The sequence below is a fragment of the Sceloporus occidentalis genome, unplaced genomic scaffold, assembly GCF_023333645.1.
Source record: "Sceloporus occidentalis isolate IW3139 unplaced genomic scaffold, rSceOcc1.0.p SCAF_2, whole genome shotgun sequence".
Classification (NCBI taxonomy): Eukaryota; Metazoa; Chordata; class Lepidosauria; order Squamata; family Phrynosomatidae; genus Sceloporus; species Sceloporus occidentalis.
The window spans coordinates 55,141,144-55,358,427 of NW_028316982.1; the positions used below are offsets into that span (position 1 = coordinate 55,141,144).

At 41.6% G+C, this 217,284-nt stretch overlaps 4 protein-coding genes and 1 long non-coding RNA gene across 32 annotated transcripts; 3 read left to right on the forward strand and 2 right to left on the reverse strand.

Annotated features, from left to right (window-relative positions):
- The first annotated feature begins 1,915 nt into the window (after positions 1–1,915).
- Positions 1,916–146,161, forward strand: LOC149318339 (kinesin-like protein KIF1A). Of its 25 annotated transcripts, none has more exons than XM_089509462.1 (51): positions 1,916–2,044; positions 17,201–17,361; positions 45,162–45,238; positions 48,507–48,686; positions 53,551–53,616; positions 55,595–55,773; positions 55,961–56,072; positions 58,237–58,314; positions 58,757–58,822; positions 59,614–59,631; positions 60,369–60,444; positions 61,057–61,135; positions 61,765–61,907; positions 63,286–63,312; positions 67,448–67,659; positions 68,344–68,423; positions 72,306–72,381; positions 77,820–77,899; positions 78,825–78,931; positions 80,061–80,144; positions 81,608–81,788; positions 82,457–82,529; positions 83,424–83,517; positions 83,983–84,131; positions 85,307–85,485; positions 86,654–86,791; positions 88,398–88,628; positions 96,625–96,743; positions 97,277–97,362; positions 97,953–98,091; positions 100,140–100,308; positions 100,930–101,020; positions 103,889–104,007; positions 104,876–104,931; positions 108,476–108,584; positions 109,404–109,470; positions 110,011–110,095; positions 111,311–111,416; positions 115,633–115,659; positions 123,203–123,226; positions 126,414–126,528; positions 127,322–127,455; positions 129,156–129,217; positions 129,687–129,832; positions 131,391–131,603; positions 133,450–133,527; positions 135,496–135,620; positions 135,760–135,906; positions 136,151–136,343; positions 139,890–140,008; positions 141,151–146,161. In XM_089509462.1, the coding sequence occupies exons 2-51, from the start codon at positions 17,256–17,258 to the stop codon at positions 141,191–141,193; spliced, it is 5,463 nt and encodes a 1,820-aa protein (XP_089365588.1). In that variant the 5' UTR covers positions 1,916–2,044; positions 17,201–17,255; the 3' UTR covers positions 141,194–146,161. The 25 variants fall into 25 exon arrangements, with proteins under 25 accessions (XP_089365588.1, XP_089365592.1, XP_089365594.1 ...); XM_089509464.1 differs by having other exon boundaries at positions 1,917–2,044; positions 80,064–80,144; XM_089509470.1 differs by having other exon boundaries at positions 1,917–2,044; positions 67,526–67,659.
- A 5,935-nt stretch (positions 146,162–152,096) lies between these two features.
- ILKAP (ILK associated serine/threonine phosphatase) lies at positions 152,097–171,963 on the forward strand. Of its 3 annotated transcripts, XM_089509490.1 has the most exons (13): positions 152,097–152,265; positions 155,034–155,099; positions 155,977–156,033; positions 158,641–158,760; positions 158,964–159,041; positions 160,175–160,301; positions 162,071–162,177; positions 166,383–166,476; positions 167,617–167,704; positions 169,323–169,444; positions 170,294–170,413; positions 170,559–170,640; positions 171,656–171,963. In XM_089509490.1, exons 1-13 carry the CDS (start codon positions 152,229–152,231, stop codon positions 171,794–171,796), a joined length of 1,239 nt encoding a protein of 412 aa, XP_089365616.1. In that variant the 5' UTR covers positions 152,097–152,228; the 3' UTR covers positions 171,797–171,963. The 3 variants fall into 3 exon arrangements, with proteins under 3 accessions (XP_089365616.1, XP_089365617.1, XP_089365618.1); XM_089509491.1 differs by lacking the exon at positions 158,964–159,041 and having other exon boundaries at positions 152,099–152,265; XM_089509492.1 differs by lacking the exons at positions 152,097–152,265; positions 155,034–155,099; positions 155,977–156,033; positions 158,641–158,760 and having other exon boundaries at positions 158,771–159,041.
- A 2,650-nt stretch (positions 171,964–174,613) lies between these two features.
- On the reverse strand, positions 174,614–188,643 carry ERFE (erythroferrone). 2 transcript variants are annotated; one of them, XM_089509493.1, is made up of 9 exons: positions 188,435–188,643; positions 187,789–187,990; positions 185,700–185,822; positions 183,005–183,107; positions 181,644–181,858; positions 179,798–179,906; positions 178,297–178,387; positions 177,570–177,648; positions 174,614–177,196 (listed from the first exon to the last, which is right to left on the reverse strand). In XM_089509493.1, the coding sequence occupies exons 2-9, from the start codon at positions 187,963–187,965 to the stop codon at positions 177,098–177,100; spliced, it is 996 nt and encodes a 331-aa protein (XP_089365619.1). In that variant the 5' UTR covers positions 187,966–187,990; positions 188,435–188,643; the 3' UTR covers positions 174,614–177,097. The 2 variants fall into 2 exon arrangements, with proteins under 2 accessions (XP_089365619.1, XP_089365620.1); XM_089509494.1 differs by lacking the exon at positions 177,570–177,648 and having other exon boundaries at positions 177,082–177,196.
- LOC149318342 (uncharacterized) lies at positions 179,262–193,669 on the forward strand. The gene is made up of 3 exons (XR_016280023.1): positions 179,262–179,328; positions 187,878–188,291; positions 192,776–193,669. It is a non-coding gene; the product is annotated as an uncharacterized LOC149318342 (long non-coding RNA).
- Positions 193,670–194,343: 674 nt separating this feature from the next.
- Positions 194,344–213,951, reverse strand: LOC149318343 (kelch-like protein 30). Its single transcript, XM_089509496.1, has 8 exons — positions 213,838–213,951; positions 210,097–210,943; positions 207,018–207,177; positions 204,686–204,772; positions 203,733–203,888; positions 202,921–203,109; positions 201,951–202,096; positions 194,344–198,382 (listed from the first exon to the last, which is right to left on the reverse strand). The coding sequence occupies exons 2-8, from the start codon at positions 210,868–210,870 to the stop codon at positions 198,134–198,136; spliced, it is 1,761 nt and encodes a 586-aa protein (XP_089365622.1). The 5' UTR covers positions 210,871–210,943; positions 213,838–213,951; the 3' UTR covers positions 194,344–198,133.
- Positions 213,952–217,284: the final 3,333 nt, after the last annotated feature.

A 217,284-nucleotide genomic window follows, 5' to 3' on the forward strand; every position in this document is an offset into this window, starting at 1 on the left:
AAATTACAGTTCACATGATTCCCGTGCGCTGAGCCAGGGCAGTTTAAGCGGTCTCAAACTAGATTATTTCTGCAGTGTGTTTTGGACCTTTATTGCAAGTCAATAATAAGGCATTTTAACATAGATAAGTTCTTCAGAAAAATATGGTTGAATACATAATAAAATACAGTATATGCAATATTGTTGTTCTTAACTGCCCACAACTCATGGTGACCCTGTGGATGAGACATCTCCAAGCCTCTCCTGTCCTCCACTGCTTTGCTCACTGCTCAGGTCCTCTAAGTTCAGGCCCATGGCCTTTCTAATTGAGTCTATCCATGTGCTCTCGCTCTTTTTCTGCTGCCTTCTGCCTCCCTAGTATTATTGTCTTTTTAAATGAGTCTTGCCTTCTCATGACGTGGCGAAAGTCCAACAGCCTCTATTTCATCATCTTGGCTTCCAGGGAGAGTTCAGGCCTGATCTGTTCTTGGACCCATTTGTTTGTATTTTTGGCTGTCCTGTCCACGGTCTCCCTAGCACTTTTCTCCAGCATCACATACATCTCAAATGAGTTGATTTCCCCTTGTCTGCTTTGTCCGTACATGGTGATGGGGAATACAATAGTTTGGACAGTTCTAACTTTACTATTCAGTTGTACAGTATATCTTTACACTTTAGGATCTTACCTAGTTCTTTCATGGCTGCCCTTCCCATCCCTAGTTATCTTCTGATTTCTTGACTGCAGTCTCCGTTCTGGTCAATGTTTGATCTAAGGTACAGGAACCCTCTGATTATTTTGATTTCCTCATTATCTAGATGGAATTCATGTATATCCTTCCTGGAATGTAGCTTTAAATAAACCATATGAAAGAGCAAGTGAGGCATAATGGTTTGAGCACTGGAATCCAACTCTGGGGACCAGGGTTCAATTCCCAGCTCAGCCCTGAAACCCACTGGATGACCTTGGGCAAGTCACACTCTCTCAGCCTCAGGGGAAAGCAATGGCAAACCTTCTCTGAACAAATATTGCCAACAAAACCCCATGACAGAGTTGGAAATTACTTGAAGGCACACCACCACAACCACATGAAATGATTTTATATCATATTTTTTGTAGTTTGTCTTTGTTAAGGTCTTGCATTTTTCTTGTGTTTTTCATGCATATGAAATTAATTTATATTATTTTTATAGCTTGTATTTGGCATTTTTCTTGGGTTGTTTCTTGCATGTGAAATGAATTTGTATTTATATTTGGTGTTTTTTTTGGCTTGTATTGGGTAAGGTCCAGCATTTTTTTCTTTGCACATCCTACATTTGGCGGTGCCCTGTTCTCCTTGGTGCTTGGGACATCTGGTCATCCTGTGGTTATGAATATTCCAGACTAACACAACGATGTCCAAGAATCCCAGAGCTCCTCCTTTTCCAGGTCCTCCATTTCAACCTTTTATCCACAAGAAATTCCAAAAAAGTCCTCCATTTCAACCTTTTTATCAAAGAGGAATGCCCAAAAGGTCCTCCATTCCAATCTTTGTATACAGGAGGAATCCCCAAAAGGTCCTCCATTTCAACTTTTGATTTCAGGAGTAATACCCAAAAGGTCCTCCATTTCAACCTTAGTATCGAGAAGGAATCTCAAAAAGGTCCTCCATTTCGAGCAGGACCAAGAAGCATGGACAGATATTGTTTTTAGCTCTTTTTTCTGTGGCCATTGCCTCCATCTTTTGCTGGAGGCTCCTCCATCTGGGGCTGCCTCCTCCTCCTCCTCCTTGGCAGTGATGCTCAGTCACATCTGGTCCTCCTGCATCATCTGCCCTGGAGCCCAGCCAATCCCCTTGAGGTCCAAGGGGGGGCTGCTCTGGCCCCTCAGCCAATCAGAGCCAGAGGGGCGGAGTCTGCCTTCCACCTGCAGGACTGGAGCATCCTTTCCTTCCTCCCTCCTCTTGAGCCCAGCATCAGGACCAGCCTCAGCATCCTCCAAGGAGGAGAGCCCTCTGGCTTGCTCCATGCCCTGGCCAGCCTCTCCACAGCCAGCCTGGGCTTCAGGGACCCCTTGAGCTGCCCCAAGGTAAGCCCTGCAAGGCATGGATCCCCCATTGCCCTTCTTTTCTCTCTAGCCTTTTGCAGCCCCCCCACCCCCACCCCCCATCCTTAAAGACAAGAGGGGATTTTTTGCTTTCCTCTGGCATCCTCCCCCTGTTTTTGCAGGCTCTGCGGCTGGGAGTTGCGCATTGCTCCCCTCCTTTGCAGCTGGCAGGGTTTCAAGCAAGGACAAGAAGCCAGTTTGCAAGCTTGCAGCTCATGGGAGAAACAATTGGGTGTTTTGTGTGTGTCCCATCCTGGGCCCCTGCATTTATTTGGCCCCTCTCTCTGCGTTTTGCCATCCAAGGCTAAGTGGGGGAAGATGAAGAAGAGGGGAGACGTTACAAGAACTACAACAACAACCCTGTGTTTTCCATTCCCTTGCGAAGGCACAGCAAAAGGCATTGTGTCGGTTTGTATGATGTCATGGCCAGCAGTGTTGTGTGTGGATTGTGTGTGTGTGTGAACAGTCGGGCAGAAAGAGATGGGGCTCTGATCCTTTAGAAAGGGAGGTGGCTTCTTGCCTTTCCAGGGCACCCCCACGTTCCCCTCGCTTTCCTCTGTTTTGCAGACAAAGCAACCCCTGGAAAGGCCTTTTTAGGGGATGCCTGCCTCATTTTCAGTGCTTTTGGCCCTTGCTTATTTTTCCTGATCCATCACAGGGAGGGAGACCCCCTTTCTGTTTGGCCAAGGTGGGAGGTTTGTGCTTTGGGAAAAGATTGTCAGCAGCTGATTTATTGTTCTCTGAGCTTCTGAATGACATCCAGCTGGAAAACAGGAAGGCATTGCTTGGAAATGCCACCCCACCCCACCCCACCCCACCCACCCCTCCTTGCGCCAATGGCTGTGACCATGGAGGGCCATGGAGAGACTGCAGAGTCATGGGGTCTGACTGGGCGAGGGCCTGCCCATCCTTAAGGGTGGCATCTACTTTCTCAGCTGCCATGCCATCCCACAGGAAAATGGTTCCTGGGTTTTGAACCCAAGCCTGATTCCTTCTCTTCAAACAGATTTTGGCAGAAGAGAGTGGATGTGTTCAAAATGTCTGCCTTGGCTCTAAGAAATCTGCTCCATTCCCCATTTGCCTGTGGGAGGCCTGCTGTGTATTTCATGGCTCTCAGCTTCTTTGTGGATGTGTTGGAGAGCCTGTCAAAGTCTTCCAAGGCATCCTAGGGGAAATCTCTGGTGCGCTGTATGCCTTTTTAAAATACTGTTTTGCACAATGAAGGTAGAACAGTATTTGAGAGTAGTTAAGCCAAGGTGGGTGTTCTGTCATCTGACACATTTGAGAAGGAAGAAGCTGTTATGTAGCAGAAAGCCTTCAGTCTCCTAAAAAAATAAATAATCTAATTCAGATATGGGTGGAGAACCTGGTGGGGTGTCAGCCATTTTACAGGGTTTAAAGCCTGCGCTGCTGTAGTAACAGCCGTATTCTCTTTTATGCTAGCCTTGTAGCATTCCACGTTACTGCTAGAAACTGATAGGGAGTGTTTGTTTACATAACAGGTAAGTTATTCTTGTCGCCTATAAACAAAAGAAAGCAATATACATTTGAGAAGGCAACTTATAATATGTTCAATAATAAATACTGTAATGAAAAGTATATTATTACAAAATCGCACAAACTACTTGGCAGTATCTGTGTTGGGTAAAGGGGAGAGTCTAAATTATTAACAGTACTTCTGTCATTAAATCTAGCAATTGGTCTGAACACTACAAGGTCTTTTACTAGCTCTCTGACATTCTATAGCAGAGTAGAACTTCAAAGCTTTGGCGATGGCTTTTTGCTGTCAGTGAGGAATGATGCATTTTCCTGAATGATTGTGGAAAGACAAAAAGAGCCTGCAGGCGTTAGATACATGGCAGAGGAGATTGCAGATTGCACCACAGCCTTCTTGGAAGTCACTCGAGGCCATCTTAGGAACAGAATGACTGCTGGCAACATGGCTGAATATAATGACTTTTGCTAGCATGCAAGGGCTTGGGCAAGAGATCACTCATCTCTTTCCCCACCCAGAAGCAGACCCTCTCTAAATTATACTGGAGAAAGCAAACATTTTTATAGAGTGGTATACATTCTTAACCAGAGGTCAAAGAGGCTCAAAATACCATTATTTTCCTACTCTTATGTACGTATGACATCGCTTCTGCTGTTAGACAGTTGTAAAGAGGGACTGAAGGAATATGTATCTGCAGCAATGTGGGCTGTTTAAGGATAACAACTGTAAGGTTCTGTCAGATGGGGATTATAAGCCCCTTGCCATGCCTCCTCCACATTTTATACAAGTTCAATAATTATCATTTATGGTGTAATCTTACAAATGTCCATTCAGAGGTAAGTCCTACTGAGATCAGTGAGGTTTACTTCCAGGTAAATGAATGTAGCTGCAGCAATGTGGGCTATTCAAGGATAACAACTGTAAGGTTCTGCCAATTAGCTGAGGGTTATAAGTCTGTTGTCATCCGACTTTATACAAGTTCAATAATTATCATTTATGGTTTACCCTTACAAATGTCAATTCAGAGGAAAGACCCACTGAAATCAGTGAGTTTTACTCCCAGGTAAATGGATGTAGTGTCACAGCCTTATATTCACCATTATGATCGTTTTCTGCCTTTTTTAATGTCCAAGAAGAAGTAGGGATTATAAATAACCATAAATAGGTGGTGATGATGGCATAAAGTCAGTTTTTCTGAGCAGTGTTGCAGATGATGAAAGTGTCTGTATCATCCACAGTAATCTTTGATAAGGTTGTATCCAGCTGTACACAGATTGAATGTTAAGGTAGCTACATTTCTTATACATCTGCCCTTTCCAAATGAGGTTGTAATTAGATTCAAATTGTCAGAGTCTTCATGCAGAATATTCATCTTTGCTCACATCTAATTTACAATAGTGACTTGCTGTTATTACACCTTATAGCTCTTTGGTATCTTCGGTGTATCTTCTTGTGACCCAAACTAAACCAGGCCTAGTGTTCTGCATCTTCTGCTTCAATCTCCACAAGCATTGCACTCTCCAAATGTGTTGGTCTAGAGTCCCCATCATTCCAAACCAGAATACCAATGGTTATGCTGTCTGGTGATGCTGGGTGTTTTAATCAAACAAGTCTAGGGAGTGGCAGTTTATGGAAGTTGGTTCAACAACACTAAGGGGACGAGTAAGATCACTGCCAAAATGTGGGGAGGTTGTAGTGAGCTCTAAAATTCACTGGCTTTCAAATCCGTTGTTGTGTGCCTTCAAGTCTTTTTCAATTTATGACACCCCAAGGCAAACCTATCATGAGAGTTTCTTGGCAAGATTTTTTCTTCTGAGTCTGAGAGCATGTGACATGCCCAAAGTCACCCAGTGGATTTACATGCCCAAGTAGGAAATTGAACCCTAGGTCAACACTCAAACTACTACGCCATACAAGCTCTCTGTGTAATCCTTAGCCAGCTTCATTCTGATATAGGGAGTTCTATGGACCATAGCATTTGCAGATTCCATTTTCACAACTGTTATGTTACATTTTCATTTTCTCTTATGAGTTCTTGGTTCCTTTGCCTACAAATTAGCTTCCTTCACCCTTTAAATACAAATATTTCATCTGAAGCACGCACAGAAATTCTCTCTCTCTCTAAGGGCGTTCATTGCAGAGACTTGATACGCAAACAGTATAATCAAAAGGTCACATTAGAAATAATGCCACAAGAAGCAGCAGGGATGGAAGGGACTGCTATATCCTGTGTTAAACCACTGTTCCAGCAACACTGATGTATCCTGGTGAGCCACAAGTATTCAGGCAAATAGCTCTTTCCCGTCCCTGAAAAGCTATACATAGAGATGCCAGGGTTTGAACCTCTGGTATTACATACTCAAACCATGTGTTTTCCCAATGAGCCAGAGTCAGAGCCCCCTGATTCAGTCTCTAAAGTGCGCAGGACTCCAGCAGCATACTGTGGAGACAAATGAATCATAGCCTGAATGAGTCAACAGTGTGAAATGGTTGCAGAAAAAAGGCAAATGCTCTTTTGATATCTATCATTAAACGATTTATCTTCAAAGCCAGGGTTACCAGGTACTGGTTGGTTCTCATCCCAGGTTTTATGTTCAGATACACCATTCTTCAAACAAAGAAAATAAATTGAAGCAATGCAGAGATAAGCAGAGATTAGGATTTAGAATATTTTGGTTTGATTTTCAAATGTTAAAAAAGAATGCCATTAAACAGAAGTAGAATCACAATTAATCAATGAAATAGAAGGAAAGAAAAGAAAGGAAACATAGTCTGAAGTGGCATTCAAACAGATTTAGAAAAAAAAAGCGGGATAAAGCAGGGGTAGGCAACCTTTTTGAGCCGGGGGCCGGGTTGCTGTCCCTCAGGCGACTGGGGGGCCGAAGGCGGGGGTGGAGCTTCAACCCTCCGGGGCGGGGCCACATGCCGGGGGTGGAGCTTCCACCCTCCGGGGCGGGGCCATGTGCCAGGGGTGGAGCTTCCACCCTTCGGGGCAGGGCCATGTGCCGGGGGTGGAGCTTCCACCCTCCAGGGGCGGGGCCGCATGCCGGGGGCGGAGCTTCCACCCTCCGGGGGAGAGGCCTCCCCATCTTTGCTGTCCCCTGATGGGGCCCCAGGCCCCATCAGAGACCGGCAAAAAAGCTGGGGGGCCCGCCAGCGCTGGAGGGCCCCTTGGAGGCCCCCAGAGACGGCACCGGGCCTCCCAGAGGCCCCCTGCCGCCCTCGGAGCCCTCCTGGAGGGCCCCGGTGATGGCAGCGGGCCCCCAGAGGCCCCCTGCTGCCCTTGGAGCCCTCCTGGAGGGCCCCGGTGACGGCAGCGGGCCTCCCCGTGGCCGCCTGTTGCGGCTTTTCACCGCTCTGGGCGCTGCCATTTTGGGCAGCAAAATGGCGGCGCCCATAGCCCCAGAGGCCGCTATGGGCGCCACCATTTTTTCGCCCAAAATGGCGGCGAAGTCTCGCTCGACCTCGCTGCCATTTTGCCGCCCAAAATGGCGGCGCCCATAGCGGCGAAAAGCCGTGATGGGCGGCGGCGGCGGCAACAGCAGCCAGGGGCCGGTCGCCAGACCTCCGCGGGCCGCATCCGGCCCGTGGGCCGGAGGTTGCCGACCCCTGGGATAAAGTAATACAATGAAAGTAAAAATGATTTGGCAATGCAGGAAATAGTTAATTTTTAACATTGCTTTGTATGGAAGTTTCCAGTGGGATGATTCTGTTTCCATGTCTTGGGAATAGTTTACAAGATCACATTTACTCATATATAAAAGGACATAATGCAAATGCCCTTTGAGTCTCAACTGAATGAATAATTCTGTGAAGATTAATCCAGGACACTTTGTTACTTGCATTTAATGGAATCCATTTTTGTCATTTTTCTGATGACTTAACATACCCTGGCTATGTGTGTGTCTTCAAATGTGCCATACCATGAGTGCATCTACTTGCACACAAAACCATGGGCTACTGTGCTCAAGAAAATGCAGTCTCTACAGTGCTGTTGCTGTTATTAATTTTATTTACACCCAGCTTTTCCCCAAAAGTGGGTCTACAGGCAATTACAAATTAAAATACATACAATATAGCTAAAATCAATAAAAGATCAACCCTGAAATAGAATTAAACGATTATTGTTAATAATGAAACAATTCAAAACCTACAACTAAAAATAGTTTAAAAATCAATTTAAAAGGTAAAAATAGAACGATACAGCCTCCTCTTGAAAGCCCTTTCTTTAAAAATCTTCACTTCTTAAAGAAGAGAAAAGTATTTTGTGGCAATGGAAGAATAGTAAGGAGGGGGCTATCCTGGCCTGCCTAGGGAGCCCTGGTGGTGCAGTGGTTAAATGCCGCTACTGCCACAACGTTGTGAGTTCGATCCCAGGGCTCCAACATTGACTCAGCCTTCCATCCTTTTCTAGGTTGGTAAAATGATAACCCAGCTTGTTGGGGGCAATTGACTTACAGACTGTAAACTGCTTAGAGAGTGCTTGGTTCACTATGAAGCGGTATAGAAATGTAAAGTGCTACTGCTGCTAGGAAAGGGCTACAAAGTGTACAGATTGACTAAGCAACTGTGATATCACGATGCACCCTCCCACCATAGATTAATCTTTATCCTTAAAAAACAAACATTCTCACTCTTAAAAACAACAACAACAACACTTAGATATCGGCGACCCTATGAATCTCCACAAAATTTTGTCATCAACTGCCCTGCTCAGGTCTTTCAAACTGAAGTCCACTGCTTCTTTGATTGAGTTATTCCATAGTCCCCTGTTTTTCCTACCGCTTTCCACTTTACCAAGCATTATTTTCAATTTTTTCCCAATGAGTCAGGTCATCTCATGATATGCCCAAACTACGAGAGCCTCAGTTTAGTCATCTTTCCTGCAATTATTATTATAATAATAATTATGACAGTTGGCCCTTCTTATACACTGATTGTTTTATACATGGATTCAAGCATCCATGGTTTGAAAAAGTTCAAAAAAAGTATAAATTTCAAATATCAAACCTTGATTTTCCATTTTTATAAGGGACACCATTTTGGTATTTCATTATATTTAATGGGACTTGAGCATCCACGGATTTTGTTATCCACGGGGGATCTTGGAACCAAACCCCAGCGTATAACATGGGTCTACTGTATTATATTTATTTTTGTTCTGCTTTTCTCCCAGTAATGGAACTCAAAGTGGCTAACACCATGTTTAAAATAATACAAATTAAATACAACACAAAAGCATTAATAAAAGTATAGATATAAGATTTTTAAAAAACAATTAAACAATTTATGAACTTAAAGTACTAGACATTAAGAATATTAAAATGTATTAAAGGACTATATATAAATGCCTTACGGTACAGGAATAATTTAACATTCCCACTACACAATAAATTGGTTTGCAAACAGGTTTGAGGTGGTTTAAATGGCCCTTGTTCACACTTGTGCCAAATCCCAAATCCCTGATGCAGTTTGTCAAGGAGGGCCCTGTGCTAGACCCATTTAAAGATCTGCAGAATTCCCTGCGTCTTTTGCAATAAATTGATTCAGTGCTATTGTGAACGGGATTATAGTGTAAACCAAATTATTTGTAAGTGGGAATGAGGTCCTTGCCTCTTCAGGGAGGAGTTCCAAACTCTGGGAGCAGGCACTGAGAAATTCCTCTCCCTAGTTCCCACCAAATGAGCCAGAGACCCTGGTGGGACAGAGAGAAGAACCTCTCCAGATGATCCTAGACTCTCATTGGCTCATAAAGCTTCTAATGAAAGTTCAGACTTGATTTGATCTAGGACTCATTTATTTGTCTTTTTAGCAGTCTATGGCATCTGCAGAACTCTTCTCCAGGACCCCATTTTAGTAGTAAACAATTACTTAAATGTAAATTTGTACAAATAGCAATTAGGAAGAACTTTGATTGAACACAGTGTGTCTTTAAATCTGAATCAACAGGGATAGGATTGCCCTGTCAACTGGATTGCCTTGTCATTTTTAGGAAAATACTGTTGTCTACCTTCAAATCATTTCCAACTTAGAACAACCATAAGGTGACCCTATTACAGACTTTTCTTGGACAGATTTATTCAGAAGGGTTTGCCATTGTCTTTTCTGAGGAAGACAGTATGAAGACGAAAGAGTATGATTTGCCTAAGGGTACCTAGGTCCTCCAGTGCCAAATGGGGATTCATACCTTGGCCTCCTACAGTCCTGCTTCAATACTCAAACCATGCTGGCTCTCATTAAAACATTAATAAAATAAAACACAAATTTATATAAATTTAAATCATGTTCCCAAGTGTTAATGAGTTTATTCCACTGCCTTTGCATATTTTGGTCAGAATACTTCTTAGTGGGTAGTTTACTAAGATGCTGCCAATGTTCTTTCCTTTTATTCCTGTAAATAAAGAGGCTTAAAGAATTACTTTTTAAAGAAACATTGGAAACTCAACATTCTGGGAAGAAACCCAGCATATCCATGGGGGTGCCAGACCCACATCCCACTCATGGTAGTGATGGTGGTTCCAAGTCTCAAGAATAACCAAAGATCAAATCCAGAATTTTCATTCAAATTCAGCAGCCTGCCTGGGACCAGAAACTAAAACAAATTAACTCACTCTTTTAGCAGAGTAATAGTCTTGCTGTGTTGAAAACTGTACAATAAGATAGTAAGGAACAGCCCTGTTAGAAATGCATAGGATTGTTTTTCTTCTTAATATGTATCCCTCATTCCTTTAACATCTCTGCTTTTTAAAATCAATTTTGTATTCTTTGAACTTCAAGTGAAAGGAGAGTTTCATGGTGTTTTATTACTTCCTGTGCATTGAATAAAGCAAAGAATGATTTTTGTCACTCCTTGGATGTTCCTTTGTCTTGCGTTCGGTGGACAGAAACAGGAGAGAGGGTGTGGTCTACTTCAAAAGATAATGGGTCAGAGGATGGAATTCCCTTTAGGCCCAAGAACGTATCACTATGGGCTAGAAAAATTACACCAGCCTCAGGCCATCCCCAGCACATTTTCTTTTAGCACAACAATGGAATAGCCTGCACAAACACAACTCCCATTTATTGGTATTGCAATTGACAAGTGGAACCTGCAACAAAATGTTGTGATGTGGATGGCTTCTGTGTAGGGTGCCAGCCAGTCATACCTTTTCCCAGGATAATCCCCTGCATTCTTGTTTCCCCTCAAGCAACATGTTTCTCTCTCTTTATCCAATTGGCATACTAGAAACTTTGTAAAATAATAAGAAGGTATATCTAAATTAATATACTGCCCAGGATTGTTGTGTAAAAACCTGAGAAATTTGGCATCACTTTCTTTTATTTTTCTTGCAGCTCACTCATGACTGTTTTTGTATTAAATTACACAACTAGAAGTGCAATAAACTGCTTTTGGAGTACCTGTGAATCTTTATTTAATTCTACACTGCATGTGAATATGTTGTTGGAAAGCACATTTTTCTTTTATAATATCTCATTCCATTCATTAGATATGTCTAGTTTCCAGAGTTGCTATCTAACAACTCTATGGTATGATCAGAAAGGAGCAGAGCTCAGGCAGTCTGGTTGTGCATATCAACATCTTTAATATCTACCAGACTTGTACCTGCTAAAATTAATTTCCGGTGAATTGTGTGAAATTCAGACATTAGCATTTTATCATCTTTTTAATATTGTGAGATATGAGGATAAACCAGTAGTGGGGCTAATGTTAAAGAACAGCAGTATTCCATTGTGAGGTTCTATTTCTCATTTTCTAAATATAGCCTTGTCTGGAGTGGGAAACCTCTAACTCTCCAAGTGTTGATGAATTGCAACTCTTATCATCCCTGATAATAATGCAATTTGAGCTAATGAAAACTGGAATCCAGTGACCTGTGTAGGGCCACAAATTCCACACCTAAGCTATAATGGTGTATAGTTGAATTTGTCAGTAGATGCTGGAAAATGCTCTCACACACATATTATATTGCTGAAATATTATGTTATTATTTTATTATATGGCTGAGAGTGTGTGAACCCCCCCAGGCTAACCTATCCCAGGATTTCTTGCTAAGGGTTGTTCTGAGGGGCTTGCCATTGCCATCCTCTGAGGCTGGCGTGTGTGTGTGTGTGTGTTGGCCAAACACGGTGACATAGATGTGCATAATTTGATTGACAGTGTAAAAAAACCCTGAAAATGAGCAAAATGGCAACTCCATTTTAAATCGGTACAAATGATAATGTGAACTTCATTGAAGTTAAATTTCCATGGAGAAATTTGATCGGGGTAAACATAGTGGGAACTTTGAGTTGATGCTGCATCACTGAATCTCCCTGGATCTACTTGTCAGAAAAATGCTATTGTGAATGGGGCCTTACAAACTTGGCTGAAAGATACCTTGTTACTTTAAGAATTTAAAATACATAATATATAATTTGATTGGCATAAATTTATAATGTATGATATATCAAAAGTACAGTTTATTCAGAAAGTAATTACAAATTGAATTTACTTTTTTTGGTGTGCTACAAATGGAGCTACATAATCCTGAACTGTAAGGAATGGCTGAACTCCTGAATTGTAAGATGTATTTGCTTCAATAGGTAAAAAAGCCTCAATAAAAAAAGAAGAAACCATAAAACAAAGCAAATTATTTTGTCTCCACTACTTCTTTGTGGTGTCAAACTGACACAATGTATTCATTCCCATAAAAACAAATGACCAAAGGGAACCAATTTTCAGATACTGTATTCATATGGTCTCCCATAATAGTCTTTTCTCTTGCATAGTATTTAGAAATTATTTTAAGGCTGTAAATATATGAACAGCTTGTCTTAAACATATTTATCTTTCTAAATTATTATATTATTGTGTCTACATCTGTACTGCAGAAATAGTCCAGGTTAACATTACTTTAGCTGTAACTGTAATACAGGTTAACATCACTTTAACCCTAAACCTGCCTTTGACTTATACATTATTATTATTATTATTATTATTATTATTATTATTATTATTATCTTTATATAGCACTATAGATTTGCACAGCGCTGTACATACAAACAATAAAATAGATACGAGTAAACCTGCCAATGGTGTACAGTTTAAGAAACAGTAACATAATACATATAAATAATACATAACAATACAAGAAAGGGTTCAATAAAACAAGCAACAAATTAAAAACGTCAAATAGCAAATAATAGTCACGCAATGCCTGGGAACGCTTCTCTGAACAGACTGGTCTTCAACTCAGTTTTGAAACTGGTTAAAGAAGTGATGACCCGTGTTTGTGGGGAAAGGAGGTTCCAGGAGTGAGGGGCAGCAAGTTAAAAGGGATGAAACTTGGGCAGGGCAGAGAAAATCCTGGGCTGAGACAGAAGACCTTGACTACCAGAATGGAGGACCTGAGTGGGAAGGTGAGGAGAAAGAAGGTCTGATAAATAAGGAGGGGCCAACCCATGGAGGGCTTTAAAAGTCAACAACAGGAGCTTATACTGAATACGGAAAGGGAGGAGGAGCCAGTGAAGGGATAACAGAAAAGGAGAGATATGGTCGGAGCGGTGGGCGGATGTAATAATGCGTGCAGCTGAATGCTGGACAGAAATTAAAGAACGGAGGTGAGAAAGAAGCCCAGCCAGAAGGATGTTACAGAAATCAAGTCGTGAGATCACTAGGGCATGGACCAGGATCTTGGCAGTAGAGGCGGAGAGATAAGGTCGGATTTTAGCAATATTGTACAAAAACAATCTACAAGCCTTGGCTGTGGTCTGGATCTGAGGGATACACGACAGAGAAGAATCAAAAATAAAACCAAGACTATGGGCTTGCTGGACTGGTTGAATAGAAATGTCATCAATATGTGATAATCCAGTTTGAGGTTAATACTGAAGAAATGCTGTAAAAAACCTGCTTTGATCTGATTTTCTCATCCTTCTCAATTCTGGTACTTCCATCCTATCTTCCATCAATAAACAAAGGATCCTGGATCTGGCTGATGGCTGTGGCTGAGCTGAGTGCTCCACTTAGTTCACTGAATTATTTATACTGAAAACAAACCTGAAGGTGGGCCCTGAAGGGCTAGCTCGGTTACTCAGATGTGCAGAGTAGCCAAGCAGATGCAATTTTTTTATCAGTTTTGGAAAGAGAAGTCTGCCAAGACAGAAAACATGAGGGGAGAATATTTTCTCACCTTCCGGATGACTCTAGATTTTCTAAAATTTCCCTTTCTCTCTTGAGCAGTTCTGTGAAATACGCCGGTATCACCCTGGTGGTCTAGAGGCAGTGTTTAAGAATTCAGAGGGCTGAATTGCCCGCACATACATCTTTACTGAAAAAACTGCCTAGTGGAAAATGGCTGTTTTGATTTCTTGTGGTGTGACAGTTACTCCCACACTGTCTTCTTGAAAGCTTACTCCCAAAGCAAACCCATCACAGCGATACTACGTTCTTGTTTGTCACCCCAATTGTAGGCTGAAGGCTGCTGATAGCCACAGACATAATTTTTGTGGGGTTTTCGAGCTATGTGGCCATTTTCTAGAAGAGTTTGTTTCTGATGTTTCGCCAGCCACAGGTGCTGGCGAAATGTCAAAAACAAACTCTCCTAGAAACAGGCCACATAGCCCAAAAAACCCACAAAACACTATGGATGCTGGCCATGAAAGCCTTCAACTTCACAGCCACAGATATCTTAGTCAATAATATTTGTGAACTGTAAGCAAGCAGCTGTGAGAAGACTTTCTGTAGACTTCTAGGGCTTTTCTATTTGTCATGTGTTCTACCCATCACCTTGCTGGGTAATAAACAGCCATTAAATGCTCAGGTTCTCTTCCAAAAATTTGGTCACGTGGGAAGTGACAGAGCAGACAGTCTCACAGATTAAGGAAAATCTTGTTAAGTAATCCTTGCCAAATTAACTTGAGTCACCAGGATTAATCAGTGCTTTCTGATGTGCCTTTTCCTCCTCCAACTGCCAAACGTTGCTTTACACAGTACAACAAACTTCCAATAACCAGGTGCCCTCCAGGAGTTTTGGACTACAAAGTCCATCAGACTTAATATGGGCAATTGTCAGGGTTGGCGGGACCTTTAGTCTAAAACATCTGGAGAGCCTCAACTAGGGGAAGGCTGTATTATGAATATGAAATAGAGATAGTAGGTGAGAATTTTTATCAAAAAGAAGAAAAGAGAAACCCACATAATTACTGGTGGTTTTGGAGGGAGTGTGATCACATTTCCCATAAAAAGATGCTGGAGCAATGTTGTTTCCAATCTGATGGGCCTAGGTTTGTTTGTGCTATCACCCATTGTCTCTCCTATTTGTCCCTTGCCCCTCTGCAGTGAAAAGTGATGTTATTCTGTAATATCAATATTTTATCTGGTTCTAATTCAGCTACTTACTCTGTAATGTCAACGTGCTGGTTAAGGTTTCATCTTAGGTATCAGTGTTTTTCTGTTTCTGTTTCAAGAGTGGGCAACCATGGGAGGCTAGGGAGCTGCATTAGCTCTCTAGGAAAGCTTGGGTGGACTGTGCCTCCCCACGCTGCAAAAAACCAAACCAAAACAAAACAAAACAAAACAAACCCAATTTGTTTGCCACCAAAAGTCCCCCTGTGCCCTTCAGGGCCTGTGGAGGGCATTTTAATCATGTTTTTAGACCATTCCCTGGACCATTTTAGGCCCAAGAGAGGTCTTTGTTCAAATTATCCAAGAAATTACACTTCCTATATAGGGAACAGATCTGTTAAAATTTGGTCTTGGAACTGATCAATCAGATTGGCTGGTTAATGTAATCCTATCTTGTTGTTGCGCATCTTCAAGTCAATTCCAATTTACAGCCACGCGAAAGTGAAACTTTCATGGGTTTTTCTTAGCAAGATTTGCTCACAGGGGATGTGTTCCTTTTTGAAAATGTTACAATTCTTATAAAGCTGTATTTAATTTTAATTTTTTCCTGATCTTTTTTATTAGGCTTTAAAACATAAATCATACAAATATGAACAAGCTGTATTTTATTATAATAAATGTTGTGAAACACTTTGAATCTCATATTGGGAGAAAGATGTGATATTAAATATAAAAAGAATAAGAAAATTTTAAATATGAAATTTGTATGTGTATGTATATGTATGCATGAGTGTATTTCTGCATATTTGTGTCTGTGTGCATATGTAAAAATATGTTTATAGATACACACACACGCACACACACATATACACAGACAGACAGATATATGTATACATACTTACATACATGCAAACAACCAGGATTAGAAATCAAATTAATTAATTACAGTAAACAAAAAAAAAAAGGATTAAGAATCCACGAATCAGAAACAATTTACAAACCATGCAGTGCCGGCGATGATACAGCAAAATTTAATGCTTTACAATGCACCTAGGACCATAAATACTGGTTTAAAAATGTCATAGTGGGATTGCCGGTGGGGAATGGAATGGGGTGGATGGGACATGGGACACCATAGTAAACAGAAACAGATATCATTTTCTCTATAATAACTTAAGGCCCTTAGGTCTTTGTAGCTCAGTATTTCTGAACATTTCCAGTATATGCCATAGATATCTGAGAAGATTCATTGCACAAAAAGGGTTGGCTGGTATGATGCCATGGAACATTTTGTCATCTCCTTGGCTACAGATTCCTTTTTTAGTTTCCTGCACTTTAAGAGGAAAGACGTCCGATAGCCACGTACAGAGGTGATGAAGAGGTAGTTCTGTTTCAAAGGGTAACGCTACATACTGTGTTAATACAGTGGATGTAGCTATAAGTGATGTATTTACTCAAATTTAAGCATCTAAGTCTACAATCCAAGCTGTTTTTAATAAGCCTAAATTCACCTCCTATGTAGTAAGAGAGCGGGCTCATTCCAATTGGCAGTATAACTCGATTTCTGATCAGGCTTTGCTGCATGTCAGAAATCGATTCTAAAAGGCTCTTTGTTTCCACTACAAACAAGATAGAATGGCTTAGCAACTACCTGCCTTTGCAAGAAGTTGAAAGATTCATTGATTGATTAATTGATTAATTAATTTTATTTTATTTTTAAAAAGCACAGAAGTCACAACCACAAACTGAAAAGGCAGCACTGGGTGTGTATGTGACATCTCTGGGGAGGGATGGTACACACACCCCTGCTGCCATTTATCCCTCCCTCTGAAAGAATCGATTCTGACCTGGTGTTCCCACTTACTGGGCACGCTTTAGAATCGATTCTTCTCAAAAAACCCACCACTTTGAAGGTAGTGTCAGGAAACCCTGGGTTATTTGAATTTGCCCCGCTTCTTTGCTCAGTCCAATGAGGATCGGAAGTGGTTTCAAATGGGAATGAGAGTTTGCTTCGGAGCAAAATGCAGTGGGAATGAGACTGAAGTTAATTTTAAAAAAAATCTAAACTGGAGAGCAAACGGCTTAAAACTCTCCTATCTTTGTATGAGTGTCTGCAATGTATCAGGTATTCCATTAACCTATTTTTGAGTAAGAAAGCATACAACTTATAGCTACATATTACAGAGTGTCCTTTAACTCCAAGTAGCACAGCTTGTGTATGATCAGTGTGTGTACCTTTCAGGACAAGGAAATCACCAGCCAGACCTTAAAAGAGACATTGCCAACATAATAATAATCTCTTTTGTGTTTCTTACAGGTCATTTTCAGGTGTGGAATCAATACAGAAGGAGAGAAACTTCTAGGCCGCCAAAATGGCAGGAGCCTCTGTAAAGGTGGCGGTGAGAGTGCGCCCTTTCAATTCCCGAGAAATGGGCAAAGATTCCAAATGTATCATACAGATGACAGGAAACACCACAAGTAAGTAACTGCAGCATCCTTTTATGCAAGATACTTTCAATTGCATTTGAACTTCTCTTCTTTCTGATCCATCAGCAAACATAGTTGATGCACTAGTTTTAACTGTGCAAATGCATTCCTGGTCACTGCTTAAACCTGGACTTCCAGGCTTAGGGCTGAATCCAGGAGTATCCCCAAATGTGAACCTGTGTTTTCAAGGGGAATGTAACCCCATATTTTTATTAGAGTTACATATTTAATTATATAAAAATTATATTATAAAATTTTCATAATTTTGTCAATTTTTAATATATTTGATTTTCAGTTCATCAATTTGCTCTCTAACAGTCTTAGTGGGTCTGTCTTCTTTTATGCTGACTGTTTGTGGGATCTCACATGCATGTGTTTAGCTACTTTTTAAGCACTTCCCTGTTGGCTGATCCAAATCTACAGATGTTGCAAAGCTCTGAGTGTCATGCAGGATTCAGGCAAGAGCTTCAGAAGTATTGTTTTGAAAAACAGAGGTTTGCCTATAAAAGTGTTGGAAGTTGCTCCTCCGAAGCCTAATATCCCTTATTGAGATGTGAACATCTGACTTGTTTCTAAGCAACATATTAAGAATAAGAATCAGCTTAGTGATATACTGAATACATAGATCTGATTTGAGCCTTTAGTTCCTCTTTTGAAATTGCTTGTTTTCTCTGTATGATTCTGAACAAGGAGACAAACTACCGTATTTTCTGGCATATAAGACGACTGGGCGTATAAGACGACCCCCAACTTTTCCAGTTAAAATATAGATTTTGGGATATACTCGCCGTATAAGACTACCCCTCTTCCAACGCATACCAAATAAAAATTTTAAAAATGTAAGATTTGATTTCAGTATGGTAATTTCCATTCAAATGCTTATGACATGCAGGTATTTAGCAGGAAAACTTGTTGTATACAAAGCCTAGCTGGATTGGTCAGCTCTCCCTGCCTGCCCAGCCCTCCCTGTCTCCAAGACTATCAGAGCGGTAGTGCAAACACGGCTCTTTCCCCATACACCAGGCGTCGTGGACGCCTGCAGCTTGCTCCACCCTTCACTTACACCTTTCCGGTGAGACAACCCCTCACCTCGTCATCAGGACCGTGTTAAGTCATTTCTTTCCACGAATCCTAGTGAGTGGATTTTCTTTTACCGTATTTGTACAGTGCCGCCCTTGCTGCTTTCATATGGTTGCTGCATATGGTGGGGATGCAGCCATGGCCGTTTTTTAACTCCCCCCACTATATGCAGCGGCTGCAGATTCTCCCAGTCTGGCTTGGAAGTTTCAGCACCTGCCCTATAAGATAACCTCTGACTTTTGAGAAGATTTTCCTGGGTTAAAAAGTAGTCTTATACACCAGAAAATACAGTAACTATGGCGCGTTTCAGACCGCCGGATTGCGGCGGTCTGGCTCCGCCTCCGCTTGCAGTGTCTGGGAGCTGCAGCGGCCAAACCGTGCGGCTCCCGGATGCGCCGAGGAAGGAGCGCGGAAATCGCGCTCCTTCCTGGGCCCCAGAAGAGACACCGCGAGGCGCTAGTCGCGCACTCGCGGCGTCACTTCTGGGGCACAACGTGCGGACACACAGCGTCCGCTACATCAATCTGGCGGTGGCCATGTGGAACGGCCGCCGCCATTTGTCACGGACTCTGTCCGTGATAGGGTTAGGGGCGTCTGGAAGAGATGCCCCTTTTTAAAACTGGGACGTCCTCAGGACGTCCCTAATGGCGGTCTGTAACCCGCCTAAGATGCTCTTGTCGTTTGAAGGAGCACTTTCCTCCAAAGCTCCCCAAATCTTCTCTCCCCCCCACCCACTGAAACCATGATGTATATGTGTGTAGGGTAAGTGAGGCCTGTTACAGACAGCCAAAATAAAGCTGCTTCGAGTCACAGTGGAGGTATGGTGTTTCAATGATGCATGCGTCCTAAGAGTTCAGAACTCGCATCAAAGCCACGCTCCAGCCCTAAGGACTGGAGTGTGGCTTTTGTGTGGCTTCTGGACCCTTAGGACGCATGCATCATTGAAACACCATACCTCCACTGTGACTCGAAGCAGCTTTATTTTGGCTGTCTGTAACAGGCCAGAGATATGTAAGGTATTAGACTGAGGCTATTGTGAGAACTTCCCTTCAACCTAACCACTGGGTGGGCTTTCCCTTGTCTCCACTTCTGACCACCTGTGTGAAGACTTCCTCCTGCTCCACCACCATGACCACCAACTGTTCGGTTTCTACTAATCCTTCCTCTGCCATCAGTTGTGAGGTATATTATCCCATGCCTACTTGCCACTACCCCAGTCTAAATTCTCCTCCCAAGTTGCTATAAGCCACAGGTTGCCAAAGGTGCCATAGGCTGTTAGAGATGCTGCAGCCACAATGTTGTTAAGTTCAATCCTAGAGGAGGGCTCCAAGGTCCACTTGGCCTTCCAACCTTTTGTAGGTTGGTAAAATTAGTACTCACCTTGTTGGGGCCAGTTGGCTTACATATTGTAAACTGCTTAGGGAGTGCTGGTTTACTGATAAGCGGTATAGAAATGTACTTGTTATTGCTATTACATAGTTCTGGTTCTTAGCCAGCTGACCTCTGAAGGCTGAAATGCAAAAAAGTAACTTCTCCAAGTTACTTTTTTCTGGACCTGGTTCTAGACCTGACTTTATCTTGTAGTTATATGTCTGGAACACCACCACAGGGTGGGTGATGGGTAAAGAGTGGCTCAGCAGTAGATAGTTTCAGGTGAAATTCAGCAGGCAGACAAGAAAATGGTTTAACACCCTCAAACACCTGTCTGTTCTTCCCTACATGTACCCCTTCACATTTGTACATGCCACCTGAAGAACCATGATGTTGGGAACCCTCTGTTTTCCCCATGAGTTTGTTGTTCCTACCCTCAGCTCACCCCAGCACATCATAGTATATAGAAATAAAGAGGAGACCAAGGCTGTAAGGCTCAGGCCCTCCCAGCATGGCTCTTAAAGACACATTCTCTTTTTCCAAACAGTGCTACTGCTGTTGGTCTCTGTATGCTAATAGAAGCCAGTGACCCAGAGACCTGCTGACACTGACGTTTTTTATTGCACAGGACAAAGCATTGATAACAAACAGCAAAATGAGTAGCTAATCCCCTCAGTTGGACATGGAAAGCTAGTTCTTTTGAGAGTCTCAATGGGATGCATGGCATGTAACAGCTCAGCAGTTTCATCTGCCTGGTTATTAATTAGACATAGCCAATAAATATGGATATATGTGGTCAGAAAATGTTTTTGGAAGCATGAAACGTGGTTCATTGCTAGCTAAATTTGTGCTTCCCACCCCTGCTTTGAATTGCGGAATCATAGATTCCACAACAGCCATCAAGTCCAACCCCCCTGCCATGCAGGAACTCACAATCAAAGCACCCCTGACAGATGGCCATTCAGCCATTGTTTAAAAACCTCCAAAGAAGGAGACTCCACCACACTCCAAGGGAGTGTGTTCCACTGTCAAACAGCTCTTACTGTCAGGAGGTTCCTCCTAATGTTAAGGTGGAATCTCTTTTCTTGTAGCTTGCATCCATTGTTCTTGGTCCTGTTCTCTGGAACAGCAGAAAACAAACTTGGTCCATCCTTAATGTTACACCCCTTCAAATACTTTAACAGGGCTATCATATCACTTATTAAACATCTCTTCTCAAGGCTAAACATACCCAGCTCCCTAAGTCATTCCTCATGGTGCATGGTTTCCACACCTTTCACCATTTTAGTTGCTCTTCTCTGGACAGAATACTTACTTGAAGTTTATAAGTTTGGTTATAACCCCATTTGATGACAGAGGAAGAGCTCTGTCTGTAGTAATACTTTAAATACACATACAAGTGGGTTTCCTCCCCCCCCCCCAACCCATTTATATAACTGAAGTGGCTCTATGGCACCTTTGGAAATTTGTGGCTTATACAGTGTTGTCCCAGAAAACCTGGAAAATCCTGGATTGAAGGGACTACTGGCTGGGCCAGTTGAAGCAGCAAATCCTGGATTTCTCCTTCATCACAGGCCAATGGGTATGTTAAAATGTGGCAGTGGCAATGAAGTAGGAAACTGTGCAAGAAGACTGGCACAGGCATAGCATTGCTACTTTATTCTTCCATTCTCTCCCCTCTTCCTTTCACAGACCCAGAACGCTGAAAAGGAAAGAAAGCAAACAGAGATGGCCTTGTGTTGGCTGCTTGAGCCTAGGCAGCATGGTGGAACTTTGCTTCCTTTAGAGAGTTAAGGGAGTCTCTTCATTCTCTAGGGCCTGTTACAGACTGCCAAAATAAAGCTGCTTCGGGTCTCTTTGGAGGTATGTTATTTAAATGATGCATGGGTCCTAAGAGTCCGGAGGTCACACCAAAACCACACTCCATTCCTAAGCACTGGAGTGCAGCTTTGGTGCAGCTTCCGGATTCTTAGGATGCATGCATCATTTAAATAGCATACCTCCAAAGAGACCTGAAGCAGCTTTATTTTGGCAGTCTGTAACAGGCCTTGGGCTTGTTGGAAGCCTGGCTCTCTTCACACCAAGGGGGGAGAAAAGGGAAAAAAATAGAGCTCTTAGCTTGGTACTTTCATACTGAGGTTGAAACATAATTGTAGAAAAAGTGCCATGATTAATGTGTTGAATTTGTATAATCAGAATGTAAATTAATAATATTCAGAAGTATAAGAATTTGCATAATATGCAAAATAGATGCCTGGATATAAGGGGCAGAAATATGGCAACCCTAGGTTTACAGCAACTTGAGCAAAGATTTAGACTTGGGCTGTGGCTAGCAGGCATTGCATTATATGCCCTTCTCTTGTCCCCCCATTCCATATGCCGCAGCTGTGATGTTGTGGACTTTTTGAAGGGTGTGGGGTGGGGTGGGAATGTTGTTGCATTTGTTAGAGAAACTAAGAGAAGGGTTGTCATCCACTTCATCTTTGCATAGTTCTGGTTCTTAGCTACTTGACTAAAGGTTCTGGGAGCTGCAGTGCAAAAATATAACTTCTTCAAGCTCTGGTTCTGGATTGTGCCTTATCTTGCAATTATATGTCAAACATCACCTGGGAAGCATGGGTGGATAAAGAGTGGCTCAGCAATGGATAATTCCAGGTGAGATTCAGAAGGCAGGCTAAGAAATGGTTAAGATGTATTATAAAATCAAAGGGCAGTGTATAGAAACACTTAATTTAAAACAATTTAGAAACCATTTAGATTTTGCACACTGGATCTCTATTTGTCAATAGGCAACCACAGGCTATATCAGACTTGCTGACCTTCTCCTGATCCCATTGCCACAACTGCTTTTTTACAGGCTTTCTGTCTTGGAGTGTTACAGTGCTATCTGCCATCATGTGAATATGGACAGTGTCCAATTATTATTATTATTATTATTATTATTATTATTATTATTACATGTTATGTGAGAAAATATAATAATGATTGTGAGTTATGATGTCATGTTTGCTTAAATGCACGGGCGTTTTCTTCCATCAAGCATTCAGTTATGGTTTCACAAGCTGCATCTGCATTGCAGAAATAATCCAGTTTGACACTACATGTACTGCTGTAACAGAAATTTCAGGAAACTTAAATTTCTAGGATTTGCAGAGCAATAGAATTGGCAAGAGGACCTAGTAATTGAAAATCCATAAGTTTATTTCCAATTGTCAACAAAGGAAAACAATGAACTCAGTGGAATTCAAGTTCCAAAAGCTGAGACCCCGAACAAGACAAAATGGCTCTTTTTATATTATTCAAGACAAAGAAGCTTCTTCAATACACCTGATTGGCTAATTACAATTTAAACATACAGAATTCTTACAATCAGAACAGAAATACATGCATACATTAAAACTGCATCATCACTCCTTACCCCCTCCTGTAGGAATTCAGTGGCTTTCCTCCTAACCTTGCTTCTGAATGTCAACTATGTGTCCTTATCTCAGTAGTTTATGTTATGTCTTTTTACTGGTGCCAGCTTCCATCCAGGTCAAGATGCACTCCTTATTCCTTTGCTCTAGTTTTCTAAACTCCAAGCCTTTATTTCAAAAACCATCTCTCTGGCTGACAAAGGTGACTCCATCTTTCTATAGTTTTTTATTTCAACAAGGAATATTTCCACCACACTGCCATGGCTTAGTGCTATGGAATTATGGGAACTGTAATTTTATGAGACCTCTAACCTTCTCTGTCAGAGTGGTTTGGTACCACAACAAACTATAATTCCAAAAATTCCATAGCATTGAGCCATGGTTGTTAAAGTGCTGTCAGACTTCATCATTTCTGCAGTGCAGATGTAGCCAGTTACAACCAGATTTGCTCTGACATTTGAAAACTTCTGATTTAATAACAAGTGTGACACTGTGATCTCTTACTCCTTCCCTGCTTTTTTCCTGTGTGCTGCCTTCTGCAATTGCTATAGTGAGCAGAATTCTAAGTGTGTCACACAGTAGGGTGACAGAAGAACTGGGGCATGAGAAATTCTAGTGCAGGGTTAGGGAAAAATGACAGGGATTCTATCTAATAGCAGCCCCAATGAGGGTTTAGATCTAACACATTACAAGTAATGTACTGAAGTTACCTATAACACATTACTTTTTGGGAGAGGGGAGTCACATGAGGAGGAAAATATTATTTTTGCAATATAATATAATATAATATAATGATAGGTAATATTACTTTTTCTGTGTATGTAACAAGTAACATCTATTTATTGTTCTGGAATGTTTTTTGAGGTCATTTTGAGGAATGTTTTAAGTGTAAAAATTAAAATTAAGTTTTAAAAATAACACACCAGCAAGTGTATAATATGATGAATAATATCTTTCATCTGAAAAAAAAATTACAACCAATCTGCTGTTTTTTTTAAAACATTCCAAGGTGTGGTTCAGTCAACATGGCAAATGATCAGGGATTGTGAGATTGCATCAGTGGTCAGATCTCATTGTCCAGTAACATTTGTGGTCTTTCACAATATACAGTTATGGCATCATGATGCCACTTTAACTGTCATGGTTCCACTTTTCCCACTTATGTGTGGTTTTAAAGGTATAGCATACAACTCCAGATTTTGATCTGCTAAACCTATACACAATTTCATAAATACCATTAATATATTTTGGTTTCTGTTCAGATTGTATGGTGTTAGTAATCTGCATTTTAAGGACCAAGTGTTTGTAAAGTGGGGTTGGGTGGGGTAATGTTCTATTCTGAAGTGTGTTCCAGTCATGTACGTATTAAGTACTATAATTCCTTTTTACTGTTATTATTTTAACTGAACTTCACACATAGATGCATACTTATATTGTATGTAAATAAACATGATGGTGTCTTGCTAATGATTGTGCCGAGAAGGTACAGACGTAGTAAGTAGGAGACAGCAACCAGCAGTGATGGAGGCAGAGGCAGTGGAAAGGACACATCTTCCACCTTAGCTGTTTTTAAATATCTTGAGCCAAGTTTCTTTCCTCAAAAATGTGGGACTCAAAAGAAATAGCTGTTGTTTTCCTTTCATTTCCTAACACACAATTTCTGTACTCATCTCCATACATTTTCTCTCCTGTTTCCCTTTCCCTAACTGTCATCAGGGGGCTTTTTTGCAGTGCTCTGTAGTACTGATGGTTAATGCCAGAACAAATTCCTAGTGCAGATATATATACTTGAGTTAGTCTGTAGAATCATTATGTGGAGAGATCTTGTAGCACATTTGAGACTAAGAGGCAGTACAGACCGTCACTTTGTGCCGGCCTGCTAGGGCTTAACTAGGGCGGAACATGCACATGCTCCAAGCCCTCAGTCTGCCTGGGCACCATCTTGGCTTGCACCTGTACACACAGGACACACCATGATGACATCCCCCAGGCACAGCACCCAAACGGCGCTACGCAAAAGGGCTATCATCATGGCACATGCACGTGCCAATGGCGCCTCTTTGGGGATGCAAAAAGAACCTGCTGGGAAGCGGGTTCTTTTTCGTCCTTCTGGAGGCCACAGCGTCTGGTTGCCACTGCCTCTATCTGGGGCAAAAATGGGCAGCCAAGGGCACCTAACGTGGTGTCAAACTGCATTAATTCTGCAGTGTGGCAGCAGCCCTGGTCCTCTCACCTGGTGACCCTACTGGTTTTCTTCTCTTTCTTTTGACACCCTTTTTTGCCCCTTGGGTGAAGATTTTTAGTTTTTAGGGGTCATAGATGGACCACCACTACCCCACAAATTCATGGGATGGGATCCAGATTTTTCCACATCATTAGAATGAATAATGCTTCCAGCTTGCAAAAGGAATATGTGTACATTAGTCACCATTCCAAATATCTCACCAATAAAAAAGTCTTTAACCTGTAAAAACCTAATTGGCTTTTTGACTAATTTTCAATACTGTGACGAGAGATTGGAACCTAAGTTTTATGTCATGTTTACCTTTAACAAACGAAACAGCGGAAATCAAGGGGTGAAAATAATTATGACGGGCAACAGGGGTGCCAAAATATTTCTCGCCTAGGGTGGCAAAATACCTAGAGCCGGCCCTGCCTTGTGGTCTCTTCTAACTCTATGATTCAATGGTCACTATGTAATTGATTAAACACCACTGAACTCAGATAGAGATGGAAGAGAAAGATGGGAACCTTCTATGTTCCTGTTTCCTGCCTTCTTGGCATCTGCTTATAGAACTTTGGTTCCCAGCATTACACTTTTGTTTCCATTGAATGATCACTTTCCCTAAGGCTTCCACTGTGTTCCAGCAGCTCCTGTCTCATTTCTGGGACAGAAATAATACAGCCTTACCAACCAGCTTCTAGAGTATGTTTGAACTGCCTTTATATTCCAATCCTGCTTTTGTTATTGCTTTTTAAAAATGGCCAAACATGGGGGCAGTCTCTCTGTGGTGGATGCTGGGCCTTCTCTGAGGGAAAAAGGAGTATTGTGCTACCTCCAGGAGAACATTCCCATTCTCGCCTCAGAGTGAGGTCTTCAGTAGGGCAAGCATAGTGCTGAATATCACATGGCATAAACGTGGGGTAAATACATTAGGTTTCCAGTATTTTACATTTTCCTTTTTTGAACTATAGGTCCCAGAATAGCTCAACTAGGATGGCTAATACTTGGATGACCATGGATTCTGGGAGCTGTATTTCCAGGTTCTGCATAAAGAAGATGCATCTTTATACAGAACCTTGGGCTTGCCAGGAGCTTTAGAGATTGCCAGGAGCTTTAAAAAATGTATTTGTCTTAAACCAGGGGTGGAAATTGTGCAGCTCTCTAGATGTTAAACTGCACTCCCAGCATTCCTCAGTATTGACTAGGGGCCGGTGGATGTTGCAGGTTAACAATTTCTGGAGGTTTGCATAATTCCCACCCTCCTCTTAAATATAAAATGATAATGTAATATGATAAATATATATCAATATTCACTGTTTTGGATTTTTTAAGTTTCAGGGAATGCATAGCCAACGAGCCTAACCTTTCAGAGACATTCAGCACCATTACAGTAAAGTCTTACCCCACCTAGAAATGCGTAAATTAATTTGGGCTCTGATCCAGCAAAGGCCTTCAGTGCTTAATGCTTAAACATGTTGGTGCCCCCCATAGTTTCATAATTCCATTTTAAGGAAGTGCTAAAAGCCACTCTTCTTCTGTGAGAGCCATTTACAGCAATAATCAGAGGAGGAGAAGTAGCTTTTGATTCCTAGTGGGGTCTGCGCATCTGCTGGTTTTGCGTCAAAACTTGAGAGATGTTTGCAACAGGACTGGGGCCAAGAAAGAACATACTTCAAAAACACATCTAGAGTCTACCATGGTAAGTAGCTGATGCAAAAGAGAGCAGAGCCCCTGTGTCCCTTTCATAAGTATATAAAAGGGGTGAACTAGCATGAATCTGCTTTATTTCCTGCTTTTTAAAAGAAATATAATTGCTTTTTAAAAAATAGCCCCTTCCACTTTACATCTTAATGTTAAATAAAGATTGCCATGACATCCTTGTCATAGGTTAGAAGAGACCTCAGAAAAGCTAACAGTCCCAGAATCTACCAGCTAGGGGCATTTGGACAAAAATCATTCCCCAGAAACACACTTTTTGGGGTACAAAATAGCTGTGATTTGTGCAAAACACACCAATTTTGCATTAAAATCTGCATGTATATTTGTAGTCAATACCCTTTTTTGTGTGCAAAAAACCCCACATGTATTTCTGTACAGCATAATATCCCAGGACACTTAGGGATGTGCAAATACTTCATGAAAGCTGTACAAAAATACTCATTTTTTTAATAATGGGAGAAAACTGCATAAATAATTCATCTTCTCATGAGAGCAGTTGAATATTTACATCCCGATGGGTGGGTTGCCCTCTCCATGGACTTCTGTAAGTCTTGGGATTCCCCTGGGCATGCTGATCCATCTTGTTTCTCAAGATCAACACCTTAGAGAGATATGTAGGCTAAACGTTCTAGGCTAACCTTTGTAGACTGCAAATCAGTTAGTCACATACATGAAATTTTGTCTGTAATTTCAAGTGATCTTGAAGTACAGTGGGGGGGGGGGGAACGGGACATCAAGAGAATTTAAGTGCAAAGACTACCAATAGGATCTTCATAGCTTGGTTTTGAGAATGACTCTGGAGTTCAGGGTTCGATTCCCCGCTCAGCCATGAAACCCACTGAGCAATGTTGCTCTTTCAGCCTCAGGGAAAGGCAATGGCAAAGTCAAACCTTCTCTGAACAAATCTTTCCAAGAAAACTCCATGATAGGATTGCCTTATGGAAACAACTTGAAGGCACACAACAACAGCTTGATTTTGGCTGAAGTCTTGTTTGCACTGCTGATGTAATTCTTCACTGTCTCCTAGAAGGTAGCAACAAGTAGTTTCAGCAGTTTTCCTCCTGTTGCAAGAAAATATTTGAAAACCATCCAGTTTTTGAAGACAATTAGCAATTTGAGACTTATTTTGCACAAAATTCACACATAATTGTTTTGCGCAGAAAACAGCATTTTTTGCATAGAAAATATCTCAACACAGAAATATTAATTCCTGCATAGAAGATGCTATTTTTAATGGAAATCAACCATGTGTGAATTTATGCATAGGTTGATTTCCATTGAAAACAACATTTTCTATGTAGGAATAAATATTTCTGTGTTGAGATTTGCCGCATTTTCTGTCTGGCAATTAATATTTTTATTTTGAAATACAATTTTATATGCAGAAAATTCTGTTTCTTATGCAGGAAATGATATTTTCTCCTCAAAACAGTCATGTGTGAATTTTATCCAAAATCAATTCCCAATTTCAGCATTTTCTGTGCAGAAAACAAGATTTTCTGTGCAGCAATTAATATTTCTATTTTGAAATACTATTTTTCATGCAGGAAATGCTGTTTCCTATGCAGAAAATGCTGTTTTTTCCTCAAAACAACCATGTGTGAATTTTGCACATAATAAGCCATAAACTGTGAAGATTCTCATCATTGCAGAATTCTTCTTGTCAGGGTTTCTCAACACTCGAAAAAGATGTTTTCTGACCATTTTCTGAATATTTCTGGATATTTTTTTTGATGTCTAGTTTGCACTCATATGTGTACATTGTTAAAAGAAGCACTGTTGTGGTGGAGTCACTTGTGTCCTGTTAACTACCGATGTGAGTGTGTTTGGGATGGTACTTTCTTTATCATTACCTCAAGTTATTGGATATCTTGACACAGGTCTCTGGGAAGCTCTACTGGAGACCATCTGCACTATGTACACAATTGCTGACATTTGGATAATTAGCTGATTTGTTGTGTGAATGTACTCTTTTTTATTGCTTCACTGTAAGAGAGCTGGCAGCTGCTTTGTGGAGAACATCTGTGTCTATTAATGCTGTTTTTGGGACTTTAATAAATCAGAGGATATTTCTCATTCTGCATTTTCCTGATTCTCTTGATTTTTTTGCACTAATGTCCCCTGATCCTCTCTCTCCCTCTCTCCTTCCTCCCTTTATGTGTGTATGTGTGTTAAATTCCTCACTGCACAATGGCTATTTTCAAATATATTTCACCATAATTATACACTAAATTTCATCTCCAGCTAATTAATTGGAAATCTAGCTCATGTCTGGGTTTTATTAGACAACATCCACATGGTAGATTTGAAGGTAGATAGTCATGTATCCATTCTACACCCAGTTTATACAGTGCTTTGTGGAATGTACTCCAGGTCCCTTTATTCTGTGGCCTCATCCTATGCTGCCTACTTGCCCATCGTCCACGCTGCAGGCAGTACTGTTTGTTGAACCAGGGCTGTTTGAACAGCAAGAGAGGTGATCAGAAGTCATTCCTCAAATACATCATTTACAGTTTTCACAAGGAAACTATTGCAACCCAGCAGAAATTAGATGTTAGAGTCATCTAATAAAACGCTAACTGAAACGGTCAGTTCCTATTTATAGCAATGGTATAAAGCAATGGTAAGAGTGATTAGGAAAAGGACTAACAACAAAACAGTGAGGATTATGTTGAAATGATATAATTCACATTTAGACCTGTGGCTGAGGTCCAAGAGGCTCCTTAGTATACCCCTGGGCAGGAGCTCACTTTGTGGGATCCTTTTCTTTGAGCTGCTGATCTACAGGACATATTACATATTACTTTTAAAATTTTCACCAGTTTTAAAAATACTAATTGTTTTTATTGATACTGCTCAAGTTTTCTGCAAATATTATAATAGTGGCAGGGCAATAAACAACAATGCTAATAAAAATAATGGTAGATTATAGCATAAAATAATACACTCTTATTAAAATGTTAACCTGTGTCCAGTTATTCTCATTCACCTTCATCCAACCAAATGGGACCTTTTACTTCCTCAGAGTGCCATTTTGTTATAAAGCCAACTATAAGGTCAGCATCTTACTGTATCACATTGTCCCCTAAAGAGATGTAAATGATTTATCTGTGTTTCAACCGCGTGCCATATACAGTTTTTACAGACAACAAAGTGCTAGGATAAAAATTGACCCAGCAAATGTATTGCTTTTTGTAATTGGGATTTTTTAAAAAATATTTTTTATTTTTTGATCCCAGCCAAAGCAAAATAATGGTCCCATACCATTTTGTGGCTGAAACCTGATGCACAGAAGATGATGTAAGTGTCCAGATGAGGAATAACACCCCCAGAGAGAAATTAGAAGGCAACTGTAACAAGACACCCTGTCACTTGCATAAACAATCTGTTGTTTACTAAGGTCCAAAACAAACTGCAGAAATAATCCACTTTGAGACTACTTTACTTGCCATGGCTCAGTGCTAGGGAATCCTGGGAATTGTAGTTTATTGTTGCACCAGAGCTCTCTGACAGAGAAGGCTACATGTCTCACAAAATTCCAGTTCCCAGAACTCCCTAGGATTGAGCCAGGGCAGTTAAAGCAGTGTCAAACTGGGTTATTTCTGCAGTGTGTTTTGGACCTAAGATAGCCAACGGTCCTATTTATAAAGGTGGAAATACAGACTTAGCTGCTTTGCAGGTAGGGCTGCCATTCATGATTAAATGCGAGAGACAGATATCATTGGGAATTAACTTCATGTTGTTTTCATCAGCAGTGTTTATACAGAATTCCAAATTATCTGGAGGGAATGAATTGGGAGACATTAGTTTGCATTGATAGAAACAGGAAATAGAAAAGTAACTACTCAGCATACCTGTCCTCAGCTATTTTTGTTTCATCTTGTGCAAACTGAAAGTACAAAGAAATTAAAAAGTACTTCAGAAAAAGCTCTGGAGCAGCTGATTCAAAGTGATTCTGAGATGGTTACTGAAGATGAAGACATTGTACTACCTGATGAAAGACAGTGTTCGTATAGAATGTTTGTAAAGTACAAGCACAGCTAAGGAAAGCGTCTAAATAAATAGGGAAGAATGGGTCCCATGTCATTCAGTCGGCAGAAGAGCTGGAGGTGGGAGGATGGCAAGTGGAAGGACTAGGTGGAGATACATTAATATTATAAAAGACAGAGATGGAGGATCAGACACAGACATTCATAGACAGTTCACTCTAGGGCATTCAGATACAGTATATGGACGATTCTACTCCCATGCTACAACAGCTGCAATGGCCGTCAGTTTATTTCTGGACACAATGCAAAGTTCTGGTTCTGACCCATAAAGCCTTACATAACTCAGGTCCAGGCTTTCTGGCAGATTATATCTCCTTGCAGGAGCTTGCAGAAGCCCTTCTCTCAGTCGTACCACTGTCACAAACATGGTTGTTGGGGACATAAGAGAGGGCCTTCTTGGTGGCTGCCCCATACTCTGGAACTCCCTTTCCAGGGAGACTGGAATGGCTTCTCCTTGCTCTTCTTCCATCAGCAGGCAAAGACCTTTTTATTCTGACAGAACGCTTTAAAAGAATGGACTGAGTCTGCTGTATTTTATTAAACTGAATTGTTTTAATTTTTAAATTGCATTTTATCTTTCTAAAGTATAGAACAAAAATATTTTAATTATTTTAATGGTAGAATTCAAAGATAAAGCCGTATTAGTCTGTAGAATCAGTATGTAGAGAGATCTTGTAGGACAATAATGCCACTCTTTCAAGACCTTTACTCATCTACAGACAGCCTCCAAACCTCAAACAGGCACTCACCCACAGGAAGACATCATGACACAGATGGAGACACAGGTACTAAGCCTTGCCACAAACCAAGATGCCAACTCTGCCCGCATATTTATCCAGGAAATGTCATCACAAGACCTAATGGCATCACTCATAATATTAGGTGGGACCTTCATGAGCTCATCCTCCAATGGGATTTATTCCATACTGTGCCATTAATGCCCATCAGCACTCTACACTGGGCAAACTGGAAAGTCCCCATGCTAGAGTTTAAGTGGACATAAATCAGACAGGAATGGGAATACAAAAATATTGATGGCAGAACATTTCAGTCTCCCTGGGCATTCCATCTCAGACCTCAGAACAGCAGGTACAACAAAAGAACTACAAAGGTAGATTGGAAAGAGAAACAGCAGAACTGGAATTCATCCATGAACTACAGTCCCTCAGCAATTGCTTGAACAGGGATAATGGCTTTCTGGCTAACTACACACATTTCAACACTATCTGACCCCATCCTCAGAGAGGAGTCCTACACTCCTTTATTCTCCCCACCTATAGGCTAGTTTCCAAAGCCAATCTGGTCTTGCCTCTTCATTTCCATACAGACTGGTCAGTTTCCAATATCTTTCTTCACTAATGACCAGTGTTAAAACTGGACTTGCTATTTCATACACAAAGGATTTTGAATTTGAATTGCCATGCTCACATATCAATGGCACATATACGAATATCCCTGGTTTCCACTTCACTAAATGCATCTGAGGAAGTAAACTGAAGTCTACGAAAGCTCATGCTGCCAACTTCTTTCTTTCAATTAGTCTCAAAGGTGCTACAAGATTTCTCTACATGCAAATTATTTTAATGTTTATCTTTTGTATGTTTTTAGCTGTATTGTCTTAGCTGCCCTGAGTCCCAGTTCTGGGAGAAAGGCAGATTATTATTATTATTATTATTATTATTATTATTATTATTAGTAATAGGAACACCTGTGGTGAAAGAGGGATGCAAATGAAAAACAAAACAAATCTAGAAATCTTTGGACTGGTCCTCAAAGAAAGCATTCTGTCCATAATCTGAAACAGAATAGATAGATATTCAGGATATGTTCAAGGGTCAAAATGTTGAAGTCTCTTGACACCACCAAGCTGAAGACATACATTGGAGAAAGCTTGAAGAAACCACAGCATTAAACTTGGAGCACTTCCAGTTCAGAACAAGTCCAAAGAGAATTTGTGAACTCACAAGACACTTGAGGTTCAACAACTAGGAATCAAGAGCAGTATATATAGCAACTAATTAAATGGCTGCCCTTCCTTTTGGAACACATTGATGACTATGTTTTTTGATTGTGTCTGAAAATAGTACACATCAAAGATGGACGTAACCATGCATAAACAGCTATAAAGAGTTCACATACAAATGTTCACTCCAGCAGTATACGTAAACCAGGAAAATATGGTATAAAGTGTGCTGGTGCTGCAATGCTATGACATATTCTCTGAAGGGAGACACTAGGCAAGCTGGTACATCTTGGTTATATAGTGCAGTGGTAACACTAACTAAATTGTATTTCTACATTGGGTGAAATATGGCACAGGACTCCCCCCGCCTTCATCTTAGAACTGGCAGAAATTCTGCTAATCAAGGAGCTAACATACATTGGCACCATTCAGTAGAATAAGTTATAAATCCCTGCTGCTACTACTTTTGCAATAGAGCAGTGGATTAAAAAAACAAACAGTAGATGGTGTGTCACATTTGGCAAATTAAGATTCAAGGACCACTGCAGCATCCAAGTGACATATTCTGGTTGTCTGTAGGATGGCTGGCACAAAGATCAGTCCTTCACTGGAGGATCTTTTCCTCATTAGAGACTTTGTATTGGGTTAGAACATTGTCCCATGACACTACTACTATTTGATCCGCCTGCAAATAACAGTAGTTTTACACCATCTCTTATTTTTTAAAATTCAAAACAAGTTAGGATTTGATTTGGAAATGGAAATAACAATAGTAGCATTCTTCCATAATGTTCCCCCCTCCCCCCAATTATGACATTTGGCAAGAGGTTGTCAACTGAAGGAGAAAAATAGTTTCAAGATGAACAAAAATATTTCTGATCACACAGTAAAATCTCTGGTCATTAGATTTCAGCACCACAAGATGTTATGGATTTAAAAGAAAATCTGATAAATTCCCAGAAGTTGTCTGAATGTGATAGCTATGTTTTAGTGTCTAGGTCACTTTTTATTAGCTTGTTTGCCAGAATATCATGAGGGGCTTTGTTGAAGGCTTTACTGAAGTCAAAATATACTGCATCCACAGCATTCCCTTCATCTACCAAACTGGTAATTTTATCAGAAAAGGAGATATGATTAGTCTGGCATAACTTGCTTTTCAGAAACCACTGTAGATTTTTTGCAATTATGGCATTCATTTCTAAATGCTTACAGACTTTCTGTTTAATGATCTGCTCTAGAACCTTTCCTGGTATTGATGTCAGGCTAACGGAGCCATAATTTCCCCCCTTTTTGAAGATGGGCCCAACATTTCCACTGTATAACAAACTACAGGAGAACATGAGCATTCCCTCCTAAGGATCCTGCCACTTCCATCCCTTTATTCAGGACATCACTGTTGGTTAGGATCAGATCTAAAATAGCTGAACCTATAGTTATCTCTTCCACTTATTTGTCAATGAAGTTATCTGTAAGGCAAGTGAGGAATTTGTTTGACCTTACATTTTTAATAGAGTTTGACTTCAAGCAAGTATCAGGATAGTAGAAATCCCACATTAGTACTATATCTCTCCTTATTGAATGTGAGATCATCTGTTCCAGGAAAATATCATCCATGTCCTCAGTCTGGCTTTGGGGGTCTGTAGTAGGCCCCCACAATAACAACTCTGTTGTTTCTCTTCCCTTTAATTTTTACCCAGCTGCTCTCAACCTGGCTTCCAAAGTTTAAGTCATGGATCTTTTCACAGGTGTAATCATTCTTGACATTTAATACTATGCCCTATCCTTTCCTGTTTGGTCTGATTCTCTGAAACAGGTTATACCCGTCTATTACTACATTCCAGTCATAAGGCTCATCTCTATATTTGCTTTGCTGTGTTAGGAGTTCAAGTTCATCTTACCTTCCATGCTCTGTGCATTAGTACAGAGACTTCGAAGACCATGAGCCATTCCCCTTAGCTTCCTATTTAAGGTCCCCTGCTCCCACTGTTGGAATTTTGTACCATTTGCCTGATTCTTTCTATAACAGTTCCCATTATTCCCAACAGTTTGTTGGAGATACAGGTTCATTTCTCTTCACAGCATGATGTTAATTGAAGGCCTGAGGTGAGGAAAATCACAAATTCTTAGCTTTCTGTATTTTAGATGGTTGAAAGAAGAAAGATGAAAAAAAATTAGAAGTTAAGAAATCCACCTAAGCTGAAATAATTCAAACCTGACATCTTGACTGGTCAGCTTGCAAAACCTTAGATCTAAGCTAGGTCAATCTTGAAACAACTGTATAGTTTTCTGGGGAACTGGGCATCTTCTTCTCCCCCACCTGGATATAGCAGTTCGTTGGTTCTCCATAATTTGTTTTGTTGAAGAATTTACATATTGCTGCTCACCAAACTTTCCAGGGCTCTTGACGAAAAACAGGATGGAATATATATATATAACATAATAAATTACAATTTTAAAATATACATTTCAAAGCCTGGGAGAATGACTACAACATTAGGAGAATGATAAGACTGAACATCAAATGCTTAACAGAAAAACTATTAGAACAAAGGTGAAATTGTGAATTTGTTTTTTCAAGGCAGGGGAGAGTGTAACTCGAAAGTGCTCTCTCTCTCTCTTTTGTATTTTGAAGGTTTTTTGACCTGGTAAATACAATAACTCTGTGTTTCTTATTCTGTTGGCTTTCCTGCTATTCAAGCTATTACTTGGTTCACACTGCATTTGCTTTGATGGGCACACTTGCCAACATGATACCCTAAGGCAGTTCCCTAAGCAACTGACAGCTCTTTACAGGAAGGCTTATCATTAATTTAGGGAGGAGGAATGAACAAAGACATCAGAAAAGAGTTTTGTTTGCTTCATTTCCTCCAGCTTTTACAGAATCTACTGCTATAGGTAGAGTTAATTCCCCAGCTGTGCTGTTTGCAAGAGTCAGACCTTTTTATCCAGGGCAGATGTGTAAGAAATTAAGCCACTCATTAAAGAAGTAGTTGGCAAGCTTTTGGGAAATCTCATCCATTGTCCTTAATTGGAATGACACATTAGCATAATCTGACCAAGGCTATAAAACAACAAAAGCATAGACAGACCAGTGTTTGGGCAAATAATATTACCAATAGAGAGACATGTGTAGTTAAATATGCATCTTGTCTTAATTATTATTAATTATATATGAGCATGTTACATGTATATCCTTTCTTTCCACTAAATAGGGCTGCTGGGCACTTATTTTTCTCCTCTTGTTTCATCTCTTAACAATTCCATGCTTTCCTCTTCCACAAATAATGATAACCTAAGATGCATAACTTATACATAGAAACATTTTTGGTGTCTCTCTGTATAGGTTATGCATCTTAGGTTATCATTTTGTGATAAAGCAATATGCAAAGCGAAGCATGCAGCTCTCTACATTAGAATTGAGTTCTCAAAAGCTCCTGATATATTGATGACATTTTCTCCTCCCCCACAGGAGTTAAATTTGGAATGGTACTGTGATTGCCTTTGTGTTTGTTCTCTAAGCATCCTTGGTCAAAAGACTCAGTGCGTCAACACATGACAAAAAAAGACACATACTCTGTCATTTGTTTTTGTTTTTAATGAAAAGTCACTTGTGAGGATCTTGTTGCTCTCTCTGGCATTGGGTACTAGGAGCCACTGGAATCAGTGAAGATTTCTACAGACAAACTACAGTCAATTAAAATATACTTGTCTAACTGGTGCTCCTTTTTTCAGGAGTGGTTGGCACAAATACCATATATCCATAAAAATATGTGTCATTGATGGTGTGGTGTATAAAGGATAAGTACAGTGTGTTGTGTCCATTTAGATGCATAGAATGTGATGGAGAAAGTCACTGTAGTGGCATGCATATGCCCCAGTGTTTCTCTCAAACCACTGTTCAGATGTAATTGCTCTGAATTTATTGGGTCAGAGTTTTCACATTGTATGCTCTGAACCACAAGAAAAACTGTGAAAGACTTGTCTCTCATTTCAGATAATTTAGGAACTCTCAAATCCTGGCTAAGGCATGGAAATTAATCTTCTATTAACACGTCACACAGGATATGTTCCTTTGAAAGATTCTATTGGGCAACATATCCACATCACATTGTAATGTGTGTATGGATGGACATGCATGTGTGTGTGTGCGCACGCACACACACAAAGATCCCAGGAATTGAAAATACTGGTTGTGTGTTTACTAGCAGGAGAGCCATTATTAATGGCCAATGCCTTAGACTGTGAGGTAAGGGCTTCAAGTGTTATCAGTACCTTCTAGTTTCTGTGTATCAAGCAGGCATTGATTTTTCAGCCGTGTCTTCATAAGGCAAATGAGAGGTGCATGCTACCCTTTGTGGGTGCCTCTGCTAACAGGAGACAAGATCAAATTGGGGGACCGGCTCTGTCTGCCACAAGAATTGTGGATTTGCAGGGGAAAGTGGTAATGACAAATGCATTTTCTGGTGCAGGGACGTAGCTAGGATTTTAGGAAGGGGGGGGGTCCAGACTAAGTGCCACCATTATAATGGGGCTTGAGTGCGGTGGCGCAGCAGCACACACCATTCATTTTTCTAATGGAAGGGGGGGGTCCGAACCCCCAGAACCCCCCCCCCCCCCCGGCTACGTCCATGTCTGGTGGTAGACTGTTCATGATGTAATGTTTGAATGTTGGACTACGACTTTGGAGATCAGGATTCAATTTCCAGTTTAGCCATGGAAAACCACCTTAGAGTTGCCACAAGTCAGAAAGGACTTCAAGGCACACAACACACACAGAGAGACTGTCTATAATAATTCCTTCCATCTATAGTCCTACTTTGGTACTTGTAGACATGAATGTGAAAATAACACAGTAATCATTAGCTCTCAGTTATTGCTGCCTTTGCATGTCTTCTTCTTCTTCAATCTGCATGTGCCTTTCCCCCCCTTTGATTTTCTTTTTGCTTCCTTTCCCTGAGAACTAACCTCTTCTTGGCATCATCAAGCTTTCATGATTAATTCTCCTGATTTGAATGGCAAATTAGCTGCCTGTTTAAGAATTTAATTCTTCATTCAGCACCATCTTCTTATTTGGGAAGGTCATTTGAATGACGCTTAAAATTATGGAATTGTTATTTTTAGGCTCACCATTATTTCCTGCCTATGTTTCTGTTTGGTGCGCTTTTCATTTTAAAAGGCAGCAAACAATTAAAGAGGAATGACAGAGTAAGCTAGTCTCAGTGCATCAATTGTCATGGCAACATTCTCCGCATCGGAGGAGAAAAATGGTGCAGAATGTTAAACCACATATAGGTTGCATTTGGAGGCAAATTTTGAGTGCTTAAATTGCTTTTACTGAACTCCCAGCTATTTGTTTTGTTTTACTGTTAACAATTGCTTATAGGATCAAGAGGTGAAAGTGTTATTAGAACTAAAGTTCAGGTAGTGAAGACTCCTCAAATGGGAAAGCTTCATTGTACTTAGCCTTTTCCTGCCTTATAGCCCAGCTTTCTCTGGCTGCATCCACACTGCAGAAATAATCCAGTTTGACACTGCTTTAACTGCCCTGGCTCAAGATTATGGAATTCTGGGAATGGTAGTTTGTTGTGTAGTTTCAATCCTGGTGGCTCAGGACTCAAACTATAGCTGCTCCTATTTGAGGTGTGTAAGCGCCGCACTCAGACACCATCCCCAAGCTGGCGCAAAGGGGCAGTTTGCCCCCTTTATGGCTATGTAGTTTGAATCCTGGTAGCACAGTGATTAAATGCCTGTACTTCAGCCACTCACTCACTAGCCACAAGATTGTGAGTTTAAAATCAGCCAGGGGCTACTGGGTTGATTCAGCCTGGCATCCTCCTGAGGTTGCTAAACTGAGTACCCAGCTTGTTGGGGGCAGTTAGCTTACACATTGTAAATGGAGTGCTTAAGTGTACTGATAAGTGGTATAGAAATGTACTGGCTATTGCTATGTCTCTAAATTATAAAGATAATGCATGTTCTGTCTCCCTAGAACATATCGTGGAAAACTTTTCTTTTTAACTATAACTCCTGGGGTCCCCCAGCCAGCAAGTCCATGCTGGCTGGAGGATTCGGGTAGTCGTACAGTGGACCCTTGTTATACGCTGGGGTTTGGTTCCAAGATCCCCCATGGATAACAAAATCCGTGTATGCTCAAGTCCCATTACATATAATGATGTAGCAAAATGGTGTCCCTTATAAAAAATGGAAAATCAAGGTTTGATATTTGAAATTTATACTTTTTTTGCACCTTTTCAAACCGTGGACGCTTGAATCCGTGTATAAGAAATTCATGTATAAGAAGGGCTGACTGTACTCTTAAAAAGGGAACTGTACTCTTTTAAAAAAAAATTCACATAAATGTTTTTTGTGTAGAAGCAGGTAACTAGGATGCATCTTATTAAAATTAAATGTATACTTTCCCACACAACTTTACTGGACATGATGAACCACTTAGTAAAGGAAAAAGTTAATGTGGGGGGTTCATAGGGCCACCCCAAGATTTTTTTTACTATCCCAGCTGGTTGGGCTGAGAGTTGTATTTCAGCATCTTTTATGATACAAAAGGTCCCAGACCACATCTCCCAGATTACACAGGATTTAACGTGTGTCCTTAAAAAAATGGGTTGTGGTGGGAAGGCATTTGTGGAGGGCATTTTTGGCCAAGATATTGGCCAATGCATTTTTTTAAAAAAATGGAAGGGGCTCTGAAGCCTTTTGCCGTCTCCTGGAGGGCTTCAGGAACTGTGAAAAGTGGTTTTGGAGTTGTATGGGCCACATTTACTCATGCTCTGGAGCCACCATAAAGGGACTTATTGCACTATATCCAGATGCTAGTTCCTGCCTTAATTTATCTCCAACCCCACCATGTCATCATGGTGTTGCCTGAAGCAAATTTCATCATGTTGCATGGATGGGTAACCTTGTTTGCTTGTGTGGTTAGCTTAGGCCTGGGCCTAGTTGTTCTTTTCCTTTATCACATTGCCATCTAGATTTAGAATTAACCTACTTCAGCTTGATTTGATTTTAGGTGTCCCAAACTGAAAATGCCATCCCTACAAAATTGCACACAATCGGCAGACATCCCTGTTCCTTTGTGAAGCCATTTCCCAGGACTGAAGTGGCATATTGAATGACAGAGTACCATTGACTGCATATTGGCTTCCTATAGGCAACTGGTTAGCCATTGTGTGAACAAAATGCTGAACTAGAGCCATCTTTGCCCTGATTTAGCAGGGCTTATCATTTCCAGTTGCCCAAAATAGTGATTGCAGTGGTGTGCTGTAGTTCCCCAAGCTCTGCAAAATATCTACCTCTTGCTTAGGAGTAACCTATTGGGGGTGTATGCCAGCAATGGGCAGGAACAAAACCGGTAGTGAGTGAGGCCAGAATTGTCATGCCTTACCCAGAGAACTCCTCAGAAGGTGAAGGGGTGAGCACAGATAAAAGAGCCAGAGGAGGCTGCCATGAAAGTAGAGCCCAGACCAACACATGTAGACTTGAAGAGATAGAGTTGAAGGATGAGCCAGTTCATTCATCAGGACTTCATAGACTGAAATAGTAGCAACAAAAACACAGGCAAGGGCATGACCTGTCTTAAAAGCGAAGTTAAGCAAGCTATTCTGAACTACAGCTAGTTATAAATTAGCATAGTCAAGGCAGTTTCTGTGCTGCAAAACAACTTTTCCATAAACTATGTTTGGCATTGCATAGCATTCCTTGCTTGCCGATTCTCCATTGCTTCTTCTCTTTACCATGGACCTTACCACATGGAGCCTTACCGTGGGTAAAACATCTCTGAACTGTTTCAGAAGTGTGAAGGTGTGTTCATCTGTTGCACTTCTCAGACATCATTGAGGCGTCCTGCTTTTCTTCTGTTGTCAAAGCTCCCGTTATTCAAAAAATGGCTTCTCCATGAATGCTTTCTCAACGGAAAAGAAGTGGGATGCTTCAGTGATGTTTGAGAAGCGCGATGGATGATCACACCTTTGCGCTTCTGAAACAGTTTAGGAGTGTTTTGCAAGCATTTTACCCACGGTAAGTGCCTCCGTGTGATAAGGTCCTTAGAGTTGCACTTGCCTGGGCACTTGTCATCTTGAAACATGATAAGAATCACTTTATACATATAGATATGCCCAATGAATCCTCCATCCATCCATCCATCCATCCATCCATCCATCCATCCATCCATCCATCCACCCACACTCACCCAACCACCCTTTCCAGAATTCTTGTGTCTAATTGCTATTTATTTTGTATTAGTGATCTCATTTTTGAAACAAGCCATAGCTCCTGTTTCACTTAACCTTTTTAGTACAGGAGGGCAATTTCAGTACATCCACTGTTCTAGCAAGTGAAGATAATTCCTTTCCGACATGAGTGTGCCATGCATGCAATCTACCGAAGATTGCCACTTTGTTTTTACACAGTCAGAAAACCAGGAAAAGAACTTGCATTTATTTTTATTACTCAAAAAAAATGCTGTTCTGAAATGCCAGAGAGGGAAGAATTACTGCTGAAAACACAGCGAAAGTAGGGCAGGAATTATGAGAGGGTGGGAATGGTCAGAGCATCTTCCTGCCTTTGCCTAGTCAAGGTTCTTCTATGAGGCAGTATTATGTGAGACAGCTAACCAGCTGTGTACAATGACAGTAGCTTTCCAGTCGAATTTTTAAAGGTGACTGGATGACATTAAGGACACTCTGCCACTTGCTGTTTTTGACGTGTGTGGGAGAGACTCGTCATAGCTGTGCCTGTGGATCTAACCCAAGTAATTGATGCACAAACCACTGACCTCCCTGTGTTGGCTGTCAGTTTTGTCTAGCAATTACCTCTGAGTACCTTACATCATGGCTATGTGTCAATGGCCCTTCTTCTGTCATCTCACTTATATAGAGAGACCGTATTTGAATAATGGGTAGAATTTCCTGCTAGAAAGGACTAACACTCCGCTGTATATTTGCTCCATTTCTTTCTATAAATGCAGCAGTGCATAAATTGGGGCATTTGTAGTTACTGACAACCAAGGGCTTTCTCGTTGGCCACTCCAAGGGTTGTAACCTCCTTCCGAGGGAGGCTCCATTGCCAGGCAAATATCATTTTATTTGGGCAATCCTTTGGCAACTAACCTCACTTCTGCAGAAGGGATGTTAACTAGGCAGGTGTTATATATATTCTTTTGTGGGAAAGGCATGCTTTAAACTGTCTTTTTAGTTTTTCACCCCATGTTCATTTTATGTTTCAACTGTGCTTTCTTTAAAATTTATTTTATTTTATTTTATTTACTTTAAGCTGTTTAGAGTCCCATGCATGGAAGAAAGGTGGGAGATGAATGAATGAATGAATTAATGAAAAATGTTTCAGGGCATAGACCCATGATGCATAAAATGTGCATGTGCTAATTGATGGATGCATAGGGACATTTGTATGTATATATACTCAACTGTAAGCAAAAATATGTTAAATAAAAGTACCTGTGAGCATGTTAGGATGTGTAGGATGCTTTTCTTTCATCACCAAGCAATTACAACTCTGCTCACCTTCCACAAAGATTAAAGCCTCAATATTCTCATTTTAGATATTTAGCATTGGCTAAAAGTGGTATGCAAACTACAACCAAACCACATACATTCTGTTTCACTCTACACAAGAGTATTCGTCATCTTTCCTCCTTCCAGAATTTCCTTAATACTAATTTTATGTTCTCCTTGATATGGGGAAGCTTTCCTTCCCTGCCTACCTATATTTTAATTTGTGCCAAACCTTCTCCCCTCATGGCATCTGTCAGGTGACATTTCTCCATAATTGTACCCGTTTTCCTTTATCACATGTAGGAATATTTCAGTGTATTTGTGGCATAGATGAGAATATATGTTCAGTTCAATTTTGATATAAACATATCTTATTTACACTTCCTGCTCCAAAATGTGACTGAGATGGAATTGCATTTATTTAATCTCCACAATAAAAGGTATACCAAAATGTGTATATTAGGAAGATGTACAACAGTGCATATATCAGTGAAAATAACCTATGAAATCACATAGTTCAAGGAAATTTGTATGCAAAAACACATAGAGGAAATTGTCTAAGAAGTGCACAAAAATGCTTATGCAGAGGTGATAAGGATTTTCAGACTGATGGAGAAATGGTACAAACTGAATTTAAGGTTGGAAAATGGAGTGAAACCCAAATGGTTAGAATGGTCCAGTCCAAGTTCATTGTTATAAACATGGCTGGAGCTGTATAATAAGGAAGAATATATTGATAATTTGTGACACCTAAAGTCAAGATGGGACTAAAGCCTTTAAGGGTATCAGATAGGTCAGTAGAAATAATTCAAATGGACACTCACAACAGTTTTATAGAATGTTTAGGGTTTAATGGTTCACCAGTAGGCATATGTTCACAATTATAGGAGAAATGTTTTAGGAGATAAATTAGAAAATATTGTGGTTGGGGGTATGGATGTGTTCCGAGGAAAGTACTGTACCACAGCTTCTCCCGTGCCCACTGCTCCATAGATCTAGTGGGCACTTTTATATTGCGCTAATTTACATTAATTATAGCTATGTTCCATTTTAACAGCCATGGCTCCATTCCGTGTGATTTGCAGTTTAGGGAGGAATGGTTATAAATATCAGTGAGAGTGGCCTAGTGTTTCATCAAACTAAAAGCCCCAGGAGTCCATAGGATGCAGCAATGACACTTAAAGTGGAATACAGTGTTATAATTGCCTGTCTAAATACTCTGAAGGCACCAGAATCTCTCTGATCTCAGAAGATAAGCAGGGTCAGGCCTCATTAATACGTGGAGGGGAGACTACCAAGTAATATCAGGTGCTGTAGGTTATATGTAGATAGGGTTGCCATATCCCGCCTGGGGGCAGGACTTTCCTAGGTTGGGGCGGGTCTGCACGGTCCCGCCCCGGTTTGGCCTTTGTCCCGGGACCCCGCCCCCCCGCGATGGAGGCCACGGCTGTCTGCAGCCGCGGGGAGGGAAGGAAGGGGGCGGGGGTCCTCCTGCCCCTTCTCTCCCTGGCCTGGCCGCCTCCATGGCTGACGGAGGGGACCAGGCCAGGGAGAGGGAGCCTGGCCTCAGTGAGGCCCCCTCCCTTCTCCCCAGCCTGGCCGCCTCCGTGGCTGACGGAGGGGGCCAGGTTGGGGAGAAGGAGCCTGGCCTCAGCGAGGCCCCCTCCCCTCTCCCCTGCCTGGCCACCTCCGTGGCTGATGGAGGGGGCCAGGCTGGGGAGAAGGAGCCTGGCCTCAGCGAGGCTCCTTTTCAAATGTAGGACACACAAAAAGTGTCCTACATTTGAAAATTTTGTCCTACATTTGTCCCGGTTTGGAGGTCCTGGCTTATGGCAACCCTATATGTAGAGGAAGGCAATGGAAAATCTCCTCTGAATAAATCTTGCATGAAAACCCAATGATAGTGTCACCATAAATGGGAGGTGAGTTGATGGCATGTAACAACAACAGTTAATAACATTGTGCTGTAACTGTATAGTGTGTAAGCACCCAGTATCTTACTTTGTCAGGTCGTTTGTGAGGTAACTCTGCAACACAGTTTGTCAAGTCATTTGCCTAAAGGAGATCAGTCTTTAAAAATGTCAGGCCAACAAGGGTAAAAGTTGTCTCAGTTTATGCATTTTGGTAGTGCAGTTGTATACTGTATTGCTTAAAGCTGTTGGTTTATTCTGTTCTGCTAAGTCTGCAACAATATTGACCACATGACTTGTTCCAAAAGGACTCTGTGTGGTACTTTCTGACCATTCCTGGGGACTCAGTCCTGATGTTACATGAAGTGTGAGTTTCCCTGTAGTCATCACAAGCAGAAGGTGTGTTCTAAATCACCTTAATTTAAGCGTTTCCTATGTATGTATGCTTCAAAGCAGTTCATTTATTGCAATATGGAGATATTGACTGCTGATTGCTCATGTCTTATTTTGCCCCCCCTTTGCTTCTTTATAGCTATCATTAATCCGAAGCAGCCGAAGGAGACACCCAAAAGTTTCAGCTTTGACTATTCCTATTGGTCTCACACAACAGTAAGTAGATACCAGCCCACAAATGGGAATATATTTGCTCTGGACTCTTTTTGAGTTGGCTGACTATTGTGGTTGAATTCTGAATCTGTAGTGTGATGTTTCCAAATAAATATCTAGCTAAAAATAATTCAGCAGAATTTTTCAGTAAATGAATTCTAAACGGGAAGTAATTTTGAGGAGTAATCACAAGCAATTCATGGACAAGTAACAGGAAAACTATGACTCAGCTACTCTTAGATTTCTGCAGTTGGGTTCATGGGATCTTCCTCCTCCTCTCATAATCTGTTCTCAAAAAACAAAAACAAATAAACAACAACAACAACAACAAAAAACCAGCATTGCAGGTATTCATTAAGACTGTGCCATGGTGTGCAATGTCATCACTGATCGTTTCTTTCTTTCGATATGAAATGTGATCTCTCTAGAGCTCATCTTATTATGATTGAAGACCACAATCTCCTCCCTCCAGAACAAAAAATTAAAGATTCCAGTCCCCTTGAGCATGCAAGGTACCTATTTCCCATCCAGTAGTAACTATCTCCTAAAACTCCACTTGGCACTGATGTTAAAAGCAACCATACCTTTTCAGGATGGAGGAAGGAAATTAGGAGCAAGAGAATGGCTGTCCAGGGAATGGCTGTGATACCCTGCATATAGCTCTTCTCTTCTATGCTTTTGTTAGTATTTTCTGTATTTTGATATAAGCATTTCTCACTAATTCACATGTTGCTGTACCTTAATCTACATTGCTGAGAGGAACATTTCTTCTTTGCTAAAATCTATCATGGTCTAACTCAGGGCTAATTTAAGCAGTTCCAGAACCACCACCAGCCCACACTTACCACCAAAGTCTGCATTCCTTGCTGCCAAAGTTAGGAAGAAAATTGTACCACTGATGTTCAGTGGCAACAAAAAAGCAAAGCAATTGGCTTTAATTACATTATTATCTGCTTTTAATTGGCCTCTGCTCCTGTTGCCTTTGAAATCTATAAGTATGATATGCCATCAAATTCTGGAGGCATGAAAGGTCTTGTTCCGACTAGGTTTAAATTGGGATCAGGATCTGGGTTAAACGGGCATGGTTCTCACTGAATCTGATTTTAGAAATCGATTCAGAAAGGGGGGGCATGCTTTTTGACCATTTTTGACCATTTCACTCACGCTGGGAAAATGGGGTGTTTTGGGGGCTGAATAGATTTATTTAGAAATAAATCGATTCAGCCCAAGTGGGAACCAGGCGGATTCTAATCGGATTCCAATCTGTCCTGGTTTCCACTGGCAGCCTGGCCTGGCGGGGGGGGGGGGTAGCTGACATGGCCTGGCCTCTCCTGGCCCCCAAATCCCCAGGCCAGCCTCCTTACCTGCTTCTTTGGCCGCTGACCGGCTTCCCTGTGCCTTTCTTTTAAGTTTCCCGCACCCAGGGAGGTCGGAAGGAGGTCACAGAGAAGCCGGAAGCCTTGCAAGTTCTTTCTGGGCTTTCTCCCAGCTTTTCTGTGACCTCCTTCTGGCCTCCCCGGCTGTGGGAAATTTTAAAAAAGGCCACAGGGAACCTGGTCAGTGGCCAAAGAAGCTGGTAAGGAGGCTAGGCTGGGGATTTTAGGACCAGGAGAGGCCAGAGATGGGCTGGGCAATCAAGCTGCCCCCTGCCACTTGCCAATTCCTGAACAGATTCCTGAAAACGGCGCAAACATAGTCAGATCTACGTTTTTTTCAGAACCGGTTTCAGGAATCAGTTCAGGAAACAGATTTTCCGGTAAGTGAGAATGGGCCCATAGTTACACATAGATACCATCCATAGACTACATATTGCCCAACTCAGGCTCTGTACTTGTTTCCTTCACTTTATGAGGTATTTTACACACCTGTTGCCCACATGCAAATTGTGGTGGGATGGTTACTTACAGTGCAACTTCCTGGAGGCTGTTCTGTACAACAGACCATTTGTGTGAACCATGTGGTTCCAGCAATTCTCACAGTCTATCTGTACTGTAAAAATAGTTGAGATCACATAGTAACCCATATTTTTCCACTTTTTTCATATATACATTCTTCAAACATCAGATAAAACAGTGGAAAAGGGTAGATCTTTTGAACATTTTGAATACTTGAAGGTCTTTCAGTATGTAAAGGATCTACACATATAGCTTCTTCCCAGACTTGGGGGGGGGGGGGGATGAGAACATTACCCCAAATAAGAATTCTGCTCTCCCCATTACATTTTCCTCTAGTCCCCAAATTTCTAGCATTGCAGTAACTTAAAACTTTAGTTGAGCATTCAGAGATACACTCTAGGCAGGCAAAGTTAACAAGGGAACGTGAACAAATAGCTGAGTGCTGGATGTGATCAGTTTTCAATGTCTCACTCTCTCCAATGCTTGAAGCTTAGGAACAGAAGGAAAATTTCATGGGGAGGATATCTATTACCTTGATTTTGCTTTCCCCCCATCGGTACAGCCCTGAAGCAGAACCTTTAGAAGATAATTGGGAGATGAATAGTACTTTAAATGTCAGGCTTATGTGGTCAAGGACCTGTGACTGCGCACGAGGTCCACTAAGTGTATTATAAAATGCTTTTTACTACGCCAAGTTTGGTTTGTGGTCAGTCACAGGAAGTATAGATCTTATAATCCAGTAATGCCATAATGCAGATTAATCAAAGTCTCGACCTTTGTTTGGGGGAAAGTCACTCCAAAGTCATGGAAATATCAATATGGAAACTATACTGTCTTCAGTATTTACTTTTGTTCCAAGATTACTCAGAAATAATAGCAAAAAGAATAGCACAGAGAAAATGTTGTAGATCACAACAAAAGCAAGTTCTAATGTGAATCTGCAGTAACCTTTCAGAATAGTTCCTGGTTAAAATCAGTGGCATCACACTAGGGTTGATATCACCCAGTGTGGTTGCCTGGAATGGACTACCACGGGTAGTGGTGACTACCCTGCCTACCCTTCCTTCCTCTCCCATTGCCTCTCTCACCTGGCTGCCACCCACCCAGTCCCATAAAGGGCAAGCAAGGCAGTGGGAGGGCATGGAAGGGAGGGCAAGGCTTTTTGTTTGGGCTTCTTCACTGCTATAGATATCTCAGCCAAGGGAACCAAGGCTACAGAGAAGAAGGGTGAATGCCAGGGGCTACGGTAATATGTTGCTGCCTAACTCTCTAGTTAAAACAAACTACCATAGGAATGGAGATTCTTCTTCTCTTCTTCTCATTTGTTAGCTGTCTTCTTCATCATGAAGCCCCCTTTTCTTTTTCTTTCTTTATAGCCTGACGACATCAACTATGCCTCTCAAAAGCAGGTATACCGGGACATTGGAGAGGAGATGCTGCAGCATGCTTTTGAAGGTTACAATGTCTGCATCTTTGCCTATGGACAGACTGGAGCTGGAAAATCATATACCATGATGGGCAGACAGGAAAAGGACCAGCAAGGAATAATTCCCCAGGTAATCATGAAAATAGTTTGCAACTAGAAGTGAGCAAACAAGCAGCCCCAAGAAAATCATGCTTGAGATGGAAAGGGGGATGAAATTTGGGGGAGTGCAGGTAGTTGTTCTGGAGTAACAACAAGGAAAGAGAGAGCACAAAAATCCTATGGCTTCTTGGTTGAAGGGAGGGATGTGCCACCACCTAGTGGAAGGTGAGTTAGTATGGAGAGTTCAGTAAATGGAAAGGCAGGGATACTTTATCCAAAGTGATCGAACTACCCAGAAGAAGCAGGAGGGAATAGGAAGTGGGTAACTGGTTCCCACACAAAAGGAAGTTTTGTAATCATAGAATCATAGAATCTTAGAGTTGGAAGAGACCGTAAGGGCCATCCAATCCAACTCTCTGCCATGCAGGAAATCACAATCAAAGCATCCCCATCCCCATTCAGCCTCTGTTTGAAGACCTCTAAGGAAGGAGACTCCACTACACTCGGAGGGAGTTTGTTCCACTGTCGAACAGCCCTTACTGTCAGGAGGTTCCTCCTAATATTGAGGTGGAATCTCTTTTCCTGTAGTTTGTATCCATTGTTCCACGTTCTAGTCTCTGTAGCAGCAGAAAACAAGCTTGCTCCCTCCTCAACATGACCTCCCTTCAAATATTTAAACAGGGCTATCATATCATCTCTTAACCTTTTCTTCTCCAGGCTAAACATTCCTAACTCCCTAAGTCGTTCCTCATAGGGCATGGTTTCCAGACCCTTCACAATTTTCGTCGCCCTCCATTGGACATGCCCCAGTTTCTCAATGTCCTTTTTGACTATACTTCTGTTGATGCAAACTAAAATCGCATTGGTCTTGTTAGCTGCCGCATCGCACTGTTGACTCATGTTCAACTTATGGTCTACTTGGACTCCTAGATCATTATCACATGTAGTCTTGTTCAGCCAGGTGTCCCCCATCCTATATCTGTACATTTCATTTTTCTGTCCTAAGTGCAGTACCTTACATTTCTCTGTATTGAATGGCAAAGATGTCACCAGGGTTATAGAGCCACTGAATGGTACCATTCTCTGAAGATGCCAGCCACAGATGTTGGCGAAATGTCAGGAATAAACTCCACATAGCACGAAAAACCCACAAAAAACTATGAACTAGGTTCTCCTTGTAAGCAGGTGAAATATGAGCTTTGGTCTAAGGTAAGATTGGCACAAAACTTTTTGCTGCCTGAGAAGAAAGACAGGAGAGCATCTTATCCAATATATTTTTTCTGCCTGAGATGAAGTAGCAAATAATGACTCCACACATCCAAGTCAATGCATATAGTAGCCGAATTATTTTAACAAAAGAGACAGAAAATCCCACAGTATCACTTTCCACCTCTGGCAGTAAAAATATAAAAGAAACACATAGTATAACAGAATTTGCTGGGTTTTCCCCCCACAATCCTCAAAATGTGCTACTTGAGGCAGTTGCCTCTCTCTTTCTGATGGTAAGGCAAGCCTAGCCCCCACTTTCCCCATATAGAAGACATGTGGACTGGCTATCCAACACTGGTGACAGGACAGCATCTTCTAACACACATGAGAGTGAAAAGGGATGCTTAAGAGCAGGACTGGATATAGAGTTCTGTTCTCTACAACTCACTCTTGCTACCTGCCCTCTCAGAAGCTGCTTCCAAAGGTGATCTCCTCATTCTTCCTAATGTTGAGGGGGCTGGTCTTGATTTAAGCTCACTGGGAAGAGTCCTTAGTCATTTCTCTCAAAAATGTCACCAAGTGATTCAATTGTAGTGAATTTTATCAGAATTTGCTTCAACTTTTTATTTTTTTTCCAAGGGATCCTGCCCCTATGGAGTCTTTGACCCAGTTTTCTTTGATCTGGGGGAAATGTGTTTGTGTATCTCTTACTAAACCTATCAGTTTGTCTGGGGAGGGCCTTCTTGGTGGCTGCTCCCAGTCTTTTGAACTCCCTCCCTAGGGGACCCCTGTCCTTGCCCTCCATTGACAACTCAAAACATTTGTATGCCATCAGGCTTTTGGAAACTGACTGGGACAGACATTTAATGATATATTTTGCTGTTTTATGGATTGTATATTATAATTTCTATTAATGTTTAATGCTTCAACTTTACAGATTGTTTATTTGCTTTTTAAATGACATTTATGTTTATACTGTTATCGAAATTGTATTGTTTTTAATTTGTATTGTTTTAAAATATGTTGTTAACCACTTTGAATCCTTTATTGGGCAGGATATAAATTAATAAAATACATAAGAATAAATAAATTATATATGGGCAGCACATCACTCTGCTAGTTAACAATTGGAATCTTACAACAATTGCCTCCGTATTAAAAAGAATAATAAGTAAATAAGTTATTGCATCTAGCCAGTGGAGCAGTGAGAAAGCCTGGCTCAGTGTGTAAGTGTGAGCAGTTGCAATTCACAGTCTGAGACATGTAGCCTGGGCTACTATTCAGTGTTGAAGAAGATGCTGGTGTGAAATATTTGGATTATACACAGCTTTGGGTAAACTGAGGCACTGCATCTCAGTCTCTATGTGACATTGAAAAGGATTTTGTCAGCACGTGTTATTCTTATGTGCTGTTTCATTTGAGGAGACCACAGGGAGGAAGCCCCTAGCTTTCTTTCATGTTGTGTCTGCAAGATCCCAGGATTCTGAATGACAGCACCGGTCAGCCATGGCCAGCATGCTGAGAAGCAGAAATTCCCACTCCTGCCACTGCTAATCCAGATGGAGCAGCAGTGAGTGCAGAGAGCAGAACAAAGGTCGACCAGAATAGCAGTGCTAAAGAAGAAGTCTCCTTCCTTTTGTCAGCTGTTGTCACTCACAGTCTTGAAACCTAAAGGAATGCAGTCTGTTGTTGCATGGAGAAGAATGGGTTCAATGTCCCCCTTCTGGAGGACACTGCAACACCACCATAATTGTTGTGTTCTAAGTGTTCAAGCACTTAGGCGGGTTACAGACGGGCAGGGGAAGACGTCTTGAAGGTGTCTTCCCCTGAATACAGAGCCTCCAGACAGCCCGCCCCGGGGGCGTGGCTAAGGTGGATGGGGCTTCCACACGGGGATTAGTGAAGACGCCTCACCTGGGGCCGTTTCTTACCCGCAGCTTCCATACCGCCGCCTCGCAGGACGCTGCAAAGAGAGAGGCAGCTTCCGCACGGGCAGCCAAAAACGCGGCTTTTTTTTTCTTTTGCTGGCTGGCGGATGCGCAGCTGTGCAACTGCGGCGGTCAGCACGGGCGGCAGAAAGCGTATGTGCACATTTAAAGCGCCCAGGCCCCTTTAAACTTTTTCCCCCGTCCTACCCAAGAACAAAGGTGGCCTCCTGCCAGCTGGTGATCAGCTGGTGTTGGCATCCTTGTCCGCTTGCACGTTGCCAGTGTCACCAGCATCATGGATGCCTCCTCTCCTTTGGTCCCCGCGCTCTTGCTGAATCTGCAATGTACAGCCACAGCTGTCGCCGCTGCCACCGCTGTCCCCCTGCCATCCCCCATCACCTCCCTTGTACATTTGTAAATATTTATAGTTTCAGCGTTTTTTTATTGTTAGGTGAAAATGGCGCTGGAATGTGTGTAGGGGTTCACTTTAAATTCCAAACTTTCCACAATTCTAGCAGCGCATGTGTACATGTTACTCTAGGGTTAGGGTTACGAGCATTAAAATAGAGTGCAGCTGTGCTGCAGCTTCCACATCTGCATGGCATCAGACGCTCTAATTAGAACCTCGGTGCAAACTGCGCATGTTCCAGGACCCCGACTCATTATGCGACGTAGCTGACTCGGAGCCTTTAAATGGGCAACTTAAATTTGCGGTGTGACAATTGTGGCGTACAGGTGCATTAGCTTACAGACGGAGATGCGCAGTTGCGCAGTATATAGAAAAGAAGCGGGAAAAAGCGGCACCTTTTTAATGCCGCTTCTTCCCGCTTGGGGCGTGCAGGCGGCGTGTTCATGGCGGCATTCAGGTAAGGGCTGTCTAAAGGCTATACCTTCATGACGTCATGAGCACACCCCTTTTTGCCTGTCTGTAACCCGCCTTAGAAAAAGATTGTCCAATGAAAAAACAATTGTTATTTAGGAATTATCATCAGAGCAGCATGCCCATTTCTGAAGGCTGCTGTTCTAGGCTAGTTCCTTCTGCAGTCTGGCATTAGTTCTGGGTGACCAGTGGTAAGCTGGAAGCTAGGCAGCCACATCTAACTCTTGCTCCAGCAGATAGCCAGTGCCTTAGCTATGGTTGCCATTACCCATGAATGAAATCACTGGGAGGCAATAAGTAATGGTGAGCTGAACCAGTCTTGGAAGTGGGACTGGTTGATTGGAACTGAAAGGGAGCCAAGACAGAGGGACCGAGGGAAAGGAACTGCTAGTTCACCTCATCAGGAATGCCACGAAACCATGTGGGAAGGAAGAAAGGGCAAGGGCCTCGGAGGCCCAGTTTGTTCTTGCCTTTACTGGAAGACTTTGTGTGTGTGTGTGTGTGGGGGGGGGTGCTCTGTGATGAAGGGGCTCCAATCAATGACACTCCAGTCCAGCCACAGAGGGAGGAGAAGGGAGCACCAAGAGGAGGTAAATGGGGAAAGTGAAACCCACTGGTTGAACAGCAGGGCTTTTCTGCCTGTAATTTCTACCATTGAAAGAGAGTTACTTGAAAATTTATTTGGAGCTGCTACCAGTGTTATCTTTAGGATAGAAACATATGTGATGAGCTACTCTATTTGAACTTCAATTGATTCCCTAGTGATGGCACTTAAAAATCTTTATGTCTGCTGAATTTTGGGGGGAGAAGTACTAAGTAAATAGTACCATTGTCTCTGATTTATGTAACTCAGTCACTTTCTTTCTCATGTTATGCAGCTGTGTGAAGATCTCTTCTCCCGAATCAATGACACAACGAATGACAACATGTCTTACTCAGTGGAGGTACAAAGTGATTCTTGGCATAGTTTATGGTTTCCTAGGGGCAAGAAAGAATTTATGATAAGATCACTGAACATGTATGGAAGTACTATCCAGCTTTTAAAAGAAAGGGCTTTTATTGTTTTAAATTGTAGTATTTTAAACTGCCTTTTATCTTTTTTAATTTTATGCTTTAAATCATTTTAATAGTAGTAGTTTAACTCTGTTTTAATGTTGGTCTCCTATATGTTTTAAATTATTAATTATTCAATATTATTTAATTATATTGTAACCATTTTAATTTTGTAAACCACTTCAAGACCCAGTCTTGGGGAAAGGGAAAACACAGAAGATTATTACATGGAGAAAAAGGACTGGAGAGAAGCGGGATGCACGATTGCACAAAGATGATCACATGACATCCCGTGATGTCACACTCATACCGTCCTTCTCCTGACAATGAAGTGGAATTGTCCTGTCACTTTTCATCAACAGGAAACTACCATTAATTAAAAGTGACAGGACCATTTCACTTCATTGATGGGAGGAGGACGGGATGAGTGTGACATCATAGGACATTGTGTGATAATCTTCCCACAATAAGGATGGGAGCATCCCACTTCTCTCCCGTCCTTTTTCTCTGTATGATAATCTCCAAAGTTAATAATGTCAATGACAACAACCAACATATTACTATTACTGTGAAAACAATCACTGGAAAATTCATTAGCCGAAAATGTTCCTACGGAATGGCGTTCTACTAAATTCTTCAGGAAGGCATGTCTCAGATTTGCTTTTGAACATTGCTATATTTTCTTACCGTTTAGAAGTAGGTTTAATTAGCTGCAGATGCCTTTGACAGTGATACTTAGAGATCCCATTATCTATTTGCAAGCTGAGAAATAGCATGTGCTTACTGTTTACAGATCACTTTTGAAGATTGTTTTCATTAGTGCCATCTACTAGACATGTTTTGTTTTGCTTAGCTGTTTTCATGTTTTACCAAAGATGTATGATGATTATGGCACATTACAGACGCGCCTATAGTACGTCCCCAGGACGTACTAGGGTTAGGAAGGGACGTCACTTCCTGACGCCCCTAACCCTAGTACGGAATGGGTCCGTACAAAATGGCAGCACCCTATACACATGGGCGCCGCCATTGCTACATCACGACCGCGCCGCCTCCAAACGGGGCGGCGCGGAAGTGACATACTGGGGCTGCGTGAGGCTGCGCCAGCGACGCACAACAGAAAGGGGCCAAGCGGCCCGTTTCTCCTCCTCCCTGCTGTCTCTGGGTGTCCTTGGGGTTTGAAGCCCCAAGGACACCCCTTTCCAGACTGTGGGGAAGCGGCCTTTTGCTGCTTCTCCGCAGCCTGGAAAGCGGCAGATCGGGGCCTCAGAGGCTGCTGTTGTGGCAGCTGAGGCCCCAATCCGGCGGGGAAAGGGCTGGTTGCAGGCCGCCCCAAACGTGTGGTCTGTAATGCGCCTATGAATACTGGATTGTTATAGACCTGTAAAATATAATTGAAAGAAAATATACTGAGTGGACAGAAACACTTTAGATGTCTTAACTTGAAAAATACAATGTGCTTAGTAGGCCTTATTTCCAGATATGTAAGCAGAGGAGTGTGTCTTAAAATGTTTAATTTAATTAAATTCCTTTAATTTGGGGTGGATCTTCTCAACTATCTTTTTCCCAAACTTAGTATGGTAAATTATAGTATCCTGTCTTATTTATTATAAATAAAAGCCTATGACTAGGAAAATGACAGGAAGTAAATGAATTCATATTTTATAAACACATTCACTGAATTTTCATGAGATTTCCCTTTGTTCTTGGTTTTGTTCCAGAGGGATTACCTGCAGTATGTACATTTCAGTTAGCACCCAAATGCAGCCCAAAGGCATTTTAATTTTTTCTTTAAGAAATATCATTATCATCATCCAAATGCGTTTTTAAAAGATGTGAGTCTCAGAGTCTGCACATTGTTTCCTGCAGGTGAGCTACATGGAAATATATTGTGAACGTGTGCGTGACCTCCTCAACCCAAAGAATAAAGGAAATTTAAGGGTGAGAGAGCATCCACTCCTTGGGCCTTATGTGGAAGATCTCTCGAAACTAGCTGTCACATCGTATAATGACATTCAGGATCTAATGGACTCTGGGAACAAAGCCAGGTAAAAGAGAATTGCAAGGTGGTTGATCCCATAGTTATGTGGAGTCTTGAAATGAATGTTGTTCAAATCTTTTACCTCATCAAATCCCCCAGTTTCTCTTTGTAATAAATAGTCTTATTACTGGATATTTTTTTTTACCAGAAATGAAAGTAGAAATTTACACTTTGCTGCTGTTTTTTCACAACAGGACAGTGGCTGCCACCAATATGAATGAAACCAGTAGCCGCTCACATGCTGTCTTTAATATCATTTTCACCCAGAAGCGGCATGATGCCGAGACTGATATCACCACTGAGAAGGTGGGTAGGAGATATGATATAAGATGCTAATACCGTCAGGAGCACCAGTGTGGAGGGAGAGGGTTACAGCTTCATACCATATCACTTCTTATAACTGCCCAAGTATGACTAAGCCTCTGACCTCAGACAGACAGCTGAATATTCTGACTCAATACAATGTGGGACAAACAGCATCATTTTTCAGGAAATGAGGATAAGAGATGTCTACAAAGATTGCTTTGATGATAAACCTGCGTGTTCCTTAATCTTCTGTACAGACCCACATATTATTTTTATGTGGCTTTGGCATGCACTGAGGATAGTTGGGGATAGAAGGATTAAATATAGAGAGGAAGAACTTTGTACAGCCTACAGCTCTCAAAACGTGTGCTGTAACAGACAATACTAGGAATTATCCACTGAAAAACATAAGTAGAGCCCTGATAGACTGTAGCAGGACCGTATAGTCCCACTAAACCTTTGGGTCACCCTAGTCCGGTGCTCTGTTTTCTACAGAGACCAACTAAGCCTACAAGCCTACAAGAAGGGCTTGGTGATAATAGCCCTCTCCTGCTGTTCCATCCAGCAACTTGTAATAATAATAATAATAATAATAATAATAGGTTTTATTTATATACCGCCCAATCACTGGGAATCCGAGCGGTTTACAACAGAGGGGATAATAGACAGTTCCCTGCCCTCGAACTGTCTATTATCCCCTCTGTTGTAAACCGCTCGGAGAAGGGAGAAGGGAATGGTGAGGGGGGGAGGCGATTAGGTCCCGCATTCTTCTCTCCCTCTGAGGCCTGGGCCAAGGCAGATGGGCTGGAGGGAGGGCTCTTCTTCTTCAGGCTAGCCCTGATGGAGCTGGGCCAGCCTATTCTCTCCATCACTGGCCAAAAGATGACAGTTATGGAGGGAGGGCGCTCTATCTTAAAGCTAGCCCCTGATGACACTGAGCCAGCCTGTTCTCTCCCTCACCGGCCGAAAGATGACAGTTATGGAGGGAGGGCGCTCTATCTTCAGCCTAGCCCCTTATGACGCTGGGCCAGCTTGTTCTCTCCCTCACAGGCCAAAAGATGACAGTTATGGAGGGAGGAGCCTCTATCTTCAGGCTAGCCCCTGATGACGCCGGGCCAGCCTATTCTCTCCTTCACAGGCCGAAAGATGACAGTTATGGAGGGAGGAGCCTCTATCTTCAGGCTAGCCCCTGTGGGGTTAATGGTACATGGCTTCTGAACAAGGCGATGCCATAGAACCATCACTGATCTTAGAAATATTACATGTTGGTGAGGAGCTTCTGGAAGTTGAAGTCCAAAAAAGTAACATTTTCAAGATCTTAGTCATCATGATTAGCAGATTTCAGTCATGTCCTTCTTAAGTACATCTGGATACTGTGGATACAGACTCCTTTGGACTGGTCACAGGAATTGGTCCATTTGTATAAGCAGCCTAAATATTACACTTTCTTAATTGTATTATTTTTCAATTTCTTGAATTTCTTTCCCGAGAGAAAAGAAATTAGCAAATTTGACAAATAAAGATTTTTTGGGGGGTGGGGAAAACAGGGAAATCAAAAAACTACTGCTCAGTCTAATCTGTCATTGTGCGTGTACTGTATATTCTTTAAATGATGGGCTGAACACAGGAAGGATTTTGTTCTGGCTTATATGTTGAAAGTCTCTAACCTGATTATCCAGTTACATTCCAGGCAAGAACTGGGATAAATAAAACACTTTCACATAAACAAAACATCTGTTGCCAAACTGTTGCGTATTGCTGTATATGTGCATCATTGCAATTAACTAATTTATCTCCAGCTATTTAAAAATATTTGTATAAAAATAAATAAATCTATTTATTCATTTATTAATCACAATCATATGATATTTTATTTACCCCAAGCTTTGTTCCATGGAACTAAAGGTTGTGTACCTGGGTTATCAGAAAGCCTCCTATCCAAGCACTGATCAAATCCAGAATTCCTTAGCATCAGGAAGGTGGATACATCCGGAGTCTTCAGACCACACCTTAGGAGTACACCAAAGATATCTTCTTTATTGTGTGAAGTAGTTACTGACCAGTGGAAAGATTGTATTGGGTAGATTATGTATCTCCCGATGTCTACATGGCTTTAAACAGATGTGATGGAAGATATGATTGGTAATTTGTTTTCTATTTTCAGGTCAGCAAAATCAGCTTGGTCGATCTTGCAGGGAGTGAACGAGCTGACTCCACAGGAGCAAAAGGCACACGACTTAAGGTAAGAGAAAAGTCCAGATTAAGCTAGACAGCAGGACATGAATCTTTGATGTATGCCATATTGGACAATTGGAACCTTGATACCAGTTTAAGATTATCTCTTGGAGAGCTCTTTATGTCAGTCAATTGAAGGATAAGGAGGAACATCTGAAATGACCTCTAGTCCTATACCAGTGTTCTTCTCCTGTCTATATGTGTTAATGCCCTCCCCTATTGGCATCTCTCATTCATTCTGAATTGAGAAAGAATAGGAAAAGATGTTTAACACTGTGATGCATTTGTAAGCAGAGGTTAAAACAGAAGTTGTGTTCTCAAGACGTAGTTTTGCATACTGCTATTTGTTTTTAGTGAAATGTGAACACTCCTAAGAGCATGTCTTTGTGCAAATTCTGTGCTGATAATTGGTTGCTTCAAATTGAAACTGTTTTGTTTTTTTCTCACAGGAAGGAGCGAACATCAATAAATCACTAACCACCTTGGGGAAGGTGATTTCTGCTCTAGCTGAAATGGTAAGATGTCTGTTGATATGCGTGGATGTGAGAGCATTTGCCTAGAAATGCTGTGCAGAGTTTTTCTCTCCCAATACAGCCTCTGAAGGGCTTTGCTAGGGTGACTGTTCAGCCATTTGGCCTCTGGAAAAGATTTCGGAGAAGTATTTGCTTTCACTCCAAGCTTCAAATCACAGAGGAGCTATAAATAAAAATGTGTAGTGTGGTATGCTTGCCCTGTATTTTAGCTGGTGGAAGAAACTTATGTGCATGCAATTCATCTTTTATAGGCCTCCACTTTTCACAGGTCCTGGCTTCAGGGGTGGTGGTGGGGCACAGAATCTGCAAGCTCATTCAGTGCCCTAAGACTGAGGTGGTAGCATAGTTCTGGTCCTCTTTAAGTGTGTGGAGCACTTTTGTGCAAGTGAAAAATAAACAGGTCTTACAATAAGGATACTTGTGTGCCATTTTCTGACAGCAACCTTGATCTGTCTGTCTATCATCTATTTGTCTAATTTGTATTTTTCCTTTATGCAAGGAACATGATGGGGGGGCTATCCTGTTTGACCATCACACCAATTTAGTGTGGTGGGTGCCACTGATAATTAGTGTTCTGTGGTTGAGTGCCAGATCTCTGCATTCAGTCATGTCCAGCCCTTTTATCTCCAAAAACACTAGGGATTGGGAATGATATGTGGGTTGCAACATTGTTTCATTTTTAAAAATTTCATTTCCACTTGTTGTTTTCTTAAAGTTTATTTTGACCATGCATTATTATAATATTGTAATCAATATCTGTGATTTCCTTTTAGGATTCAGGACCAAATAAGGTAAATATTTGTGCTTGGGATATGATGGTTGAGTTGAATAAATATCTTGCATTTTGTTTGCAGCCATCCATTTCCCCTATAATATATTGTTCATCATTTATTTGCTAGATAGATTGTTAAAAGCCTGGAATGGTCCAATGATGGGAACAAATGGTTTACACCCTACCACCATTCCCTGAAATTCAAAACATACTGTTCAACAGCAATCTTTTTAGTAGTAACATTAGAAAATATTATGTGATAAAACACAGGAAAGATACTGTATTTCCATTTTGTATGCAGGACAGGATAGGATAGAGCAGCATTATCTTGTGGAGAAATTCAATAGTGGGTATTTGGGTATTTCACTAAATAGCGTGTATTTGAGTACATATGTGTCTATCCCTTAGTAGTGGTGATCTATGTTCTTGAGATTGTTCTACCAATGTAGTGTGAAATGGCTAGATCACTATGACATTTTATGCAATATTCTTAAACCTACATGGCATGATGTCAAGCAATCAATGAGAACGCCCGCTGCCCAGCAAGGTTTCTGTGATCATAAAGAAATCAGAGGCCGATACCAAACAGTTTCTGAAAATGGAGACAGAGGTGTGGTTGGTGTTTTTTTTTCCATGTTGAGTATAACAGACAAGTGGGGCTTAGCTTTATGTGTTATCCTGCTTGACTATACATAACCATTTGCTGCATATATCAGGGGTGTCTGTTTTCACTCTTGCCTTCTTTCGTTCCCATAGAATAAAAAGAAGAAAAAGACAGATTTTATTCCATATCGGGATTCTGTACTTACCTGGCTCCTTCGAGAAAATCTAGGTACTTATTTCTCACGATTTCTACCCTAAATTTCATCAGTCTTCCAGGCTGACCTGATTTGTTGCCATTTATAGTACCCAATATGATGCTAGTTCTTCTGCCAGAAGGTTAGGTAACACTCCTATAAACAGCAAAATTACCACAAAATGTTCAAGGCACTCATACTTCATGCAAACAGCCTACCTTATTGCAAGTCATTCAGTGTTGGGGTGAGTGCTGGGCTGTGGTGTAGTAGTAAATATTGAAGCACAGGTGTTTATCATGACAAGTCCCCACAGCAACTGCTGAGGGCTAGGGGGAGGCTGAAAAATCATTTTTAAAAAGCCCCACAAAGCCCTCTAGGGTCTTTCCTCAGATTAAGGTATTGGCTCTGACATATCCTGGAGAGCTCAAGAGGCCAGCAGCATAGGCTATGCCCAACCAGTGAAATGTAGCCATTGGAAGTGGTGGCACAAAAGTGTTCCAGGCCATAGATGGAGGTGCATAATCCACCATTCTGCTCAATCTGTGGATCACACCACATGCACAAATCACATGCTTTCATTGAGAGTCAGTCTTGTGAAGCGTGATCTCTAAGTTTGTCTTTACAGTGACTCTGTATCTCCTGCACAGGTGGTAACTCTAGGACTGCTATGGTTGCTGCTCTTAGCCCTGCAGATATCAACTATGATGAGACCCTCAGCACCTTAAGGTAGGCAGCTGTTTCTCACACTACGTGGGGGAAGGAGTAAGCCTTCCTTGTACAGTTTTGCTTTTTTATTATTATATACTGAGAGGAAATAAATGCTTGGATACTGCGTAAACTAGAGCTCTTCTCGCTACTATTTAGGAACACTTGCATAATCCATATTTGGAAATGTGGGTTTTACTGAATATTCATGTGACAACTATTTCACATATTTTGCGCACCAAGCACTGAGATTATATTAACCAATTACCAATCTGATAATTTCTGTAATCCATAATAATTTCGCAGTCACAGGAGGGCTGAATGACTGCTGTTTAGAAAAGTACATTAATGTGCCCATATATATTGGGGGCAGGGGAAGATATATTAGAAAGGTAAAGCTTTCACAGGACTTTTGTGTTTATTGTAGGAATGATGTCTCTCCAATTCACTGTAATAACAGTGTAGTTGTTGTGGATGACACCTTGTCAATATGCCTTGTCAATAACTTATGACGCTGTTGTAGAAATAGTGTGTTGTAGAAACATCAGAAACAATATCCAAAAGAGTTCATCTCTTCTGTGTGTTGTATGCACACCATATGGCATTTACTATAGGCCTTTCTTCACCCAGACTGCATCTTGTTTCTACAGGTATGCTGACCGTGCTAAGCAGATCAGGTGCAATGCTGTCATTAATGAGGATCCTAACAACAAACTGATCAGAGAGCTGAAGGATGAAGTGGCTCGTCTGAGAGACCTGCTGTATGCTCAGGGCTTGGGAGACATCATTGACAGTATGTTGACTTCCTATGAAATGAATTCAATTGGGGGTGGCCTTTGCATAGTCTTGTCCTTCTGAGTTCACTTGAATAGAAAGAGAGCCACCTTCTCCTTGATCTCTTTTTCTGCTTGATAGTCCCCCTGCAGTTCTAGTCCACTTCTACAAGACAAAGAACAGGTATGAATGGTCAGCTCAACTACCACAAGGAACCCATTTTAAGTCAGTTCACATGCTGTGAAGTTTACCCTAGCTACCACTGGGTGTTAATGCCACGGTTCCATAAATGTTTAAGTAAAAAGTTTGCAGTCACATGATGATATTTGCCCAGGATAGGTGTGGAGATTATGCTGCTCATAAAGAGCTCATCATATTGATAGAAACACTGGCTGCAAGTGCTGCAGTAGAGAGGAAAATGACCATAAGGAACTTGTTTTCCAGGCACACTCTCCTCCACCCTTTCTCTCCTTGTTAGTGTCTGCTGATTCCCCAGATACATCATCCCTCTTTGCATGCCCAGTCCTTGGCAGTGCTGTCAACATTTCCACGGTAACAGTTGTTTGTAGACCCAATAGTGGGATTGCAAGACTATTATAATGCTCTTGATATCTGACTTAGAGAAATGTCTCACCACATGTATCCCTGTGTGAATTTTCTCTGCTGTAAATGAGGCACAAATAGTTTGATTTGAAGGATATGCATCTCAGGGCCTTTCCAGTCAGTTATTTAACTGCACAATAAAAGAGCTGTTCTTGCTCATTCATTACAGGGGATTGAAATTTCTTCTTCCTCCTCAGGTGTTGCCTTCTTTGTGGGATTTATGTTTGTGTTTGCCCACAGCATTTGATCCACATTATTTTGTTGCTAGAAAGATATGTACCCCAGTTCATGTGATCTAAACCCATCTAGGATGACCATTGTGAAAGTGAATGCTGTAGGAAGGGTGACTGTCTGAGTTGCATGATTCCTTATTGGATCATGAATGTGTCTTCAACAGAATACAGTAAGCTTACACGGCTGCTTGTTTTCCCTTCCCTCAATCATTTTCTTATAATAATAATAATAAATAAAACCCTCTTTTGGGTTCTTTTGCCTCTCGATGTGCTCAGAGGTTGTGTTATAAGCCTTTGTAATATAGAGCACACTTCTCCCTGTTTAAAATAAAGTGACAGAAGGGTTTCTGCCTTCTTCCATTTCTCTTGTCCCAGTAAAACCTATCCAGTGAGATCAATTCTGCAGTAGGCAAAAATGGGGTTTATTAAAGCATTGAGAATAAAAAAGAGATTCTAAAAATGTGGAAAAGCCCTCAGGTGCTGTTTCTTTAATTCTATAAGATGAACCTACTTTTGTTTCTTTGTCTCCCCCCACCCCACCCCTTCTCCTGTCTCTCTTAGCTAATCCTGTTCCAGGAGGACCTAAATGTGTGTATTCCCCATTTCTGGTATTCTGTGTGCTTCCCTGCTTCTGGCAGACTCAGTCATAGCAAAGGAACATATGTACAGCACGAGAAATGGACTCAGTAGCCCATGCACACAGTTCAGCAAGACTGTGGGACATACTTTTGCCTCCATAGTTACCCAGGCCAGATCTTGAGCTTGTCTCCACAAAAAATGCAAAGAGGGAAACAAAAACAGGAAAACTAGAGGTGACCTAACCATTGTTTTAAATATGATCTGGCTGTCATCTCAGTGCTTTCCAGGGTAGTAATGAACAATTTGGTTTGTTAAATCTTGCCTTATTCCAAAAAAAAATAAAAAATAAAATAAAATAAAATAAAAAAATGGTAATTTCCCCCCCATGAACAGGCCTGAGTGTGAAGCTACAAGGCCTATCCTTCTTCTTGGTGCATGGATAAAAATGTTCCACCAACCCTATCAGAAGGTGCTTTAAGGTGGTGAATAGGGAAAGTCATAGTTGGCTAGAATTTGTTGGGCTGCAAGTCTCATCAGCATAACTGATGATGTGGGATTATGGGAGTCAGATAACATCTTGAGGGTCACACATTGTCCACACCACCTTGTAAAGTGAGTTTTCCTCCTGGCCTTTGATTGACAAATTAATCCATAGATTTAAATGAATGTCACAGTTCAGATCTATTTCAGTCCTTTTGGCCTTTTAGCAGAGGCCTCCATTTTTCACTTTAGCTTGGGCTTTGTCTTTTTTTACTTGATTATTCTTTAAATTTTGTCATATTCCCATCTCTAAAATAGTCTTTGCAGGTTTCCCTATTGAGATTTCATTTCTCTATGCTGTAACTGTGTTTCCTGCTCCTTGGTGCTGCTGTTGTTGCTGCTTCTGCTGGGGCTAGGTGTAATTAATATGTTCTTCTGGATGGGTGGGTGGGAGGTAGTAAACAGCCTGTTCAGAAGCATTAAAACATTTGCTTCGGGCCATATGTGGCACTGGTATTACTGATTATTCGTTTTTGCTTTCCTGTTGGCCATATAGTTGTACCAGTTAGGAGTGCTGCTGGAGTAGCCCATCTGCTGATTGGACTTGACAATATGGACCTGGCTTTTGCTAGCATGCTAGAGGGGCCCTGTAGCCTGTGCCTTGTTTGTGAGCAATTCAGCCTACGCTCTGATAAATGCACCCATTTAAAATACGAGCAGCTACACTGGATTTTTCAGAACTGGGATGCTATGCTGGAATGAAGCCTTCTCTAAACCCTCCAAATATGTTGGACTACAACACTCAGTGTACTTGGCTGATGGGTTCTGAGAACTGCAATCCAACACACCTGGAGGGTGCTAGGTTTAGGAAGGCTTCTTTTATGGATCAGGTTCTCAGGTGTTGCCCGCCCTACATATGCCAAAATGCCAGCTGCATCTAGAACCATAGAATTAAAAGAGACCTCAAGGGCTATCAGTTCCAGCTCCTTACCATGCAGGAATACACAAGCATAACATCCCTGACAGATGGCCATCCAGCCTCTGTTTAAAAACTTCCAGAGGAGGAGATTCTACCATTCTCTGAGGTATTCCACTGTGGGACAGCTCTTACTATCAGGAAGTTCTTCCTAATGTTGAGGTGGAATCTCTTTTCCTGTAGTCTCTGGAGCTGCAGAAAACAAACCTATCTTTCCCTTCTCAGTTGCACAAGTTGTGTTCCCTCCCAATCTATTGAGGTTAGGCCAAATCAAGCTTAGTTATATTGTTAAATATACTTTAGATGTATCAGTATGAAACCTCATCTGATTCTTCATGACTCAGGTTAATGAATGGCTCTGTTCAGCTTATATTTCCCTGGATTTCTAATGGTCTGTTTAATTTACCAGCTTAGTTTTACTGACAGAGCTAGCTTTCTACTGTTTTTCCAAAACACAGCAGCAGGAAACAGTGATTCAATATTTATGTTGTTGTTTAGAACTTGCGGTGTTCAAGATCCTGCTCCCTCCATGCTCTAAAAGATTTGTAAGAGTGACTGATAGATAAAATAGAGAACTGGCTTCTCTGGTCCTCAAGGGACTGTCAGAAAGCTGTACTGAAATGGAAGGTTTTGTAATGATGAAGGAGAGGGAGACATGCCTGGTTGTTTGGGCTTTGTTGGATTCAAGCCAAATCTTGAAATAGATATTGAATAATTTAGCTGCAGAGGAAAGAAAAGAATCCAGACCTCATGCCTTGCCCTGTGGGTTTAAAAAAACGTGTAGGAAAGCAGCTAGAATAGAGGACTGCTGTCTTGTAAAGCTCTCACGATCTTTTCCTGGAGTTTTTGTTTCTTAGATGTGTTTCATCTTTTCATACTTAGTTTTTTTTAAAAGAAAATGCACATGCAGGGAAAGACAATGATTGTATGTTTCTTCATACCTTTTTTTAAAAAAACCAGCCAGCGATGGACAATGAATGTGTGTTTCATCTTTTCATATCTTTTTAAAAAATGCACAATCAGGGAAAGAAAGGAAATGACAAAAAAAAAAAAAAAAAGAAGAAGAAGAAGAAGAAGAAGTCATTTTTGAGTTTGGGTTTCAGAAAATGAATATTGACACCTTTTGCCACCATCTTAGAAATCAGCATTTTCAGTGCACAGGTTTTTATCGCACTAAACAAATTATAGCAGCAGACATGTTAACTTGATCTTCCTTGGTGAAAGGGTAATTCTGGACAGGTGTGCAACTATCCCTCTTTCTCTCCTACATGCCTAAGGAAAATAGAGGAAGGAATCATGGATAAACATGAGAAGTTTACATGTGGAACACAAAATCTTTTGGAACCCCTCTACTTAAGAATGAGGAAAACCAATTGCACAATAAAGACTTTGTGAGGAAGCAGCTCCCAAAAAGAAACACCTTAGGAATTTCCTAAACATTATCTTACTGCCTTTCCTTTTCTTCTGTGGGTTTTAGCCAAATTACCAGCATCTAACAGCCACTATCTTGATGCATATTGGGAAGACAGTATACCTACTTTTTCAAACAGTATTTCCAAACAGGCCTTTGCTAGCTGTTGAAATTAAATAGTTTCCAAATGCAAACTATTTTGCTCATTATGCCTGTGCTAACACAATTCTAAACCATTAAACCTCTGCTAGAAGCAATTTTGACTTTGTATGTGAATTTCATTAAATTAATGTGTTCTTAACAGGCAATGTCCATTAACATTAAAAATGGCTGATGCTAATGTGAATTGGTTAACTTGTGGGTGAATTCTCCTGATACCTAATTATTCTGTATTGCACACTCTTCATGTTTGGGCTGCTCTCCAATTTGTGTGCCCTCTGTTTTTGCACCATCTAGTTTTTAAACATATTTATTAGTAGCACTAATTTGACAAATGCATAATATGAAAAGTCTAGAATCTTTGGGACACTTATTGTCAGCTAGTCTTTCGCATTCCAAATGATGGGGTAAATAATGTGATTTAGCATAACTTGTGGAACCTGTTTCCTGTTTAGACCATCCTGTCATTATCCTTGGGGTTTCTATGCAGACGTTAGAAAAATAACTTTTGGGACTACAACTTCCATGTTTTCCCAGCCAGCATGGACAGTGGCCATGACAGGTGGTGATAGTGGGGGGTCTGGGAGTTATAGCTGAAAAAGTGGAGCTCTGCCTTAGACCCCAGAATCTTATTTATTTTAAGATTTTCAATAGAATTCCCATGATGACTTCTAACATTTAAAAACATTTTCAGCTTCTGAAAAACCAACTTTGAGAGTGAATGATACTAAGCTCTATAGGTCTTCTCTTTGCCTTCTTTATGGCCTCAATGGACATCAGTTTCTCTGTCACCTGCCTAGCATGTTATTGGGAATGTGAAGGTTAAAATCTCCCATATGTTCTCACTTTTCCCCATGGTACAAGAAAGAACATGTCTGATGCTTCATTACTTAAGAGAAGCAGCCCAGGGCGTAGTATGAATGCTCCAGGTGATGTGAAGATCCTGCCCTAGCATCTCTAGCTACTTTATTGTCTGTATATCTCTTCATTCAATTTCTACCTTTCTCCTCATTGCATCATGTTGCTATTTCCAAACTGCAATTCTTTTCTCTATCTTCTCCTTCCTTCTTCTTGTCTCGTGTCTTTCCCTCTTCTTTCTCCCTTCCTGGCCCCCATAGACATTTCCGACTTTGAGAACAATAATGATAACCGTAGAGTGGCAGATATGAGTCAACGCCATGACAATCTCTCCACAGTGACCAATGCCTTGGTAGGAATGAGCCCATCTTCCTCACTCTCCGCCTTGTCCAGCCGAGCTGCTTCTGTTTCCAGTCTCCATGAGCGCATCATGTTTGCTCCAGGTAGTGAAGAGGCCATTGAGAGGCTGAAGGTAAGGTCAGGGTCATGCATGTTATTATTTCTACAGTGGGAAGAAACATGATAGAAAGAGACCATAGTGTAAAGAAGTATTAGTAGTCTCCAATACATTGCCTTTAAATGCATGGAATATTGTTTGTGAGAAGTCTGTGAGAAAGACTCTCATGACACCTATTGAGAGCATAATTAATGCATCCTTTAGCACACCCTCTTCTTCATCATAGAGAGCTATCACTGTTGCATCAGGTTTGGTGGCTGCTAGCAAATGACAGTAGGATAGCAAAATGGATGACAGTGCAGTCACTGATGGTTCACTGATGGGTTTCAGGAGAATCCTGACTTATCTGAGTGGATCACATCCTCTAGAGGACAAGCTTATGCACAGTATGCAAGTATGTGCATTATGCAAGAACTAAAAGAGACAGTGAGGTTGTTCTGTTTGTTAACTCCCAGAACAGGGCTGGAAAACCTGTGCCCCTCCAGATGTTATCCTGTAACTCACATCAGCTATTGCTAGCTTGATCAGTTATCCAGGAAGATGGAAGTTGTAGTTCAGCAACATCTTGGAGACTCTAAGTCCCTTACTCCTGCCCTAGAGGAAGGCTAGTGAGTTCTGCAAAATGTACTGCAGGCAAAATGTTTCTAGTGCAGTCCAGTGAAGGCCAGGAGATGCTAATTCTTAATTTGTACTCCGCAGGAAACTGAAAAGATCATTGCTGAGCTGAATGAAACATGGGAGGAAAAGCTGCGTAGAACAGAAGCAATTCGAATGGAGAGGTAAAGGCCAGGCTATGAGTCTGGATTATTATGTTGACAATAAGAGGTGTACATCTGGTACAACATTTTACTTTACCATAACATCTTTATTCTTTTGGAAGAGAATGATAGCCCTTAGGGCTGCTGTACATATGACATGTCCTCTGTGCCTTAAGCTGCATGAAGCAGCCATCAGGTGGTTCAGCAACATATAGAGGGTGTCCATGTGTTCTACTGGACTTTCCTAGTAACAGGACAAGGAATCACTGCATGCAGTGATGATGGATTATAAATATTACCTGTTAAAGCCATCATGTAAAATAACATTCAAAACCCACAAGATGGTGATACCTTTGTTGGGCTTACCAAAATGCAAAATATATGTCATAGGCTTTTGAAGCTCCACTTGCCTCTTTGTCTGGCAAAGGTGTTAAAAATAATACAGGACAAACAAACAAAACAACCCCCCCCCCCAAAAAAAAAACAACGGTTAGTCACAAGCCTGCATTTTGTAAAGATGGTGGTAGTGGTTGTCTGAGTATGGAGGAATGTCTATCCAGGCAGGCCACCCCTCCTCCTGGCCATGCTGATATTGGGAGACAAAGCATTTTAAAATCCAGGAAATCTAAATTCCATTAGTATTTTCTATGAGATCCAGGATGTCTCACTCCTTCGTGAGGCCACAAATCCCTTAAAACAAAAACAAAAAAACTTCCATGCTTTTGCATTAGGAAATTTTTAGGTGTTTATATTCAGAGTGAAGCCATAGAAAGAGGGTTCACCTCTTACTTTGGTAGATGTTTGCACTGTCACTTTTGTTCTTTGAAGCTGTGGCAGCTGATGCCTCCCAAATAAGTGAGGTGGTGAATCCCTCCAGGTTTTAATGTAGCAATAGCAAGTACATTTCTATACTGCTTATCAGTGCACTTAAGCACTCCCCAAGCAGTTTACAATGTGTAAGCTAATTTCCCCCAACAAGGTGGGCACTCATTTCAGCACCCTACATAAGGATTCAAGACTGAGTGGACCCTGAGCCCCTGGCTGGGTTTGAGCAGTACTGGCATTTACCCACTGCAACACCAGGGAAGATCAATAAGGGAAAGGGAGAAGGGACCCTGGGTGCCTCTCCAGACTAGACGACCTTGATGTGGTCCATTAGGAAGGAAGGAAGAAAAGAAGGAAGGAGTTGACGAGGATTCATAGGATGCTGATTTCTCTCTCTGGGTCCTCCCAGATCTTCGGGACTTTTCCTCCATCTGATGCTGATCGGGGGGGGGGGGGGCACTGTTGAGGCCTCCATCACATGGACACAACCACTTTGAAGACAAAGGGGCAGTTGAAGCAGACAGGACCAATCCTTTCTCGGGAGGGATCAACCAGTTTGATTTTCCGCAATCTCAGCCATGCTGATCTCCATCCTGGCAGCTGGATTGAGTGGGCAATGGGGTTGTTCTCACTAGGTGAAACCCCGCGTTCTGAATCGAATCCAAGGAGTGGCGTTCCTATTAGGATCCGATTTAAACCTAGAACGGTTCTAGAGCAACCCGCAATCGTCCCCACTACAAATCGAATTGTAGAGCGGAATAAAATTTTGAATCGAGTTTTCCTCATTTAACGCGTGTTAAAAAAACACTAGGGTCCGACCTACGTTTTTCCATTGATTCGATTTAGGAACCGGAGCGTTTAAATAGGAACGACAGCCTTTGAAATTGCGTTAGATGAATGGGAGGAGCGGAGTGCGATGGGGCTGTCCTTGGGGGAGTTGCCCTTTCTGTCCCCATCCGTCTGGCTGTCGCCATTTTTGCTTCCCTCACCCCTTTGTCCGCTGTGGTCTTTCAATAAGAGATAAGGATTATTTTTATTTTTTATTTTAATGGTTTACAGGCGCTTAATCTCTTCAGCGCTTTAAACACCTGAAGTCCCGGCTGCTCAAGGCTTCCCCTGGTGGATTGCAACCTCCCCTCTGTGTGGGGAGAGCCCATTTCTAACGGAGGAGAGGCAGGGAAGGGATGGCTCCTCGCGAGGAGACATCTGATCTCGCCCAGGCAGGGAAGGGCTCTAATCAATGGGGGGGGGGGGATAGAGCCTTTCTCTCTCCCTTTCTCAAATGGAATCTGCCTTCTCCTCCAACCCTGGAAAGAGAATCTTTGGGAAGAGTGCTCCCTCCCTGCTTTTCCAGCAGCCTCCTTCATTGATCTCTGGGCTCTCTGAAGGGATTCTCCCATAGTTCCTCTGGAAAGAGCTTCACTTTGCCAGAAGCCTCTCCCATTGATCTCTGTGCTCTCTGAAGGGATTCTCCCTGGCTGTCTTGGGAGACAGGATGCTGCCCTCCAAAACCTATCCCATAGTTCCTCTGGAAAGAGCTTCGCTTTGCCAGAAGCCTCTCCCATTGATCTCTGTGCTCCCATTGATCTCTGTGCCATTTTTGCTTCCCTCACCCCTTTGTCCGCTGTGGTCTTTCTTTTTATTTTTGCAACCTCCCCTCTGTGTGGGGAGAGCCCATTTCTAAGGGAGGAGAGGCAGGAAGGGAAGGCTCCTCTCGAAGAGGCATTCCCTGCCCGCTTGGGCTCTGATCTCGCCCAGGCAGGGAAGGGAAGGCTCCTCACGAGGAGGCATATGATCTCGCCCAGGCAGGGAAGGGAAGGCTCCTCGTGAGGAGGCATCTGATCTCGCCCAGGCAGGGAAGGGAAGGCTCCTCGCGAGGAGGCATCTGATCTCGCCCAGGCAAGGAAGGGCTCTGATCAATGGGGGGGGGGGGGAAATAGAGCCTTTCCATCTCTCTTTCTCAAATGGAATCTGCCTTCTCCTCCAACCCTGGAAAGAGAATCTTTGGGAAGAGTGCTCCCTCCCTGCTTTTCCAGCAGCCTCCTTCATTGATCTCTGGGCTCTCTGAAGGGATTCTCCCTGGCTGTCTTTTGGGAGACATGAAGAGGGGATGCTGTCATGCAAAACCTATCCCATAGTTCCTCTGGAAAGAGCTTGGGTTTCCTAAATTCACTTTCATAAATTCGCTAAATTCACAAACAGTCAATGAAATGGAAACGATGCCAAAAGATAAATCGCTTCCAAATATTCCGGATTAACGTTACGTCATTCTGACGTACTATTGATTGACAGCTCCAAATAAGGTATGGAGGAGAAGAATCGCTTTATTTAAACACCGATTTCATGCCAAGTAGGAACGCTTGCAGGTAAAAACTTCGATTTAAATAACCAGATGGGAACGATGAACAAAGCGATTCGGATAGCAGGATAAGAACAGTGTTATTTTGAATCGATTTTATTAAAAACGTTGTATTTTAAATCGTTTCAAATCTTAAGTGGGAACAACCCCAATGTAGGCTTTAAAAGAGCCCTGCGAGGAACTGAACTTGGTTAATATATTCAGCATCTGCGAGCCAAAAGCTGGAATGAATTCACTGCCCTATTGACATGTGAGCCACCAGCCACCATGGCCTTGCTGCTTCTGTCAGGATTAATCTTCAACACTGTAAAGTCGAAGGCTTTCATGGCTAGCATCCATAGTTTTTTTGTGGGTTTTTCGGGCTATGTGGCCATGTTCTAGCAGAGTTTCTTTCTGACGTTTCACCAGCGACAGATGCTGGCAAAACGTCAGAGAGAAATTCTGCTAGAACATGGCCACATAGCCCGAAAAACCCACAAAAAACAATCTTCACCACTGTTCAACTCATTTCCATCTGTTCTTTCTCAGCATCCATCCATACATTTCCCCAGCATCCATTTCTTGGTTTCGCCTCCAATATACCTGCATTTTAATGATAATTGGTACTATTAGCATAGGATACTCTTTCTCTTTCTAAGAACCCTTGCCTCTGTTATCACAATGCCCAGGCCTCAGCAAAATTTTCAAAAGTCTAATTCCTTTCTTTTTATATTTTCCAGAGAAGCTTTGCTGGCAGAAATGGGAGTGGCTATGAGAGAAGATGGTGGTACGCTAGGAGTGTTCTCTCCCAAGAAGGTAGGCATTCTTCATAGTGTTCAAGGACATCTTGAAATAGATTATCTGCAGTGTGTATCAATTTAAACATTCTTTCATCTTCAACTTTGTTGGTACATAAATTTTTTTGTTAGGATTTGAGCATATGAATGTCCTTCCCACTGCTTTGTAGGTTTGAAATTGTACTGATATTTTATTGCTGGTTTTGTTGCTGCCATAATTAGTTCTTGATGTTCTTTGACTCACTCTGCAGTAGAAGAATATCAAATTATTGTTAGAAGGCCCAACAATCTTTTACTTTACTGCAGTTTTGATGGAGTCTTTTTCTTTTCTTTTGCCTTTTTTTTTTTATGTAGGATGCAAAAGATTTCCTTAAAAGAATTCTGTTGGCTCAGACCAGTGGTGTTTCTAGTCCATCATTTCCCACATTATTCCACCAAATGCATCTAGCTATATTTTTAAAAAAAATTTATTAATTAAAATCAACTCGCATTACATCTGTATATTCATAATACAATTACGTCTTGTGTCTTCCATATTTTCTATTTACATCTTATTCCATGGTATCCAATTACAATTACAAAAAAGTAAAACTACTACATACCAAAACTCCCTTGCTTTTTTTCAATCATACATTACATAATCTTGAAATGAAAATATTTTTCTTCTATTATATTATTACTCTTCATATCTCATCTAGCTATAGCCTAGTGATACTCAAACTTTTTACCCTTGGGACTCCCAGTTTACATGTACGTGAGGGCGTTGCCCTCCCCACTCAGTGTAGTGTATGAATAAACATATTTTGTTTATTTAATGTGCATATTTTCCATTTATACATTCATATTTTAACATTCTATAAGAAAAAATCATACAAATTAGAGCAGTTTTATTTAAGTTTTATTTAACTTAATGCATGTGTAAATTTTACACATTCATAAGGTTGGGAAGGGAAGGAGAAAGGATCAGGGCTCCAAGTCTCATATCTTGAGCAACTCTTGCGCTCGCACGCACACACACACACACACAGGGGTCCCACCTCACCATTTGAGCACTGCTGCAGTAGCCCTTTGCTCTCATTGCTCATCAGCATTCCACATACTGCCTTGGAAACTGGAAGCCATCGTGAATGGTAGCCAATGGTAGACTTTTCTTTCATTAATGTATCTGTTCCCCAAAGAGTCCATTTGAGTTGCTGAAGAGCAAAACCTGCCAGACTGTAGTCATTCTTCAGTCAGTAGTACTGTAAACTAAAACTCCTGAGTCTTAAAATGTATAGATATGTGGTATGTGCGCTTTAATTTAATATAGTATAAGAGCATATGAAGAGGTCTGTTTGGTATCAGCTCTTCCACCAAACAAGATAGATCTGCCATTGGGGCTATTTGTGTCAGTTAGAGCTTGGAAAAGTTCCTTTTTGTACTTCCACAATCTGCATGGCTAGTGAGCATGCTAACTAGCAAGTTCTGAGTATAGTCTCAGTACTTTCTCAGGGTCAAGTTTTGGTACAACCTAATGACTTAACTGCTTGCAACTGACCTGAGCCCAACATTATTCAAAATAGAGGGGGAAATCAACATATTATCTTGGACAAGTAATGGGGGCCAAAATGGCATTTTCAGACATTTTTGGTTTATTTTTTCCCATTTGATTTACTTTACCTACTCTTGGTTTTGATTTACTTTATTTTTGTCTGTTTGTTTCTTTTTTTAAGGGTGAGGGTTGGGAGAGGGAGAACAGCTTGGCAGTAGTTTGGTTGACTTTGTGTGATTTCACACACACCATTCAAAAAGATATGGGGGCTGTTTGAAGACTTTGGGGACTTGATGAACAGCAGGAAAAGGGTTGGGACCACATGTGGCTTGTTGTCCATAGGTGGTCCATCCATGCATTAACCGTTATCCTTAGTAGGGACCATGTATATTATTGATTTAAATAGATTCATATGTTTATTAGAGTTACGATTATGGCCATTGTACGCTTGAGCTATGTTTCTTTCCCCCCCTCTGCCATGTAGCCACCACCAGTTGACCACCAGGATGTTTTCCTGGAAAGTGTAGGGGTGTACTCCCCCAAGAAGGTTGGTCTGGAGGGTTGTGTTGGAGTGATCTGTGTGGTACCTGTTAAACATCTCCATCTTATCCTGTTATATAGGACACACTTGTGCTCTCTTATCCTAAGAAAACTGTCAATTCTGTCCAGAAGAACTGGTTTCCTGGCTCTTTTCCAATAAGTAGCACAGGAAGAGGGAAGATACAGTAATATTCAGCTTGCTTTTTTGAATTACATAATCAATAGCATTGCAAAAGGTTGATGTAATGAACTTGCTTATTCAACCATACTGGATATTCTGCCCAGTGTCCCAAGTAAAGGGAGTTACGTGGTTCCTCAATCTACTAGTTTATAGAGTGGAGAGAGTTCTGCGTCACACTCTCTTCTCAGTGAAGAGCCCTCAGGTGCTATTTGCTCAGGGTCAGGATAAAAGAGCTCAGCTGCAGTAGTTGCTACTAGATGCCTGTTCTTATGAGTATCCATAGATATAAGCAGGGCTGTCACTCAACTGATTTTAGTCAACTCACTGCCTTGCTTCTGACGGATTAATATTTCCTGTTGATAATTTTATTTGTATATGGCACAACATCAATTACAAAACATTCTGACCAAACAGTGTATCTAGTACAGCAAATTATGTAGCAAAGTTACAATTACATTAGACACAGAATGACAAAGAGAGTTAAAACTCCAAGAACAAAACAAGAAGTTAACTGGATAAGAAACCAAACAATAATAATGACAGCTATAGAAGAACTGATCCCCTTTGCAATCCACAGTTGCAGTGGATTTTTTGGGTTGCTACTGCAAAGGGGGCAATCTTAAATATGATGGATTTAGAACGATTAGCTTTTTGGCGAAGATCAAATGTAGTATTAAATTTCGTAAGTCAGTGTTACTGTCCATGAATCTTAGCAATAGCGAGAATCTTTGGTTCCGAGGCCAGCTCCAGTTGCCCAGGTTTGGGGCTTAGGAATCTGCCTTAAACCATTGGTCCACTATTGCTCAGCACAATCTACAGTGCCTCACAGCATCTTTGCAGTGTTTCAGGAAGAAGTCTTTCCCAGCCCTAGTTGCATTAAATTGGAATCTTGCATGTGCTCTACCTATTAAGCCAGTGCCTTTCTGCAAGGCAAAATGCACTAATTTGGACCAGTAAGTGTTGCTTCTACCACATTCTGTGGTTCCCCTTCCTTTCCATCCACCAGGTAAATGTTGGTGATGCCTGTTCCTGTCCTTGTAGCTGGATGGATGGCTGTCTTGCCTGCCTTACTGCCAGCATCAAAAAGGAGGAGTAGATCGTTTTTTTTCTTGTGAATAGCAAATGGATTGCCCATCCCATGCACTAGAGTAAGCAAGCAGTAATTATGGCTAGAAGCAGTCCCAGGGCCACTCTCACCGCATACTTCTTAACCTGGCCAAGAAGCAAATATAAACAAGAGTCCTGAAGCATCTTTTGGAGGGGCGGGGGATATGCCATAAGGTTCCACAAGATTCTTGATTATTTTTGCTGCAGCCTGAGAGTTTTGCAGTCAAGGGAAATTGCTGCAGCAGCGACTGCTGTTGGCACCTCTCTTTGCATTTTGTTGTGATCATGCAAGAGGAGTAGCCACTGTCACAGATATCAGAATAATGCAGACAAGAAGAGCATAGGAGGAGAGGATACTAGCCTATACTAGCCTATAGAGAAATAAAAACAGGCAGTGATGCCTAGTATTGCTCCTCCTCAGCAGTGAGTCATGACTGGGTTCAAGTATCTTGGCAGCTGCCTAATAATGTCAGCCCCAGAATCCTTGTGAAGGTACTTCATAGCAGATTTGCTTACTAGCTTTAATGTGTCAAATAAGAGAAGATGGGAGATTCTATTGTCTCTGGTGTTACAGCTCTGGAAGCAATTTAAGACTTGTTTTCACTTGAGTGTGCTTATCTGCTTTGTGTGGATTCCTAGTTCTTGCATGAGTATATCCTTTACAGTACTCTTTGCATGGTGTTCCGACTGATGTCGTAACAATGAGATTGACGGTAGTACTATTTAGCTATTGAATTAAAAATAAAGTTGACATGTTAAACCCAAATGTAGGTTAGTGTGATTCTTTTATAATTAGGCTGTGCATATGAACTGTTGATTTGCTTCCCCTTGCATAAACATCCATAGCTTGTGCATTTTTAAACCCAAAGGATTGTTAGTTTTATTCTTTGTTGTTGATAACACTGAACCTCAAGACTCAGACAGGAAGGCCTGGTATCTTGAAAACATATCAACCACTGCAACACACTGATGAAATGGATCTAATGAAGTAGACTTTATTCCATTTCAGCTTATTCCATAATAAATTAGTCAGTCTAACTAATACATTAGTTAGGTTATATAAGACTATTTCATGTGTGTTAAACCCACACCAGTTGACATATATCTCATCCCTTATTTGTTGGTTAAAAACCACACTTTTCCTTCCCCCAGGCAAGAATATTCTGGGATAAGAGAACAATATAGATTGCAGTTCTGTACATGTTGGAATAATCCACACTGAACACAGTGGGGCTTAATTACATATAAGATTGAATTTATGCAATACAACTTTATGGTTAGTTAGAGAGAGAAAAACTACTTTGTTCAGTGAGTCCCAGGAAAATGCACATAGGCTTGTACTATAGATCGACATATATACCCAGGTTAATTTCACTTCTTTTTAGCCAATTACCACAGCTCCAAAGCTTTTTCTTACACACTGTCTGATATTCTTTCAAAAGATAGAAACAAGGGACAGGGGAACCTTATTCTGCATGGAGTGAATAGCTTACCTTGCTCCATTCCAGGTTTTGATGTAATGTGAGGATATAAATATTTTTGACAACCTCAGCAGAACTATGGTGCTTTTATCTTTTTTAATTGTATTCTATTTTTAAACAAATGATCTGTTTTAATATTGTAATAATTTAATTCCATTTTAATTGTCACTTTTATAAATTTTTAATGGTACTGTGCTTTTAGATTGTAACCCGCTTTGAGTCCCAATTTTGAGGAAAAAGCAAGATATAAATAATAATAATAATAATAATAATAATAATTAAAAAGTAAGCATATGCTTTAAACATTTTGTAATGGGAAGTGTCAAATCAGAGTTTCTAAAATGTTTTCAAAGCTACCTATCAATGTGATGCACAGAAGCAACTGAGTCAATGTTGCCTCAGTGAGGACAGATCTGTGAGAAGTTGTGGCTAGCCCCAGATCTTGGAAAAGATTTTGTGGGGGGGCAGGGACAACAACTGCTAGAATCCCACAGCCAACATTGCTTGTGCTGGGGGAAGCTGGGAGTTTTAGTCCAAAATAGTAACAAGCTTTAGTAGGACCCTGCCTAGGAAGACAAGAGTGGTTTAATTTCATCTTTCCCTTTTGTTTTTCTCAGACACCACATCTGGTCAACCTAAATGAAGATCCACTGATGTCTGAGTGCCTTCTGTACTACATTAAAGATGGAATAACCAGGTAATGAGCATGATAAGAACAGTGCATGGATTGAAGTTAATCTGATTTAACAATACAAGGGCTGGGCAAAATGCAGCCTAGGGCTCTCCAATTGTTGTCATGCAACCTTCCCAATGTTATTGGACTACACTTCCCATAATTTCTTGCCATTAGCTATGCAGTATAAGGCTGCTGAGATATGCATTCCAGCAACATTTGAAAATCTGCATGATTCTGTGCTCTGCCTAAGTCCAGTTGTTAGTTCTAATTAGAATAGACCTATTGAGTCAGTGGGAATGTGGTATACCAAAATTTGTATAAATTTCAGTAATTCAGTAGTTCCTTTTCTACTTGGGTTTAACAGTTGTGTTTAGGCCTATGCCCCACACCAGTTCATCTGACAAGGAAGCTCATAACTTGCCAGATCATTACCTATGAGTGGAAATGAGATGTGCAGCTTTCAGTAAGGAGGCATGTTTGATCCCCTTGCAAATTTTGGCAAAAATACTTGTGCTTAAGTAAAAATGTCTACTAGAGATTGGAGCTGAGTCACTGCCTACTGGACTTCCTGGAAGAAGTTCCAAAGAAGGCCCTGAACTTTATGCTCATGGCTGTGTAGAGGTGAGATCCCAGACAGTCCTATGTGCTGATCTGTTGATCTAAGTGGACAGGGACTTTCATATAGTAGGCACTCATGAAGACAGGATGAACCAACTGTACTCAGGGTTTTCTTTGTCAAAACTAGCACCCTAAACTATTTCTAGAAGCAAACTAGTAGCTACTAAAGCTGAACCATGCTACTTCCTGCAATAGCAATCATCTCACTCATCTGCCTACATGATAATAGAGATGGTCAAAGGTACTCTAATCACTTGTTCGGAAGAGTACCCAGAATTCTTTACAGTTTTGGACTTGGATCACTAAATAATTGCTTTGTCCCGAACAGGGTTGGTCGAGAAGATGCTGAAAGGAGGCAAGACATTGTACTCAGTGGGCACTTCATCAAAGAAGAACACTGCATATTCCGAAGTGACACCAAGGCTGGCAGTGAAGGTACCGTCATACAGAAAGGCCCACAGTTCTCAGCTATCCTTCTCTGTCTAGTTAGAAATGAGCTTCTCATTGCTTTCCATTTCTGCCAGTATCTTTTTTTTCAAAATGGAGCAAAGCAGCCAGATTGAGGAGTGTCTCAGTTGTATCACCCATGTTTGAGTCCTGCAGATCTGAATTAAAATCACACCTATCCTACTGCCCCAGGACCCCCAAGAACCTTTTTTGCTTCAGAATGCCCCAATGCCTCTGGGAGTATGTGAATGCTTCTGGGGGGTGGTAACGGGCATTTCTACCATGTTTGGAGGCCCCTAGATTTCCTAGGACTTGCGTGGGGGTGTCACATTTGTTTGCTCCCAAATGATCTTTAGGGGATGTTTCAAACCCGTCCACCCACCCCCCAGAAACAAGTTTGCTCTATAGGCTTAGACCAGATTTGGATTCCTTTGTAGCTCATTAAAACCAAGTATTTCCATTAAAATTAGGCTAGAATTCTGATAGTCCATGTGACTTTACTGGGTTTCTAGTCTAACCTTTGAGCCTCTGGCTCATATTTTAAAGTGTTATAGACTAATTCCTGAATATATGTGTGCAATGACTTTTCATGTTAGGATATCAAATGATGCTAACTTGGGAGGAGAGTTCTATGGATATCATACATTGCTAAAAAGACAAATAAATAGGTCCTAGAGCAAATTAAGTCCAAACTCTCTCTAGAAGTCAGAATGACTTTTGAGATTGTTGTACTTCAGACATTATCTGAAGACATGACTCACTAGAAAAAGACAATCATGCTTGTTCAGGTAGAAGGCAGTAGGAAGAATACAGTATTGCTTTACAGATGGAAAGACTCAACCAAGGAAGCCACAGCCACAAGACTGCAAGACCTGAGCAAGTGTTACCTTAAAGTGTTACCTTGCCCTGTGTAAATTAAAATGCCCACCAGAGTTCAATTTAATTTATACAGACTGCCTACCAATACAGAGGTCAGAGGTTTCCCATTTGAGTAGACCAGTCATCCAATTTTTTAAAACAAATCTAGAAAAAAAGTTGTTCCTTGTGTTTTCTTAGCATCTCTTGTGTCCCTTTTATTCCCCATCCACTCCCAATTCCTCTTACACCTTTTCTGCAGCAGTGGTGACCCTGGAACCTTGTGAGGGGGCAGACACCTATGTCAACGGCAAGAAAGTCACAGAACCCAGCATCTTAAGATCTGGTAGGTTCATTTGTCAAGGTAAAGGGATGAGACAGTGTGCTTTAGGAGCAAGAGAAAGATTCTATACAGGGAGGACAGACTGTAGGATTGTGCAGTGTTTTAAATTTTACCAGAGAGCCCCAGTTTCCATCAGCTGGGGCCAGGCACAAAAGATATACCGTATATGTTCATGTATAAGTTGACCTCATGTATAAGTCGAGGGCAGTTTTTGAGGCCAAAATCACAGATTTTGATATGACCCGTGGATAAGTCGATCTAAAGGGGGAAACAAAGCACCACTTCCCTCTCTACATTTTCCTCTTTGAACCTCTCTCAAGGATCACAGTATCAGCATGGGGAAACAAGTCTGGGTGCATACATACACACACACACCTCTTTGCATCAGCATTTCCAGGCTCATGGCTAACAAAATAAAAAAGAGGACACCAGCCTTGCTTTCTCCCTTTTAAGCTCAGCATTTCGAGACCCATGGCTAGCAAAATAAAATAGAGGACGCCAGCCTTGCTTTCTCCCTGCCTTTAAGCCCAGTATTTCCAGACCCATGGCTTGCAAAATGGGGTCCAAGCCTGGGCATGCTCCCTCTCTCTGCATCCCATCCCTCAGCAGCTGCGAGGGAAGGCTGAAGGATCTCATGCACACACACACACACACACACACACACATACACACACACGGAGAGAGGAGAGGCTGCTGGCGCCGGGACTCAAACGGGGAGCTGTTTACCTGGCTACAGAGGAAAGTGGGCACTTTTTTTTAATGAACCTTATCATCAGCAGTAACCTATTGCCCCTTCCATAAGTTGATCCTTGATTTTGGAGTCCGTTTTGGGGCATAAATTTCTCAACTTATAGTCGAGTATATACAGTACCCTTGGATTTTTTTTTTAAGTGATATTTTTGAGCATCTGTTCAATATCAGAACTCATCTCATAGTTCTTCCATGCAAAAAACAAAAACAAGAAATCTTCCCACAAAAAAAAATGTCATTATCCCAAGCTTTCTTTATTTCAGCAGTATAGTTTAAGAGGGTGGGAAAGTCATTTTGACACTGCTGTTGTTAAACAAATGGGAGTGAAAAATCCTTGGTAATCTACTGTAACTCATCCATATCTGTGAGCACAGCCTCATCTACCTCAAACTCTCTCCTGCTTTGACAGGTGAATATTGCTTACCACACTTTATAGCTGCCAGCATGCTAGCTGGGGGATTACTGAGAGTTGAGCCCAAAAAGTAATGGGATACACTCATGGAAATAATTCTGTGAGGAAAGGGTTTCATTGCCATGAGTGTGATTTACATTGACACTGTACTGATTCTGGTGAGTTACTTGTTTTTATCTACCTGGAAAAGATTTGCTAAAAGTTGTGCAGTGGGTAATTGTTGCACTGGCTTAGTAACAGGTTGAACTGTTACCACGCTGTTTCTGTCCCTCTACTCAATACGTCCCCTGCCCAATCCTCACAGGAAATCGCATAATCATGGGGAAGAGCCACGTCTTTCGATTTAATCATCCTGAGCAGGCACGGCAGGAGCGAGAGCGAACTCCCTGTGCCGAAACCCCTGCTGAACCAGTGGACTGGGCTTTTGCCCAGAGAGAACTTTTGGAGAAACAAGGCATCGACATGAAGCAGGAGATGGAACAGAGGTGAGTAGATGGAAAAGTTTGAGGAGGAGCAAGAGCTAGAATAAAATATTCAGAGGTCTTTAGCTAAGTGTCAGAGCAAATGTTTGCATAAAGAAGGTCTCTGGCTCAGTTTCCATCATCTCTATTTAGCAGGAACAACTAGTAGGTGATGAAAAAGATTTGTGCTAGAGAATCCTGAAAAGCCTCTATCTGTCATAAGACAGAATGCAAGTATACAGTCCGCCCTTGCTTTACGCGGGGGATCCATTCCGGACTGCCCCGCATAAAGCAAATACTGTGCATGCTCAAGCCACATTTAACTGAATGGGGCTCGTGCATGCAGTGGCGCGGCGGTGTGTCAACCTAACACACTGACATTGAAAGTCTGTTTCTCAGTCCTCACTCACTGTTGTACCAATGTTGTTGCTGCTAAAGAATGTCCAGTTAAACAGAGAATGTGGGGGAAACCAAGGGGGCTGGGTATAGATAAAAAGGAGTTTCAATGTCAGATGCTTTGTTAACTGAGGTATGCCTGTACTGAGCTAGATCGTCAATGCTCTCACTCTTTATAAAGCAGCTTTACAGGTCCAAAGTAAGTCTGGAGCTGGAGGTGGTGAAATGGCAGTAGACAGTAAGTGTTGGTTCTCTGTAACTGTCTTTGTTGCTTTATTATTCCAATTTTTATGCAGACTTCAGGAACTCGAAGACCAATACCGGAAGGAAAGGGAAGAGGCTAATTACCTTCTTGAGCAGCAAAGACTCGTAAGTAATAAACATACTGCTTTTTCAACAAAAAGGGGGGAGAAGGTTGCTTTGTATTAGATGATGGAAACAACTATTTCCAAAATAAAGCCAGCCTTCCAAAAAACTGTATAGCACAGAGATTTAAGGATGAAGAAGAATTTTGTTTGTTTCATATTTTTAACTGAACCAGCATCATTCACACCTTCTGGATTAGAACACAATCATTATTCAGATTATATTCGCTCTGAATTTTGCAGTGCAGTTCTTCACTCAAAAATTGTGTACCATAAAGTTGCAGGGATGTTGTATACAAAAAACATGCATATTAGGGACAATATAGAAACAAACACACATTTTGCACAGTATTTTATGCATAAAATGGACAAAACAGACTTAACACAAGGCCAGTGACTAAGAGAAGCCCTGTTGCATGTTCCATCGCCATGAAAGACTAGGTTGGCAAATGCATGAGACTGGAATTTTTTATACAGTGGCATCTATGTCATAGAAGTTCTTCCCAAAAGGTATCAGACTGGCTCAGTCTCTGCTGAGGCTGGTGGCACATAACAATTTATTGTTTTTCAGGGCCTTTGGCCTTTAAAATCAAGCTTGGATTTTGAGACTGTTTTAATTAAGTGTAGGGTGTTAAAACTGGTTTTAAAAATTATTTTAATTTGTTTTAACAATGTTTTAATCTGGTTTTAATCTGGCGTGTGTACATCTTCTCATGAGTGTTCTCAGAGGTTATATATAGTATGATTCTGTACCATGAAACTCTGCAATCTATTATGCTAAAGGGGTAGTTACTAAGGAAAGGAAAAACTTGCTTGACTATCGGGAATGTGATAATTGCAGTTAGTGATTAAGAAAGTACAATACAGTTCTGGACTCCTCCTTTGCTTGTTCTTTCAGGATTATGAGAGTAAATTGGAGGCTTTACAGAAGCAGATGGACTCTAGATACTACCCTGAGGCTAATGAGGAAGAGGAGGAACCTGAGGATGAAGGTAAGAATTCAGCAAAAGGAAAGTTTTCTTGTGGTAAGGTTCTCATGCAGTGATTCGTATTCATAATAAAATATAATATAAAGTACACAAAGACCATGGAGTTCGCACAATTCTCACTTAAAATAAGGGAAGCAGTGAATGGGAAAAGATAAGGCCTTTGCTTCCGTATGCTCTAAGGTTGATTGAGGAACAAATGATGCACATATGCATAATAACTAATGTAGCTGCACTACCACCACATAAAGTGACAGACTGTTAGACATGACAAATTGTGCCACCCTCTTGGCCCATCCCTGCACAGCAACACTGCCTCCTTCTCTTCTTTCTCTTCCTTCTCTTCCTTAATATTATGCCATCATATATAATGGGACTTGAGCATCCACAGATTTTGGTATCCGCAGGGGCTCCTGGAACCAAACCCCAGTGGATACCAAGGGCCCAGTCGAGACTGTTTTATCTCCCCAGTTCAGTGGACAGATCGGGAGTTTGAGCTGGCACTCTGGGGCTTCAGGAAGTGGAAGTGGTACCAGTTTACATCTCTACGAGACCAACTGTGGGGCAATGCCATTTTCCTCAAGGAGGCCAATGCCATCAGTGTGGAGTTGAAGAAGAAGGTAAACAATTTCTGCCATATTCACGGTGGTGGTGGTGATGATGATGATGAGCTTTTGGGTTTTGTTGATTTTCCTTGCACTGAAATAGAATCAAACAATCCTATTGTAGAGGAGATATTAGAAGATGTGTGAATTATAAAAGACTGATGCAGCAGAATGCATGTGATGAAGAAGCAAGTAGATATAGGATTATTCCCTTCCCATTTCACAGTTTGTAGGTTGACCCATAGATACAGTAGGTTTGGGACAGACAAATGTAAGTACTTCTTCACACAATGCATATTTAACTTGTAAGTTAGCTAGCATTTCATGAATGCCAACAACTGCTCCACACTCTTGCAAACATTTGATGATTTGAGGATAGCTCTACCAATAGCCAGTAGCTGTGTTAGCTAAATGGGCCCTCTACGAATAAAGCCAGAATGCATTTAATTACTAGCTGCTCAGGAATAACAGCACAAAAGGAATATCATCTAGGATTATGAATGTCCAGAAGCATCTGATTGCCTGTGATTAGAAACAGAATACTAATCAGATGGACTTCTGTTTGATTCTTCAAGTCTTACGATATAGTATAATATTAGGCAGGCTAAATTGCCCTATAAATCAGGAAAGAGACACAGGGTCCAGACATTAAGATAACTTAGGTTCTTAGCTTATCTTCAGTACAAAACACAGAGATAGCTGTGTTGGCAATCTCTCTCTCACACACACAAATTCTCCCATTCCCCCTGTACTGCTTGGCAGATGTGATGACCTTTTGATAAGGGTGAGACCTGTAGCATGAATGTTCTCCTTCAATCTTTCTTCCCTCGTTTCATGTCCCGGATGGGGAGAAAACCCTTTCCATATCACATGTTGAGGGGGGAAACAAAACAATGATGCCATGATTATGTATTGGGCATTTCTGGATGCAAGGGTTGGAACCCCATTTCATGGTGTGCTACTGAGACATAGAATTGGTCAGTTTGGATGGATCTTGGAATTTTGTGTAACCACATTCAGATGAATGAAACAGTTTAATGACCTAGACAAAGAAGGGTGAACATGCAGGGTTCCTCTTAATCTTTGAGAAGAACTTGGTATTATACACAGGAGGAGTGAGAAAGATGACTCAAAATGATCTCTGTGAGTGAAGCAATGCTAACTTAGCAACACTGATTATTCACTTCCAGGTTCAGTTTCAGTTCGTGCTCCTCACAGACACTCTATACTCTCCTCTGCCCCCTGACTTGCTTCCTCCGGATGCTGCCAAAGACCGCGAGAAACGTCCTTTCCCAAGGACCATTGTGGCAGTGGAGGTTCAGGACCAGAAGAATGGAGCAACCCATTACTGGACTCTGGAGAAACTCAGGTAGGTAGAGACAAGAGGCATAGGAGCTTTGATCACCTAGAAGAAAGGAAACACAGAGTGTTCAGTTATCATCTGACATTTCAGTAAACCCTCTTAATTTATAACCGGCCATCGGTACCTGAGTTAAAGGGGATTTCCTTATATGCCTGTGTTAACATTGCTCTGCCAGGTTATTTGAGAGCCTACATATGACCACTTTAGGATATCACAGTTTGGCCATGAGAGTTGAACAAGGATGATAATTTGTGGTGATGTCATCCAGCAAGGTCATCCAGCTGTGTTTGTGCACATGTCAAACAGTGTTTCTGTGCAAAGTATCAAACAGATACCCTTCCCAATACCTTTAACAGTTGAAAATTTTCTATAGCCAGGTCAAAAAAGATAATGTAGTTTATAGTCTCTGTAATCCAGTGTGGCCACCCCAGTCCACATAGTTATTTGATCCCATGCAGAGATCTCAAGTTTTGGACTTAATGACTATGCAGTTTATCACACTGGAGGAATTTCTCTTAATTTCGAATGAAAAGAAAGTTGGGCGAGAACACATTCACGTGAATTTGCTAGTTCAGTGAATTTACGTGAATTCGAATTGCATTCGAACTGACTTCCCATTGCCTGAAAATAGCTTGCCATTGCCTGAAATTGCGTTTGGTAGTCTATCACGCAATAACGTGAAACCCCATGATTGTGTTTGGACTCACTTCTCATTGCCTGAAATTGCGTGTGGTAGTCTTATCACGCAATAACGTGAAACCCCATGATTACATTCAGATTGCCATGGGATTATACTTCCAATTTCCCTTGTCTGATAAACTCCAAAGCTAATCTGATCTTGGCATTCCATTGATCAATCCAAATTCTGACCAGATCATCAGATGGAGTGAAATCTAAATCTGTCACGTGTCAGAATAGTAATATGTCTACCAACTGTGAGTCTACTGAATAGCAGCTACTAGTGTTCCATTGTTTGAGAAGTTTTGCAAAATTTACCTGTTGCAAACAAGGGTTGGACAGTTCCCCTCATGTAATAGTGTGTCTCCAGTGAACAGAGCAGGATTCAACATTAGTTTCTGAGGTCATGTAAGTAAGATGTATAGATGTAAGTATAGCAGTGGGGAATTACTTAGCCACCATTAGGAGGGGTAATTTGTTTTCTCTGTTACTGCAGGCAGAGGTTGGACCTGATGCGGGAGATGTACGACCGGGCAGCTGAAGTGCCTTCTAGTGTAATAGAAGACTGTGACAATGTGGTGACTGGCGGAGATCCCTTTTATGACCGCTTCCCTTGGTTCAGGCTGGTTGGCAGGTGAGAGCTTTGATCTACTATATTGAATTACCACCCCATATTAAGGAAATCAAATGGAAGGCATGGCAATAGCAAAGACAACTGCTGTTATACAGCAATAGCAGCCCCTTCTGTAGTGTAGTAAGGAAGCACCTGAACATTAGATTACATTGTGTAGCATCTTGGAAAAGTCATTTTTGGGACTACATATATATTCTCTTTTTTTAAAAAAAAAGACTAAAAACATTATAACTTTTTTTAAAAGTAATTTTTGTAACCTCAATTCAGATGATATAGAGTTGGGTCTTCTAAACACTTGAGGAGCTGTGGGCTATGTTCTCATTTGTTTCTGTCACTTCCTTATGTGGAGAGGGACTGTGTAGCCAGGAAATCTCTCCATATGATATATGACACTCAAAAATTGGTGTTCTAAACTGCATGGTGAACCTCCATATTCAGAAGAGGTTGCCCTCTGCACAAATTCACTTTCCACATGAAGGGACTAGTGGAAACATACAAGAAGAAGGGAAAGGCTAGGACATCCCCCCCTTCTCACAAATTTATTTCAGCATACAAGAACAAGGCTTCATTCCTTGTAGGGATCTTCCACTGTCCTCCAGGTTTATGCAGGGCCTTTTAAAAATGTGAGTTGCATAGTCACATGTACATACACAATGGTATAATCCATTCAAAAAGCTAGGTCTGATGTCCAGGTGTATGTTTCCCTTTTCCACTTTACTACTGGTGGCTGAAATTTCCTTGAGGAAGGTATACTGAGATTTTATAGCCATGATCTATGGTAACCACTCTGCAAATTGTAGCCTTTCAAGCAGGAGTCCTGCTTGTAAATTGTGACCTCTGGATTGGTGGGAACCATCACATTTAGATATATTACATTTAGTTATATTAGAATTACAGCCACACATCTGCCCCATATTACTATTAAAATCCTTCTGGCTCTTTGTAAGTGAATATAGTGCTCTCAGGTTGGACAAAACAACAACTACAAAAGGATAACTTTTCAGAGTTAGATGCAACTAAGAAATCACTTCTGTAGGATTTGTGTGTGTGTGTGTGTGTGTGTGTGTTGTATGAATATCTACCTATATACTGTATATATGTATATAATGTTTGGTCTTGTGTGCTTCCATGCAACATTAGAAAAAAGAAGTGATGCCATCAGCTGGGAATTGTTCAAGGCCAGGTAAAAAAGGGTTTGCCATTGAATTTCAACAAAGTTGAGTGCATCTGAGGTATGATCCATTCCATTGTCTAAATCCACAGTGGAATTATTCTCTGTACCCTTTATAAAATAGGGTCAGAGGAGCCTTATTTTCTAAAGCTACCTGTTGGCTTCAGTGAAGGTGGTTGTGGGGTTTTCCTATACAGTGCAGTATTTGCTCTTCTGGATTTTCAGCTGATGGCATTGGCGCTTCCTTTAGTTGTGTGTTTGGGAGGTTTTTTCATCTCTTCCCTTCCTGATTAACACTGCTGCTTGTTTGGAAAAGCAAAAGCAAAGCAAGCCTAGTCTGCGTGTGTGTACGTGTGTGTGCTTGGAATAGCTGGTGTTAACCTGTCTCCTATCTTGTTGTACTAACCTTAGTTCAGATATCTCTGGCTGCAACAGCTCTCCTATTTTCAACACATGCATGAGCGAGCGCATGGCTGATCTCACCCCCTCCCCCACCTTCTCGAACCCTGACTCCGACATCACCGAGCCTGCTGACGAGCAGCACGTGGGGAAGGAGGAGGAGGAGGAGGAGGAGGACCTGGAGGAAGACATCTTTCCGGAGTACCCGCTGTATGATGGCCAGGATCCATTTTACGACCGCTCCCCCCTGTTCAGTTTAGTAGGAAGGTTGGTGAGGTCTTAGGAGAGCATGCTGGGAAGGAACTAGCTCTTTCGCATAAGAGACCTGCTTTCCCACGTTCAGGCAGTCAGGGACAGGTGAGCCATTAGCCATTCCATAGAGAAGGGTAGGACCAAAAAGAAAAAAAGAGAGAGAGTAGGTATTAGAGTATATGTAAGGAGGAATTGGGCATATAGTGGGACAACTGGCAGTAATTAAAACCGAAATGGGTATTTTCAATAAAAGCAACATGTTCAGATCCTGCCAAGTCACCCTACCTGATGTTTGCTTATAGGACTTGTGTTGCTTGTTAGCATCATGAATTTAACATGAATTTTCCCTGTTGATGCTGGTGTAGGAGGTTGGGGTGGTGGTACTAAGATGTGTATCTGTGAACTAAAAAAATCTTGGGAGTCTAGAGAGAAGGGAATGATTGGTGATATAACTGTGATTCCAATATAAATAGTGAACTCTGGGAATATTATGATTAAAATAGTCAAATATCTCTTGCAGAATTATCCAATAGTACAAGACTGGCACTTGGGATATTTCACAGAGGATAAAAGTCAGGTTTTCACCAAGCAGAACAGATGGCACATAGGTTGATTTCCAAAGATGAACTCCATGATGTACTTTGAAGGACAGTTGTTCTTTATATGGCCATCTAGTACCACTTGCTTTCATGTGGCCAGTACTACTTGCTCTAGTTCTCCTATCTCCAAAAGGAATGGAATATATATTTTGGCATGCTGCTGTTTAGCAGAAATAAGCTTGCCCTTAAAAGTAAACCTTATGAGTTCCCATTTCCATCAAAGACATTGAAAGGCTTCACCCTTACTGCCTTGCTGAATGAGTCTGTGGTTCTGGATAGTAAATGCAGAGTTCCCACCATGCTTCTGCTTGTGAAATCAGAAAATTGGCTTGTTCTGCAGTGGCTGTATGGCCCTCACAAATTAAAAGACACAGTCCTACTGATCAGTCTTGGTAGCTATTAAAGACTTGGCATTGCAGTCTTTGGCATATACATGCTGATTTTGCCTAGGCAGAAGTAAATGTTTGTCTCCATCAACCCACCCCAGATCTTGCTTTTCGTGGGATCACAGTCACAAACGATGCCAATTAGGATCTCTTATGTTTAACTTTGAATTAACATGAGGTTCACTCCTTGATGTATAGGGTAGGGTGCCCAGATTTTTTTTAAAAAATGAAGGGCAGGGGAAAGACAGGCTAAATTGTAAATAGAATTTAGGAAAATGGGAGCACATAAGGGAAGAAAGGGGCCTAGAATAGGAAGAAAGGGAGATGGGGTAAAGTCTTGCAGTCTCAAACCGAAAGAGCTGGCTTCTTCCTCCTTTTTTTTTCTCCTCTTGGGGGATTTGAGATTTCAAATCAACAAACAGGCCAAAATACCAAATAGCTCAATGAGGGAAAACCCTCTCCCCCAATCCTGTGAACTGTTCTTGGAAGTCTTTTGAGTCAGACAAAATTGACTCCTTTTATGCAGCAGCTGTGCTGTTCACATTTCTCGTGAAGTGTGCTTTGATTGGATCCTTGTCTTTGGTTTTTTTTCCTTTTTCCTTATTTATTTATTTATTTATTTATTTATTTATTTATTTTTTAGCTGCTGGCTCTTTCTCCAAAGCTTTAGCAAAATTGGGGGGAATTATTTCACTTTTGTCTTCCTTTTGAAAGGCTTTTCTTTGGTCTGAGCATGCCATCTTTGCACCTCACCAATCTTGTGGTTAGCGCCTCTATCCTACTCTGTTCTTTTAATGACAATTAGCCTCTTTCTGTCTTCCTTGATCCTCCCTCCACCTCATTTCCTTCTTGAATTCCCCTTTTTTCCTCTCTTGCTTTTCCTGTCTCTGAACCTTCCCAGTTCTCCAATTCCTTCCTTCTTTAGTTTTCTGGATTTCAGGCCTGTTTCATATTGTGTTATTCTTACTAGTCGTTATAATGACACTCCAACAGATAATATGCTCCAAGCTTCCTCTAGGATGGAGGTGAGAACTGTGCTCTCTTCCAGATGTTCTTAAGCTATAGCTGCAACCTCTCTAGCCAGCATAACTAATGGTGAGGAATGCTGGGAGTCATAGTTCAATAACATCTGGAGGAGCAAACATTTTCCAGCCCTACTCTAGGCCACCCATTATCAAAATATATGATGCCGTCAATGCTGGAGAAAACAGAGAAATTGTTTGATGAGGTGAGATTATTTACATATCTGTCCACAGGCTCTAAACATCAAAGTGATTTGCAGTTTTGGGAAATTGATAGACACATACAATACTATGGCTTCCAAAGAGCTGGTTATGAGCCTTTTCTTAGGTTTTATTGGCCTTTTTTTAATGAGAAACTTTTACTCTAAAAAAATTGACTCTAGTAGTGACAGCAGAAGATTTTAACTTCAGACTGCACTCAGCAATAAGCTGGCAGTTTTCTTTACAGTAATATATGAAATGGAGAAGTATCATACTTAGGAGCTTTATTTTCTGAATACAGAAGAAGAATTTGAAACCAAGAATAGTTTGAAAGGAAATAAAAGTCAAGGTACTTATTTCAATGTAATATACAATTGGCTATAGGATTCAAAATGCAAGTACTTCCCACTATTTTCAGTAGTGTGCTCTTTCAGTTAATCAACCAAGAGTGGGGAGAAAGTTTATAGCTGCAACCTCTGTTTTCTCCAGTCTGGCTGCTTCCATCTCATGAGAGGATGCAACTTCTCGACATCCAGAAGCTGCCCACCTCCCTTATTCAGTAGAGATATAATCTTTGCAGTGCAATTCTATATGTGTCAACTCAAAGAGAGTCCAATGGCACTTAATCTCAGACAAGTGTGTATAGGATTACATATTTATTCATCTCTAGCCAGAAGGTTTTATATTTAATCTAAGGTATGGAGAACCAAATGGGACGAAGGAGTACTTAAACACACGTTCACACAGATCTAGTAATCTGTGACATAAAATTGAGATTTTTAAAATAACAATACACATTTCCTATTAACATTTAGTTCTGTCTCTGTTCTCAAGAAAACTTCTAGATTGTATTTTAAGAAGTTTTCCAAACATAGACAGACATACACACTTTCTCCATTTGTAATTATTAGGCGAGCTGGTGATACATTTTCACAAGATTTAAAATTAAGCTATAATGACAAGACACATTTTTGAGCATGGATTCAGGCAGAATGTTTGGAAGCCTGACAATGATCATGTAAATTAGGGTGAAGTATAAACATGTATATCTCAGTTAACAAAGTAGATGTGTTCCTGGGCATTACTTCTTTAACAGAAAATCTGGTGCCAAAGGCAGAAATAACATGGAAATAACATGGGTAGGAAACAAGAAAATATGGATATGGAAACAAGAAAAGCAATTCAACATTCCTTAGCAGACTTTTTATTCAAAACTAACAATACATATATGTGGAATGAGGTCAGGTAAGCAAAATAAACAAAGTTAAGTAAACAAAAACATTTCGAGGCTACCTGAAATTTTCTTCAAAACTGCATCCATGAATGACCTTTTCTTTCAGTGGCCTCCATTTTTCTTATGATTTCCATGGTGGGGGACAAACTTATACGTCTGTGTTTTTAAAAACTTGTTGGAAGTATAGCTGGTCATACAGTCATATTTGCAGTCCCCGTTTCTCTCTGTTTTGCTGTTCATGCACAATCAGTAAAGGATTCTGGAGGCAAATGCTGTTTACCTTTCCTGTTGTAAGCAGATATACATGGCTACAGTAAGATCAGCTAGAGTACAATCCCACTCTTTCTCAGCTCAAGCGTCACTGCCTTGTTTATTGCAGACATGCTGCTGCAATCCAGCACTGAAAGATTGTGTTTCTCCATCTTTCTTTCACTGTCCTCCCAGTGCCAATACTGCTACAAAAAGCTAGAGCAAGGAATAAACATGGAATAAATACTCTAAAGGTGCCAAATACTGTCTGATCTTGGAAATTAAACAGGGTTAGCCCTGGTTAGTATTTGGATGGAAGACCATGAATGAATGCCAGGTGCTGCAGGCTATATTTCAGAGGAAGGATATTCAGAGGAAGAACTCTGAATATTCCTTGCCTAAGAAAACTCTATGAAATGTATGGGGTTGCCATAAGAGACAGGTGACTTGAAGACACACACACACACACACAGGTCATAAAATACTTTGCAAAAAGAAGTTTCTTTGTCAAAATTTTGTTAACTGAGGTATGCCTGTAGTCACATACCTTATTGCAATACTTTTAAGTTTTGGAAAAAATCAACATTTTTGCTAAAACAAAACTGTCACCTATCATTGGCTTATGTTTCCTCTACCTAGGATGTATACATGGAGCTGTATTGGGGCAGAATTTAAAACACTGCAGGTGATGTTCCCAGTAAATGTTTGGATACAAGTGTTAAGTTTCGCTCTGGTATTTCTTGATTGAAGAAATGCTGATTTAGTTCTAGGTAATATCAGGAGCCAAATTATACCACATATTGTACTGGGACAGTGGGATTGCTTCCAATAAAAGCCCCTTTGCAATGCTGAATCATTCCTCTTTCACAGTCAGTTCAAACTAAACTTTTAAATGGTAGTTCTGTATGACATTTGATACTGCACTGTGTTCTCAGTAAGAACGCCATAATGTTCATTTCTCATCACAGACAAATCCAAGTTTTATCTGGTTCACTCCTTACTTTCCACTCCTTACTTTTTTGACATGCTGCTTCAGTTGCTGACCCTTTAATTAGAATCATAGAATAGTTGCTAATTTTTAGGAACTGAAAAAATCTTAAAGTGCAAAGATAACAACTGAACACTAAAGTGAGCATTGTTCAAGCCATTGTATTTCCCATCACCATGTATGGGTGTGAGAGCTGGATGCTGAAGAAAGCTGACAGAAAAAAAAATCAACCCTTGTGAGATTTAGTGCTGGAGGAGAGGTCTGCAGATGCCATAGACAGCTAAAACACAAAGAAATGAACCCTGGAACAAATCAGATCTGAACTCTCCCTACACACCAGGATGACTAAATTGAGGCTGTAATATTTTGGGCACATTATGAGAAGGCATGACTCATTAGAAAAGACAATTATGATTGTAAAGATAGAAGGCAGTAGGAAGGGAGGAAGACCACATGCCAGATGGATAGACCCGGTCAAAGAGGACATGGGCCTAAGTCTTCAGGAACTGAGGAGGGCTGTCAAGAAGAATGTGTCTTGAAAATGACTCATTCACAAGGTTGCCGGAGGTTGAAGTTAACTTAAGGGCAATGCACAACAATAAGGACAAATAAAAATCACCATAGGCTAAGTTTAAAAAAAAAAATATCTCAGGACAGAACATTAGATTTACCCCCCTCCCCCCCCAAAAAAAGCATTTCCATAAAAATTAGCAAATGAAGAATGTCAGTTTTTGAAAATATACAAAAGTGACACAGGATGATGTTGTTTTTGAGTAGTGAACATAGCCTTACCACTTTGACACAGTTAACATCAAATGGCATTTCCCTGTATAATACTTGGTGTGTGTCACAGGACCAGAATTTATTATCACCTTAAAAAAATAGATGCATTTAGAGTAAGCCCTCTGTAACCACGGATTTTGTATCCATGGATATAACCATCCATGGATTGAAAATATTGAGAGAAAAATATTTCAAAAACCAAATTTTGATTTTGCAATTTTATATAAGGGCCACCATTTTACTATGCTATTGTGTTTAGTGGGGCATCCATTGATTTTGGTGTCCCTGGAACTTGGAACTAAATATCCTGGAACCAAATCCTAGCATATACCAAGGGTCCACCGTGCATCTAGTCCTTTCATTACTGCTGTAGCACTCAAATGGCATACAGCATAAAACATTACAAAATTTAAATGAAAGATTTTAAAAGCATTTGTTGTTAACTGCTGTCAGGTCAACTTCAACTTATGGAAACCCTGTGAATGATAGACCTCAAATTCTGTGTTTACAGTGAACAAACTTGAGTTGGGCTACACTGGGATTCTTCTGCAAACTCCGCTGGAGTTTGGTTCCAGGACCCCCGGTGGATACCAAAATCTGTGGATGCTCAAGTCCCATTCAATACAATGGGGTAGTAAAATGGTGTCTCTAATATAAAATGGCAAAATTATGATTTGATTTTTGGAATTTATATATTTTTAAAAATATTTTCAAGCTGTGGACAGTTGAATCCATGGATAAGCAATCCGTGGATATGGAGGGCTGACTGTATAGTTTACCCTATTGTGTTTGCCTGCCTACAATAGCAGGGTCAGTAGCAGCTGCCTTTTGAATTCCCTACTGAGCTGTATGATCAGGAAAACATAAAAAGGGGGAGATCAGATAAGCCTCATCAGCTCGCCTCACATATTAAAAAGCATACATCTAAAAGTCTGGTTAACAAAATGGAAAGCATTAGAAAAAATCTCCACTGATAAAAGCCTATAAGGTTAAAAATGTATTTGCTTACTTACGCAAGGCTTACTTGACCTTAATGTGTCATTTTACATGGACATATTGCTAGTGTTGAATAAAAAGTTTGCTGAAATGTGTTGAACAGTTCTTTTTCTTTTTCTTTTTTGGTGGCATAAGAACTTATCCCTATTTTCCATGTTATTTCTGCTTCTGGTACCAAATTTTTTGTTTACGACAAAATATTAAGGAGCACATCTACTTTGTTAACTGAGGTATATCTGTAGTCTTAATTTTCTGAGGGTCACTATACAAAGATAGGCTTCTCTGCTCTCTCTTCTGTAGGTTTATTTTCATGTATTATGTCTGTTCTCCTGCAGAACAATAATGGTTTGTCCTGCATTGGTATGCAGGTTGATAGGAAAAGCAGCCTAGCTGGAGTTTAATGGATGTCTCTGTGTTCTGTTAGGGCTAACACCTACAGTCTATTACTAGATATGGAATTATAATGGCAGCAAATTATACTATACAGATATTAAATATTATCATAAAATACCAGCCAAATAGAGCAAGGTTAAAAACAGAATCCAACTGTGCCTAGATGGAAATAACCAAGGAAGGATTTCAAAAATCCCACACAAAGTTTGTGTTAATACTGAATATTTCTATTTATGTCAAGAATACTGACTATTGTGTGGTTAGTGTCCTATATTGTAAGTGACATTGAACTTCATATGTATATAGGTGAGTTTTAAGAGAGAGAATACATTCCTTGTCTAGCTTCGTTAATGGTGTGTCCTAACCTTCAGTGATACTGTTCCCCTAGAGGTAAAAATGTAGTGTTTGTAGTCCAATATAACAATGAATTGAAGGACCACTTTTATTTATTACTGTATAATAAAACACCCGTTTCCTCAGTTTACTGGTAGAATGAAGTTGGCTGCGGCATATTGTGGCCTGCTCCCCTTCCCTTATGATATACTTTGACTATATAAGGACTCATTTGAAGGAGGCTTGAATTTCAGCCGAATTTGTCTCAGTTTCTTAAGAAATCTCTTGAGCTCATTGGTCAGTTTCTGCCTAATTGCTTCCCCTTCTTTCCTAACCTTCCTTTTTTCCTATCTATCTTCATTTCCTGACTCTAGCCCCCTCTCTCTTTGCTTCCCCTCTCTTCTGTCCCTTTTGCCTTGCCATTATTCAGCATCAGGACCTTGGACAAATTACAGCACCCAGGGTACTAGTTGTCTAGTCTCTCCTGCCACAGGTCACTGTTCTAATTTCCCTCTTGCACCAGTGCAGCCCCTCTCCCTTCCCTTCGGCCATGGGAGATGACAGAACGAGAGGTACGCTATGCTAGCGCTCACTAACTCTCTACACTTTCGCTTCATGGCTCAGTACAGGAACTCTGTTCTAAGCACGCTGAATTCCCCTCTCTGTCCGGCTGGCCATGGCTGCCTTTCTTTAGTTTTGCTTTGCAGCACCATATTGTGATGTGAGCGGTGAACTGTGGTCCCAGCTACCATCGGCTATGGAGTGTGTTTGGAGAAGCTCCTACATGAGACGCAGTGACCACTCTCTTATGTTGTTTTCCCTTTCAGAGCTTTTGTGTATCTCAGCAACTTGCTGTATCCTGTGCCTCTGGTCCACCGTGTTGCCATTGTCAGTGAGAAGGGAGAAGTTAAAGGATTCTTGCGTGTGGCAGTACAGGCCATCTCAGGTAAAAAGTGGTAGAAGTGGTGATGTGGGAGAGTCTTCTGTACAGACTTGACTCATTTGATCCATAAATGTCAGTGTATGTATGTATATATACCACTGTATTAGGTATTTCACAGGACAGAATATAGCAGCTGGCTGAGGAAGCAGCTGGGTGATGCAACATCTGGACAGGTTGCAGACATGGTGAAAGAAGGGCATCTCCTGGAGATTTCAGAGTGGGCAGGCTCATATGAGACATTGTGGTCTCTCAGATAGCCTGGATCTTAGCCATATGGGACTTTATAGATCATTGAATTGTGACTGAAAACAGATCAGCAGCTAGTAAAGTTTTTTGAGCAGGACAATTGTATGATAGCTCCAGTTAACACTCTAGACTAGATGTGCCTTTGTCCTGCATCACTGCCCAGGTTCTTCTTATGAACATTTCTACATGTGAAAAATTCTGTATATAAGAGTCTCTGTCATTGACCCTCAATCTGTTAAGGATTTTTTGCTTTTCTGTCTTTACTATAATCTTTAACTTGCTGTTTCTAGCGGATGAAGAAGCACCAGATTATGGCTCAGGAGTGAGGCAGTCGGGAACAGCCAAAATTTCATTTGATGACCAGCACTTTGAGAAGGTATGCTATGAATGTCAGTACTGCCTGAGCATCATTCCAAGGAGCTGCTTACCTAAAGCTCATTGTCCCACATGTCATCAGTTATTTATTAAACACTTTGTTCTGCAGATTCAGACTGTGTGTAGGAAAGTAAGGAGTAAGCAAGAATCTATTTAGAGGCATCATCAGTGACAACAAAACTTACTATCTCTTCTGTTTTAAAATGTCTTTACTTTCTCCCACCAAAGGTACACAGGAGTATGTTCTGTTTTTCTAGTTGCCTTAAACTACATCTGTTTACATGCACTAACATGGAAAACAGAATAAAGTTGAATGAAGTTGAGACCAGCACTAGCAACACCAAAAGCCTTGGACTTCAATGGTCTACTATTCAACAGCAAAGCAATGTCTCTTATTAATGCATAGAAATACAAAGCATGTTCTTCTCTTTGTTCTTCTCTTCTTGGATCAGCTGCTTGAACCTGGGTGTGGATCTCACTGATCAAATGATTAAAAAGGAGAGAGAAAGTACACTGCTACAAGGGAAAACTAATAATCACATCCATCATATCTTTTCCCTCTGTTCCATACTTTCCTTTCTTTCCTTGTAGTTCCAGTCTGAGTCCTGTCCTGTGGTGGGAATGTCCCGATCTGGAACTTCACAGGAGGAACTGCGCATTGTTGAGGGACAGGGGCAGATAACTGATATTGGACCATCTGCTGATGAAGTCAACAACAACACTTGTGCAGGTGAAAGGCTTTTTTAGATCAGGAAAGACATAGAGCACTTTGTGCATATCAGTTAAAAGATCTGAGCGCTTACTGGAATTCCCTCTATATGGAACAATGAAAAGCAAACAGAAGGGCGGCATGGAGCCGTCTGCTTTAGCTCCTGAGGGAGCCCACAGCAGCCAAATGGTGCAGGCTCCCTCCACACCAAAAAGAACCCAGGAAAACTGGGTTCTTTTTGGTATGCACAGGTGCTGCCATCATTACGCCATTAGTGCACTGTTGTGCATCAATGACGCATGATGGCAGCATTCGTACAGACTAGGGTTTAGGAGCATGCAGTTGGTGCACACTCCGAAACCCTAGAATCGGCGCCACCACCCCGCTTCCCATCCGTCTCTCTCGGGCCATTATCAGTAGCTTTAAGTCTGCATAGCATGGATAAAGGCAATGGAACAAGTGTGATAAAGGTAACATTCCTTGCTGAAAGATAAAGCCCCACTAGGTGTCTATTGGAAAACAACCAGAACTTGTATGGTGTACTACTGTATTTAAATTCTGTGTCGTTTCTTTTCTTTTCTCCCGGCCAACAGAAGTAAGTGCGTTTGTTATGGATCTGGTGTAGTATATAAACCACATACCAGAAATAAAACCAGACCCTGGGAGACCAGATAATGTTACCTGTAATATATCTTTGGGTACACTTTTTCAACAATAGTGCAACAGTATGATTTTTTTAAAAAGCACAACATTTCATGTATACTTATTTTAACTCCCCCCCCCCCAAAAAAAAGGTTATAGAGCATTATTTGGTGGATATTGGTCTTTAAAAAAAATCCAAACTATATATTTTTTTAAAAGCAACTTAGAAATAAGTTGCTAGTAACATGGTGCTTAACTTCATTGTTAATTAACTGTGGCTGAGTTTCTGAACTCTTCAAGGGGTAACCCCATCATGTAAAACATATTGCAATACTCTAAACCAGCAGTTCCCAACCTGTGCTCCTAGGAGACCTTAGGGCTCTGTGTGCACTTCCCAGGTGCTCTGCGGCCGCTCCAGGAAAAATAAATAAATAAAAATTAAATGAAATTAAAGAATAAAAAGCAAAACGTAGAATCAAAGTAAGAAAACCAGAAATCACAATTTGAACAGAAATTTGCCACGTTTAATTTACCAAGTTGTAAAGGGCTCTGCGAGTCAAAAAGGTTGGGAACCTCTGCTCTAAACCAAAGGTGAGAAAAGTGCAGCACGTGGACCTTGTGTGTTCTAGCAGAAAATGATCTGGAAATTAACCTTCTGGTCTCTTCCTCTTTAAAAAGGATCTCCCATGTGGCTAAAATGAACCATGGCACCTAAAATGTTCCAAAATTGCCCTCAGCCCTCTAAGTGATGTTTGGGATTATTTAGGGGCAAATGAAAATTTTAGAATATTTTTTTAGTGGGCAGGAATATAAGCCCTTGAGCAAAAGGTGATGGGAGGGAACTAGTAGGAGTTGCCAGCTCCTACTCATTCATTCCCATGCCCTTTCCTTCCTTTCCCTCAGTGGGAATGGAATGATGAGTAAACTGAAGCAAACCCATGTTAACTTCCTCCCTTTGGGAAAAATACATCCTATATGCCTATGCAAATAGATATGAAAAGAAAGTTTATATTCTCAATTAAAAAGATTATATCAGGATAGTAAGGCATCATATATCTTGGAGTTCCTTTCTGGATTATAAAGTTAAAGATAATTCTTTGTATCCAAAATTGATACATTTTTAGTTCATAATCACTGGATAATGGCATGGAGTGGCATTGTCACATGTATGCATGATGCATTTAGCATATGAGGTCTAAATTATATATGAAGAGTATCTTTTACATTGTAGATTCAGCATTATCAAGTTGATGCAGTCATCTGGCCATTTTTATACGGAAAGATCTGAAGATGGAAGGAGCAAGGTTATTCCTTCAGTATCTAGGACTCTTTTGCTTCTTACTGTGTTGTGTGCACCACATCAAATATGAAAAATGGATATTAAACTAGTGAGGAATCTTATTATATTCATTATTGTATTTCTGCAGCCACTCCAGAAGATCTTCTAATGGACAGTTCAGAGAAGTCTGCTGTGGATGGGCCTTTAGAGGCAGCCTTGGAGCACTTGAAGCTGGGAAGCATTTTCACTTTCAGGGTGACTGTTCTGCAGGCCTCCAGCATTTCAGCAGAATACGCAGACATCTTCTGCCAGTTTAAGTGAGATATAGTCCCTGTTTCTCTTATTTCTTATTTATCTAGTTCACTTTGCAGTGTCCTGGCTATTCCACTCTTTTCACACGGGAGATCTGAACGTCAGGGAAGTGGGTTCCTATCTGTTAAAGCAGTTTCAGTATTTAAAAGTATAAAGAATAAAAACTAGAATATAGCTAAATTTGTTGTCCCCAGACCTAGATTTTGCAGATCAGTACCTTGGTGGTGAGCCATTGACTGTTATGAGAGAGGGTAGACAAAAACTGAAAGAGTTAGCAAGATTGTGGTGAGGAGCCTCACAGAGACATATCCCTCCTTCCCAGTTCTTTGACTTACTGGTCTTCCATTGTGTGGTGTTCTTACAAGAGCTTTATACATACACTGTATAGGAAGTCCAGTTAATCAGCAGATCCCCATTCAACGTCTGTCTGTATTAGAAATATATAATATACTGCATGTGTGTACACACACACCCCACATCTCCCCCACACTAATGTGAGAAAAAGTATTTAAACAGCTTCTCTTGGCATAAATGAGAAATAGTATTTAAACAGCTGCTCTAGAGATAAATGTATAAATATATATTATCAACAATAGTAAACGTTAAATTCTTTTTCCTCCATGCAGCTTTATTCACCGCCATGATGAGGCCTTCTCTACAGAGCCTTTGAAGAATACTGGACGAGGCCCACCTCTTGGCTTTTATCATGTTCAAAATGTTAGTATAACTTCAGATACTGCTTCCAGTTGACAATTTCACATGCAGAACCTGCACTAAGATGACATATAGCTTCCGAAAAGGCAGATCTGTGATTGTCATAGAGATGGTATTACTAGAATGACCTTTTATCTTAGTCAACTATGTTTGCAACAGTCTGACTAATAACGAGGTTATGGAAAAGTAGATAGTTCTGGATTCAGGGTGTTTTTATCTATCATGAATTTAGCACCTTTTTGTATTAGGAATTCAGAAGCCTTGCTTCCTCTGTGGAGTTTCTCACATGGGAGGAATTTCTCTTAATTTCGAATGAAAAGAAAGTGGGCCCAGAATGCATTCATGTGAATTTGCTAGTTGAGCGAATTTATGTGAATTCGAATCACATTCAAACTGACTTCCCTTTGCCCGAAAATAGCTTGCCATTGCCCAAAATTGCATGTGATCATCTCTCACACAATAACGTGAAACCCAATGATTGCGTTCGGACTGACTTCCCATTGCCCGAAATTGCATGTGGTAGTCTATCACGCAATAATGTGAAACCCCATGATTGTGTTCAGATTGCCATTGGATTATACTTCCAATTTCCCTTGTCTGATAACGTCCTCTGTGAGTTAAAGTTAACAATAACAGTGGTTGCCACCGATTGCCACTCAAGCCAAAAGCTATTAGGATAGGATCTGTGCATAGTTAAAGGTCCAAAACACACTGCAGATATAATCCTGTTTGAGACCACTTTAACTGTTCTGGCTTAATGCTAGGGAATTCTGGGAACTGTAGTTCTGTGAGACATGGTTACTGGTACTGCCAGGGCCAGTCATATAACACCGGTCCTTAAAGACCTACACTGGCTGCCTGTTCGCTTCCGGGCGCAATACAAGGTGTTGGTTATTACCTATAAAGCCCTAAATGGCTTGGGCCCAGGGTATCTGGAGGACCGCCTGTCTCCGTAAAATCCGTCCCACACACTCAGATCATCTGGGCAGCAATTGCTAAGAGTTCCAGAGGGGAGATATATCTCCACCTCTAGGAGGGCCTTTTCCATCTTGGCCCCCAACCTCTGGAACTCGATGCCCATCGAGCTCCGCTCAGCCACCTCCCTAGCCCAATTTAAGAAGGGGCTGAAAACCTTTTTGTTCGAGCAGGCCTACCCCTGATCTTTGCCCCAGAATGCTTTCCTCCCCTCCCCCCCCTTCTTGGTCAGCACTGTTTTGCCGGCATGAATTTTATTATTTTTATTGAACTGTTTTAACTTATTTGTATAGCTGTATTATTGTATTATTGTATTTTGCTGTGCACCGCCCTGATTTTAAGAAGGGCGGTATATAAATAAAAATTTTATTATTATTATTTATTATTTAGCCTTCTCTGTCAGAGAGCTCTGGTGCCACATAAACTACAATTCCCAGGATTTCCTAGCACTGAGCAAGGGCAGTTAAAGCAGTCTCAAACTGGATTATTTCTGCATTGTATTTTGGACCATAGATAGTTAAATACAATCTATATGTTTCATTATATCTATGCTATTCTATATTATCCTGCGTGCTACCCTAACAAGTAAGTATTTAGGATGAGGCATAACTGCATCAGTATCCTAATATATCCTGTATCATTCTGTTGAAGCAGAAAATGTAGGCTGTCATACCAACGCAGGGGTGCAAAGCGTTGCTGTCTTCATAAGCAAGAAAATGAGAAACCAGCCATGATAACTGATAATGTGACTATAGGCAAGACAGAGTTTGTATTTTAGTTTTTAGATCATTGATAAGTGCTTGCAATTTGCTCTGCATGTTTTATGGTGTTTACCACAAATCATGGTGAAAGCAGATCAGTACAGTGCGCCCTTGCTTTACGCGGGGGATCTGTTCCGGACTCCCCTGCGTAAAGCAAATTACGCGTATGCTCAAGCCCCATTTAAATGAATGGAGTTTGTGCCTGTGGTGGTGCGGCAGCGCGTGTGTGCCACAGGCATGCACTCCATTAGTCCCTATGGGACACGCCGCCCCTTCCTCCCCACGCGGCTTTCAGTGTATGCTGAAAGCTGCGTAAAGTGCACCTGCATAACACAGGTGCACTGTATTACTCCCATCATACAGATAGGTAAATTGGTTGTTTCATAGATGAACTGTGTCTTTTGTGAAGAAGACTTTCCTTTTGTCTGTTATGCTGTCCTCCAGGATGTTTTTGATTCCCTTTAAAAGGCTTACAAAGTATTTTAGATATTTGGGATGTGAACGTACAGTACTTAAATCCAGATCTTAATTTACTGAATAGCATAGGCTTCACTTGTACAGTGTTTTCCTCCATGATTGTGTGGCTTTTAGCTTTGAGAAGATCAAAGGGAAGGTGGTTAGATTTAAGTCCAGTGATTCCGACAACCCAACTTTTTTGTTTCAATGAAGTGGAATGGGTGAAAAATTCCCTGGAATGAGGAAACTTAATCTGTTGGTACTTTTAAAAATTGCCTATTGGTAATATAAATGATTAATAAACTTTATGTTATTGGCCTGATTTACTAACTCCCAAGGACTCAATCAAGGAGGCCATGCCTCTGAGTCTGCAAGATCTTAACAGGGCTGTTTGTTACAGGTTGTCTTAGAGGGCTCTCGTTTATTGGGTTGCCATAGGTCAAAGCTGACTTGGTGGCAGTTAACAGCAACAACAGCAGTAATACTGCTAGAATACCCAGTAGTGAACAATCCTATTAATAGTCACAGATAGAAAATTAAACATAAGCATTGCTGGTTTTCAGCATAAATGCATAGGAAGTTATAAATGCTCTAGCAGGTTTTATCCATCTTGATACTATTTCAAGTTGCATGTTTTATTCTGTAAGATGACTGTACTTATCCCTTGCTGTTCACTCAGATTGCTGTGGAGGTCACCAAATCTTTCATTGAATACATTAGGAGCCAACCAATTGTTTTTGAGGTCTTTGGACACTATCAGCAGCATCCTTTCCCTCCTCTCTGCAAGGATGTCCTCAGGTAAGAGTGACTTCCATGAAAACGGGCATTCCTCAAATCTTGCTCTTTTACTGACTTCAGTTTATCAAAATATAGTCCAGATTATGTTACTTTTGTGATCCATGTGACAACAGCAACAAAGTCATCGGGAGTCTCTCCATTGGCATTATCCTGAGGAGGCTTGTTTGTCCATTAACAAGGACCTGGACCTTGGCATAACAGCTTTTGTGTATTATGTGTGATGGGAAAATAACTAAAACATGATTATGAATAATATCCAAGTCAATGATGCAAGGGCATGTGATTCTGTTACATTTACATTGTTAAAGTTAAGAAGATCTTGGCCTGATCATTCTTTTGGATACTGCACTGGAGTGTTATGTAACTGGCTGTGCCAGTTACAGTGCTACCTCGGGTTACGAATTTAATTCGTTCCGCAGCGCCGTTCGTAACCCGATACATTTCGCAACCCGAAAAGGCGCTGGAAAGCCACTGGAAAGCCGCTAGCCGCGCTTCCGATTTGAATTTCGCGCCGAAACGCGCCGAAATTAATTTCGTAACCCAAAAAATCTTTCGTTACCCGGAACAGTTTTTTTAAATCTAACTTTTTCGTACCCCGGAAATTTCGTAACGCGGTCAATTCGTATCCCGGGGTACCACTGTACTAGGCAAAGGAAATCACCCACCAAATATTATTGCTAAAGTCTTTGTTATAGTTTGAATTTCTTGGGTAAGTGAAGTGTTGCAAGCAGTGTTTGTATCCTGTGGTCCCATGTTCAAGTCCTACCCCAAGCACAATCTCCTGTTAGAGTCCCTTACTTTGGGCCTACAGGAATAAATTTTTCTTCACTGGGCTCTCCTCCTTTAATTTTTTCCTTTGTCTTTACAGCCCCCTGAGACCATCCCGGCGCCATTTTCCTCGGGTCATGCCATTATCTAAACCAGGTAGGAGAGAGATTCCTCTTCATTTAGTCTTTATGGAAATGTAGGAATTAGAAACTGCTTGATGCAATGGTATCTCTTAGTGGGTTACACATAGTATACTAATTAAACATAATTGAAAGAAATGCATAATACAAATGTAACATAGTAAATAGCAATTTGAAGTAGTATGATAGCCAATGATGAATCAGGGTACACTTGTGTAAGCAGTATTTGTGTTTCTGGATTCTAAGCATTATAGATATTTGCCCATCCATTTAAACATGTTAAAGATAGCTGCTTTCCAGGCTTAAAGATTCTTTTCCTTGCATGTTAGTAAGCCATTGTTTTGTTTTTATTGTGATTTTTTTAGTGTGTTATTGTTTTGTATTCCTGACTTGTTTGGTCTTTCTATGCGTTTTGTATACACTCTGATATCCATTATTAAAGGGCTGTTTTGAATTACTTTAACAAACAATAAATAAAATCATATAGCAGTATAATTTCATTTTATTACACCTTACCTTTCTGCCACAAAAAGATGATCGAGACACCTAACAACAATAAAATACATGCTAAAAACAACTTTAAAGCCATGTGACACATTTCGCATAGCCTATTTCACACATTTCATAATGTACTTCATTTCCTAGCACAGAATCAGTGCTGGAATTATCCCCTATGTTTTGATATGATTACAAGAGGTTGCAGTGATGTCATGGATACCTCATAACATCACTAGCAGTGAGGAAAGATCCTTATTACGTTTGTCTGCCTTTTTGTCTGTCTTATCTATCTATGAATGACTTAAAACCTGTTTACCCCACTATTTAGCCAAAATGGGTTCTAGCCTGGCTTACAAAAGTTCAGTGATAACAAGATATTACCTACTGCACACTTACAATCTAGGACACACACTTTTTTGCAACTTATTTATTTATTAAATTACAAATATTACAGTTATACATGCATATGTGCCGGTGCATGAGTGCGCGCACGCACGCACACACACACACACACAGATAGGCATGGTCAGTGGAAAGGCCAGAATAACTATTTCTTGCTGTCTTTCTGTCAGCTACCAAAATCCATTTTATCTCAACAAGCTTTTAAAACAGAAAGTTTTTAAAGAACCAGTTAAGTGTTTAAAACTGAACCATTTAAAATTATTTTTTATCTTTTTGATTGCTTTTTTTCTTTTAAGTATTGGTCTAAATTGTTTTAATACTATGAATGATTTAATTCCATTTTAATATTAACTTTTTGATATTTTAGCTGTATTATACTTTTAAATTGTAAGTCACCTTGAGTCCTAATTTTGGGAGAAAGGTGGAATACTGATACTAATGTAAATAAACAGGCATATAAACAAAATCATCACTGAATCCCTCTCTCCCACAACATTCAGTGAATGAGGCAGTCCAAAAGCTGCCTCAATCCTTTGTGAAGCAAGTGGGACAGGATTGTCCATTTCAGTTACCTGAGATTCTGGCTTGCTTGCCCAAGTACACCCAATGTTTTTTTTTTTGGGGGGGGGGGGATTTAGCATGGACTTCTCTATTGCATCTTCCTCTCTAGTCACCAGACTCATTTTCTGCTGAGAATTATAAAAGCTTGGCTGGTCTCTTTTGAATATTGTGTATTTGAACAGCATACAATCTTTTAGTTCATAGGAAGCGGGGCAATATTTTTAGACACTGGATAAGTTACTTGTTTCTTTTGTGCATCTTGCTTTGGCTTCATGTATCCAGGCAAAATTGTTTCATTTTGTCTTGCACCTTGTTTGTCTCTCCCTGCCACATGTGAAGAACATGAGGAAGCTCTTCAGAAATTGAAGGGTCTGGTACCCCACATGCTTGCTAGCCAACTCCTGGAAGCATTTTCTGGGCACATGTTGTCAGCTGCCAACACTGCCTCCTCCTTCCTGATAAAAGAGGGGAAGGAACCAAACCCGGCAGTATCCATGCCCACTGTGACCTGTGTTGTGAGAAAGGCACAGAAGCCTGGTTGGTCCTCTGGATAAAGCTGTGGAAAGACCCAGACTCAGGGTTCTTGCCTTGGGAGAGAGGTGTTCCTTGGAAACCAGACTGGACCTGAGAGGCCTAAAACTGGCACAACATGCCATTCTATTTCAGAACAGCATTGCTTTGCTTGTTGTACCCACATTCAGTCTGTATGAAGGCTTCAGTCAGTTCCCAACACTTGTGAGGAATGACTGATCCCTGAGTCCATGGACCTTCCACTATGCTGTATGCTGTGCCTACTGTGTGTTTTTCCTGCTACCTCCTATTGTGTGTTATTTGTACTGGTCATCAGTGTAGCCTGAGGAATGCAGTGAAGGTTATTCACTATCTGTTCATCTCTTACATTCTTTGTCACTTTTTTCCTAGAACCTTGTCACATTATAAAAGTAAACTGAGATGCAGCAACAGGGCGGTGGCTTTCTGTTTAACTCTCCACATGCCCTTGAAGCACTTCTGTTCTATTCCTGAGGCAGATGGTCATAAATTCATGTCTTTTGTCTCACTGGAAAAACCCATTTGGAAAAAGGCACACTTTTACAAACATCTCCCTCTGGAAGGAGAATAGAAGTGCTGCAATATCATGCAGGGAAGTAAGTAGAAGCTTCTTCTGTCTTGCTGTCTTTTGTAATGCAGTAAGGCTCCTATTGTTTTGGAAATGTATAGCGGTCAGCATCATGCACAGAATCTTAAAGAGTAATATGAGCAAGAGAGGTATGACATCCAAATGACATTTCTGTTGTTCTGGGCTATTTTCTGGCAATTCTTGGCACATTTTATTCCCAACCTTTGATGGGTTTATTTTTAATTCTAATATATACCAGAACAATATGTACCCTTCTCTTCTCCTCTTTTCTTTTAAAACCTTTAAAAGAGTTATAAAACTGTAGTGTGCCAGTGAAATATACTTCTGTGACTCTAAAACATTTTTAAAATATCAGAGAAGATAAAATTTGACCACCATGCCATAAGACAACCTGAACAAACCGTGCCTCATGCCCTACAAAAGAATAGAATGAGTGGAGGCAGAGGTGAGAGCAACCAGCAAAGCCCAGCAAAACCCAAGGAACTATATTATAAGAACTCACACATCTTTAGAATGTGAAAGACTCTGGGTTTCAAAATTAAAGGACATATACTGTGGATCAAGGGACATCTCTCTCGACCTGCCTTAATCAGGCTGATTTCTACAGACTCCAAGGCCCTGGCACAACCCAATCTCTTTAGAAAACATTTCAAGAGTAGCAGTGTTGGCTAAAAAACAAAAACAACAATGAAACCATCATGTGGTGATACTCTTGTTGGGACAACCAAAATACACAGAATATATCATGAAAATTCCATGAAAAAAGATAGCTCTTTTAACTGTTACTGACACATTTAATGCAGGGTGCAGTTTGATCCTTAGACAGTCAAAGCAGGTGGGTTTTGCTGTCCTATCCCTTTCTGTGTGATGGAGTTAATTCAAATCCCAAACTTATAGTAGATAAATAGCTTTTTCTTTGCCTCTATCATCGCCCTATAATTGCAATATCTTTTCTTTGCAGTGCCTGCAACCAAACTGAGTGCCATGACAAGACCTAGCATTGGCCCCTGCCAGTGCAAGTATGATTTGATGGTCTTCTTTGAGATCTGTGAGCTGGAGGCCAATGGCGAGTAAGTGGCCCTTGCAGCTGATGGAGGGGTGGGTAGGGGCAGATCTTAGTTTCTATTCTAAGAGCTATGATCACCAGAGCCAAAAAGAATTAAAATATTTTTCTCATAACTAAATATACCAGTGAGAGGAATTTCTGTCAGAGTTTAAAATGGAGAGCCATTAGATGAGCATTTGCAGATAGACTGCATCTGTCTCAAGTGAGCTCATTTACAAGCTACCTTTTGTCTTTCTATGAAGTTAAGGTTGGAAAATGACAGTGACTATGCTAGCTAGAAGCTGCATTACAAAAAAAGTAATTTTTCAGTGCTCTGTTGTGTAGCTCTGTTATACTGAGTCAAACTGTTGCTTCATCTGCCTCAGTAGTGTCTGCATCAGGGGTGGATAAAGTGCAGGCCCAGGGCTGTTTTTGTGGCTCTCAGATCCTCCAGACTCTCCTGACTGTCTTCTCTGTGTCTAAAACAAAGGATGTGTTGCATATGATGGAATACTGTGAGAAACCTTGTACTAAAACTGTTCAAGAAGCCAGAGAGAGAGAGAGAGAGAGAGAGAGAGAGTTAGGAAAGGACTTGGCAGCAAATCAACCCCTTCTGCAGTGTGGGCCCTTTGGAGGGGTTATGACTCAGAGCCAAATGAGAATAACACAAGATGGTTGCATTTTTGATGCAAGGACAGTGCCAAGCTGGCTTAATGGCAAAAATTCCCTTAGTGTGCTTCTGTAGACAATACAGACAGTGATGACAACAGTTGCACATACCTTGTTTCTGGGGCTCTGAAGTTTGGATATTTGCTGTCCTGTCTCACTGGCATTTATTTTCCAGCTATATTCCTGCTGTTGTGGATCACCGGGGAGGAATGCCCTGCCACGGAACCTTCTTACTGCACCAGGTATTTTCTGGCCTGCCCTTCCATGCCTATCAGATCCACCCCTAGTACTAGTCTGAATTTTGAGAGAGTCAGTTTTTAACCCCATGACGCTGTGCCAGTACAATTCCTGCAAGAAGACAAGCCACCAATACAATTAATAAATAAAACACAATAATATTGCTTTTCTCATTAACTATGCTTTGTCAAGAGAGAAGGTAGGAGAATTCTGCTGAGCTCTGCACTGCTGATTGCCTCCTTCACAGCAGTCCTGTTAAAGGTGATATTCTGTAATAAAATCACACACACACAACCTGTTTTGGCAAAGCATTTGCTGAGGAAAAGTGCACTATATGGAATTCACTCCTCCTATAAGATCCTGTTTGAAAGAGCTAATCTGTAGTGGGATCCATCTCTTTCTCTTTCTTTTGACCAATGGTTTTTTGCCCTGACTGCTTTTATGTCTTTTTGAAAAGAGCAAAAGTTTTGCTCAGTGCTACCCATTGCCTGCTCACAGAACTTTTATCCACTGTCTCCTTTCTCTTTGGGCATATTGGCTGGCAGGGTATCCAGAGGAGGATCACGGTGACATTGGTGCATGAGACAGGTAGCCACATCCGCTGGAAGGAAGTGCGGGAGCTAGTTGTGGGTAAGCAAAATTTGTTTTTGCCCTTTCTTGCCAGTCTGAGGTCAAATAGTTGTCTCAACTGAGCAGCCCCATATTCCTAAACAAAGTCATTGATTTCAGAGAGGCTTGTGGATACAAATGCTATATACAAAGAGCCAAAAAACAGGAAAATGGACACTTCTGTTGGTTTTGATGCAGCAATATTGTATTGGCTTCCAATTCAGATACACAGAGCTTACTCTGGCTGCCTGGGTCTTACAGTGATATGCAGCGCAATGAAAGCCAAACTGATGTGCATGCCTGTTGTGATGAAGAGCAACAGCTCTTTACCTAAAACTCTGGTTTAGAGGCCTGTATCAAAGTGGATCTCTTTTGCCTCTGAAAGAAAATTTTAAGTGCTGGTCAAATCAGAGTGATATGCTAGGCTTCTTTGTTCCATGGGTAGCACAAAGTTATAGGATGATATGTAGAGGTGTGATCTGCTGTGCAACTTTATCTTAGTGGAGGGTGGTGGAATTTAGGGTTGCATATTATCCTTAAAGTATCACTACCCTTGAAAGCATAGGAGCTTTCCACCTGTCCAACACCAGTGCTGTTGCTGAATTTCTAGTTGCTGCCAGCAAATGCAAACCCAGGCTGAATAGAGCTCAATTATAATGGAAATGGCAGTGCACAGATTAATTTCCTAACATGCTGCCCTCCCCATCATATCCATACTCAACCTGGACTGCTCCACAGCTGTCTGGGAGACTATTATGATGAGGAGGACAACATGTAAAGAAAGTCATCCCTACATGCTACCCTCCTCATTTAAATAATATGATGTCTACACACGTACACACACAGTTGACTGGTGCTGTGATTCCAAATACCAATCAACTTTAGCGATAACATTTATATTTCTATACTGCTTAATAGTGAACTCAGCACTCTCTAAGCAGTTTACAGTCTGTAAGCTAATTGTCCTCAACAAGCTGGGTACTCATTTTACCAACCTATGGAAGGATGGAAGGCTGAGTCAACCTTGGAGCCCTGGGACTGAACTCACAACTTTGTGGCTGCAGTACCAACATTTAACCACTGCACTACTAAGGCTCAACTTTAGGGATTGAGGAGATATAATGAGAGCTATCACATAACGAGGGGACATTTAACTTCATCATGTGGGAAGGAAGCAACAATGTGTACATACATACAGCGGTAAAATTAATTGCATGTGGTATTTTCTGTCTGCAGGCCGGATCCGAAACACCCCAGAAGGAGATGAATCCCTCATTGATCCCAACATTCTCTCTCTGAACATTCTGTCATCAGGATATATCCGTCCTTCTCAAGATGATCGGTGAGACTGACTAAACATTTCTCCAGCATGTGCTCATCTAACCTGGGGCAAACATGGTTTCCCTGTAGGTCTTCCTGTGGGACTGTTTGGGAAGTGTGTGGACATGTATTTCTAGTGAAACCCCATCCTATTACTACAGCACAGCCAGTGGGCTGAAGCCATGATGAGGCTAGCTGAGTATCTAGCAGAGAGAAAGCCAGTGGGTTTCAAAATATTTTCTTTGACAACTAACTTTGACTGATAAGAGGTTTACTGGTCTGATAGTTGACATTTGAGATCCACGAGCCTCTTTGGCTTTGGCCATTCACATTAACTACATTCACCACAGAACATGCAAAAAACTGGAGCCATATTGAAACTGTGGAAGCTGCCAGGACAGACTATTTGGCCATCCAGCCCAGTATTGACTGGTCTGACTGGCAGAAGAAGTCCAGGATTCCAGGCTATGTCTTACCTGACCCTTCTAACTGGAGATGGCATGGGCTCAAGACTTTCTTTGATAAGCAAGTGCTTGAACACCGTGGGATGGCCTCTACCAATATGCATAGGATTCTTGGATTTGCCATTGGGGTACTGCTCAGAGTAGCAACAATCACACAGTTACATTAGAACAGGCCATCAGACATCTCTTTTCTACACACAGGAAGGACCATTTTAAACTATGATCTGAGAAAAGTGAAAGGCTAGTAGCTTTCCCTGCTGTGAAAGCATACTAAGCTTTAGTATAATTTGCTTTGTGAAGCCAAAGTCATCTTCCAGGTCAGCAGCATAGGACTATCTGAGAAACAGTTTTGCTATGCAGGGATTGTCCTGTCCTGCATGGCGACAAATGTCGTAGCTTCCAGGATTAGCACTGCATTGTAACTGGAGAGGCTCTTGCCCTCATTCACTTAGTCATGGCTTTAGCGATATCCCATTAGTAAACCACTGCTCTTTTCTGCTTGTTCAGACAGATCTAGTTCTAGGAGACCTTCCCAGGCTCCATGTGGCTTGGGTAATATGAAAGACATAAACACTGGGAGACAAGTCCAGGAGATGGCAATGAATTGTGACTTTGTAATTCATAAAACGAAGGGCTTAATTTGGTAGTATATGTTGGATAATAATACCTCTATGTTAGGAGAGAAGCATGTAGGCAACTGGAAACCATAGCACAACCTTGTTTGCACTTTTTTTGTGGGGAGGGTAATTCCCTTCTCAGAGTGACCTATAGTTGTGAGAGTAATTGATTATTACTGAATCATCCCAAGTACGTCTTTCAATACTCACCTCCATCCAGATATTTAACACACATCATTTGTCCTGATCTCCAGCAAAGGCACACTCATCACAAGTCAATATGAGTTAGCTGGGAAATTATGAAATTATGACAGGGAGGAGTGCAGATGAATTTCGGGGCAAGGTAAAGTGTTAGTCTGCTGTGCATACAGTGTGAAAAGAAGTCTACAGTGAAAGTCTGAAATAAAAGATGAACTGTCTAAGGTGAGTCACCCTGGGTCAGAGGCAATGTGTAGTTGGATGGCTGTGTTGAAAAAGAATTAAAACTTTCAGTTGTTGAGTGGTTCTTAATATTCAGTTCAAAGAAGTCCTCCCATCCAAAATGATGAAATATAAAATGAAAGCAAAACAAAACAAAACCTATGCAGGCAGCTAGTGTACAGCAGTGCCATACCATTCACCCTCCCCCCCCAAATAATAATCTCCTGTTGATTACAGTGAAACAGATGGAATGTATATAAAGGCGCCTCCAAATAGTAGCTTCTTCAGTTATAGTAATAGCAAAGTCAAAAACAAAACAAAAACAAATTTGTCAGGAACAGGAACAAACTCACCTGCAGTCATGGGTGTTTGAAACTCTTGTTTATGGTTTTGCACAACTGTTCCTATTCCTCCTATCTAATCGTGCTAATATGCTTGTTGGCAGTAGAAAGCACAGCAAGCACCTGGTTTGCAAGTTTCTGGCTTCTTTTATGCTGTCCAATTGTAAGAGATCTGTGATCACTGAAGAAAGCTGACTTCTGGAGATAGTCATAGTTGTGCAGTGGATCTTGTCCAATAAAATAAGACCATGTCTTGGTGCTCAGTACTATAGGGTAATTCAAGTTCTGGTTGGTGGTTGAGATCTCTCTGCTGCACCCTCCCTCAGCCTGATGCCTTCCAGATGTGCAGAACTTCTACTTGCATGATCCCCAGCCAGCAAGTACATTGGCCATACTGTCTGAGATTATGAGAGTTGTAGTTCAACACATCTGGAGGGTGCCAGGTTGAGGAAGGCTGCTGTACTGCATATCTTGTGAGTTGTCTTTGTACAGCTTTCTTGTGAAAGCTGAGCAGCTTTTGGCTGGAGACACAACCATGATTTTTTAAGCCAACAAGCAGATTATTATAATGTTGGTTTAGCACATATTTATTTACTTATGTAAGGAGCCCTGGTGGTGCAGTGGTTAAATGCTAGTACTGCAGCCACACCATTGTGAGTGCGATCCCACAAGGCTCCAGCTTGAGTCAGCCTTCCATCCTTTCATAGGTCAGTAAGATGAGTACCCAGTTTTTTGGGGGCAATCGGCTAACACATTGTAAACCTCTTAGAGAGTGCTTAGTTCACTATGAAGCGGTATAGATATGTAAAGTGCTACGTGCTATTACCATTTTTTTAAATTATAAAATCTATATAACATTTTTATTCACAATTCTCTGCCAAATATGATATCCAAAGCAGCATCCATCCTGAAAACCAAGGTTTTAAACTGCAGAACATCAAGAACAACTAAAAGGATCTATCCCAAGCTATGAGACACTTGCCAGGGAAATGCGGGAAGGGTAGGAATTACATACACAAACACGTTCATGTTTGATTTTTCATATCTATGCCTGGTGTATGAGTCCTCTGCTTATCTACCTGTATGGATGAAAACTGAGGTGTTGGCTGATACCACAGACCTGTCAGAAAAGACTGACAGATTTGGCAGGAGGAGAAGGAAAATGAAGGGGAAGTCTGCTAAAGCAACTGAGGAAGACCATGGGAAATTCTAGATGCCCCATCCTTCTATTATGCATGGGCTTTGGGGACTTGCTTTGGGTCTTGATGATGCTGGAGTGAGAAGAGCTTATGTGCGTTAATATGCCTAACCCACCATGCAAATGTGCTGCTTTGGCTCCCAGCTTTGCTATTATGTGTTGTCAAGCTACGTTCCTAAAGACCAAGCAACTGCCTCTTTTGGTCTCAGCCCGTTTATCTTGAGTTCACTTGAGATGTCCAGCACAAGAAAAAATAAAAGGGCTTAATTCTCATAAACCAGGAGAACAACTCTGACATTATTTAATGTGGTGGCATTAAGCCTTCCTGAACCTATGCGTGGTAGCACTTGCTCATCACTTCTGAGTTAATAATTCCTCAGATTGAACAGCATGACATCTGTGCCTCACTTAGGCCTTCTGAAGTCTTTTGGGCAATTCCTTTCATTCTTGACAAGGAAGGATTTCTTGACACATGAAAATACACTGTCAAGAAAATGGTAAACTGCCAGTGCCACAAGGGTTTTTGTTTTTGTTTATTTGCATTTGAGGATTTGTTGGAAAAGGTTTTGTTCAACACAAACTGGGAAATAAAATCAATATGTTTTCACAGAAGAAAGGGTATTTTAAGCAAATACATTTTTCAGTGCAAAAATGTTGGGTTTTACACACAAAGTTTTTGCAAAAAAGTCCCAAGATGAAAAAGAAGCAAAAACCCTTTAATAATGAATAGAAAGTCTCATAATTTGGGACTGTGGACATAAATTTTTCAAAATTATTCATTCTTGTGAGAATGAAGTGAATATTTACACAACCTAGAGGACAGTCTTTCTGTTAGGTTAGTCTTTCAAAATAATGATATATCTACCCAGGGAGCTTTACTGACTGAGCAGAGAGCTGAACTCCTGTCTTCCCAGTCCAGAATCAATATGCTACCTGTGACATGGCAGTTGCTTTCAGTGCCAGATGGCTCATTCACACACCTGTGTCTTTGTACCCTTATCTGAATGATTTCAGAACTTAGCAGTTTTCTTCTGCAGCTTTGTGTGGCCTGCTGGAGAACAGAAAGGTGCTGTTTGTAGGGTTTGGGCTTTTGAAGAGCTGCAATGTGGAACTGCTGCTACTGCTACTGCCGTTGCTATTGCTGCTGCCGCCACCCATTTGGACCACACTAACCATGTGATTGTTTGTGTTTTTGCAGGCAGTTTCTTGATTCGGATATGCCTAGGTATTATTTGTTCCCTTCCCCATTTATTTTTCTGTACCTGCTCCTTAGTTCACCCTCACTCCCACCCAAGTGAGCATTGTGGCTAACAATGCTACCCACTGAGCTTCCTTCCACCTGCCCAAATACACTGGCTTCTTTCTGTCTTCTTATGCATTGTTGGGCTTCCTTTTTGTTCCATTTTGTTACTTGGGTTTTTCTGTTTGGGTTTCTTTCCTTTCTTTCTTTTTAAAAATAGCATTGTCTTTTATTTCTCCTTCTCACATATGCTTTCTCATAAACTTTTGTTTTCTTTTGTTGGCTGGGTTTTCTTTCTGTATTGCTACTGCTGTACTATTATTTTTTGACATATCCCCAAAACATGCTGGCCCCTCTCGGCTCTCGGCCATGCTGAAATCTCATCCCCTGCAGCCAGCACTGGCACAAAGGCACTTTTAGAGATCTGTAAGCTGATGCAGTCTGCATGACAAGCTGGGCTGAGTGTGATGGGAGTATGGGAAAGTGTGTGAAAGACAAACAGGAAAAGATACAGATTTCGCAGGTTGTCTGAGAAGGAGTTGTCTTGTGATAACAGCTTCTTCAAATGGGTTAGTGAAGGACTGTTGATCCAGTCAGAGGCAGCTCCACAAACGCAAGGGTCAAATAAGCAGCAACATAGGAAGAAGCAGAAAGATTAACCGTTAGAATATTTTAAACTAGATGATACATTTAGCACAAACGCCTTTGTTTGTCATAACATGTGTTTTTCTTCACACGTGTATCTTACATTTACTGTGCTTTGTTGTTTTGTGATGGTTGTTAGAAAGTAAACATAGGCTTAATTTGTAAGCCTGATTGTTGAAGCATGTATAGCTGAGGAAGTAATGTTACTGAAGGGGAAACAGATTAATTGTAGGGAATGAACCTTTAGTGTCTAATTTGTCCCAGATAAAATTATAACAAATCATTACATTAATGTTGAAGCTATTGTTAACTAGACAAGTTGAGCTTTAGGGTGGAATGACTGATTAGAGTTCATTAAATTGCATAAGTGAGGAGATTACACTATAGTGGCTTTCCCTGCAGTCCCACACTGATGAACACCCCCCCCCCCCCAGATCCATTGGGCTACTGCTTCCACAATCTCCATCCAGCTTTATGACAAAATGGTGCTGGGGCAAATGGTAGTAGGAAGAAGGGAAATAACAATTCCATCAGCAGCATCACAAACCCATTCTGCACTGTTGACTTTGGGTTAGTTTCCCGTTTGAAAAATGCCTCTCTTGGCCCCAAACAGCCCAAAGGGCTCAGAAATCACAACGGATTGCTCCCACACCCAATAGGAAGCACCTTGAGGCAAAAACAAACAAACAAAAACACATTATTGTGTAAAATAAAATCAAGGATGGAGAGGCTAGCAGGGGTGGCCAAGATCATGAGAACAAATCATATCAGAAAATGTCTCCCAAATATGGTTGGCATTTTTAAGGCTGAAGATGATAATGGTGCTAGAATGAAGTAATATGTGGTTTATTACTTGCATGTGTCTAGTTTGTTGAGCCCTTTGGTGCTAGACTTCATGCAGTCACTGTACCTTATTTATTTATTTGCTTTTGCAAGTACTCATTCAGAGATATGATATGTCATCCCAGTTTGGGATATGAAGAAATCTCACCATTGAGTCTAGTGGCTACTAGGTGCCTCAGCATGTCAAGATGGTATCATAGGATGCTCCATTTCCCTTGGAGATAGAATCATAGAATCATAGATTTGGAAGAGATCCCAAGGGCCATCTAATTCAACCCCATTCTGCCATGCAGGAACACACAAAGCACCCCCTGTGACAGATGGCCATCCAGCCTCTGTTTATATACCTCCAAAGAAGGAGACTCCACCACACTCTGAGGGAATGTGTTCTACTGTCGAACAGCCCTTACTGTCAGGAAGTTCCTCCTAATGTTGAGGTGGAATCTCTTTTTCTGTTGCATCCATTGCTCCAGGTATTGTTCTCTGGAGCAGCAGAAAACAAGCTTGCTCCCTCCTCAGTATGACACCCCTTCAAATATTTAAACAGGGCTATCATATCACATCTTAACCGTCTCTTCCCCAGGCTAAACATCCCCAGCACCCTAAGGCGTTCCTCATAGGACATGGTTTCCAGACCCTTCACCATTTTGGAGGCCCTCATTTGGACACGCTCCAGTTTCTCAACATCCTTTTGAACTGTGATGCCCAGAACTGGACACAGTATTCCAGGTCAGGCCTGACCAAAGCAGAATACGGTGGCACTGTTACTTCCATTGATCTAGACACTATACTTCTATTGCCTACAATCACATTGACCTTTTTAGCTGCTGCATTGCACTCTTGACTCATGTTCAGCTTGTGGTCTACTTGGACTCCTTTCACACGTCGTCTCATTCATCAGCTCCAGTATGTTTAATCACAGTTTCTTCAATTAGTGCAAAATATAATTTGTATCAAATTCCTTTGTCTTTTCCCCTTTGGGAACCTAAGCACTTGCCCCCACATATAGCAAGCTCAAAAGGACAAGCTGATGATCAAATGACAAAGCAACCCAGCTAGTACTTTGCTACCTCACCTCTGCTGTAAGAAAGAAACAGTTATCTCATTTTCATCACTACATTTTACAGAGATGTACAAAGCCCACTCTCAAATATGTGCACTCCCCCCCGCCCCCCGAGACTAACCCATCCATACCTCAAGCCTGTATCTTGATATGGTTCACATCAAGGAAAAATATTTTTAAGTTGTCTTTTTATTCCACAAGACTAAAACAAATTGGGGTTTCTATCTCTAGTTCATTGCTATGAGTCGCTGTTCAAACAATTTTGCTCAGAGAATAACAGCACTTCCAGAACACCAAAACAGTAATATTTGGAAGCATCTAAGACATAAGCAAGAGTAACAGCAGAGCTGAGGTGAAGGAGTCTAAATAGCAGAAGGAGCAGATAGCTGAGAAATGCCAAGCTCTCTCTCAGCCAGGCTCTGACACTGGAAGTTAATCTGGGTGGATGGTGGAGAGAAATCACTTTCAGGGACAGACTGTTGACAAGTGAGACACAGTTAAGGGAAGGTCTAATACAGCTATCCCATATGTTTGCTCTTGAAATCAAACTCTGCTCTTACTTTCTGTCTCTAATAAGACATGAGCTAATGGAGCACCCTGCCCCCAGTTTTAGCCCATGCATGGGAAAAGGGAATTTTGAAAAATGAGTGGCTGAGGAGACATGATTTAATTTTTTCCTTGTTGGGAGTAGTGGTCTTGATTCAGGTTGGAGGCTCCATATACATTCTTTGCTATATATCCTGTAATTTGGGCCTCTAACGACTGCTATGAAAGCATTTTGGTAGATGTACCAGCTGTATAAGGTGTATGTTATATATCAAAATGCCAGCATTTATATTATGGTAATACTTCTTTAACCTAACAATTGCAAGGAAATCTTGGTACCAGTTTTGAAAACATTTTCTTCATCAGCCAGATTTAATGGGAGGTGGGGACAATTTGGAATAGTTACTTTCTTGATCTACAACTCCCTAAAGTGACAATGCTGGCTATGGGGGTCTGGGATTTGTGGTCATCAGAAATAACTGCTTGGAATCCTAAGCCCACCACATTAGTTTTAGAAAGAGGAAGTACAGGTGATGTAACCATCAGAGCCAGAGATCTATAGCACTTCCAGGACTCAGAAAGCTAAACACTGCTGATATCCAGAATCTAATTATTCTTCAGGCTTTTTCTTTCACATTTCCAAATTATATTCTTCACCAGCTTCTTATGTGACTATCAGATATTTCAGTGCTCTCTGTGTGGGAGCCATCAAACATAATTAGCTTGCTATAGAGACTCGAGAGAGGAGAATGTGTGTTATAAGTAGACATCCATATGCATCACACTCTCATTCTCAGAGGAAGGCAATGGCAGCCCTCCCTGTAATTACCCTCCACCAAAGAAAGCCTTATAATAGAGTTGCCAAAAGTCAGAAATGACTTGAAGGCTCACAGCAACAAGAGCAACAACAATAAATATATCAATAAGTATAATTAAATAATAGTTAATTTGTGGCCTCTGAATTTCTGTCAGTGTTCAAGAGCTTATTTTCTGTTCGAGCAATTTTAAGCCTAATTTTTCAATTGGATTTCTGTTGCAAACTCAAGATAGCATCGAATCCAAGGAGTGGCGTTCCTATTAGGATCCGATTTAAACCTAGAACGGTTCTAGAGCAACCCGCAATCGTCTCCACTACAAATCGAATTGTAGAGCGGAATAAAATTTTGATTCGAGCTTTCCTCATTTAACACGTGTTAAAAAAACACTAGGGTCTGACCTACATTTTTCCATTGATTCGATTTAGGAACCGGAGCATTTAAATAGGAACGACAGCCTTTGAAAGCGTTAGATGAATGGGAGGAGCGGAGTGCGATGGGGCTGTCCTTGGGGGAGTTGCCCTTTCTGTCCCCATCCGTCTGGCTGTCGCCATTTTTGCTTCCCTCACCCCTTTGTCCGCTGTGGTCTTTCAATAAGAGATAAGGATTATTTTTATTTTTTATTTTAATGGTTTACAGGCGCTTAATCTCTTCAGCTCTTTAAACACCTGAAGTCCCGGCTGCTCAAGGCTTCCCCCGGTGGATTGCAACCTCCCCTCTGTGTGGGGAGAGCCCATTTCTAACGGAGGAGAGGCAGGGAAGGGATGGCTCCTCGCGAGGAGACATTCCCTGCCCGCTTGGGCACTGATCTCGCCAAGACAGGGAAGGGAAGGCTCCTCGCGAGGAGGCATCTGATCTCACCCAGGCAAGGAAGGGCTCTGATCAATGGGGGGGGGGGGGAATAGAGCCTTTCTCCCTCCATTTCTCAAATGGAATCTGCCTTCTCCTCCAACCCTGGAAAGAGAATCTTTGGGAAGAGTGCTCCCTCCCTGCTTTTCCAGCAGCCTCCTTCATTGATCTCTGGGCTCTCTGAAGGGATTCTCCCATAGTTCCTCTGGAAAGAGCTTCGCTTTTTGCCAGCAGCCTCCTTCATTATCTCTGTGCTCTCTGAAGGGATTTTCCCTGGCTGTCTTGGGAGAAAGGATGCTGCCCTCCAAATCCTATCCCATAGTTCCTCTGGAAAGAGCTTCGCTTTTTGCCAGCAGCCTCCTTCATTATCTCTGTGCTCTCTGAAGGGATTTTCCCTGGCTGTCTTGGGAGAAAGGATGCTGCCCTCCAAATCCTATCCCATAGTTCCTCTGGAAAGAGCTTCGCTTTTTGCCAGCAGCCTCCTTCATTATCTCTGTGCTCTCTGAAGGGATTTTCCCTGGCTGTCTTGGGAGAAAGGATGCTGCCCTCCAAATCCTATCCCATAGTTCCTCTGGAAAGAGCTTCGCTTTTTGCCAGCAGCCTCCTTCATTATCTCTGTGCTCTCTGAAGGGATTTTCCCTGGCTGTCTTGGGAGAAAGGATGCTGCCCTCCAAATCCTATCCCATAGTTCCTCTGGAAAGAGCTTCGCTTTTTGCCAGCAGCCTCCTTCATTATCTCTGTGCTCTCTGAAGGGATTCTCCCTGGCTGTCAATGAAATGGAAACGATGCCAAAAGGTAAATCGCTTCCAAATATTCCGGATTAACGTTACGTCATTCTGACGTACTATTGATTGACAGCTCCAAATAAGGTATGGAGGAGAAGAATCGCTTTATTTAAACACCGATTTCATGCCAAGTAGGAACGCTTGCAGGTAAAAACTTCGATTTAAACAAACAGATGGGAACGATGAACAAAGCGAATCGGATAGCGGGATAAGAACAGTGTTATTTTGAATCGATTTTATTAAAAACGTTGTATTTTAAATCGTTTCAAATCTTAAGTGGGAACAACCTGTTTGTTCACTCATCTGTTGCTCTGGTCTGATACCAGTACCACAAAGAATGCATAGCAGATGCCACTGCATGCTTGCAGACTGGCTCTCTGACAAGCAAGCAGAGAGCAGCAATGATGAGGAAGAGGATCAGCTATTGGCAACAATGCTGGAGAGAAGACATATTCACTGATAAAGAGGGGCTCATTGAAGAGTGGTCTCCCATTTCAAACATTTTAAATGCATCACAGGACTGAGCAGAAACAGCAGCCCTCCTGCACTGCCATAATAATCAGCCCTAGTGCATCACTCTTAAATTGAAATACACATTTAATGAGAAGGTAAATCTCATTGAGCTCAGTGGGATTTACTTCTAGATGTTGCATGCATTAATACTGAATGTCTTAGGCTGCATGTTTTCTTATCAGTTTGAGATTACAAAGCCTCTCATGGGTAAATACCATAACAATACACTTTGTGATTTACTAACCTAGGATAACAAAATGTTTTATTGAAAAAGAAAAGGCAAAGTTTCTAGGATAAGACAAGAAATGAATGCACAGATTCAAACTCATTGCTTTGTGTTCAGTGCATGCAGCCTGATTCACCATTATAGCTTTATGTGATTAACTCAGACTGGCTTTGTTTGAATAACTTCGTGAAAATGTGTTATGTTAAGGACCAACTGCAAAATCTTTCAGCCATGCTTTTTACTAATGAACTGACCTGGATCTCTGAGTGCACCTTCTGGACTAGGTCCCAGGATCTCCCTGCCACCTGATCAGCAAAATGATGTATTAGCTATGTTGTCTATTGAAACATGTACAACTGCTGCTTATGGAATTTCTTGAACCTGTATTTCTCCATGTTTACAATTGTTAATAATAGTAGCTGTTCACAAAAGAAACTGTACTAATAATATATATTTCTGATGTTGTAGAAGGGCCAGCACATAAGAATCCAGTAGCTAAAGAGCATTTATGTATGAGTAGGGGCTGGATGAACACTAAGATTTCTCAGTGCAAATACACAGAGCACGTATAGAAGGAGTGTCATAATTGTAATTCTTACTCTGGAGCTCTCACATCAGCACTCTGTAGTCTTAATGTCTAGATTTGTAAGGTATGCATTCCCCATAAAGATCTGGACTGTGTAAAATTGTGGAGTCCTGGATTGAAAAACACACCTCTCCATTTTGATTTGGCATTTTTCTTGAGGTGTTGACCAAAAGCTACCGAATATGTAAATGTACCTTGCTCAGGTCATTGTAGCTCCCTTTCATACCAAAATAAAAATCCTGACAAAAATTATGTTCTACTGAAAACAACCACTTGCTATTTCAGCCTATTGATAATGCAGGGTATTGAAGCCTACGTAATTTGGATGGACATGGATATAAGACAGCCTACTAATAAGTGAAAGTAGAGGGTTCAGGATGTGAAGATTCAGGCAGGATTTCATTTGGTGACTTGGATTCTTTCTGCCAAAGAGAGTGAAGGGAGAACTAACTTTTCTTCCTTTTGCTTATCCACCTGTATCAAATCCACAACTAACTAAAGCTAGACTCTGTTCAAATCCCCATGCACCCTATGCAGCTGCCTCTCTGGGTAGCTTTTCAAAAGACACCATATAAACAATGCTTTCTGACATTTTAATTTTTTTGTGTATGTGTGTATGTGTACATGTGTTTGTCTTGGGTTGCCTTCCACTTATAGCATTTCACTTGGAAATGACACTAGGTATTTCTCTCTCACTTTTCTCTCACACACTTGCTTGGTCTGTTCCCTTCTGCTTTTCTTTCTTTCTCTACTCACTTGTGTCCTCCCCACTTACTTTACAACCTTCCCTTCCTTGCTTTCTTCCTACTGGAGTTAACCTATCCTCTATTAGCTTGTGTCTCAGTGAGCTTAGTCTCAGCTCTTTTGGTTTTGGTATTTGCAAGATGCTCCAGATTTCTTGATGTGAAAATGTGATGTTTAGAATGGGATGGTAACTGTACACCAATCAGTAGTCAAATCCTCTTGAACAAGAGCCAATGTCTGTGTATGAGAGCTGGACCTGTTGTAATGTATAATCTTTCAAAAGGAGGCCTGGCATCTTTGTTTTTAAAAAGAGGCTTCTGACTATGGTTGATACAAGTTTGGTGAGCTGTGATAGTGGAATGTCCATGTGGAAATGCTTTGAAATGTGAGGATGCTCAGACAGAAATGAGAGATTATACTGATATTTTGATTACTTTCTAAATATAGTTTCTAAAATGTTCTTTAATTTAGTGAATCCAAAATGTCAAAGCTGAGCCAAAAAAGACTCTGCAAAAGGGATGCCATCATGTTAGAAAATGCTATTCAGAAACAAGAGGAGTGAGTTGGTATACCAATGTAGTATTATGTTAAGCACCAGTTATAGTGCCTAGGGATGATGGGACTTGTAATAAACATAGGGTTGCCATAAGTCAGGACCTCCAAACCAGGACAAATGTAGGACAAAATTTTCAAATGTAGGACACATTTTTTGTGTCCTACATTTGAAAAGGAGCCTCACTGAGGGGAGGCTTTCCTTCTCCGCCTGGGCCCTGTTCTCGCCGCGGCGTTGGCGGAGCCCAAGCGGGGAAGGAATCCTCCCCTCAAGGAGGCTTTCCTTCCCCACCTGGGCCCCATTCTTGCCGGCGGAGCCCAAGTGGGGAAGGAATCCTCCCCTCAGCCCGGGGGCGGGGGCAAACCGGGGCAGGACTGTGCGAACCTGCCCCAAACCGGGAAAGTCCCGCCCCCAGGCAGGATATGGCAAGCCTAAATAAACAAGACCAAATGACAACACATTGAGGGGAAATTGCTGTATATAATCAGAATTGTCATCTGTTTTCAAGGCTTTGGCTCATATGTTTGTTAGAGAAACCCTAATTTCTGAATAGGGTTGGGAAAGAATTTCTTTATGACAGTATTCATTTCACACCTTCTAAGATACACTGCAAGACAAAGCAAAAATTGCCTCAGAAATTCACACATTTTGATACTTGTAGTGTATTTCAGAGAAAAATGGTATTTACAAAAGCATGTGCATTTTAAAAATACAAATAGCTGAAATGCACCCACCCAAACTGTGTGAGAAAAAAATGTATACCTTATGGGAAATGGGTTTGTGAATTTCCGTGGAAGAAATAAAAATAAAGTCTTACAACATGATACAAAGTATGGGACAAGAATGCAGCTAGAATGCAGAGAAATACAGTGAAATCTAGACTGAGAGTATTTCACATCAATACTTCAGAAGTGGTGTAATATTATAAACCCTATTCAGAAGTTCATCTGAATATGTAGAATAATTAATGGGAATATGGACTCGCATGCATGCCAATCATGCTCCTCAAATGTCCCCAAGCATCTGGCATGATCATAAATCACCATGCATTGAATACAAAGGTCTGCAGAGGGCCTTGTAACTGACTTTGAGTGAACATGGGTTATAGAGTTCCTGTGATCCTCATTAGGCAGGGTTCAGTCAAATGTGATTGCAGATTTCTCTGCAAACCTTTGCATTCAGTGAGTGAAGATCTCCAACTCTGACAGTTATGTGGAAACTTTAGTGGGCGGGGGGGAGCACCCATTTAGCCTTCCAGATGTTCAAGTAAATGCCTGAACATGGATTATATCTATAACCATTGTCAGAAAATATACTAGGGATTTTTATACTGCTGATTTTTATTTAGTTAATACAAAACCTGGCCAAATGCACAGTTTTCTTCTCCAGTACACCCAGATACTTTATGTGTCTGGTTTTGCAAGGCAAAATGCTTTGAATATCAGTGACAAATAGGAAGACATTATGGGAAAGATATGCCTAGGGATAAAAACATTTGCCTATCATGCTAAGTATGCCTGGTACATGGATTTGTGGAACAGTCCAGTAAATTCCTCCAAAGTGAATAAATCAGAGATTGGAGAAATAGCCATTTTTTTTAGGGTTTAGGCTGGCCCATGGATTTCTCTAGAGTATGGCCAACTGTGATTGTATGTAGAAAATAATCAACAAAAGGAAGTAGCTGAAACATTTATGGACATATCAAACTTCTAAAACAGGTAATATTCAATGTGTGAAATGCCAAATACTTCTGAAGAGATGGAACTGACTTTAGCACTGAGCATCCTCACTCTTTTTATTTCCTCCTCACCCCCCGAACTTGCTTGCTAAAAATTAGTTCTTCCTTTCAATGGAAGGAAGATAGATTGTGATATGCTATGCTTGACTGAAGAGATATGGCCCTGGAGTGCTGTATTCAAAATCTGAAAATAATTATTTTTGGATCAAAAGAGGATATTTTGTTTCTTTTTTTAAACAACAACAACAGCATGCTTTATTACTCTCTGCGTCCCTCCACACTTGCCTCATCTACTATTTTCCACGTTCACTATCAGTAGGCATCATTAAATTATATCCCAAGATAAGTATGGGACAATAGATCTGTGGCATTGTTGTTACTGCTTACAGTTATTTAGAAATAAATAACTTCCTAGCTTTCCTATCTTGTAGCTGTAGCATTTCCAGATCATGAGAAACTTGTTCTCTATTTATTGCAGAGTCTAGATGGCAGAATGCCAATTGTCTGTACAACTGTCCTTCTATCACTGTCTCTGGCACCTTGTTGTTTGTCACAGCTTAAGCATATCCAAAATCATCTCTGTCTATATATAGAAAATATCAGAATTCATAGCACAATGGCTTCCTTGAGAATTCCCACTGGTGCCTTTTCAAAACAAGGAAAGTGTTGTTGAGCCAGAGCACTCCAGGATGGCTGCATCCATTCAGCCCAAAGGTGTCTGTGTGTGTGCATGTTTGCATATTGCTGCTGCTAATATAATGCTTTTCACGTAGTTCTGTTGGTTGGTGGTTGGTATGTTTTTTTTAAACAAACATTTTGTTTTTTCTCTGCAGGACATTTTACCAATTTGAGGCAGCCTGGGATAGTTCCATGCACAACTCTCTGCTACTGAATCGTGTCACCCCATACAGGGAGAAAATCTACATGACCCTCTCTGCATACATTGAGGCAAGTGTTCACCAATGCTTTATTATCACACCCTATAAATTTGCCACATGAAGATGGGTTTTATAGAATCATAGAAGAGATCACAAGGGCCACCCACTTCAACCCCTGCCATGCAGGAATAGACAATCAAAGAACTCTGGACAGATGGCCCTTCAGCCTCTGTTTAAAAACCACCACACTCCGAGTGAGTGTGTTCCACTGCCAAAAAGCTCTTACTGTGAGGAAGTTCCTCCTACTTTTTAGGTGGAATCTCTTTTCTTGTAGTTTGAATCCATTGCTCCATGTTCTAATCTCTGGAGCAGTAGAAAACAAGCTTGTTTTTTCTTCAATATGATGTCCTTTCAAATATTTAAACATGACTAGCATGTCACCTCTTAACCTTCTGATGATGATTATGATTATGATAACTGATTAATTGATCATTTAAAAATAGCTAAAAGGCCACCACTATTTTTTTAATAAGGAGGGAATATATTTAGCCAGTAGCATTCTGCAGTCCCATTGTATGTATATAAGAGAAGAAAAGATGTAGCAGTTTTGTACGCTTGTCTTGCACTCTCAGATTGTCCCTATGTTGTATCCCTCTAGATAGTAGAAGTGTAAACATTAATGGGTTATTGAAAATATACCAATGGCACATGCTGCAGAACATAATTTTACTCTGGAAGAATTTTACTTTGGAAAATTTTTACTTCACTCACACTACCATCTGAGAATAACTTATTGTGTAATAACAGTCAAAAGGATCCTGAGAGGGTGACATCTAAAAACTAGTAAGTATCTTCCTTTTCAGATGGAGAACTGCACCCAGCCAGCTGTGATCACCAAAGATTTCTGCATGGTCTTCTACTCCAGAGATGCCAAACTCCCTGCTTCTCGATCCATCCGCAATCTTTTTGGAAGTGGAAGTCTACGAGCCTCAGAGAGGTAAAGATGTAGCTCCTGCTTTTCCTTCTGCAAAAGAAGGATAGAGTTAAGCACAAGGGTGTCACTTTTGATCTACTGGAAAGGAAGCATACGTGTGAAGATCTCCGTAGAGGTTATCAATTCTTCAATAAAATCACATTTTTAGCTAAGAGCTGTTTGATTTTCATATGAACCCTTGGTTTGTATTTGAGTGCTTTCAACATCAGGAGGAATAAAGTACTTTACTATTCCAAATACTACACATGATTACCACTGGCTCTCAGTTGTTGCTGTTTTTATTACTATTATTATCATCATCCTTATTTATAGACTATGTTTTCCCTCAGAAAGAGAAGTTGTGTGCTCCTTGTAACTGACCCCATTAATTGTTTGGGTGCTGCTTTTGAGGCCTGCTGAAGTTTCAAACATTTCTCCAAAGCAAATTCACATGGAGCACATTAGAGTGACAAAATTAACATGTAACTAAGGCAGTACAGTGGTTCTATATTACTTCCAGAATAAGATGCTTATGCAAAGGGATCTTGTAGCACCTTTGAAAGTAAGGCCCTGTGCAGACTGCCCATTAAGGCCGGCCTGGGAGAGGAGTCGGGGCATGGCATCCACATGACACACACCCGACTCCACCCTCCCAGGGCACCATGACACTGCATGCTGCTCCGCAAGGTGTGCGGAGACACAGCACCCCTGGCGCTGTGTCCACATGATGCAACACCAAAGGAGTGCCTTAAAACTGTGGTGCCACAGCTATTGAGCCCTTTCCAGTGGCATGATAATCTCCTTTTTGCGCCCTGGAAAGGCCAGTTTGGAGCCGTAGCCTGCGGTTGCCACAGCTCCAATCTGGCACAGCTGAAGGCACCTGCACAGCCCCTAACTGAAAGAAAGAAGTTGGTAACATAAGCTTTCATAGACCTAAGTTTACTTCATCAGATGCATGGAGTGAAGTGCCTTGCAAGAAACTGTTACAGTTGTGAATAAGCTGGTTGTGTATGTGAATAGCAATAGAAATGCAAAACTTGTGGGTACAGTGATGAGATGACAAATTAAGTCACCGCATCACCAAAGGCAGGAGGAAAGATGTTGCCTAAAACCAAGGTGAGATAACCATAGGAATGGTGGAGGAAGTTATTGGAATGTAGTGTGATGCCAGCTGGGTACCAGAAAGGCGATGTGATAAACTAGCCAAGAGAGCCCTCATGAAGCTGAAGTGTTAAATATTGTTGTAATATGTGTAGTGTGCCAGGAAACCATTGTCTCTGTTTCACCTACAGCTGATGGACTGACATTTGTGGATATATACCATTCTGCTGTTCCTTGTTAAAATCTTCCTTTGCAGTTTTTCTGTTCAAGAACTGCTGTTCTGAGATCCGTCTCACAGACTTATGCTTATGCTACCAAGTTCTTTCAGTTAGTTTCAAAGGTGCTACAAGATCCATTTCCATACTGATCATACTAACAGGCTATGTCTTTCAATTCTACCACCACGTGATGCATATGTTTCTGAGTACTTTTTGCTGGGGAAAATGAGTGCGAAAGTGCTGTTGCTTTCATATCCTGCTTGTAGGCTTCCCATAGGCTCCTTGTCAGCCATCGTTCATTGAAATGCTGGTCTTTGGCCTAATCCAGCATGACTAATTCCTTTGTTCTTATGAAGAGCATTTCTTCTGTCACCTTGGACTGACTTTTCATTCCCACCTTTGCAGCAACCGTGTGACTGGGGTCTATGAGCTGAGCCTTTCTAGGGTGGCTGATGCTGGCAGTCCAGGTGAGAAGCTCCTCGTTACCTTTGGTTTCACTTTAAGAGGTATCTGATGGAGTGCTAATTAGCTTTGCCATTATGACAGCTCTGTAGGAGATACTGGAAGGAAAATTTGGAGAGAAAGGAAAGGTCAGCCTGACTGTTATAACATAATTGATTTCATTTGAGTGAACACCATGGTTCCATTGTCTCTTAATTCCCTAATCACAAATATCTGCAGTGGGACATCTCCCTGCAGGGGCAGAGAATCCACAGTTTGCAGTTAGCAACCTGATTCCCTGTAATCAAAACTCTAGTTTCCATGTCAACCATAATTGGAGTGCATCTGAAATTAATAAATTAAACATGCAGATTGGGCATGAGCAGTGCTAAATAATGAAAATCATTTATAGATTTTATGATATCAAGTGGTATTGAAGTGCTACAAGTAAATAAGTAAATAAAAAAAATATATCTGGAATATTTCCAAATACAGGCATGCAAAGGAGACGAAGGCGTGTACTTGACACATCTGTGGCGTATGTCCGAGGTGAAGAGAACCTAGCAGGCTGGCGGCCCCGTAGTGACAGCCTCATCTTGGATCACCAGTGGGAACTGGAGAAACTGAGCCTGCTGCAGGAAGTAAGACTCACGCCCTGCAATTCAGGGACCCACCTTTTCACATGAATGTACTCCATGCTCATGTGGATGGGATCAGGTGTGGAGGAATTCAGGAAAAAAATAATTATGATAACTGGCTTCTGTATATACACATTATTAAATACATTAAATACCTGGGAGAGGTGGGAAAATATAAATATATTATTATTATTATTATTATTATTATTACTATTATTATTATTTACCATATATATATATATATATGCCATAAACCTCTGAATATACACCTTATTAAAATTGAAAAGAGAAACTATGTATAGCACACAGATGTCTTTTACTTTGGAGACTTGAACATATGAATAATACTTGACTGGTATAGGCATTATAAAAGAAGCACTGAAGTGGTCTAAAACCAGCACCCATATTCAGTCATTCTTATGTCTCATTGAAATTAATACGAAGAGTCATTTCAGTAGAAGTTGAGCACAATTCTCTCTGGGTCTGTGCAGTCCAGTCTCATGCATGCCTTCTTGGACTTAAAACCCATGAATGTAATAGAACTTACTTCACAGCTACTTATGCATAGCATTTACATCTGAGAAAACATGCTTCATTTCAAGATGTTAAAATTGGAAACCTGAGGTTGAAGGTTGTGTATAGAATAGCATAAATTAAGCCCCCAACCCACAGTGAGGATATTACATACCCACTGATCTCTTAGCATTGCACTTGTGGGCCATGCTCATTAATTTCACATTATGGAGCTTCACTGTATGAACTGGGGAAAATTTCACTAAATCCAACTGAAAATGTTGCATAAACAGAAGTCATGCTCCCTTCTTCCTTCCCCTATTCAGAGTAATATGAGAAACATTACAAACATTGTGTCATTGTATGTATCAAAGGCAGAGCTAGGAATGAAAAACACACACACACACACACACACACACACACAACATGGGGGCTTAGTAGCTCTGAGAATTACAGTTCAAAAAGTCTCCAGGGTGATTATCTGCTTGGATATAAGATGATGGAAACTAACACAGATTTATACAATAATTACTTTTATGAGTTCCCCACCACTTAGTACATTGTACTTGAGAGCTGCCACTTCATGGCAGATTAGGGATAGTATCTATGGGCATTTCCTTTGTAGTGATGTACATGCTGTTTCCTGCATAGGAACTGATTCTGCATGAAATGAATCCCTGGAGTTTATCGAACAGGAGGAATTTCTCCCGTTCGAATGAAAAGAAAGTGGGGCCAGAACGCATAGCGCAATTACGTGAATGTGCATTGCGTTTGAACTGGCTTCCCATTGCCTGAAAATAGCATGCCATTGCCTGAATTTGCATGTGGCAGTCTATCACACAATAACGTGAAACCACATGATTGCATTCGTACTGACTTCTCATTGCCCGAATTTGTGTGTAGTGGATTATCAAGCAATAACATTAAACCCCATGTTTGCGTTCAGATTGCTATTGGATTATACTTCCAATTTCCCTTGTCTGATAAACTCTCCTGTGTGTGTGTCTGTGGCTCAAACCTACCAGGATTTGTTTCTTTCTTTCTACAGGTTGAGAAAACAAGACATTACCTGCTCCTGCGTGAGAAATTAGAGACAACTCAGCGTTTAGGTCTTGATTCCCTATCGTCAAGCTCCAGTGAAGACTCTGATTCCCGGAGCACCTCTTGTGTTTCATCTCCTATCTCAGCAGATGGTACTCCAGAAGGAAGGACTTTACCCTTGGACATGCCCAGTGAGAGGCAGAAAGAACTTGCAGTCAAGGTAGAAGATGTAGCATAAACCCATACCAGTTTCCAGGGGACTTGTCTTTTGCTTAGGCAGGTGATAAAATGGACATCAATATGTATGCATTCCCACAGTGTCTAAATTGAATGCAGCTGGATACTGGCTGTGAGTCCCAGTGTTAAAATGTTGTTTTGGTCAGTGTTAAAATGTTGTTGTTTTGAGAGTCTAGCTGGATATGAATAATAATAATAATAATAATAATAATAATAATATAGATTTATTTGTATCCCGCCCAATCACAGGAAATGCAGGCGGCTAACAGAGAGGGGAAACATGCATGGTGCTATCTTTCATGAAAAGCTTAAAGGACACACCAGTCAACAGGCTAAACAAGAACTTTATTGGGGTCATTCCCACTCGCTTATACACTGGTTTACAAATCGAATCCAAGGTGTATCATTCCCACTCAATCCCGAATTAACTCTAGAACAGTTCTAGATTAACCTGCAATCGTTCCCACTGTGATTCGAATCGTAACATTTAACCCGGATTAGAAGCCTATAAACCGGCGTAAAAAAAATACTAGGGTCTACCCTAGTATTATCCCTTGATCCGAGATAGGAATCGCTGTATTTAAATGGGAACGTTTTGGCGTCTGATTTGGGTTCCACAGGATGGGCGGAGCAGCGCTCAAGGGGCTGGCCTGGGGGTGTCACCCTCTTTGGTTTCTTTCTGCATTGCAGGCGCCATTTTCTTCCATTCGCATAATAGCCTTTCCTCCGGTGGATTGCAACCTCCCCTCTGCTCCTCTTTCATAGACCGATGTGTGAGGAGAGCCATTGAACACCATTTTTAACTATTCTTTTTTTCTTTTTCACCTCTGCCTGAGCACCAGATGGGCTTTGGAGGACAGCCCAGAGATCAATGGGTCAGGCAAAGTGAATTTGGGGAACTGAGGCTCTTTCCAGAGGAACTATGGGATGGGTTTTGCAGGACATCCCTGCTTCATGACTCCCAAGACAGCCCAGGGAGCAATCTTCCCCAAAGATTCTATCCCCACGGGGCGGCCAAAGGGAATTTGGGGAACCGAGGCTCTTTCCAGAGGAACTATGGGATGGTTGTGTTTGTTGTGTTTGTGAGACATTTATCCTCCTCTGCCAGAGAGTGCTGGTGCCATAATAAACTACCATTCCCAGGATTCCCTAGCACTGAGTTATGGCAGTTAATATGGGGAGACACAGAAGAGGACGAATAAGCGCCTCCTGATTGGCTCTTTTAAAAAAAAAACGTGAAATTTATAACGAATTAAAAATGGCCAGGTAGTGGGAATGCAGGTACAGGCTACATCGGCATATGTTACTCCGAATTAATGTGACGTCATGATGACGTCGCTTTGATTGACAGCCGAAACAAGTGAATGTGAATGGAAAAAGTAACCAAACCAGTTTAAATGTACACCGATTCATCCTTGAATGGGAACGAAACAGGGTCAATTACAGTGAATTAAAATAAAACATTACATAAATGGGAACGATACAAATAAAGCGATTTGAAAAGCGGGATAACACTCGCTTTATTTTGAATCGCTTTAAAACGAACTGCTGTATTTAAATTTGTTTTAAATCGCAAGTGGGAACACCCCCATTGTCTCTCTATCTATACACACCAGTGACAAAACTATTGAAACGTTGGGACATTACTTTCTATCAGTAGATTTCAAATCCAAAATATTTCACATTCAAAGAAACAGGGATACAGTTTCTGGCTGGAACTTTATCCTGTAGAATCAACTTAGCATCACAGTAATTCTAACCTACTCATAGTCAAACCACTCTTTTATGATGTAGAATTTCTTTTACTTTCTTCTCCCGCTTTTCTGCAGTGCTTGCGCCTCCTTACACACACATTCAACAGAGAGTACAGTCATAGCCACGTCTGTGTTAGTGCAAGTGAGAGCAAGGTAAGAGAAACTCCACGCTTCTAGTTTTGGTCTTGCCACCAGCCGATTAAGTAGGAAAGTGATTGATCAGTTGGCAAGAAGGATCTGAAATTGCATCTACAGCGGGTAAAGGGAGAAAAGTCAGGTGACACTTTTATTTCAGAAAGACACCTTTATTTCTTCAAAGAGCTGAATCTTCATTCAGGGTGGACCTTACAAATGCTGCCTCTTTAGTGGAAGATGGAACAGTTTTTCGAACTGTAACATGCACATTTGGCTACACATGTAATATTGATCTCATTTTGGTAAAAAGAGGAAAGGGGGGCTGGAATGGGAACTGTTTAGCAATGGAAAGGAGACAATATTGTAGACTGAATTACCAAACTATTTTGGAATCTGATTCGAAGGTGTCTGAATACAGAAGTGTTGGGAATACAGATGCTGGGTGAAAAAGTACCCCACAACAATTTTCTTCCATGGAGACATGCCAGTCTGTCATGTGTGGTGGAAAGATGGGCACACGTACCTCCAACACACATTATTTCCAACTACTGTAAATTTTTCTACTGTCCTCTTGCCCTTTCTCAGTTTTTTGTAATCCACAGCCTATCTGAAGTAAGCCACTGTGTATTCAGTGGGACTTACTCTCAGGTAAATCAACATCAGATTGCAGACTAGTTTTAGCAATCTCTGTCGCTTGCTACCTGTGAAGCCCAGGTGTTGCACTCCACTTTCATAATGGGCCATTATGCAAGTGGATGCACTTTCTCCAGGGTCACACAGGGAGGAAGAGGTAGCAGCAGCTGTGAGGGAGGCAGAAAGAGGTAATGGTAGGTAACAGTGAGGAGGGAAGCTCTGAGCATCCTGTTTCACCAGTGCCTGACTTCTTAGAAAGGGGTATGAAGAAGCTTTGGAAGAGGTGATTTTGAACAGTGATTTGAAGAGTCATTTGAGATGTTATCTCTGTCATGGATAAATCATTTCTCTCAGGGCACTTTGCCTCTGGGGACAACTTCTTCTCTCCCAAAGCCAGACATTGAAAAGCAGAATGCTTGGAGTTGGCAGCCTTCTTCTCCCACCATTGGCACCAATTGTTCTTCCTAACACCAGCATCTTCACTTCTGTTATTATGCCAATGGTAACACAATAGAAATTTGGCCTGATTTCTTGGAAGATGCCAGGGATTGTATGCCTTCTTCATACAAAACAGGTGTTCTGCATCACTGAACTATAGTATATGACAAAGATGGGAAAGTGCACCCCAAAGGTCACATAAAGACCTTTGTTGACATTCTGAATACCCAATAGCCTCCTCCCCCAAGTCCCATACACTCCTCAAACAATTGGGTGAAGAATCACCTGCAAAAAAGAACCCAAAATAAGAGCAATCTTGCAGGCATCCAGGAATGGTAGAATAGCTAGAAAATCAGCCCTCTCCACCTTCCTGTCTGAAACTTCAAGTCATGACCAGATGGGATTTCTTCGGCATTTACTGGTTAATTTTCAGCCTAAAATTGTTCAGTCTTCTGCAGGGGCAAAATTTGGCCTAGTTGCCACTTTTGATACACATAGATTACTTGTCGAAAGACAAGAGTAACCCATACACAGCCAAAGACTAGACTCTGGCCCCCCTGACAGCAATAAAATCCCACCAAATCTAAAAATGATCCTCATCCTGAGAATAGGAAGTATTATACAGTGCGCCCGCATCACACGCAAGTGTGCTATACGCAGCTTCCAGCATACACTGGAAGCAACACTGGAAAGGCTTCTCCCGCGCCCTGGAAGAAACAATGTGGTGCCCCAGGTGTGTGCTGTGGGAACGAGCCTCATTGTTTCTAATGGGGCTTGAGTTTACACTGTATTTCCCTTATGCGGTGGGTTCTGGAACAGATCACCCACATAAGGGAAAGGCCAACTGTATATGCATTCTTTTGTATTCCCTTCTTGTAAAGGAAGCAACTCTAATGATGGATTCTTTTTATACAGCTGTCTGAAATGTCAGTGACTCTGATGAGAGACCCTTCCATGCCAGCTCTTGGTGGAAATACTTTGACCCCCTCTTCCACTTGCCCATCACTGGTTGAAGGACGGTACACTGCCACAGATGCCAGGTGAGACAAGTGGCATAACTAAGACTTTTAAACCTGCTTTGCAGTCAGAGTTATATGTGCAGTTTCAGAGCTTGTGTCACCTTCATTATTAAGAAAGGTCAAAATGTAATGAAGTTTCATATCTGCCTTTCTCCAACAGACCTCTCCAGCTCTCTTCCAGGGTGGACAGCCCTGAATCTGAATCCACAATTGAAGGAGAACAAAAGAAATCCCCCACCTGTGGGCCTGAGGATGAAAAGGAGACCCAGCGCCTTTTGGTCCCTGACATTCAAGAGATTAGAGTCAGGTAATTCATTGTGGGCCACTACTCTGCGTTTTTTCAGGTGTCAAGGAACCTCCCCCCCTTCCCCCAAAAGTTACTTGCATCCAGTTAATAAATAATAAATAAAGCAGTTAATTTTTTTTAAAGATCGGTGAGTCCTGAACAAAGGCAAAATTCTTCATGGCATTAAAAATTTCCAGTTACCAGTATGGTATAATGTACACTGTGCAGTTTTTGAACAATTACTAAAAAAGTATATCTTCCGCAGCCCCATTGTCTCCAGAAAAGGCTATCTACACTTCTTGGAGCCTCATACAAATGGCTGGGTGAAGCGCTATGTGGTGGTGAGACGCCCCTATGTCTACATCTACAACAGTGACAAGGACTCGGTGGAGAGGGCAGTTCTCAATCTCTCATCAGCTCAGGTGGAATACAGTGAGGACCAGCAGGCCATGCTGAAAGTAAGAACAAATTCACAGATTAGGCAAAATGAAAGAGCCCACAGCCTGAATAGATTATTAGCGTGTTAAAGATGGAGCTGTAACAGAAATAAGAGACCATAGCAATTGTCTTTCCAGACGCCCAAAAGATTGCAAATTACAGAAGAGGAGGACAACAGAATGTAAGAGAATTTAGAAGCTAAATCTTTTGACCAGATTTGATTTTGAACAGCTACATTTAGCCTCCTTGTTAGTTTCCATAGTTTTGCTCAAGGAGGTACCACACAATTGTGCTAATTAGAATATACTCCATTTGTTAAATATGCTTGGAAATCATGCTGACTACATGTAGAACTGCCATATTTTGCAGCAGTTTTAGGGGTTTTGTTGCAAATTTACTGTGCCACAAACAGTCAAGTGAACCCAAAACATACTTAGGTGTGCTTCACCAGGATGTCCTTTTCCAGCTTGATCCACAGCTCTGGCTTGATTTTGCTACTTTCTCTTAGCATAAAGAGGTGCACACAAATCCAAAACACACTGCAGAAATAATCCACTTTGAAAACGCTTTAGCTGTCTTGGCTCAATAATAATAATAATAATAATAATAATAATAATAATAATAATAATAGGATTTATTTATATACCGCCCAATCACTGGGAATCCGAGCAGTTTACAACAGAGGGGATAACAGACAGTTCCCTGCCCTCAGGCTTACAATCTAAAAGACACGACACAAAAGGAGAAGGGAATGGTGAGGGGGGGAGGGGATCAGGTCCAGCAGTTCTTCTCTCCCTCTGAGGCCTGGGCCAAGGCAGATGGACTGGAGGGAGGGCTCTTCTTCTTCAGGCTGGCCCTGATGGAACTGAGCCAGCCTATTCTCTCCCTCACAGGCCGAAAGATGACAGTTATGGAGGGAGGGCGCTTTATCTTCAGGATGGCCCTGATGGAACTGAGCCGGCCTATTCTCCATATTCAATAGTAGGGAATCTTGGGAATTGTCGTTGGTTTTGGCACCAGAGCTCTCTGACAGACAAGGGTAAATGCCTCACAAAACTAGTTTTGTCAATAAGACCTGCAAGCAGAAATGTAACATCTCATGCACCAAAAGTATTTTAAATGTAAAGAGGATCTGAGTCAAAGGAGATTATCGCACTGCGTTCTGAGACCTTTCTCATCACGTGATGAGAACGGAACGCATTTGAGTATACCGCACGTATGTGTTCCAATCGGGTTCTCAGAACGCTTAAATGTGTTCCAAATGTGTTCCAGGAGGGTACAGATATGAATGTGTTCCCAGAGAGCTGAAACGTGATGAGAACGTTCCAACAGAGGTGTGTGCGATATTCTTATCTGTTCTCAAATCCGTTCTCTCATTCCTCCGTCTCCTGATTGGCTGAAAGAATGACAGGCAGGGAGGGAGGCAGGCAGGCGAGCGACTGCAGTGAGGGAAGGTGTGTGTGTGTGAGGGGGGAAAGAAGGAGGGAGGGAAGGGAGGAAAGTTGGGACAAGTGAGAGAAGAGGAAAGAAGGGAAAGAGAGAGAAAGAGAGAGGGAAACAGGGGGGCCAGAGCAGAGAGCAAGAGGGAGAGGGTCTGGCTGCTTCTGCGGGGGCCTCTAGTGTCATGTCCAGCGGGGCTCCTGTGCTGGCAGCCTGCAGGAGGCAAGGATGGCAGGGATGCCCAGGACCTTCTCCTCCTTCCCTCCAGGAAGGAACCCACAAAAGCTCCTCTGTTTGGAGCAACACACAAAAGCAAGCAAACAACTCCCAGAATTCCATAGCAAAGAGCCAGACAAGAATTAAAGCGGGGAGGGAAGCTCACAGGCCCCACCTGGAATATTGTGTCCAGTTCTGGGCACCACAATTCAAAAAGGAGCGTGTCCAAAGGAGGGCGACTAAAATGGTGAAAGGTCTGGAAACCATGCCCTACAAGGAACGACTTAAGGAGCTGGGGATGTTTAGCCTGGAGAAGAGAAGATTAAGAGGTGATATGATAGCCCTGTTTAAATATTTGAAGGGATGTTACATTGATGAGGGAGCAAGCTTGTTTTCTGCTGCTCCAGAGACTAGGACCCGGAGCAATGGATGCAAGCTCCAGGAAAAGAGATCCCACTTCAATATTAGGAGGAACTTCCTGAGAGTAAGGGCTGTTCGACAGTGGAACACACTCTTTCCTCAGAGTGTAGTGGAGTCTCCTTCCTTGGAGGTCTTTAAGCAGAGGCTGGATGGCCATCTGTTGGGGATGCTTTGATTGTGATTTCCTGCATGGCAGAATGGGGTTGGACTGGATGGCCCTTGTGGTCTCTTCCAACTCTATGATTCTGTGATTCTATGAAGGCACACATTACATGCGCACACACACAGGAGGCAAAAGGCTGACAAGCAGCCAAAATGGGGAATTGGGATGACAGCAGAGGACTCTTCTTTTCTAACCGGTTTAAAGAGCTGCTATGGCTGCCGGGGCTCTGCCCTTGGCCCAGTCCCCTCCCTGGCAACTTGCTTTTCTTCGGCTTGAAGAGACCTGCATGGAGCTCCTCCTTCTTCCCAGCCTTGCAAAGGAGGTTTGGGATGTAACTTGCAAGGCTCATCTCTCCTCATTTCTCTTTCTCCCTGCCTTCCTCCCGATCCCTCCTTCTTCCCTCCCTTCCCTCCCTCCTCCTTTCCCCCCTCTCTCTCTCACACACACCCCTTCCCTCACTGCAGTCGCTCGCCTGCCTGCTTCACTGCCTCCCTGCCTGTCATTCTTTCAGCCAATCAGGAGACGGAGGCGGCCTTGGTGGAATATGTTCTCGGAACGGTTTCAGGAATCGCTGTGCGGTAAAATGCAGTTCTGATCACGTTCTGATCACGTTCTAGTTTACTAATGCAGTAATATCTGTTCCAGGAACGTTCTCATCACGTGATGATAGGAACGTTCTCAGAACGCAGTGCGATAATCTCCTAAGACATGAAATGGGTAGAGATCTGGATCTATTCTGGATGATTCTCAGGCAAACATTCTATGCTTTAAAATCAATAGCAGTAAACACTTTGCAAAACTAATGATCCTTCTAGGATGAGGACAGACTGCAGTCCTGTTCTGTTAAAGGTTAAAAGAGATTTCTGCATTTGCAAAACTGCACGTCAGTGTGAGTGTTTACAAATACTTAACATATTTGGAGACAGAGAGGGACACAATTTCTGAGGGACTATTGCCGCATTGTCTAACATAGGCCTGTTACAGACTGCCAAAATAAAGCTGCTTCGGGTCTCTTTGGAGGTATGCTATTTAAATGACGCATGGGTCCTAAGAGTCCGGAGGTCGCGCCAAAGCCACACTCCATTCCTAAGCACTGGAGTGCAGCTTTGGTGCAGCTTCCGGATTCTTCAGATGCATGCATCATTTAAACAGCATACCTCCCAAGTAACCCAAAGCAGCTTTATTTTGGCCTGTCTGTATGGAGCCATAGATTCTGAGGTGGCCTGGTCTGTGATGTTTTTGCTATTTAGAGTCTACTGCATGGCCCTCCTCCTCCTTTATTACTTGCTCTCAGATGCATCTCTCTTCCTCTTTCTATCTCTCTCAGACCCCCAACACATTCGCAGTGTGCACTGAGCATCGTGGGATCCTGCTGCAGGCAAGCAATGACAAGGATATGCACGACTGGTTATATGCATTTAACCCTCTCCTGGCTGGCTCAATAAGGTAATTAAACAAGTTAAAAGCCACTCTCTAGACTAGAATGAAAGGTGTTTGTTGTATGCTTTCAAGTCATTTCTGACTTACGTTCACCCAAGGCGAACCTATCATTTGGTTTTCTTGGCAGAATTCTTTCCAAGGGAGTTTGCCCTTGCCTTCCTCTGTGGCTGAGAGAGTATGGCTTGCTCAAGGTCACCCAGTAGGTTTTCATGGCCAGTTATGGATTCAAACTCTGGTCTCCCAAAGTCCCAGTCCTGTACTTAAACCACTACACTATGTTGGTTCTTAGACGAAGTGCAGCATTAACTAACTCACAGCTTCTGTATAGAAAATATCTTCAGATTTGAAAGCCTCCTGCTCAGCTTAGTAGAGAAACCTTTTTTTCTGCATGCTCTTTTTCTGAAAGCAGGTTAGACACTAGTGTCTTTTGGCCAGTTTGCATGGTTGGCTGGAACTGGTTGTTAAAATTGTTAAAAGAGATGGAAGCTGAGGAGGTTAAAAGGAGGGCTAAGAGTAGCAAAGGGGAGGAGGAGATAGAGAAGATTTTCATACCAGTGCTTTACCTCTGGGAAAATACAGTAAAACGTTTAGGAAGCGCATGTGTGTGAAAGCCTGACACGCTTCCTAAATGTTTTAGCAGCGGTAAAGCACTGGTAAACATTAGGGAATCATATGCTTGCCTCCAGCGTCCCTGAATCATACGGAAAGCAGCCATTTCCCATCAATGCAAAGTTTCCATTAATGGGAAATGGCTGCTTCCCAAACAATTCAGGGACGCTGTAGGCAAGCAGACAATTCCCTGATGTTTAGGAAGCGTGTCTGGCTTTCACACACACACACACACACACACACACACACACACACACTTCCTAAACGTTTTACCAGTGTTTTACCAGTGCTTACCCCACAGTAAGCACTGGTATGAAAATCGTCAGAGACTGAAATGGATTAGGAAGACAGAGTGGTGAGAGAGCCTGAGGGAGGGAAGGACTGGATTCTCCAGCACCACAAGGAAAGTAGATGGGGAACTGGTTGTCAGTTACTTTAAATGACACCACTGAGGTTAGGGGTCTGAAGAGTAATTTCTTCTCTACCTTATCCCTCTGTCCCATCCTTTCATTTCTCTTATTTCATGGCTTCTTCAACAGATCCAAGCTATCTAGACGAAGAACAGCCCAGACAAGAATTTAGCCCAAAAGAACCACCCGCTTCATCAAACAAAGTGAAACAATGGGTGCTGTTTGAGGGTCCCTTCTTAAATTTGGATCTCTCCTGTTGTTCATCTCCCAGATGCCTGCGCCCCAGAGTGATCCATCTTGAGTTACAGCTTCATTGGCCAAATTCATTTCTATGGTAACTTTAGAAGCCTGGTATGCCCTGAAATTGTGCACATGTGATCTTCCACCCATCTCTTCATTGGGTGACAAATGGCACTAACCAGAGCTTTTTTTTATTTTGATTTTAAAGCAATTTTAAAAATCTTTAAATTGGAGGCAGGAGCTTGCAAAGGAGTGGAAGTTATAAATCATGTTACTTAAAAGAGGTAAAAATGATACGATTGTGTGCTAATAAATCATAACTTATTGACATTTTTTAAAAAATTACTTGGTAGAGCAAGAAAGAGTAGTATGAGATTATATTTATAAAGTATTTATTTCTATTTACTTCACTGGAAAATGTACATTCTGTTTATCATGTGTTGTTTTCCACACCTACGCACATATGTGATGCTGCATCCTATTTCTCATAAAGGAAAAGATGTGGAAGTGTGCTCAAGAGGGCCCCGTCAGCCATTGTGTGAAGCTACCTTTTCCCCCCATTTCGAACACTACAGTTGCTGCCAGCCTGCTTATTTTCTCTTTTCTCACACTCACCAAATTTTATTTTACTTGGCTATGGGCAGAAGTAGATGTTATATTCAAAAGTGTCCAACGTTCCTCCAAAATTCTTACTCCCCCCCCCTCCCCAGTGAGAAGCAATTTTGGAAGGCTCTGCTTGAGAGTAAAGAAGCAGCAATGGCAGTTGCACTTAATTCTTTCTTCACTACCTATTTTTCCCTTGGAATTGTTTTCCCAATCTCCACATCCCAGTTGCTGCTTCTACTGCTTCTGTTGGGGAGGTGGGGGATCAGGTATCCTATACTTTCCTCTATGGGAGAGAAAGCAGTAGAATAAAGATTGGAGGGGAACAAGTGATGCATTTTTGGTCTCCCAACTTTTCACAGCGTTGCTTTTCACCTTTTAAGCCTATCACTATTTCTTATATGCTGCCCCATGTAACTTTGAGACTGGCATTTATTATTCTTAATTCAATGAAGGTGTGGTGTTGAAGGTAAATTTATGTGATGTCTAGCAAAAGAATGCTGGGATGGATTCTTTCCATGCAAGCTATTATTCATAACATAGAATGAAAGAAATGAGAAGACCCTAGACTACTGATGGAAATGTGTGCTCTCAAATGGGCAATTCCTCTTCATTTTAGTATTTAGAATCTGTTCTGTTCTATTCTGTTCTTCTTATGCTGCAAAGAGAAATGGATGAACAGAAGGAGAAAAGAATCCAGGGACAATCCATGGACCTAGTTGGGAATCTGTAACCCCAAAATTGGATAACATTCTGGAGTTTATCACATGTCCCGTGAATAAATGGGTATTAAATCCTGTGATTATCCCGCAAAAGCTGGATTGTTTTCAGACAACGTCGTGTGACGTTGCTATTATCCCAGCATTAATCTGTGAATAAAGTGGCCAAATTGCACCGCTGCTTATTTTCAAGAAAATCCCAAAAATAAAAAACGGCATGATTTGGCCACTTTATTCACAGGTTAATGCCGGGATAATGGTGAATTTGTGCAACGTTGTCTGAAAATAATCCCACTCTTGCAGGATATTCACAGATTTAATACCCATTTATTCACGGGATGCGGTTGCTTCCCTCCCATGTGATAAACTCCCCTGTCTCACTCAGACTGGTGGATGAAGCCCTTCTAAATAGATTCAGTAGGCTGGTCCAGGTGTGTATAATCTTGTAACCCACAAGATTAGTGGCTGGAATGAATATGGCAGAGTGTCTGTCATCTGATTCTCTTGCCAACCGGACACAACACAACTGAGTGGTATTTTACTTCATTTTATCTCCCATAAAATAGCATGTACTTCCATCTTTCTCCAATTTTCCTTCTGACTTACAGATCCACGGAGAGGGGCTAATTCTCCCCATGGACTCGCATTTTACTAGATCAGTCCTAGTATTTTCTGGTACTGGCATAACTTTCAAAAACATTCTTAAACCCATTTCTGCATTTTAAGGAATTATATGCTAAATGTATGGAGGACATACTTTCCCGTCCAGAGGTTAGTTCTTCAAAATGTTATGTCCAACTTTATTTGCATAAACAGTGCTATTTTACAGTGCAGTCAAGATGACCATACAGGAGGCTGTCAAGTGATAATTCTGTTTATTTATGCATGCTTTACTTTTCCTGAGTGCAAAACAAAACAAAAAGAAGAGGTAGTTGTTTTTTTTAAAGAGCCTTAGTGGATAACTTTTATTCATTGCTACTTTCCAGCCTAAGGCTGCTTCCAGACAATGTGTTTACAGTGGAATTGCTATACCCTCTACACTTACATTTAATGGTGTGTGTGTTCCACATGGCACAGTTGTCCTCTTATAACACCCCTTTGCTTTCCCAAAGCTGCATCCATCTAGTTTCATATCATGGAATACACCAATTCAGAAGTATAGCAGCAGAAATTCTTCACAGATGAGCAAACTGTGTAGAAGGAACACTGAAATTCTGCTTACAATAGAAAAGCATTGATTTTGTAGCATTACCAAGTATTCTTTGACTGCAAGCACCCTAAGTCCAAAGATCTGCATATAATTTCAAGAAAAGTCATTCTTGATTCTTGATTTCTGATCAGTGGAGATTCTTGCTCATTTACCAGTATCTGATATACTGTCCTCTAACATACTAATTAAAAACAGTTATATTGGCATTAACTGGCATTAGACCAGATGGGTTGAATGGAGGATTTTTACAAACATAATTTATAATACAAAATATAGCCATACTGAATCTTCATTTCTCTAAAACGTTCTAAGTCACATTTTATGATTAAGTATAAACATCAGCTATCAGGAGCCAACCTGAAAAAAAAGCAGATGAAGTATAAGCCTTTCTCTTTAAAAAACAAGATTTACAGTGCAATTATGTACATATTTATCTGGAAGCAAGTCTTACTGTGTTCAGTGGCACTTCTAGGTAAGTGTGTATAGGACTGCAAGCTTAGTATCACAATAGTTCATTTACAGAGGAATATTCTTTCTGAGCAGAGGCAGGCCTTCAGAGACAGATGGGATTCATTCAGTAGAAGATGGTGTACCTATCAAAAATCTGCCTATGTAGAATTTACCAACGATAAGTAGACTTTGCCCCATTAATTACAACACAGTTCTAATAACAGAGGAATATACAGTATGTACAACCACCCTTATCATTCAGGCCAAAATAAGGAAACTGTTAGAGAATTAAATATATTGGTGATAATGAATGAAGAAGCAATATTCAGTATCCTTGTTCACATTTGTTTTTGACCAGTCATGCAGGGGGGGGGGAGATATGTATATTACCTGCACAGCAAGGAAGGATTGATAATAGGGAAGGGCAGACTGATACGGGGTATGGCTTAGGTCAGCCAGCCTAAAGTTCATGTCCTTTGATGGTATCAGTTTTGGGAAAGAGTATTTTCTCACTCAGATTCCTGTGTTGCTGGGGCCAGCAAACCTGCAGACAACATGACAATCTTGAGTAAGGGATTAAAAGCTTGACTGAAAGCAGAAATAAATAGGAATTTTTAAATCAGAAATCCAGGTCAATGACTGAAAAGACATTGGTGAACTGTGAGTTCAACAAATTGACATTAGTTTATTTATCATGTTGTTCATCTAATGTGATAGCAATCTTATCGTAGTGTAAATGAAGGATGTCTTTAATACTTTGGAAGAACTAGCTACAGGAATTTATAATCCCAGTTGTTTTAATAATCTATTACTTCTGAAATTACTGCTTCATTCATTGGCAAAATACCAAGTAACAAACATTTACTGGTCTTTGGACTACCTGAGAAGAGTCTCCACTGATTTATTGTAATTGATCTTAATTTGAGATGTAAATATTTTTGAATACCCTCTGTAAATCATTTACTTTCATAACACATATGACTTTGTTGGACTTTTTTTTAAATTCATATTTTAGGAATACCATTCTACCCCGTAGATAAGGGAACCCATTAAATTCAGCATGAAATAACAACTGGCTGAGCTTCCAATTTTACTCAGTTTCACACTAACACTATCCTGAATCGCTGTGGAGGCTGGTGAGATAAAATGATGTTATGTAAGAAAAAACATGATTTAATATTATGATATAACTTAACACTCTTCCATATCATGTATTGGTGAGGGATTGATCTTCCATAACTATAACTGGCACGTTTGTTTTATTTATGTAAAACTCTTTCCAGTGCTAATAAATTAATGCAGGATACCCTCCCAAAAAGATGCCCTCTCTACCGCCTTCCACTGGAAGGATGGCACATCTTAGCCCAGAGTAGACTTTAAAATTATCTTAAAGCAACAGACAGGCAGAGAAACAAGTGAAAGAAGCACAATTAGCTAAGAACTGTGGAACTAAGTGAAGATTGCTTACCTCTGTGGTAACATGCAACTGCAACAACACAAGACATTTAACTGTTTAATATGCTCTTACTGTCTTTCTGTTGTGTACTGGATGATCTATATGAAGGATCTCTTTTATTCATGAGCTATGACTCAATATCAAGATCGTACTTTATAATAACAGAGATTGTGGTTACATTTTTATTTTTTATTAATCTTATTTTGCCTGTGCTTCCATTATCTAGTTTGTCCACATGAGTTCTTCCTGTGACATCATCTTCAAGTGCTGGGAGACCATTTCTCTTGCTTTGTATATATGTGATTGCTGTGGGCACACCTGTTATAAATAACAATACTGAAGTAATGAGTCTAGTTTTCTTGATGTCTTAAATTATGAGTGTTGGAAATTAGGGTCTTGAACTGTTTGTGTACACTTAAGGCATTGTTCAGTTAAAGAAATAAATGTGGCATTTATGCAAATACTGGACAAAGCATTCTTGACCTTTTTCTTGTTCTCTTAGTTAAATATTGCCTGCTTGATTAAACATCATTCAAATATAATTTAACCTAAAAATAAACTTTTACATGAAACATTATTTAAGGAGCATGTGTGTGTGTGTATACACACACACACACACCGTATATACTCGACTATAAGTTGACCTCATTATAAGTCAAGGTCAGGTTTTGGGGCCAAAATCATGGATTTTGCCATGATCCATGGATAAGTCGAAGGTAAAACTTGGAGGCTCCTTCAGAGTGTGCATGGGCACATACTACAGCAAGAGAAACTCCAATTGAGGCTATTTGTTTCAACTTTGGTTTCAGCCTTCACCCAGACAGCGATGGCCAACACGCAGGAGAAGGTCTTTGTTTGTTTAAAAGCAATTAATCACTCAGGTCTCTTTCTGCTTGGCGAAAAGAAAATGAAACTATCTTCCCACTGCATGGAGAAAATCACATTACCATTCTGACCTGTAAATAATTTGACCTGGGCTTTTAGGGTCAATTTTTGGTCATAGGTTTTTAGACTTATAGATGAGTATATACGGTACACACACACACACACACAGCCCTTGCATATCAGATGGTCAGTGCCAAAATATTTTACAAAATAGTATACCCCAGAGGTAGGGTTGCCATAGCGCCGGACCTCCAAACCGGGAAAAATGTAGGACAAAATTTTCAAATGTAGGATACACAAAAATGTGTCCTACATTTGAAAATTTTGTCCTACATTTTCCCTCGCGATCGTGGCGGGGAGCGGAGGCCAAGCGGCTAGGGAAAGCCTCCATTTAAGGAGGCTTTCCCTCCCCGCCTGGGCCCCGGGCCTCGCCGCGATCGGAGGCCAGGATCGGGGCCTCGCCTCCTTCCTGGCCCCCACAGGGACCAGGAAGGAGGCGAGGAGGCCGGCGGCGATCGCCACGGCCTCGCCTCCTTCCTGGCCCCCACAGGGACCAGGAAGGCGGCAAGGAGGCTGCAGGGAGGCGGGGAGGTTGGCGCGGCTGCGCCCAAGAGGTGCCGCCTCCCTGCAGCCTCCTTCGCCCCAGGCCTCGCTGCCCTCCTTTTCCTCCGCACGGCCATGCGCGGTGGAGGAGGAGGACGGCAGCAAGGCCCCAGGGTTGCCTAGCAACCCCGCTGCAACCGGGCTTTTCCCGGTTTTTGGCGGCACCCGTGCCGTGACCGGGCAGGTGCCGCCAAAACCGGGAAAAACCCGGTTGTAACCGGGTTATGGCAACCCTACCCAGAGGTATTACACTAACCTCCCTGCAACCATGAGCATTGATTGTACAGTTTGGGAATGACGGGAATGAAGGCAGTATTACTTTCAGAAACCGACTTTGTCATGACTATGAAAGAATTGTATTGTGTGATGCACATACTTCTAATGCTCACAGTCCTATCTAGAAAACAGAATATCTGGCCCTGAAATGGAGGTTGGCTAATCCTTACGTAATGCCATTTGTATCTGATCATCATTAGCAAGGCTGCAAAATAGTGACAATTCTATACACATGCAGGAATATACGTGAGCTCTATCGGCTTTGACAGTGATGATCACCGACTGGGAATAAGGGGCGAAATAGACAGGCTGGAAGGAGCAGCCACAAGAGGCCCTGGGACCGCAGCAAATACGCCGTGGCCCCGAGGGTGCCTCCTTCTGTGGTCTCAAATGGATCAAAGGAACTGCTTTTGGGCCACTTTAGGAGACCCTGGGGCGGCTTCTGGGTGCTCCAGGGACACGTTTCGACTAAATGCCATGCGCTCACAGTGGCCGGAAGCTGCCACTGTCTGCCCATCTGTTTTAGACCTAAGAGAAGATGCATCTGGACTTGACACAAACATGGCTTATTAGGACTACTGGAATTTACTTGGAAAGGCATCTTCTCAGGAGGATGCATACATAGTGCTGGCAAATGTAATCTTGGAACCATTGGCAATGATCTGTGAGAACTCCTGGGGACCTGCTTGATGAAGAGGGTAAGCCATGGAGAGTTGAGAGAATCACCAACTTAATTAGAAAGAAGTATTGGGTCCATGCAGCTAGAATAAATAAACTGCTGTAGGATATATTTAAAAACATGAAGCAAAATAATATAACATCATTGGAGGGGATTACCAAAAAGATGTTAAATGAAGGCAAAGGTATCATTGGATTCATATATAGAATAATATTAGATCGTCACTTTAAAAATTGTAGTCATTTTGAAAGAAATTTGGGAAAGAAATTTAAATTTAACATGGGAAGGTACATTTCTCCCTGTTGCTTAGGTAGAAAAAATGAAATGCATAGATATAGAATGGGGGACACCTGGCTTAAGGAGACTATATGTGTGAAAGGGATCTAGAAGTCTGGGCCACAGGTTAAACATGAGCCAACAGTGTGATGTGGCAGCTAAGAAGGCCAATGCGATTCAAGGCTGCATCAATAGAAGTCTAGTGTCTAGATAAACAAGGGAAGTAATAGTGCCACTCTATTCTGCTCTGGTCAGGCCCCACCTGGAATATTGTGTCCAGTTCTGGGTACCACAATTCAAAAAGGACATTGAGAAACTGGAGTGTGTCCAAAGGAGGGCGACTAAAATGGTGAAGGGGCTGGAAACCATGCCCTACGAGGAACGACTCAGGGAGCTGGGGATGTTTAGCCTGGAGAAAAGAAGGTTAAGAGGTGATATGATAGCCCTGTTTAAATACTTGAAGGGATGTCATGTTGAGGAGGGAGCTAGATTGTTTTCTGCTGCTCCAGAAACTAGGACCCGGAACAATGGATGCAAGCTGCAGGAAAAGAGATTCCACCTCAACATTCGGAGGAACGTCCTGACAGTAAGGGCTGTTCGACAGTGGAACTGATAGGGACACAATAATAATAATGCTTTCTTGCTTCTGTACTTTGCTTTGCAAAAGAATAAATAGTTACAGAAGGCCCATAGATTGAGCCTACAGAGTAAAGTGCAAATGGGCTGTGTTGGCCCCTACTCTTTCTTTCTGTGTGTGGCCGTAGCAAACACACTCACATAATCACCCCCTCCTTCCTCTGGAGGGCTCTGAATACAATGGCCTGTGTTTAACCAGCGGCCTTGAAGAGGCTAGCTTAGCCGAGTATCTCTTTCGCAGTTATCTCTGTACATTCCAGGCTCCAAGCAAGCAAGCAAATGTAATGCCAAAAAGACAATGTAGGACATAATGTTGTTTCGCTTTTGTGATTGGCTTACGCTAGGAAAAATAGAGTTAGAAGGGCATAAAAGAAGATGGCAAGAAGCCCTCGGGGCTGCAGTTTTGATAACGCCCACCTTGCTGTGTGTGCGTGCTGCTGCCCTTGGCCAAGAAAATAAAGCGTTTTTTATCCTAGCCAGTTCGGTCTCCTTGACTCTGCTTGTCCTCTGGCAGGCCACGGGCCTTCGGGTTTGTGGATTTGGGGTGCCCCCACTACAGAACAAACTCCCTCGGAGTGTAGTGGAGTCTCCTTCCTTGGAGGTCTTTAAACAGAGGCTAGATGGCCATCTGTCAATGGGGATGCTTTGATTGAGAGTTCCTGCATGGCAGAATGGGGCTGGACTGGCTGGCCCTTCCGACAGACACTGACCATAGAACTGTGCTGGAGGAGCTACAAAGACCTAGTAGAGTATTCTCTAGGAATCTCTAGGTCTTTCAGTGCAACTATTAGTTAAAGTTGACCATAGAGTTGCACTGGAGGACCTAGAGATTCCCAGAGAGAACATTAATCAAATCCGTGATTAATCAAATCTGCAAATATCAAAGCCGCACGTATGGAGGAATGAGTGTACTTCTATTGATGCAGCCTAGAATTGCATTGGCCTTGTTAGCTGCCGCATCAGTGTTGGCTCATGTTCAGCTTGTGGCCTACTAGGACTCTAGATCCCTTTCACATAGGGTTGCCATATCCCGCCGGGGGGCGGGACAATCCCGGTTTGGGCGGTGCTGTCCCGGTCCCGGTCCGGTTTGGCGCCCAAACCGGGACGGCCCCGCCCACCGCGGCCACCTCAGGCCCCGCGGCGGCTCCAAGGCCTTGCTGAGGCCTGGGAAGGCTCTCCGCGGTTGGAGCTCCAGCCACGGAGACGCTCCCTCCCGGGCCCCAGCGAGGCCTTCGAGGCAGCTCCGCGGTCGGAGCTCCGGCCGCGGGGTCCTCAAGGCCTCCATGAGGCCAGGGAGGAGGAGGAGGCCGCTTCCCACCGCGGCGATCGCCGCGATGAGGGGCGGCCTCCGCCTCCTTCCCGGCCTGGGAGCTGGCCTAGGCTTCTTCCCAGGCCGGGAGGAGGAGCAGGCCGCTTCCCACCGCGGCGATCGCCGCGATGAGGAGCAGCCTCCGCCTCTTTCCCGGCCTGGGAGCCGGCCTAGGCTCCCTCCCAGGCCGGGAGGAGGAGGAGGAAGCCTGGCACCGTGGCGATCGCCGCGATGCCAGGCTTCCCCCCGCCCTTCTCGGCCTGGGAGCCGGCCTAGGCTCCCTCCCAGGCCGGGAGGAGGAGGAGGAAGCCTGGCACCGTGGCGATCGCCGCGATGCCAGGCTTCCCCCCGCCCTTCTCGGCCTGGGAGCCGGCCTAGGCTCCCTCCCAGGCCGGGAGGAGGAGGAGGAAGCCTGGCACCGTGGCGATCGCCGCGATGCCAGGCTTCCCCCCGCCCTTCTCGGCCTGGGAGCCGGCCTAGGCTCCCTCCCAGGCCGGGAGGAGGAGGAGGAAGCCTGGCACCGTGGCGATCGCCGCGATGCCAGGCTTCCCCCCGCCCTTCTCGGCCTGGGAGCCGGCCTAGGCTCCCTCCCAGGCCGGGAGGAGGAGGAGGAAGCCTGGCACCGAGGCGATCGCCGCGATGCCAGGCTTCCCCCCGCCCTTCTCGGCCTGGGAGCCAGCCTAGGCTCCCTCCCAGGCCGGGAGGAGGAGGAGGAAGCCTGGCACTGTGGCGATCGCCACGGTGCCAAGCTTCCCCGCGCCCCTTCCCGGCCTGGGAGGCTGCCTAGGCGTCCTCCGAAGCCGGGAGGAGGAAGAGGCCACTGGAACCGCGGCGCGATTCCAAGCGGCCCCTGTTCCTCCTCCCGGCTTGGGAGAGAGCCTAGGCGTCCTCCGAAGCCGGGAGGAGGAGGACAGGGTTTGAAAATGTAGGACTTTTTTTTAATTTCCTAGCCAGGAAATTAAAAAAAAAAAGTCCTACATTTTCAAACCTGGTCCTACATTTGTCCCGGTTTGGAGGTCCTCCATGATGGCAACCCTACTTTCACACATATAGTCTCCTTAAGCCAAACAGTGTCCCCATCCTATATCTATGCATTTCACTTTTTTGCCCTAACTGCAGGCATATGACTGACATCTTCAATGTCTTTCTCCTGTTTGCCTGATGAAGAAGCCATTGGGAGCTCAAAAGCATGCAACATGTAATTGTACATTTTGCTTGGCCCCATAAAGGTATCCCTGTTTGGATGTCATTGGATTAGCTCTATGGCCAACAGGGCTAGCCCTAAGATGTCCCTTGGAGCGTGTTTACACTCTCCTTCGTCGGAGGTTTTTAAACAGAGCCTGGATGGCCATTTGTTGGGTATGCTTTGATTGTGAGTTCCTGCATGGCAAAATGGCGTTGGGCTGGATGGCCCTTCTAGTCTCTTCCAACTCTATGGTTTTATGATTTCCAATGTAAATCCCTCAAAACCCCGCCCCCGGAAGTAGCGTAGACCAAAGCCCCGCCCTCCGTAGTGTCGTCATAGGAAGCGCCGTCCCATGATTGGCAGCTCTTGTCTGGAGCCGTAGAGTTAAGAATAAAGGAAGAGAGGCAAACGCATCGAGGGAGCGTTGAAGGACAGGAACGTTCTAGCTCCGCCCACTCCCTGTGGGGATTGACCTATCAGCGTCCCCCGTTTGGTTACGTCTCTAGCTCCGCCCCTTTAGGGAAATATAGAGCCACGGCGGTCCGTCAGTGGAGGGAGGCATAGGGCAGCCAATGGGAGCGGGATCCGGTCCAGCATTTCGCAGCTGATTGGCAGCTGAGGAAGAGGCCTTTGCTAGAAGCAGCGGCGGCGGCGGCGGCTGAGGAGGCTCTACGGCTGGATGGATCTGTTCGGGGACCTCCCGGAACCGGCTGGAGGTGAGCCTCCCTCAGTCTCTGGACCCTCGAGGCATCCTCTGAGGCTGAGAGACTGTGGCTCGACCAAGGTCACCCGGGCTGCATCCGCGCTGGAGAAATAACCCGGTTTGGCACCGCTTTAACTTGTCTGGCTCAGGGCTATGGAATTCTGGGAGTTGGAGTTTGTTGTGGGGCCCAGAGCGGAGCTCCGCTCCGCTCTGGGCCCCACAACAAACTCCAACTCCCAGAATTCCATAGCAGAGACTCAGACAAAGAGTTAAAGCGGTGCCAAACCTGGTTATTTCTCCAGCGCGGATGCAGGTGAAGGGGGACTTTGAAGGAGACCTTTTCAAAAGGGTCTCGAGAGGAAGGCAATGATATATATATATATATAATACTATATTGTGCATAATTATATATAACTATATAAAATATAATTATAGGAATTATAAATTAATAGTAATAATTTTCAACAACAAAGAACAACAGTATTAACAATAATTAACAACAACAAATTATTATATATAATTGTGTAATTTTATATATATTATAGTATATATATATATATATATGTAATTATGCAAAATATAATTATAAAATTATAATAAAATAATAATAAACAGACGACAATATTAACAATAATAACAACAAATCATTATGTATAGTTATATATATATTGTATTATATATATATTTATATACAATTATATAAAATATAATTATAAAAGTATATAATAATAATAATAAACAATATGAACAATAATTTCAACAACTGCAAATTATAATATATAACTATATAATATATATATTGTATAATATATAATTATATATAGTTATATGAAATATAATTATAAAAATTATAATATAATAATAATAAACAAACAACAATATAATATTAACAATAATTAACAACAGCAAAAATTATTATGTATAATTATATAATATTATATATATATAATATGGTATACATGTATATAATTATATAAAATTTCATTATAAAAATTATATAATAATAAGGAAACAAAAACAACATTAACAATAATTAGAAGCAACAAATATACAGTATATAGTTGTATAAAATATAATTATAAAAATTATAATAAAATAATAATAATAATTAACAACAACAACAATATTAACAATAATTAACAACAACAAGAGATCCGTCTTATTGCCTCCTTGGAGGCATTTAAGAAGGCACTTAAGACGGATCTCTTCCGGTGAGCTCACCCACCTGACTTTGTGTAAGAGACATTTCCTATCCTCTGGACCGTTGTATAACAATCGCATTTCCATCTGATGATCAGTTAGTTTTAATATTAACTGTTACTCTATTGTATTGGTGTGTGTTTATGTATATTTTAGTGAGCTGTAATCCTGCCTCGATCCATTGGGAGGGGCGGGAAAATATAATAATATTTATTATAACACCAAATTATTATATGTAATTATATATTATATCAGGGGGTAGGCAACCTTTTTGAGCCGGGGGCCGGGTTGGTGTCCCTCAGACAACTGGGGGGCTGAAGCCAGGGGGTGGAGCTGCATGCTGGGGGCGGAGCTTCCACCCCCGGGGCGGAGCTTCCACATCCAGGGGCCAGGCCACCTCCTCTTTGCCGGCCCCTGACGGGGCCCCAGGCCCTGTCAGAGGCCAGGAAAGAGCCGGCGGGGACCGCCAGTGCTGGAGGCCTCCCCGTCTTTGCTGGCCCCTGACGCCAGGGCCCCGCTGCCGCCATCGGAGCCCTCCTGGAGGGCCCCAGCGACGGCAACTGGCCTCCCAGAGGCCCGTTGCGGCTGCTGGAGCCCCGTTTCAGGGCTCCGGAGGCCGCAGCAGGCCTCTTAATGGGCGCCGCCATTTTGCCCTTCAAAATGGCAGCGAAATCTCGCGCGACCTTTTTGGTCGCGCGAGACTTCACCGCCATTTTGAAGGACAAAATGGCGGCCGAAGCCGCCGAAATCGGCGGCGATTTCAGCGGCGGGAGGGACCGGGGCCGGCAGAAAGGCGCCCGCAGGCTGGATCCGGCCCATGGGCCGGAGGTTGCCAACCCCTGTATTATATTATATATAATATATTATATAATTATATAAAATATGATTTTAAATTATTATAATAATCATTAACAACAACAAACAGCAACAATAGTAACACTAATTAACATTGACAACAATACGAACAATTATAATCATCATCAACGACAACAAATAACCAGTAATAATAATGCCCACATGTGTCTGCACAGCTTTGCCGGAGGGTGAGAGTGTGTGACTTGCTCACGCTCATCCATTGGTTTTTTATGCTTGTGCAGGGATTTGAATCCTGGTCTCCACCAGAGTTGTACTCCCACACTCAAACCATAACCTCACGCAGGCTCTCATGCTGCGTGATGGTCAAAATATTGTACAATGAGATATGAGTAGGTATGAGTTTTGAATGTAGAAACAAACGTTGATCCAATAATAATCAAGTTTCGGACCGCTTTAACTGCCCTGGCCCAGTGCTAGGGAATCCTGGGAATTTTAGTTCATTATGGCACCAGAGCTCTGTGACAGAGAAGGCTAAATGTCCCACAAAACTACACTTCCTAGAATCCCTAGCTTTGAGCCAAGGCTGTTAAAGCAGTCTTGAACTGGATATTTTCTATAGTGTGTTTTGGACCTTTGTAAAACTTCAAATACCTGGATTCAGTTGGATGAAGCTATAGCTCCTGTTATCAAACTGCTTTACAGTCTAGATCCATCTTCTATAGCCAACGATCTCTTCTAACTTTGTCTTTTGGTGTGTTTCTTTAGAGAAAGAAGAGCGGAGAGGATCTTTGCTTTTTGACGATCTTCCACCAGTGAGCAGCACTGACTTGGGTATGGTTCTTGTGCCCATTTTGTCTTCCACCAATCAGCATATATTGGGATGCAGGGGTTGGAGTTAGCTGGGTCTCACTCTGTATTTGTTTTACCAGGTTTTTAAAACAGCAATAAGGGATAGTTGAAATTTATGACAAGTTTTATTCTGTTTATAAAATGCCATGTACACGGATGGCACTATATAAACTGATGGTGATGATATGCCCTGCAGAGGTAAACCATCAGGAAGTAATACATGTGCTACCAAAATACCAAATGAAATGATTTCAGCTAACTTCGCCATGTGTTTCTATGTGAAATTAGGCCGCTTGTTCAGTCTATGTAAAAGAAAAAGATTATCAACCTCAGATAGGAGGACATTTCTTAAAATAAGAGACATTTGCCAGGCTTACGGTCTTGTCATGCAGCTTTCTATATTCTTAAACCTTCTGTGTAGACTGATTGTTCACCTCTTCTTGCCACAGGTTTCATATTCTATTAACATTTTAATTTGCTATTTTGAAATGCTAATATCACTTTAATTGAAAGCTTTATATCTTTTAAATCTTCTTTTTACATGCCTCAAGTTTTGCCCTTGGAGTGAGATATAAACGCGTAACAGCACAATTCTATATATATCTGCTCAAAAGTAAGTCCCATTGATTTCAGTGAGGCTTACTTCTAGGTAAGTTTCCATAGGGTTGCAATCTAAATGAATCTTTCTTCCATTCTATGCACTAGATTGAGTGGACTGTCCTGAACAGGCAAAAGTTTAGGAATTATTTTATTCTTGGCAGAATTACATTTTGTAGATTTCATTTTTTCTATGAAGCAATCTCAGAAACTTGTTTGCTGTGGCATCTGGATTCTAAAATATTTCTTCTTGTCTTTTTAGGGGCCGGGAGCTCTCTGCTTTTTGATGATCTACCACCTGCCAGCAGTGGGAACTCAGGTGAGTAGCAGTCCCCATACCTCTCTTTTGCCATTGTTTACACTGCCATAATTGAGTTGCACATGATGAATCCTTTAAATGTTGAGTAACCTGAGGACTCTACCAAGGTGAACATTTTCAGTGCCAAAGTAATACTTTGAGGGAGAGTGAAGTGTCCCATGAAAACAACACCTCTTTTTTGCTCTGCTTTTTAGTTCTTGTCCAGTGGCAGTGCACTTTGCAGCTGTTGGCTGTTTGGACATTTTGTCTTAAAAAATAATTACATGACAGTAGTGCCTACATTATGCTAACCAAATGGGAATCATGTAGCCAGTGTGATAACATCATGTAGCCCGAGGTTGGAATCTTTGGCCCTCAAGATGTTTTGAAATTCCAGCTTCTGACAGTCCCTTATTATTGACTATGCTGAGTCTCACTCATGAGCATGGATGGAAACTGTAGACTAAAACATCTAGAGGGCTAAAGGTTCCCTATATTTGACTTAGCCTGTCTGGTTAAATGATGTAACCACATTGCAGTGGTACTTCAGATTGAGGGTGAGGTATTCTGCTGTTGTTTTGAATGGTCAAACAATAGTTCATTTGTTCACAGCCTTTAAACATGTTGGGCTTCTTCTCAACTGTGAGATTTACAAGAGCTCTCTATCACTTTGAGCTTTGATGAACTGTTTAAATTTGGGGAGGAGTCATAGTTTAGGCCTTCTGGCTAGGGATTCTGGGAGCTGTAGCCCCCCAAAATGATTCACATCCCCCTAACGCACTGAAGAGGATGCTGTATGTAATATTGCATCAATTGCATCTGCAGAAGTTAAAGCTGCTTCTGTATTTGAAACATTAAAACACTCTTGTAGTCTTGAGACTAACTAAGAGAAAGAACTTGCTAGCATAAGCTGGTAGTTTGCTTCATCAGATTAAGTAGACCTAAATCAACAAAAGTTTATGCTTTCCATCTTCTCTTAGTTCATCTCAAAGGTTCTACAAGGTGCTTTGCACACTGATCCAGACTAAATTGGTTATGCCTTGGAAAACTTCCACTAAGTTAAAGTAAAAAAGCAATCTGGAGCCATAACTGTTGAGGTTCTGGGTGAGCAGTTTGGGCTTTGCTTGAGAAGCATTGCTAGTTGAATTCAGTTTTGTCTGGCTACATCTCCTGGCTGCTGTTCTTGGCCTAAGTCTTATTCAGAGACACATTTGAAATGTATAGCTTTTTTGGGAAACTTCAGTACAGTGCGCCCACGCCATACCCAGGCACACTATACATGGCTTTCAGTTTATACTGAAGCTGCACTGCAATAGAATGAATGGCGCATGTGTGCCGCCCTGCCAGAGCCCCATTATATAGCTTTAGGAGAAGGTGAATAAGTACAAAAACAATTATAACAGAATGTGTTAAGTATACTTCCCAGTAGTTCTTCAATTCCAAAGCCTCCCTATCCATAGCTGTTTTTTCCCTAAACATAGGGTGGCATCTTGTCACTGAGTTACCATACCATAAATTCAGTATGTGCTACCATCCACACTTCTTTGGTCATTGCAGAGGTCAAAGTTCTTTGTTGATTATGCAATGACCAAAATCACCCCCAGACCACCTTTTACGTGATGCAGTGGCCATTACCATATTTGGAGGTCAGGGGGAACAGTGGAGATGCATCTAGTTATTTTTCCTATAGCTGCATGTGCTGCAGAGGGCATCCACAGGAACCTCTCAAGGATCCTTGGCAGTCTGTAGATAAAGTCCATACATCAGGTCCAGCTGCAGGAAAATGGCTGGATATGGCTCCACTGATTCCTCCATTCAACAACACAGAAATAGCTGTGTTGGGGACACTGTGTTGCTTAATAGATGGATTTTAGAAGGTAGCAGCGAGAGTTGTAGCTGTGGAGATGTAGCTACATGCCAGATATATGTTTCACAGGGCAAGATCGCAGCCATAGTTTTGTTTCTTTCTTTTTTAAAAAATTGTCTTTCTCAAGTAGCACGAATTTAGAAGGAAGGTGTAGTCCCCTGCTTTGACTTCATCAAATTAATTCAAGTTAAGCCTCTCTTATCCAGAATTCTGAAATCCAAAATATTCTAAAATCCAAAATTGTCCACATGGGTGGCTGAGGTATTCACAGTTTTGCTTTCAGGTGGTTCAGTGTACACAAACGTTCTTTCGTGCACAAAATTATTAAAAATATTGTGTATAAAATTACCTTCAGGCTATGTGTATACAAGGTGTGTACAAAACACAAATTAATTTTATATTTAGACTTGGGTCCCATCTCCAAGTTATCTCATTATGTATATTCAGATATTCCAAAACCTGAAAAAATCCAAAACACTTCTGGTCCCAGGCATTTAGGATAAGGGAAACTCAACCTGTTGTAATAAAAAGACTGGTATAACCTGTAGGATAAACATGAAAAGGAATTTGATCTAAAACAGTTACCAATGTGTAATACTAACACTTAAGAATATAGTTTTATGGAACTGGCTTTTTAAAAAGTGAAATTGTCATTGTAAGTATGTGAGGATAGAGGGGACTCTGATAGCCTTTAGGGCTGAAGGGCGGGGTATAAATACGATAAATAAATAAATAATAACTGGTAGCATTTTGTTTTCTAGCTTTACATCCCACAGAGCAAGTTTCTCTTTCTGTGAGCTATGGAAAGGGAGAGAAGAGAAAGTCCACCGAAGGAGAGAAGAATGGAAGTGAAGAACTTGTGGAAAAGAAAGTTTGTAAAGGTTTTCAGACAATCTGAAGCCAAATATATATATTTTTCTTTTTTAGTGCTATTTTACATTTAAAGGATAAAGATGAAATTGTGTCTTTAGGACAGTCTTGGTTATGATAATCCAAATACAGATGTGGGTTTGCTGTCTGTGGGCAGTGAGAGTAAAGAATGAGTTTCTTGCCAGTCACGGTAGTGCCTCTTTCACATTTGTAGCCCTCATATCCTCCAAGGAGCTCTGGGCTACAGTCAACATGAGGCTTTCCCCCTGTCTCCTCACAACAGTCTTGGGAGGTAGGTTAGTCATGTTACTGTTTTATTTCATTTTATAATTAAGCCTATAGATTACCAGCTTGTTTCTCGAAATGCCTTGCAATAGCAAAATAATCTCCACAATTAAAAAGAAGCAGTGTGGATAAAACAATCTTTTATTAAGTTCAGTGGGAAATCAAATGTAGGACACTGTTCTTACTTATTGCTGTGCCCCACAAATTCTTTTTGTAATGCCAACTGTATAGTTATAGATGTTTCATACAATATGGCTTGCCTTGCCACCATGGTGTACAGCCCCAGCCTCACTCCTTCTCTACCCTCCTTAAGTATGTCCTGCTTATGTAGGAGGCTCCTTAACCAGTCTCAGACAACCTAGTGTATATAAGCCAAAGCACTATCTGAATTTCCCACTGGAGTAGTGGTGTAATGACAGTGGCATAGTGCCAGTTGCATCCATTCCCTGTTTCTAGTATTGTTTGCATTTGTTCCAAATTCCTTCGTGCACCATTTTAATGTTTTGTTCTTATGTAGCTGACTGAGACATAACTGTTCAGTCTTGCAGTATTCTACTGTCTATCACTGACACAAGCTTCACTTGAATAGTTGATTGTAAAATTTATTCTCCCTCTTTGTGAATTTTTTTTGGGAGTGTGCCTATCTCTGTGCACTATATTGCTCTCAGTCTTTGATTGCCATTGCCATAGGATTATTATTATTATTATTATTATTATTATTATTATTATTATTTATATAGCGCTGTAGATTTGCACAGCGCTGTTTATAAAAACAACAAATATAAAAGAGTAAACCTGCCTATGGCGTACAATCTAAGAAATGATAGGATAATACAAATAAAACACATAGCAATACAGGAAATGGTTCAATAAAACAGGCAACAAAAAGAACATCAGATAGGACTCTAAATGCCATGTTCTACTACATACAGTAACTTTTTTTAGAACCATAGAAGTCAGAGAAGTCTTCTTCCACCACAGGTGCCATGAATGGATTATTTAAATCTTAAATATAGCTTGTGCCCAATATGGTTTGATAGCACTACTTGCTCACCTTCATTAGACAACTGTTTTGCTTTGGGTCAAAAAGAAATCTCAGGAATTGAATCCTGCATATACCTTTCCTTGGTTTCTCTTTAGATTCTTCGGAGATTCTTGCTGTGAAGGGTTATGTGGCAGAGAGGAAAGGTGAACGAGAAGAAATGCAGGATGCCCATGTGATTCTGAATGATATTACAGAAGAGTGCAAGCCCCTGCCCTCTCAGATGTGAGTCTTACATCTCTGTGTACTCATGTTGACATGTGCATTTGTTGTCTTCCATCTTGTGTTAGGACATCCTTGCTGATCCTATGGGGACAGTGATTCTGAATTCGTTTGGCTTGATGTCTGGAAGTGATCAGTGTTCTTGTACTTCTTTTTTTCCCCCGTACAATACTGTAGTCATACAAATAGAGGCGTGTATATATGTGTGCTCATAACCCACCATACCTGACCATTTTGGTACATACAGTGGGCCCATGGTATCTGCTGGGGTTTGGCTTCAGGATCCCCTGTGGATACCAAAATCCATGGATAATGAAGTCCCATTAAATACAATGGCACAGTAAAATGATGCCCTTTATATAAAATGGCAAAATCAAGGTTTGCTCTATGGAATTTATACATTTTTAAAATATTTTCAAGCCATGCATGTTTGAATCCTTGGATAAAGAATCCATGGATACAGAGAGCCAACTGTACCATAGAAAGTTGTTTCTAAGGCATTCAGAAATATGCTTTCCGTTCTGAATCCATCTTGATTTTCAAGACCTGGAATTTATTATCTATAAAGAGTCTGACCATGTCAGTGGAGAGAGTAATCCTGAGCTTTCAAGTGTTCAGCTAATAACTAACTAACATCATGGCTTATTTGAAAAAGAGTTTGGTCATCTTAGAGGAGGCAGGCAAAATCTGGCCCACAAGGCTGTTTTTGTGGACCTCAGAGTACCCCGGAAGTAAAAAAAACCCTCATATTTTTTAACAAAAAAAAAAGTTTTTTCAAAAACATTTTTCTTGCTCCCAAATGCCTCAAATGAAATCTAGGAAGCTTGGAGGGCATTTGTATCATATTTGAAGATTCCCTGGGGGTTAAAAACAATTTCTGCAAAAAACATTTTAAAAAGCATTTTCTCCCCAGATTCTCCAAAATGTCCGCTAAGGGCCATGGGATGCATTTCCATCACATTTTGAAAATCTTCTGGTCCGATTTAGGCCTAGGAAAAACTTTTTTTTTAAATTATGCTTGTTCCATAAAGGGAACAAAAAATGTGGGGTCTGTGTGCGTGCGTTTGTTTGTTTGTTTTGTGGGAACAAGCATAGCCCTCCAAGGTCTCCTAGGAGCTAATGCAGTGCCCTACCTTTCTTTTCTCCTAGAACTACTATCAGAGGAATAGTCAACTAATACTTGTTCCCTCACCGTCTTGTTTTTATTATTTTGGTTTTCTGATGTAGTTGACACTGATGGCCACATTTCATTTTAACAAGGTCAGAAACGTAAAGTGCTTCCCTAGTGGAAAATAAATTTGAAACCTGTATCTAATACTGTTCCACATTACAATCTGTGTATGTTTTCTCCAAATTCTTGTGTAGGGCTGGGCTTACTTGTCAGTCCTACTGTTTTGAGTTTCATCATCTTTTAGGAAGAGAAGCTCTAGTGAGAAAACACAACTCAGATCTGGTGTTGTTGAAGAACATCTTAGAATGGGCATCTTTATAGTTGTGCTGTCTTCATGCAAAAGTTGCATATAGCGTATCAAGGGAGACTGAACAGAGATACCCAAGCTGTATGCCTTTTGTCTTGTTGAGCATAGGAATCTCTCTTGTTCACAAGTGTCAGTTGCAGAAAAGTGTTGTTTTTCACAATAGGGAAGACGCATTTGAGATTGTAAATAAGGGGATGCTTTTTTGCACCTCTGTTACCTGAACAGATCTTCAGTTTTTTTGGATAATCCTGGAGTGGGATCAGTCTGTCAGTGTATGTATGTCTTTTCTTACAGTACCCGTGTCTCATACTTTGCTGTCTTTGACGGCCATGGAGGAGCTCGAGCTTCAAACTACGCAGCACAAAATCTGCATCAAAACCTGATAAGAAAATTTCCTAAAGGTATGAAATTGAAGAGGGGACATAAAAGGACAGTGAAGTGGCATGCAGAAGTATCCTTTGTGGCCTACTGCTGCATGCTCACTTATTCTGATGTAAAAGAGCATAAATGCTGTACTCTGGTACTCTTTGCTCTTAAGAAACAAAATTTATACATACAGGTATCCATTAGTCAACATGATTAATGTTCTGTTTGAGAAAATAATTATACTTCTAAACCATAAGCCTCAGAGGAGGCGTGTGGTGGTTGTGGGGGACTCCTTGCTGAGAGGTACTGAACCAGTGTTTTGTGGGCCCAACAAGATGTCTCGGGAGGTATGCTATCTCCCTGGGGCAAAGATCCGTGATGTGACAGAGAGGCTGACAAAACTTGTCAAGCCTACTGACATCCCCTTCTTTTGGTTCATGTGGGAACCAATGATACTGCAAGGCACAGCCTTCAGAATAGCATAAGGGATTATGAGGCTTTGGGTAGGAAGTTGAAAAAGATGGATGCACAGGTTGTCATTTCATCTCTTCTCCCAGTCGAAGGGCATGGTCCAGGAAGGGAAAGAAAAATAGCAGAGGTGAATAACTGGCTCCACAGATAGTGCCGCCAAGAACAATTTGGGTTTTTGGATCATGGTCTGAGGTTCCATGAGGAGGGAATTTTGGGAAGGGATGGGTTGCATCTCATGCCAGTTGGCAAAAATGTTTTTGCCAATAGTCTCAAAAATTTGATCAGGAGGGCTTTAAACTGAGTTATATGGGGGAGGGAGACAGTATTCTGGAAGGCAGAAGGGCTGGAGAAAATAGTCAAACTGTCATAGAGGGAACAAGATGAACAATGCAAGGATCCAAAAGTGGGAGGCAAAAAAACTTGCACAGGCAGCAAGTCAAAGGGACACATGGTCTTCGATGTCTCTACACTAATGCACAGAGCATGGGAAATAAGCAAGATGAACTCGAACTCCTAGCATAACAAAGCAAATATGATATAATAGGCATCACTGAAACCTGGTGGGATGAGTCTCATGATTGGAATGTAGAAATACAGGGGTATAACCTTTTTAAGAGAAATAGGCCAAACAGGAAAGGACAAGGAATAGCCTTATATGTCAGGGACATTTACACCAGTGACGAGATCAAGGACATAAATCCTGGAAACCAGGTGGAGAGCATCTGGATAAAAATTAAAGGGGAGCGAAACAACAAGGATGTTATTGTGAGAGTGTACTACAGACCCCCAAGTCAGACTGAGGAATTGGATGATGCCTTTCTGGAACAGATGACCACACACTCAGAAAGGAGAGATGTAGTAGTGATGGGTGACTTCAAGTATCCTGATATTTCCTGGAAGTCAAACTCAGCCAAATCCTCAAGGTCTAGCATGTTCCTCACTTGCCTTGGAGACAGTTTCATTGTCCAAAAGCTGGAAGAGGCAACAAGGGGATCAGCTATTTTGGATCTGGTCCTAACCAACAGGGATGACCTAATTAATGGAGTGCAAGTGGTAGGATCCTTAGGTGGGAGTGATCATGTACTCCTGGAGTTTGTTATACAATGGAAAGGAGAAGCCAGGCATAGTCAGACACACATTCTAGACTTTAGGAAAGCAGATTTTAGTAAACTTAGAGAAATACTGGGGGTGATCCCATGGTCAGGAATATTAAAAGAGAGAAGGGAGTTCAGGCTGGATGGGAGTTTCTCAAAAGGGAGATACTGAAGGCACAGTTTAAAACAGTTCCAGTGAGGAAGAAAAACGGGAGGTGTCTCAAGAAACCACAATGGATGACTAAGGAACTTTCAGCTGAGCTAACTTTTAAACGGAACATGTATAAGAAATGGAAAAATTGAGAAATCACCAAAGGGGAAGTCAAACAAATAGCTAGCCTGTGTAGAGGTAAAGTCAGAAAAGCTAAAGCGCAGAATGAACTCAGGCTTGCTAGAGAGGTTAAGAACAACAAAAAGGGCTTCTTTGGATATGTCTGCAGCAAAAGGAAGAAGAAGGAAACGGTAGGGCCACTGCGTGGAGAAAACAGCAAAATGCTAACAAAGGCCTGTTACAGACTGCCAAAATAAAGCTGCTTCGGGTCTCTTTGGAGGTATACTATTTAAATGATGCATGGGTCCAAAGAGTCCAGAGGTCGCGCCAAAGCCACACTCCATTCCTAAGCACTGGAGGGCAGCTTTGGTGCAGCTTCCGGATTCTTAGGACCCATGCATCATTTAAACAGCATACCTCCAAAGAGACCCGAAGCAGCTTTATTTTGGCAGTCTGTAACAGGCCAAAGGACAGAAAAAAGGCAGAATTACTCAACACCTCCTTTGCTTCAGTCTTCTCAGAAAAGGCAAGGGGTGCTCAAACTGAGGAAAATGGAGCAGAGGACAGAATAGGGGAATTTCAGCACAGAATAAGTAAGGAGATAGTACAGGAATACCTGGTTAATCTAAATGAATATAAGTCTCCAGGACCAGATGAACTACATCCAAGAATATTAAAAGAACTGGCTAATGTAATATCGGAGCCATTGGCAATAATATTTGAGAACTCTTGGAGAACAGAAGTCCCAGCAGACTGGAGGAGGGCCAACGTTGTTCCCATCTTCAAAAAGGGGGAAAAAGAGGATCCCAACAATTATTGTCCAGTTAGTCTGACATCAATACCAGGAAAGATTCTAGAGCAGATCATTAAACAGAGAGTCTATGAACATCTAGAAGGCAATGCCATAATCACAAAAAGTCAACATGGATTTCAGAGAAACAAGTCAAGCCAGACAAACCTAATCTCTCTCTCTCTCTCTCTCTCTCTCTCTTTTTTTTTTTTTAATAAAATTACCAGCTTGGTACATGAAGTGAATGCTGTGGATATAGTATATCTTGATTTCAGTAAGGCTTTTGACAGGGTTCCCCATGACATTCTTGCAAACAAGCTAGTGAAATGTGGGCTACACAAAGTAACTGTTACATGGATTTATATTTGGTTGACCGGCCGAACCCAAAGGATGCTCAACAATGGCTCCTTTTCATCCTGGAGAGAAGTGACCAGTGGGGTCCCACAGGGTTCTGTCCTGGACCCAGTGCTATTCAACATCTTTATCAATGACTTGGATGACAGAATTGGGGGCATACTTATCAAATTTGCAGATGACATCAAACTAGGAGGAGTAGCTAATACCCCAGAAGACAGGATCAAAATTCAAAATGACCTGAATAGACTAGAAAGCTGGGCCAAAGCTAACAAAATGAATTTCAACATGGAGAAATGTAAGGTACTGCACTTAGGGCGGAAAAATGAAATGCACAGATATAGGATGGGGACACCTGGCTGAACGAGATTATGTGTGAAAGGGATCTAGGAGCCCAAGTTAACCACAAATTGAACATGAGTCAGCTAACAAAGCCAATGCGATTTTAGAAGTATAGTGTCTAGATCAAGGGAAGTAATAGTGCCACTCTAGTCTGCTCTGATCAGGCCCCACCTGGAATATTGTGTCCAGTTCTGGGCACCACAATTTAAAAAGGATGTGAAGAAACTGGAGCATGTCCAAAGGAGGGTGACTAAAATGGTGAAGGGTCTGGAAACCATGTCCTATTGAGATTCCACCTCAACATTAGGAGGAACTTCCTGACAGTAAGGGCTATTCGACAGTGGAACACACTTCCTCGGAGTGTAGTGGAGTCTCCTTCTTTGGAGGTCTTTAAACAGAGGCTGGATGGCCATCTGTCAATGGGGACACTTTGATTTGGATTTCCTGCATGGCAGGGGGTTAGACTGGATGGCCCTTTCAGTCTCTTCCAACTCTATGATTCTAACAACTTTTACATGAGTGATTTTAAAACTTTTGTATGTTTTTAGTCTTAATTTCATATTCTTTTAACTAGGTTATTTTAATTGTTTTTTTAAATTGTTTCAAAAATGTATTTATCTTGTGAGCTGCTTTGGGTCCCTTTTTGGGAGAAAGATAGCATAAAAATGAAATATATAAAAATAAATAAACGTTTATTGCTTCAGTTGTGGGAGATAAATGAAACTGTAGAAAGCAATGACCATGGGGCAAGCTGGTTAAAAGCTGGGTCTGAACTTCAATCTTCAACTCATTGATTCCACAGTCTTCATAGCTACTGAAAACAGAAAGGTTATACTAAGCAGAAGCTTGCATTTATGCAGCACACAAAATACATGCCCTGTTGCCAGGTTGCTGATTGTTCTTCCTGGGGTTTGACAGGAGAGGTGCCCAGTGTGGAAAAAGCAATAAGAAGATGCCTTCTGGATACCTTCAAACACACCGATGAAGAATTTCTCAAGCAGGCTTCCAGCCAGTAAGTATAACCTTATCAACTACACAAGGGTTGTGCTTGTGTCAAGGATATTTAGGACTGTGTCATTTTAGAAAGTACATAGGGATTGGGATTGCATTTTTTAAATATTTCCTATATATATAATAGTTCTTGCACATGGGTAACAGAATTTTCTAGGTAAGGATGCCCAAGAATTCATTACATAATACAGATTTTTAAGATGAGCAATTTAATTTATGCTTCCAAGGCTAATGTGTTGATGAAAACAAATTATTCTTCAGATTCTGTACTTAATCTGATTTTTTTCAGTGCAATTCCTAATTCAAAAATTGCATCCAAGAATGTGTTAACCAGGGAGAGATGCATAAAAATGTTAGGGAAAGTTATATATGAGAACACATGGAATGTGCTTTGTTTCCTAAATCTAATTTTGGGGGAAATGTATACAAATGCCAGGGAGGAAAAGCAGTTAGGTTTTCAAAGCAAAAGCTTCCAAATATTGTAGAAATTGGACAGATCTGATTTAAAATGTATACTTTCAAAAGAGACATAAATCCAGAACACATTGCAGAAATAATCCAGTTTGCAACCGCTTTAATTGCCCTGGCTCAGTGCTAGTGAATCCTAGGAACTGTAGTTTATTGTGGCACCAGAGCTCTCTCTGACAGAGAAGGCTTAAATGTCTCATCAAACTACAGTTCCCAGAATTCCCTAGCATTTAGCTAGAGCAGTTCAAGCAGTCTCAAACTGGATTATTTTTGCAGTGTGTTTTGGACCATAGATAGAATATGAGCTGATAAATTTATTTCTAATTCTGACCTAGCCTTCTGTCTCATTTGCTTGCTAGCATCCATTTGTAGGCAGCATTTAATGTGCATGTGTGGAAGGGACAGTAATTAAACATACAGTCTCCATTTGAACTCTGCTAGTTACAATACAAGGAGAATTCTTCATTATTATTATTATTATTTAGTTTATTTTTTTCCTGCCTTTCTCCCAAAGTGGGACCCAAGGCCGCTAACAACATATGTTTCATCTGAATGTGTCAGTGCTGCCTTAAACCCCACTTGTGCTTCTTACTCTGGTTTAATTGCGGTATCTTGGATGGGGTTGGAACATACCTCAACGAAGGCTTGGGCTCAATGTTTTCAATTTCTTTAGGAAACCTGCCTGGAAGGATGGTTCCACAGCAACCTGTGTACTGGTGATAGATAATACCTTATATATTGCCAACCTTGGGGATAGCAGGGTAAGCAATGTTGGAAACTGAGGATACAGCTTAGATATATTTTTCTTGCATTGCATGAGCCAATTTTTTCCAGTTCCACAGGAGTTATGTAGCAACTATACCTTATAGCAGGCATTGCCTTTCTAGTATGTACCTGATATCAGCTACCTCAGACTCTCTTTGAGGGGGAAAGGTGTCTTACATTTCTTGCAAACTGCATTGTTACAACACTTTGATATCACTTTAACTGCCATGGCTTTATCTGTTGGAATTTGGGGATTTGTAGTTTGACTGTGTGTTCCTTCAAGTCGTCTACTGACTTATGGTGACCCCATGAGTTTTATAGGGTTTTATTAGGAAAGGAATACTCAAGAGGTGGCTTGTGTGTCTTCCAAGTAGTTTTTGATGTATGGTGACCCTCAGGCGAGTCTATCATGAGGTTTTCTGAGGCTGAGAGTGTGTGACTTGCCCAAGGTCACCTAGTGGGTTTTCCTAGTCAAGTGGGGAATCGAAACCTGATCTCCAGAGTCCTAGTCATACGCTAAATTCACTGCATCACATTGGCTCTCTTTTGCCAATTCCTTCCTCTAAAATATAGCCTACAACAGTGGCAATGTCCCATCCAAGTACTAACCAGGGCTGACCTTGCTTAGCTTCTAAGATAAGACAGGATCTGGTGCTTTTAGTGTATTAGGTATTCAGAATTCTCTCCCAGAGAGCTCTAGTGCGTCACCAAACCCCAAATCCCAGGATTCTGTAAGGTGCATCCATGGCAGTTAAAGAGGTTTAGTGTACTATATTGTGTGGTATGAGAGCCAGCATGATGTCTTGGTTTGAGTGGTAGTCTAGGCTTCTGGGAGACCAAGATTTGAATCCTGGCTCAGCCACAGAAAGTCACAGGGTGATTTGGGAAAATCAAATTCTCTCAGCCTTAGAGGAAGACAATGGCAAGCCCTCTCTGAACAAATCTTGCCACGAAATCCCTGCAATAAGGTCACCATAAGTCTGAGTGGAACTGAAGGCACCTAACAACAATGGTCCCTTCACATTTGCTGGGGCTAATGGCAAATGACCCCCTTGAATGTGGAAAAAGCACAAATAAAAAACCACTATTCTGTTTACTTCAGATAAAATCTCTCTGGGAAACTCCAGGTCCTCCCTTTCAACATCTGCCAGAAGTTGATCATAGAATCATGCTGGAGGACCTACAAATGCCTAGAGAAGCGTTTTCTCTAGCAACTTCTAGTTTCCCTAGCACAATTCTACAGTCAGTTTCTGGAAGAGTTGTGCTGGAGACCTAGACATTCTTAGAGAGAACATATGAATCAAAACCGCAAATAATCAAATCCGCAAGAGCCAAATCCACATATGTGAAGAGACAACTGTATTATGAAAGAGACCTTTAGAGCATCTCTGTGGTCCTTTGGATTTTCTTAGTGAACTCTAGGTGGTGCTGTAGGTCCAGTGGTGGTGTTCATTACATTTTTAAAAGATCTTTTTTAAGTCTGATATAGGCAGATCAGTATGCTGCTTGCGTAGATATCTCCTCGTAGGACAGTGGTGTCCTGTATTATCCAAGTAAAGACTGTGAGATTACAGTATTGGCTGCTTGTTAATAAGGTTTCTTCTGTCAGTGCAGGCGATTCTGTGTCGCTACAGTGAAGATAATCAGAAACATACAGCCTTAAGTCTCAGTAAGGAGCATAATCCAACTCAGTATGATGAGCGGATGAGGATCCAAAAGGCTGGAGGGAATGTCAGGTAATAAATACGAGTTAAACTGGGGCAAGTCTTGGCTTTCAATTTTGGAGGAATTACACGCTCCAGTAGCTTTTCACCACTGGAGCACCGTATTTGAACAAAGATGGAACTTGATTGTTCCTCCATCCCATGATACATATATTCATACATTTATTCTTGTTTGGCAGGTACCTGCTAATTGTCCTTTCTTATGAGTTTGGCTTTCTTAAATTTCTTAAAATCAAGGGCTTTCTCTAACATCTCCATCCCAGGTTGAACATATAGGAGTTAGGAAACTGCTATAATGCTAAACTTGTAGACAACTTGAAACTAATTAATTTGGTTTTTTTAATACAGTATATATCTTTGGGAAGGACATTGCTTTCACTTGAGTTCTAGAAATAGAACAGGACTGGGCAGCTGCATTTATCTAGGGCCACACACATACCCCTACTGTACCCAATCAAATATAAACTTCAGGTTTATTTACTTTTGTTTAAAAGGCTTCTGTAGGGCTTTGGGTCCTGAGAAATAGCCTTCAGGGGGTCACATAAGGCTCGCAGGCTCAACTCCATCCACTGCTCAGCTAGAGGGTAAAGTAATGTGTTGCCTGTGAATTTCAGAGCCTGGGCCTGCAAAACCTGCTACATGTTGGTTCCAGATTCTTGTTTCTTCTAGTCTGTTGATTCCCAACTAGGGCTTCCAGGTGTGATTGGATTATAGTTCCTCAAATCTCCAGCCGTTGACCAGTTTAGCTAGAGTCGCTATTATTGTAGACCAACAAATATGGGGCCCATTTAACACTGTACAGTGTTTGACAGTTTAACTTGTTGATACACTGAACCCCTCCCACCTCTTTGCCTTTCTTAGGGAAGGTCGTGTTCTGGGTGTCCTGGAAGTCTCTCGCTCTATTGGTGATGGACAGTACAAGCGCTTTGGAGTTATCTCTGTGCCAGATGTCAAACGCTGCCAACTTACACATAATGACAGGTAACACTGCACTGAAACCTGCAAATGAGGAAAATGGGAGTGATGGCATTGGACCTCAGATTTATTACTTATTTATTTCTTCATCATCATCATCATCTTTTTACTCAATTATTTTTAATAAAGCTGACACTAATTATTTTTCCAGGTTCATCTTGTTGGCTTGTGATGGTCTTTTCAAAGTCTTCTCACCAGAAGAAGCTGTGAACTTCATCATGTCTTGTTTGGAGGTGAGCAGAGGATGGGTCTGCTCATTTGTTTAAGTGAGCGAGATGACATTCCCTTTTAGGAAAGAAATTTGGAAGAGGAACCACACTTTCACTCCACTAATAGGAGAATTTGACCATTCTTGTTCCTTTTCACTTCACCCTTCCTTAACAGTAACAGCTTGGCTTTTCTTTGCTTTTTGTTGGAGGATTATACTCAAATTTCCTCATGATTTAAAAACAAAAATCCTGAAAGGCTGCTCACCTTTCTGCTATTTTCCACTTGTGCCCACACTGACTATATCTCACCTCCCAACTTCTGATCCTGGAGCAAACCCTGGTCAGCCTTCACTGTGCATGAAGGTTGAACTTGAGACCCATTCTCTTTCGCAACATGGACACTGAGACAAGGGGCACTAAATGGCAGAACAGACAGCTTCTGTAATGCAGCACTGTGTTAAACAGGACGGTGCTGTGGAGGCTGCATGTCTCTGGTAAATGTAAGTTATTCTTTTAGGTTAAAAAACAGTGCTTACCTCTGTCCCCTTGGTAGGGATGTGTATATCTCTCTTGCCTTGGTGAATAAAGAGAAGACACCCTCAGGTGACAGTGCAAGTAACTAAGTGCAGGCCTGAGTGAATTACTCTGGGAAGAGGTAACTGGTAACATCTCTGCTCTCAAGCCAAGTGAGATAATTGTCTCTGGCAGCAGGTTTTCATGTCATGAAAGGGCAGCAAAATGAGTTATTTAGCCTTCTGTTACAGTATTTTTACTACCAGGAAATAAAGAGATGCCTGTGGGATTTTCTACACCAGGTGTCAAAACTACTTGTTTAGCCTTGGGTTGATATTAGGAACAGCAATGAGCGAAGGAGCATTAATTGTTGTGCCAGGTGCAGAAACATGTGCTGAGACCCTGAAAAAGATACAAGATTTTTGGGGAGGGCTGGAAGGAATGGAAAAATCTTAAAGCTATCTCTTCAATGTAAGCAAATGAAGAGAATTCACCCATCTTGTCTGTGTGTCCCACTTTCCAACAGGACAAAACGATTCCTACAAGAGATGCCAAATCAGCCACTGATGCTAGGTATGAAGCAGCCTGTAACCGGCTGGCCAACAAGGCAGTGCAGCGAGGATCGGCCGATAATGTCACTGTGATGGTGGTCCGGATTGAGCAGTGATGGGAGGAACATGTGCAAGTGAGGTCCTTAGCAGCATGCAATGGATTAAATAGAACAAGTTGTGTGTCTGTGAGTGCGTGTGTGTGCGTGTATGTAGAGTTTTCCTGTGCTTTTCTTTCCCAAATGCTCTTATTTGTAAATAAAAGAGTTTGGTTCTTTTTTCTAAACTGTTTAGGTCAGTCTGTTATTTCAGAGGTTCGCAGCTGGGTCCTTAGACTAGTCTAAAAAATTCCTAGCAAATACAGTGCTCATAGTGCTGTCCTTAACCAACCACCTTCTGCTTCTGGTTTCAGTTTCCAGCACACTTTATGAAGAACACAGATGCATGTAAACAGCATCTTCTTTTAGAAGATACACTTTAAAGGGTTCCCAGGTCCTTTTCAATCCAGTGGAAATCAATTATACTTGGAAATCAATTCTGGTGAAATTAGTGAGACTGTTGTTTGTGTCTTCAAGCGGTCTCCAATTTATGGCAGCCATAAGAGGAACTATTACCTATTGCAGGGTTTTCTTGGTAAGATTCAGAGGAGATTTACCACTACCTTCCCTTGAGGCTGAGAGCATGAGACTTGCCCAACGTCACTCACTGATTCAATCATTCATAGCTTGAAAATATCCCTCCCCCCAAAAAAACAACAAAAAGCAAGCCTTGATTTTGCCATTTTATATAAGGGGCACAATTTTGCTACCTTGTTGTATATAATGAGACTTGAGCAGCCACAGATTTTGGTATCCATGAGAGGGTCCTAGAACCAAACCCCAGTGGATGCCAAGAGTCCACTGTAAAGTCTCATTTATTTAAGCAATCATATCACTAAGTATGGTTTTATTATATTTAATTCTCTCCAGAATACAACAATATTGTAGAATCTCTCTTTAACAACAAAGAATACCCTACTTTGATCGTTTGTCGCTATGTGCCTTCAAGTTGTTTCTGATTTATTGGCTACCTTGTCACAGTGTTTTCTTGGCAAGATTTGTTCATAGGTGGTTGCTTTTGTTGGGAGAGTGTGATTTGGCCAAGGTCACCCAGTGGGTTTCCATGGCCAAGTGAGGATTTAAACCCTGTTCTCCAGAGTCCTAATCCAACATTCAAAGCACAATACCACACTGGCTTTTTGATCAGCTTAGAAACAAACTTCTTTCCTGAATGTCATGGAAGGTCAATCAAGACTAAGCATAAGCACAAATTAAAGGATACCATTGTTGAAGAATCACACAGGGATTTTAAAAGAAGCTGTAGGTTTTATATAGAAGCTGTAGAAATGGAATCATGTAAGGAAATCTGTTGTATTAGCACAGGTATGCATGTCTGTGTGTGCACAGGCACAAAGAGGATCCTGCTAGGTGGTTTAGATATTTCAATAGGGGTACTCCTTCTCTTTTGAGTAGCTGTCAAAAGATATCTTTCAAATGTAGCCTGGCTAGAATGTCATGAAAGCCAGTGTATACCTTGCCTGTGCTGCTTCAACACGAAAACATTATACTAAGCTGGACTCTGGCTGGAATTCTGTTGTTGGACTGACCCAAGCAATTGCTGAGTAAGAGTCAACACAGGTAAATTGAATTAATTCAACTAGTAGGGAATAATTGAGTTTAAGCCACTAATTAGTTATTGGGACTGGCTTTTGGGTATTTCTAATGAATGCACATCTAAATATAGGTGTTGGGGTTTGCTTTATACCCTAATTTGGTATGAGTGGAGGCTGGTACATCAGTGTGATGCTGAAATTTTATGTAATGTTCTTGAGGTGTAATATACAGTGCTACCTCGGGTTACGAATTTAATTCGTTCCGCGGCGCCGTTCGTAACCCGATACATTTCGCAACCCGAAAAGCCGCTGGAAAGCCGCTAGCCGCACTTTGAATTTCGCGCCGAAACGCGCCGAAAAGATTTTCGTAACCCGAAAAATCCTTCGTAACCTGGAACAGTTTTTTTAAATCTAACTTTTTCGTACCCCGGAAATTTCGTAACGCGGTGAATTCGTATCCCGGGGTACCACTGTACACTCTTTATGACAAATAGAGATCATCATTAAGAATATACAAAGGATTCAGCTTGCAAAAGACCACAAAACAGATGTTTCAGGGGATTCTTAGGGCTAGTTTCCACAGGGATGTACATCAATTGGGATCTCAACACTGGAAGACTGATCACCTGGATGAAGTAACACTGGATGTTGCTGGACTAATGATGGATCAGTTACCCATAAAAATCAGCACTTTGTGACAAATATACTTAATAATCAACATATTCTGAGTTCAGGTACTGTTCTTGTTTTAAATGTTTTATCTGTGAGCCAGGGATAGGGAGTTTGTGGCCCTCCACATAGTGTTGGATTGTAACCTCTATCATCCTTGACAATAGCTTGTCTGACTGGTTGTCAGGAATTGCAGTCAAACATAAGCTGGAGGGCCACACATTCCTCATCCCTGTTTTGGGCCTGGAAGTTAAGTGGGGAAAACATTTTTATTACAAAATGCTTTTAAAAGACTCCTTTCTTTGTTAAAATGACAGACAGCACACATCTGTGTTAACAACTTGGTACCCTTGCAAGCTGTTTTGTGCACACTGTGAGCCAGTTGGGATAAAGGGCAAATAAACACAGACTGCAGGAAGAACCAGCAGCGATAAGACCAAGTGGGTGGTTACTTTCACTTAAACCAGAGGTTTGGTTTATTGTGGCCATTTCACTACATTTTGTATTGTATTCAAGTCACAATAAGACAAAGCCTGTGTTGCAGCCTTTCTGCTTTGTATACTCTTCCAAGGAAACACGACACATCTAAAAATGTATATATATATATTCTCTTCAATATAATACAATAAATAGAGCTGCTCACAAAAACTTTATAGCATATATATTAATACACTTAACAGATGAGAATGTAAGCATTATTAGGAAACAGTTGCAGTAGGAGAGCTAAGGGCAATCATGCTGGAGGGCAGGGCACCTCTTGCGCCTTATCAGGCTTAAGTGGCATTTCCAGAGTGGGAAGGGTGGGTGCATTACTTACTGACAATTTGTCTTTCCTAAAACATCTAGTTGTATGCAATAGCTCAATATAGCTGCCTCCAAACTTGTTTTGACCTTTCCTTTAGCTGCTTCTGCCCTTTTGGTCTCTTGATGCAGAAAGATGACATCTCATTTTGGAAAAAACTATTTCTTTTCCCATGTACCTGCACTTCATAACTCTGAGGTAATAATGCACAGAGAAGGCAGGCTTATGTGTGAAAACATTCCCCTGCACTGGGGGGAAATCCTTGCTTGTAGAGAACTAGATGTTCAGGAGATAATATGAGATGTTTTCCTGAAACCGACTGATTTTTACATGAAGCTATTTCATAAACCTCTACCATGGGAGAATTAGGAAACATTCTGCAGGAATCACCATCATTCATTTCATGGGAAGAAGATTAAAAAATCCAGAGTCTCACTGCCTGGAAAGCAATATGACATGACTGTTTAATTAAACTCTGTATGAGTAACTGCATGTCTGTAGACCAGTGTAAGAAGTCCTAGCAGCAGATCTTGTTTCAGAAAAGTTGGTGCTGGCACTCCAGTAGAAGTGCCACTTGTATCAAGGGTTTCCACAGTATACTTTGCAGAACATTTTTTCAATGATAGCTTGTAGGGAGTGATTATATAAAAGAGAGTTATCTGGAGAGAGCCATTACATATCTTGGGCTAAAATGTGTACTTCCCCCAATTTCTTTGAAAACATTTTAAAAAATACTAAATATGAGAAGAGTTCATATGCCTGCCTACGTGCCAGGATTGGTGTAGAAATAGAGGGTGGTTCTATGCTGTGTTAGATTTCTTGGTTATCATAGTGCAGTTGTAGCAGCTCCAGAGAAGGTACATACAATTACTAAGAAAGGGAAGTACCTTTTTCTTCCTCCTCCATGTCGCCATTGGACATACAAGTTTGCCCTGATAATCAGTCCCAAAATGAGAGACACAAAATATGTCCTTTCTCCATGTGTTAGCAGCACAATGTGGCCTGATGGATTTCAAGGCGACAGCTGAACTGGATTAGTACTGGAGCAAATGAGGCAAGCCAGTGCCTCTATGAACCCTGAGCCAAACTTGATAGCTAGCAGTTTACCCAGCATTATTTGTAAACTGGGCAATCTGCAACACAAAATCAAAGAAATTACATTTCTAGGTTAGGAGAGACCAGAGAGTTGGTATATCCCACACAAAAGCAATATCAGCACAGTTGGAGGCAGGGGGGGAGTTAATCTGTGTGAGCACATGGGCACAAGGAGATCTATGTCCATGATCCTGCATCAGAAGATCTTTCATAAACCTCTACCATGGAAGAATTATGAAACATCCTGTAGGAATCACCATCATCCTGTATCTCCCCACCGCCACCACCTTCATGGCCATGTAAGTACTTGTGGGGAGCAGGGGATGATTGAGATGCATCTGTCCATGTGATGGCCAGATTATAACAACATCATCCTCCATGACTTCTGGAAGACCTACAGGGGGTCCCAGAAGATGTTACAGAACTCTGGTCATTGTAAGGAAGAGCATTCTGACCTGCATAAGGAACACTCCCTACCCCAAAAGACATACACAGGCATAAATTGGATTTATGCATGCATTTTTCACAACAGGATTCAAAGACATAGCCATGTTAGTCATAGAATCAGTATGTAGAGAGATCTTGTAGCACCTTTGAAACTAACTGAGTGAAAAAAGTTGGCAGCATGAGCTTTCGTAGACTAAAGTCTACTTCCTAAGATGTATTTGGACGAACATAATGCCAGCCATATGTTAGCAAATGACTCATCTAGTAAGATAATGGTGTTTCTAAAAGTGGGATCCTTTGCAAAGCCTACTCTTGCTGAGCAGGGAACATCATATATATTTCTAAGAACAAGTATATACTTCTAAGAATAAAACAGATTAGCAAACCCTCACGGAAAACAAAGTAAATATATTTCTAAGAATAAACTAGGCTGGAGAACCCTCACTGAAAACAAAATTACTATAACGCCATTTAGTAATAGATGAAATCTTCGACATTTTTGAACACTGTATACACACAGCTGTTCAGCATCCTTTTGCACAGTTTTGCCATAAGCAGTGCCAGTTTTCCTGAATCCAGTTCTTCATATTGCCAAGCTTAACCAGCAAGTGGCAACCTGTGTGTGCTTGTACTGCACAAACAAATTATGTGTTCCTTCTAGTGTTGTCTTCTCCACAGGCATGACTGAAGGGGCAAGTTTAGCTAATTGCTAATAAAGGCAAAATTCCAGCTTAAAGAAAGATGAGTGCAGATCAGTCAGACGCCCAAGAGGACAGCACTGAAGTCTGACCCTCTCTGTACAACAAGGGAGGATCCTGTTGCGTTGTCTACAAATACTGAAGCATATTGGCCAGCCTAGAACAGAAAAACCAAAAGTGAGTCAATGAGCAAAGCAAACGATACACTGATTTGAACATCAACCCTAGAGATTATTTTAAAATGCTCCCTCCTTTGTCTGTAGTACATTGTTTTGTAATCCGCTTACTCTAAATATTTATATTTGCCTACCTGGTTTTAATATTTGTTGTTTAGGGCCAGAAGGGAGAAAATGGATAATTTTGTCAGACTTGTGTTAAGTCAGCTTCTTTTATCCACATATCACAAAGATATGACCAAATGGAACATTCTCTCTTCTACCCTTACAAGACTAGATATTCACAACTTCCCATTACAACTTTTGACCGCTGGTAGTTTTCTCTTGGGTACTGGTTTGTTTGCAGATACTCACCTGCAGAAAGAGGGTTCCAGTGACTGAAACAGTGAATCGCTCCCTGTTTTTGTCCAAATGCTTTACTGTTTTGAGAGAACTGAAAGCAAGAGATACCAATATCCTCATCAAAACCAAGGGATACAAAATAAAATGATGTCCCCTCTTTACTTTATTAAAGAACTCATGCCACTTTGCTCATAATAGCTGTATCAAGTCTCAGCTGCTACTCTCAGTCTGTTCTGCCTCATATTATCCTAAGTATCTACATTAGTAAGTAGTAAGTGATTTGCTATGTTGGGAGGTAACAGTGAAGACTAAAAAGAGAGCTCAGAAACATTACTTTTTTTACTACAGCCTCAAGAATCCATTGGCCATGCAGGCTGGGAGACTCTTGGATGTGGGCCAAAGAACTAAATTTCAAAGATCTGTCCATACCAATCTCCTGTTCACATGGGCCAATCAGATGATTATGGGAAGCCCCCCAAAAGGGCATGAATCCAATAGCACTCCCCACTTGTGTTTCCCAGGAACCAGTATTACAAGCATGCTGCCTTTAAGCCATCATGAACAGTAGGTGCTGATTATCTAATCTTCATGAATTTGTCCGATCCCTTTATAGAGCTGTTCGAGTTGGTGTAATGTTTCCCATCATAGACACATCTCGAAAGGAGAAAGCCAGGCCAACATGCATAAAATGCAGGACCTGTGCTTTCCTAAATGAATACCTTCTGCTACACATACTCACATATTCTGACGGCAAAGTGACTGGACACAGATCAGCAAACGCAAACGATCTCGAGCACACAGCTGGCTCTTCTTTGCATGGCCATTGGGAACTGCAACAAGCAAAAATTTATCAAGCTGAAACAGAAGATTAGCACCTGCTGCTGTAAAGAAATCTTTGGCCTCAACAGCTGGATACTACCTGATCTCATTTCATTAACGTACTTTTTACACCAATGCTTAGCCTGAAAATTTTACTTTCTGGACTAAAACTCCCAGAACTCCTAGTCCACATGGCCACTGACCATGCTGGTTGGAGGATTCGGGAAGCTGTAGGACAAAAAAAGTAACTTTTCCAAGCACTGCTCCATGAAGATCATTTCATAATACTTCCTTGTAGTATTTCCCATTGAGGCCTTGTGGTTTACTAGAACAGAACTTATAATGTCAGACTCTAGTCTTTTCAGATTAGGGTTGCCATAACCTGGCGGGGGGCAGGAATTTCCCGCTTTTGGACCGTCTGCATGGTCACACTACGGTTTGGGGCTTGTCCCGGGTTTGCCCCCGCCCCCGGGCTTTGTTATTGCGCCACTGTGGCAGCGCCTTTGGCCACTCTTGCAGCCGCCACCGCCGCCGCCACCACCAATGCAGCTGTTGCTGTGTGGCCTGCTGTGGCTGCTCCTCTGGCCGCCGCCGCGGTTCGGCTCCGTAAGCCGGGCCCTGTGCCCCACACGCCCACACTCACAGTTCTGCGCAGGTGCGCGTAGGGCTCTGTTGGAGGCTGGAGCACCTCCTATTGGCTGGCAGGCTTGCCAATAGCGGAACAGCCCGCCTCCTGCTTCAGGAGTCTGTGACTACTGGCAGGGGGCGGGGCTGTTCCAGCTCCCTGACCCCATTGGCCACCCAGGTTAAAGAGGAGGAGCTCTCCTCTGTTTACTTCCTGCCCACCATGTGGGCCGGTGAGGGACTGAGGTGGTGGGCAGAGGAGGGCAGTGGGCAGCCCCCACTGAAGCAGCTGCAGCAGCAGCAAAAGCACCAGAGCAGAGGACCAAAGGTAGGCCTCTGGGCCGGGGGGGACGTTTTCGGCTTCAGGCCCCAGCCAGGCCCTGGAAGCGGCTCCGCAATCGTGGAGTCCTCCAAGGCCTGGCCGGGGCTTGGGAGACGCTGGCTCCCAGGTCCCAGCCAGGCCCTGGAAGCGGCTCCGCGATCGCAGAGTCCTCCAAGGCCTGGCCGGGGCTTGGGAGATGCTGTCTCCCAGGCCCCAGCCAGGCCTTGGAGAAGGTTTAAAAATGTAGGTCTTTTTTTTTTAATTTCCTGGCCAGGAAATTAAAAAAAAAAAGCCCTACATTTTTCCCGGTTTGGAGGTCCTCAGGGATGGCAACCCTATTTCAGATTCATATGTCCAGAGTTGAGAGGCAGAGAGAGAGATTGAACATTTAGGTGGTGAAGTGAAAGAAATGATCTGCCAGCCCTGACTGTGAGCATTGCTCTGTTGAAAATTAGTAGATTGTTTCAGCACTTACCAACATGCAATGTGGCACTGAAGATGTAGTATCCACTGAGAGGTGCTTGGTATTGACCACTGGTAAGGTTTAGTCCTAGGCCACGCTGGAATACATCCCCGTTTTTAGGCTAGTACCAAAAAACAAAAACAAAAAGACTCACCAAGTGGAAGTGAAAATAATTCCAGCTTTTTCTATTGTACATGGAGATCAAGGTCTGATACAAGCTCTTCATTAGTGGGCTCAAACAAGGTATCAGAAAGCTGTAGGGCCAAAGGTTAACCACTTGCTCACTTTGTGTGATGCATAGTTGGAGACAGTGCCTTGAATCCAGACTTGCCAATGCTGTAGGAGGTGATCTACTCATAATTTTCAGACTCTGGGCATCTGGATTTTGTGTAATCTGAACTGGTTGTGATTCCCATGACTATGACTGATTGTTTCTATATCATGGTTGGTTACACCATTATTCCAAAATTGCCTTCTCATTAGAAGTACATTATTTGGAAAGGTAAGGCATTATCCTTCATGTCATCTTTCCATATACCACCACTGTGGGTATTTTGCTGCAATTCTTCCAATTCTTCTTCTCTTCCTAGAGTGCACTTCCTTATTTTTTTTTCTATGAGTTCTTATATGTGACTTGATAATGCCTATAGTAAACTATTATTCTCAACAAGACTGAAATCAACCATGTGTAATGTGACATACTATTATAATAAATTATAGTACAGTAACATATTATGGTGGTTTGAGGGTAGGACTTAGACTCCAGAAATCAGGGTTCATTTCCTCACTCAGCCATAGAATCTCAAGGGGGGGCCTTGGGTGAGTCAAACCTTCTCAGGCCAAGAAAACCCTGTGATAGGTTTGCCTTAGGGTCTCTGTAAACTTGAAACAACACGAGGGCACACAACAACAACAACAAATTATATTAAAATATATTATTTTCTGTGGACATTCTCTTATTTATAGCACTTTTGGATCACCAATTGGACTGAGTTCTTTGGAAAGCATGAAATACATTAAAAATACCCACAATGAATTAACAATAGCACATAATAATTGAGATCCTGTATGACTGCTGGTGAGTATACTTCTCCTCCAGCCTTTTTCTGCCAGGCTTCTCCTCCCATACTTATATCCAACATCCAGGTATACCTGCAAAATTGCATTGTGCCCAAGCTGTCTCCATCCCACTGGCCATAAAGGTGCATTCCTTTTTGTCAGCTGGGTTTGTCTACAAGGGAGGGGGGATATGGCAGAAAGAGGTACAAGAACCTCCTTCTGCCATGACCTTAAAAGTACATACACTGGCATAAGGAAAGATTATGACAGAAGTGACACCACTGAGACCACAGTAAAACTAGCAGCAAAGAGTGAAAACACTGCAGAAAATAATGCTGCCATTAATTCACTTGAAGCATTGCTGAGTCTAGATCCACACACTTTTATTCTTAGGAAAACTCCAGGAGGAATAAAATGCATTAATGTTTACAGATAAGTGTCTAGATTAGCCTGGCATGAGGGAACTCATAGCTTAGTGGTAAGAAGCATCTCAGTTAGTGATGTGATCTTTCAAAGTTAGCATACTTTACGTTTTCTCATATTTTTTTAAATCTGGAGAACTGAATTTAAGTTATTTGCTATTAAAAATTGAAAACAGAGCTTGGATCTCTGGTTGTAGAATACACTACAACATCCTGGAAAGCAGAAGACAAATTTTTTATGATTTTTTAGGATCCTTGTCTTACTGCCCAGGCAAAAAGGCCATTTCTCCCTTTCCTAGCATGCACAGGCATTGGCCACTTCCAAGAGAAATGCACCAAACCAACTAGAAACAGCTCCATCTCCCTCTGCTACTCACTATGTAATAGAGCTGAAGCTCTTGCAGTGATCGTCGTTCAACTGAAATATTCTTTTGGATCCGGCAATAGAATGCTGCCTCTACTCTCGCTGGCTCCCTGTTTTCTAGCAGTAGTCCACTCATTTGGACAAATAATTTTTTTTCCATTCCTTCCCTGTCTTCTTCTTCCTGGCAGTTCTTGCAAGCTTTGATTCCTTCCCATTCCCTGATTATTCCTAAGGAATCAGAAAGACAACGTTAAATGCCTGTGGTGGGCCCAAATAATCTCCATGTGCAAGTCAAGGTCTTCATTCACAAGAAGGGAAGAGAGTAAACATAACAGGTTCTAATCAAAATGCACAGCACTGAATATCTACTTTCTTGGACTATAAAAAAAGAATCCCTTACAAGTTCCAAAAAGGTATATTTCCCAAGCTCCCAGTTCAGATTAAGTTAGTTATGGTTATCTCCTGCTGAAATCATTGTGAAAAGTTAGCAAAGACTAACTTAGATGCATGTGGTTTTCAATGAAAACCACATGCATCTAATTTATCATGTTAGTTCAACTAACTGGATATACACAATATTTAATTTAACTGGTATCCTTCCTTTCTACCAAAATGGAGAGAGCAACTAACACACACAAGAGAATCTTAGGGGGGATACAGACCGGCACTTTGTGCCAGCCTGTAGGCAGAGCCACAGTGCAGCATCCGCACGCTGGATGCTGTGACTCCGCCCCATTGCGCCATAACACTGAGTGCCCTTCTAGACGGCATGTGGCATCATGGCATGACTCCAGCGCAACACCCCATTCTGTGCTGTTCTATTCTGTTGCGTTCCTGTTCCTGCAAGTGCTGTGCAATAAGCTTAATAGTTTCATATTTCATTTTAAGAGAATTCTAAACCCCAGAGAATCATTAGGACAACCATAATCAATAACCATCAATTATCGAGGACCTATGGGATGCAGTGGCTTAGTGGTTAAGATGCCAATTCTAATGATCAGAAGACCCTAAGGTTGGCTGTTTGAGGCCTGAGTGCTGCATGATGGGGTGAGCTCCTGACACTAGTCCCAGCTTCTGTCAACCTAGCAGTTTGAAAGCATGCAAATGCAAGTAGACAAATAGGTACCATTTCTCAGTGGGAAGGTAACAGCATTCAGGGCAGTCATGCTGGTCACATGACCACTGATGTCATCTACGGACAATGCTGGCTCTTGGGCTTAGTAACGGAGATGAGCACCACCCCCTACAGTCGGTTACAACTAGACATTCATGCCAAGAGACTACTTTTACTGTTACCTTACCTAACTCTGTGTATTTGGGCTTAATCAGTACCATAGTATATCTGCTTGGAGTGCAGCCACCTTTGTTTCATACCTTTAAGTATTAATCGCAGTTCTCTCAGCATGTCTTCCTTTGTAATTGTGGCTCCAGGAAGTCCAGGTGGACCAGGAGGACCTGGCGGACCAGGAATGCCAAGCTAGGAGACAAACATAGGACTTAAACCTTTACTTCAGACACTGAAACTGTTATCTGCATATCTATGGCCAATTGTCCATGTTGACAGGCTCCAGAGGTGGCCTCTGTTTTACTGAGATGTTTGTCACTTGTTGAATTCATTAATCCACTTGAGAAAGGTTCTCCAATCCTTTCAAGACAGGCAGGAAAAAGAACAGTAATTTCCAGGGTGAAATTTTTAGATCACAGAACACAATCTTTCAATGTGTGTGTGTGTGTGTGTATCTCACATCAATATGAGGTGATGTCCAACCAGTAATACATTCATTGGTTGGCCAAGAATCCCAAAAGTGGAAGAAGAACACATGTCTAACTTATGAAGATATGCAATTGTGAATTGTTTTGTGATGAATTTTGGCTGAAACCAGTAATGTTAACAGCCACATTATCTGCCCAACTCTCTGTGTGTGTGTGTGTGTGTGTGTGTGTGTGTGTGTAAAAAAACTTGGGAAAACAAGAATTTAAAGTAGGGAAACAGGATAACAGGGAAAGGATGCTTAACTCCTTTTCTGCTTGCCATTTTTCTGTTGCAGATCACACATACTCTTGTTACATTTGCACCCAGAAGTCCAAAAGAAGCACATGAGAATTTGACAGTGAATATAGTTAAACCCTTAACATTTAAGAAGAGCCACAACATGGCCAAATAGTGAAGAGGATTTATGTGATTACTGTATTAAACTACCAGTTAAACACATTTTAAAAATTCCAAACTAATTATAAATAAGCAGTAAAATATTAAAAGGCCACTGTATGCATTTAAAACCTGTGACCATAGCAGGGGGTCAGTTGCTGAAGACCTGACTAAATAGAAAGCTCTATGTCTGCTATACCATATGGCCTTAACGTGTAGCCTTGAGAGTAGGGTTGCCATATCCCGCCGGGGGGCGGGACAATCCCGGTTTGGGCGGTGCTGTCCCGGTCCCGGTCCGGTTTGGCGCCCAAACCGGGACGGCCCCGCCCACCGCGGCCACCTCAGGCCCCGCGGCGGCTCCAAGGCCTTGCTGAGGCCTGGGAAGGCTCTCCGCGGTTGGAGCTCCAGCCGCGGAGACGCTCCCTCCCGGGCCCCAGCGAGGCCTTCGAGGCAGCTCCGCGGTCGGAGCTCCGGCCGCGGGGTCCTCAAGGCCTCCATGAGGCCAGGGAGGAGGAGGAGGCCGCTTCCCACCGCGGCGATCGCCGCGATGAGGGGCGGCCTCCGCCTCCTTCCCGGCCTGGGAGCCGGCCTAGGCTTCTTCCCAGGCCGGGAGAAGGAGCAGGCCGCTTCCCACCGCGGCGATCGCCGCGATGAGGAGCAGCCTCCGCCTCTTTCCCGGCCTGGGAGCCGGCCTAGGCTCCCTCCCAGGCCGGGAGGAGGAGGAGGAAGCCTGGCACCGCGGCGATCGCCGCGATGCCAGGCTTCCCCCCGCCCTTCTCGGCCTGGGAGCCGGCCTAGGCTCCCTCTCAGGCCGGGAGGAGGAGGAGGAAGCCTGGCACCGCGGCGATCGCCGCGATGCCAGGCTTCCCCCCGCCCTTCTCGGCCTGGGAGCCGGCCTAGGCTCCCTCCCAGGCCGGGAGGAGGAGAAGGAAGCCTGGCACCGAGGCGATCGCCGCGATGCCAGGCTTCCCCCCGCCCTTCTCGGCCTGGGAGCCGGCCTAGGCTCCCTCCCAGGCCGGGAGGAGGAGGAGGAAGCCTGGCACCGAGGCGATCGCCGCGATGCCAGGCTTCCCCCCGCCCTTCTCGGCCTGGGAGCCGGCCTAGGCTCCCTCCCAGGCCGGGAGGAGGAGGAGGAAGCCTGGCACCGAGGCGATCGCCGCGATGCCAGGCTTCCCCCCGCCCTTCTCGGCCTGGGAGCCGGCCTAGGCTCCCTCCCAGGCCGGGAGGAGGAGGAGGAAGCCTGGCACCGCGGCGATCGCCGCGATGCCAGGCTTCCCCCCGCCCTTCTCGGCCTGGGAGCCGGCCTAGGCTCCCTCCCAGGCCGGGAGGAGGAGGAGGAAGCCTGGCACCGAGGCGATCGCCGCGATGCCAGGCTTCCCCCCGCCCTTCTCGGCCTGGGAGCCAGCCTAGGCTCCCTCCCAGGCCGGGAGGAGGAGGAGGAAGCCTGGCACTGTGGCGATCGCCACGGTGCCAAGCTTCCCCGCGCCCCTTCCCGGCCTGGGAGGCTGCCTAGGCGTCCTCCGAAGCCGGGAGGAGGAAGAGGCCACTGGAACCGCGGCGCGATTCCAAGCGGCCCCTGTTCCTCCTCCCGGCTTGGGAGAGAGCCTAGGCGTCCTCCGAAGCCGGGAGGAGGAGGACAGGGTTTGAAAATGTAGGACTTTTTTTTAATTTCCTAGCCAGGAAATTAAAAAAAAAAAAGTCCTACATTTTCAAACCTGGTCCTACATTTGTCCCGGTTTGGAGGTCCTCCATGATGGCAACCCTACTGGTACCTGATGGTGACACACTCTTGTAATTAGACTACTCCTTCCCTGCCCTCTGCCAAAAAGCCTAGGCTTGCTATATCAGATTCTAAGAATCCCTATTGTAAAGTGACTCCCCCCCTCCAAAAAGAGTCTATGTCAAGATAATATTCCTTACCTTTAACTTTTGGGGTTGGCTTTTGGGCCCTTTTTTTATTACAACTCCATTGTTTGACTGTTTCATAAGAAGCAACCAGGCATCTCGAGAGACGGCACTGCTGATCTTCCCTATAGCAGGGTTCTTTATATAATGAGAAGGAAGTTAAAGCAAAGGCAATACATTTAGAGTAAAGAAGACAGTTTGGGAACAAACAACATAATATTACACTCTTCCCAAAAGTGCTTTGATTATTATCTTTGCTCATTATGTCTGCCACATCCAGATATCAATCATGTTATATCCTTCAGTCTATCTCATCTGCTTCACTTTCGCCACTCTATTAATTCCAAAGTCATTTATAATCCCCTCTCACAAAGTCAATGCACTGGGGTGGGTTTTGTTTTTCTCCCTCTCTCATCAAGAGATACATTTCACTGTCATATTTGATTATATAATTTCCAAACAGTGCCAATATCCTGGGTGTATGTTTGTCTGATAGATCAGAGTTGCCATTACACTCTTCTAATAATGTGTGTCACTGAGCTGGAAGGTGGCATTTTCTGCTAGCACTTTTCAGTGATGGCAGCCCACTTTTGAAATGCTCTTCTTGCAGTAGATGACAAAGAGTTCAAAAGGGATGTATCTAAAATAATTTCTAGCCGTTTTCACTTCTACTAGAAACAGGTATTTTCTAAAATGATTCCCAGATACTTTGGATTACAACATAGATCAGTTTTTTTTATAAAAAACAACAACAACTCACATCTTTCCTGGGGAAATCTACTTCCCTTCCTGCTACATTGGGAACTGCAACCAAGTAGTATTACTGGCAGATGTGATCATCATCCTTTTCAACCCTGTGATCCCTGGCTCCACTACACCACCAGCTTCCCTGACAGGCTTATCTGGTACCGACATTATATGTCCAAAACACACTGCACAAATAATCCAGTTTTAGACTGCTTTAACTGCCCTGGCTCAGTGTTAGGAAATCCTGGGAATTGAAGTTTATTGTAGCACCAGAGCTCTCTGACAGGCGCCACATCCACACTGGAGAAATAACCCGTTTTTGGCACCGCTTTGACTGCCCTGGCTCAAGGCTGTGGAATTCTGGGAGTTGGAGTTTGTTGTGGGGCCCAGAGCGATAATGATAATACAAAAAATGGCAGAGAAATGCAATTGGGGGTTGGACTGGATGGCCCTAGTGGTATCTTCCAACTCTACGATTCTATGATTCTATGATTCTTGTATTGTTAATATATCGTTATTGAATGTTTCACACATGAACCGTTTCACTACTATTGCACATGTGTGAAAAATCATGGTTCCATCCTGAACAGAACAAAATAAAATTGATATATTTTACAACATTATTTTCAAACAGTTCAAACAAAACCATGCCCTGTACCTCAAAATACGAGAAAAATCCACTCCAAAAACAATCTTAGTAATGAGAACAATTTCCTGTACCGAAAGGCACTCTGGCAAAAGGTCCCAGATTGCCTCGCAATAGCGTGCATGAAACATTATTGACTTCTGCACCTTCATGATAGTGCTTTATTTGCACTATCGGCAAGCTATTAACGGGAGTTTAGCATTACTAAGATATTACAGGAGCATTCTACTTTAATCATGGGAGAAATACGGGAGAAGTATGACATCATGTGAAAGTCTTTGTGCAATCATGCCATCATGACAGGACCATTCTGTTTCTGTCCCATTTCTTATCCCCATATGATAATCTCCTATGTCTCTTGAGAACAGGGTTTGAATCCCCACTCAGCCCTGGAAACCCACTCAGTGACCTTGGGCAAGTCATAGCTTCAAAGGAAGGCAAAAGCAACCACCCTCTGAACAAACCTTGCCAAGAAAACCTTTGGATAGGGTGGTCTTAGGGGTGCCATAAGTTGGGAACTACTTAAAGGCACACAGCAACAACAACATCTCAGAGTGAAACACCTTTGGGCTGTCTATTGTCTACTCCAGTTTAAGTCCTGTGCCTTGTTGGTTGTAGAGCTAAATACAAAGGAGAAGCTTCTGTCATTACTTAGGCAACAAACAGGACATCACACTGAATTATTGAGCCTATAGTAGCATATGTACTTACCTGGTCACTAGATGATACCAAAGGAAGGCTTTCTGTTTCATTCCACGGGGATTTCTTCTCCTGGGTGATTCCATTTCCATGTTTTTCAGGTTCCACGGGGCCAACACAAAAAGTCACTGCTAGCAAACCCATGGCCAACAACTGGAGTAGACGACCAGAAAGGAGAAGGAGAGACATCCTCTGGAACACTGTCCCACAGTTTCTAAAGAGACAGACACATGGAATTAAGCATTGCTAGGAATTTCTCAAGAGAAAAGATCAGAAACCATAACACCCTTTAAGCTGTGACCTTCCAAAAGGACAGTGGATGATATTCTTAGGGAAATTCCAAGAGGAATAAACTCCAGGAAGATGTTGTCCAGTGTATCCTCAAGATCACTTTATGTATTCCATTTTTCTCACAGCAGACCCATACAAGATACAGTATTAAAAAGAAGAAATTGTGAGAGGGAAGGAGAGCAAGCGAATGAGAATAAACCCAGCTTCAAAAAGGGACAAAAAAGGTAAGAGAAATAACATGCAACCCACACTACACACCCCACATCAGATTGAGGTCCTAGGGCTGGCAATGAAATCAGGGAGAAACTAAATGCAATTTCTGCATTTGAGAATAAGGGTGAAAAAATATATTATGAAATGACCTCACCACTAGCTCCTTCCAGTTCAAGAGGTTTGAAATCAAGAGACTCAGGACACTTCTTGGAGTGAAGACTAATATTCAGATAAAGCAGGAGCAGTTGGTCTTACTATTCCTGGATCCTCTTTTTAAGGCTAAGACAAAACACTGTGTTGTAACTGCAAAAGTCCTATGGCTTTCCTTTTCAGCGCTGTAAGGGACACCTAGTTCATTCTCTTTTCAGTGTTCCCCTTTCTTAAAAAATGCTTCCTAAGACTTGTATCCTCCAAGCCACTCCACTTCCCAGCTGGACTCACCACTGTCCACCTGTTGTTCTGACTGCATTTTATTTGCTGCCTTCCCTTCCTTTAATAAGCTTGAATTCCCCGCCTCACTGCAGTTGCCACCCACATTCATTTTGAGAAATGTTACAGAGCCATCTACTGAAACCAGCAATAAATTACAACAACCCAAAAACTCTGGACTGAAAAATGGGTGATAATTTCAGTTCACTGACGCTGCATCCACACTGCAGAAATAATCCATTTTGACACCACTTTAACTGCCATGACTCAGTGCTATGGAATTCTGAGAAGTGGAGTTTGTTGTGGCACCAGAGCTTCCTAGAATTCCATAGCACTGAGCCATGGCAGTCAAAGTGGTATCAAAATGGATTATTTCTGCAGCATGGATGGACTCTGAGACAACATGACTCATTAGAAAAGATGATAATGTTTTAAAAATGGGAAGACAGTAAAATAAAAAGAAAGGTCTCACTACAAGTGGATAGACTCAAGAAACCCACAGCCCTGCAATTGTAAGACCTGTAAAGGTTGTTAATAACAGGATGTCTTGGGGAGGGCTCCCATTCCTAGGGTTGCCATAAGTTGAAGCTGACTTGACAGCAATTAACAATCAACATTTTTCATTAAAAATGTACAAAAAATGGCACATTTCTTCATACAGAGCATGGAAAGAATGTTGTTGTTGTGTGCCATCAAGTCATTTTTTACTTATGGCGACCCTAAGGCCATACGTCATGGGGTTTTCTTGGCAAGAGTTGTTCAGAGGAGGTTTGCCACTGCTTTTCCCTGACGCTGAGAGCGTGCAACTTGCCCAAGGTCACCCAGTGGGTTTCATGACCAAGCAGGAATCAAGTCCTGGTATCTAGAGTCAACACTCAAACCACTATGCCACCATGACTTGTGTGGAAAAAAATGTAGGACTTTTAGAAAATTAAAGATGAAAGGAGTAGCAGATTAATCCATCTAGGCTCAGGAATTTCATCCTCACCAAATATCCCGATTTGCCAAGGACAGTTGTGATTAATCCTCTGTTGCCTCACTTTCAAAGATGCTTTTAAAATGTCCCAGTTTCTCTATCCTCCTACCACTTTCCCCCTTTATCCTCAGCTTTCTGAAAAGTGAGTTCAGAGTGAAAAAGTAGTTTGTGTTCAGTTAACTCAGCAAGGGGAAGAGGAGAGGGCAAATCTTGCCTTTCCCACAGGGCTCAGGCAAAAGAAAACTACTGTAGCCTCTCCTACCTTGTATGTGCTTTCTCCTTAATAACTTTTGTCATCTTTGACCACACACAGATGTTGTCTGGCTATATGTGTCCTGTTTTTCATCTGAAATGCTTCAGGATACAGAATTTGGTCCTTAATTTATAAAAATCTGGTTTTTGTCTCTATCTATTCTTCCGCATTATCACTGATTTAAGATTGCCACTTTTTTCTATAAAGGCTCTTTACCCTTAACATCTGCACAGCAAGCAGGTTCTCTCCATGCTTATGATGGCTATGCCCATTGAATCTTTCCCATCTAAACTGGGGAAATTTGAATTTCAGCTTTGTTTTGAAGAATTTGGCAGAATTCACCAAGTTTTTGACATTCTGAATGGAAAGAATGTAAGATTTTTTAAAAAAACAACAACATGATATGCAGAAGAAAGCAAAACTGGGAGATTTCTCCATCCCTAGTTCAGCCCACATTCAAACTAAAAAGCCTATAGCAACAGGACAATACAGAGACTACATGCCCTGTAAATGAAGAGCTGCAGGCTTTAGGAAGAAGCAATACACAGTACCAGGGATGCTTAATTTCTCTATTGTAGAGCATTTTGATGAAGCAGATAACAACAACAACAACAACAATAATATTACAGTAATAACCATTTTTATTTATATGTTCCGCCTCTTCCAAGGATCGAAGCAGGATTAAAATAATACAATGCAATTGAACAGTCAATAAAATACTAATACTGAATTATACATTCCTATTAGTTCCTTAAAATCTCCAAACTTCAATTCATTTACCATCATACTTAGAGAGGAGGGTCTTCATCATCATCTCTATACCAAATCCGATGGGAAAGCCCGCTGGAAGAGATCCGTCTTTACTGCCTTCTTAAAGGCATCTAAGGTAGTGATAAGACGGATCTCCTCCAGCAGACTATTCCATAATTTAGGGGTTGCAGCAGTGAATGCTCTGTGGGAAGTTGTGGTTAATCGAGTATTACAATGTTCTAACAAATTCTTCCCTGATGTTCTGAGTGTGCGGGGTGGATTATGTAGGGAGGGGTGTTCCCACAAGTAATTCAGGCCCGAGCCATGTAAGGCTTTAAAGGTAATAACCAACACCTTGTTTTGCACCCGGAAGCTAATTGGCAGCCAGTGGAGAGATTTTAACATATGGTCAAATCTAGAAGTACTGGTGACCAACCTGGCTGCTGCATTTTGAATCAGTTGAAGCTTCCAAACTTGGTACAAGGGTAGCCCCAAGTAGAATGCATTACAGAAATCTAAATGAGAGGTTATCAGTGCATGTACCACTCCTTCAAGGTCCCTTTGGTCCAGGTAGGAGCGCAGTTGGCGTATCAGCCGAAGTTGGTACTAAGCACTCCTGGTCATCGCATTTACTTGAGATGACAGCTGTAGTGATGAGTCCAGGAGTACTCCCAAACTGCGAACTTCGTCCTTTATGGGAAGTGTGACCCTGTACACAGGGACGTAGCTAGGATGTTAGGAAGGGGGGGGGGTCCAGACTAAGTGCCACCATTATAATGGGGCTTGGGTGCGGCAGCACAGCAGCACACACCATTTGTTTTTCTAATGGAGGGGGGCCCCGGACCCCTAGAACCCCCCCCCCCTTGGCTATGTCCCTGCTGTACAGGACTGGACTATCAAAATTTAAAATCTGAAGGATTTGAGAAGATGTAAATTCAACGCTTACTATACTGTCTTTGATGTATCCTAATTCTGACAATGACTGCTTTTGGCAATGTACTTTTGTCATTCGTTTATACTGCAGAGTTTGTTGTTCATGTTGTTGATGTTGTTATGAAACTATTGCTACCCTACATCTTCGCTGTCATTCCCAACACAGACAAAATGCAGCTAAACAACAATAAAAACAAAACTGATTTAAAATAACTGAAAACAGCAAAAGTGAAAGCAAGAGTAAAATGCTATAGGACACCAGACAAAAAGCAGCATACAATTGCAGCTTGAAATGTTTCAACAAACTGCAGACTGGAATTTTTGTTTTGTCTTGCAGAAATAGCACATTTTTTCAGATGAGGCTTGCCATTGCCTTCCCCTGAGATTGAGACTGAGGACGTTATCAGACAAGGGAAATTGGAAATATAATCCAATGGCAATCTGAACGCAATCATGGGGTTTAACTTTATTGCGTGATAGACTACCACACGCAATTTCGGGCAAAGGGAAGTCAGTCCGAACACAATCATGGGGTTTCACATTATTACGTGAGAGGTGATCACATGCAATTTCGGGCAATGGCAAGCTATTTTCAGGCAATAGGAAGTCGGTTCAAACGCAATTCGAGTTCACGTAAATTCGCTGAACAAGTGAATTCACGTGAATGCTTTCTGGCCCCATTTTCTTTTCATTTGAAATTAAAAGAAATTCCTTCCGTGTGATAAACGTAGGCTCCATAATCTAGAACTCAAACCACTACCCACATTGGCTCTCATGACATTCCACTTACTCATATCTAAATCTGGATCCAGCCCTCTGTTCACTACATGACTTTGATCTGTATATTATCATTACAATGAGTGACTGTTCCAAGATGAAAGATTAAAATGTAAGGTGCTTAAAATGTAAGGTACTTTCCTTTAAAATAAGACATCAAGGATATATTGGGGGAATTTATGATTCTGAGTGAGTAACACACAATATTATAATGAAGCAGGGAGAATAATTGTTTCATCCTCCCTGCTTCTCTTCATGCTTGAATGAAATCTAGGCTTCATTCTTGAACTGACATGTCATTGTCTTGGCCACTGTTCCCAGCAGAGTGATGTAACTAAGCTGTTCTCGTTCTCTCTCTCTCTCTCTCTCTCATTCAGTTTTCCATGAAGGGAAGGACCATGCCAATGAAGTCATGGGAATGAAAACTCCATCTGTTTCCAAAAACACTATAGTGCAGAACAAGAGAAGTCAAGGAACATGGCTTCCATGGTAGCTTGACATCCTTTGTATACGACTATTTCCTCAAACTGTGTTATTAGGCAACAAATAATTTGCTGTGTGGCAGAAAGTGTCTGTCCCACTAAGAAAATATGTATTCTTCCCAACCCTCCAACATCTCCTCTTATTCTCAGAGAAAATAGACTCAGAGAAAGAAAGTGAAAAACTGGAAGAAGAAAGATCAATTATTTAAATATGCAGGTGGCTTGACACTACTGGCAGAAAATAGCAAAGATTTGGAACAACTACTGATGAAAATTAAGGAAGAAAGTGCAAACACAGGGTCACAGCTGAATATTAAGAAAACAAAAGTAATGACTATAGATTTACATACGTTTAAAATGAGTGATGAAGGCATCAAAATTGTCAAAGATTTTCTATAACTTGGCTCAGTCACTAATCAAAATGGTGATTGTGATCAAGAAATCAGAAAAAATCTTTGACTTAGGAGGTCACATAAGCAGGTAATAGATATGATCCTCAAGTGTAAAGATATAGTTGTTGTTGTTGTTATGTTCCTTCAAGTCGTTTCCAATGTATGGAGACTGTAAGGCCATATCACAGGGGTTTCTTGACACATTTCTTCAGAGGGGGTTTGTTATTGCCATCCTCTGAGGCTGAGTGACTGTTACTTGCCCAAGGTCACCCAGCAGAATTCGAACCCTGCTTTCCAGACTTATAGTCCAACACTCCAACAACTACACCATGCTGGTTCTCCCAAAAATATTGAATATCAAAGTAAGGATCACCAATGTCACAGTATTACTAATTTCTATGCATGGATGGGGGGGGGGGGGGAAGAGCTGTAACAAAAAAAACTCATCTGAAATGTGGTGATGGAGGAGAGTTCCACTGATACCATGGACCACCAAAATGACAAATAAATGGGTTAAATAGTAAAGGCTGAACTCTCTAGAAGGAAAAATAACTAGATTGAAGTTGGCATATTTTGAGCATATGATGAGATGGCATAATTCATTGGAAAAGACTGTAATGCTTAGTAAAATTAAAGGCAATTGGAAAAAGAGAAAGGCCACATTACAGATGGATTGATTCAAGAAATGGCGCCACAGCACTGAGTTTGTAAGACTTGATCAGAGCTGATATTAACAGGGTCTCTTGGAGGTCTTTCATGCAAAAGGCCACCATAAATCAAAGTAGATTTGCCAACACATAACAAAGAAAATATGGAGGAAAAGCATCAGTATTGAAGCATCGGCATTTAAGAGGCAAACATCCCTACCCTACATTCAGGGTACTAGCTCTAGAAGGCAACATAGGCCAATAAACTAAAAGCTGAAGATTTAACTGGACTAGGAAATATTAAGGTCAGAGGCATGTTGTAGAGATAAACTACAAAAAGACATATTATAATCATTGCTGAGAAGAAGGAAACTAAATTGTGATATATAAACAGAAAATACAGACACATTAATGTAGGATTTTTTTTAATTGGGGAAAAATTTTATGAGATATAGTAGCACTCTGAAGAATTTGTTACAATTTACAACTCAGTATAAAAAATTAGAAAGATGTATGCAATTACATCTCTAGTGAAGACTTTCTGGATTTTATTCCAGGCTTGACAAAAAGACAAAAAGAAATGCCCCTTTTCTTCCCAACCCAGAATGAACATTTGTGTTAATTGAACTTGTTTTGAGTTATAATCACCTCTGAGCTATTTGCAATTCCTCCACATTTGCATCATCTGTAAAACCTAATGAGTGTATGTCATCTTGGATCTTTCTAATGCACGTCATTAAGCAAAACTACAAATAATGCTAAATGTAAAACCACCCTTGCAAAATTACAATTCCTGTTTTATCCATGATTAATAATGATCAATAGGCTACCAAACCTGTCCATTGCCTTCATGAATTTTACTTAAATGTACACATTGGGCTCCTCCAGATGGGACAAAGGTGTTTGCAGCATTTGTTGCTGCAAAGTTCTTGGGGCTTTTTTAAAAAATCCAAGCAACATTTTTATTGTCCCAAAGTATTTCTGACCAATCTCTGCTCCAGCTGCACATTTTTATCCCCACCCTTGAATGTGAGTTTTTAAAAAGACATATCAATCTCAAGGGACATATCTACATCAGTAATTCTGGTTTCTACCAGGTTTGTGAAAGGCACTAACCACTTCTGAGTATTCCAAATCCTATGAAATTCATGGGGGTCACCATAACTTCACAGGTGACTTGAAGGAACACTCACACACACCCAATGATGGGTATGGTGATGTTGGCTAGAAAGATAAAAGTAAGATTCTTCTCTAATCTTCTTCTTCTCCATCCTCATCTCTTTTTTCTTTTCTTTTTTTTAACTTAATAGCAACTTACTGCATTAGTGCACTAGTGAAATTATACTTTGGCATTACAGCAGTATAAAACTGAGAAAAACTTCTAAAAATTCAGAGACCATAAGCTCATACCCATGATTTAAAATAAAATTAAAATAAAATAAAAAGAAAGAAAGAAATCTTTGGAAGAACCCTAGTGCAAATCTGATAAATTGCTATAACCAGTAACAAGCAACCCCAAAACAGAATGGAGAAGGGTGCACTCCATACAGGTGTAGTGATGTGTGAGGGAATAATTGTCTCACCAGTTGAAATTTTCTTTTGGTGAAACCTTTTTAATAATGACCAGTGTCCCAACCCTTCTGCCCTTACCCTGTCGTTTTTTCTGTACCTACTCAATGAAAATTGTCTCACTACATCCATGGTACAGACACAGAACAAGTGGAAGTGGAAGTGACAAGAACTGGCAAAATCCAACAATATCCAAGGAGTTATGCTGCAAGAGCTCACATTTTTTTAGACCAATAACAAAAATTAATTCTGCCAAGTGTACTAAAGTAACAGCCATTCTCAGATATTTTAAACACATACTGATTTAGCATAGCCAAAATAAAATTGTGGGATACTAGCTACAGTTACCCCTAAGCTCAGGTCAAATAGTTATGTATAAACTGCAACTGAATTTACCTATTTATGCATTTACCTACCTACCCATTTACCTACATATGCAAATAAAGTTTACAGTAAAAGGTTCACAAGAACAAGGTGGTAACATTTGGTGCAAATAAGCTTCATTAGGGCTTAGCTTAGTCACAACTATCTTCCCATGTCACCATGTTCTTCAGTGCACCAATAACTTTAGATTCTTGTAATGTATGTGAATGTGTTAGAGGCTGCAATCCTATCCTACACACAGGTATAGGATAGTCCCATTGAGAAACATATTACTATATAAACATGCTTTTGGTGGACTGGCCAAATGAAAATACATACTGACTGACTGAAGAACCTACTCATCTACAGGACCTATCAGGTTTCCCTTAATTCTCTATTGTCAATCTAGCTTTATCAGTTATCTATCCAGCTTTGATCCCTATTATGTTCCCATAATCTCAAAGAATCAAACACTTGTCTCTAAAGAACCTGCTTTGATTTGTTTTTGCAATTTGATTAAATTCTAACCAGAAATGGAGAATCTTTGATGTTCCAGATGTTTTGGCCTGCAGCCCACATCAGCTCCAATGGTAAAAGACTGTGGGAATTGTTCCAAAAGATCTGAAAGGCCTAAGGTGCCCCACCCTTGTTCTAGAAAATTTATATGAATTTGAAATAACTTGAATTAAACTGAGAAAGGGGACTTAGCCCAAGATGTGTAGCAAGTACATTTCTATACCACTTAAGCACTCCCTAAGTGTGCAAAGCTAATTTTCCCCAACAATCTGGATACTCATTTTAGCAACCTTGGAAGGATGCAAGCCTGAGTCAAGCCTAAGGCCCTGGCTGGTATTGAACTCATAATCTTATGGTTTGTGAGTGAGTGGCTGCACTACAGGCATTTAACCACTGGGCCACCAGGGCTCTTCTCTATGAGCTGCACCAACTTGAAGTTTGGGCAGATCAACACAGAATATTATTTTATGATATATTTAGGTTTAAAAAGGTATTTCCACAACTCTCCATACTACTTTGAATAATTTGAATACTGCATGAATAATTTTAAAAGTAATCTCACAATTACCTTAAAAGGAAGAAATTATGGAGGCTAATTTTAGATGAAGCTGTATGTTACACAACACTTTCCAAAATTAGAAATTCTTCCAAGAACACACCCCTCCACTAATTTCAATGGCAGTTTGGGGGTCAGTTATCAACTAGATGCATTCACCCTCCACCTCCCACACTGGGTGACACCAACTCTAGTATTGCCACTGGGCCACAGAATGGAAAAGTTACTGGGGAGAGTTCTGACCCAAAAAATAACATTTCCATGTTCTGTAAATTGGTCACTAAAATCACTCATGAATATTAGCCTCTATGATATTCTTAAGAAAGTTCTATTTGTGATTTAGAGATAGTTTACATTCCTTTTGGCCCCTTTTAGATACTGGCTACAAACCGACACAATTAAGCAGTTGTTTGTTGTTGTTAACTGCCCTTGAGTCAGCTCTGACTCGTGGCAACCCTGTGGGTGAGACATCTCCAAGACCCAATGTCATCCACTGCTCTGTGTAGGTCCTGTAGATTCAGGCCCATGACCTTCCTGACTGAGTCCAGCCATGTGGCTTGCAGTCGTTCTCTTTCTGCTGCCTTTAGCCTTCCCTAGCATTAGCTCTGCAAGACTGGTTGTCTTTGAACAAGGAAGTTATCTGCTTATGAAGGATGGCCATTCTATTCATTCACTGGAATCTTACAAACCACAGCTTTGGCAACTATCTAAAAGGAACAACGAGGAGTCGTAGAAACTGCAAAATGTTTGTAGCAGTGAGTTCTGTAAGAGACTTGTTCATACCTTCTTTCATCAATGGGATGATGAATCTGGAATGGGATCTGGAAACAACATATGAACTAATCTTTAACTTCATTGGCCTTGAATATGATAGTATGCTATGTTTAGAAATGTAGAGATAACACAGTATTTTGTGCTGAGTATATACACCCATTAGAGGACCTTCATTTTAACCCTCAGCTACTTGACAGCTTTACAGTCCTGTCACCCTGTGTTTGTCATTAATGCTACTGTTGTGACTAAAGGTATCCACTAAACTGATTCAATCCAACAAGGGCTGTAGTAGGAAGACAATAATAACTGTAAAGTCAGAAAAAGAAGGTAAATTTAAAAGGAAATACAAAAATGTGATCATGAACAGAAAGTCTCTTCTTTTTCCAAATGCATGACTGAACCTTTGTTCAGTGAGGCCTGTTACCACTGTCTTTTGTTACAACTGGTTTCCCAGGAAAGGTTCTGTCCATTTTGAAATATCCATGAAGATAGAAGAGGAACTATGGTAGAGCCATAAACATGGGAGAGCCCCTTCCTTTTTCCAGACATCTTTGGCACAGTTGTACGTTTCCATCTCCACCTGATAGTCACCATCCATACCTTTCCAATAGCCCCCTGTGACAAAAAGTTTACCTCCAAGGGGTACCATGCCTCCATTTTCATGGAGGGTGTGAAGTTGCTGCACCTGCCAACAAAGAATTGACATCATTAATGTTTAGAGTACATATTATGTGGCATGTCTTAGGAAACCACAAGTGGGTTTATACTTAGAGAAGAAACAAGGCACCAGATACTGTCTGATCTTGGAAGCTAAGCAGGGTCAGCCCTTGGATGGGAGACCACCAATGAATACCAGGTACTATAGGCTATATTTCAGAGAGAAGAACTGGCAAAATCACCTCTGAATATTCCTTGCCCAAGGAAACGTTATGAAATTCATGAAGTCACCATAAGTCTACAGGCAATTTGAAGGCACACATACTATCTAGTTGGTGGATGGGACTCTCATATGCTAGCTGGAAAATAAAAAAAAATGATGTTGTTTAGTGGTTGAAAAGCATGTTGTTGTTGTGTGCCTTCACGTCATTTCCAACTTAAGTTGATCCTAAGGCAAAGGAGGGTTGCCATTGCCTTCCTCTGAGGTTGAGAGTGTATGACTTTTCCAAGGTCAACCACTAGGTTTCATGACCAAGCAGGGAACTGAACCCTAGTCTCTAGGTTGTAGTTCAACACTCAAATCATTATGCCATGCTGGCTCATGGTTGCAAAGTATACTGCCAATTAATAAAATGAAGCCCCTTGGGTCTCCCAACCCCATTGTTAACAAGATTTTGAAGTAGCTGGAGTAATTTTATGAAGAATATATATATATATATATATATATATATATATATATATATATATATATATCCATATATATGCCTGCCCTAGGACTGAGATCTGCTGGAAGAGCCTCCTCTGTTGTCTACCAATTGAAACAATAAGTTGCAGGAAGACGTGGGAAAGGGACTTCTCTGTTGTAGCACCCAATTTGTGGAATGCCTTCCTTTTGGAGGTTTGATTGGCACTAATGTTGTTGTTTTTTTCTGACAACAAATTGAAACATGACTGTTTATTAAAGCCTTTGGGACCTAATTTACTTTTTTCAAAAGGTATCTGAGACACTGTTCTAGCTGAACTTGATGTGTGGCATATGTACAAAAAATATCTGGTTTGTAGTCCCTTGAACTGCAATTAAAAAAACAAAAAACTACAGTAACCATTTATTTCTCTACTTCCTGCCTTACAAGGCATTTTGCACACTGGTAACCAGGCTGAGTTATGTACACTACTTGTCTTTACTGCTGTTCTCTTCTCCTGGAGAACACAATGAAAACAGCAACAGGTGAAGCTGTACATGAACAGTCCTTAGATACAACCAAGAGCTTCCTGCAGAGAAGCTGCCTGATGATCAGATGGCACAGTGGGAACCTTAAAGAGGCCACTGACAAAAGTATAACTAATGGACTGATTTATTTACTTTACTTTATTTATATATTGTCTTTCTCCAAGACCAGGACCTAAGGTGGCTTCCATAACATATTAAAAACTTTAAGCAAATTTTAAAAACACCATATTAAAATACTATAAAACTGATTCAAAAACATACAAAAGTTAAAAAGAGACCTTTATCTAGGAAAAAAAAACCCTTTCCCTGACAAAACATTGAAAAGCTTGCTTAAATAAGAATGTTTTTGCCAGCAGGCAAACGGACAGCAGGGAGGTAACCAGGACTGATGGAAACCAACAGCATTAACTATTATTCATCAGTCTAGGGTGATTAAGAGGTTGGCAGAGTACCCTCTGCACCTGTCATGGAGACTGGAGTGGGCGCTACAAGGTCAGCTGACCACTGACACTATGTGAACAGCTGCAGCAGGATTTCAGAATGATGCTGCATAAGCCAACCCTCCAACAACATTACACATGTCTAAACTGAAGCCAACAGGACAAGGGAACAGGGCCATGGTGTGCTTCTGTCTGGGATACCCTCAATCAAGGAATGGGCTTCATGCCATTTTGGAATACGGACAGTAGCCTGTATATTAAACCACAGCGTCTGTTTTGGTGACATTTCTATCAAGGCATTATAACCTTTTGTTACATTTTCTAAGAAAATGTTTTAAATGTGTTTTAAAAAAAACTATGTACAAGGGGAACAATAAAGGTGTCTAACTGGTTATGACTTCTACAGTTTAAGTTTTAATTTATTTCTGCTGATGGTATGTTTTTGATACTGATTTTATGATTTAGAGTCACAGTGGCTCCCAAACTTTGGTCCTACAGGTGTTTTGGATCTCAGTTCCCAGAAGCCCCACCTTGGCCAACAGTCAAGAATTCTGGGAGCTGCAGTCCAAAACATCTGAAGGGCTAAAATTTGGGAACCACTGATTTAGAGACATCTTAAGCACCCTTTTGGGTACAAATGAAATAAACTGCATCTTTAACTTCTCAACACGTCTACAGACCATGGAAATATGTAACCACTTCCTTTTTTATTATTGTCACAAATACACAACATACCCACCTACCCATACCTTCCTTGGCAGCATGTCATTATAGTCATAACTAATGATGCCCCCACAGCTACATTTGAAGTCTGCCAGCACCTCAACTGAAGTGTTTCTAAAGTGCTGGAGATCAGGGTGCCCACATTCACTACCAGTGATGAGATTTCTTGTGAACAGGCAGCTGGCAGCTGCCACAACTGCTTGACCCAAAGCACCCCACAACTAGGAGACCACTGCAGATGTCATTTTCCAGCACCCCAATCTCCATGCTTGCAAAGGTAAGTTTTTGGGATCATGTTCACTTGTTCATGACCATAAATATGAATCCTTAGAAGTTACAATATCGTGTATCCAGATTACAATATCATAACTGCTGAACAAGATGCCAGCCTATGTGTTGGGTTTTTTTTTATGCCAAGTAGACTACTTTTTTTTAAATGTGCAAAATAAAGATGTAGCCATGTAGACTATGGACTTAGTGGGGGGGGGTTAAAATGAAGCTGGGGGCATTCTGGTTTTTTGCTTTGTTTTTCCTGTCATTTCTACAAGGAACATGGCCGTATACCTCTTTTCTCCCTTCCATTTTACCATTATTTTAGTGTGATGTAATCTTTCTTCTCATAGTATTTTTAAGTTTATGTAAGCCAACTCTAACTGAGGAAAGACAAGAAAAAAAAATAAACTAGCTTGTTCTCTACAACACCACTCCATAGTAGATTAGACTGAGAGCAACTTGCTCACAATTATTCAGTAAGTTTTGTGACTTGAGTGGGGATCTGAACTCAGGTCTCCAAAGTTCAAGTCTAATCCAACTAGCTCCAACTGTCTGCCTGAAAGAAGAAAAGCCCTCCCTGCATCCACCATCTTGAGGGAGAGAGAGGCAGGCTAGCTCCACCAGGCCTGCCTGGAAGAAGACAAGCCCTCCCTCCGGTCCATCTGCCTTGGTCCAGGCCTCAGAGGGAGAGAAGAATACTGGACCTGATTCCCTCCCTCCCTCACCATTCCCTTCTCCTTTTGTGTCGTGTCTTTTAGATTGTAAGCCTGGGGCAGGGAACCGTCTGTTATCCCCTCTGTTGTAAACCGCTCAGATTCCTAGTGATTGGGCGGTATATAAATAAATCCTATTATTATTATTATTATTATTATTATTATTATTATTATTCCTATCTCATTTTTTTTCCAGACTACTTCCCATTTACCCACCTTCTGCCATATGTTAGCATCTGGATCATACACATACACTTTCTTTGTGTTGTCACCAATAAGGTATATTACTCCATGCAAAGAGGCACAGCGAGGACCAGACAGGTACTTTGGGATGAAAGGCGATGCAATTACACTCCAGACATCTGTAAACAAAGAAATACATTTGTCTTCATTAAGAAATCTTCAATATTCTTGAACAAAGAGAATGTTTTTTGCTGATTAAAAAGATCACTTAGAAGAATGATGGATTAATCTCAGAGAAAAGTTAAGGGGCAAGAAATGGAGTAGAACTAAAATAGGGATGGCAGAGAAGGTTCATAGGGCTTGGGTTTTGCTCCATCATTTATTCAAGCAGTCCAGACCAATCTTGTTAATGTCAAAAGGCTTGCATACAAATATAACAGGGTTCTCAGATCCTAGGCCAGGGCCCTTACTTTCAGGACCTGAATGCACTTTTCCAGTCCTCAAAGCAAAAGGAAGAATCTCAGGGCAAAACTGCTGCCTTGAAAAACGTGTGTGAGTTCATCATTTGTTTGACTTAGATTTTTTTCTCCATACTTTATGCAACTGTGGTTGACACTTAAAATATCATACTTAGTGATATTAGAGGGATGCCCCTTGTAACATCATCCCTGTAATGTCACCAGGAATCCCTTCTCTTACGTCATAAGTGGTCATCCCTAGGTCTCAGGTTTTGGTCCATGAATCTGGAATAGCTTGACCTGACAAACCTAATATATAAAACCAGTGTCAATGAGACAGCAGACTATCCTCCATTTTCAACCTAATACCTTGGCTTAATTTATTCACATAACTCCTGTCGTCATTATTGCCTTGGTCACAGATCCTCCAGTATGACTCTCTGGTCAACATCCAGCAAAACAAAACAAAACAAAAGAAAAGATATGATCACTCAGTAGCCCCAAATTATGAGTCCTTTGGAAAAGCCTTCCCTCTTCCTTCTTACCAATGGCAGGGTTGTAACACTGCAGGGTCAAGGCATTGTATTTGACAGCACAAGAGCCAATCAGGTATAGCTTGCCAAGACATCCAGCTACTGCAAAGTTGCTGACATACTTCAGGGCAGGGCTGACAAAACACCAGCTGTCATTATAAGGATCATAGCACTCCACCTCCACAACGTCCACTTTGGTGCCTGCAGACCATGTGAGAAATATAGAAGATTTTTGAGTGTGTCAGAGGTCTACAGTCATGTGGACTAAACAACATGCATGCTTAAGTAACATATTTCCCTATGAGCTTTGGATCTTTATTTACATCAGCCATACTGTTGTTGATTCTTCTGTACAATAATGTTAGGGATATACAGTGCTGTACTAATGTTCAAAATAAGCAGGATTAATCTTGTTAGTGCCAAGATAAGAGCCTGTCAGCCCCACCCACCCAAGAATTTTGTCTCAAGTTTCCCCGTGAGCAGACAATGGGTCTTCTGTTGTGCTTGTCATTTCTTCAGCTCTGATAACCACAGAATCACTCCTCCTCTCCCCCCTTCCCCCCCCCCCCTTCATTCCCATCTCTTATAGAGAAAGCCTTTGTGGCAACTGGATCTACCAGTAATGGAAGGTACTTTGCTAATTGATGGTCTGTTTACATATCCAATGCAATGCCATTCTGTCTTTGCCCTGTGAGACACGTCATACATTTCCAGGTATTTCTCCATCTACTTCACCCTGAATAACTTTTGGATGGTCTCAGTGACTGCTCTGTCAGGTTTCCCTCAGTGCCCTCTACTGTTTCTACTGTTACGTTACAGCCTACCACCAATGGCATAGATCTCTCCATTGAGGACAGCATTAGCATGGTTTGTCCGAGGCTTCAGCATTGGAGCAATAGATTTCCAGGCACCCTTCTTCAGGCAGAAGCACCAAGACTGGGTTGTGGACCATGTGTCATTCTGGGAGCCTCGGGAGCCACCTGAAGAGGTAAATAGGGAACATGAGACACTGCCATATACCAAATCAGATCATTGTGTCCATCTATCTCAACACTATTTACAACAATTGACAGTGGTCTCCCATGCTTTCAGAGAGACTCCTTTCTAAGAGGCCTCACACACACATGGCTAATAGATTTGTGTGTGTACTTCAAATGAAAGTACTACAGTATTAAAATGTTATATTCTTGCAAATTTGGGGGAAGTTGATTTGTGGATTTGATATAATGGATTTAGAATCCTAATAAGAAGCTTTGATCTGTAGTTCCCACATTTAGAAGCCTTCAGTGACAAAACAACAACCTAAAGCTGTCAGGGACGCTTTAGCTGTGAAGTTTCTGCATAGTAGAAGACGACAGTGACAAACCACCTCTGAGTATTCCTGAGTATTCCTTATCTAAGGAAACCCAAGATTAATGGGGTCACCATAAGAATAAGTTATTTGAAGGTGCACATGAACCTTCCCATGCACACCCACACCTGCACACACAAGGGGTTGGATTCAATGACCCTTGAAGAATCCATCCCAGTACTATGATTCATTAAAGATGAAAATCTGCTGAATTAGCAGGTAAACAATGTGATATAAAATGGTGGTAATTAGTTAGATTTACATTTGATCAGTTGACTATGTTATCTAATTGCTACAATTTAAATGATTTGTTTTAGATTTTTAAAAAGCTCAAACAAACCAACAAACCCAAGAAATCAGTATAATACACACACACACACACACACACTGATATCAACATTAATTTGGGAAAAGCACCATCCTCACCTGTAACATAAACATCATTGTTCAGAGCAATCATAGAAAAGCCCCATTTATTATAATCTGGAAAATCCGGTAGAGCAATCCAGTTTTCTGAAATGAGAAAATCAAGTCTGTTAGTGGTCATGGGTCAGTTATAACTAGTTGAGTGCTCTGATTTCCCTGTGAGCCTTGCCTTACACAATATGATATGGGTGTTTCTGCATAGATGCTTTTATTCCTGGGCCAGGAGAAGTGAGGAATGTGGATTACATGAGTGGATTCTTGTGCACAAACAAAAAGTCAAAACAGAAAAGCTAAAGCTGTCAAATGGAGGAATGATTATTGTTGTCAATCGATATGGAGAGGGAATAAGAGGAAGGATTGTTGGGGGAGATTTGGCTCAGTCTTCAAAATACTAGTTCATATGTGAAGAGACATCCAGGTTGATAAATCTAAGTGGCAGGCAGTATACACTAGTAACAGATAGGGAGATCTGGGCAACAAGACGAAACCAGACATCATCGGAACAGAGGTGGTGCTGAAAGGCATTGGGTTTTATGAAAACACCAAGTGGTAATAGGGGATCAAGATTAGAATGCTGAAGGAATAGAACAGTGGTGAGAAATTCAGATTCCAACACATGGAGGCCCACAACTGCCATCATCCTCAGCCATAATGGCCAATAGCCAGTGATGATGTGAGCTACTGTCAGACACTATTTAGAACAGCTCAATTTCTGGACTAGGGAGTAGGCAGCAGGACAAACAAAAGTGAGACATTCAAGGCTAATCCTGTCCTCTTGTTCTTCTCTGCGACTGGTACTATGTCTGCAGCATGTGATGTGTATGTGGCCTTTGCTATAGGTAGAATATTCATCAACTATGATAAGTTCCCCTTCTCTTTGGAGATAGTGTTGAAGATGATCATTGACCCACAGCAATGTCCTCTTTTAATTTCATGACTCTAAGATATTGTGCAGCAACTAAACAGAGGTTGGATGGACATCTGTCAGGAGTGCTTTGATTGTGTATTCCTGCATGGCAAGGAGTTGGAATGGATGGCCCTTGTGGTCTCTTCCAACTCTATGATTCTATGATTTTAACTAAGAACTGCCCCCTCCCTTTTAGTGTCCTTAGAAAGGAGGGTCCTAGGCCTCCTGGGCACTTGTGCTGCTTTATTGTGTGTGCCCAGGTATAGAGATGCCACCCTCTAATAGGCTACCCTGCTCATGACTGAAGAAGCCATACCCCTCAGTACTAGTTAGACCACAGTGCTGGCTTCAGTCAAGAAGACATGACCAAACATTATTAGAACAAGTGTAGAACTGAAGTTCACTTATGGACTTCCTAATTAACCCCACTTCTTTGGGGAGGGGGAAAAAAACCCAGATAATTTTCTTATTGGAATCACTATGTTTATAACTGCATATGCTTGGAGGTAATTATGTATGGTTATTAACTGTTTCTATGTTCACAGTATTGTCAAAATGAACTCCAATTGCATCATCTTGCCCAGACAGTGCCAAAGATGCCAAAGGTCTCTCTCAGATTTCTATTCCTTCCTCTAAATTAGTTCCCCTCCCACCCTGCCATGCAGTGTGTTTGCACAGCTATCCTGAGAGGGTCTAATGGCAACGTCAGCCTGGGATGAAGGCAGCTGCTCAGCGGTGACAAATGCCAAAGAAACGCATAGCAATTACATCATCTGGAAATCTCTTGTTTGTCAGGGGCTACGTAATTCTAGATTCAAGTCTAAGCCATGGTTGGTTCTGCCTATACTAGCGTTTCTTTTACATAACATGTGTGTGGTTTGGATAAAGTGTTTTATATTAATAGTTTAAAAATTATTTGTCTTTCAGCTTCTTTTGCTTACTAACTAAGGCACTGTATAAGGGAAGATCTAATTCTTGGACAATTAAAACACATTATAAAATAGTTGATAACACTGGGTGAAATTTGTAGACGGCAAGAGGTTTTAAGTAAAGAACTAAGAGGGAATGAATGATACAACCTCACTAATAAGGTTGGGAGCAGGGACCATGAAGCCCTGTGAAGAGCCTGACCTGATGTAGAAATCCCTGGAATTCTAACAGATTTAGATCTTATGTTTTCCCCAAACCACAACAAGGTCTTGAAACTTGTGCATTTTTCAGTTCAGTACAGAATGATAATGTAAGTGGCACAGGAACAAGGTGAATTTGTTCAGAGACTCTGGTGCATATTTGATTTCTGCTGTTTCTAAATCCCACACATACAATGGTCATTACACTGCAGTGGCTAGCATCATCATGACCCTGTTTACACCCTAACATAAAGATATTCTGAGTCAGAAGGAGCTGTTGGTGCCAGACACATACTTGTTTTGGTGTTATAAAATGCAAAGTTCCTGGAAATTGGTGGTGATTGTCCTTCTTCTTCATTCTCATCCAAAGCTCTACCTCCTACCACCACCAGCACCTCTTCAAGCTTTTGTGGAAGGGCTTTCAGTCTCTGCTGGACAAAAGGCCTGTTCTCCACCTAAGAGATAATGAAAACATCAGTGTCACAACACCAAGAGCTAACAATCTGCCATCTTCCTTTGCCTCCCATACTGTAAACATTAAATCTAAAACTTTTATGATGGAATTCAATAAAGAAAAAAAATACCAAACGTTCCTATAGGATCCTGTTGTTAACTGCCCTCGAGTCGACCCTGACTTATGGTGACCCTGTGGATGAGACACCTCCAGGCTCCCCTGTCCTCCACTGTTCTGCTTAGTTTCTGCAAATCCAGGCCCATGACCTCTCTAATTGAATCTATCCATCTGGTGTGTGGTACTCACTCTTTCTACAACCCTCTGCCTTTCCTAGCATTTCTCAGCACCCTATGGGTTACATCATTATATAGGCTAGAATCTGTAACAACCAAATCAAATTCCCCAATGTAAGATGTACAGCACACTACTTTCTTCCCAGTAGTTGGACGTGTTGCCCTCAGTACTCTGGTGTCTGACAGGACACCAAGCCAATGCTTGCTCAAGGGAATTTGTAGTTAGTCCAAACTGAGAGATTTAGAAGGACAGGAAACTCAGTCTTAAGGGATCTTTCCCAGCTTTTACAGGATCCAAATTCACACAGAACTCCAGAGACAGACTTTCAAATAAAATAATAAGCTTTATTTTAAAAGGGGAATAAATGCACTCACTCATGCACACAATCACACACACATACAAGAACTAACAAAATCAAAGGTGGGAAGTTGGGATAGGTATGAAGTGTCACTGATGGTGATAATTACCTATGCGGATCTTGACTCCAGTAGCTGAGGGTCCAGTATGAGGAGAGGACTCAATGGCTCCTGTGGCACGTGGTGATGGCAAGCGTATTGAGGTGCTAAGCCAAGCAAACCGACAGAGTTTCTGCCTGCTGCTAGACTGAGTCAAAGACCGGCTGTAATAGTGCCAATATTTATACCCAAAATATCCCTTGGGGGCAAATACTAACAGTTTGAAAGGATTAAGTGTTTTGGAATCAGTCTTCCAGGGTAGGAACAATGGACCAAAGCTGAATTGAAAGAGGGGCAATAGATGTGCATTTCCCAAACAAGAGGGGATTAGCATGCAGGATCACCGATGCATTGTTTATCTTCCCTGTGCTTTGCCTCAGATCTCCTCTTACCTCCTCTAAATGTGTCATGATCCAGTCTAGCTGGGGCCCAAGGCAACTCCTAGTGCTAGCCTTCATACAGAGATTTACTTCAATATCATGGCATCTGCAGAGGGGTCATAGAAGTGCCTATATGTTTTATTACATTTTTGATATATAAAAATATGAGGGGTAAATCAGGGACCTATGGGGTAGTAACAGAGGTCTCCTCCTCCTCCTCCTCCTCTTGTCCTTCAAGTAGCTCAAGGAAGCATATATGGTTTTCCTTCCCTCCACCTCACTTTATCCTCACATCAAGAGACAGTATGAGAGGGAGTGACTGACTCAACATCGCTTAGTGAGTTTCATGGTTCAGTGAAGACTTGAAACTGACTCTCCAAAGCAAGCCCCAGTCCAACATTCCAACCACAATATAACACTTGCTTCCATTCACCTTTTAAAGCTAAAGTGTGGCATGATGAATGAATGGTACTAAGTAAAAGTAGGTTTTCCTATCAAAGAATCATTGAGCTCATTTCTCAGATATGAATATTAATACTCTTATCTGGGAAATGTAGACATTTTATTTTCATCCAATGAAAACAATTTTTTCAGACTGTCCATTAACCATTAGAACATGATTTTCAGCCAGAGCCATTCAATTTTTGTTTGCTACTTTATTTTTTGTGCGGGTGAGGATCGGTCAAGGCAGAACAAAAGTCCTGATTGTAGCTTCTCACAGTTGCTTGTGGCAAAACAAACAAACAAAAAGGTGGGAAATGTTGACATGATGCTTAGTGGCCTAATCCTGAATAGATGCTGTTACAAGTGAGTGATTGTTAAACAGTGTCCAGAAAAGGAAGTCAAGCACTACATCTAGCACCACTGTTTTAGTGAAGGCAAGACCAGTCTGTCACACCTCTCACTCAGATGACCTTGCCATTTGTCTCTGAAGGCAGCCTAAGTGCTCTGTGGGTCCATATACTTTCAGCTTCCCTCAGCCCTCCTTCCATAAAACAGAAGCTGGATCTGGGAGTGATGAAAGAGGGGGGAACGCAATATAGATAATAATAATAATAATAATAATAATAATAATAATAATATGTTTCCCCACCTCTCCCGGTGGATCGAAGCGGGTTACAGACTAAATAACAACACACAGTGTTTACAGCCTGAAGGCTATTAATTTTGGGGAAACCAGACCCTTACTTTTGTAAACTGATTGCTATAATGGATGGGAGGAGAAGGAGAGATCTGGGGAGGAAAAGTACAGGAATTCTCCAGTCTTCTGCTACCCATCAAATGCTATAGTCCTTAACTAATTAATTAAATACAGTGAGGTTTCTTGGAGAAGAAGTAGGCACAGTTTCCTCACAATGACAGTTTCCCATACTCTCAGAGAAGACATGCGGTTCTGAATTTTCTCCTACCTTTAGACGTTAATGGAGCTATCCAAAGTGCTGAAGTGAAGGTGGAGTAGCTATTTTAAAGTTCACACTAAAATTTGGAGTAGATTCATCACTCCACTGACAAGGAGCCAGCAGCCTCAAGTGGCCCAGACCCTTCAGATCAGTAACCAAAAGTCTAAATCAATGCTAATCCACAATATCTTTATCTTTAAAAAAACAAAACACACTCTAGCCACTGAATGTTAGTGACAGGTTAAGAACTCTGTAAATTCCAGTGTCTTGGATAGCAAGGAGAATACTGCCCAGCTCTAGGAACTCCTATATTTTCTATAACTATTACACTATATGGTCCCTTTTCTAACTTAGACTGAAAAGTGGAGCTGTGGTACCTCCAAGAACTGACCGTGCTGCGATGTCTGGTGATGATGGTCTTGCAAGCTTCTGATTCCTGAATCAGTGGTTCTGATGACAAGAGGTTCTGAAGACACTGATCTGGCAATGAGACCAGATGCACTAGGTCAAGGAGCTCTGGAAGGTGGATGGACCTAGCAGATTTTTCATACTTCACCCACCTGAGCACAGCCTCAAGCAGGCTCTGTTCTTCCTGTACTTGTAGTAGACTGTTGGACAGATAAGTAATCAATCTCTCTTTGGATAGCTGAAGAAACTCTTCCTGTTGAGACACAAGCTCAAAATTCTCCTGCAGAAATGACCAGGCCTTGGATGATACCTCTGGACAGCCATGCAACTCCCCAAACTCACAAATTCCTAAACAGTTGGTTGCATCCATCTGCTGCCTTAGGTACCGACTGCAAACTTTCCGGATAGTGGGGAAGTGGAGTTGGTTGGATGTCCGAATTAGAGCCTCTACATTCCCCTGATTGATGGTCACCTTCCCTGTGTAAGCAAAGTCAATCAAAGACTCCATAACAGCAGGATCCACATCTTTGATCTCTACACGGGCTGAAAAGCTTTCCAGGAAGTCACCAGCAAACATGGCATTGAAGTAGTGACTGCAGAGGGCCAGGATACTGCGATGGCAGAGAAATTCATGTCCCCCAACAATCAAGGTGACATCTGCGAGTTTGGGGTTGGAGCGTAAGGCGTGCAGCCCTTCTAGAATGGACTGAGGATGAGATGGAAGGCAAAAATCGAAATCATCAATGTTCCTCACCATGATGGTGTTCCTCTCCCCTTCTCCTGCGACAAATGGCCCTAAGTGCCACCAGTGGAATTTTTTTTTCCTGATCCTAGTCAGAAAGCAGAAAAAAGCAGAATAAAGGTGGTATACAAAAAGGAAATGTTCATTCAAATGGAAAGTCTCCCTACTAGCACTTCTGAATCAATGACATTGTCCAAAATAAGTGCATGCTTTTGAAGCCTGATATTTATTTCATTTTTCATTTATATACCTTCCACAGCCTCAAACCTCCAGACAACAACACCCATCTTATTCCGCCAAAATGGAGAGTATTACATCTGGACTGCAGCAGACTGTGGAATGATGATTCATGGCATTTTCTAATATTCCTTAAGTGAGTTCTCTGGGTTGTGTGTGTCTCCAAATAATAACATGTAAAGTGAAGTCGAAAGCTTTCATGGCTGGCATCCATAATTTTTTGTGGGGATTTTGGGCTATGTGGCCATGTTCTAGAAGAATTTATTCCTGACGTTTTGCCAGCATCTGTGGCTGGTATCTTCCAAGAAATGCCTGCCACAGATGCTGGCGAAACGTCAGGAATAAACTCTTCTAGAGCATGGCCACATAATAAAATGTAAAGTATGTGTCCCTTTTCAAACACCCTGCCAATGCCAAATGTGTATGTCCTGATAGTCTTACTACTAGGAGGGATCCACAAGGACAGAGATGTCAAGATCTGTACCATATCCTCCCTGAAGTTGTTGGGATTTCAAATGTACTTCTGTGTAGAGGGGAATATGGCAGAGCTGTGCTCCAGTGTTGCTGTGCTATAATTTTAGTACCTCTGTGTATTAACCCTTCACAAAACAAAGAACAACTGTAGACTATTACTGAATACCTTGGTTCAGAAGTGGATCAATAAACTGCACAGAAAAGACTGGCCTATATGCTATTGGTAGTTTTAACTGGAGTAGATCCAAATAATTATTGGATTTTATATAACTACTGAATTACCATTTAGCAAGTCATTCAGTGGATCCTCTCTTACTGGGGCTAGCAACTTTGACTCTTTTCTTCAGGGAAGGAAATCTTATGGCTCACCTAGATGATGCTGAACTGCAACAACCAGATTTCTTCCCTATTGGCTGTGTTGGCTAGGACTGGTGGGAGATGCAGACCAGCAACATCTAGAAGGCAGTATAATTTCCACCCCTGCTTTACAGCCTAAGGACAGCACATTTTTGCTTTTTGCTTTTCCATACAGTATCTTGATTTCCTTCCATAGTACTAGAATTTGTCACGGGCAGGAAAGCTTTGAAACCTGGATGTGCATGATGTGGCTGAGAAACTGCCGGCCTTAGTTCACCTTGGTGCCATCATGCTTAAGCTGAAAATCTTTCTGCCATTATGAGTAAGTATCTTTATGACTGAAGTGCCCAGAAAAACAGTGAAAAATGAGCAAACAAAAATGTTAAAATTCTGGTGACTCAACACAGACCAGGGGATAAACTATGCTGTGTGTTGCTAAATCTCATCATATTTCAAGTCTTGTATAAGCACCAACATTTACTAATATGATTCAGACTTGGCCAGATGCAACAGGTATCACAAGACAAGAACTACTAATCCCTAACTGAAACATTGGCTAATAGGAGAGCCTGCAAAGCACTGTGACATGTGACTAGTCGTCAGTCATAAACAATGTGCTCTCATTCAGAAGTATTAACACTACAAGCAATGTAGTGATAGTCAAACTGTTAAGTTTATTTATTTTCACTGGGGGTTGTGAACAGTATTATTTTAATAAACATAGGCCTGTTACAGACTGCCAAAATAAAGCTGCTTCGGGTCTCTTTGGAGGTATGCTATTTAAATGATGCATGCACCCTAAGAATCCGGAAGCTGCACCAAAGCTGCACTGCAGTGCTTAGGAATGGAGTGTGGCTTTGGTGCGACCTCCGGACTCTTAGGACCCATGCATCATTTAAATAGCATACCTCCAAAGAGACCCGAAGCAGCTTTATTTTGGCAGTCTGTAACAGGCCATAGTATCTATCCCATTCAGATAAATGTTTTTGATTTCAATTTCAATCTTGCTCGACCTATTTGACTCCAAGTCACTGAAAAATGTAAAGAAAGCAGTAACATTTGGTTTGTGGGAAGATTTGGGGAGGTGGTCCTCAATCATGCATCTTGCCCTGTGCTCTATGCCAGCTCACAGTGGCTCTGATTAAAATGGGAAGGATGACATCTTCCCACCAAGTCCTCATGTCCGATCTAAAAAGAAATTCATATGTAGGGTATCTGTGGCATGCAAGGCAGGGAATCATCATCATTAGCCAATAAATAAATAAAGTAATAATGCCTGTGTTGTCTCAAATGCTCCTTTTACATGAAGTCTGGGAAATTTCTTCTTCCCTCATACTGCATTGATAGATCTTCCCAGTATTGTTCTCTGAGACATTTGACATTTGTTTCCTAGGAGGCAAGACTTTAAAATTGTGGCTCTTCTCTATGAACAATTTCACACCAGCTCTTACCATGGGGTAAGCGCTGGTAAAACACCAGTAAAACATCAGGGAAGCATGTGTGTGTGCAAGCCTGACATGCTTCTGAAACGTCAGGGAATTGTCCCCTCGCCTCTAGCATCCTTGAATCATTTGCGAAGCAGCAATTTCCTATGAACCAAAACTTTGCATTCATAGAAAATTGCTGCTCCACAAATGATTCAAAGATGCGAGAGGTGAGAGGATGATTCCCTGATGCTTCAGAAATGCATCAAGCCTTCACACACATGTACTTCCCTGATGTTTCACCAGTTTTTTATCAGCTCTTACCCCACGGTAAGCACTGGTGTGAAAATCTCCTATGCCTCATACTGATGGGTTCAATACTGACAGGGTGATAATGATTTCCCCTAATCCAATTTGGCTTTTTCTCTCTGACCCCAAACTGTGCCCTCAGCCCCACCAGAAATCAAAGCCATCAAACCACAGTTCTTACCTTGTTCTCTTCTTTCATCAATTTGATTTGAGAGAATGACTGGGATCAGCCTGCCCAGTTCCTGGGAGGAGATTATTAGCCAGAGTAGGGTTTGATGAAGCAGTTTGTGGCTGTGGGTGGCAACCAACAGTGTGTATCTCTAGATATCTGTTTATGCATATATTTAGACTGGAGCTCATAGCTTAAGCGGGGGAGGGCTGGGAAGTGCATTGACAGTTATACTCTCCAGACCACCTGCTCTTAAAGCAACACACCAATGTGAAGATACAAAGAGAGCCTGGGAAGAAGGCCTGTGTCCACTGGATGCAGAGATTGGGCTATGTTAGGCAAAACTGGAGTGACAATAGACCTGGAAATCATCTCCCCTTCCCTGCAAAAAACCCACATTGAATTCTAGATCAGGTTACTTCCAGGCTTCAGATAGTCCACAGCACAGTGGCCCCACCTGTAGACAGGTGCCCAGGAAGCAGTAGGAGGCTCGCTGTCATTAGAACTTCCTGCAGTGCCTCTGACATTGTGCTGCTTTGTGGCATTAGCCCTGTTCAAGGCATTCAGGATAAAGGATTCATTTGAACATTGTACCTTCTGATATTTCACAGATGAAACTGGAACACATCTGTCCAAGCAACATTAGGGTGTGGTTAAGGTAACAAAGGTTATTAATGAAGAAAGAATGCACAAGATAGAGCCTGAGGCTTTACCCGCACTGCAAAAATAATCCAGACTGACACCACTTTAATTGCCATGGCTCAGTGTTATGAAATTCTGGGAATTCTAGTTCTGTGAAATATTTAGCCTTCTTTGTCTGTCTGGTGTCACAATAAAATACAGTTCCCAGAATTCTACAGCATTGGGCTATGACAGTTAAAGTGGTTTCAACCTAGATTATTTCTGCATTGAGGATGCAACCTAGGAGAAGCTGTGGAAGTTTGCTTTTGCCTAAGTCTTCTGGGAAGGGCAAGATTCCGCTCCTTCCTTTCTCCCCCCCCCCATCCGTGTTAATTGCGTGAAAACTATATTTGCACCTTGAACTCAGTTTGCAGTAACTGAAGTAAACTGAGGATAAAGAGAGAATGCTGGAGACGTGGAGAGAAACATGGCCATCTTAAAAGCAGTCAAAACTGGGATGACAGCGAATTAATCAACCACATTCTCTGCCAAATGACAGTTGCTCGAGGGTATGCAATGTATGAGGAAAAGGAGCAGGCCCAACACACACACACACACACACCATTACTCTCTTCATGTATAGGGCTATAGAGAAGGACATCTTCTTTCTTACCACTTCATAAGTGCTCTGATGAGGGGGAGCAGCATCCCCCCCCCCAATATACCAGGGACTGTCCCCATTGGCTACAATTGTTTCTTCCTTTCCTGGAAACTCTCCATGAACTGGTAGCTGATGGCTTGCAGACCGGCACTAGTTCATAGACAATTGCTTTGAATAACACTGCTTATGCGATTAGAAACACTAAGCACCATAGATTGAACCATAGATTGCCAAAGCAGTGCCTTAGCACTACTGCAAACAAGCATGATAACGAATGTTCCCAAATAGGTATGTTTCCATTTCCTTAAACTAACACGATTGTGGTGAGACAGTAGTTTGGTGTAATAAAGTCCTTTGTATCAGGATGTATTTAAAAATGTTTTATGTGTGGAGAATTATTTGTAGTATTTGTACTGATTTGTGGAATAAAACCTTTAAAAAGTTATCCTAAAAGTCAGTTTCTCTTTCACATTAGGTTTATTAGATGTTTCTAGTCCCTTCTACTTCTCCTGCAAGACAGAATGGGGAGAGAGATCACAGAAACCTTGGTGACATATTGTGACATATATGGAAACACACTTCAAAAATAAATTCACTCACATCCATCATGTCTTAGACTTCACAGTTAATGCATTCCCATCAGCAAAGTACACTGATGGACCTAGTCTTTATTAGATGGCATTTGGTTGCTGAGGCCTAAGAATGTGGACAAGTGGCTTGGCAAAGATCCATCAACCACCTAGGTTCTTGACCTTGTCCTTAATGGCTCATTATATCTTACTAGAGAGGGAAGGCTAGGATAGGTCTAGGAGGCTGAAACCAAACAAACTATAGTAAGTAACTTGGGGAAGTTTCAGACATACAACCAATATCAGACTTAAATGAGACAAATAATGGTTTGCACCGTAACTAGTGGGCTGTGTCATGCACAGTAATCTATCAGAGCTTGCAACAGTTGCACAAACATATTATACTCAATGTCCTTATTAAACTCAGGAAAGATTGAAAAATTCACTGCAATTTGTTAACAAGAAGGGCAGTCTTGGAAGCATGGATGATACATCACACATGAGATACAGAGATATATTTGGGACACAATTAACTAAGGATCTAAACTAGGGCTGGAAATAATGTGTCCCTCCATATGTTGCTGGACTGCAACTCTTTAGCCAGTATACCCAATGATAATGCTATAATGTTGGGAACTGCAGTCCAAAAATATCCAAGCCACAGGGCAGCACAATTCCACAGCCTGATCTAAATAATGGAGGCCATGGAAAGAAGGGATAGTGACTTCTTAACCAGGAGCTGCCAAAAAATGACTAGCAGAAGACTTTTTGGGAACTGTAAAAAATGCAAGGACAGCAACCTCATCCTAGTGATTCTTCAATGATGTTTCAAATAAGTACTCACTTTTCTTTCCTGTAAATTTGCCTGTACTGTTCACTGTTATTTTCTAAATATAGTCCAGTTAGCTACTTATATCAAGAGTTTGGCACTGGGATCCCTGTGTAACACTTCACTCCTTCCCCAGGAATGTCCACAAATAAACCCATGAAGCAGTCATAGAGGGTTTGCAAGGATATCACTTTCCATTTCCAGTGATGTGGCATTAGGCAAGCAAAAGGAATCAGATATACTTTGCATGGTTAACTCACAGCTTGACCAGTGTATAGGATCAGACTCTTACTTGTATATGCGAAGGAAAACTGGCACCTTAAATAATCACTGGTGATTATAGAAATTATGATTTGATGTAGGCTGCAGACAATGAAAGTTTATGCCAAATAAAATTTGCTAGTCTTTGATGTACCAGAATATTCTCTGTTGTTTTTACAGAAATTAGATTTCATAAAATGTGTGTCACTATAACTTCTTGCCATTGTAATGAGTTAATGCAATCTCTTAGTCACTTCACTGGCTGCCTATTCGTTTCTGAGCACAGTACAGGTTGTTGGTTATTACCTTTAAAGCCCTACATGGCCTGGGTCCGACCTATCTAAGGGATCGCCTACTTCCGTGTAATCCACCCCGCACCCTCAGATCCTCTGAGAGGAATTTATTGCAATGTAGCTGCAAGCTCTCAGAAGACATTCTCTGCTGCTGCTCCAGATTGTGGAATGCCCTACCGGAGGAGATCCGTTAAATTTCCGGCCTAGACAGCTTTAAAAAAGCTG

Excerpts from the sequence above, each read along its gene's own strand:
- ERFE (XM_089509493.1), bottom strand. The coding sequence starts at position 187,965 with ATGTCTCTCCTTCTCCTTTCTGGTCGTCTACTCCAGTTGTTGGCCATG. Across the intron at positions 183,108-185,699 it reads GCCAACCCCAAAAGTTAAAG|CTTGGCATTCCTGGTCCGCC; the intron begins GTAAGGAATATT and ends TTTGTCTCCTAG. Across the intron at positions 178,388-179,797 it reads CAGTGCCACATTGCATGTTG|TTCCCAATGGCCATGCAAAG; the intron begins GTAAGTGCTGAA and ends TGCTTGTTGCAG.
- ILKAP (XM_089509490.1), top strand. The coding sequence starts at position 152,229 with ATGGATCTGTTCGGGGACCTCCCGGAACCGGCTGGAG. Across the intron at positions 166,477-167,616 it reads CTCAAGCAGGCTTCCAGCCA|GAAACCTGCCTGGAAGGATG; the intron begins GTAAGTATAACC and ends CAATTTCTTTAG. Across the intron at positions 169,445-170,293 it reads AAGGCTGGAGGGAATGTCAG|GGAAGGTCGTGTTCTGGGTG; the intron begins GTAATAAATACG and ends TGCCTTTCTTAG.
- LOC149318339 (XM_089509462.1), top strand. The coding sequence starts at position 17,256 with ATGGCAGGAGCCTCTGTAAAGGTGGCGGTGAGAGTGCGCCCTTTCAAT. Across the intron at positions 72,382-77,819 it reads GAGTGTTCTCTCCCAAGAAG|ACACCACATCTGGTCAACCT; the intron begins GTAGGCATTCTT and ends TGTTTTTCTCAG. Across the intron at positions 98,092-100,139 it reads CAACAACAACACTTGTGCAG|CCACTCCAGAAGATCTTCTA; the intron begins GTGAAAGGCTTT and ends GTATTTCTGCAG.
- LOC149318343 (XM_089509496.1), bottom strand. The coding sequence starts at position 210,870 with ATGGTGAGGAACATTGATGATTTCGATTTTTGCCTTCCATCTCATCCT. Across the intron at positions 204,773-207,017 it reads ATTTTATAACACCAAAACAA|AAAACTGGATTGCTCTACCG; the intron begins GTATGTGTCTGG and ends TTCTCATTTCAG. Across the intron at positions 203,110-203,732 it reads AGAGATCTATGCCATTGGTG|GCACCAAAGTGGACGTTGTG; the intron begins GTAGGCTGTAAC and ends CATGGTCTGCAG.